This window comes from Phycodurus eques, chromosome 14 (genome assembly GCF_024500275.1).
Source record: "Phycodurus eques isolate BA_2022a chromosome 14, UOR_Pequ_1.1, whole genome shotgun sequence".
NCBI lineage: Eukaryota > Metazoa > Chordata > Actinopteri > Syngnathiformes > Syngnathidae > Phycodurus > Phycodurus eques.
The window spans coordinates 3660029-3939366 of NC_084538.1; the positions used below are offsets into that span (position 1 = coordinate 3660029).

Consider the following 279338-nt stretch of genomic DNA (forward strand, 5'->3'; position numbering starts at 1 on the left):
ACGGCTCCCGCAGAACGAGGCAATAGGATGAGTTTTACAACCGACAACAGACATTTTGAGCATGCATGAGCGTTAATAGATTTGATCTCAAGCTAGCGTCACCCCTTGAAATTGCTTAATATTGCGTCAAAATAACAGACAAAGTGAAGACAGATAAACAGTATCAATTTGTGCAGCCACCACGAACGAGTACTCGTAGAAGGAAATGTGCTCGTGGTTCTGTCGCTGACGTCAGCACGCTGATGTGTCAATCACGCATGTTTCGACTCAAATGTGGGCGGGGCCAAGATCTGGCTGAAAATCAAATATGTTATCAGAAAACAAGCCTAAAATGACGAGTGAGTCTATTTTTTTTTTCCACCACGGTGTGTGTGTGTGTGTGTGTGGGGGGGGGGGGGGGGGGGGGGGGTGATCGGCATACATCATTTTTTAAATTTACAGCACTATAGAATAAGTTCCGATATTGGCTGTATTAGAGCGGTCCTTTCAAGTTTAAGTTTATGAGAACAGAGTCCAAAATGGAATAATTACAGCCATTGATTTGCCCGATAGCACTCCTCTTCCTCTTTCTGACTGCAACCCTCCTCAGGATATGATACAGACCCCCACCTTCCCACCCCCACACACACGCTCACACAAACATGGCCGCAGAGTCGTCTGTGTGATTTTTTTATTATTATTTTTTTTTTTTTTACTCACGTGCCCTAAATAGCCGCGACCATTGCGCTCCTTCTCCGCCGTCGCCATGGCGACGCCGGATGGTTTCTTCTTCCCTTTTCTGGCTAAAGCGAATGCATGGAAGCCAAGAAGCTGTTATCGTTATCGTCAGCCACCGTTCGCGCTTAATGGCTGAAACAGAACGACAACGGCAGTCGACCTCTGCCGAGGTGGAATCGTCAACTGAAGTCGGGAAGATAAACCCTGCAGCTCCTTCTGCAATCGGGAGTGCGTGCGCTGACAAGAACGCGGCAGCAGGTGACCTAACTACCTTGTTCAGCGCGCGCACTCCTGATTGCCTGAAATACGGAATCGTTTCCAGTTTTTTAATTTGTAATATCCCGTCTTTTTTTTTCTGGCCGCATTTCCGCTTAAGTTTACGTGACGTTGCATTTTTTTTTTTATCTTGTAATATTATATTATCATCAAACAACAACTTTTGCTCATAACATTATTACTTTACTCAAGTAATAATGAAGTTCTTCAATTTGTAATGTTCCGATTTTTTTTTCCCCTGATAAGATTAAAATGTTTTATTTGTAGAACAGTATTTTTTAAAAATGTTCAGGTCACATTTCAAATTAATTTGCCTAATAATTACACCTAAAAATGATCCATTTTTAATTTGTGATATCCTGATTTTTTTCTCATCGGATTTGGAATTCAGTTGAGGAAATTTCCCAACTTTTTTCTTGTCACATTATGACTCCATAGTCATAAAATATTGACTTTTGCTGGTATTATTATGACTCTACACTCACAAAAAAATAGTGATTTTTTTTTTCCTCATCGCATTCATCTTCATTTTTGTAAAAATGTCCGTGTTATTGTATGTAATTTCAAGCTTTTTTTTTCTCACCATGTTTTGAATTCGTTTCATGTAGCATTCTGACTTTTTGCTTGTAATATTTGTGATTTTTTTATGGAACATTCATTCATTGTGGTTTGTCATCTGACGCGATATTGTCTAAATTGCGCACGCGTGTCATTAGGTCAACATGGTGTCATGTTTTGCACATGCGGCACACGCACATACATTTTCGCATACATATTGTGTATTTTGCCTTTATTGTCATTTACAAATGATTTCGTTACAATTCTTAATTTGAAATATTCAGACTTTTCTCATCACATTTTGACTTTATTTCACGTAAGTTGTTTTTTTTTTCTTGTAATATTGCAGCACCATTCCTAACTTAATGACACATTTTATTTGGAATCGCCACACTTTTTTTCTGATCATATTTCGACGGAAAAAAAAAACAGATATTGTTGAACTTTTTCCTGTCACCTTTCAACTTTATTCCACGTTAACGTTCCGCCCCCCCCCCCCCCCGCGCCCCTTGTCCTATTATGAGTCCATTCTCGCGAAATGACGACTTTTGCTGCAATTGTTTAATCTCGTCCAAAATTACAGTCATTGCACATGTTGACGCACGCTCAGAATCTACGATTAGCTTCCCCCCCCCCCTGCCCCCCTCCCCCTTCTCTCCCTCTCTCCCTCTCTCTCTCTCTCTCTCTCTCTCTCTCTCTCTCTCTCTCTCTCTCTCTCTCTCTCTGTGTGTGTGTAAGGCGGAGCATCCTCCACACCAGACAGTGATGGACGAGCAGCAGCAGGTCGCAATAAAACACACATCCTCCTCCTCCTCCTCCTGGTCCTGAGGTGGCTTCTCTGCAGTCGCATCCCGGTCCGGGTGGTCCTCCTTTTGAGGTGATTCCAGACTGCCGCATGCAGGGTAAGGGGGGGCGGAGGGCGTTGGGAGAGCAAATGGCCAGGAAAAGAGGCGACGGATGGGAGGATGCTCAATGACTGAACGAGCAGCCGCTTGTTTGCAGGTGAGTGTGTTTCATGCTAAATTTGAAGACGAACAAAAACCCAAAACAATTCGATACTCTAAATATGCATGATCATCACGGGGGGTCCTGTATAACCTTGAGAATCACATGACCACCCGACGGGCAAGACTCTCGGGCAGACGCGCATTTACATAATGGCACACACACACGCACACACACACGCACACACACATACGCACAATGATTTCATTCCTATCGGAACATGTTGTCCCAGTGACAAGCACCTTTGCCGCACATCTCCAATTGTCCACGAGAATGTGCGGTATGGGCGGTGATTTTAAGGGGCGCACACAGGGGGGCAAAATGGGCGAGAATATAATAGCAAAAGATGTGAGGAACATACTGATCCATGACTTGACTGCTGAGGAGCTTCTCAAATGTCGCCAGAGAAATAACGTGCCAACTCACTGCTGGCGAGCAGAAAAAAAGCGCAAAGATGAAATTAGCAATAAAAAATGAGCGCAATGCATGAAAAGATGTGTATCTACATCGGTATCCTTTTTCTCTTTTTTTTTTTTTACATTTAATTAAGTTATTAAGTTTTTTGGTTTTTTTTACATGTTACGTGGGAGACATTGATGAACTTTTAAGCCTCAGAAAAGTACATGAATAGTAATTTTAATTTAATTTCAAACAGTTATTTTACTATGTACAAATATTTTTCTATTTGGTAAAAACAGCTTGAATTTCTATTACTGTTTTTTTTTACATTTTATTGAAGTTATCAGTATTTTTTGCAAATGTCATTCTATAAAAAGTATTGTAGTAGACAATAATTGTAGTAAAATATAGATTTTTTTTAATTTTGGTCACATTTTTCTTTTTTACAATTTGTTGAAATGGCATCATGTGTATAATGTGTAATTACAAATTGTAGTACTTTTTTAAAATTATTTCAGTTAAAGAACAAAAAGAATGAACTTAATTTTAATATGCCTTTGTTTTATTTTATTCAATTACAATTATTTCCGTGCCTCACAGAACGATTTTTATTTTATAGAATTAAAATGATTTGAGTGCATTACATGAACTTTTTACTTTGGTATCTTATTTGAAACTTAAATAGTGGTAAATAATGAATTAAAATGTATTTATTTTGATTTTGATTTTCTTATTACAGTTTTTAGTGCTTTTTAAATCAAATGATTGTAGTAGATTGATTTGTTTGACGCTTTTGACTTTTTTTTCCATAGTTTTGATTTTGAAAATTTGAATTGTATTTCATTAAAATTGTCGTATACAGCTCACGCTTTATTCCATTTGTTTGGTCATTTCCCCCCGGAATATGTGTCCCAGTTGTTGTTGTTGCGACTATTAAAGTAAGTTTACGTTTCGATAGTCCCGTTTTTATTTGTCAGTGTTCGAATTTAATTGGAAGATTTTTATGATGACAATTCGATTTGTTCGCAAAGTGGGTGGGAGAACCCCCTGCGGTACTTCTTGACCTAAGTTACCAGATGCGGTTCCCAGACGTACCGCCCAAAACGTGTCTTTGCCACCTGGCGAGATAAGCGCTTACGTAAGACTCATTGGCAACACGTCGTCTCCCACATCAAGGAGAAGCATAAAAAGCTTCAAGCTTCAATTCCTGATGAGTTACGGCTCTTCTTATCAGAGCGGCTGGAGCTCGGACTCCCTTCCAGAACACTTCGGAGGCCGAGGCGCCAACTCTACCCGTCGATTATTATCATGTGTCATGAAATATAGAAATGTCAAACGCGCGTCACACAGGGGGAGGATTGAGACAGGTTGGATTAAATATGTATGGCTAACGGGTCTCGCGGGTCGTCCACGACGTTGTGTGAATCCACGGTTACGTTCCGAGGAGGCACTCGACGAATTTGTGCCCATCCAGCCTGCCTCGGATCTTACGTAATGCGGAGACAATTGTTCGCATTCCGGTACAATCTTGAAATGCGGTCGCGCCGCAATGTTGTGTGCATTCGTGTTTTGGTGCTAGAAGCCAAGGGGGGCACCAAGTTAGTGACCCCTGCGACTGACGGGTCTCCATGTTTACAGTATATGGCAGGGAATATAAATACGCGTTTGCTCGTTTGTTTGTCGTTCTTTTCCCTTGGAGCAATCCAACTTTCTCCCAAAGATATGAATTTGTTCTCATAACATTGATGAAGTTTTCGTCGAAAATCTGCAACCTTTGAATTCCCACGGCATTTATGTCCATCAGGTTTGTCCTCTGCCGACGTCCACGATGGAGTCCACCCACCTCCTGGGCGGGGCTAAGAAGCGGGTAAAGATCCACCCTCACACGGTCACGGCCAAGTATGTGACGCAGACCCCCTACTCCCCGCAACCCGGCGTACACACGCACTTCCCCCAGCCCGGCGACGAGGGCTACGATGACGCGCCGTCCTTCGAGGACTTCGGCTCTTTCCTGGAGGAGACGTCGGACAGGAAGCGGCTGACGGAGGCCAAGAGGTGGCCGCTCGCTCTGTTCGGCTCCAAAGACAAAGACGAGGCCGCCGCCGCCCCGAGACCTCCGGCCGGCGGGAGCGGCGACAGCGGCGAAGGGGGAGCTCGGGCGGCCAAGGGTCCCGGGAAAGGGGTCGGGGAGCAGCTGGCCAGCTTCGGGGAGGCCTCGGTGTCGGCGTCGCGGCTCACCTGGGTGGGGCTTCTGGGGGCGGCGCTGGCTAACGGCTGTGCGATCGTCCTGACTCGGACGGCCTCGGAACGCTTTGGCCTGGGCCCCCTCTTTCTCCTCCTGTTTCGGTCCGTGTTGCAGCTCCTGTCCGTGGCCGTGCCGCTGTACAAGGGGGAGAACCCTTTTGGACCGGAAGGCTACCGCCTCCGTCTGCTGTGTTACGGAGTGGCCTACTCGCTGTCCCTGTGCTGCGGTTACTCCTCGCTGTCCTTCGCCTCCCCCGAGGACGCCGCCCCCGCCTGGCGCCTGGCCACCACGGCGCTGTCGGCCACCCTGGCCTTCCTGTTGCTGGAGGAGCGTCTGGGCTCGGCAGACGGCATCACCCTTGCGGCAGGACTGTGCGGTTTGGGGGTTCTGCTGCTTCCTAGGGCAGATGAGAGCAATTCCGATTCACCTGCAGACCCCGTGGTATTCTGGAGGGGAGCATTTGGGTGGTCCCTGTCAGCGCTGGCGGGGCTGTGGATGGCCCTGGCCCTGGTGGGGTACCGGTCGCTGAAGGAGAGAATTGGCGTGGCTACGGCTCTGTTCACAGTGAGCTGGACAAGCTGCGTGCTTACCCCGGCCTCGTTGGCCCTGCTCCAGGAGGCCTGGTCCTGGCCGGCCGGTGCTTCCGACTGGGGACCGCTCGTGGGCTCGGTAGCCTGTTCGACCGCCGCCTTCTTGGGGATGACGCACGGCCTCACCCGCATCCACCCGGCACTGGTGTCGGCGAGCCAGGGCCTGGAGGCGCCCCTGGCCACGGCGGCCCACCTTGCCATGGTGCAGCTGGCCCCCAGCGCCCCCGAGGTGGTCGGGAACGCCATGGTGGTCCTGAGTGTCGGCTGGTTGGTGACCATGAAGCTGTTGCCCTCTCGCGGGGCCGGCCGGCGTCACCGGGAGGAATACGAGGAGATTCTAGACTCACCCATTAAATGAGAAACTTTCGCTCTAACATGTAAAGTTTTATTACCCCCGCCAAGCACAACGTTAGATTCAGGAGATTGGTTAGTTTGTTAGTCATTTGTCAGCTCTGGAAAAAAAGAACTTTGCAATTTTCCAGGTAATTTGTCGAGGGGTGGTGCACAGGCCACGGGAAAACACTCCTAAATCCTGCTCCTATCCCTAGCCCTAATCCTTACCCAAATCCAATTACCCTAAAACCTATCCACTGACCCTCACCCTCGAACCGTAACCCTAAATGTATCCCTAACCACCTAATCCGAACCCTTAGTCCTAACTCTGGTCCCATAACGCTAAACCCTAGCCCGAAACCCTTTCCCCGAACCCCGAATTGTAACCCTAAACGAATCCTGCCCAAAACCCTAACCCCAGAATCCCCTAACCTTAGCCCTGAACCCAACATTTAAAGCTAAACCCTAATTGTGATTCCTAACCCGAAAACCCTAAAACCTTTCTCCCTAACACCCTAATCCTCCTCACTTCTAAATTTTGCCGAGACCCAAACACTAACTCCTAACCCTAAAACCTGTCCTCTAACCCCCTATTCCTAACCCCAACCTCAACCCAAAAACCCCTACCCGAACCTTTTAGTGATACTTTCGCCCATCAGTGACTAAGGTCTCCCTTTGTAACACATAAATGTCATCCAGGAGGTAGCCTGCCAACTTCTAACAAACAAAAACATGGCAATCCAAATTTCCCCCCCACTTTTTTTTTTTTGCACCGTTTGGCCTTGGCAAAGGTCTTTGAGTGCCATTCTCGTCTCATTTGTGCAAGCCTTATTCTCAATCTTTTTCGGGGGGGAGAGAGTGATAAAACAAAAAGTACCAACGTGGTGTCGTCTATTCATGTTGTGACAATAAAATTTCGCTGACGAACAAACGGCTCGACTCTTTAAGTTGGTATCGATCACGATTCCTGAAGGGGAGGTATGTATCAATGAGGCTATTGGCTTCACTTCACTTCGCGCTCGCCTGCCAAGGATCGATGCCGTCCATTCCGTGGATGGTATTTGGCAACCGCATAGTGGCGAAACAACAGTGAAGGCTAAAGAAGCGAGGGGGGAAAAGGAAGACAAAAGTGGCCGTCACTGCCACAGACTGAAGTCAGCTGGCGGATCCAAACAGAAACCGTGCGGGATGCAGTGATTCATGACATGGCATGACTGCATACTGCGTCTTAAGGAATATGCTGGAAGAAGAACACAACTTTCAGAGTTGTGACAATATAAACAGAAACAGTGCGGGATGTAGTGATTCACCACATGGAATTAATGCATCCTGCACTCTTTCTGTTTAGTTTCAATGCCGGAAGAAGCGAATCACTTGCAGAGTCGTGAAACCAAACAGAAACGGTGCACAATGCAGCGATTCTGTGTCATTAATCACTCCAGTCGGCACCATTGCTGTTTCATCACACAAAATAAATGCATCTTGCACAGTGAGGAATGTGCACGCTATTTGCAGCGCAGCGAAAGCAAACAGAAAGGGTGCGGAATGCAGTGATTCTGTGTGATGAATGACTGCATCCTGCACCATTTCTATTTGGTTTGTGTACCTGTTCCGGCATTTCCCCGAACACTACCCACATGCTTTGGTATTCATTCTTGTCAAACCAAACGGAAATGGTGCAGGATGCAGTGATTCCTGACACAGAATCTCTGTGTCCTGCACCGTTTCGGTTTTGTTTCACTATTCTGCAAGCACTGTACGTCTTCCAGCAATTCCCAAATCGTTAGGCACCTGCTTTTGTATTTGCGCTCATTATCAGCACACCTCTCTCGCGCCGTATACAGTTAAAGTGCGCCACAAAGCCTACACATTCAGCGTCTCATTAGTTGTGACATTTGCGAGGATAAAAAGAACACAGGGGACAACCATCTAGTTATTGAAGAATGGGGTCACGTGACGTTATCATGCTACGTCGTGAGTCAAATTGACCCATTTTATAAGCTAAAAAAGGAAAATGTGAAAACAAACAAGCTTACAAATAATGTCAAACTGTTAAGATGTTACGTATTGTGTAATGTATTCATTTTGTGTTGCTTCTTCTAATTTTATTTTTTGATGACTAAACATGCAGCGGGTCATGTTGACCCGTGAACAATTTTGTTGTAGCAGAGAAACAAACGTAACAGGAGGGTTAAGGCCTAATCAAGATCACATTCCTTTTTCTTTTTTCTTTTTTTTTTTCTTTTTTATTTTTTTTTGCTTGCCCAAAAATAAATACAGCGAGGTAGACATAAAAGGAGTCCACTTGTCTGTGTGCTTTCACATTCAAATGAAAACAAATTCAATTCATTCATTTTGAAGTTGCGAAATACATTTTTACTGACATTTCACGACAACAATGAATCAATGTTATATTTATTCAGCTTCTTTTGTATTTAAAAAAAAAACCAATACATTTGATGACACACGTCAAAAAATAACAGCACTGAAAATCTAAAATAAGCCACTTACCACTTTTACATTTTTTTTCTATTAGTTAAACATGACAAAAGATTCAGTCAAGATCAACTTTATTTATTTATTTATTTTGTTTTTGATGTACAATTTAAAAGATGATATGCGTGTATGTGCGTGCGTGTGTGTGTGTGTGTGTGTGTGTGTATGTAGGTGTGTGTGTTATTAAGGTAGTGTTGTAGTTATTATTATTACGTTATTACTAGTTATTAAGGTTATTAAGGTAGTGATGAATATATTATTTTTTCTTTTTGAAAAAATAAGAAAAAAACTACAGAAAACTAATATAAATCACAACTAGAGCTGTCATCTCTTTATAGACTCGGTTAACCTATTGATAGGTTAACATCTATCCTTAAACTGCATATCTTGGTACTGAGTGTACGGTATAAATTTGAGACAAACCAAATAGCCTTTGCTAAGCGGTTAGCATTAGCGATTAGCATTAGCGCGCAAGCAAATGCCATTTTAGGTCAAGAAAAAGCAAACTACTATTCAGATATATGTATATTACACATCTAATAGTGTCTGAAAAATAATGGACAGGGCCAAAATTGCTCTGAGCGACGCAAATTGTTTTCGGGCGGCGCAAATACGCTTTTATTTGTTTGTCATTGCCTGGAGGCAGACATTTTTGCGTCGACCAATTTTTGTGGTCGACGTCGCCGGGTTAGCCGATTTTTTTTTTTTTTTTCAAAGCCCTAATCACAACCAATACATTAGGATAATAATTTGTACATTTTAAAGATGATATTAAATTCTAATAATTACAATTAAAACATCAGAATTAATAATAATAATAATGATATCATTATACTGAGTATGAAATCAAAACATGTGTATATATAAACATATATTTATATCTATATAATCACATTTAAATTATTACATTTATTAAAATATATATATATATATTTACACATTTGACACATTGAAATGCGTTTTTTTTTTTTTTTTTTTTTTTTTTTTATGTGGCCCATCTGTGTTTTTAAAAAAATCAAATGTGGCCCTGGAGCCGAAAGGTTTGCCCACCCATGGACTGGACCGAAGCGTGCACGGTCTGTGCACAATTCGTTGCGACTTAAAAAGGACTGTGTGGGCAGAGGGAGGACACATTTACACAAGGCTCATGGCTTTCTTTTAATGACTTCTTTATTGCTTCAACTGCATCCAGACTAAAAAAAAACAAACAAACAAACAAATAATAATAATAATAATAAAAAAAAAAAAAAGTTCAAAGAGGGAAAAAAATCCTCAATAATCCAAATGTGCAAATATATAATGATATGAAAAGTCTACACACCCTTGTTCAATTGCCATTTTTTTCTGTTATAAAAAATGAGACCATGGTTAATGACTTCAAAAGGTTTTCCACTATGAATGTGAACAACAACCTGTATACTTGTAATTGGAAAAAAAGTGGAAGGGAAGGGGACGTAAAACTAAACAGAGCGTGAGAAAATCTTATTCCACAAGTGTGCACACCCTCGTGTAACTATTCCAATAATCTTCAAACTCGTGTTAAAAGGGAGCCAGCACAAAGCTGCCACCATTTAAAGTGCATCTGATTAACGTCAAATCAAGTTCAGATGTTTTAGTAGGCTTTTCCTGATATATATATATATATATATATATATATATATTTATTTATTTATTTATTTATTTTTAACTTTTTAATAAAACCTGAAATGTTTTCTGCTGACACTGGCTGGTATTTGGAAATGATCACAATTTCATTGCGTATTTAATGCCTCGGAATAATGAAATCCCTGTGAAGCTGCGGAAGGTTTCTGCGGACCATGGCTTATGTTGTAAGATGTGATGACAAAAATGGCAGGAAAAGCCTACTAGAACAGTTGAATTTTATTGCTGTATTATGACTCAAATTTAATATGAGTTTCATTTGATTGGTTAATTCTGAACACATCTACATCCCAATGTATAAGAGGGTGTGCACACTTGTGCAACCACATCATCTGGGTTGTTTCTTTTTACTGCCCCTCTCGAAAAGATTAGTCCCCCCCCCAAGTGTGTTGTACAGTTGATAGATCATGGATTTTTCACGGTCTCATTTTTGAATATTACAAAAACCAAGCATTTGAAGAAGGGTGTGTAGACTTTTTATATCCACTCTTACGACAGCGTTCCATCTGGTGTGGGCCTCTCACGAGTCTCCTCTGTCTTTCCTCAGCGTGCCGGCCTGCTGGATGACTCGGCTGAGCTGCACGTGGAGCCGCTGTAGCTCGGTCGCTATGGCAACCAGCGCCTTCTCTACGCTGTCGGCAGGCGGCGACGTCACTTCCTGCGCTACTTCCTGTTCTTTAAGAGCGGACGGCGAGGGTTTGGAATGATTGTTGGACTGGAGGGTGGCGTTGAACCTCCTCTCCCTCGCCTCGCCCTCCTCCCGGAGCTCCAGCAGATCCTGGTGAAGCATCTTGAGGGCGGCCTGCCAGGGCGGGCACTGGCGGGACGACCCCCGGGCCAGGTGATCCAGCTGCGCCCTGAGGGACGCCGTGGCCCCGCAGCACGACTCCGAGGACTCCAGCAGCATGTTCTGCCTCATGTGAGAGTTCTCCAGGGCGATGAAGAGCTTGTCCCATCGGGAGAGCTCGGCGGACTGGCACGACGGTTGCGGCTGCGCGGAATCGCCTGAGGAGCGCAAACGTCAAGAGCTCGTTAAAGCAAAAACACTCAAAGATCAGTTCCAGGTCAACGTCAACAGCATAAAGTAGAGGTTCTCAAACCCGTGAGAAAATGTTCCGAGGACCCCATCATAATCCCAACGCCAGTATTGCTTGCGCATGTAAAAGGGAAAAAGAAAATGTGCCTGAAAAAAAGTTTACTGTTTGTCTTCGATGGAATGGGAATGTATTGAACTGAAGAGTTAAATATAACTGAACTGTACTCAGGTCGTGATTGTTTCATGTACCACTAGGAGGAGCGCACGTACTACCCTTTGACGATCACTGAGTCAGAAAAATTCCAAATTGAAAAAAATATACATTTAAAAGACTTAAATCAGGAATGCGTGAAAAATAAACTACATTTAGTTGTTATGAGGACTTAAAAATACAATTACATAGGAAAAGTTAAAAAAAATACGTATAAGAGTAAAAATAAATAAATATGAATACAATGATAACAAATAGTAAGCATCTATTGTTTTATGAATTTAAATTTTGTGCCCATGGTGACACGCTTCTCAACACATTGATTAGACTGTGCTAAGTGAAATAGTCTGCATTAAAGCAATTCATGACCCCAGATAGTCTTTTCTCTGTATATCCCCTTTACATAAACCCTGTATCCGATATCATTTCAAAATGACATTTTCCTTATTTTTATTGGCATTTTAAGCAAACAAATGCCACAATAATATTCATAATAACAATGGATTTTAAAAAGTCACTTTAATTCGGTATTTTTCCAGGGTATGAAAAATTTGGGGCTGAAGTTGAATTGTATTTTAATATAGGGGAACTAGAAAAAAAAATGAACAAAATAAATATAATATAAACAATTATCATATGTAAATAAAGAAATAAAATACACAAACATTAATAACAACATCAATTCATAAAAGGAAAATATAAATACTTAAAGATGGTAAATGAAAAAAATAACAGATATTTATCTATACAATGTAATATATTTTTCTGTCCAAAACATTTACATTATTATTCTAAAAATATATTTGCAGAGATAAAGGCCTTCTTCCAAATAAACAGACATCAGGCATCCTCTGCAGTGGAGTAAATAAAGCCTCCTGGCCGCTAAATGGAGAAAGACGGTTTTATGATGGCAGGTGAGTGTTAAAGATGATTCTGATGATTCTGATTCGGATTCGGATTCGGATTAAAAGAAGGCCACAACGAGTGCCTGAAGTGGCATTTGTGGCCACTGGTCAGTTTTGCTGCTTTTGAATGGCAAAACCCAACGGAAAAAAAAAACAAAAAACAAAACGTCAAGGTACCTTCACGTTGCTCTCGGGACAACTCGTTGTCGTAAACGTCCGCATAGTCCACCTGGTTGAGGTGCGGCGACGCGGCCACGCATCCCATCATGCACAGCACTCCCCACACCCTCAGCACCCCCCATACTCTCAGCGTGCCCATTTTTTGGGGGTCCAAAAGGTAGTCAAAGAAGCACCTGGCTTCTGCTAGACGCTGTAAAAAGTGCTCGCTGTGAGCCCACTGAGGCCGCCTTATAAACTCAGCCGGAGGGAGGAGGGAGGAGTAAGTCGGACGGGGCGGGGGGTGGGGGGGGGGGGTGGTTGACGGAATGTTAAGAGGGGTGGGGGCGGGGGGGGGGGGGGGCTGTGTGAGTAATGCAACAGTGGAGGTAATGTGTCAAGAGTCCAATTTGGAGAAGGAAATTGGGGTATTGTAAAGGGGAGGGGGTAGGGCACCATGAGCCGAGAACAGAATAGAATTCATCTTTGGAGGCTACATCATGAAAGGCATTTTTTTTAAAGGGGGCATATTATGGAGAATTGACTTTTCGCTGTCTTCTACAGCAAAGGGTCCTCGGTTTACGACAGTCCCGACATCCGGGGTTTGGAAAGAATACAAGAAGGGACGTTCACTCACTGTCGCATTTCCTGTTTTTAATTCAACTGCTTCATATTTACGGCCTCCAAGTGATTTTCATATAATGACCACTATTATGACGTGAGTAGTGTGTCAGGAGCTCACCAGGAGCAAGAAGTGGAAGGTTTCAGACTGGTCAAATCAGTCTCCAGACTTAAACTCAATAGAGCATGTGTTTTACCAGCTAGAGAATAGACTTGTGTGGAGTATTTCTTTTCGTACAAATATTCATCAGGTGAAAAAAGTGGAAGGTTTTAGAGTGGCCCAGTCAATCTCCAGATTTAAATCCTATAGAGCATGAATTTGACCTGATAAAGACTTGACAAAGGGAGTATCCATTTTCATACAAATATTTACTTGAATTATGACTTTACGACTGTTAAAAATTCAGCAGGGGGAACATTTTCATATAAATATTTACTGGAACTATGACTTTACTGCTGCATTAATAGCTCATCAACCTGACGTTTTCCCACTGGTCAAGTCAATCCCCAGACTTAAACCCTGCAACAAATATTCTTCCACAAAGCGGCTTCAACCTGTTCATTGCCACTACCAGTTAGAGTTGACACAGCCACACGGGCTAACAATTGAAATAACACAAAAATAAAATACATGAACGCCAGCCGGGTGTTTCAAACAATTTGAAGCTGTGAGACTGTTTTGAAGTGAACAATCGGACTTCCAAGAGGACAACCTTGACAATTCCCGGTTGCGGAATGCAGGATGAGAAGGCGTGGGCCTTTTGCGACTTTGACATTGGGACCAATAGGGATGTCGTTTTATTTGACCTCGCGTGACCGTGTTATTGTCGCAGATGTGGTTTGGGGCCCCCCAGGGAAAAAAAAGCTGTGACACTCAGCATCCTGTGCGGACGTCGCTGGAGTCCGTCGAGGTGTTCAGCACGGGAAGAGGAACGAGACAACAACATTAAAGCACATCAGCACAATTTTTTTGCATGATTCCACAGAGCAAGGCGCCTCCCCCCCCCAATGTATTCCAAAAAAAAAATGCAAAAATCTCTTTATTTTAACTTTTGGATTGAGAAAAATAGAATAATAAGTACACTCAATGTAAATGTATATAAAATACTTTCTTTTTTGTAACCTTTTGTAACCTTGTTTGTTGAATAATTCGAGGGAAAAGAAGTAAATAAAATGAGTTTGAAAAAATTGTAAAAGTGAAAACACACACCATAACACTATAAATCAGTATGAAGGGAAAGAAATCAATGAATTGGATGTGACTATCAACCTTTTTTTGGGGGGTAAATTAAATGTAAACATCAACACATTTTGTTATTTACAAAACAAAACAAAAACAAAAATCACCTCTTTGCTTTGGGGATAAGAAAGGAAAAAGAAACAAATTAGATGTAAAAATCTACACATTTTGTGAGTTTTGATAAAGAATAACTTGATTAATATTTTAATCAGGGAAAAAAAACAAATGCAAGGGAAAATTTAAAAAAGTTAAACATATAATTTTACAGTCATTGAATATACATATTTTTTTTATTTGAGTTTTTTTAATCTGAAAAACAACAAAAATAATTTTGTGTGTCAGAAAAAAACAAAAGTATGAAACAAATTGAATTTAAATATGTCAAAATATTTGTTATTTTTTAATATGAGGGTAAAACTTTGTTTTTTTTTTGGATGAACAAATAAAATAAAAATGTGTCGTTAACAATATATGGTTACTGCCCAATGAAAATTTGTGTGAATAAATAAATATAGAAAACGCAAATATATATATATATATATATATATATATATATATATATATATATATATATATATACAATTTGGTATTTCAAACATACTAAAGAGAAAAGAAACTTGGGAAGTTTTGCCAATTTTTATTTTTAAGAAGTAGCAAAAAAATACTTTGGAAATATACTTTTTAAAATGTAATTTCTCCACGTTACTTATACGCGCTGGACAAAAAAAATATTATACAACACTTTTGTTTTTGCGCCCATTTTCAGGAGCTGAACTCAAAGATCTGGGACCGTTTTGTCTGTACACAAAAGAACGACAGTATCCCTCTCAATTCTCAAACATCGTTCCAAATCGGTTTTTGGTGAGCACTTCTCCTTTGCCACGATAATAAAACACGAGTGAAAATGTGTATTGTGTTCCAATAAAAAGAGCTGACAACATTTTTTTTTTTTTACCCTGGACCCCCTGAAAAAGCGGCCCGGGAGCAGTTTGGGGACAGCACACACCCTTTATTAGCAGCCCCACCCGGAAACCACATCTGCACGACAACATAAAACGCGTAGAAAACAAAAAGAAGGTGCCGAGATCACGAGCAGGCCACCGCGTCAGGGGAACCCGAAGGTGGGGTGAAATGATGAAAGCGCTGTTCCTCAAATAAACTTCCCCAAGCATTCCCTTGCGGCGGGCTTGTGACGTAGCCTGACGCGCAGGCCAAAGCTTTGTGTCGTAACTTGGCTGAGTTGAAAACAAATAAATAAAGAAACAAAAGAGCATCAAATACAACGGAGAACGGAGCAAGCATGTTTAAAGCTAAATCTCAACAATTACGCTATATGAGCTACTGAGAACTAGAGTGGGCTAACTCCATTTTGAAAGTTTCATGGCCGCCGACTATTGGCTGCCAATCAAAGTCTAGATTTACGGTCTTCTATATTATGAAATATATATCTATTTTATAGCATAATCATTTTGACTGTTCAGCCCGTTACTACTGGCTTCATTGGTTTTAGGAAGAAAAAATATATATATGCTGTGTACTGTGTACTTGCCTAAAAAGAAGGCAAACTATCGGTGCTGCACTCACCAAAAGATACACGATTGATGCGCGATCCTCAAAAGACAAACAATTGATGTTGCGCTTTTCTAAAACGAATTCCTATTATTGATGTTGTACTTTCTTACAAAGAAGATGAACTATCAATGTTGCACTTTCCTAAAAACGAGAAGATTTAAGCTGCAAGGTATGATGGGGATTTACAAATATATAACAAAAAGTAAGAGTTTGTTTCCCCCTGCTTAATTCATTTATTTACATTTTCAGAATATTCTTTTGTCAACTTTCCAAGGGGTCGATTTTACCCGTGACATAACAGGAGGGTTGAATATCCTCCTTCAATTTCTTCCCAACAACAAATTTCCATGTGTGCTTGAAGCTGTTGTCTAAGCAGGAATATTTTGTATTATTTCATGTCATATTGTTCTTCTGTCTTTCATCGGGAGAATTTACTGCTAACAGTTTGCCTTTTTATTTGATTTTTGTCTTCGAATGTGTCCCCGTTTACACAACAGATAAGCGGTGGAATATTTTTGCATCCTGTTCCCTCGCTGTACCCGATTGTGAACCAAGGTACGTTCTGAACCGCTGATTTACGGCCTTACGAGCAAACTACTAATCTTACAAAAGTACACCATTAATACTTTGCTGACACCAGATCGACGACAGCAGTTAGGAGGAAGAGGACGTACCTTGTGACACCTGAGCTTTCGTTTTTTTTTTTTTGCATCTAGCCCCCCAAAACTGACGAGAACGCACCATTTTCCTCATTTTGCAGGATGTGCCCCGGTGGGAAGTCATTAATCATACGACAATATTTTTCTGTAATTCACTCATCACAAGACATTTTATTCTTATCTCCTGTAGCTGTTGGATAATGGAAAGACTTGGAAAACATGTTTTTATACATATATATATATATATATATATATATATATATAAAAAGGGAAAGTAGCCAGCCACGAGGGACAATTCAATTGGAGATTATTGTATTTTTTCAGTACAATAAAAAACAGTCATGCTGTTAATATAAAGCATATGATTCAATAGAGGCCAGTGGTTTACAAGAAGATGAAATATCCTCTTAGAAAAAAAGTCTTTTTTCTGATGAACACTTAGGCCTACTATGCTACCGCATTTTCTTATTGGCCATTAGAGTGATCCTTGGAGAGCCAAGTATCTTTTTAGCAGGTACTTGACGTAAAATGTTTGACAACCACTGCATTAGTGAACCAGTGCATTGGATTATATTTCTTTAACTATCAGGCAAATTCTCAAACTCAATTATTTTTAGTCTTTTTTGTCGCTCTCCCAATGTTCTGAACTCCTGTTTCCACGGCAGGTGTCAAACGGTAAAGAATTTAGGTCTTGCGCCACAGATTTTCATTTGACAGACTTCCCGTAGCTGACGTCACAATTTCCCCCGTTCTTCAAACAGGAAACTAGTCAAGTGTGACTCAATAGCGCCACTGCAGGTTTAAAACAAGTATGACACTTTTTTTTTTTTTTTTTTAATCCATAGCTTCAAGACAATTCATCAACAAGCAAATTCCACACAATTAATTCATTGCTAATGTTATCATTGTCAGTGTTGACGCTGACAGACAGTTAGTTAGCGAGTTAGCATGTCACGCTAATGACGTCACTGTTTGCTGCTATTTGTGTTCGCGGAGTCGAATAACTGATTAAATAAAAACCTAATTTGTGTTTGCTTATTAATGTTAACTCATAAACAGCCCTTCTAGAACTGCTGCATTTAAGCAATATTACACCTGTGGTCGTAATGTTGCACTGTAACATGACCGAACGTGTGATATTGCGAAATTCAACATCCTCTAGAAACTGTTGGGACAATTTGCAAAAAAAAAAATGTATTTAAAAAAAATAATAATAATAAAATAAAATACACTTTGGGGGCTCCACATCACTGTTTGCATATTTATTTCCACATTAAACACATGCCAGCTCAGCGGTGACATCAGCTACATTGTGCCACTTACTGGCAGCGCACAGGCACACGCAGGCCTTCAGTCCTTTACATGATGATGTCATCAACTACATCATGTATGCGTTTCCATATATGCCCCCTCTCCATTACATACTACACAACATGGCCTCTACGAGGGGAAAATGAACAACATCTGGATGTGGAAACTGGAACCCATTTGACCTACTGGGACCACTGAGGGCGTGGCAGCGTGTCGAAGTTTATGTAATGATCCGATTTCACCTTATTCAACTTCCAAACCACATGAGCAGACACACGCACACAAACGCACACGCAGCGGTGTCGAACGTACAGCCCAATTGGGCCCGTGGGGATAGAGAACACATTAACTGGAGTTTGTCGAGAAAACTAATTGTTGTTGCTAATTTTGTCCACTGGAGGTCGCACTGACAAACACTTATATGAGCACTTACCACTTAAATGATAGCTTACAATGCGAGGAATGTACTGGTCCGGCCCGTTTGAGATCAAATTGAGGTGAATGTAGCCCCTAAACTAAAATGAGTTTGACACGCCTGACCTACGCAATACAACGCAAGGATCTAAAGCATCCCGCTCGTTGCTAGCTACGAACGGTGCGCGCTGTACTGCATGTGACCCACGAGCCGTCGTTTGTCCATCCCTGATCAATTTAGTCTTCACAGACCCGTCCGGACAGGTTAAAAACCTGGACTGGAAGAGATTCGTGAGATGGCGGCGTCCTAATCAGTTGGGAGACGTCGGCTCACAAGATGGAGGATGTTCTTGTTCTGCTCTTGTACCGGCGTGATCAGGCTCCTGGTTGTTGTTGTTACCGCTCGCTCCCGTCGTCCAAGATTCTTGGTCAAATTCCGGAAGGTGGTGGACGACGACGGCGGAGGCGGCAGAGACTCGATTTTGCGCTGCACAAGGCTGCTTATTACGAGGCGCTCCGTTGCTGACCGACGTTTGCCACTTGTTAGAGCACAACACCGCCGGAATGCTGCGAGGACAATTAAAATAAACATTAAATGAAACAATGATCAAAAGAAAATGATGAAAGATGTTTTGTTTTTTATTCAAACAAAATTGCATCGCAGTGACGAGATGCAAACCTTGCCAGCTGTTTCTGGAGCTCCAGAGCGTGTTGCTTGCACTGAGCGTAGTAACATGTCTGCGCGTCCACAAAGTCGCTCAGGCTCTGCATGTGCTTGTCCTGACACAAAAAAACAACAACAACAACACAAACGACCCACACATCACTAACAGACCACAAAACGGCGTATCCGGGCAACACGTCTTCGTCGTTCAAAACACTCGCTCGGAAGATTCACTGTCCTGGTGAGGTGAAAATATCATTTCCAAAACAGTGTGCGTACATACGCGTGTGTTGCTAAGTTCTCCCAGAAGCTGTCTTGTGACTTCCGACTGGCGATGGAACAAAGACTCACAGATCCTCAGCTCCATCTCCGCCTAAAAACCGAGACGTTACAAGAACGGCGCATCAGGAAAGGATTTTGAGGGGGGGGAAATTTATTGATTCTATTATCGAACAAGGCTGTCAGATAAGAAAAAGTGTCGATCGCGTGTGTGGATCCTACTCGCTCACCTGAGAGATCTCCTGCGCCCACATCTGATTGGACGAGAGTAAAGATGACACGTTGACTTTGACATGGAGCGGATTTGTACCTACTCACCTTCATCCAGCGAACACGCATGAATCTGAATACGTAGGACACGTGAGAAGAGAAGTAGTCGTCCGCCATCGGGTTTGCGTTCAGCTTCTGAAGCGACGATTGGGGAGGGGTTCCGACATTAAGCGACCTTAAGATTTTGTACGCCTTCGTAAGGTGTTTTGTGTTACATGAGAGAAATGCAGCAATGCAACTCACAAGCAATGAAGCAAACAGCCAGAGGAAATGGTGAGAGAAATGGAGTTACACAGTGGCTGTACGCGTATAGAAGCTAACACGCACGCGCTGTACACTTTGAACTGGAGGTGTCAAGTTATTACATCTCCCTATCAGAACACAGGCTGGAATTTCACAAGAAAATAATCTAATCACACTAAAGCGCCAGCAGAGGGAGGCAAAGCAACACAATCGCAACCCAACTCACACGGGACGTGACCATAGTGAAAGACTCGTTTTGATTCCAATCCGAAAATTCAGATTTGGTGATTGATTTTTCAGGCCCAATCAAATCCCAATTCGAATCGACGACTCGTGCACAGCCGCTTTCATCCTCTATGTGCATTTTGCTGCTTCTCCCATGTGGCTGATCTGTATGAATGACGTGGTTGTGTGTGTGCGTGTGTGTGTATTAGTCTTTTATTTTTATTTTGTATTATTTTTACAGCTTTAATGTTTTAAGATAGGAAGGTTTTTTTTTTTTACTGCAAAGAAATAGCACACACTCAAAAATCACACAATATGGCAAATCGTGAGTGATATGAATATTAAAAAACCCAATGCAGTGAATCCGCAATAGGTGAACGGCGATAGAGCGAGGGAACCCCGTAGTACAAAACTAGATAGATAGATAAATAAAAAGAGGACCAGAGGAGAGCTGGGATCCTTTGCAGCGTTACTATGAATCCCACTGGAGTTCTGGGCAGGACGTGCCCCGCTGCAATATGATTGGCCGCATCACTGTAAAGGCATGATGCAGATGGCGTGTCCTGCCTACAAATCAAGTGGGATTCATAACGCGCAGCTGCAACCATGACCTTGGCTAACTTGTTACTTTGCTCTGGGGTCTGGAACGTGCACGCGCTGCTTCGCCTCATTTGGAAAAGAGGAAGAGAAAAAAATGTAAAATTAAATTAAATAAAAAAAATAAAATAAAAAAAAAAAAAGAGTTCCACGTGTTCTGAACAGAACAGAACTCGTGGACCGAACCGAAAGAGTCAACCCAAACCATTTGGACAGTTTTCGAAAACCGTTCCACCCTTACTTGGAACTCTGGAATTTTGAAAATGGTGCATTTTTGTGTTGCTGACGTGACCAATTAATGGATTGCGGTGTAGTGTGTTGTCTATTTAGTACCTTTTGCATCTTTTGACAACAGAATGGTGAACAATGGCGTCGTCGCAAAGTGTCCTGTTTGGTGTCAAAACTCACCCTGGACTCTCGTTCGGCCTCGTGAGCTCTCCTCAGTCTGCTCTTGGCTATGTCCAAGTCCAGACGCTTGTTCAGCAACATCCTGCGCTCCTCCTAAACTTTACAACTCATGGATTACACTTGTGATCCAAAGCGGGGTCCACACATACTGATTATCAGGACGAATTTCAGCATTTTCCCTCGCTTGCGATCAAAGTCTGCAAAGTCACTTTACTGTCCACATAAAGTGTTTTCATATCAAACAGCCAACCACTCCTTTTGAAGCCAATATCTCCTGCCACTCCCTTGAAGATACACGCCCATGGTGAATGTCTCCCTCTTGTGAGTCACCACTCGTGTGGGATCACTCTTATTTAAAAATGGGTTCAAGATGTTCAAAGTGGGTATGTGTGGAACCCGCTTTAAAATAAACCCAAATGATGCCGCCCGAGTCTTGGTACCTGCATAGTTCTATATTCACACTCGCCGAAGCGCCGCAAAGGGTTGAGGAAATGGATGTTGGCGCTTTGGGAAAACTTCCTCTGGGCCTCTCCGAGCTGCTTCTGAGCCTCGCCGCACCTCAGCAGTGACGTTCCTGAACACAACAATACATTCCTATCACGATGATGACAAAAGTGAATTATTCGGATGGTGACGGTGCGCTCACCATACGGGCTGCTGGCTCCCATCTCCAGCCCGGCCTGAATCATCTGGTCTCCCAGGAGCTCTTGAGCGCGAGGTCGAGCCAGAGGTGGCCAGTCCAAACGCTCGTACAGTCGCTCCTCCAGACGCGCCGCTGCTCGGCACGAAACAAAAAGTAGAGACGTCCCTCGCTATATCGCAGTTCACACCTGACAACATTTCGTGAGTCACTGAAGCATTTGAAATACATTTCTCGTGCCTTCTTCAAGCGTTGCGAGACCCCGAGGCCTTCTTCCATAGACTTCGGAAAGGGCTCCTTGTTCACCTGATCTCACACCATGTGATTTCCCCCCCCCCCTCACGGGGTGACATCATGTCGAAGGTCTATGGAACAAGGCCTTGAAGAATGCAAGTACAGAATGTGAGTACCCTGCGACCAGTCCAGCCTAAAATCAGATAGACTCCAGCTGACCTGAGACCTAGAAAGAACAAGCGGAAGAGAAAATGGATGGATGAATAGTCAGCGTTATAGACCTTCCATTCACCTGTGCTGGGCTGCAACATGGCCTCCGTCTGTGAGACGATAAGGTCCGTCCAGGTCTTGGTGGCGTCCACCTGGGTCAGGAGCTCCTCCAGGTCGGGGTCCAAGTTGGTCTTGTCCACCTGGCCAAGACTCTCCCCCGTGTACTGAAACGCAAAGGACGCCACACCAGCTACGTTAATATGCCATTACTAGCATACGCTTGCCATTTTGCATAATCCTTACATACTGTTGACATCCAATTTGACCCATTTTGACATTTGACAGCAAGAGAAATATCCTAAATGTCAATTCTTTCACCTTGAAATTTGATGACTTTTCATAAAGTCACCCAAAATACAGCAAAATAAACATATTTAAAAATGTCATTCGTTTGTGTTCACTGAGGCTGTTCCGGTTCGAATTTGTTCCTTTTACTAGTATCTCATAAAACGGAAAAAACGCTTCCCAAGTTCCCACAGAAACAGGAACCTGTAGGTCTTGGAAGGAACTCGAAATAGAGTAAAACAGCGTATGAATGTATGATAGATGTTTTTATACAAAAAAAAAAAGGTGTTTTCGACAATTATGACGATATATCATTATATTGGGTTAAAATGAACAAACTGACATTAGCAACATTTTTTTTCGGCATCTTTGTTTACCTGGACAGCCCGGTTGATAAACTGGCCAGCGTCCACGGCCAACCGCGTCAAATCCATGTCGACGTCGTCAAGGTCGAGAGCAGTGTGGTACTCGGTTTCCGAGCGGAGCCCAAGTGTCCTCTGTCCCCGGGAACCCAGCTAGGTGAGCCGGGCGAGCGACCGTCGCCCTCCCGCTGACCCCGCCATGTTTGTTTGGGTCAAGATTATCTAGTGTCCAAACGACCAAGATGACGTCGTCGTGTTGTTTTTGTCCATTAAACCTTCAGTTTCCTTTAGGTTAGGTCGCTATAGAAATGGTGACAAATAAACACATTGATGAAGGGAAATGTTTCATAATTAAATTTAAAGCGTTTTGTCCGTTCGATAGACGTTTCTAAGAGCAAATAGATGATTTATTAAAATCGATGCGTGCAGTTTCCGGTATGGACTGCCAAAATAAAATATAAAACGGAAGTATTCCTTAAAACACTTTAAGAGGATATGGAAAACTGACAGAAAAACAGACTTACCGCAAACTGTAAAGGCTGCCTTCATTGTTTAATAAGTCAAACAATTATTTATTTATTATTATTATTATTCACTCGATATATCACACACACTGAATCATATGGATAGGTTTTAAAAACTTTGTTGTGAAGTTAGGGGCAGCAAAGTGAACAAGAGGTATAGAACATCTGTCTCACAGGTCTGAGGCTTTGGGATTTTTTTATTGGAATGTATTATTATATTATACAATAAAAGATGTAAACTTGAACCTAAACTATCAAACACGTGATTTTCAAATCAGAAACATCATAAGCAACTTGGCTCCAACATATTTGTCTCATATACATATTACAACTGGATATATATCTTTGTAACTTAGGTGCCAAATATACATGTCAATGTCGTTACAGCAAGTTGTTGCCACTTTTGCAAATAGTTGAGGCTGATTTTTTATTTTTGTAAATTCTTCTCTCTGTAATTCTGTGTGTCCCGTTTTATGGGGAATAAAATAGTATACAATTGCTTTGAAGTGAGGTGTGTAAAGTTTTATTTATTTATTTTTTAAACTTTGACATGAAAGATTCCATTCTAGTCTATCAGAGAGTTTCAGAGAACTGTCCGCACACCATTGGCTTCAAGATGATCAACCAATCAAAAGAAGCACTCCGTCTTTTATTCATTGTCCTTAGTCGTGGTGAGATGGATTTAATTTTGTTCCTGTTTCATTAAATGTGACTTTCTCTTATAAAGTAAATGTAATTGTGTTAACTTACACCACTCCCTGGGTTAAGGTTAGTAGCTGTGGTCATGTTTGCGTAAGGACCTTTTGTTCCAGGTAATGGGGGGGGGGGGGGGGGGGATAAACAGCCTAACAACAGGAGCAACAGCAAGACGCGCGCGCACTGTACCGCGATGGTCAGCTCCAACGAGGGTCGCTGGTCGCAAACGTGGCAACCCTGAGCCCGCCGTGAGTTGCATTCTTTCAAGAAAACATGAGCGATGAGACAAAGTATTGATCTTTAATGGGATTCAAATGAAAAAATTGCGCATCATTATACAATATTATAACAACACACAAATTGTGTTCGCTTGTTGTTGTTTCATTCTGAATTGTGTGTGCCAGGGGAGCTGGTTGAACGTCTCAATGTGGGCCACAGCTTCGCGAGTCAATTGGCACCCAAAACGGTACTAGGCCACACACCCCACAAATCAGGCTGTTACCATGACAATGTTTGTGCTTTTTTTGTTGCAGTTTTGACATGGAGCTGTACATAAGCGACGTCGATCATGTCGCACTGCACCCGAACCCTTGTTTTAATTGGCGTGGATTTGCGAATGCGTTTGTGTTGAACTCCCGCCTGTCTCGTTTATGCGGCTACTGGCCGGAGCACAGGCAGGGCTCCTCCCCCTTTGACCCCGGACTATACTTTGAGGTTAGTACAATCACTACTTCACTCTTCACTTAAAATACACATTTCTTAAATCCTCCCTCCCCATTGAAATGATGGAAATGCCATTAATCAGCCTGCGTCCCAAAAAACGAATATTTTGTGGAATGTTTTTTTTTTTTCTAAAACAAATAACTGAATGAACCAAAATTTCCTTGAATTATTATCGTTTACCATTTATCATAACTACTCTTTGTAAATACCTGGAGTCACTCTCTTTAAAAACCAAAGACCAAGTCCAAAACCTTGGTGTGCTGATAAGATTGCGACCTAAATGTATCTATAGTAGATATCAAATTGAGCTCACGGGGGCTAGCAATAAGGTGGATACATTTATAATAAAAAAAAAAAAAAAAAAAAAAAAAAAAACGTTTTTACTCACAATACAAAAGGTTTATAATTACAAAATATATACAATAAACAGAAAATAAAGGCAGGGTAAGTTATCCTAAAAAAAAGTACTTCGGAAAATCTACACTTTTTTTTCCCCAAAAAAATAAGAAAAACTTCTAATGCTGGCATTGGTTTTGCTCTTTTAATTATTTGATTATTTTTTCTACACATGCAAGGAGGTCACATTGATCCGTGAATATTCATGGTGCACCAACAAACAGTAAACAAAGGTTTAAAACAACTTTATTTTCAAAGCTTATAAAACAGAACAAAGCTATATTTGAATGGCTAATGCACACTTTTAATATACTTCAACTGTCTCTAAAGCGGTCCTGGATTTGAGGAGACACTGGAGGCCTCGAAACACTCACCTGTGCCTCATCCACTGTATGGGTCACTAACACATAAAAATGCAGGGGGCGGGAAAGAATTTTCTACCATCTACATGTATATGCAAAAACAGTTCAAGATGATCCTTTAAAATGTCCTACTTCAGCGCTCATCTGTTGGCCTTCGAGTACATGTTCTTCAGGCACCGGGCTCAATTTGAGCTGCAATGTCCAGAAATGTAGAGCACGTAGTGTTTTCCGTTGGGCGGGCCCCGCACCCCCCCGTCAGAGCGTCTGCACGATGACGGGATACAGCAGGGACATGTGCTCGGCCCCGCGGATTGGCAGCTTGTGCGTGGTGTAGTAGTGGATGACCTCCGGAATGGTGGCGAAGGGCGGGCTGTTCTCGCCCAGCACGAAGCAGCTGTCGGCCGAGCGCGAGAACTTCATATGCATGAAGCCCTTGTAGCTCCTGGGAGACATAACCGACAAAACGGGTCAATTTGACAGGGTTGTTAACAACACTTTTGTGTGATGTGTCAATTTTACAAGACATTTATTTTTGCTTCACAGGGTCTTTAAGAGTTTAAGCTTACGTTGTGAAAATTCGCTGCCCCCAGTTGTCTTTCCTAAACGTGATTTTATTTTTTGTATGGTGTAAATTACAGGCTACAAAAATAACTATTCGGAAGTTGTCTAATAAGATCTTGGATAATGGTAACTTGCAATTCATTGCTTCTTCTCCATTGGTGTTGTCTTTTCTTTAGCTTCTGTACTCTCAAGCGTCTTCGCCTAAAGTTGCTAAAAGTCGTTAGCCCAGTTGCCTTAAAGGATTATGGAACACCCTTTCGTAAAGGTAGGTCAGGAAAATTATATACTAAAGGTGGATTAAATGTCGCGCCGAGTCACCTTTCCGAAACATTTTTAATATTCGAACATCCTTTCGTTCGAGGGCTTCCGGGTCATCTCGCTCAGATGGAAATTTCCGAAGCAAAAAAACTGAATCAGAATTTGTGTGTGTACCTTAGCGAGAGAGAAAAGTCGTTGCGGCAGCTCTGGCTGTTCCTCACCAGGTAGGAGCTCTCCTTGCACAGGGTCAGCAGAGTCTCGGCCTCAGATCGGCTCAGCGCCCCGTGGTACCACCTGCACGTAGACGTAGCGAGCGTTTCTTAAAAGCAAAACCAGTACCAAATTGATATTGAACCTCCTGTTGTGTTGCTGACCAAACTCACGCGTTTGAAAAAATATAAAACAGAACGTAAAAAAAAAAAAAAAAAAAAAATTATGATGGTCTTATTTTTTTGTCCAATTGTAAAAGTAATTGAAAAAAAAATATTTCCACCCAGGAGGTCACATTGGAACATTAACATTGCTGGCAATAAACGAGTACAACAGGAGGTTTAATCATCAAATAAGATTTTTTTTTTTTGTAATTAAATAATAAATAAAATGTATTAACAAAAATATACAAAAAATAAAACCAGCATTAGATTTATCCTAAAAAGAAAATGTACTTTAATTTTGAGCAGGAATACAACAAAGGAGTCAGTCATCAAAAAATAAAAACGCCAATTCAAAAATAAATCCAAAAATGCATGACAAAAACGATTAAAAAAAGCCAGCAGATTGATTAAAAAATACATCTACAAAAAAAATAAAAAATGTACAGCCAGCAGAATATTTATCCTATTCTTTTATTTAAATATGATTTTACAGGTCAATATGACCCGCAATATTAAAAAAAAAAAAAAGTACAAAATCTAAGAGTCAATTCGAGTTGTGGCCCAACAGGAGGGTTATATACGTGATAGAAAGGTGTTGATGTGACGCCTCACACTTGTCTTTCTAGCGGCACGTAGGGGTCGACTCTCTCTCCCAGGAGGGGAAGGGCGTCACAAACCAGGCGCAGGGTGTTGGAGTCCGGCACCGCCGGCGCGTTCGAGGCCTTGGCGAGCTTGCTCTGCTCCGGTTGGACGCGCGAGCGCTCCCTCCCGACGCCCTCGAACTGAACTACGGCCCAAAAGCAGTTAAGTGGCAAGAGGTTATCTATCACGTTTCAATCGGGGATACTAAAACCTTCTTAACCAGAGCCCAACTTGTCATGTACAAAGTTGCCCGGGGCCCATTCAAATACTTCATTGGTTCATTTCTTGAAACTGAGATTACATTCTCAAAACAACCTGAACAAATCTCCTAACCACCTCCCAATTGTTCACAACAGAAATTTTTTTTTTCTCCATTCTTTTCATCAGATTTCTAATGTTGTACATTGTCTCTGTACATCTCTGTCAATAAATTATTTTCTTCCACTGAGTTGCACTTCGTGATTGCACTTTGTAATAGCATATTAATTGAATTAGCCCTCAGGGTAATCATTTTTTTAAAAAATTCTTATCTATCATTTATTCTTATTTAAAGTTAAATTTTGTTTCAAAAACTGTTTACGTTTGTTAAAAAAAATAGTGTGCTGTAAATAGAGGTTTTCCCTAACATGAGGGAAAATATAATTGAGGAATATAATTGCGATTACAATATTAACCCCCCCAACAAATTTAGATTTTCATTTTGACCATAATCGCGTGGCCTATTCCTAGCCATATATTCTTTATCCTCTGCAAAGAATGACATATTACTGCCGCACTGAGGAGCTGGGACTATTTCCATGTATGTCCTGTAACTTTAAGGTTTGGAAACATACCAGCAAGCGCTTTGGAGATGTCGTCCTTCTTCCACTCCCACGGCTGGTCGTACTCGTCGGCCGGCCTCTCGTCGTTCTGGGGCAGCCGGCTCCCCCGGTCGTCCGCGGGGGAAGGCGCACCGTCCATCTTGCGGGTCTGTTGAAGCTGCTGCTGCGTCGGCGCCGTCGGCGCCACGCGGGCCTGCTCTCGGGTCCTCTCCTCGTACGGGTTGTCGTACAACTGGCTGCCACTGGCGCTCGTGCACTTGTTATGCTGCATTTCTGCAGCGACAAGGAGATCGTAATGTTTGTCACTGCTTCCGTATTCCGTCATCTTCATTTAAAACATGTCTCAACTAGTGTACAAAACGTTAGCGATCGTATTGCAACGTGTGTGTGTATCTGTGTGCTAGCATTAGAGAGGAAGCCTTTATTTATATAAATGCTAACTTTATATTTCAAGTATTTAGAAATCTGTTTGGAGGTCCGTTTTACTTGTGCAAATACATTTTTACAGTTCATATTTTTGCTAGAGGGGGGGCCTTTATTTGTACAAATGCATGCATAATAAAAACAATATTAGAGATGAGGCCTTAATGAGTACTAATACATTTTGATTTATTTTTTAAAGAACGACTATGGAGAATTTTTAAAATATTATTATTATGTGTATTATGAACACTTCACAGTTTTGGTACGGCCACGGAGGGCTCAGAACTTCTTATGGCGCATAAACATCACTGGCCACATCCCACAATGCAATGCAAAAACTGCACTGCATTGTGGGAGGAGGTGGCCATTTAGGGATAGCAGTAACCTCAGTGAATGTACAGTAAACTGTACCCGAAAAGGCGAAGGTGATTAAAGTGATTTATACAACGTATTTTTTTATACAGAAAGCTGGTATTTGTGAAAAAAAACATTTGAAAACATTTATAATAGCTCTTTATTTGTTCAAATAAATGTCTATATATTTTTTTTTTATATTTACCAGAATAGATAACTGTAGAATGCAATTTTTATATCTAGTATTTTTTTAGAGAGGTTTAATAATATAATTTTGAAATTAATGAAAATCTAACAACACAACATGTACAATAATACATATCCACATTAGTGCTTGCATTACTGTTTTTTTTATCGAGCACATTTTGTGATATTGTTCTAATGCCAAGAAATCTCATTTGTAGTAAAGGGTCCAAATGAATAAAAGTACAAACTACTCTTAAACTATATGAAACTAATGAGCTTACACTGTGCTGTTTTTTGACCTCCTTTGCCAAGACCATACTTGAACTGAGAGTGACAAATCGCGACTAATTAACCTGAAATGATCTGCTGAGCCTCGAACGGCTCCATGTAGCTGCAGCAGTCCGACTGGGCCGATTTGGGCTCCCAGTTGGCCCGCGTCCTCGGGGCCGCCGGGCGGGCGTCGAACGGGTCCGAGTAGTCTGTGTCGGCGTCCGGCGCTACAGGGGCGGAGGGCACCACCTGGGACAAATGAATGGACAGACGCTAGATGGATAACAGGTGCAATGTTGGAAAGGAGGTGGTCTTACAGGCTCCTCTTGATCTGTTACGGGACTCGGGGGAATGTTACAATGGCCGAACTCCTGAGAGTCCACTTTAATCAGTCTGTGTTTGGGGGACAGCACCTTCACCTGCAACCAACACATCATACACATTTTGATGCAATTTATCTATCTTGGCAATCATACTGTTATATTCGTACGATATTATTTAAAGACACACACACACACACCCAGGATCGATACCAGGCAAAATGGAAAATATTGAAAATCTGAGAATATCGATGCTTGTTATAATTGCCATGGAAAAAAATGAAATTATTTTCTCTCTCCCCAAAAAAAGAAAAACATAAGCATGGGATCGTGTCAAAAAACGTGAATAAATGTGAGAGTGGGGTGGGGGGGAAATACCATGACTGAGTAGGGATAGAGAAGACTGCACGCCGTACCTCTGCACCATTAGACAAGCTGAGACCAAAGGCAGGGAAGGGAAGCAGGCTTACATCCACGCTACCGTAGCCGGCGCCGGCGCCATTTTGGTGCTCCTTGTCCGCGCACTGGTACGGATCCTCGAAGTCCAACTCCTTCTGGGCTCTGTAAGCCCGCAGGATCTCACTCTCGCTGTAGTCTGGCCTCGGGGGATGCGGGGGGTCACGCCGGTTGCCAAAGTTTAGGTAGTCCTTTAGCCACTTTGCCATGGATCTGGGAATAACAATACATGATTTATTAATGTGGTTTGCATGCGTTTTGGTTCGAGAAGCGAATGATGAGAAAATTGTTTAAACATCTTTTGTAGGGCCGGGCGATATATATATATATATATATATATTTTTTTTTTTTTATTAATTCAGATTTAGTTGCCATGACAATTTATTTCTTAATAATTCTTTGGGGAATATTCTGTCGTTCTAAACATGCCCACAATATGGCTGTGAAAAGAAAAAGATATGTCTGGTAATGCTGGTCTGATGTAAATCAACCAATGTTTAAAAATATATACATATATATTGAGGTGAAAGTTGATCAATTTATGTTTTAAAGCTTGTTTAAATAAAGACGGGGGAAACAAAAGCAAATCCTTGATTTGAATAATTTTCTTCGCCCAGCACAAAGGTGTCTACGCTCACACAGGAGATTTTACAAAGATATCCTTTGATTTTCACTCATAATGAAGTCTAACAGTCTTAATATTTACTCCCTGAAAGAAAATGAGTTTGGTCCAAAAACACGTCCGAAAACTTGTGGTAACGACTCAGAAGAGAAAGCAAAATGAGCTAGCTTAAGTTAGCAAACATTTCTGCTTTTTAGCATTAAACCACGTTAAATGTATCGACAGACGGATCGGGTGGAGATCGGGTACAAAAAAAAAGACGTGATTAAGGACTGATAATATAGTTGCCAAACTCGAAGTCGAGCGAGGCATTTAACAAGTTGTCTACTCTTAGCTTAGCTTTAGCGGAGCTTAGTATGGAAAAGCTCACCCGCTTTCGTCACATTGACGGCTGCTCTCCGATTATCTTAAACGTCCCACCTCTTTTTCTTTTTTTTAAAATGACCATTCGGGCGCTTTTAAGTCAGAAATACTAAGGTTGGGTTCAGGGAGTCAGCTCTGCTGTTGGCTGGAGGCTTAGCCTGCTGGCTAACGTAGCCTTAGCCTGCTGGCTAACGTTAGCCTGGCAACAGACCGACAACCTACTACAGTAGCACTATAGATACACCAACGCGCTGTAGCAGCCCGGCTAATCGACGTGCCTGCGTGGCGGCCATGTTGGGGAGGTCGACGTTCCAATCAGAGGCAATGCAAGGACATGAAAATTAACTCGTAAACTTGCTGAATTCTCAACGGATTTCCATGAGGGCTACTGTTTTGTTTTACCATTTTCAGGAGTGATTATCTTCTTTAGGTTTCTCGGTGAGTTGGAGTCTAACCCATCTGACTTTGTGCTTGCGGTGAAAAAAATAAAGCTAAACATTGCTCTTCACTTGCATTTGTTCCATATTGTTGGCCCAAACAGTTCCACATTGTTATGAGTGAGTGCATTAGCTAGTCTGTACGGTGAATTTAATTCATGAAACTCTCACCGTGGCATGTGTGTTAACCAGGGGCACGTCGGTCACGTTCACACTGTATTACTAAGCAACTTGGTAACTTATCAAAGTAGATGGCACTTGCTACCACAGACTGGAAGAACATTTCCAAAATCTCGCTGCACACATTGAAGGATCTGAGTTTCCTCGGGAAATAATCTGCTAATTCCCTTCTTGTAAATCGCATGCATGTAGAGCAGGGCTCGCCATTGGCCCAGCACTATGTGGGGGCGGGATGAGGATTGGCTCACTGCATGATAGAGCCGCCCCTAAAACGAGCTAATTTCACCATAATTAGAATGTTTGTAATTTTTGACCCTTGAGGTATTTTGACAAAAACATGCCACAGACCCGTTATTAAGAAATCTGAAATTTGTTTTAATTTATGAAAAAAAAAAAAATGCTGTGTCCTTCAAAATGGCATTGTCACAATTTAAAGCACAGTGAGCTACACGTGTCTGCCACTTATTGTATTTATTAACTCCCATTTTAATTCCAAAAAAAGAAAATGCCCTGTATGTACTGAGAAACATTCAATAATAAATATTGAGAGTACGGTCATAGAATTCACAAAAATTCGGTTAGATTCAAACAGAATTTATTAAAACACAAATATATTTACTGAATGGCATGGTTTCATACATGTACATGTGAAAATTGATCCTCATTCGCTGTCATTGCTCTCACTGTCTGAATAAGCACCCAGCAGGCTGAGCGAGGAAGACCCGTTTGGGGTGGCTGCACAAGGAGTTGACATGCTAGCTGTGCTGCTGGCACATGGCGATGACTTTGTGTCTGTACGAGGGGGGGGGGAAAAAATATTTTGTTTCATGACAAAAGAATTTGTTCACATGAACACATTTTTATGGAAAAATGTAGCAGTATTGTGACAATGCAGAGGAGCCTTGAGTTTAATTTACACAAATTAAGAGTTTAATTTGTTCCGTGACCATGCTCGTAACATCACAACTCCTGAGCACTAATATTAGTCATTCTTCGCAGAGGATAAACAGGGTACAGGAATATACTGTTTTGTTATATTATCTGTCTAAATGTATTGGTCCACTGTTTGGGTTAAAATATTTATTGCTTAAAAGGGGTTTAACACCGCCATAGATCTGCTCAATGTGATGGGCGAAACTTCCTATTTGAAATGTACTTTTTTGAGAAGGGAAAAAAGAAAAAAAATTGCTTATTTGTCAACGTGAAATCTGCAGATGAGAATATCTTGCATATAGGAGGTTTGCCATTTCGGCCATCGATTATAGCGATTTATGGTTGAATAGAGCCAGTTTCTAAAAAAAAAAAAGTATATTTTTAATAGCAAAATAAAGCCGTTTTGCGACAAAACCTTTTTATGACATAATGGTTGTTTTATGACAAGATATAGCAATTATTGTGTAAAAATGCACCTGATTTGTGACAAAAAACAAAACAAAAAAAAAGATTGTTTTAGGGTGAAATAATATTTTTGTGGCAAAATAGTCCATTTTTAGCAAACTATATCATTTTGGGCGGCACGGTGGACGCGTCAGCCTCACAGTTCTGAGGAGCGGGGTTCAATCCCCGGTCCCGCCTGTGTGGAGTTTGCATGTTCTGCGTGGGTTTTCTCCGGGCACTCCGGTTTCCTCCCACATCCCAAAAACATGCATTAATTGGAGACTCTAAATTGCCCGTAGGCATGACTCTGAGTGCGAATGGTTGTTTGTTTCCTATGTGCCCTGCGATTGGCTGGCAACCAGTTCAGGGTGTACCCCGCCTCCTGCCCGATGACAGCTGGGATAGGCTCCAGCACGCCCGCGACCCTAGTGAGGAGAAGCGGCTCAGAAAATGGATGGATATATCATTTTGTTACTACAAGTAATGGTTTTATGACAAAATGACTTTGGTCAGCCTCTAGGTTTTATGGCAGTTTTGTGACAAATGTGGATTTTCATGGTCAATAAAGCAGTTTTGTGATATATTATCCATAAAGTCTGGACTGTTACCCATTAGCGAGCTAGCGTTGGCAGTCTTCATTTGACTCGTCACCGCCGATTTCTTGCGCACGACGAGTGATCCAAGAGCGCCAGCGGCACCCAGCGTCCCCACACTTTTCTCCCAGCTCTCCACCTTGGCCTTCTTTACTGTGATGGCCCCCTGCGATGCAACAAGCACAAGAATTTTTGTGACAGTGGCCAAAAATAGCAGCTTCTACAGGGATGTGTGAAGGAGCTATCCCCTTATCCAATATGGCTATATATGCCATCAAATAAAGAGCTTTTTCTTGAAATGACAAAATTCATGAGAAAATTTTCAATTCAATTTTAGCCATGGACGCACGTGAGTGGTCGAACGTACGTTTGTTTCTGTGGGTTTGTCAGCTGTGAGGATGTCTGTCGGCTTGTCCGTGTCGGAGGTTTCCTGTGACTGGACGTCTCTGCTGCTGCTGTTGCTCTCCTCTTCATTCTCAGAGTCCGAGTCTCGCAGTCTCTTCACCAGCGCTCGCTCCAGCATGTCTCTGCGCAATACATTTAGTTCACAATGGGCAACTAAAGAACTTCTGAAGTTTAGTATAACTTGAGGTATAGTTTTCCTTAATTTGACGCACTTTTACGGCCTAGGGCTGGGCGATAACAATTTTATTGAATAATTTGAGTTTATTTGTCAGATCGATTTCTTTAGCATCTTCCGTAGTTCAAAGAGTGTCCTCACTGATGTGCAGTGCTTACACTAACAACATGGCTGCGAACAGAAAGGAGCTTGTTTACTTAGTGCTTCGTGCAAACTTAGTGCTACTAAGCCAAGTGGAGCGGCAGTTAGCTCGGGAACTAGCTGGTGGCTAGAGTCTCTCGTTGTGGCGTGGAAAGCCCCGCAACGACCAGGTGGCACAAATTTGAGTCACAGGAGGCTTTAAGCGGATGTATTTTCGCGTGTGCGTAGCCTTTTTTTTTTTTTTGGGGGGGGGGGGGGGGGGGGGGATATCTACTTTATGTAATGTCCAATTACTTGGTCTCCCGCTCGTCCTCTTCTATCTCGCGCTCCCTCTCTCTCTCCTCCAGCTCTCTGTACTGGCCGAGCATCCCCTCAAAGTCCACCTGGGCCTGCCTCTGGTTCAGCTCCTTCAGTTCCTGGAGGTTCTCCAGCACCTCCATCTCCATTTTGGAATCCCGCGTGCGGTTCTCTAGCACCTGTTAGACGGGGCCAGCAAGCGATGCTACGTTAGCTGCTTGTGCAAGCTGCCGACTGGCTCGCTGCCGTGCGCTTGCCACTTGCGTCAAAAGGTAGTGTTGCGTGTGTCGGCAAAGTATTGCATTTTATAAGGCAGAATATAGTTGTTTTATGACAGAATATTGCATTTTTATGGAAAAAGAACTAGTGGTGCACAATAATTATCGGGACCGATAATTATACACCGGTATTGGGCAAAAAAAAAAAAAAAGCAAAAAAAAAAAAAAAAAAAAACATCACACTGATCAGTCCAATATTGAAAAAACTGTACCGATATCAAGAGCCGCCGCATTCAGTAGCATTCATGTCTGACACTTGCATGACCGTTGAGCTTTTAAAATCTGAACTTCAAACGGTGCCCATGCAGTTAGTTAATAAATAAATACATTTAGAATAATGATTGTGGTTTCACATCCGCTGACCTTCATAGGGTTGTTGAGCTCCTCATCCTCTCGCTCCTGCTGGATTCGCTTCTCCTCCTCTTCGATGAGCTTCTCCGCCTGGAAGTTTCGGGTGGCGCCGTGCTCCATGGCATAGTCCGTGTTCTCCGGGTCGGTCTGGAATCATGCGTAAACCATTCTCAATGTCACACAGCGCCGTTTTTTTTTTTTTTTTTTTTTTTAAATGGCTACGTTCTTGCTTAAACCCACCTTGAAGGTAATCTCCGCTAGGCAGCGAGTGCATTTGATGTAAAAGCGGAAGATGGGGAGTCCCATGTATAGTTGATTCTGGACAGTCTCTTTACGTGCATTGAACTTCTTTCCCTTGTAGATGTACTCGCCACATGTTTTACACCTGTACACAATCAAACAATGACTTATAACCATAAAGCAATAAACATTTCACTCAATTGTTTCACAAACTAGTGATGGCATTTATAGTACAGATGCATCGGTGCTTGTCGGGAACACCAAGAAGAACAGTAAGTCACCATTTGCAAACTAAATAAAGTGCTGTGGGATCATAGTTTGGGGTAAATGTAGGGTTTCAACTATCAGCCATTAGGCACTTATAAAATTCTTGGGGTGGGGGTGGGGGGGCATCCATATCATCCATTACTTGCGAATAGTTGTTGATTGTGGTACACTTACCTCATGTTGAATGGTGCCATCAATCTGACCACATACTGTCGATCTTTGGGCAGTTTAAGTTTAGGGATTTTGGCCGGATCAAAGTCCGGAGGGTAGTATTTCTGTAAAAAAAAAGACAAAAAAATAAAATGTCTCAATCAAATTTGCAACATCATTTTATTCAAATTAATAGATTATTTAATATCTTGGCTCTAGGGGCCTCCCTTTCAAATGTTTGTTTGTTGGTGTACATTAGATCGGTACAGAATGTGTTTATCCACCACTGACTGGTTGTGCAACGTGATCACCCAACGCCGCACATTCCCGATTTTAAGTGGCGTAGAACTGATGTTTTCCGTGTTTCACGGCGTTTGCGTATTTCACCTTCCCACTAACCCGAGACAACACTACTGATCCCCTAGTTTTAATCACGACTTGGAAAATTTCTCGAAAGAGCAAGTACACACGTTATAATACTCGGACAACGTGTCACAAATTTCCAGTTGACAAACTTCCCTCAAAAACGTCTCGGTGAGTAAGGCTATTTTTCCAAATCCATAAGCGCAACTTTAATAGACACTTTTCTATGCTTCTGCCAAATTTTGAATTATAATCATCATAATATGTAACATGATCAAAAGGCACACACATTTTTGGAAGGTTCCGTTGGCCAGGTCTCTTATGATGTTACTGACATTCTCCTGTCCTTCGCTTCCAAGGCTAATTTCATGAATTTAATCAACTACAAATTCCTCTAAACTGTGCTACATTTCTTCCTCACTATATATTTAACAATCTACAGAGTGTTTGTGCATTCTCAACTCTTACTTTGTTTTGTTTTTTTTGCATGCTTGACTGCCAAATTAAACCACACATCACGCGAATGCCATCGGCAAACTCTGTTTGACTTTTGAGCATTGTTTTGTAAACCTGGATTAGATTTAATCAGTTTGATGGCTTTCTTTCAACTGTTCAATAGCAAAATATAAGTACAAATATACAGCATGTACACTCCATATACAAACTTCATTATAAAACAACAGCAACATGTACAGCAACCATGATCATTAAATAGCCTTATTTGCTGTATTTTACTACATTTATATTACATTTGTATTACGTTATAAAAGGTCTTTCGATTATTCTGTGTTGAAATTTTCATCTTAATATTCATTGTAGTTTTCAAATTGTGAAGTCATCTTGAGATTTACCTATATTGGTTCACGTAGTGACTGAAATTAATTAACTAGAATCGTCTGTTTCTGTGTTTAGCGAGCTTTACAATGATGCCAGCCTTTTAAAGGTGGATACAAATTAAGAATGTTAGGTAGGTTAGGAACGCTTATTCTTCGACAACAAATCATTGCTTTGAAAGAATCATAACGTTTTCAATATTTGTCACAGGAGAATGATACTTGGAGTACTGGAAGAGCCTTTAAAGGAGCTTTCAGATCATGCTGATCTCGCGTGAATCAATTCATCTTTGGAATTTTACACAAATACAGCACCGACATCCAAATACATTAGCTGCGGCCGCATGAGCTAACGCGAGCCTAGCTAGTTACTGATCCCCTGTTCATCACAATCGCACACTATATAAACGAATTATTAGTTATAGGTTCGATCTTTATACTTACATTTAAAACTTTTCTTTCTGACATTCTTGCAGTTGCTAGACAGCTAAACGTGAGAGGTAGAAGAACTAGTTAGAGATGTACGCTGTACAGGAGTTAGCAGGCCGACAGTACACTTCCGGTTCTTCTTCTTCGTTTTGTTTTTGTGAGTGGAAGGCGGGACTGAAGCTTCTGTGCTGTTTGCTGCCCTCCACAGTCCATTCTTCTCATTGCAAGTTTTTAAATTCAGTTTGCGCTATGAATTTCTACTGTTCATTCCTTATAATACACAAATTGATGTAATTGATGTCAGCCAAATGCAGTATCTACTTATTTTACTCTGAACTATAAAAAAATTGCGTAACTCAGTAAAGCTGATAAGTGGGGGTGGGGGGGGGGGCATTCTGGGCAACGTTGTAAAAACAATTTCCATCAAATACAAAGTGTATGACGCTTTCTTTTTTCTAACATTTTCCCCTGTCATTCAAAGTTTTGTCCCTCCCACATCTTTCTATATGTATTACATAATACTTCATGTTGTTGTTGTTTTTATCCCGTATGGATAGTAGGGTTAGTCTTACAAAGATTGATGCTATGTTTTTGTTCACATTGCTACTGTTCTGTTAGACTGTATTCTTGATAACTATTTGTTTTACACATTTCTGTCCTATTTTGTTACTGAAATGAAAATAATAATTATTAAAAAAACTTTTTTGTTATTAAAACTGTGGGGGATGCATCAATTGTCTCCTATTAATATATAACATTTTGTTGTTGTTGTTGTTTTTCTGGGGGTGGTCAATACAAAGCACATTGCGTTACGATCACACGGATCATTTTGTTTTAATGTGGCATTTCTTGTGACTAATTGGCGTGCATGTGTGTGTGTGTGTTTGTGTGTCTGTGTGTGTGCGTGTGCGTGTGCTCTACTGCTTTTAGGTTATTCCAACAAGAGGAAATGGGATAGTGATTACAGATCGGTGTCATCCAGGGTTAACCCGCATGGCCCGCTTTCTGCTTTAAAGGTTCTATTGAACATTAGTGGCACGCAAAAGATTGAATGCAATTCTAACAGTAGCGTAGTCAAAATCTTTTTGGAGTTCTATTTCATTTACGTCCGGTGAATATTCTCATTCACCCAGGTCACTTCATTGTCAGCGCGTTGAATCGATCGCTGGGCTGCCCTGGTTGTTTTCGAAAGACAACCTGAGACCAACCCTAAGACAACCGGAGCAGTCTCGTTGTAAATTGTAAGATTATAGAGTGCTATGTAAAATGGTATGCAGTTCCATTCATTTGACTTGAGAAAACATTGAAATGCTGCTTTATCAAACATGTCTAACGGAGGCTATTTACCATCCATCGTCTCTTGGGCGAACGGCCGGTGATGGGGTTCAACAAAGGTCATCGCCTCCATCAATATTTCAGCGGGCTGCTGATGTCAGAGGCCCCGATAAAGCGAGGGGGACGGGGGCGTGCACCTCCAGAATTGAGCGTCACTTGACTGCCGCCGCCATGGTTTGCACCAAGGCCTTCCTCCACCTCCTCCTCGCCACCGCTGCCTTCCTGTACGCGTCCGCTACCGACGAGGCCTCCGTGGAGACGCGCTCGCTAGATTTCACGTTGAAAAGCCAACAGGAGAAAGCCCTGGTGAGAGCACGTGCGGATGAGTGTGTGCGTGTGTGTGTTTGAAATAACGCCTCGCTCCATAATGTGTTTTTTATGGCTTCGGTGCAGATTGATGCTTTACAAGAAGTCTTGGAGAAGCTGAGGAGCAAAGAAATACCCTCTGAGAAAAAACTGGGCTGGCTGCCCTCTGTAAGTCTCAAATTTATGGTGTTGTACTTGATTTTGCACCTTTATTATTTTATCTTATATATATATATATATATATATATATATATATATTATTTGTTACAAAGTTGTATTTAGTCCATTTATAAAATACTTTTTTGGGGGTCATTTTTCTTGAGTTTAATTCAAAAAAATGCCTGTGTGATGTTCAAGGCGAGTACAGTAATGAATTGATTTTATTGTACGCTGTTGTATTTTATGAATACAATAATGTTTTCAGTGTGACGCGGGGGAGCCATGCGCCGTGCGTAAAGGATCCCGTATCGGCACACTGTGCAGCTGTCCCCGGGGGACTTCCTGTAACTTTTACGTCCTCAAGTGCTTGTGAGAGGAAACAAATGCATTGGTGTGCACACTGTATACCGCAAGTGTTTGTTGTTTTTGTGACAAGGCGGAATGTTGATGGATTGAAATGATGTGTGTCATTAAACTGTAGGAGTGTCTTGTTTTTTTTGGTTTTTTTTTGGTACAACTCAATAGTGTATTGTTTTGAAAATGTGTCAATACTTTTGCTCAGGGGCAACTTGTGTTATTTTAGCCATGTGATCCAATCAAATCTAAGATAAATGCACGTTTTGTTTTAAGTTGTTGTCATAAAAGTGAAGACAAAAAAAAAAAAAAAAAAAAACTGCATTTACATCCTTGACATTGAAGTATGCAAGTGACCTCGCGGCATAATATTTGATAAAAAAAGAAAAACACAAAACTATTTGCAATATTCTATCAGCACCCAAATGATAATGGAAAGCACATTTTCATTTTATTGCTATATAGAAAACAAATAAATACATAGCAATAATGAGCAATATATTTGTAAAAATGTAGGCAAATACATTTAAAACATTGAAATTTAGAATAAATATTTATTTATTATTTTCAAAAAATAAATACAGCATGTGAATTGGTTTATGGTATGTTGCTTCATCTTAATATATACAAAAATAAGAATTTTTTTCAAATATTTAAAAAAATGGAATTAGAATTATATTTAAATTTCAGCAATATAAAATTATTTTTAAAATACTTAATATTTTTGATACTATGTTTCATATTCATCTTGTTTGTGCTTTTACATCCATAATTTATACGTCATTTCTTTGCATTTCTATATGCATAATAATCAAATGAGAATGTATAAAATATGGGGTGACGTCACGGGTGGCATCCAACATGGCGTCCAACAGCCGGCTGGAGGAGGAGGAGGGGGAACAGGAGGAAGGCTGAGGGAGAGGAGGATGAGGAAGAGTGAGCAAGAGGACGCACGCACGCACGCACGCTGCTCGTCCTCGTCGGACGCAAAACATAGGTACGTCTTTCATATTTCTGCATTATTCATTTTCCTAATCATAACAACAGAGGGAGGCTAAACAAAAAAAACCAATAAAATAACAGGCTTGCCTGCGACACGGGAGGATGTACGCCAGTCAGTCATATGGCCAGCATCCGACATTAGAATCATATTTTTATCATGAGAACGCTCAGCAGTTATATGTATAGAAATCATATATGAAGATTACAAAACGAAATGATTAATTTAACCGGTGTGCGTGTGTGCGCGCGCGCGCGCTGATAAGTACTCGCCGTGTACATCATGTTCAATACGTGCACGACGCAGGCGGCTGTATAAATAGGACCATAATATTAGCGACACACAATCTGTAAGAATGCAGCGGTGCCTTGAGATACGAGGAACATTTCTTCCGAGACCACGCTCGGAATTCAAAGCACCCCATCTCTTTTTTTTGTTGTTGTTTTTTAAACATGAAAAAATTAAGCACTCTGTAATATTATACTTTAAGAGAAAACAAAGCCTAGTGACATAATTAAATTGAATGAGAAAAATAATTTGAAAAAATTCGCCTTAAAGTTTGTCGCCAATTCTGGTGTGCACGCTTTGGCCACCTGGGGGCAGTATAAGACAGACATATTGATATACAGTACTGGATGGAGGCTCTGCTCTTCTTTTGACTTCTCAGTACGGCAGTAATATTAGTCATCATTCGCAGTGGGTAAAGAATATATGCCTTCAGAGGATTGTTTTATGGTATGTCTAGATGTCTTGCAGCACTCTGTGCGTTCGGATATCCGTTGCTGAAGGGTAACAACACCGCCACATATGTGCACATGCTAATTGTTAGCCTGCGTGTACTTGTGTTTTTATTTTATACATAAATCAACGCATCAATTGGCTCAATTTCACGTACTGTAATAATTTTGTACTATTTTTCGATTTCATGTCTACATTCTGATTTACTAAATTGTTATTCAGCTAGGTTTTTTTATTTTTTTTTAATTTATTTTTTTAATATGATTTCAATACGAGCCGTGCATATTGTGAACGTAAAACGAAACGTTGGCATTGCTTTGAAGCGACTGGTGAAAGGGAGCGTGGTTCTCTGCTGTCAAAAGCATTTTTTTTCCCCCGGCGACGCATCAACTTTTAATGAGTTCGAGGCCAACGTTTCAGCTTAAGTGCACACACAGTGAAGTGTCTTTGGCGATTGCAGGTATTCTCTCCCGGCATGCCAACTCGAAGCACGTCGACCTGCGGGGAATTTCTCTCCCATCACGCAACGCAGCGACCCGAGCCCTGCCGCGAATAACGCCAATCCGCAAATAATGGACTCAGCGCAAGCACCACTTTATACTTGTAAGATTACAAATATATTTTAGTAAAATTGTACTTTATTCATTTAACTCATTCACTGCCAGCCTTCCCAGTTAACATGGATATTTGACTTCTAAAGCCGTCAATGGCAGTGAATGTGTTAAAATCCTCGCTTTTAATCTCAGTTTACAGCTTGATTTCCATATGGTGACCTTTTTACCTGTAAAAATTCCAACTTTTTTTCTCGTAAGATTACAACATAATTCTTGTAAAATTGTGACGTCATTTTTTGAAAGTTCCAACTCCTTTTCCCTCCTTTTTTCAACTTTATATTCATAGCATTCAGACTTTTTTTCCTTTACTTGTAAAATTCCATCTTTTTTCTTGTAAAATTTCAGCTATTCTTCTCGAATTCTGACTTCATTCTTGTAATAGTATGATTTAAAAAAAATAAATCTATATGGCAACACTAAGAAGCTGACGTGATTGGAGAAAAACAACAACAACATCCATATATACATACTGGACGGCGTACTGGAACAGTGCAGCCAAGAGAAATGCTACGAAATGAAAAAAAAATCATTGCTGGGAATAAATTTAAATCATTTAATGGACCAAAAAATGTGATTTCGGCAAATGTACATCATTGCTTCTGATAGTGTCGAGGCCGGCGGAGAACGCCTCGAGGGCCGTGACGCCTCACGACTGGCTGTCGCTATGGTAACCCGCCAGCTTAGGAAGGAAGGAAGGAAGGAAAGTGAAGGACAGCAACATTGTGGCAGCAAAACAATAGCGAACCCCACACCCACCCACAAGCTTTGGCTGACTTTTACATCAGGACAAAAGTATTGGGTCACCTGACAGGAAGTACAAAAATGGAAGAATTAGGCAATTGGTTCCACCCTACGTGTACGTCTGTGGGAAACTTTTTGTCCATTCATCATGCGTCTGTGACCTAAAAAAAGAAAACAAACTCAAAAACACTCGTATCTCAAATCATCTTTCCCAACTGAAATGAATGGAACTACCATTAATCCGTTAAAGCCTTGCCCAAAATATATATATATATATATATTTTTTTTTTTTTATTTTTTATTTTTTTTTATTTTATGAAAACAACAGCACTGCATGGTATTCTATTTATATAACATACTGTATTGACATTATTAAATAGAATTAAAAAGCATCAAACCGTTTTTTTGTCACACTTTCTCCCTCCATGCACATCGTATTGCTCATTCTTGTGTGCGCACCTTGGCCACCTGGGGGCAGTGTTAGACAGACATTCAGATAGTATGCATGAAGCTGACTTTAAGGCTCCTTCTTATCTTTCAGTTTCCAGATGAAGACCGTTGCCCGTCTTCCTGACCTTCCTCCTCACATCCTCCGTCCAAGCTCAGTCTGACGGTGTGCAGCAACAACAGCGCCCCCTGGAGGAAGGCCCTCCAGTCCATCAGGGTCTTAGAGTCCCTTTGCGTGGACCCCCCCCCGTAGAAGAAGGAGGTGGCGAATGCGATGTCGGCCCCGGGGGATTTCACTTCCCTCAGCCCAGCGTCTCCGTTCGCGCTCCTGCCTCCGCCCGCCACGGTGGGCTTCCTCAAGTTGTCTCGTCCGTGCTGCTACGCCTTCCCCGCGGGCCGCGGCGACTGCGCCTTCTTCGCCGTCAACGGCTTCACGGTGCTGCTGGACGGCGGCTCGGACCCGCGGGCTTGCTTCTGGAAGTTGGTACGCCACCTGGACCGCGTGGACGCCCTGCTGCTGACCCACGCCGCCGCAGACAACCTGGGCGGCATCAACGGTTTCCTGGAGAGGAAGGTGGCCGAGACGGAGTTAGACACGCTGAGGGAGGACGGGTCCGAGAGGCTCATCTCCCCGGAGCTCGGGGTGGTCTTCTTTAACCCCCCTGGCAGGCTTCAGGTGGAACGGCAGCCTTGTGAGTCCAAATTTTCCAAATATGAGGGGAAACTCTGAATTACCGTAAATCCCCGCATATTTGCGGTTCGGCATTAGCAAATTTGCCTATCGGCAGAAGCAGCAAAAATATTACTTTGGCACCATCCTGTGGCAAGTTGGTGCCAAGGAACTATGTTGAAGTGAATTGAAGTGCTTCATTTATACTAAAGTAGTCCTTTGCCACCATCTTGTGGCGTCTATAGGCTATTACAATAGAGTGTAAACCTGCTTGGCTTGGTCCCGATCACTGTACCCGATTTAGTTCTCCTTTCTTGAAATAATAAATACTCTGACTTTATTCTCGTAATTTTAGTTTTCCCGCATAATTTACATTTAAATAACATTTTCCTCTGATAATTCTGTTTCCCCTCATAACATGACAACTTTATTCTCGTAGTGTTACGGTTTCATTGTCCTAAAAATTTAGGACTACAAAGCTCAACAAAACTTCATTCTCAGAAAAAATATATAACTTTATAGACATAAAATGACTTTTTTTCTCATAAAAGTCTGAGTTTTGTTTTATAAACAAAGATTTCTTTCTTGTAATATTCTGACTTTTCTCTTGAAATTGTAGGATTTTTTGTTTTCTCCACACTATTAAAATTGTTTTCTTACCTTATTTTTATTTTTTTCCCACATATTACGACTTCATCCTCAAAGATTTACAACTTTATTCTTGTATTATTATGACTTCATTTTCCTAATATTATTACAACTTCAACTTTGCTCATACTTTTGCATTTTTGCGTGTTTTTATTGTTGAATTAAAATCAAGTAATATTGGCCTTCCGTGTCCCGTCAGGTGTGGACAATGGAGTGAGGGATACAGACCAGGCTGCTCTAACTGTACGCTTGTTAAAGAAGTTAAACATCCAACCCCAGCCAATGTTTCGACCGTCGATGGTCCCCCCCGAGCCAATCACCTTGTTCCAAAAGATGGGCGTGGGACAGCTGGACTTTTACATCCTCAGCCCAGCCAAAAACAGCCAGGAGTACCAGACGTTCATGCGAGAATTGCCCGACGCCGCGTCCCCACAAGGGCCCTCCCTCGCCGCGCTGGCCTCGGCGTCCGCGCTCCTCGTGTGGCACCCGGCGTGCCCCCGGGAGAAGGTGGTCCGGGTTCTGTTCCCCGGCGTCACTCCGCAGGCCAAGCTGCTGCGGGGCCTGGAGAAGGTCAAGAGCCTGGCCTTCCTCCGGAAACCCACAGTGACCACCGGGGACCTGGAGAGGATGATGGGGGTAGGCGGGACCAAAAGAGCCGAGAGCCAGGACAGCGTTCGCGCTCAAGCGAAGGCGGTGGCCACCAAACCGGGGAAAGAGGCAAAGGACAAGGGTAAACTATTAGTCATAGACGAGAATGGCTCCAAGAAAGCTAGCGTGAAGGATGCTAAAAAGAACGGAAAGGCAAGTTGCAAGGAGGAAGATGTCCTATTGAGGAAGAAGGAGAGCCCCGTGTCCAGACCAAAGAACGACAACAGAATTAAGCTAAAAAAAGACACCAAAAAGGACTCCAAAACGTGGCCCAAAAAGACAAAGAAGACACCCGGTAAGGACGGCAAGAACGTAGACTTGCAACTTAGCAAGGCCACAAGGCCGGACGATGAGGTCACACTCAAGCCGGAGGAGAAAGAGCCCCCCTGTGCCTCCAAAACATCTACCCCCGAGGATATGACTGCTGAGTTCCTCCAACTTCAGGAGGAGATGGAAAAAGAAGAGGCAGATGCAGCAGATGATGGACAAAAGACAGGTGCCGACCCAGAGAAGGGGGCCACGGAAAGGCCGGGAGAAGGTGCAGACTCTGCGGACCAGCTCGGAGTTACTAGGAAACCAGCAAAAGCGGTAGGCTTCCCGTCCCCGTCGAAGCAGACGCCCAAGGACGAGGCGAGCGTTGAGTCGGACTTGACCCCGACTGAGTACACCCTCCTGGACGGGGCTTTGAGAAGCAGTCCACCCTCGCGATCCTCCCCGGATAACCAGGCCACGTCGGAGGAGAGGACCTCCCCGGATTCCAGGCCCAACAGCGCAGGCCACACTCCTTACTGTCTGTCTCCGGAGGACGTGCGGCGCAACGGAGACGCCCTCGGCAGGCTGCAGTCGCGGGAACCGGCAGAAGTCGCCCAACTCGATGTTTCATCCGGGCCGGCCCAAACCGACCCCAGAGAGAAACACCTGACTTTCCTCTCTCTGAGCACCTCGAAGGACAGGGCCTCTGACATGTCCCCCTCCGTGGCCAACACCACCACCTCAACGCACTCCCTGCCGGCAGAGGTGAGCTCGCCTCAATCCACCGAAGTGGATGAGTCGCTGTCCATGTCGTTGGAGCACGGGCCCGCCTCGGGGAGTCAGCGGGAGGCGGACGACGACGGCCGTCATCCCAACGGAGGCCATTCGGCCGGGTCGTCCAAGAAGCCCTTCAGGTCTGTGGCGTCGGAAACGGGGCGGCCTCCGGTGCCCGGCACCCTGCACTTTGAGACGCCGACTCACGACGTGGACCTATGTCTGGTTTCCCCTTGCGAGTTCAAGCATTTCAAGCCGCCAGACTTCGGCAACCACAAGGCCGCGACACCCAGCGACTCAAACGCCCCCGTCTTCACGGAGGAGTGCCCGTCCACCACGGCCGACGGAGTCCTGGACTCCGACGAGGACGGGTCCTGCGGCATTCCGACACACCTCCACGGCAGTCAGGCTCTGCCCCGGGACCCGCTTCCCACCCGACTCAGGGATAGCCCGCCGCTGCCTCCGCATCCCGACACGACCATGCCCGTACCGCAGTCGGACGCTGGCGCTCATGGAAAGAAAGTAAAAACGAGCGGTGTGCGAGGGAAAATATCTGGGGTGCGTTTGTTGTTTTACCAAAGATCCTAGAAGGTCCGTACAGTAAACGGCCCTCCACATACTGAATTCCTGAATTTGTTTTCAGGTGACGGCTGCCTCCCCGAAGCTGAGCCCGGGGGAAATCCGGACGGGAAGCGCCGTGGCGAAAGCTAAAAAGGGCGCGTCGTCGTCACGTCCGTCCAATACTCACCCGGCAAAATCGGCACCGAGCGAGTCCCGTCGTCCCTCCTCCTCCGAGGACGCCAGCGTCTTCGTGGACCTGGCCTACGTCCCCTCCGGAGCGTCGTCGTCCACCGTGGGCGTGGATTTCTTCAAGAGCGTCCGCTCGTCCTGCTACGTTGTCAGCGGCGACTGCCCCGAGAGGGAGAAGCTCATGCGGCAGACGCTGGACGCGCTGCTCCGCGCCAAGACGGGCTGGGAGCACGCCGCGCAGGTGACCACGCCCCCCCGTGTCGTCCCTCAAAACCGTCCTTCACACCACCGGTTCTGCAATTCATTCATTTATATTATGATTGTTGTTGTTGTTTTTAAAATAAACAATTGTACATAAAATACAAACATATTACTAAACCATTTACATTTTGATTAAATAATCGGTTGATTATTTATATTTCAGTGCACTATTCAATACAATAATTGGCCCTTTTTGTTTTTTTTATGAAATAATGGATGATTGATCATCAATAAAGAAATGATATGCGCGTGTATTATGACGGCGACTCTTTGTTAATCTTCGCACGTCAACGCGCAGGTGACGCTGATCCCCACCTTCGAGTCGCCGTCCATGCAGGACTGGTACCAGCAGACGGCGGAGCGCCAGAGGGAGCTGGGCGTCCTGGTCCTGGGCTCCAACAGCACCGTGGCCATGCAGGACGACACCTTCCCGGCCTGCAAGATCCAGTTCTGAATGGACGACGGCCGCCATGGTCATCTCTGGTGTTTTTTGTTTTGTTTTTTTTGTTTGTTTTTATTTCGAAGTCGCTTTTTCACAGCAAAGAAAATAATGGCGTCGAAGAAATGTGATTTGATGTTCAAGGGCATCATGTATGTGCATGTTTTTGCCAGTAACTTGACTCGTGACGTTGCTTATACACTGCGTACATTTGTGGCCTAAATCTGGAGATCAATTCATCGGTTCACGCTTCTTCGCAGGTTAGTGTACTTGAAAATGCCACTCTGTTGTAAAATTAAAACAAATATTAAAGAACAAAAGTATTGTAAAACAGTCAAATCTTCTGGTTGTAATTGATACCTTTGTTGTCAGCATTAATGGACCAAAAATCAAAGTTATTCGATTATATTTAATCTAAAATTAGTCGGCCGATTAATCGGTTATCAGTTTTTTTATTTATTTTTTTGCCGAGGATCAGAGTCGGCGTCTTCCTTAAAAAACAATCCATATCAGTCGGGCCCTAGTTATAACTAATATTAATGTAAAATTTGACTTGCAGGGCTTTCCAAAGAGGAGCGGGGTGGAGGGGGGCTTTCCTTGAGAGTTCAAGGGAGTTTACAGTGGGTAGAAAAAGTCTACACACCCCACGTCCTGACCACACTCACCATTGCTCTGGACGGGTCAAAACTTTAAAAAAAACTTTAAAAAGGTCTTACATATAATAAGTATAATAAGTAAATAAGTGGAAAATATTTACATAAAAATTTGAAATACAGTGCAACAACAATAATTTATATAATTTTATTGTATCTTAAGAAATGTAAGATCTTTAATTTCTTCTTCCTAAAAATAACTTGTTTTAGCGTTAAAAACATTTATTTAATTTTGCATTTTGTTTTGGCTTTCAATGAGACCTTTTCTTTTTTGCATTTAAGTTTCTTAATCATATAATTTAGAAAGCAGTACTGGTTCATGAGTATGAAGTAAGTTATACACTTTTTCTATAATGAATGTTTTTTTTTGTTTTGTTTCGTCTATTGAAATAATGTATCTTATTACTAAAAAAGTAGTTATTATTCAGTTAGGTATTGTAAATAGTATTTTTTTTTTCATCATTAACCCAAAAATACTGAGAGATTTATGTCCTTTTAAAATGATAACAAATAATGCAATTATTTCATGTTTTATTCTCGTCGACTCAATATAGTTTTGAGGGTTTTTTTGGTTGTTTTTTTTTTGACCCCTTGAGCAAAATTGTTGTTTTTGCACGTTAGTTTGTTCCACGAGAGGTCACAGTGGCGCGATTCTCAAAGACTGCTTTTATAATCCCTTACGAAAACCAAGTTGACGTGATAAAGCTGTTGCACAATCGTTGAAAGGCATAATGGTTTTGTTTGTTTTGTTTTTTTCTTACGTCGGGTGACATAAGGGTGGCAAAACAAGGAGGGGGGGGGGGGGGGGGGGAGAAGATGAAAAGAAGCAAATCAAGAGAGAGACGGATCAGCCAATCACAACACAGCTGTGGTTTCGGTCCCGCCCCCCTCTCCTCCCGTGCAAAAAAAAAACAAAAAAACAACAAAACAAGTAGCCACATTACAGCCAACAAACACGAAGTGCACTCGTTCTGCACGTTTCGTTCTCCATGCAAGCATGAGCCCAGAGTGGAGCTTGACTTCCAGCGTCACGGACAACAGGTGAGCTCCCGAGCCGACTTTCACTCGCTCTCCTCGGGTTCAAGTGTTGCGGAGGAGTCGGTGGTGGAGGTGCAAGTGGAGACTGTGACACGTGCTTTTATCTCTTTTATGTTATAATTTTTTTTCAATTTGAAAAGCCCAAAAATGATACTGTACTCAATTCTGAAATTTTATTGACTATTTATACCCTCTTGGTATGATTTAAAGTTTGTAATAGCGCGATATTGCTGGTAAATTATTGACTTAGTGATTTCTAAGCTGGCTGGCTGGGAGAAGTCACATGACTCCAAAGCAACGGTGGCCAACCGGCGGTTCGTGGGCCACAGGCGGCCATTTTGCTGCACAGCAGTAGTGCAAAGAGCTCACGTGTTTTTGGTCCCCTTCCTAAGACGCAATCGCGTGCTACAACAAGTGGCGAACACGTGTTTCTTTTGCGCACGATAGAAACAGATATTTTCGCCCCCCCCCCCTCCTCCTAAAGTGAAATTTTCTGCACAAAGCCAAAAAATGCTAACAGGTATTAATGTTTCCTTTTTCAGGATGCAGTCGGTAGGCGTGGCCCTGGAGGAGCTGCTGGTGACGGCACAGAAACAAGAGTGCCTGACGGTCGGCATCTACGAGTCAGCGCAACTTCTCAACAAGTGAGTCGAGCCGGCCTACCCGCGCGACGTTATGCACAACAAAGTGGAAAAATTCGATTTCCATGGGAAGTTAGGCTGGGGAATTTTGGACATTCTCCAAATTGGAAGCTTAACTGGGGAATTGAGGATAGTTTCATGGAGAGGCATCGTATTCTAATATTATAAACATTTTTATGCAAAATAGACAGCTCTCCTTGCCCTCCTGCGAGGGCATTACAGTAACAACAGCAGCATTGCTAATTGCGACAATATATACGAATAGTATAAAGTTTTTCAAATAATAATGAGGAGGAACCAATGGTTTTCAACAATGTATTTTAGCAAACTTTCCGTTGTGTTATATGACAGCGGTGTCCAAACTATGCCCCCCCGGGGCCATTTGCGGTCTGCCATCCATTTTTAGCGGCACACGGCATGTACTTAAAATAGCATTTGACACGTTCTGTGTCGTTTTATTTAAAAGAAAAGAAAAAAAAAATGGGGCAGTGTGAAAATCGTAGGTTGCAAAACAGTGTTGGGGTTACGACACCCATGTCGACATTATGCCTACAAGAATAATATTAAAATGTACTGTAGTGGATTAAAAAAAAAGTTTAAACGACTTTAACATACATTATGCACAGTTGAAACATTTAATTCAGTGATTTTTTTTTTTTTTTAGTCGTAGCTAAAGAGGGAACCCGCATACCACTAGTACAGGATAAAGGACATAGCGAAAATCCGCGGGTAGTTTAATGGACATTATGATTGCAGTGGGGGATTTTTAAAAATTTGTAAAAAAATAAAATACAAATGTTAAACACAAACAAAGCTTGAATAAGTGGGGTTAAACCACCAATGAGTGTTTTTTTTTTTTTCGAGTTGGTTCCTCCCCCCAAAAAAATAAGAAAAAGGAAAATGAAAAAAGTACAAATTGGGAAAAAGACCATTTTCGAAATTGCAAAAACATCGGCGGATAGGTGAATCTGCAGGTGCCGAAGCATGAGTATGTGACCTCACCGTCCTCTTCCTCAGGGACCCGGACAGCGTGGTCCTGTGCGTGCTGGCCGCCGACGGCGACGAGGCGGACGTGGCTCTTCAGATCCACTTCACGCTGCTGAAGTCGTTCTGCTGCGACAGCGGCATCACCATCCTGCGCGTATCCGGCGTGCCGCGACTCCGCCGGCTGCTCGGCGGCACCGACCGGGACGGAGACATTCACTGCATGCTAGTCACGGTGCGAACACACGTACTTTTTTTTTTTTTTTTGCTATAAAAATTATATCTTTGCTCATGACATGTAATATTTGGTACAAACTGCTGTTTTTCTTTTCTTTTTGTCCCCTCTCTTACAGAACCCCCAGGCTGACCACTGCCGACTGCAGGAAGTTGGCATCTACTGCCAGGAGAGCCTGCGCGTGGACCAGTGGGTACCTGAGCTGGCCCTGCAGGAGCGTTGAAACCAAACGCAAACAAAAGCGGATGTTTGCGGGTTTGCTCCCGGTTGAACTTGTCAACAGCTGTGAAAAGGGCAACTGCATCCTCCTCCCACGTAAACGAATAAAATGAGGCTGGAACTCAGGACGCACGACAAAGCTGGACTCCGGGAAATCGGTTTATGGAGGAGCCCGGCGTGTATTTCGAAGAATGAGTCAGCAACGTGGCAAAGGTGAAACTATGCACGGCATTCCCGTGGTCTGCATTGACGCACGCAAAAACTTGTATTGTTTTTCTATTTATGTCTGTGCCTTTAACATCCATGAGTGTTCAGTCGACATGTACTGTATGTGCTTGCTGCCTGTGGTTATTTAACTGCATTAAATTATTTTTTTTTCATGTCAGCTTGACGGTTTCAATTTCAGTAGGAAATGGTTTAAAAAAATAAATTAAATTTTTTTTAAAAAAAAAGTCCCTTTGCACCTGCATACATATAAACCACACTAAACACATTCCATGTAGGAACATTTTATTTTCCCATTGAAATGCTATATTGTCTCAAGAGGATTTATTCTATGAAAAAACAACAATATGTGTTCTATTCTGTCATAAAAATGGCTGTATTTACATTACAAATGCTATGTGCCACAGAAATGCAAAATGTGGCTACTAAACTGCTATATTTTGTCACAAATGGCTTTATTATACCCCCCAAATGCTGTACAGTATTTTGTCATAAAAATGCTAGGTTTTGCCACCTGCTATAATTTTCAAGTAAAACGCCATACTTTGACAAATGTTTTTATTTTACCATGAATAGACTATATTCTACCACAAATGACTTATTTTATAATGCAAAATTTTCCACAAAACAATTGTTTTTTTCCCCCACATATAATGCTATATTGTCCCAAATTGTATTTTCCAATTATAAAATGATATATTTTGCTGCTGTAGCTTGCTGGTAAGGGCAACATTTTTCACAAAACGGGGGGGAATTCCCTTCAAAATGCTATATGGCGACAAAGGCTATTATGCAGCTAGACTAAGAAATCGTCATTTATATTGCAAATTATACCACTTTACAGAAAAAAAACATTTTTGTGGCAAAATATATCAGTTATGTTGTAAAATAAGAGCACTTTTATAGATAAATGTAGCTGTTTTAATGACAAAACGACAGCATATTAGGGGGAAAATAGGGAAGTTTAGTGGCAAAATATAGCACTGGAAGTCATGGGGAGGAGAAAAGAAGGCTTTTTGGAATGGAAGGTTTACCACAGCCGGTTGTACAACCCCAATTCCAATGAAGTTGGGATGTTGTGTTAAACATAAAAACACAATACATGGATTTGCAAATCATGTTCAACCTATATTTAATTGAATCCACGACAAAGACAAGATATTTAACGTTCAAACTGATCAACTTGATTGTTTTTAGCAAATAATCATTATCTTGGAATTTTATGGCTGCCACACGTTCCAAAAAAGCTGGGACGGGGTCATGTTTACCGCTGTGACGTCACCTTTGAACAACATTCAATAAACGTTTGGGAACTGAGGACGCTAATTGTTGAAGCTTGGTAGGTGGAATTCTTTCCCCTTCTTGCTCGATGTCCAGCTTCAGCGGTTCCACAGTCCTGGGTCTCCGTTGTCGTAGTTTACGCTTCGTAATGCGCCACACATTTTCAATGGGACACTGGTCTGGACTGCGGGCAGGCCAGTCTAGTACCCGCACTCTTTTACTACGAAGCCACACGGTTGTAACACGTGCAGAATGTGGTTTGGCATTGTCTTGCTGAAATAAGCATGGGCGTCCATGAAAAAGACGTTGCTTGGATGGCAGCATATGTTTCTCCAAAACCTGTATGTACCTTTCAGGATTAATGGTGCCTTCACAGATGTGTCAGTTACCCATGCCATTGGCACTAACACATCCACTTTTGAACTTTACGTCCATAACAGTCCGGATGGTTCTTTTCCTCTTTGGCCAGGAAGATACGACGTCCACAATTTGCCAAAAAAATGTGAAATGTGGACTTGTCCGACAACTGAACACGTTTCCACTTTGCATCAGTCCATCTTAGACGAGCTCGGGCCCAGAGAAGCCGGTGGCGTTTCTGGGCCTGTTGTTGATAAATGGCTTTTGCTTTGCATAGTAGAGTTTCAAGTTGCACTTACGGATGTAGCGCCGAACTGCATTTACTGACCTTGGTTTTCTGAAGTGTTCCTGAGCCAATGCGATGATATCCTTTACACATTGATGTCGGCTTTTGATGCAGTGCCGCCTGAGGGATCAAAGGTCACGGGCATTCAATGTTGCTTTTCGGCCTTGCCGCTTACATGCAGTGATTTCTCCAGATGCTCCGAACCATTCGATTATATTATGTACTGTAGAAGATGAAATCCCTAAATTCCTTGCAATTGTACGTTGAGAAACATTGTCCTTAAACTGTTGGACTATTTTCTCACGCACTTGTTCACAAAGCGCTGAACCTCGCCCCACCTTTGCTTGTGAATGACTGAGCAATTCAGGGAAGCTCCTTTTCTACCCAATCGTGGCACCCACCTGTTCCCAATGAGCCCGTTCACCTGTGGGATGTTCCAAACACGTGTTGGATGAGAATTCCTCAACTTTCTCAGTCATTTTCTTCCACCCGTCCCAGCTTTTTTAGAACGTGTTGCAGCCATAAAATTCTAAGTTCATGATTATCTGCTCAAAACAATAAATCTGATCAGTTTGAACATGAAATATCTCGTCTTTGTAGTGTATTCAATTAAATATAGGTTGAACATGATTTGCAAATCATTGTATTCTGTTTTTATTTACCTTTAACACAACGTCCCAACTTCATTGGAATTGGGGTTGTAAACTACACATAGAATTGGGCAGAGACTGAAACTCCCAAACAGGCAAAGCGAGCCCATGCGGATCCGCCCCATCGACTGCGCCCATTCACAGATTAGCTTGTGTGTTTTTTCCATGACGCCTAAAACATGCTTTGTGCTTCATCACTCAGACCACCGCGAAAACAAAGCCTAATATTTTGTCGCCAAAGTGCCACATTTTACAATTACAATGCGACGTTTATCATTGACATCAAGCATTTTCCCCAATTTGAATATATTCTAACCTATACTAGTCAATAGACTGCTACATTTTGCAATGCCACATTTTCCAATAAAATGCTATATTTGCCCACTAAAATGCTTCATTCCCATTACCATACTACAGTTTTCATTAAAATTCAACATTTTTTCCAATAAACCGCTATATCTTACCACTAAAATGCTACATTCTCTATTACAATGCTATATGCATTGTAAAATTCCTGCTATATTTTGGCACAAAAAAAATATAAATAATCTGTGGCATGATATGAAATTTGATGAAAAAAATAGACTGATGACAAAATTTACTATAGCATTTGGGGGGGGGGGGGGGAATAGAAGAATATGGTAGAATAATGCGGTTTCATAGCAGAATATGTATAGCCATTTTGTGACACAATATGACATTTTTGTAGAAAAATATAACACTGTGGAACAATAGACCTTTCAAATATATCCATTCATTATCGAACTCTGTGATTGGAGGAAAAACAGCACTAAAACCAAAACCGAAAAGAGCCCTAAAAATAATTGACAAAAGAAAAGCACGTCTGTAATATCATCTTTTTATTAACGTTATCTACTTGTCAATATCTTGTTTTCTTTGACAACAAATATCCACAAAATATTAACAGTGTGCGAGAAAAAAAAGAAAAAAAAAGAAAAAAAGACTTATGTATGTATGGCACGTAAGAGAAACTTTTACCGAAAAAATAGAATTTCCTCGCAATCATCAATCAAGGCAATAGAAATAAACACAACGAATTTCAAGGCGGTGATCCTGGCGGATTTCATCATGTTTTGATATGAAAAGTAAGAAAAATGTTTTTTCCCCCCACACAGACGGCACGACGAGAAGGCGGACTGACAATGGACCAATCCGAACGCTCGGCAGGTAAGATGGCCGCCACTGCCGTCGCATCGAATGGTTTGAATAAAAAATACGGGGCGACATCATACCTTCATTGCGTCGCTACCTTTCACACATGACAACGACCAGGGAAAAAGCCGTTGCTGACCGGTAGTGTGAAATGGGGTTCACACTACGTACCTCCAAAGCCGGAAAAAAAAGCTGACTCAACTCTACGCCTCTTCTGTCGCTACCTTTCACACAGGACAGCGACTCGGGGAGGTGGGGGGGGGGGGGGGGGTGAAGGGACGGAAAAAGAGGTTTGATGGACAGTGTGAAAGGGACTTCTGATGCTACCCTATGAAGCTTGAAAATTGCCGGGTCGACTTTGTACTCCTGTTCCATCGCTACCTTTCTCACAGGACAGTGACCAGGAAAAACGCTGGCTTTGATGGATAGTGTTCGAGGGGCTCTTAAGACCTCTTAAGCAGGAAAATTATCAGGTCGCCTGAAAGGTTTTAAGGGTTGACTTTAAAGCCGACTTTGATGGGTACTGTGAATGGCGCTTCTGATAACACCTCTTAAGATGGAAAATTACCCGGTCGCCTTCATAACCTCATTCCGTCGCTACCTTTCACATATACCCTTACGGCTAGTTCACACCCCCAGCATCTGTTATGGCTGTAACCCTTTTTCACACGTTTTGACGCATCAGATCCATAACAGTCCATCCGACATTATGAACTGCTCAAGATGCCAAAGTCTACCTCTGATATGCCGTCAAATTTGCGGCTCAACTTCAACCGCTCCATCGCGTCGCTACCTTTGTCCCATAACCGAAGAAGCTGTGAAAAAGCCAGTGACGGGCAGTGTGGAAGGGGCTTCTTATACGACCTCACTAAGCTAGAAAATGATCAGGTCAACTTTGCACCCACATTCTGTTGCTACTTTTTTACACCGGACAGCGTTACAGAAACGAATAAGAAAATGCCAGCTTGTACCGTGGACTCTGAAAACAAATCATCGACATTGCACGTAAAGTCAAAACATTTTGAGACACCCCCACCCCCCAATTATTACTTCCCGTATGCTCCACCCGCCTCCCCCGACTTGACTGTCAAAATAAATGCTGCACATCGCTTCCCTTTCAAGTTAAGATAGTTGACCAGCATTTGTGTGACTATCGGACCGAAGCACCTCGGTCCAAGCATACTGATCTCAATCACTGTAATTTGAAAGACGGGCACCAGAACAGGAAACCCCCCCCCCCACCTCCACCCTTACTCCGACTGTAGATTATGGCGCTTTTCCATAGAGGCTATTTCAGGAGTGTGTGTGTGTGTGTGTGTGTGTGTGTGCGTGCGTGTGTGTGGAGTGCAGCTATAGGATGATGCAGGGCTTCTTGTCCTTAAAAGGGTTTTCAGAGGTGGGAACGCCGACCAGCAGCGGGTCGCTACGAGCGTGCTGCTCGCAGTAACCCATCAGCTCGGCGGCCGCTTTGGACACCTGCCGGGGGGGGGGGGGTGAAGGGATGGGTTGTGTGATGGGTGGGAGACGAGAACAGATGGCGCAAGAGAAATGTAGGAAAGAGGCAGCATTAGGGTATCTTGTCAATAATATCACAAAAACAGCGATAGCTGTGATAATCGATATATTGGGCAAAAAACAACAACAACCAAAAACAGCACTGTTGCTACTATCCCGATGAGTGGCCGTCCTGTAAACACGAGTGCCAGCGTGCTCAATAAGGTGAAGAAAAATTAAAAAATAATGCTGCGGCTCAGATGAAGATCAGATCACATTTTACGATGGATTGATGCAGAAATCCCTTTAATTCCAGAGGCTTCACATAGTTTTTCTTTCGACTGCATTTGAGATCGCGATCACACATTCCAGTATCAAATACGATGTCCCAATATTTTGCCCATGATATCGATAAAAACGCAACACAGTGATTCTCCAATAGAGTGAGCTACGTGACCACTGATTACATGTTTTCATTCTAACTCCCAATCAATTCGGGGTGGGAATCACCCAATATCTTGCGATATACAGCATAGGTTCACTGTATTTAGGGGGGGGGACTACAATATTTTCCCTGATCTTATCTATGCGCTACCTTAATCCGCTCAATCCCCGCCTCGATCCTCAGCTGCTCCACCAGTTTCCGGGCCTGGGCGATATTATTAGTGGTGGACATTCTTATCCATCAGAATGCACCAACACTGCAGAAAGTTTCATCAAAGAAAGAGAAAGAACAACACAAAACTGTCATATACACTCACTGGCCACACAATTAGGTACACCTGCACCGTCTAATGACACCCAATACAACAGGTGCTTCAAAAATTCCGCCTCATGAAAGCTCTTGTGTCATTGGATGGTGCAGGTGTACTTAAATGTTGTGGCCCTTCTTCGCGACTAGGCCACGGTTGTTGAGTTTTAGCGCCGCTGTGAGGTGAATAAAGTTAGCACCTCAAAAATCTAATATGTAAAAAAGTGAGAATGTACGTTTTGAAAGCATATTCTTGAATTGGACACTTGTCGCTGGGCAGAGTTCAAAGGGCTGGAGCTTAACTGCCCCAGAGAAGATGGTAACTGCGGACGTCACGTTCGCTACAGCCGAAGCTCATTAGCTATAATTATTTAAGTAATTTTATTTTGTTAAAAGGTATGTCTATCTTAGTGTAGTTAATTTTTATGTGTTAATTAATTGTAAAACTAATATAGTCTATTTTTATTAATTAACTATAAAGTGATCCCTTCATATTTTCACAATTTGGCATTCATGAATTTGCCCATTCTCAGATTTTTTTGCGTGTAATTTATCATCCGTTTACTACCAAAGCAACAACAGTATTACATTGATGCCATCTGGTGGCATCTCAGTGCCAAGGAAACAATTTGAAGTGAATTGAGGAGCTTCATGTAGACAAAAGTGCTGCATACCCTTGTTTCACTGCATTACTATTTTAGTGTATTTATTTGTATTCATTAACTATATTACTATTTGCATGAATTATATTTTATTAATTATTTTTTTTGTTAGATTTATTTTTTTCTGGTTACCCATTTGCATGGTCACCTGTTGCTTGGCAGAGTTCAGACAGCAGATGGTGGTGAACCAAGTACTAATTGCTACAATTTTCAAAGTATAGTTTTTGCTCTCTTTTTTATGTGTTTTTGTGTATAATTACTTTTTAATTGAAGCATACTGGATGCTTGACTTACTTAAGTTCAAATGGAGGCAAGATATGTATTTATCCGCTTCATTTGCGCAATTGAATCACTGCTCTATATTCAATATAAACCTGCCTCGATGCATGCCGCGAGTCAATGGTGGTTACCTGAATGATGTCAGGCAGGCGGCTTAGGCGGAGTTGAATGAAGACGGTGGTAGAAGATCAGCTAGGAGGAGACACGATACGGCTGGTCAGCAGGTGGGCTCACATTGACGTCTTCCTGCTGACAGCGAAGAGGCCTGACCCAATTTAGAGACCCAAACGTCGTTCACTTATATAATTTATTGTGGAGGCGTATTGCTGCCATGCACACCAGAAAAGGTTCAGGTCCATGTTATAACGTGTTAAGTTTCACGCTTTAACGTGATAAGTTGTCGCGTTAAAACGTGATACGTATGACTTCCGGTTCAGGTCACTGGTGGAGCCCTCTGAAGGTATGTGTGTCTTCTTTCTAAAAACTTGGCCTTATTTTTTTTTACGTGAAAAGGGCTGTATCGTGAAACTTGTCACGTTTTAAAGTTACATTTATCACATTAAAACTTGATCAAACTGACTTTTGCATTCGGTTAAAACAAAACGAAGCAATCACTTCCGGTTCAGGTCACTGTTGAAGCCCGATGAAGGTACGCGTCTTTTTTTTTTTGTCTTATTGATCAAATGTTACTGGCTACGTAACTACGCTGCTCTTCTATGAAATACTGTAAATAATAATTATCAGCCCAAGTGTTTGAAAATAGGACACACATAGCTTCGCGGGGCTCCACCCATAAATCAGAACTGATACACAGCGCGAACTGATACAGCAGCGCGCTGTGGCCGCCCGGCTACCGGACGTGCCTCCGTGGCGGCCATGATGGGAAGGTCGACGTTCCCACAGAAGGCAACGCATGGACACTGAAATTAGGATGTAACTTGCTCCTTTCTCGACCGAATTTCATGAGGGTTACTGTTTTGTTAACGCCAAAGCGTATGTTATCAATACAAAACAATTGAAAAAAAACAACACAAAAAAACAAATAAACTTGACTTGACTTGAATTAACCGTATCAGAATCCGAATCCTCTCTATTTGCAATCATGATCAAAATACACACCTCTCATCCAGCTGTCACCGCTGTGTCGTCTCTCTCTCGTCTGTCACCCTTTCGACTCACGGGAGTGAAGTCAGCTTTAATGACTTCACCCTCACAGTGTGGGCCAGCTTTTTTTCAGTGGGCCATCTTTTTTTCAGTACCTGTGTGCGTGTGCATGAGACAGAGAGAGAGAGAGAGAGAGAGAGAGAACAAAAATGTTTGTTTGTCGAAAATTGTATTATCACCATCCCAATCTTAATTTGTGACTATAGCGACCATCCATAACTTGGTATGAATGTACACACACCGGCCGCCACGTTTGCTACAGACTGAAACATCAGTGGGATATAAAGGCTAAATACGCATGTAACTTCAGCGTTATATATATATATATATATATATATATATATATATATATATATATATATATATATATATATATATATATATATATACACACAGTGTATTATAATAATAGTTTATTTTAAATGATATGACATTCTACATCCACCCATTTTCTGTACTGCTTTATCCTCACTAGGGTCAATGTTTATTATAATAATTTGTAATTTGTAAAAATAAATAAAATAACCACTGTTATTATGTACTATAATGTAATATACATTTGAAAAAAAGTACAATATATTATAAAAAATATTATTAAAGTTTAAACAATTCTGTAATAGTGTTTTTAGGAACGTGATCTGAAACATTTTACATTACAGTAAAAATATATTACAAAAACTGTTTTTAAAAATGTTATTATTATAATACAATATATTGTTTAAAAATATATATATATTTATATATATATATATATATATATATATATATATATATATATATATATATATATATATATATAATAAGCACTTAAGAAAAAAAATAAAATAAAAATTATTGTATAATAATAGACAATATTTTTGTTACTTCCTTAAATAAATTTGGAATCATAAATATTTACTATTTTTAATACAGATCTTATTTATTCATTTATTTATTTGCACGGCAGGAGGAGGAGGGCCTTGTTATAGTTTTGGCCCTGTGTCATAATTAGTTTCTTTCTTTTTTTTTCATCCACTTTCATCAACTTTCTCTTGCGCTAGCACGAATTGCGGTGGGGGGGGGGGGGGCGACACACGCCCCGCGTGCACGCACACACACACACACAGCTATATGCATCAATGGTGTATCGAACCTAACGGGCCTGAATTCGGAACCGACGTGCACGGTGCACACGCAACCAGGCTCGTAAGGACGAACAAAATGTTGGAGGGCTGGAACAGCGTGTCCCCATTCGGATGTGCGCACACACCCACCCACCCACACACACACACACACACACACAGACAGACACACACGAAGGCAACAGGCCGTAATGGGTTGCACAGGAGATGATGATGGGGGGGGTTGCAGATATATAAAAGCCACATGCCTCACGTTCCGCTATTATGCAAATGAGCCTACTTGAGAGTGCAGTCCTGTTCTGTAAGCGACAAAAAACAAAATAATCTTCCACGCAGCCAAAAGTCCACCACCGGTAGCAGCGGTCTCTCCTCGCCGGCGAAGGGCTTGGGAGATCCGGCTTCGTGACACAGATGGAGTCCGCCTCCGCTGCTAGGTACCGGGGGGGAAGGGGGAGGGGGGAGGGGGGCGACGGCACTACAGTCAGTGTGCGTGTGCATATTTGTGGCGGGAGATACAGCCATTACAAATCATCACCATCATCATACAAATAATCAAATGACGGATTCATGTTGCCCAACTCACCTCGAAATGCGCTATTGGGGATTTAAAGGGCCAGCTCGCTGTTTTGTCAGCAGCCTCTCCTGTCTTCACCACCGAGCCAAACGCCGCCTCCTCTTCCTCCTCCTCCTCCTTCTCCTCTTCCTCCTCCTTGTATTTGTCCACTGCACCCCATCCCACGAACCAAACCATAAAATCATTTCCCCAATGCACGTGGGAATATGTAAGAGACATTTTATGCATACAAGGACACGTGCAATTTTATTTTTGTTTTTTGTTTTCCTTTTTTTTTTGGCGGGGGGGGGGGGGGGGCATGGCAAGTTATGCCATGGTTCCATGCAGCAATTTTTAAAAATACAATCTTTGATGTTCTTTCATTGGGTTTGCAAGATAATTTGCATTGAAAATGCCCAGGATGTCCTTTTTCAAGCTATTCTACTTTATCTTTTTCGCCTTCCAATTGAAACGGACTGATTGCTCATTCATATTTAACAGGTAAATAAGCTTTCGATTGAAATACAGAAAACAGCTTCGCTCTGATTGGCCGTCGGCGATACGTCGGCGGCCGAGCGTTCACGATATACCCGGAAACCCGGGAAAGCACTTCCGGCAGCGTGTGAAAGCTTACATTTCCAAAGTGGGGCCGAACATAACGCAATTCTGATTCCGAAATGCTCCGGAATTTCTCCGAAGATAAATTATTCCTCAACTCCTCTAAATTTGGCAGGTGATGCAAAGTTTAAGCTTTGCATATTTTTGGTGCTTCATAGCGTCAGTGGCGTCGCTAGGCCTATTTAAGGGGCCTAAAGCCCCCCCCTAAAATGTTCCCAAGTAACCCCCCCCCCCCAAAAAAAAAAGAAATGAATGTTGTATGTGTTTAGGCCCAAGGTTTATTGTCCTAGCCGCCCTAAAACCAAAGTTCGATGTTTTGCTGCACAATTTTGTCGGTGATTGTCAGCATTCTATTATCCTACTGGGCTATTCTGTCACAAGGGGGCGCTATCATCCCACTTGTGCTTGACATCCTTTGCAGGCGGGAGTGGGGGAAGACGGGTGGGCCGCTCTCTCGGTTACCCGCACGAACAAGAGTGTTGCACGAGCGTCCTATTGGATGCCGAGAAGACATCAACGCGAGCTACCGCTACTTACATCTCCAAGCGGTGGTCGTCCGGCAGCCATGTTGACAGAGAGCGGAGGGTAGACGGGTGGAGAAGGGGGTTGGCCTTGACCTCAGCGGGGTCACACGCCGCGCAAAAACCGTGGTCGACGTCACACCGTCTCCATGGCAACCACGCGCCGGTGGGCGAGTGTGCGGGGTCTGTCAATTCTGACGCCGATGACGATTCCCTGGTGACGTCATCATTTTGAATTTCAAATATTCCAATTCCAATCGATTGTATTCAACGTGTTTGTATTGTATTCAAAAAAGAAACATCGAATCTATCATGTATAATTATTCATTAAATGTAATTCCATAAAACAAAACTCTTAAATTACATGTAAACATATCTAATTCCCTATGCGTAAATCAACCTTTTTTTCCCTTCGCTAAATATGATCTTACATAAAAGAAAATCTCCAATGACATGATAATTGTTCATTCAAAATGAACAGTTTAAAATCTCTTAATATGCCATAAACGTTTTTTTTTTTTAAATTAATAATTAATGAATGACAAAAAATCTGATCGACACCATGAACTAACATTTTAAAAATAGAATTTAAAATGTACATCGCAATTACAAATTGACATTGAAAAACATCTAATACACAATAAACAAATCTGCTTTTATTAAAACATTAAACATTAAAAATTATTATTAACTATTTAATTTACATGAACAAATCTCGAATACACTGTATATATTTTAAATTAAATATCTAGTTCCACAAAATAGATCAAATACAATTCACCAGAAAGGAACAACACAATATACGTACAATAAAATATGAAACAAATATTGAAATATTGAAATTACATTCAAAAAAATCTTTACAGTTATTTTTATTTTTTTATTTGACGCAAGGAAAACAATGTGCGCGTGTGTGTCATAGCATCTACGAACCGTGATAATTACAGTAACAGGGAATGACTGGGGCAGGGGCGTCTCTAGGTTTTGAGGTTTGGGGTGACCTAGCCCCCCCCCCCCCCCCCTAAAAAAAAAATAAAAAATAATAATAACTGTATTGTTGTAGTATTTTTGTATTTATGCTGTTTATTGAATGATGACATGATGCACAACAATAACAAAGCAAAAAAGACAAGCCTCAAGTTCATAATTTTATTAGGAAAATCATTTTGCAGTTCGGATTATTGTCATCATCATCTATATTTATACATATATATTTATATATATATGTGTTATTTTCAGTTATTCAGAGGATGCATCGGCACAGTATATCTTAATAGGAAGACTATTGCTAGAATAAATATCTATACAACAGAATTAAATGTTGTTTAATAAAAAAAAGGCTAGAATATACAAAAAAAAACAAAAAAAAAACAAAACATAAAGTGCTCAAAGAAATCATCCGCAAAACCAAAGCAGCTTATTTTATTAATTTCTTTCCTGTAGCGCTGCAAGTTTAGAAAAAGACAAAAAGATGATTCACAGTTTGTGTCCTTGTTCTCATGCTGGCAGGAACACCACAAATGGGGGAGCATGCGGGAACCAAGAGCCCGGAGGAGCGTCACGCAAGTCGGACGGCGAAACAAAAGCAAAACCCCTCAAAAGCGCCCGCGGCCCCCCGCCACGGATTCCCCCCCAAAAGCACAATCGACGAGTCGCGGTTTCCCCCCTGCTGCAGCTCGTCGCCGTGGCAACCTGTGACGCCAGGGGGACCCAAAAAAAAAACAAGGAAAATCGTACCGTTTCCCATCCCCCCCCTCCCCCCCTTCTCCGGGCTCCGTGCGAATTTCCCGGTTGCGCCTATTTTAAGTCTCTGCCTTCCTCGGAACGCTATTTATTTACAGCTATCTACAAGGACCTGTGAGCAGTGCAACCCACTTGTAAATTTATTTTTAAAAAATACAAATAAAACGAGGGATCTCTGTGAGGAACATTGGAATGAATGGGTTTATTGACGCGGCTGTGTTTATGTTTATAGAACGTTTGTGTCGGTGACTCACGCCGACGACGGCATCGAATATGGAACAAGAGCGCGCGCACACGCAGAAGAGAAATAAATATAGGAAGGCGTCATTTGCAGCTCGGGACTTCCTGTTCCTGCCGATTGGTCCGCCAACAAGCGCAGAAAAAAAGGACAGGAAGAGACGGCAGGGAGAGGAAGTCGGACGAGTTTATTGGGGTGGAATCGTGGATTACGGACAGCGGGATCACTGGAAAGAAAAACGTTTTTTTTTAATGTAGTTGATTTGAAGACGCAGGCCGGTTGCACGCGGTTAAAATCAGTTCAACACTTTTAAATGATGTGCGACTGAAAATGAAGTACAGTTTCCCCTCGCTGTATCGCGGTTCACCTATTGCGGATTTTTTTTCCCGTATCGCAGGATTTTGAGTGTATACTGTAATTTGTTTGTGGTGAAATAAACGCTTCCTCGGCAAAAACATGAAAGCATTTCAACAAAAAAAAAACCCCAAAAGCCGAGGCAACGTTTTGCAATTATTCATACGTCCTCTAGCTAGCTGGTACGGTGTGGCGCGGCGTCAGGTGTGTACGCGCGTATCACTCGCAGCGGCACAGTTGAAAGGTCAAACACGATAAGGATAATTGAAACATTCAAAGAACGTCACTATCTGAATATTGTTATATTATATCATGAGTGTCGCCTCCGTGCACCTGTGGCAGGTTTGCGCATGCGCATATTAAAGCTACACACACCCCAAAACGGGAAGCAAACTAGCGGTTAGTTTGCCAGTTTCGCTTCGACATTGTGATTCAGGGTCATATTGTGATATATTGTTTTGTAAACATTTATTGATACCATTTAAAAAAAAAAATCTTACTTGTTTTCCCTACTAATTACAGTGCCTTACTTTTCGTTGAATGTGCCACCGCTAAACCCGCTTGTCGTTGTATATGACCAATTTTTTTTTTTTCTTATTTTTAATTTTTTTTTTTAAATGAGTTAATATTTAAAAAAAAAAAAAAAAAAGGAGGGTGGGGGGGGGGGGGGGGAGGTAGTACATCTGAGAATGCCTGGTATCTAACAAGTAAAAGGTACATCGATGACAGCGTTTCCCAAACTGAGCGTTGCGGGCCCAAAATGGGTCACAGGTTCATTTTGATCAGTCAGGTGGTTTTTATTATGTGACGCCAATGGCGTGATAAGTTTGGGGACTCCTGCTCTGTTACGGTATCATAATGCAGACTTTAAAAGAGGACCTCACGTCGTGGTGCAAAAATATACAACACGTCAAAGGAAAGAAATGAACATTTCTTTCAGTGAAATGACAATTGGATGCAACAAATACAGTTATATATACGCATATATGCAAGCAGTGTATATATATTACAGTACATTGTGACATTTCCCTCCCCACCGGTGATGACGTTTTCACCAGTGGGTTACATTTTCTTCTCCTTTCCTGTTGATTCTGCTGCACACGTAAAGAGCTCTCAAAAGAGCTGTGCTTTTTTTTTTTTTTTTTTTTTTTTTTTTTTAAATATTTTGTGTGTGTGTGTGTGTGTGTGTGCATGTGTGTCAGTTTGGTGTCCTTATACAGACACATGGGCTATTTTCTTTTCTCACTGACATGAAATCAGACAAAAAAATTCCTGTTTTAGGTCAATTGTCTTTAAACAAAACAACAAAAAAACGATTATATTATTCTGGCATTTAAAAAAATCTAAACAATTTTGGTAATCTAATAGACCTACAACAGGAAAAGTTTAGTCAGACAGTAAGAAAGGGAAAAAAACCAGCGTATGTGTCATTTATATAGTGTATGTCAACGTCTGGTTTCAACTACGTGTATAAATATTGATATATTATACACACACACACCCACACGCACGTTGGCGATCAGCAGAACTGGAGAGCGAGCGGCGATGAAGGGGGACGTGATTGTTCCTCGGGACTGGTGACTGAAGAAGGGTGGGGGTAAAAGAAAAAAAAAGCTCAAAATAAAAAAGAAAGAAAGGTAGAAACAGGTAAAAAAGTATTGTGCTTTTTGTGTGCGATAAAGGTTGGCGTGTAGAATGTATGCGTATGATGTGTGTTCATGCCGTAAAGTGCAATGTGTGTGTGCGTGGGTGGAGTGGATTATGATTGCATCGGTGGGTCATTTGAGTGCATGTGAGGTAATATAATCATCACAACAGCCCCCTTTTACACTGCCTTGTTTTGGCCGGTATGGACACGGAAATGGGAGTCCGAAGTCGACCCACCAATTTTCTGTGTAAAATGCGGGCAAATGCCGGGTCGCCTGTTGTGGGAATTTTAGCAGGATCTCTGTAAGAAAGAGGCAAGAGCCGTAAAAGAGGTGGGACGGCGCCTGTGTGTAAGCGTCGTCCTCAATGCCCGGGGAAAAGGGGTGTGAAGTTGAACACCCGACACCTCACTTCTCTCGCCCCGTTATGTCGAAAGCAATTGCAGATTTTCGAGAAATAATTATCTGACGGCGGGATGGCGTATATATATCGATGTCATCTCACGACCTGAGGATGGGATGCCGTGTCGCTGTGTGAAAGTGGCCATTTTGCAGGGTCTCTGTGTAAACTAGACTAATGATATGTGGATGAGTGCGAGAGGAGGAAGTGACAAAAAAATTACAGATTCAGGTTGCACCAGCAAAATAAATATACATCCATCTTTTTTGTCATACTTATGTGTGCTTGTTTTTCTTTTGTGTGTGTGTGTGTGTGTGTGTGTGTTTTGACTTAAAGCATCAAAAATAATAAAAAAATAAAACCCTGGACATTCTTGACCTTCAAAACCCCCAAATTCCTTTTTGAGTCTCACCAGTTTGGCAATAATCATTCCCCTGAATCGTTCGTCTCGAGGAAAAAAAGCAAGCAAGGTGAGACGAGGCCGCTGGAGCGCTCCGGTTTCCCGATGTTCCGTAAATCCATCCCGCTTTCAGGAGAGTCTTAAAAGGATCGTTGCGTCGTGCGGCGTGTGCGTTTACCACTTTGGGTGATAAATGACTCGAGAGCATTGTCGTAGTTTTGGGTTGTCTGCGAGTTGTTGTACAGGGAATGGGAATCTGGTTGCAAATGGCATTTATTTACATCCTTCTTGTGTGGCGTTCATGCTCTCCCACCTCACAGGAAAACCGAGTTCTTTTACATCTAGCTTGTCTACGCGATGGGTTTATGTGTTGGGCGGATTGGACGATCCCTTCGGACGCTCTGACCGGCGGTACGAAACTACCGCCGAGTCGCGATTGGGAGGAGGATGCGAATGACGGGAGATTCCTGTTTGAGTCGTGGCCGCGGCTTACATGACGCTGCACTTGCCCTTCAGTCTCTCGGCGCGCGACTGCTTGCCCGAGCGCTTGCCGTCGATGTTGAGGCTCATGTTGCGCTTCTTGTCCAGGTTGAGGAGCTCCTGGAAGAGCTCGGTGACGTTGTGGTTGGTCTTGGCCGACGTCTCCATAAAGGCGCACTTCCACTGGCCGGCCTGCGCCTCGCCGTCCTTGGTGTCCACCTCTCGCTGGGTCTCGTCGCTTTTGTTGCCGACCAGCATGATGGGGATGGCCTCCACGTTGCCCTTGATGGCCAGCACCTGAGGACCAGCACAGTTGGATCAGCGGCGGATCTGCTCCAGAATCATCATCTCAACCCTCAGCGAGCGTCTACACTGCATTCAATTCGAGACCTTTTTTTTTTTTTTTTTCAGGTTTTAAAGAACTGCAAATTTGCCATGTGCTGAATTTGCTGCATTGACAGAAAAACACCGTAACAGGTCAAGTTGCATTTTGACACAGGATCCTTTTTTGGATAGCAGCTTCACAATTCTTACATCCATTGAAATTTTGGTTTGTTTTCATTGTTTCTGCTTGAGTTTCTTTTCGTGATATCAGACGAGCCTCCGGAAGCTTCTGTTTGGATGGGAACTGATAAATCGTTTGCTTGAGGATGCGCCAAAGGTTCTCAACAGGGTTGAAGTCACAGGCGGCTTGGAGTTGCTCTCCTTTAACGGCAGCCAATGAAGCGTAGCGATTCCTCGTAGCTTTTATTTCTACATTGATCATTTACAATCCAGCAGGATTTGTGTTTGTTCATAAAAATGTAACAAACATGGTGGTGTGTTTAGGATGTGTGGAGAAGATGAATCAAATATTGGTGAGTCAATTGAGTTAAGGGCTCGGTCACGGAATGAAGATTCGAATGAGTCGGCTCCACGAGATCGGAGAAGGCTTCGCTATACGCACCTGTTGGTAGATGGGCTTGAGCTCCTCCAGCGACTGCTTGCTGGTGATGGAGTAGACCAGGATGAAGGCGTGTCCCTTGGAGATGGACAGGCGCTGCATGGCGGGGAACTGGTGGCTCCCGGTGGTGTCGGTGATCTGCAGCGTGCACACGCTCTTGTCGCAGCTGATCACCTGGCGGTACGTGTCCTCCACGGTGGGGATGTAGGTGTCGCGGAAGGTGCCCTTGACGAAGCGCAGCACCAGGGAGCTCTTCCCGACGCCGCCCGCCCCGAACACCACCACGCGGTAGTCGTTGCTCTGCTCCGGCATTCTGGCTCCGCCGCCTTTCGGGCTTCAGACACACTCACACCTGAGGACAGTCGCGGTGTTTGGTGTTTTTTTTTTTTTTTTTAATCCGTGGTTCACATCTGTTCTTCCAACAAACTACCTAACTAACTAACACATCGAAAACAACCACTTCCCTAAACAAGCGACTAACAAACAAACCACCCAAACAAACTACCAAGTCATTCAACTGACCGACCGATCAAACAAATCAACCAATACACAAGCTGACCATCCAACTGAGCAACTAACTAACCTCCACGGATGCATCTTAACTCCCAAATGGTCTTTTCGGCTCAGTCGGCGGCGCCTTGGAAATGATGCGTCTGGAACATCCCCCTCCCCCTCCTCCTCCTTTTCCCTCCTGCAGTGTTGTTGCTGCTTGATCAATAAGCGAAGGCCTGTGTGCTTCCCAACGGTGGACGGGGGGGCTCGTCTGACTGTCTGTCTGGATACCATCCTGCCCACGTTTTTTTTTTTTCTCCCCCTGCTTTCTTTTCCTCCCAGGAGTCGGCTCCGTGACGACGCCACCTCCAATCATCACCACTCCCCCCCCACCCCCCGCCTCCCCCTCCACCGCTTTCATGCAGCTAAAATTAGACCTCCACACACACACAGGTGACACACACGGCAGGCCAACTGTTTTTTGTTCCCCCCTCCCTTAGCAAACCACCCACTCCCATCCCATCCCACTTGAAAAGCGGAGCTCCTTTTAGTGAATTAATGCGACAAATGCATCTTGTGCGGCCGGTCACCCATTTGGCACCCATAACAAAAAAAACAAAAAAACATCATTCTGCTCATCCATCCATCCTTCCTTCCGCCTCCTTATTTCCCAGCCGCCGAGGAAACGTCACCTTCTGCCGTGGCTACATATGCACATAATTTGCCCGGCGAGAGCCACTCGACACGGCGCGCATTAGCATCAGCCACGAAAGACAATGGCCGCCCAGCAGATCAAGAGCGTGATTAAAACCACGCGCCGTGCGGAGCTATCCCGCTTTTAATCGGGGATATTGGAATGCGGCGGATGGAGACAGTATGCGAGCACGCCTATTTGAGGCGCCGCTGGCCAAACCGGATCAACAGATTCGGTCACAGACACGCACACTCAAACAAGCCTGAATGTGTGTAGCTGCAGCCTCTTTCCCAGCATGCCGTGGGAGGAATGTGCAATTTTGTTGCCCCCCCTCATCGTGACTCACGACAGCCAGCGTTTTCGTCACCGTCACGCCGCCGCAATGCCGCGCTCACAAACACCAACCCGACGCGCGTGCATGGGCCGAGCAACACAGCAACTAACGAGCAGACAAATGACTCAATAACAGGCCAACTAACCAAAACACACTACCTTATGAACAAATTCACCTATCAACTCCAAAACTGACTAAACTATGTAACTAACAAGCTGTTGGAAAAATGTCTCTTTACTAAAATATATACAGTGTATAAATGAGATCTCTTATGAATGAACATCATCACGCCCGCTCGCTTTGGTGTTCTCGGACAGGCGACCTCTGCAAGAGGCATCGTGCAATATTTGCGACGTAAAACGGGACGCCATGTCTTGGGCAATGATCGGCTCCTGTGGGCGCCTTCCGCCGGGCTCCTTCCTCGTCATCCGCAAAAAAAAAGCAAAAATGCAAAGCATTCCGCTCATGTTATCTGTATCTGAGTGGGAGTCTTAAGTTGCTATAGCAGATAGCTAGGTTGGCAACGCTGACTTGACTGCTCCTCTTTTTTTGCAGACATGTTTGTTAGTGCAAGCAGCGCTTGAAACTACAGACGACACAAAACATAGCCCCAAATTCAAGCTAGCGTCAATTTCTACTTTTTAACACGAATTCAAATCCTTACTTCTTTAATGATAAATGCATTTTTCAAAATACATGTTAAATATGTAATATAGTTCATTTGAGTAAAAACTAGGAACAATTATATGAATTCTCATTATTTTTGTCATTATAATTCATCTTTTTTACAAATAAAAAACATTACATGTATTATTATTTAATGTTTTTATGCTACTATGCTATTTCCAGAAAATCAATCAATCAATTCTTTAATCAGGTAAATGGATTTTTTAAAAAACGAATAAATACATTTTAGCTCGTAACCAATCTTAAGGCACAAATGGGCAAAATGAATGCAAAAAAAATATCATCGGACACGTCTGTAAATGCTCGGTGGGCCAGGTTAAAAAAAATCAGCGGGCTGTAAGTGGCCCGCAGCCCGTACTTTGCGCAAACCATTGTGCGCGTGTGTGAACGCGCGCGTGTTGCACGAGATCCTAACACTGTGGTCTGGGCTTAGCCGCTAATCGCCGAGCTTAACCTCCACTGTCTGCATTGACCCAATTCCCAAGACTTCAAATTTCCGCGCGCCTTCCTGCAAGAAAGCGCTCGCAGAGCCCGACGCGCCCGGGTGGCGATCCGCGAAAACAAACGGGAACATGACGCATCGCTATGTGGCATTATGAACCTCACATTTCTGAGTAACTCCACCCATGACTTGGGAGCCGGGCTGGGCCAAGATCCAGAGCCATTTATTTATTTATTTATTATCATTATTTTTAACCTGATTGTTTTTGTTTTTCTACTCACAATTTTGCTTGTTTGTTTTCAAACTTCTTTTTTTCTTTTTTTTTTTTTTACCCAAATTTGTTGTTACCCAATTTTTCAACCCAAATGTTTTTTTTGTCCTACAATTTTTTTTACCCCAACTATATGTTCCACCACCCCAACCTTTTTCAAACCATTTTTTTACCCAAATATTTGTAATTGACAACCCACATTTTTTTACCCAATTTTTTTTTAACCATTTTCGTGCCCAAAATTAGTTCACTTTTCTTGCAACTTGTTTTTTGTTGTTGCCATTTTTTGTTTGTAGTACACAAATATTTTTAACCAAACTATGTTCTTTAACCCAACTTTTTTAACCCAAATTTATGATCTACTTTTACCTCAACTTTTGATTATTTTTATGCAACTTTTAGTAGCTTGTGCGGAGTAATTCACACCTCTATGTAGTTATGGAATTCGCTGCATGCGCCACATAGACAGGTCTGCACAGCAATTACTCGCGAATGTTTGCTTTTGGTGTCGGGGCTTGGTCCCTAACCTGTGCAAACAAGTTCCATGTTTCTGTAAAAACTAGCATTATGATCACAAAGCTCCTTATGTTTAGTATGTGTGTGAGACGGAGGCTGCCATCTTTGTCGAACGCTTGGTGTTTTCATCTTCCTCAGACGGTAAACATGAAGAGTCAGCATTTGACGCGACTGCATGTAAGTGTGCGGTGTAATTAGTGTGTAGCGTGTGTATTAGCGCCGCGTATAAGCCTGACCCGGGCAAGCCGGAGCATCTCTCGCTAAGAAGCTGCTAATACCGCAGCTCGCCACGATAAACAGCCGCATTGGATCCCCCCCGTCGCTAATACGGTGCAACTGTCCGTGTTTCACAGGTTTTTCTTTTTCCCTCACTGCCGTGCATCCACAAAGAATTCCGTTTCACTTTTTACACATTTTCTGTTACAGCGGGGGTGGGCAAAGTATGGCCTGTGGGCCACATGCATCCCACCAATCACCGACATCAGGGGTGTTAAAGTCCTTTTTGTCACGTACCACATCGTAGTTATGACTTCCCTCGGAGGGCCGTTATGACTGTGAACCCGTATGAAGGAATTATCACCTCATATAATTAGATATACACAACAAAGTGTGAAATCAGAAGCCTCTAAAAACATGTTTTTAACTTCTACATTTCTTTTCAAAGCGGGATTGGAAACAAAAAATGCTTGCAATAGCTCAACATTATTACATTGGAACACTATTAGCAATTTTCATTTGCTTTCGCGGGCCAAATAAAATGAGTTGGTGGGCCGGATCTGGCCCCGGGGCCACCAGTTTGACAAGAGTCCTAAAATATTTGTCATTTTTAGTTTAGTTTAGTGTAAAGTTGGTACATTTTAATGTATTTAATTAATTTATCTAATTAAATTGGTTAATTGACTTCATTCAATGAACCATAAATAACTTAAACTACATATAATAAATGTACTTTTGTTAGTTGCCTTATAATTAAAAAAAACACAGTAAAATCATTTTACATAGACATTTAACCTTAATTTATATTGCTGTGCAATAAAATTGTAAAAAAGTTAGTAAAATAAACAATTTGACATTATAAAATAAATATTGCTAAATTTACATGCAATTTTGTAGAATAATTTTATAAACTAATGACATAAACATTGTACGTACTGTTTATGTCATTGTATATTTTGTGTTAATTACAATCAATTAATTGTTAATAATGCAGTTTAAAAATGAGCATGACTCATTTGATTATTGAAATAAATGATTTTACCTACACATTTGAGCTTCTGTTTTTTTCGGTGGCTCTTGTGTTTAAAAGTAAACACATTTGCAAAAATCACGCCAAAATATCCATCCATCCATCCATCCATCCATCCATCCATCCATTTTCTGAGCCGCTTCTCCTCACGAGGGTCGCGGGCGTGCTGGAGCCCATCCCGGCTGTCTTCGGGCGAGAGGCGGGGTCCACCGTGGACCGGTCGCCAGCCAATCGCAGGGCACAGAGAAACAAGCAACCATTCGCACTCACATTCACACCTACGGGCAATTTTTAGTCTTCAATTAACCTCGCATGCATGTTTTGGGGACGTGGGAGGAAACCGGAATACCCGGAGAAAACCCACGCAGGCACGGGGAGAGCATGCAAACTCCACACAGGCGGGGCCGGGATTTGAACCTGATGTGCTAACCACTCCCCTCCCGTGCCGCCACCCCAAAATATATATTAATGAATTCGATAATTGTATTATTTTTTCAATATTTTCCAAATGAACTATTTATTTTTAGGATGTATCCACGTGACGCAGCCGCCCACAGTGGCAGATGGGATGCGAAGCCAACCGCTTGGATCCACTCAGCCGCGTTCTCTCTTCTCGCTAATTCCGTTCAAGCCGCGGCCCAATGCTACGCAGACGGCAAACAAAGACGGGGAATCCTGCTCTGGATGGCGCGTGATCCGACCGGGGTGTAGGCCATGTCGTGGGTGCAAAAAAAAAATATTATAATAATAATAACTCTCAAAGACATCAACAGGAACACGACACTCTCCCCGGTGTGTTCGAAAATAGTAACATCTGGACAGACAGGAAAAAAAAAAAATATATATATATATATATATTTTAACATACTGGAAAGAAAGTATAAACATTTTCCTTGCGAGCTTAACATTGAGCTAAAACTTCACCAAAGGTCAAACTAGCAACTTTACATCACAACGAATTGGGACGCCATTCACATAAATGTTGTCTCGCAGGATCACAAACAGTAACCTTCAGCGGCGGGTCGGTGCAGGAATCGTTTTAGAGCATTGGGTTCCATTCATTGCCCCTTGACTTGCCGTCAAATTTGACTTTCATTTTCAAAATTCACCGCTGTCATGTCAAGTTACTTTTCGTGCTAAAATGCAGAATTCTGGTGCGTACCCTTCAAAATAAAAGGCCACAAGCTGAAATCAGGAAGTCCAGGTAAAACTTGCACATATAAACCATTTGATGTGATAAGGCAGTATTAAATCCTTATTTTTAAAAATGCTATATTTCACTTTTAGCTGAAACATGAATTAATGAATATTAAATCAATTGGGTTAGTTCCACACACATTGCCTTTTAGTTCATAGGTTTGCTATTGATACTGGTTATCAAGAACCCCGAGTCAAATGTTCATTTTAGTCTATGCTGCGGGCTGCTAGGAAAATGGATGTTCATAATTCGGACACACTTGTTTTTAAACCGTGCAAACTTCTTCGACCCAGCCCTCTAAAAGAATCGAGGATTGTCGGGAGCAGGGATGGAAATAAGGAACTGGAATCGGGACCAGGATCGGTAAAAATTTCAAACGGCGCCCAACCCTAGTCCACCAAAGAGGAAGCTTCCTGTGGTCAGTCAGATGAGACCGAGAGAGACGTAACGTGTGTGGCGACAAACGGGTGAGGAGGACGAAGCACGCTGGTGGGCGTTTCTTGGTGTGGCGCTGCAGATGTAGTTCGTTCTGCTTGTGAAATGATTGCATCGGCTTACCCGTGTGTTTCACCATCAATTGTGTCTTAACAGTCTTGGGCCATCACATCTATCTGATATGCTTTTATCATATCAAACCCTCGCGGGTCCTGAAGTCCTATTCCAAAAATTTGAACAAAACCTTACGGTGAGCCTGCATTCGGGGGCATCAGGAATGCAGAATGTTCGATGCTTTTAAAACTCCCAGCCTCCCCAGTTAACATGGATATTTGACTTCGAAAGCCGTCAATGGCAGCGAATGGGTTAAAAAGAGGCTCAAGACTCAACTGTTTGGTTTTAGCTTTTAACTGATTTTGTATTATTTACTGTATTTATTTACAGTATGCATATTTCCTGCTACTTTAATTGGGGTTTTATCTCTGTGAAGCACTTTGGGTTGGATTTTCTTTATGCATGAAATGTGCTATAATGATCAAATGTTATGGATTGAGAGAACCATAAATGCAAACACAAAGCAGAGCAGGATCTCTTCTCTTGGAAAACTGGGCCGCACGGTTAAGGTGATGGATTGTGGGGCATCCTGACATGGAAGCTGGAGGAGCACAAGGTCTCGAACATGCCGTTTCTAAAGTTTTAGGACTCCAGCGAACTACAGCGAGAGCCATTACCCTCAAAAGGAGAAAACGTGGAACAGTTGTGAACCTTCCCAGGAGTGACCGGCCAACAAAAATTACCCCAAGAGCATAGCGAGGATTCATCCGGCTCAAAAAGGAACCTCCCACCACTATTAGCTTCAGGGAAAGTTACAGGGCAACAAGCATGCGCTGTCGGCGATTAGCTTCAGGAATGGCCGACAGATGGTTGCCAGTCCGCGAAATATATGTACTTCTATGAACCAGGCGTGGCAGGAAAAATGTCGGGAACCACTTATCTAAAGAACTGTAGGCCTCCCTTTCATCAGTTAAGATCAGAGACTCAAACATTGGAAAGAGACTGGGCAAAAATGGCGTCCATGGCAGAGTTGCAAAGCGAAAACGGCTGCTGACCAAAAAGAACATAAAAGCTTGTCTTACTTTTACATAAATAATATCTGAATGATGCCCAAGACTTTTGGGAGAGTATTCTATGGATTGACAATCTCTCTCTCTCTCTCTCTCTCTCTCTCTCTCTCTCTCTCTCTCTCTCTCTCTAAATATATATATATATATATATATATATATATATATATGTTTATATAAATATATAGTGAAAATCATTTTTATAACTCTGAAAAGGATGGCAAAAAATTTACAAAAATCAATATGGAAAGTATTCACGCCGGTTTAGTTTTTGTGAAAACCATTTTTTTTTTTAAACTCTTAAAGGACTGGCCAAAAATTAACCACGAATTTGATAATGATGTGAAACGCGGCGTTTCATTAAACGCAATACCTCTTGCTATTAAAAAAAAATAATAATTTAAAAAACCGCAGGTTTAGCCAGATTGGAGGATTAATAACCACCCCTGCCATCACCGCCATCAACATAGTCACCATCACCGTAGCGGTTTCATGCGTCACGATGACAAAGGAAGGAAGACCGCAAAAAGGAAGGATGGAAGGAAGGATACAAAGGGCGCCATTACAGCGCTCATTCATAAATACCGGGGAGCGCCATCTCACAGCGGCAACCTTATTTTTGCATAGTTAACCCCCCCCCCCTTCTCCAACGCCTTCCCTCAAAGAAATTCTAGATTATCCCCCCTGCATGCATACCGCTCCAACATGGCTCCACATGACACATGTAACACAACTGTGTGCGTGCGTGTGACAGAGATGGTCGTACCTGCGTGCACGTCTCCTCCTCGTCGTCGTCGTCGTCACAGGCAGCAAAAATAGCAACAACAACAAAAACAAAAACTAAACAAAACAACCTTGAGTCAGATGGTTAAAGAAAAAAAAGGATAAAAAGAAAATAGACAGAGAGAGATTGTCTTTTTTTTTTTTTTAAAGCATCGTGAACTCGCTTTCACGTCGAGCTCATCATCGTCCGGGTTTCCGCCACGGTAGACTCGCCCCCTCCCTCTCTCGCTCTCTCACTCCATCTCCTCCTCCTCCTCCTCCTCTCCGTCTCTCTCTTTTTGCCCCTCCTCCTTTCCCTTGCTTTCCGCTCCCTTCCTACGCTGTGCTTTTGGCCCTGATAAATAAATACCTCAATAAAGTACTTTACTGTATGTATGGCTACCAAAAATTGAATAATGGTTCTTATGTCATGTCATCTTTCCCAACTGAATTCATCGCAAACGTCATTCATTTTTTCCGGCCCCGCAAAAAAACAAAATGTTTGCGTGTTTTTTAATAATAAAAATAGCACTCTACACTATTGTCGGTAGCCCGTCTATGGTGCTTTGCGTTGTGTGTTGGCATTAATTCCCCAGTATCTCGTTGGCAACTTGATGGCCAATCGCCGGTTGCGGAGACGTTTCCCTGAAGTCTCCTGGAGACCGGGCGGGCCACCAGCGAGTCTAAATAATCACCATTTAGAAAAACCTTAACGTCACTTAATGCCACAAACCTCTAATCACTCGTCACCAAAATGTATCTGGACATCTCTACTTATGGTCACTTAAATATCTGACAATATCAAAACCATTGCCACAATATTTTGGATTTTAGGGCCATTTTAAAGCATGCACAAATGAGGTCAAACGAACTTTTTTTTTTTTTTACAAAAATCAGAAAACTGCTTCCAATAGTTAATGAAAACTGTCTGAAAAAGCTGGAAGAATTAATAATTGGGGGAAAAAACAAGTTTTAAAGAATAAGAAAGATATACACAAAAATCGGTGAAAAAAAGTTTTGATAGTCACAAACAGAAATAAGAAAAAGATAGAATGTTTTGGATTATTATTATTATTATTTTATTTGGCTAAGGGGGGCAAAGCCAAAAGACGAGCTGAAACTGGAAAGGGTAACTGTCCCTATTCATGCTGTCCAATGCATAGTAATCTCTGTGGACCATGACACGTGAGCTGGACAGCTTTTCCAATGGGGGCCAGTCCTATTACCACTTCCGGTTTGTTTAGCGCTGAATCAGCACCGCAGACAGCGACCTCAGAAAGGGTCTCAGCACCGTGGACAGCGGGAGGAAGGACCCCCATTATTGCATGTGGAACAGGAACACAAGCCAAAGTTGTGCGCCGGTGGTTTGCTCTGTAGCTTGTCAACACAAAATTACATTATTGTCATTGGATATTAGATTCAATAAAGCGCCACGATTGGTGCTATTTGAAAGACCACAACCGATTTTTAGGAATGACTCACCATAGCAGACAGCCAATGCTTTGCCACCCCCTATCGATAGTCAGCGGAACTACACGAAATAAACATTTGTACAAGGAAATGACCTAAATATGTAATTTTGAACGTCCCGTCTTCCCCCAATCGCCCTATTTTTTTAGTTAAAATAGATTTCCTTTATGTTCGATGTAACGTCTTCTTAAATTGTTTCCTCGATAAACTACATGAGAAGGAGACATTCAAATACACTTCAAATCATTTTTACAAGTCACCAGCAAACAAATATATAAAAATAACGTGAAAGAAATGCTTCCATAAGCTATCAAAAAAAAAATAGGGGGAAACATTTTTAAAAGTCTTCTTTGGTTGAAAAATAGTCTGGAAATAATAAAAAAATAATACCGAATTAAGAAACATGTACGCGTGCACACACACACACACACAGAGACATATATATGTATATCTATACATACATAAGGGGATATAGTACAGGAGCCTATGCCCATTTAGTGTTAAAGAGTAAACACAGGCACATGCTTGTGTCTGCGTGCGTGACCTGGGTCCACCATTTCCGGCACATTCTCTGCAGTGCGCCTGACACATAAAAAGTGCATCCCATTGAAGGCCTCTCGAGCGTGAACACAGCAAAACACAAATTTACGTCCGGGCAGTTGGACCCACTGAAGGGCCATAAACGTGCTCTCAAGGCATAGAGGGGGGGATGCTTCTAAGGGCTAGTTTAAAAAAAAAAAATAATAATAATGGTGGGGGGGAGACACAAAAAAAAAAAAAAAAAAAAATATGAAAAAAACATTTTTCAATTACATTTTAAGGGAAAAAAAGCTATTAAATACAACAAATATTTCAAAAATACTGATATGGTTGAAAAATAGAGATTTCATTTTAAAAGGTCTCGTGAAAATGATAGTAGAACTCTCCAAAGTGAAAGGCAACAGCAAAAGTCATTCATTTACAGTAAATTTTCATGAAATTTAATTTTGTGTGCGAAAGACAACCACGGTTTGTTGGTTTCGTTCTTTCAAAACAGCCATTTTGTGCACAGATGAAATGTATACCCGTTTTGAATTTGAAATAAACCACATTTTATTTTTTTCCAGTTGCAAACGGGTCTGTGATTGCACATATGAAACTTGAGGCAAAGCTAATGTTAGCCTCCGTGTATATTTTTGTCAACAGGGGCAAACAAAATGCAAAAAAGTGAGAAAGTTGTGAGATTTGATCACAGTTCCAGTTTATTGCGTCCTCACGATCAGATGACATTATGGTGAAAATTTTTTAAAAAGCTCCTTCATTAATGCGAGCCATGCTTTTAAGATGAACGCAAATTGTGCCATCATTCGTATCATAGCTTTTGGTTTCCAGACTGAAATGGAGTTTCAGAAACTTCCAGGAGTGTTCAAGCCCAGTTGATTGTTTACCACATTGTCACATTCTGTGCTGATTGTACCCACGGTAGTATTGTTTTAAGGCTTTTTTTTTTTTTATTCCTTTGACAAACAAAAACACACACTCTCTCTCTCTCTCACACACACACACACACTGTTCCCATGTTCCTCACTGGTCCTTGTGGTTGAGAGCCCGATTAACAGCTGAAGACAAAAGAGGGGGGAAAAAAGTATTTTACATATAGATATAATTTTTTAAAAGACTTAAAAAAGACATTCAGTCAGAGTTTGTTCAAATTTAACAGAAACCCCGCCCACCGAAATAAAAACAATGAAGATTAGCGTTTTCGTCAGCGCGTGTGAGCCAAGTGTAATGACCTAAAACAAAGGTAATGCTAATGACTCCACATGGCCTTGGAGCTGCCGCACTGCAACCTTCGAGGTGCCACTGCGAATGGACGACATGTACTTCTGCGTGGCAAAAACAAAACTGGTAAACAAACCAAGCTATGTCATTTGACCAAAACAGGGTAAATGGATTGAATGACGATTTTAGCTTTCTCTACCGCCGTGTTTGAATGGGTGTAGTGTCAGTTGAAAAGTCATCACAGAGGGACTGGCTAATTATTGACTTCTGTTGCTCGGATTAATGGCACAGACAGTTTAATAATAATAATTTAAAAAAAAAGATAACGCACTATCGAGCTGACATTAGCAACCAGACTAGCCATTATGTATCAAAGACTACACTCCCCACCCATGACAAGCCCAACTGGTAAGAGCGTATCTTGCGATCTTCTCTTTACAACTATGTACGACATCCACAGACCAACGCTGGATTTCTTATTTTTTGACATAAATTGAAAACAATCCTACACCTGTTGGGGTATGTGCAGGGGCGCAACCCCAAACCTTTTTTTCCCCCGTCCTTTTCCTGTTCAGGTTAGGGATAGTCAATCATTTTATAGGTGGAAGTACCCTGGTGCTTTTTTTTTTTTTTTTTTTTAAATATACAAACACTGTAGAGGTCCATTAAGAAGCATGAATGAGGCGTACAAGCTTGTGAGATGATGCTTGCCAAGGTACGCATGCAGGAGAGAAGGCGGCTGCTGCTGCTGCTGCTGCTGCTGCTGCATGCACCGGCATGCCGTATGTATACAGTAAAATGTGGTGGTACTTGCATGTAGACTGTTGGTATCTCACCCTCCTGCGTGACGCTCTCCGACACGCTCTTGGCCTTGGCGCTCAGGTCGCTCACCACGCCGTCCACGGTGGCCTGGTGTTTCAGGAAGAAGGGCCGGATGACGCGCTTGTACAGGATGTCGGAGCCGTTCCACGTCACAGGAGCCATGCACCAGATGAGGAAGACGCACTGCGGGGAGACGCCGTTCATCGGCAGGCGTCAGTTCAACAGTCAAGATGGCGTATTCGCACTCCTGTAAAGCCTCTGCAGCATGTGTTATGATAACCACAAAAGAACTATGAGAGGAAGGTTAAAAGTTACAAAGAAAAAAGTTATTTTATTTCAGTCGTACTCTACACCTGTATGACAGTTAAGAATGTTAACAAGTGCTACAAAACATTTGGTGGATGTATAGTTTTACTTGAATGTAGACTTATTTAGTACTATTATACAGCAGTTAACCTGTTTTGACCGTTGGGAAGGTTGAAATGATAATCCCATTGCACGCATTGCCCACAAGAGGATGCTGACCACACACCCAGACAGATGTACCTTCCCTGCGTAGTAAAAGGGGAACCAGAAGAGGAAGATGTCGGAGAAGGCCTCGAAGATGCTGAAGAGTCCGTACACCACCCAGTAGGTGAGCCACTGCGTGTCGTCCTCCTTCACTGTGCTCTCGATGGCTTTAATACTTCAAAAGAGAACAACTTCCAAGTCATCACCCGTACACAGATCACTGGCAGCACCAAGGCCAGTAGGTGGACAAATGCATTTTCATCAGGTTCTCCCAAAAGCGGTGATCATTCTAAATGTACTTGACAATATTTATTATAAACAGCGTATTTTCGCAAATAGCGGCTGAAGGTGTTTCTCGACTCAAGCATCTATTATTAGAGGTAATGCCTGTATATGGTAATTACGTATTTTTATCAGCGTCTCCACAAATTAACGATAAATCAAAAAATGATACAGGACAATATTTGTAATACCGTATTTTCGCAAATAGAGGCTGTAGAGGTACTTTTACTGATCTACTGCAGAGTATGAGACGTCCATTTTCAGGGCTAAGGTCTGTTATTGTACAGACGCATTTGTAGCGCACAATGTATAAAGTCAAAGCACATCATCAGTTTCTCCACAATTAATGTAAAGTGATGAGTCAAACGATTTGGACAATTAATGGGGCACGCAGTCTATTTCCCAAAAATGTGTATATTTGGCAAAAACAGGCTACACAGAAGAGAAATACACATTTGACCAAAAAAAAAAAAAAAAAAAACACTGCACAAAACAATTAGAAAAAAAATACAAACATCGTAGAGGGAAAAAGACCAAAGTTAGAAAAATAACAAATATTAGAAAAGAATACTGAAATATGTTAACAAATTACTAAAATATTAGATAAAAATACAAAATATCACAACAACAAAACAATTGAAAATTAACTTCGAAGAACTATCAGTATGCCAGGTGAAAACGGACAATTAATTGAGGTTGGGATTAATTGTCACCACGAAGCTGATACGTACGAGAAATAGGCCGGATAGACGAAGCCAATGAGGTTGCAGAGCAACGAGGCGCCATGCCCGAAGAGGAGATAAACTCCGATGAAACCCAACGCACCTGCAAAGGGGAAAGCACAGCACACAACTTTTGCACAGGAAGTGAGGGGGCGGGGAATGTTAGTCGGAAATTTGAATGACACGCCGACGTGTCGCCAGCAGGATGTCAGCAGCAGGATTAGGAGGAGCGCAAACAGTGTCCTCAAACTTTTTCAGCGGCGCTAACCTGCAACATGAATCATCGCATTGCCCGCAAAATGTAAATATTTGACTTGCAGATATTACACAAAACGGGGATGCTGAAGGGGACGGAACACAAAGTGGTGGCGCAGAACGGTACCATGTGATGTCGTTGCATCTCATTTGGGTTAGGAATAATAGCCAGCTGCCTCCACCTGAAGCCTGAACAGGAAGAACCGGTTCAAGACCCCAAGGAGACGGATCCTGACAGCGCACGTGATGTTCCGTAGCGAAAACATTTGCATGTGCAAAACCAAAGCAACAGGAAATGATGTGAAAATGTATTAGGGCGAAAACCACGTACAAATGTATTTGAAAAAAAATATTAAGATGAAAAAACAATTGAAAACAATAGATGAAAGAAATGGACAACTATTAGAAAAGCATAGAAAAGATCAGAACATAAATTACAATTAAAAAATATTTGGATACAAACATTTGAAATTATTAAAATGTATTCCCAAAATAAATAAATAAAAATGGTTGACAAATAAATGATCAAATCACTTTTTTTAAAAATACTAAAACAATTGGATAAATGTATATATTAGAAAAATACATTAAGTATTAGAATAAAAATAAACAGATGGAAAAATATTTTGAAAAAAAATTAAAAAATACTAGCACATGATACAAATTACCTAAAATAAAATATGACAGATGGTAGGGAAAATGATAAATTGGACAAAAAAAACATTACAAAAAATAAACATTGAAAAATAAAATTGACAACAAGAAAAAAAACATTACACGACAAATACAAATAAATGAGCAATTTTTGAGCATATCAAATTAGCGATGGAACATATTTTGGAGTGCTGTTGCGTTCATATGAGAGTTAAATGGTATATAATAGCAATATACAGACACTTTATAGTCTACAAAATTCCTTTGTCCACACCAGTTATGCAGCAAATTTGGTCTCCAACAGCGCCTCTGATGTCACACCAAGACATGGCGGTGTATTGATTTGGGTGATGAGAGAAAGAGAAGAAAAAAAAAAAAAAAAAAAAAAAAAGGGCGTTCCAAAGGTAATTAAAAATTGCTCCAAGACGGATTGATCTTTTTTTTTCAAAAAACAGATAGAGAACGTATTGGTCATCTAGTCACCACTGTACTGTATTTTGTGTGCAGGTCACAATGGCTATGAACGGATATTGTATATAACTGACTGTCAAAATGATTTTTTTTTCTTTTGTACTTACTGTACATTTCAGTCTGTATATTTGGTGTTCAATCAGTACTTCTACTTTTTGTAAGTCCCATTTTAATAGGTATCTGCACTTCTACTTATGTGCAGATTTGTGCGTACAATACTTTTCGCACCAGTGCATTTAAGTCGAGGAAGGAGAAGCGAAAAGTCGCAGAAAACTCCAGAATGTCCAAATGTGCGTTCAGTGACGTCATCGCGGCTAGCTCATCAACCGCAACTCGCTAGCTTGATGTCGATGAAGTCGCCTTTATATTAAACGTCACCGTCAGACGTGTTTTGTTTTCTTTTGTTTTTCATGACTATAAAGCAGGCAGGTCGGGTGCCAAGCGAGCGTTACGGACGTACCCAAGACGATATATTCTCTCTTGGTTCCCGTTATTTGCTCCAGCGTCGCCAGCCGCTCGGTGACGAAGTTCTTCTCATGGAGGAGAGTTACAAAACGCTCCTTGAACGGACTCATTCTCGGGGGCTGGAAAGCGACGAAAAACAAGCAACAAGCGGGGGAGGGTGACAAATGACACAAAAGACGGTTACTGCTGTGTGGGGGCTCGGCGTCAAGCAGCCGGTTGTTGTTTTACTTACCTTGAAAGGAAAATAAGCCCCTCCAAAAGAGACTTTTCAGCACTGTACTGTACCAGCGGTGCGGTCGGTTGGGGCGACCAATAAAGGGACTTGTGACTCAGGGGGCGGAGCTTGAGTGAGGCTCTCTGGCCAATTGGAGACGAGAGTAACGTTCTGTCACGTGGACAGGTGAAGACCAAATAAAAATAAAAAATAAATTGGGTTTTGTAGTCATCATAAAAAACGCACAGTAACACAATAAGGACATCAAATCCATCATCTTATGATAATAGTATGAACATTACACAACAGTTCTTTTAAGATGATGATGATAATTTGTATTATCTGCGGCAGGCAGACTGTGATCAGAGCGAGCAGGTGTGCCTAATCGTGTGGCCAAAGTGTAATGCACAGGGCGTCCACTGTGGGTCGCTGTTACTCACATGACACACCTGAAGAAATGGCGTCCACGTGACGTCCCACGACCTGACATTTAATTCAATCCGCTCCGGTGTCAAACCCTATCCTTCATCAGGCATTCGGGCAGTGCTTTAAATACCATTTTGACATGTTGGGATTAAAGAGATTTGGGATTTTAGAGAAGAAAACAACGGCAAAATCGATCAAATAAAAAAACGACATATTTTTCTCGTATTTTGTATGGATTTCAGTTATTTAATTTATTAATATTATTTTAATTACACATACAGACAAAAAATACAAATAAAGTCCAGGACTGCTTGGTGTGAAATGCTTGGTGAGCCAGGTTAAAGAACAGATCTACTTTGCTGTGTCACAAGAAGTTTCATTTCAGGTTACATGCTTATCATACTGCTTCAAATCACTTTTTTTTATGCTCATCTTTGCTGAAAATTTAGGTTAAACTCGTTCAATGGTGTCAGAAGTGGTCTCAATTAAAGTACACTCTCATTTTGGACACACCACACCGAGGTCCTACCGAAGCGTTTCCCAACCTTTAAGTTTTACATTAGAAAAAAATCTCACGGCACACTACCAATCAAAATTGTCACAAAAAGTATGATGAAATAAGGATGATCTAGTCCAGCCATGTGGTTGCCCGTGTCTGTTTGTCTATCTATATCCAGAGTATTCACAGTACTTCACTTTTCCCTCATTTTGTTACGATACAGGATTATTCCAAAACTGATTACAGCCTCAAGTCCTTTTATTATTACGATGCCACAAGCGTGGCAAACCTATGACACCTTCCTCTCTGCAGCACCTTTCAAGTGCCATCAGGTTGGCAATAAATAAAAAAATGGTTTTATATATTTTTTTTAAAAACAGCATTTTTCATTGTTGTGTGCAGAATTTTGAGGAAAAAAATTAATTTATTACATTTTGGAATAAGACAACATATGAAAATGTGGAAAAAAGTGAGGCCCAGTCAATACTTTTCTGGTGCACTGTAAATGCTGTGCTTGCACGTAAAGTCTTTTTTTTTTTTTTTTTTTTTTTTAGTGTCACAACAGTTGCAGCTGTGACATTGTTCCCAACGGGGATTACACGTTATTGGATTGGTGGCGAGTGACGTCAGTGCACATTGTTAAGAGTGGCAAAAAAAGAAAGGCTTAATAAGGCACACCGTGGGGATAATTGAGTTTGTGGGGGGTGGGGGCGTGGCAATTCAAGCTGTATATTGCTACTCCAAGTTGAAATTTACTGTAAAAGTCATTTAGGTCCCGTCCACATGGAAAACCGATCTTCTTTTTCATTTCCAAAAAGTTGTTCGTCCACACGAAAGGCACTGAGTCTCTTTGGTTCATAAAGTATCCATCCATTTTCCGTACCGCTTATCCTCACTCGAGTCGCAAGATTGCTGGGACCTATCTGAGGTGACTCTGGGCGAGAGGCGGGGGTCGCCAGCCAATCGCAGGGCACATATAAATCCCTTGTCATTCCAATGACAGATTGTTTACTGTTTATATAAATGCCATAGTAGCGAGGAGTAGCAATTTAGTTCCATTGCTTCTAACCTAGAATGGAAAAATCTTGCGTGGGTTTATGCACCAAAAACATCCCAACCTCCGAGCCGTAAACATAAAACAAACAGTTGTGTATTTAACTGAACCACACGACTCTGCTTTACATAAGTCAGTTAGCCTAATGCTAACACACAATGCAAAGCACAATGGAAGGTATAATAAAACTAGCATTAGTGGTACAGTAGTTATAAACCGTTCAAAGGATATTTGAACACAAATGGTACAGCAACATATGGAGACAGACAATATGAAAATACTCACCTGCATATATTCTTTCTGCGCTGCGAAAAACTAAAATGACTGCAGCTTCGTCGTCCTTGTGTTCCACCGTCAACTCGTGTAATGTATATTTATGTATCCTGCCGCCTGGTGGCCAAGGTGCACACACTCGAAGGAGCAGCACAATGTCCACTGAATTAAACCATGGAATGATGATGCAAATAGCTTTCTTTACATAATCAACGCTTCATTCGTTGCATAATATGTAATTATATTGCTACTGTATGTTTTTATATCGCACAATACTGTAGAGTGCTATTTTTCCGTCCCAAAATTGTGGGGGCTTTCTGGGAAGGCTGGAACTGATGAATAGTATTTCCATTCATTTCAATGGGGAAAGTGATTGGACTCACAAGCATGGCCACAGAACGAATTAAACTCACGTCAAAGTAGCACTGTATAAGTTTTTTTCAAAATAGGGAGTTACTCTTCAATCAACCTGTGGTTGGTTGCTGGTGTAAAAACTCCTAGAGATGATGAGCCAGCTTGCTCGTATCTTTGGGAATGAACAGCTTTGAGGCTTGGTAGCGATTTTCTCCTAATGAGCCATGAATTGAATCAGAGCTCCCGTCTTGTCTTGAGCCCTCTTAAATGGGAGCGAAACAAAGGCGGGAGGGAGGGAGTCGGCACTGAAGGGGGGATAATCCAATACAGGGAGACTCGACCGGGAATGAGTCAGGGAACACTTGCGCTCTCGGAGAACTGAATGAACAGCTCCCCAGCGAGAGCAGACCGACACAGGAATTATACAGGACGTCTGATCTCGTGGAGTCCACGGTCTACCTCACTCGCCATACGACTCGGGCGGCTGTTTTCGCTCAGGGGGTAGGGCGGGGAAGGTGCTGGGCCCGGGACGGTCGGGTGGGATGGAGCGGTGGAAGAAAACGCTTCCCGTCATGATGTCGCTGAAGATCAGCGCGTATGTGAAGGAGTACTGCAAGAGGAATGGGCTCCTGACGCTGTCCGTCTTTGCCGTGGTGGCGGGCTGCGTGCTGGGATTCCTCCTGAGGTCATTCAACCTGTCCACGCAGGTACAGTCGGATGGATGGATGGATGGATGGATGAATGGGCAGATAGCAAGAAGGATTGAAAGACTGGACGGACGTGAGGGTTGGACTGAAAGCCGGATGAATGAACTAACGCATAGTTACACGGACGGAAGGTTGGACAGGTGGAAGCATAGGATGAAAGGTGTATGATGAACGGATGGACGGACTGACAAACTGATTGATGGATAGCCGTCCTAATAGAATCATGGGGAATATCTAATTTCACCTCATTGGTCCAAAAAATATGATTAATTGAATCCAAATAATGTATCTTTGTTCATGCATCTATTCTAGTTCATGCAGCGACACGAAGTGACAGACATAACGATGAAATACTCCTCCACTAGTTAGTACAGGGTACATTTGAGCTGTGTACCGGATGCCATTCATACAACAAAATGATCGCTTCGTGATCAACTCCAAAAGCCCAGAGTACATTTTTGCGTAAATCGCTTCATTATTTCTGTTTATATGCTTCTATCAGTTGGATGGATGACAGGCAGATGGGCTGGAGTCGCTAGACTGATGGCTAGATGAAGGAAAAGATGAATAGCTGCATGAATGGATGGACAGATGGGTCACTGGACAGACTAATGTATGAATGGGTGATATTAGATCATCCGGATGGATGGATGGATGGATGAATGAATGAATGGATAGGGGATTGGATAGGCAGGCGGACAGAGGGATGTATTGATGGGGAATTGTCAAGTCAAGTTTATTCGTATCGCCCTTTATCACAAAATAGTCTCAAAGGGCTTCAAAGGTCCAGAGATGACAAAGGTGGGCGACATCCACAGGAAGAATAGTCTTCACTTTGGTGAAGACGAATGGGGATCCTAAAATAAACTTGATACTTGAATCCCCTGGTCTTAGTCCCCCATCCGGGCAAGGAAAAACTTAAAAAAAACAAAAAAAAACAAAAAAAGGATTTGGGGGAAAAAAAAGAAGGAAACCTTGAGAAGGGACCACAAATGGAGTAATCCCCCTTCCAGAATCACCGGGCTACAATGTTTGCTGAGTGAGCAACATTTATCACATAGTATATGGTACTGTAGAATGTTAGAGGGAGTCCATTTCATGAGATGAAGCACTACAGGTAGACGCCTCCAGGAAAGTGGTTCTTCTTCAGGACCTGACTCGGTTGGCGGAGGAAGAATCCTCCACAGCAACTCCTCCGGGGAAGTAGTCCACCTCAGAATAGGCTGCCCATGGACTGTTGGACTGAAAGACAAGACAGATGGATGTTGGCTGGATGGAGGGTTGGGCATCTGTCTCGGACGTTCTCAAAGATGAGTGGATGCAGAGGCACAAGGATGGGTGAACGGGCAGATGAACAAGTCGCATCGTAGGATGGATAAACAGTTGAAGAATGGGTGGGTGGATCATTTGGTTTAACGGGCGGACAGAACTTTGCTGGATGGAGGGACAGCTGGATGGATACGTGGATGGATGGAGTGCAGTATTGGTGGATGGATGGATGAATGGACGGACAAACCGGACGCATCGTAGGATGGACAAACTGGTGAGGGATCGCAGGGTCTTTCTATCAGAAAAAGGGACAGATGGATGGATAGTTGGTAACATGGGCACGAGGCTGGAGGAATAGATGGACAGAAACAATGGATGATAGGATGGACGAATGGTCGAGGGATGGGTGGGTGAATTGATGGTTTGCCGGGTGGAAGGACAGACAAATGCATAGTTGGCTATATGATTGGGAGGATCGGTGGTTGGACTGGCAGATGGACAATTGGTTTGACTGGTGGATGGATGGATGGATGGATGGATGGATGAACATGTAGTTGGACAGGCAGACCAGACAGATGGCTGTATGGACAGATGGATGGTTGATGGAGAGATGATGGATTGATGGTGGTATTGGCTGATGGATGGATGGGCAGAAGAATGGGAGACGGACGTGAGACGGACAGATGGCTAGAGACACAAATCGATTGGGGAATATCTGATGGGCGGGGGGGATTGATTGTTGAACTTTGATTAATAAGCAATGAATAGTTTGACCAACAGATGTATGGTTGAATGAATGGACAACCGAGAAAGCTGCTTAGACTGAAAGACCAACAGAACAACAGACATTAGACTGACAGATCGATCGGATGACGAAACTAGATGACAATCCATCATGTCACCTGTTGCGATGTGGAGATAAGACACTGAAGTTTAGTTTTGGTGTTATGTTGTTGTAACGTTTCTTTTCCATCACTCAGGCCAAGATCTACTTCTCTTTCCCCGGGGAGCTGCTGATGAGGATGTTAAAGATGCTGATTCTGCCTCTCATCACATCCAGGTACAAAACACTGGCCCACGGGTAGAGTTCATGATACAACAGGCCGGAGGAGGTTGACTCCAGTCATATGATTCGCGTCGCTGATCTTTGACTTGCAACTTGCTTGGCTAAAACTTATGAAAGACTTGACTTTAGACTGAGCATTCATGACATTCGACTTGAAGATTTGAACTCCGTGACTTGACAAGTCACCGTTTACATATGAAAATCGAAAGTTTCAATACCGTTTGTGTACCGTTTGTTTTGAAAGTTCATTGATTTATTTCTTTTTTGTCGCGCGCGCCGTGAGCCTGGCGACCCGGCCACTAGCCGGCTAAGCTAGGAGACGAAGGCCGAAGCGGCCTCATTGAGCAAGTGCCACGGATGATTACGTTCGGATTCAAGGATGATCATTTTGAATTTGAAATCCGGAAAAAAGCAACATGCGAGTTTGCGACTCAAAGATAAAAGACCTTCTACAAGGTCTACCTTCATCTTCATCTTAGCATAACGTTGACCGCGACAGTGTGGCGGATTAGTTTGAGGTGACGTGGCGTCTTCTTCCACGCCATTCTTCCGTAAGTGGTTTCCAGTGGAAGATGTTTGAACGTCCCTATCATAGTCAATACTAAAATATCTCACTACAAACTGGCCGATTCCCCATGCCCCCTTTTTTTGCACGACAGTCTTATGTCTGGTCTGTCAGCCATGGACACGAAGGCCAGTGGCCGTTTGGGTGTCCTGACCATCACTTACTACCTGTGGACCACCTTCATCGCCGTCATCGTGGGTATCGTACTCGTCCTCATTATCCACCCTGGGATCGGCACCGAGAAGGACAGCCACCACGCCAGCTCGGGACCCGTCATGACTTCAGCTGATGCTCTTTTGGACCTCATCAGGTAAACATCTCGCGTCCACCCGGAAATGTCAGGGACCGCCTGAAGGTACGGCTTGTTGGTCGTATGGTAGCGTGGGGGGAAAAAAATGGTCGGCATCAAGCACTTGGACTGGATTGCGGGGCCAATTGGCCAAGTGGCCAATTCCGATTGCGTGCTTATATCTGATGTTTTTTTACAACATATGTCCGATATGACTTTGTTTACATTGACGGAAAGCATGAAACAACCCGCATGTGCAGATGCGCAAAAAAACACTTGAGGGTATTTTTTTTCCACAAGCATCCACAAACAATGACACATAAATATATTGGATAAAAACATAATGAAAGGGAATACGCAGTTTTTATCAAGTCTAATTACTGTTGCATACGTCAGACACGCCCACACAACCGAATTGAATTCTTTTTTTTTCCAGCCACATCGCCCATCCCTAACCACGATTCGAACACGGAACCTTTGACTGTGAAATCAAAGTGCGTAAAATAGTTGCGCTGTTACCTGTCGCCCAAGAATAGGAAGCCACTTACTGGTAATCTGTTAATCCCGCACTCACTCGCTCTGACACTACGATCGTAATGAGTGTGTTTAAGCCCGGGGCCAGTCATGTAAGAGCTCCACGAATAAACTCCCCGCTAAATCTGATTACTTAAGAGGTGTGGTGTTCGTCTGCCTGCCTCCGGCCAAGTAAACACTTGACATCAGAGTCCTCTTGCGCGCTCGCTTTCGCTGACGTATGTGGTATAAACCCTTCGGACGGTTTGTGGCTATTGCAAAACACCCCGCACAGTCTCCTGTCGTGTCAAGGGCTGCATTTCCACTCTGCTGTCTTCTGGCGATACGAGCGTAGACCTGTCACGATAATTACGATATCGACTTATCGTTCGATAAATGAAATGGACACAATAGTTTTTTTCTGAACTCGATAAGTTCTCGTTGTTGTGGTGGAGCGTTACACCAGTAATTTAGATCTGTCATGCTGCTCAATCGGAATTGCTTTTTCAATAAACACGGGAAACACAACGTATCGTTCGCTACTCCCAATCCGTGAAAAATGCAAAGCAAAACGTAAATAGCGGTACTCGAACCCGTGACGGGACCAAGTAAAGCAAGGGATCGTGTGGCCACCTCAGATCCATGAGTTGCCGCACTCGCCACAGTGCACAATGTATACTAGTCACTCTAAACGGGTGTAGCGGCGGGGTGCTGTGAGTTGATCTGATGGTGTACATTGCACGGCCATTTTTACTGGCTCCCATGCAAGCAACTTAACATGTTTGCGGAAGCATCGCCTCATCAGTGGGGGGCAATGGTTCCATAGCCCATATATCTTTAGCATAACCCCATGCACTGAGGTCCAGGGACTTGACTTCTGGAGAACGAGTTTACCAGGGAATTGGGCCATCCCTTCCAATCCAAAACCCACCACCCTTAATTTTGCTCATGAAAAATTAATTACAGGCGTTAAGTTTTCCATTCTGCAATGAAAACTACTTTTTCTTTGATAGGAACATGATCCCTTCCAATCTAATCGAAGCAACCTTTCAGCAGGTAAGACGATCCAATTTAAAAATATCGAAACCGGCATGAAATATCTTGACTTTAACTTCTGCGTCGTGGTTCCCCAGTATCGGACAGACCTAGTGCCCATAGTGCAGAGTTCCAACGCGAAGGAGTCACAGGCCAACTATGTGTACGTCATGCCTGACTATCACAACCCCCGCCTGGGCCACCCGGTCTTCCTGGACATCACCCCGGCACCCGACATCAACTACAAGATGGTGCCCAGCACGAGCAAGGGCATGAATGTCCTGGGGATCGTCATCTTCTCGGCCACCATGGGTGAGACGGGCACTAGTGGCTCCTTTAATAATGAGTTTGTGGATAAGGGGGTGCCCTCAAGGTTTAGGATTTGCGGGCGTAAAGCCCAGTTTCCGGATTTGGGGGTTCAAGGTTAGGAATTTGTTGGGGGTGCGTTCTATGTTGGGGATAACGATTCAATCATTTCGTCAGTGTTCAGGTTTTGGAAGTCCGGTTTGCGGTACTGTATGTCAGAACGTTCCCTCGCATGTTCTTAGGGCTGCTGCTGGGGAAGATGGGGGAACGTGGAGCGCCGCTGGTCAACGTGTGTCAGTGCATCAATGAGTGCGTCATGAAGATCATTAACGCGGCCATGTGGTGAGGAACGCACACACGCTCGCTTGAAAAAGGAACACAAAGCGCATGCAGATTAGCTCTAAAAATAAATGGCACAGAGCAGTTCAGCAGTACCTCAAGTGCTCTCGCTAACGGATGAGAGGAGGGAAGCAACCTCCCGTTTGTTCCTTGGAAGCCACGGTAATGAATGGATGGATGTTTGCCCATATGTGCCCTGCGACTGTCTGGCAACCATTTCAGGGCGTAATCCGCCTCTTGCCCAAAGTCGGGGGAAGGAAGCAACCTTTGATTTGTTCCACAGAAGCCATTTTTCCCCTCAATAGAAATCCAATGATTCCGCCTCGCAGGTACTTCCCCTTTGGCATTGTGTTCCTGGTAGCGGGGAAGATCCTGGACATGCATGACCCAGCTCACCTGGGAGAAAAGCTGGGCATGTACTTCATCACGGTTCTGTCCGGCCTGTTCGTGCACGGCCTCATCTTGCTGCCTCTCTTCTTCTACTTCTTCACGCGCAAAAACCCCTTTCCCTTCATCAGAGGCCTTCTGCAGGCTCTCGTCATCGCCTTGGCCACGTCTTCGAGGTGAGCTCAGCCCGTGACTCGCACCGGATTCCACACACGCCGGTCCTTACGCTGACCCGAGGTCCTTTTTCGGTGTTCTTTCAGCTCGGCCACTTTGCCGATCACCATGAAGTGTCTGCTGGAGAACTGTGGCGTGGACCGGCAGATCGCTCGCTTCGTGTTGCCTGTGGGAGCCACCATCAACATGGACGGGACGGCGCTGTACGAGGCGGTGGCGGCCATCTTCATCGCTCAAGTCAACGAGTACGAACTTGACTTCGGTCAGCTCGTCACCATTAGGTACAGGCAGTCTCGTACTGTATATAGTTCAATACAGCAAAGCGATACTTGACTAAAAGTACAGCTATCTTAACACCAAATGACTTTGGGAGGAGCTAAAGTCACCTTGGAGAATATTACTTGAGTAAAAGTCTTAAAGTGCATTTGTCATACTCAAGTTGCAAAAGTAATTTTCTGAAAGTTTAAAAGGAAGGGAGTCTTTATTCGATGCATCACTAACAGATCTTCTTTGACCTTAGCATAACGGCGACAGCAGCGAGCATCGGCGCAGCTGGAATACCTCAAGCCGGTCTGATTACCATGGTGATCGTCTTGACCTCTGTGGGGTTGCCGCCTGCCGACATCTCTCTGATTGTGGCCATTGACTGGGTTCTGTGAGTCCCACTGCAAAGCACTAACGGAAAGGAATTTTAAAAGTCTACTGAGGTCAACGCCCCCGCCCCCCGTCTCGTTTCTCGCAGCGATCGCTTCAGGACGATGATAAACGTCCTCGGCGATGCCTTAGCAGCTGGTATCATGGCGCATTTATGCAGGAAGGACTTTGAGAAGGCCGCCGCTGCTGCAGTCGTCGTCGTAGACGGCGTCACCCCCGCCGTTGTCAATAACGGAGGATCATCCAAACGGGTAAGGAGAAATTGTATGGCACAAACACAGAAATTTAGTTCTGTCCAAAAATATTTGCCCCTTCCTGATTCCAATCAAACATTTGGAAGAACAGGAGATGAGTCCTTCACATCACTGCGAACAAATTTTGGTCCGCTATTCTATACTTTTTTTTTTTTTTTTTTAACTCATGTTGAGGGATGTTGAGCATGAACCGCCCTTTAGAGGTCATACCACAGCATCTCAATTGAATTTAAGTCCGGACTTTGCCTGAGCCACTACAAAGCCTTCATTTTGTTTTCTGAGCCATTCAGAGAGTACTTTTCAGGTTGTTGGCCAGTTGCATAACCCAAGAGTGTTTAAGCTCTAGGGCGCAAACTGATGGCCCGACCTTCACCTACAGGACTATTCTGGTAGACAGCAGAATTCATTATTCGATTCATCACAGCAAATTTTCCAGTAGCAAAGGACCCCATTGCACAGTTACCACCACGTTTTGACTGTTGGCATGATGTTCTTTTATCAAATGTTAAATTAAATAATGGGGGGAAAATACTTTTCCACAGTACTGTACTTAGTGTAGATGCGCATTGTGAGTATGGAGTTGGAGTTCTCATGTGAGGAGAAAGCGCTTGGGGGTTTTGATGTGAGCGTTCTGGGATAGATCAAGGTTGGAAAACTGAGGTCAATGGAAAGGTGTGGGCTCTCGTCAGGTGGTGGATCATTTGTACTTTTAATGCGACATATTTGTATTGATTGTTTTTCGTGAAGAAGAATGTCCATTTGACTTTCTTTCATGAGAGAGTAAAAAAAAAAAAATATCTGAAATTACTCACTCAGTACTTTAGTAGTTGTTTCACTGAATACTTTTACTTGAGCCATATTATTCCAAAGTACTCTTAGTGAAGTATAATTTTTGGCAACGAATTGAAGAATTCAATGATTAACTTAACATTTCGAGTGGTGACACACACTGGGTCACAGAGGGGTTTCAAACTCCTTGTTGTCACGGGCCACATCGTAGTTATGACTTTCCTCGGCGGGCCGCTACGACTGTGAACCAATATAAATGAAAGACTACATCATATAATTACGTACACTATACACAACACTTTGATGAATAACCAGTTTTGAAATCAGAAACCTATAAAAACATGTTTATCAACTATTACATTTCTTTTCAAAGGGGGATTGGTATAAAAAAATAAAAAAAAATGCTTGCAAATATCTCAATGTTATTACACCAGAACACAATGAGCAATTTTGATTTGCTTTCACGGGCCAGATCAAATTATGTGCCGGGCCGGATCTGGCCCCCGGGCCACCAGTTTGACACCCAGTGGGTTAGCACATACACCTCACAGTTCCGAGGACCCGGGTTCAAATCCCGGACTCGCCTGTGTGGAGTTTGCATGTTCTCCCCGTGCCTGCGTGGGTTTTCTCCGGGTACTCCGGTTTCCTCCCACAACCCAAATTGATTGAAAACTCTAAATTGCCCGTTTAGGTTTTAAGGTTCTGAGCTAAGGTCAGTGGGGTTTAACTTGGACTTTTTGGTAATCTCAATAATACCACAACAAATGTTTCTTTGCGTTCTCCCAACAGAGAGACACGGTGATCTCCATGGGCAATCAGAGCGTGACCCTGTCCGATGCACCCTTAATCGCGCACCGCTGCGATTTTGTGTTCGAGGTCGATGGCGACAACGTTTTGGAGAAACCCGTGGCCTGCTACAACCTATGCCAAGTCTGAGACGCTTTCCCAGGACGGACCAAACAGTCATCTCACCAGAGACCAAAGGGAACCATCGGAGACTTAAGATGTGGCTTTACAGTTTCTTTGCCAGTGCCAAGACAACAGAAACCTTCACGACTTGATGTACTGTCTATTGTGCTGTTTGTCTCAATGGATTTTGTATATGAGCATCTGCAGCCAATTCGATGAATCGGTGAGTGTCGCATCAGACTTCGACAGTAGACCTACCCCGATGATGGATTAGACCGATCCAGTTGCCTTAACGTGATCGCTCGTGCTAAAACAGCAGCAGCTGATTGACGACAAGTATCATTGTCAAATCAACTTCAACCCAAGGCACCATAAATAGCGACATTTTCCGAAGAGTCACATGAGATGGTCAACTGTCTTTTTATAACAATGGCGATGTTTTTTTGTGTTTATGTTTTCCAATTAAAAGTTGGTTCACTCCACCAGTCCAATTATCTTCTTACAGCTATGCCCAGACAGCAAAATCTAATTGGCCCGAATGTGCTTCAAAATCCGGGCTGAATCCACAATACCCATCCGGGCCCGTGTGCTTTTGAACAATTGGGCCGGATGCAGGATGGACTCATGTCTCGGATCTCGGCCAACTTTGGGCCAGAACTGGCCCAGAAATTAGATCCTGATCAGCTCTGAACCACATCCGGTCCAGATTTGTACCAAAAGTGCTTTAGACATGTGTCAATATATCTGGTAAATATATTTAAACAATGACAATACTTCATTGAATCTTGTGTTTAAACGTAATGAGAACTGTCTACAAGTAAGACATTTAGACTACATATATATATATTTTTTTAAAAAAAAAGCTCATTTCATTTAAATTATCACCTAAAAGCTAACTATGCATTTGACTTATTTCAAGCAAATTTTCACTTGCAACTAACAGTATTCTGAACATTAATAGTTCCAGGACAATATGCTGCATGTTGTAGTAAGTTTCAAATATTTGCTTAAATAAACTGCTTCAAAATAATAACGACGATCAAGACAATTTAAAACACTGCACACGTTTGGTATGATTCTGGGTTGTCATAGAGCAGCCTCCGGTTCGGATCTGCAGAGAGAAAATATTTGCAATTACAAATCAGTGAATAAGAACAAAACTCAAAAGACACTCTCCACTACATGGCAGAAGTTCTTCGTCCATTGGTCTCAGGCTCAACATACATTGAGGCATTTCATTAAAATGTTAGTTGCATCTAGTGTTACCTGCGTTCACGGTTCCGACGGCCACCTCCTCGGTCAGACGCAAGGTTGAACAAGTTTTATTCAATTGTTCAAATTTCTCGCGCGTTTGGTCTCTGGACCCGCCCCGAACCAATCGCGTCGACCGTTAAGCTTTACGGTCTGGCCCGCAACTGGCAAACATTCGTACAACGGACCTGCTTGGCTCGAAGGATCTGGCGAATTTCACTTTTTGAATTGGACTGTGTAACTCAATTAAGCTTGTGAACTATTCTAGCTAGCTGTGCCTGTATTTGTATACGAAGGCCATCAATTGTATTCACTCCAATGGAAAAACAGGGTGGCGGGAACGGAGCGTGCCTTTTGTAACCTCGAAAGTCAAATATTTCAATGAAAGCCACACCGAGGCCACAAAAATAAACTGTACGGAGGCAACTGAACGCGCCTTCTTATACCGCTGTGTTGCGTTTGTAACTGCAAAAACATGAAAAGTCATGTCGGGATCGCCGTAAGCAGAGGACCAGGAATATTACGCTACATCTTGTGGAAAGTCATAATTTGCATATGTAAAAATTGCGTCCCAGAAAGGAACATTATCCTTTATTTTCACTTACACTTTTTGCTTCGTTCATCCATCCAACCACCATCTCGGAAGACAATGAAGTGACTGAAACATTGTCCGATCTTCTAAAGTTGCTTCCTCCCCGAAAACACACAAGCTCATGCCTTCCTTAAAAGACTCCATTGTTTTTATTGACATGATCAAACGTTAAGACATTTAACGGACGCCAGTTTAGCTCTGCACAAGTCCTCCATTAAAAAACACTGCATACATGAATAAATACAGTGTGCCGATAAACAAAATGCCCCCCTGCTCTCATAAATTAAGGCCGAAAACAGCGCCTCCCCAGCCCACTCACTCACTCACTCACTCACTCACCTGTTTGAGGAACCAAAGTACAAAGTGCCAATGGCAGTAGAAAATAAATAAAGACTTTTAAAAAAAGAGATGGGCCTTACCTGCTTTGAGCAAGTCACCACATATTGCACACATTTCAAAGACAACAACTGCCCAACAAAAATCACGTTTTTAAAGCTTGGTAACGGTGAGAATGCTGGAATTGTGGGGAGACGATGTCGAGGTGGAGGGGGACCTACAGCCCATTTGATCTGACTTCCCATGCAATGGAGAAAAACCTCAAAACCTCAGACGAACTGTTAAAAGAAGCAAAAAATAAATTGTAAAACCTCAGATGAACGGTTACAAAAAAAGCAAACAAAAACATTTGCTTGAGTCGTGTCAACTTGATAAATTCAATAGGAACCTTAAACAACTTGGGTTTAAAATGGCCCCTTCAGAGAGAAAATTGGACCAAATGAGTACTGGCAGCTATAATAGGATGGGCAATTAAAAGCAATTTAAATTAAAACAAATCGTTTGAATCCAGCTCATAACATGCAGTAAGTGCACAACACTGCTTCATTTCACGATTTTTAACGATCAATTCAGCTTTTAAAAAAAGGTTAAAAACTGTTCATTGTTTTCAAATATTTGCAACTGTGATGTTTTAAATAATTTTAGTGGGGCCAAATTGAAGAAAAAAGAAAATACGGTTAAAGAAAATAGAAAAAAAAACCAAACAAAGCAAAGGTTTCGCAAAACAAATTTAAATTTAATGGTTTGAGTTGGAAAGGGAAACAACTGAAACAAAAAGTGTAATCATCAACAAAGGCCATTTGTTTCACTCCAAACTTGAGATGAGCACTTGTTAAAACTTGTTAAAACAATGACAACCAACCAAACAAACCTGCCCCTGCTAAAAGGAAACTCACAAAAACAACAAAAATGCTTGCTTTAGTTAAGATTAAACAACACAAATGAATGGGGGAAAAAAGCGATGCTGCATTCAGCCAGTCAGATAAAACTCTTTGAGTACCTCTTTCCAAAGTGGGAGAGGAGAAAAAAAAAAGGCTAAATAGAAAGCAAGAGTGAACAATTGAATCCTTCCTTTCCTGCATTTGGTCCACCACAGTCCCCTCCTCAACCTCGACTTTTTCCATACAAACAACAACAATAATAAAAAGACTCAGATTTCAATCTGCAGGGCGGCCGAGCAAACTTGTTGATTCACATCAAATTGGATATTTAGAGCAACTGAGAGGGGGAGAGGGAAAAGTGCTTTGCTCTCACATTTACATCCACTGGATTATTATAATTTAAGGCCTCTATGTCTACATGTGACAATAATCCAGGACCGTGGGCTACTTCTCCACAAGGAAACAAATTGCAGAGCAAATCATGGCTCCAAATGTGAATGAATGCAAAATTACTTCGCATGTTGGGATTCTACACCAAAAGCGTCAGTTTTCCACAAAACAGAAAGAATATATGCCTACGAGTATTGTTGTATGTATTGCTGCTCCGTGTGTATTAAAGTAGCAGGTGTTTGAAGGTTTTGAATGACTGTAACCTTGATTCTTAAGTCCCACGCTCCAGAAAATGTGGAAAACAACAACGAGCGACATGGATAAGTTCCAGGACACTTTTTAGACCAAAGGTGCGGTGTTGAGTGAACGCGTTAAACCGAGCGGATCGCACTTCTCTATGCTCCATTGTCCCCTCCCCCTGCCTCTACTTGTGGCCCTTGCTTGTCTTGAAGGACACCTGCAGGGTCTTGTCGCCCAGGCGGTAACCGTTCAGGCTGGCGATGGCCATGGCCGCCTCCTCGTAGTTGGTCATGGTGACGAAGCCGAAGCCCTTGCACTTGTTGGTGTTGAAGTCGCGGATGACCTTGACGTTAGTGACGGCGCCAAAGGGGCCGAACATCTGCCAGAGGACGCTCTCGTCGGCGTCCTGGCCGAGGTTGTAGATGAAGATGCACCAGCCCGAGGCAGAGTTGCCCGGGACGCCCACGCTGCCCATGTGGTCCACGCCCATAGGGGAGAATCTGCGGAATGCCGCCAAGCACAAAACATGACTGACGTGCTGCCGTTTCTCTTACACTGGTTACCAGCATACGGTATTTTGACTTTTTTGAGTTTTAATACAATTTGTGACCAAGCTTGGAATTTGCTCTAATAAATTTTAAAGACAAAGGTGCATGGTAGATTCATTGAAGAGTCTTGAATTGTCCTGAGGTGTGAATGGTTGTTTATCCACATGTGATGATAAGTGGTACAAAGAATAGATGGATCAAATGAATTTTACCCATTGAAATGAATTGAAAGGCCATTAATCCATTCCAGCCTCCCCCCACCTGCTCCATAAAAAAACAACATTTTGTGGTTATTTTGTTTTTAATCAAGAAAAACAGCGCTGTAAAGCCAACACTTTCGGGAATTCCCCTATTCACAGATCTTTTGGGGGAACATATCCTTCAGTATTGGCTGAAAACCTTACCTCTTCACCATTTTGGTGCCGAGGCCAAAACCATAACATAACTTAGTGTAAACATTACTTTTGCGCAACCCTGTGGCATATTGAGTGAGTCCAAGGACAGATGAAGTGCAGGGAGGAGCTTTGTTTGGTTTGGCTATACCTCGTTCTATAAAACGTTCTTTGCCGCCATCTTGTGGCAGACATAGATAATTACCTACCTTTTTGGAGCATCCATTACAGTTGCTGCCTTGAGATAAGAGTGACTCGACTGAGTGGGAGTTAAGACTTGCGAGATGAGGTGGCAGTGAACTCAACTCAAGCAGCAAATTGAACAATTAAAGGAAGAAGCTTTATGCTGTTTAATGTCACTACCAGTTGAAGTTTACTTTCAAACTAAACATACAAATGTATTTAAACCTCATGTATTTAAAATAACCACATAGCTTAACCTTTCAGTCCTCTCGCTTAATGCCAACACTGAACAGCATCTATGTTGTGGTGCTTTAACCTTTTAAGCAACACAAACGGTGCAGCATCAGACAAGTAGACACACAATATAACAGGACTCATATTCTTTATCCGCAGTGTACAACTAATAGTGCAGTACTGATGAGCTGTCAGGAGCTGGGACAGTTCAATCAACAGCATATACTTATAATGCACCTAGGTGGCCAAGGCAGGCACATGAGCAGCACAATGTCAATTCAATTGATGCAGTGTGACAAAAACGGTTATTTTTATTTCTGTCATTACTGTATGTTTTTATGAAGTACAATAATATGGTGTTCTATTTTTCCTCATTAAAATAGACATAACTTTTTATTTTTGAACAGGGGAAGGCTGGATCAGCTTAATGCCATTTACAGTCATTTTAATGGGAAAAGATGATTGTGATACGAGTGTTTTGACTTATGAGCATGGCCACGGAACAAATTAAACTTGTATCTCAAGGCATAGCTGAACTTGTGGATTTTCACAGCAGGGCTTGGTGTAAATAGCGGGGCATTAACTATATTGTTAAGAACAATGTAGAAAGAAAAACTGTGTTTGTACTGTGTAATTACTGTACGGCCGGTAGTATACATGAGTGGGATGTGCCTTGAATGGTTGTGGATTTGGAGTCACTCCTTTCGTATTAGTTTTGTCATGGTCCCTCCTCTTGTCTGGTGTGTGGTTTTTTTTTTTTAGAGTATATTTAACGGTCATTGCTTTGTCTATAATTTAAATAATAGATGTTTTCATGTTTGTGTTGTTTTGGCAGACACGAGTATGTATTCGTCACTGATCATTGTATTTCCATTACGTCGTGCTTGCATTGACGGGGTACTATCTGATCTGGCCATTCAGAACCAAAGTAGTGAAATCCAGACTTAAACGGCTCACCTGAATCGCTGCGCCTGGTGGTGCATTGGCCCGGCGAAGCGTCTCGACTGGTTGTGGTAGAGCTGGGAGATGATCTGCGTGTTCTTCACCTGATTGGGGTCGGCAGCGAAGCGCACTGAAATGGGCTCGGAGGCCCCGGGTGGCTTTTGGCCGTTGAGGTTTTTCACAGCCTCCTCGGCCTCTGAACGCTTGTCAAAGCGGATGAACGCCTTGCCGCGTGACATACCTGTATTCCGGGTGGACAAACGTGTGACTAAGCAAGTGAGTGCCGATCACATTTAAACAATATTGCCCTACCTGTGGACTGGTCGACGAGCACACGGGAGTTTATAATGCGGCCGTAGTGCGAGAACATTTCCTCCACGTCCTTCTGCAACATGGACCTGGGCAGGCTGCTGATGTACAGGTTGGCATCCTTGATGGTATCAGAGCTGGGCCGTGCGTATGACACCTGCGACATGGGGCAAGCCATCGCACAATGAAACGCGCCGTCTACCCACGTGTGAGCATTTCAGTCCATCTCAAACGTGTTGCTATTTGATCAAATACTATTTGTAAAAGTGCTTTAAAGGGGACATATTATAGAAAATACTTTTGAATTGCTTGTACACACATCATTGTGTTCAGTGCCTGCCCACCAATCAAGTGTAAAATTTATTAAGTAAATCTTTTGTGATCAGCCCATTTCTGAAAAACTGTGAACGAGATGCTCTGCACTTCCACCTAATTAACATGCACCCCCCACCCCCCTCCCCACATACACACCCCAAGTCTTTAAAAAGCTGTTGACAAGCAACAGCCAGGGTCCCGTCGCTGGACTACACTTTCTGAAACACTACATCATAGTCAAAAGGTAAGTAGAGCTGCACTGGGTTTTGCTGCATGCACAGAGATCTTTACACTAATTGACAAGCGCATGAAATGTTAACTCTGAATGCAAATGCTTTGTTATTACTGGCCCTTTTCCCCACATACTATGGGCTTCGCACTCGCAAATAGAAACCGCTTGCCTAGTCGCAACGCCCTAAGCGCCACCCCAAGTTATTGTAACAAAAGCCCTAATCTCCCTGTGAAAACGGGTTACTTTCATTTAGACAGAAAAGATGGTTCTGTAAATGGATGTAATTCTTGGTCATTTAAATAATTTTAGGGGAAGCAAGCAGGTCACAGTATTAAGACACCTGGAAACTCTTTGAAATGGTTCGGATTGTTGAAAACAAAAGTGCATAGTATGTCCCCTTTAAAAAAAATCCCCAAACCCTACATTTCTGTCCCCAAATGAAATGAATAAAAGTCTGTTTGCCATTTTTTTTTTTTTTTAAAAGAGTAGACAAATTCTTTGACGACGCATCAAAGTCATGGTAACGAATGAGCCATGGTAAACGGCGCCGCTTCCTGGATCTACTCACTAGTTAGCGGACAGCACGGGTGTGTTACATGACATGACATCGGTGGCATCGTTTGACAAATGGTAGAACACCTGATATGTGCACGTTACCTTGATAGTTTTGGAATGTAGCCTTAGTCCGTTCAGTGATTCGATAGCTCTTTCTGCATCACTAGGGTTAACATAGTTAACAAATCCATACCCTAAACTGTGGCCTAGAGAAAAAAAAAGGAAAACAATAAAATAAAACAAAACAAAAAAACGTGTAAAGTTAGTGGCTAGTCTAAACAAACAAACAAACAAACAAAATGTTCACAGATCATCAGGCCCATTAGAATGAATCAAACTATTGGGTGTTGGAAAACAAAAAACAACAAAAAAATTAGCAAGACCATAAAATGGACAAAAGTGAAGAACTATGCTTCCCCACTTAACTCCTTGCCATTCAAAACAACAAACCCGGGTTTTCTACTCTGGTAGCTCGCCAGTGTTTAGGCCCCCACCTTTAACCCCCGCGAGCGCCCCGGCGTACCTCCAACTTTATCTCGAATCAGCTTGGCCGACTCCACCTCGCCGACGCTGCTGAAGAGGTTGCGCAGGTCATCTTGCGACATACCCTGCGGCAGGTAGTTGACGATCAGGTTGGTCTTGGCGTCCTTGGCATCCTCGCCTGGCATGTCGTAACCGTTGGACATGTCATATGCCTCCTGCTGCTCGAAAGCGGACGCACAGGGAGGAGTTTGAGGGTTAGGTGACCAAGAGTACAACTACAGTTACCTTACTTTTGATGATTACCCATAAATCATCGTTTTATGATCGCTAATTTCTCTGTCAAACTACAAACTGCTAAAAAAAACACCAGTTATTCGAATCTATCCACGTATTTTTGTGCTCCTTCTGTAACCCCCTAAGATGCCGCCTAAACGCCCTGCTCCTTCTCTAGGCTGCCGCACATCGAGCAACGCGGACGAACTCAACTGTTGCGCACTGTGCAGGGTTTGGCAACTATTTTCATGAGTTGCCAGTCAGCCAGCCACTGGTTTTGCCACGATTCAGAATTTGAATTGTCGGTGCACAGCGTCGCAGATTACAGCCAATGAAAATGCACATAACTACGGCTGTGAGAAAGAAATACAAATCCGCAAACTCGGCTAAGTCGAGCACAAAAATTGGCAAAAAGCGTATTTGTGCCGCCCGGAACCCTTTAGCCAATGTTTACCGCACGGACATTTGTTGCAGACGGACGCAATGTTGGGCCAGTGAAAAACATTGCTAAAAATGACAGAGAAGCGTCTGTAATTCATCTTTAAGACACTGTTACATATGTAATGTACATAGAACATGATGCATGAGTGACCTGAATAGCAGTTAGCGTTTTTTAAGCCTAAAATGAGCATTGCTAGCACGCTAATGCTAATCGCGAATGCTAACCGTTTAGCAAAGGCTGATTTTGTTATCTGAAATTCTGTACAGTTTATACGAACATATGCAGTTTAACAATAGATGTGCAGTCCTCATAAATGAGAATAAAATGCATGTTAGCAGTAACCGGAAAAAAAAAAAGTTTTTTTTGGGCGGGTGCTATTCGAAATATCTATAGGCTAATCACAAACAGCAATACAAGTAGACATAATATTCACAATCACAAGCTACATGCTTTATACTTTGCGATGAATGAGGCATATTAAAGCTGTACTGAGAAGCTGAAAAAGGGTGTGGGTCTTCAGTACAGTATATCAGTCTGCCTGTCTTATACTGCCCCCATTAAAGGAGAAATGACAATTACTGTATGTTTGTCAAAAGTATATTAGAGAAACCAAGAAAGGAGGTGAGTCTACAGTGCAGTACTGTATATCCGTCTGCCTGTCTTATACTACCTCCAACAAAGGAGAAAGTATGGCAATTGCTGTATGTTTGTCTTAAGTATAATATTATGGAGTTCTATTTTTCTATTGCAAAATGTTTTTGTTTTTTTGGGGGGGAAAGGGTGGAACAGATAATTGACATTTTCATTCATTTCATTGAGGGAAGACGATTTGAGGTGGTTTGAGTTATGAGCATGGTCAAGGAACAAATTAAACTTGTATATCAAGGCACCGCTGTATTTAAAAAAATTGAATGATCCATGTAACGTTGAGTCAAAAGTAAAAAATGGCTAATAGGAAAGTAGTCACTGCTATTTGTACGGGTTGCGACACGGTGACATACCCAGCAGCATCCTCACACTCTAGACCATTTTTCCCCCGAAATCAAGTAATCTGAAAGTCATTCATATTTATGGTTAATGTTGTGAGAAGTAATCGAAATGATAACGCGTTTTGGGCTCGTAGGTTGGGGAGCAATCAATCATTTGCAGATTTTCGCTATTCGCATTGGGGCATGTCCCTAACCCCCACGAATGTAAGGAGTTCACTTTACACAACTCTACTTCTTGTAACCTTCCTGTGGTACTTATGTGTTGAAGGGGATGGTTATTTCAAATAATTTGAAATCACAGCTGTACTTTGTAGTGAACAAAACAACTTACATCCAAGTACTGAATGTGTCCTCTACGAACGGCCATGAAGACACTTCTCTGCTCCAGAAGCTGAATAGGGGGGGTGGGGTGGAACGTAATCACTGTTATTATAATTATTTTAAAGACAAATTTACTAATAAATTTATTTATTTATTTTGTAAACTGATTCAATGCCAAACTTTACGCAGTTAAGCTTCCTAAAGCAGTTAGCTCCTCAAATTCCAAGCATTCCAAACTGGCTAACGTAATTTAAACCACTTGTAACGGCAAACTGTGCATATGTCAACCTGAAGACGTATAGTACAGGGAATTTGACAAATTCGTTTAAAAAAAATACGGCCTCAACATGACACCAGGTCGTGGTTTTTCATAGATGGTGAACACGGCCCTAATTAGCTACTTACTAGCATTAGCAACGCCGCTAGTAGCCGCTTCGCTAACCTGGACGAATAACACCAAAACACACTCCCTAACGTTTTTAAGTGCGTTATAAAGTCGCTTAACGTATCAAACAACGTCTTCAATACGCGAGCGTCTCGCTGTCTTAAAGCATCGGACCTCCATTTTGTGTGCGACAGTTCCGTCCCCTCTCGCCCGTACTGAAAACCCCAGCGGCCTGCTACAAGGCCTCAAAGCCTGGCGTTAGCTTTAGCCTAGTTAGCTGGAGCACTCGAAGGCCACGCTACGCCCCCCCCCCACCCACCCAAACAAAAAAAAACAAAATATTTGAATATAAACACTCCACGGCGGATTGGTAAACATTTAAAAGCCTTACCAGACTTTTTAACAGGGGCGGCAGGTGGTTCAGCCTTTTTTTTTTTTTTTTTTTTTGCTACCTCAAGCACGGCTTTCCCTGTCCACAAGAGCAACGTCTCCTTCCCTCCTACCAGGTTGCTTCTCTCTCAAGGAGGCAGGAGTGTCGTGGGTGAGTGACGCGAGGCCACCACGCCCACTCGGTCCGCCTCTAAAGTGCAGGAAGTTGGACGTCCGCAGACGGACGTCGGTTCATAAAGTAGATGTAAAATGGCCGATTTCCGTAACTATTGTTTTTGACGGAGGAGGCAGAATGTGCCAAATGTCATTATTTCATACAGGTTTTACAAAATATATGTAAACTATGGCATTTCCGGGTCAAATTAAGTGTTTTCATTTTTGATTTACAAGTGTGTGAAATCAAGGAAAATGGTGGAAATATTGAAATTGTAAAACTGTACATATATGTGCATTGTTTTATGGGAGAGTGGTATAAGTGTTTAAGAGGGAGTCTCAAACAGGCAAAAAACTCATGTCTCCACCACATTTGTGTATTTTCTGTTGCAAATCACACAGAACCAGATCACACACACATTTGCACGCAAAGAGCGATTCATAGTGAAAGAGGTGCACAAACAGTCTTGCACCTTTTGAGCAGTGGTGTGGGGATGATGCCTTAAAGCACAACACTCCAATAGAAAAGTCGTAGTGTGAAGGGTTATGGAGAATGTCAATAAGAGTTCACACCACATTTACACATAATTTACCAACTGTTTTATTCCACTTGTTGCATGTCAAAATTTGTTTTAAATTATAAAAATTCCTCCATCAGTCCACTCTGGACCGTGCCCACATAAAAACAGCGTGTCACCTTTATGCATTATGCAAAGAGAACATTTTAAATACATGTTAAAAGCTTACCAGTGATTATCTAAACTGACAAGGAATTGAGGTATTTTGGGGGATCAATTTGAATCAAAACAATGGAAAATACTGTTGTCAGTATTTGGGGACAAGGAGATTTCTTGTTAGTTACAAAAATAAAAAAATAAATTAAAGGCTGTTATTGCATAACACAAACTTTAGTCTCTCACACACATACACAAGGGCTCAAGGACAAATTGTAATTAAAACCGAACATTGAGCAGGAAAATAATGAGGGCAAACATGTTTTTTGTTGTTGGTAGTATGCATGAATGTGTTTGCATAGATTTTATGATTTGGAAAAACAAAAACAGAAACAAAGCAGTAAAAAATAAAAAGCCCCCCCCCCCCCCCCCCAAAAAAAAGGCTTATTTGGATAGTTTAATTTAGCACCAGAGCAGGACTCTTGGGTTTAAAACTGGGGTCTAAGACATATTTACATTCATGAAAATGTATGATGCAAACAACCAAAAAAGTGTATCATCCGTATGATTTATTTGCGTATTCAATCTTTTGGGGCTTTTTTTCCCCCCATTTTAAAATTCCTCTTATTTTAAGCGGGCATATTAGTCAAATTGCCACCCCACGGATGCGATACTGTCTGCTGTTATGTCAAAGCCAAAAGTCGAGGAAGACTGTGTAAAGAAGGCACAAAAGTGGAAAAAAAAAAACAAACCAAAACTGTCTCTGGGTTTTTTAGGTGTGATTTTTCTGTACTCAGCGGTTGCTCCTCATGGCCTCCTTGGCAGCCAGAATGAGAGGAGTCAGGCTCGACAGAGGCTTGGCCAGCTTCAGGAAAGGATGCTGCGCACGAAAAAAGAGGCACATGGAAATGTTATGTTTAAAGGGACACTAAATAAATACATTAATTATTTGATGTGCATTAATGTAGAATAAAGGTAGTTCCGCATGTTGCTGCCTGTGGCCTAATGCAGTGATTCTCAGTGTGGTACAGTACACTTGAGTGCCCTTCTTAATTATTTAAAGTGAGAATAAGACTGCATATATCGTTTTTTTTTTTTTTACCTCTGTATAAAAAGTGTTGCATCTATGAATGCAATGAACTGCGACAGAACTTTTTTTTTTTTTTTCCCCCCAGCATGTAACAAAAACAATTTGTACTCTGAAAAAAGATACTTGTTTGAGCTTATTTTCAAACAAGCTGAAAATGAAGATGCTCAATGCCAATTTGAGCCATCCTCGTATTCATGAAATTAAAGCCGGACTTGAATTATCCACCTGCAGCGAACCAAAAATGCAAACCAGAAATGCAGTTTATATAAAGTTTTTCGTCCCACCTCTCTCCTGCTACTTTCTAAAATCTAACCTTACTATCGCAGTAGGTAACGTGTCAGGTGTTTTTTTCCCCAACTCTCCTTTGTTAATAGTTGTTTTAGCGAAGTATATATGTGTGTGATACACACTTTTATTTGACGTAGATTATGTTTTTTTTTTTTACATGAGTGTTCTAATGCATAACATAAGTGTTGAAAATGCATCAAAACTAGTACGAAGGAGCCCGCTCCCTAGAAATGTTTGGAGCATTTCATTATTGTGCCTGTTACTGTACATCGCTGGTATGGAAAGGTGAGCAAAATATACATTATTTGTAGTAAATAAACAATCGTTTTGGACCAATTAAGTGAAAATGAATAATTTCCCGAGGCACACTTGATGATCTTTTGCGGCACAGTGGTTGGGATTCAGTGATCTCATGTTCAAGGCCTTCTCGGACATACGGATGTATATTAATGATACCTGCAGCAGTTCTCGGCCCGACCCTCGCTTCTCCACGTCCATCTCCAAGCATCGCGACAGGAAGGATCTGAAGACGGGGGACAGCTTTTCTGGACTCTGCAGCTCGGGAGTGCCATTGGTGGCGATTAAATACAACGCCTAAAAGACAAACGCAGCGAGGAGTGAGGAAAAACCCGAATGATTTCATGAGTTCAATGACTATTATAGTAATAACCCGCATATTCTGTGTATGTTGGGGAGGAGCTAAGTTTAGCCTGGGTTGTCAGTGTAGGAATTTACCAGCCACATGTGCATGGGTCATCCCCGGGGACTCCTCCCAGTGTACCGGGGGTCGTCCGATAAAGCTGATTGTCCGTTACATTGAAGCACTTTTTTTTTTTTTTTTTCTTGTTCTCCAAAAACGTTCAAAATCTTCAAATAGGTGAGTTCGCGAATGCTGAACGGCGGAGTATGCGTGGATTCGCTGTACTCACCCTGAGAGGGTTTTCGTTGAGATAGGGGGGCTCTCCCTCCACCATCTCGATGGCCATGATGCCCAGAGACCAAATGTCCACTTTAGGCCCGTAGGCCTTCCTGGTGACCACTTCTGGAGCCATCCAGTACGGCGTGCCCACCATGGTGCTGCGCTTGCTCTGCTCCGGTGTGATCTGAGCACAGAAGCCAAAGTCGGCTGGAAAGACGGACACAAAGACACTGGCTGTAACACCATTACAATCAAAAGGTTGAGATGCAGGCTGGCACAATCTCTGGAGAGATTGCCCAAAAATACACCCGATTTTTTCACATAAATACATAACTTTTGTTCTTGGAAAAAATACTCTATTCTTGATTTTTTTTCCTTTCCCTTTATTCTTGTAACATTAGTACCCTTTAAAAAAAATACCACTGTTCTTGCAATATAGCAATTTCTTTTGTTTTTCTTGTGTATACAACTTTAGTTCTTGCAAAACAGTTTATTTGTTTCCCAGGAAAAAATAAAAATGTATTCTGATAATATTGTGACTTATTATTATATATGTAGTCTTGAAAAATATTATTCTTTATTTGGAATATTTGGAATTTTTTTCCATTGAAAAAAATCCAACTTGTAATATTATGTCTTATTTTCTCAAGAACATATGACTATTGTTCTGGAGAAATACACTTTATTCTTGAAATCTTAGAACTTTTATTCCCGCTTTGAAAATACTAATTCATTCTTGTAATATTGCAACTCTTTTTTGGGGGGTGGAATGTAGTAAATCCTCGCTATATCGTGGTTCTCTTTTTGCAGATTCAGTTAATCGTTTTAAAATTATTATTATTTTTTTTTTAAATAAATCAGTGTTGTGCAGTTACACACCTGGACATCTTTGGCACAGTTCTCATTTTTGTCAATTTGACAACAATGTGGCCGTAATCAACGTTATCTTTTTATTGTCAAAACAGTTTTTCTTTCTTCTTGTAATACTAAACATTTTTCTAAAAAAAAAAAAAAAAAAAACACAACTAAATTCAAGTAGTATTCTGACTTTCCCCCCCCCCCCTCTGAAATATACACGTTTATGCTTACTGAGTTTGACCGATCCGTCCATTCCCAGCAGTACGTTGTCGCTCTTGATGTCTCGATGGATGACCTGATTGGCGTGAAGGAACTCCAGAGCCTGCAGGACCTGGACACAAACAAGAGAAAACAACATTATTAACTCCACGAGTGTGTTTTGCTTTTTCTTTATTTGTTGTGCTTTGTGTGACTCTACCACTGCATTGGTACCCAGTGAAGACAAAGACGAAATGAGCCATAACATACACTTACATAGGAAAGGGTTAACACTTAAAACACTACTTTGAAACCCTAACCCAGGATTGAATACCTCATTTAAAAACCTAACCCTGCATTTAAACCCTAATTCTGAACCCTGAAACTTTTACTCAGAATGGAGACCTCAATTTGAAACCCTAACCCAGGTTTGAAAGCCTCATTTTAAACACAAACCCGGTCTTAAAACTAATTTGAAACCGTAACGCTGCATTAAAACCCTAATTTGAAACCATAAGCCTCGATTTAAACCCTAAATTGAAAACCTAACCCAGGCTTCAAACAGTAATTTGAAACCCTAGTCCTGGTTGGAGACCATAATATGAAAGCCTGACCCTGTCTTCAAACCCTAACACGGGGTTGAAAGCCTACTTTGAAAGCCTGAATCTGGCTTTAGACCCTAACTTGAAACCATAACCCTGGCTTTAATTTGAAACCCAAACCATGTCTTGAAACTCTTATTTGAAACATGAACCCAGGCATTATGCCTGGGTTCATGTTAACACCATAACCAAGTCTTGAAATCCTAATTTGAAACCTTAACTCTGGATTGAAAGACTAATTTGAAACTGTAACCCCTGGCTTTAAACCCAATTTGAAACCCTAACCCGGGTTTTAAACCATAATTTGAAACCCTGGTCCTGTTTTACAACCTTAACCCAGGCTTGGAAGCTTTTAGTTTCACTTCGGTTTTCATTTCGAGTTGTTAACTCGTCTTGTACATGCCAGTTAGAAATGTGACTCAAAACATGGCCTGTACACTTAATAACTTTCCCGAACAAATACCATGTGACCCCCGTCGCGTGTGCTTTAATAAAGCCAGCCGGAGTGTTTCCACGACAACAGGCCGCGCTTACAAAGACGAGAATCTCCGGCATATTTTCCAACTTGCGTCGTCGCTTAAGAGCGGAAGCGGGCAACGGCTTGAGTCGAGTGTCGTCCGGTGCGCACCTCTCTGCATACGGCTGCGATCTGGGCCTCGTCCATGCACGTCTCCGTCACCACATCGGTCAGCGAGCCGCCCGCCAGGTACTCCATCACCACAAACAGCTCCTCGCCCACCAGGAAACTACAAGACCAAAACGCATGTGGAGCACTCATTCAAACCGCTCCCATTTCAAACCCCGACCCAGGCTTGAAACCCTAATTCGAAACCTGAACACACAATTTAAACAGTATTTTTTAAAAGCCTGGCTTGAAACCCTCATCTATGCTAACCCGGTCTTGAAAGCCTAAATTGAAACCTTAACCTGGGCTTGAAACCCAAATTGTAAACCCTAACTTTTCTTGAAACTCTAAACCAGACTTGAAACCATCTTTAGAAACCTTAATTTGAGGCCTAAACCAACATCAAAACCATCACTTGAAACCCTAACCCTGGGCTGAAACCTGAACCTTCAATGCAAACCCTAACTAGTTTGATCTTGAAACACTAACCGAGGGTTGAAGCTCTACTTTTAAAACCCCAAACATGTCCTGAAACCCTATAACCTTAGTTTGAAACCCTAGTCGGGCTTGAAACCCTAACCGGATCTCGAAACCATAATTTGAAACCCTAACATTTGCTTGTAAACCCAATCCATGTTTGAAACCACACATTGAAACCCCAATTTTTGCTCAAAAACCTAATCCAGGTTTGAAAGCATAATCCCAAAACTTAATCCAGGATGCCAAAATCCAGATTGGTTAGTTGATGTTGTTTTTCTTGTACCTATCTACAAAGTTGACAATGTTGGGATTCTTCATTTCCTTCATGACCAGGATCTCGTTGATGATAAGTTCTTTCTTGGGCTGCTTCTGCAAGTTGATCTGCTTGATGGCCACCTGCAGAGCGAGTACAACAAATTCGAATACAGCAATCTCTAGTTCATCATGAGGGGTTATGGTCCAGACAACCCCCACAATAGACAAAATCCACCAACTAGCTACCAAATATTTATTAGTTGTTGTTTTTTTTTTTTTGGTTAAATAAAGGTTAAGATTGATTGATTGATCGAGTGATTGACGGACTGAGAAGGAAGCAGTCAGCCACAAAGGTAAATTGCATAAAAACTCATTTTCGCCTACTACACTACTTGATCAGCTCATCGTTTTATTCTTTGCATCACTCATGGCTCTAAAACCTTTGAGCAAGAGTTTGGGGAAGATGACGGCACCACAGCTGCTTCGCCGTGACCCGACCCCGGATAAGTGGTGGAAAATGGATGGATGGATGGATGGATGGATGGATAGATGGATAAAGGCTTTTAGTTTGGTCGGGCGCAGACTTTGATGTGGCTGACTGGCGCTGGCTGAAGCACAAGATGCTATTTTTTTATTTTCTGAACAGTCGTTTTGGAGACGTAAGGATTCCGAAGCCCGACAGCGACGATATAAATATACGCAATTATACTGTATCGTATTAATCCAAACAAGCATACCTCCTGCCCCGTGGCAACATCTATGGCCGTGTAGACGGTTCCGGATGCCCTGCAAGTGCAAAAAAAACAATAGTAACAAGTGACATGATTTTAATGGTCAACAGTGATTAAATCACACTGCTTTGAAACCCGACTGTCAAACAGTGAACTAGAATTTAATTCCTGATTTGAAACCCCAACTCAGGACTGAAACAGTAATTTCAATTTAAAATCTTAAATCCAAATCCCCGATTGAAGACTCTAAATTGCCCGCAGGTGTGAATGTGAGTGCGAATGGTTGTTTGTTTCTATATGCCCTGCGATTGGCTGGCGACCGGTTGAGGGTGGACCCCGCCTCCCGCCCGAAGATAGCTGGGATAGGCTCCAGCACACCCGCAACCCTTAAGAGGATAAGCGGTAAAGAAAATGGATGGAAGCATCGATGAATGGAACTCTAAATCCCATTTGTCTCGAAAATTTGAACCCCTAACCCTTGTTTATAAACCCTAATTTCAAACACTTACCTTTCCTTGAAACGGCAATCCAGAAAGAAATGAAACATTAGTTTGAAGCTATTGCCTTTCATGAAACCCCAAATTTGAATTCAAACCCGAGATTGAAATCTCAATTGATACCCTAATCATCACTTGAAAACCTAATTTTAAACCTCAACCCTTTCTTGAAACCCTAATTTGAAACCCTAACCTGTGCTTTAAACCCCAATCCAGGATTGAAACTCTAATTTAAGACCCTAACAATGTCTTAAAACTAAAATTTGAAACCCTAAACCTGGATTAAACACCCAATTTGAAATCCTAACAATGGGTTAAAACCCCAATCCAGACTTGAAACTTTAAATATAAAACCCTAACCATGGCTAATTCTGGATTGAAACCCCAATTTGAAAGCCTGTTGCTTGAAACCCTAATTTGAAGCCGTAACCTTTGCTTTAGCCTTAACCCTATTTTAAAACCCAAAACCAGGATAGATAAACTGACTTGAAACCCTAAATCGGGTTTGAAAGCTTAATTTAAAACCTTCACCTTTGCTTGAAACCCTAATTTGCAAGTCTAACTTGAAACCCCAACCCAAAATGCAGACATAATAATTTGGCACCTCAACCATCGATTTAAACGCTAACATAGACTTGAAACTCTACTTTCAAACCCTAACCTTTGCTTGTAACCCTAATCCAGGATGCCAAACTCAAGTTTAGCTCCACATCACCCCTAAAAAGTCATGTCTTCACCCTTGTCCGATCTTCTCATATCGAGTGTATTTCTTCTTGGGATCGCCGATGCTAACAATAGTTCCTAAAAAAGAACAAAACAAACCTAGTCAATGTCGTTGTTCTCTGCGCAGCGTCATTCCAAGACCAACCAGGTTGTCTTACTGAGTTTCTCCATGATCTCCTCATCTGTCATCTTGCCTCCTTTCTTCTTCTGCCTGTCGGCCGCCTTGGAGGCCACGTCGCCCTCCGGAGGCGGGAAAGGGTCAATCACCGACCGCGTGTAAACCTGAAAGATGCCGAAGGACAACAAATCGGCACTCAAATGAGCAAAGACCTCCACCAGAGCCTTAAACGGTAGCACGCCAATATATTTCCCATAATTAGGGCCCAACCGATTGATCGGCCAGCCAATTTTAATATTAGCCCTTTTCAAAATAATCATAATCGGCTAGCGTTTTGTCGATTAAACGCCAATATATTGTTACTTTCTTATCAAACAGTTAATGCTGTTCAGTGTTGGAGTAACTCAGAATGATAGCCTTGCGCCGTTTGTCCACTAGATAGAGCGGACGCCATTCAATCCAATAAGCGTCTTTCCTGAGACAATAATCACAGGTTTCTACTGCAGTTGTGTCCATTTTGATGACAGTATAATAACTGATTGAACCTGTTTGCAAGCACACTCTAATCCTGTTTCAGAACAACTCACCGACTTGGTGTGTTCCGGCCTGGGCGCCACGACGGGCGGCGGCGCGTCGTCATCGTCGTCGTCGTCGTCGCCGTCTTTGCCGTCCTGCGAGGAGACGGCCGTGCCCTGCTTACCCTGCGGAGGAGGATGACAAGGAAGAGGAGAAGCGCGTTAAACAAGAAGCGAGCGTATTTACACCTGACCGATGAACGAACACTCACCGACGGTGAATCTTTATCTGCGTGGATGGGGGAACGAGGCAAATGAGTGAAGATTCTTTGTTCCAAATGTGTGATGTCGTAAAGGGGAGAGGAGTGTGAGGAGACTGACCTGAGGCTGAGAAGCTGAGGTACTTCTGCTTCCCACTCGTGGAGTCGTAGAACTTGAGGATGTCCAGGACCGCCTGAGGATTCTGCTTCTGTTCGGATTTGCTGATGTTGGAGGTTTGGAGGAGACGGGCCCATTGCTCCGGCATGCCCTGAGGACCAGACATTGGCGACTTGAGTCACTGTTTGATGACTTGTGACTTGACAAAAACTAAAAGACTTGAGACTCGACTTGGGAGTGAAAGACTTTGCTCGACTTGAGACATGATGAGGTATTATATATGTACATACAAGTTAGATGAACTGACCAATAACACACTCCACAATAAGCAGGAGTTCGACTATAATCGTGAACAATTCATCAATAAGAGGCTTCAAGCTGTATAATACTCACAGTTGAAGTTTACTGTAAAACTAAACATCAGATTTAAATGTTGTGTATTTTAAACGACCACATACCTTTGCCTTAGGAAGGCCCACTGAGCTTCAAGCTACAATGCAAAACGCCACCGACATACTAAACGTTAGCGTCGATAGTCGCCGTTTTAAAAGCAACGGATGTTTGAACACAAATGGTGGCGCAGCACACCAAGACAATACTCACAGGCATTAACATATATTCTTTATCGGCGACAAAGAATGACTAATATCAATAGGGCCCAACCGATTAGTCGGTTGCCTGATTTTATCGGCCAATATTAGTTATTATTAATAATAATTCTTATCACACGAAATTCTGTCGATTAAACTTTGATATAATCTTATTTTCTCATGAAGCAAAAGCTGTTCAGTAGGGACGGGCAGTGGTTTTATTTGTGAATTATATCCCTCTCCATCCTCTCATATGCTCATTAAGTCTGTATGTACATGTTTTTATAAGGTTTATATTAATGCTTAAGAGTGCATTATTATTGTGTTGCTACCAAAATTGATGTTTATTTACCAACTATGCTTAAATGGTTTGCTGACTTTTTTTGTGACTGACAGAACGTTATGCTGTGTGAATTATATCCTTGTCCATCCGCTCATATGCCCACGAAGCACAATGTCTGTAAATACGTTTACAGTTCGTTTATACGAGGGGTAATAGAAAAGTTTGCGGCCTAGGGTACAATTTTTTGTTAATGTCAAATTGAAACATTTGTCAACGTAGTCCCCTTCTAAATTTGCAGACTTAGGCCTATTCCAGCGGTCGTGGAGTTTTACGACTACCCCCTTCATAGAGACTCGAGTCTTGACTTGAAACTCAAACCTTTCCATGAAACCCTAAACCTGTCTTAAACCCCTAACCTGGGAATAAAATCTGATTTTAAAACCCTAACTTGAAACCCTAAACCTGTCTTGGAACCCTAATTTAAAGATCTACACCTGTCTTGGAACCCTGACCTTTACATGAAACCCTAGCCTTTGCTTGAAAGCTGAACCCCTAAATGACTTCTGATCTGAAACGGTCACGCTGTCCCTTACTGTGAACTCTCCAGTGACGGCGTCAAAGCCCACATGGATGGTGTGTTCAAAGTCAGATGGGGAGGAGATCTCTGGCCTGTCCTTGTCTCGGTCCTTCTTCCTACCTCCTGCAAGGCAACGTTGACACGTTGACTGTGCGACTGTGTGTGTGACGACAGTATGTGTGTGTGTGTGTGTGTGTGTATGTGCGTCACCTTTCTCCGAGGCAAACATGGAGATGATCTTGTTTCTGGACTTGCGCTCCTCCGGCACAGACGGAAGCGGCCGAGAGCTGTGATTGGTCACCTGGGGGTCTTTGGCTCCTCCTCCTTGGCTACTCATCCTGACAGGGGGGGCGGGGGGCTTGTCCTCGCACAATCCGCTGTCGCACATCTACACACACTTGAACCTCAAGAGAAACACAGGAACTGATTTACTAAATGTTTTTTGGTTAAATCGAACACAACATGGTTTTTATACAGTTGCTGCTTTCCAAAAAATCATCAGAGATACGTACATGGATTTTCTGTAACTCAGCAAAGTTTCTTTGTCTACCGCTAATACTTCCAATTCCATCACTTCAAACTTCATTTTGCACCTGCGGTGCTCTCCCAAATGTTCCATGCATGGTGAAAATGATCAAGGCAACTAAAATCGCAGAAACCCTTTGAAATATAGTGGTCTCCACCACTTTTACACCTCTTGCCAACAGTGCGCAAAATCTGTGAGAGTGATCAAACATGCAATTTAGTGTCCCCTATTTGAGATCAGAGTAACTCAGGTCCATAGCCTGCTACAAAGCAAGGTCGAGAGTGACATCCACCAAGCAGAAGTCATTCACGTTCGCCTTCATTTGAATGAGGAAGGAAAGCTGACCGTCTAGCAGTGTCTGAGAGCAATGTTTTAAAGGAAGTTGCACTTGCAGTCAACCCTCCCCGAGTCAGGAATTGCCAATCGCAAACTCACCTCCTCGCAAATTTTTCTGTAGACAGTAGCAAAAACTAGTCCCTGAAAAATCCACCAATTTGTGCCTTTGTTATTCAGTATCTGCGCTCTTTACGTAATTCCATGAACAGGCCCGCCACCCACACCGAGTGACATGACCGAACGCGGGTGGGGTTCTGTAACTAGTTTTAATGAGTTGCCGAACATTCGCGACTAGTTTTCCTGTGATTCATTGTGAATGGCCGTTGCAACATCACATATTTATTACTCAAACAAAATGCTATGTTGTATCACATTGGCAAAAAAAAAAAATCACATTTCCTGGTATGAAGTGAGTCTAACTGTATTATTATTGGCAACTCACAGAAAGTTTGGAATATTGGGCATTTGGGTAAAATTTCAGGATGAACCTGTAATGAATGCACTGTAACATTCCATTTTACTTTACAGGCAAAACTTAATTTGATCATCTCTGAACTTTGACAAACTGTTCAATGTTTCAGTACATTTTTCACAACTTGCTGTTCTCTACCAAAGAGCCCCGGACACAAAACTTGGTGAAGATATCTATCATAACAGGGAACACACATACACACAACAGAACTTATCCTAGAAATTTAACAGTAAGTCATCTATTTTGGTTTGAACCAGTTGTTTCTGGTAAAAACAAAAAACAAACACAAAAAAAAAACTTCCTTTTAACAAATCCCTCCTCAGGACACGAGCGACAAAGAATTTCAAAGTTTTTTGTGTGCGAGTTTGATCATCATTGCAAGGAGTTACCATAAAGAATGGGGTACAGTTTTCATTTGAATTCTAATGGATGTCAGTGGGGAAAATGGTTCTGAAAAAAAGACGATTAACATCAGATGAGCTTTGGACCGTAATTGCGACATAAAATATTACAGCATGACTCATAGGGATTGTACAGCTTAATCAACTAGTTTACTACTTCCACAATGACGTTTAGAGAGTGACATTGACTCGTTGCTAATCTTCTGTTTTTTGACAATAGGAAGCAGAGCCGCTTGCAGCAACAGTTGGCACGCTTTTATTCTGAAGGGATGACTTTACTGGCGACAGGATGTTTATGGCGATGATGCCCAAATGTTGCTGAGCAGACCAGGAGGGTCTCAACTGCAGGGTGTTGCCTGCGTTTATAAATAAAAACTTGCGTTGTCCGCCTTGCAGTCTGTTTGAATGCCTTGCAAAGTGAAGGAAAGCAGGGCATTTTTCCAGCGCACTTGATGAGGTCCGTGCAATCACAGAAAATTATCACCATGCAGAACCCACTGCCTGTGGTGGGACCAGACTGAGGACAAGTTAACCATTTGACCAAGTTGTGCAAGCATTATCAGGCTTTTCAATTATAGCACTGTTCAAAAAAAAGAAAAAAGAAAAAAATAATGTCATCAACGACTACTCAACTTGATTCACATTAGTGTCGATTTAAAAAACCCTGAAGTCGTGCAACCCTGAATGACTAGCGCACAAGTTTGATAGAGATGCGAGGGGCTTGTCATGTAGCTGCATGTCTTCAACCACAAGGAAAACCATCAAACCCGCAACAAGAAAAGCAGAACGAGAAGCGCTTAAATCGACTCAAAATGCTTTTGCTACATTTTTTCTGTGACATCACAAGCAGGAAGTGCTTTGTGATTTGGGTTAAACAAAAAAACAAAAATGCAAAAAGAAAAAAAAAAAACACTGGCATGATTTTCCAACAAGGCCCTTACCTAACATCCTGACAATCCAAAAAGTCAAACCAGACATACCGTGACCACTCCTCAGATATTATTCACCGCATCCTTAACACGAGCGACCAATCATTCACCTTCTGATGCCTCTTCTGCGTCTTACAGAAGACCCAAAGAACAGAGTTCGTCCCACGACCCTGTCTCTTTGCTGCATTTACCTGCTACTAAGCGTGCAGTCTCGTGCTCCCAGCCCCCTACTGAAACACTTTATACAGGGCAGGTCTGAGCTGGCTGCCTCATTCCACAGCAAACAGCTCACTGGACAAGTGCATTCTTGCCTGGGCCTGGATGAAATTCCATAGCTCAAGGGCAAACACACACACACGACAAAAAGTCATTCCCCATTGCCGGATGAATGACATGAAAATCAATTTTCCGTACCACTTATCCTCACTTGGCTCGCAGGCGTGCTGGCGCCTAACCCAGCTGACTTGGATCGAGAGGCGGGGTACACCCTGAACTGGTCGCCAGCCAATCGCAGGGCACATAGAGACAACCAACCATTTGCACTCACATTTGACATGAATATAGATAAAAAGATAGCTCACACTTTATATAGTAAGTTGCAAATCGAATATGAATGAGAAATCCGGCCGTCTCGACTGCCAGGTGTAAAAGACCAACTACGATAGCTTGAAAAAGGCCATCCTGGGCATTTCCAACCCAAATTCTCAAGACTTCAAAGATCATGGGAAAAAAATGATGGCATGAGACCTTAAGGATTCATCATCAACTTGATTTCAGACAGGAAATTAATACATTTCAAAAAGAGCTGTAATTTGATAGACATAATCATATACACTGAATCCACACACACACACACACACACACTGACCCTTAGCAACTGTTGCTATGCTGTCATTTTTCCTTAGTCAACTTCCTCCTTTCCCAAATTCTTTTTCCAAAGCCCATACAATCACACTTTGTGTACTGTTTACTGTTTTGTAGCTGTTTACAGGAAATGACCAGCTGCGTCTCTTTTGTTGGGCTTCTACAAAAGGAAATGGTGTGGAGGACTTCCTGGAGGGAGTGATGACGCCCGTGCGCTAGAGTCCAACACAGACAAACTCAGCCACACACAACACGACGACTTCTTGCGACCGCTCTGGTCACGACTCACGGCTGCAGGGTAAACACACCGCCAGGCCGCACACCTCCACATCCTGTTATTGAACTGCACAACACTGCAAAAGCGGGCATTTTATCGCCTTTCTTCTTCCCTGTGTCGCCGTTCAGTATAAACAGCACTGACACGTAATGGACCAAACAGCAATTTTCTAGCTTGAAAGTTAGTTTCAGAGGCGCAACTGTAAGCTAGGCTAGGTAATATGGCCTAAAAATCCCCCCTTATGATTTGAACAAATTGTTTTCCTATTTGCAGCTTCGGGTTGCTTCGCCTCATGTTGTTCTATTTGATGTTGCATGGAGTGGCGCAGAGAGGTTATGTAATCAGGAGTTTTGTCAGTTACTTTGAAGGAAAAAGAACACATGAGCAGTGAGTTTAAAGACACAGGAGAGAGCTTCGGCAGTTAATTTGAGAGAAAAAAAAAAAAAAAAGAGAGTTGGGCGGGTGAGCTGGCTGCAGAAAGATCTTCATTTTCCGGTTCAGAAGGTGAAACGGTATGTGACTATGATAAATGTGTATCTTATGTTACTCAGCTGCACTATAGCTTATAATTGATAACATGTTGAGCTTGAGAGCTAACAATTGTGGTTCATGGCTAGCTAAAAATGTTAGAGAAAATGGTGTCCTTGTGGCGCATGTAATTATATTGGACAACGTGTAATTGTATATTTGTGTTAATGTTTTTCACCGACAGTGGATGTAGAGCTGTCAGTCACTATTGAAGATTTTTTTAAAATTGGTTATTGTCTCAATTAACAATATCACACAAGAGGGAGTTTTGTATTATATATGGTGCTCAGTGGAGACTGGATGCAGTGTGAAATGCCAAAGGTGGACAAATGCAGTCAGTCTTCTTTTGGTGTACCTTGGTGCGACTTGGTTCTGTGTAAGAGGGAACGGGTTAACCAAATGCAGGCAGTTATGACTCTGATGCAGTCATTTTGCAGGATCGCCATCTGAAAGAGGCTACTCGGCTCCCCGTCTGAAAGGTTAGTCAATCATGGTGATCAGTGGAGAATGGGTTCTGTGTGAAAGGCAAAGGATGGACAAATGCAGTCAGTCTTCTACTCTTAGCAATGGTTTGGGCCTGCTGGTCGAAATGGGCAAACTTGATGACATTAGGTTTTCTGTGCCCACAGGCTGTTCTTCGTAAGAAAGATAAGTTCGTGTATTTAACAGACGTGAGCGCTGTCAATCAGGAGGAATACTTCAAAAAGTACATTCACAAGCCACTGGGTAAGAATTAGGGCTAGATCTTTCAAATTGTCAAATTGTTTTTTAGAATTCTTTTTTTTTTGACAAAACATTTCCCCCCCCCGCTTAATTCCCGGCTTGAGAGTAGGTGACCACGTTTGAAAAACATACGCGACTAGTTAACGAGAGAATAATAGCCATACAGAACTCACCGGTGAGCTGTCAACCACAAAAAACGGGATGCACTTAAATCAAACTCCTCAGACTCCGCCCCCGTTTACTTTGCCCCAAAATACGGAAAAGAAAATCCAAAAAGGGAGCCGAACTTCCGCTTCTTTGGTGCCCTAGATTTGTTAAAAACGGTATCGTGTGTCGCCTTTTTTGTATTTTTCGTTCCGCTTTTCTTCCCCCCTGACCTCTCCCTACCTTGGCGTTTTGTTCGGCTCCGGAGGAGGCATCTGTTGCGTGGAAAGGAAGCGGAAAGTCGTACAAATATGGACGCCGCGGCTTCCGTAGGAGAAGCGGAACTGCGCGTAAACCGACTTGTTGCGTTCAAACGGGGTCGGGAAAAAAGCACACACCGTTCGTTACCAAGGGCTTCCAAGTTTTTCCAAATTAAATGTAGTGATACGTACATTGTGATCACGATATGTTTGGGAACCGTGCCTAGTATTGTTACTCATTTAAATTATTGATGTATAGCGTGTTGTGTTTAAAAAAAAAAAAAAAAAAGAAGAAGATCATCTACTCAACTTCTATGGCCTTCACGATAGTGTGGGGTTGCGGAAGTGGTCTGCTCTGACGTGACGTCGTGCACGCAAACGCAACAGTAAAAACAGCTTCCATCATCACCCACGTCGATGGCGCATTGAGGGAAAAATCGACTGTAAGCCAGGGGCGACACGAAAGTAGGGAAGGCGTTCATGACAAAATACTCTTGTCGCCAGTTTAGTCAGACTCGCTGTGAAACAAGGCCGCGTATCAAACCGGCGTGCTAAGCTAAAGCGGCTAATACGCTAACCACCAGCAGCCAAACAGGCGAAACACACGACAATAATAATAGCCGCTAGGTTAGTCCAAGCTTGAACAGTTTCTCCCCCCCTCACCTTGCTGGAAGTCCCTTTGCCATCCCACCTACGTACCACACTGTCTGAATTTATATGTGCAGGCGGAATGGCTTTTCGTAGGAGCTGGTTCAGTTGGGACAGGTACAGCGAGGCGGACCTCTTTACCGACGGCTTGGGCCAGAACAACACTCTCTCCCAGGCCATCCGGGCCGCCGCCTCCGAGGAGCCGGACGCCGACGGCAACGTGCTGTTTGGCCAGATACAGGGCACCGTAGTGGGCCTCAAATATTACAGCGGGGTGGTGAGCATCCACATGAAACCCACCCACTTATATATAGTATTCAATAAATGCTTTTATGCTCATTCCATTCCAAAAATAGCATTATCATAACAGACTGTATTGTAGCCATGGCAACCCATTCACGGCTATTGGTTAGACACAGTTCCAAGAAACGTATTCATATGCTTCAACATGTCCTGTGTGATGCTAATTCACCTCTACATAGCAAAAAAAATGTCTGTTATCATTTTGAAATGGTCTGAGTCTAAACAAACAAAAAAAGCAAATAAGCCAAAGAGCCCATTCCGACAATGAGATCACATTGAAATTATTGGAATTTCAACACTTTCCCAGTTGTAATCAATTATCAGGAAGTCAGCTGGCATGGCTCCAGCCCACACTTGCAACTGGATAAGCGGTATAGAAAATGGATACATGGATATTAAAGACTTCACAAAAGTCAAAAAGGAAAACACGCAGGTTGTCGAACGCAACCTATTCTGACACTCGCACCACTTTCAAATTGTTCTAATTTCAAAACAGATTCCTCCGTAGGTATCAATTATCAATGGACATGATCTGTTAGAGTCAACTCACAAAAGACCCCGCCCCCAAAAAGGAAAACAATGTGGGTTATCGAACAGCTCATTCCAACACTGATGCCGCTTCCAAAACAGTCACAACTGTCTTGATAGCATTTTAGGTCACATTTTAGCATGTCATTCAAATCTAAAAGGAACTTAACTAAAGTGAATGATACAACGTTGTCACATTCTCCAATGAAGATCAATCAATGAAAATTGTGTCCAGAATTATGAAAACTACTTTTTTTCATTCTCTAAAGCAGTGGTGCCCAAAGCAATTGCAAGGGGGGTGCGGGACAAATGAATGATTGAAAACATTGCTTTGAAAGCAGTGTTAAACATTTTAAAAAAGGAAACCACCGAACATAATTACACAGTTAAGTTGCTTGAAAACAGTTACACTCCTTACAACCTGCAGTTTATGGCGGTTCACCTTTATTTTTTTCCAAAAACATTGAGGTTTGTATTAATTGTACATTTGTTTGCCCTTCATAGCGCTCCTAAAACCCACACTCAGCTAAAAAAAAAAAAGCCAAAGAAAAAGGAACACATGCATCTATGATAATCTAAAATAACTGCTATGAAAATCCACAAAACATTTAACCCACAAGTGCTCATCCTATATAAATATAAATATTCAAATTTCAGTTCAGGCCTTCCGATGTGAAGTTCTGCCCATGCTTGTATAGCTTTTCTCTTGTTACTCTGCTTTCGACACTTTAAATTGCCCAGTTAGCTGGGATAGGTTCCAGGTTATACACCACCCTAACAAGGATAAGTGTTATAGGAAATAGATGGAGAGAGATTGTTTTTTGGCTTCTTCCCGTCATGTCACTTTAGCAAGTAAAATGCATGCTCTGTCGGGTTGAAGTCTGGAGCTTGACTCGGCAAGACTAAAACCTCACATTTCTGAGGTTCAGGGTTCGAATGTCAGCTGCAGCTTTCTCGCGCATTCCAAAAACATGCATGTTTGGTTCATTGATGACTCAAATTTGTCTATAGGCGTGAATGTGTGTGAATTTGTCTATATTTTCCATCTAATTTCTCACACTCAAGCAAAACTTGGCTTGAATTCCAAATTGTATCACCTTATGTTCCACTTTATATGGTTCCGCTGCATACTAAACAGATTGTTCGAAGGGTAACCGCCTTAATACCATCACTGTCTTGGTGCAGGTGAACCAAGGCGAAATGGTCGGTCTTGTGCGAGAGCCCCAGAACCTGTTTGACCGCAACGCCGTCATGGTCACCAACATCTATGGGAGCCAGGTTGGCCACATCAAGAGGGAGCTGGCTGCACCGATGGCGCACGTCATGGACAACAAACTGGCTAAAGTAGAAGGGTGAGGTGGGAATTAATTCAAATGTCAAATGTGAGAATTACATTTTAAAATACTGAATGCCATCGATGAGGATTTTCATTTTCCCCTGTATTTGTCGATTATTTCTTATGCTAACATTCTAACAGTCGGTATAACGTATAGCATAATGGTAACCCGAATGGTAAGCAAATGTGCTAAATTAGCGGAACAATTTGAAGTTAGAATGGTTTTGAATCGGTTGAGAAATGTGGAAAGATAAGGTAAAAATTGCAAAATGGCTGCATAAATTTGGAAATTTTGATTTGGAAAATGTGCAATACTTAAAAGTGGGACTTTTGCGAATGTGGAAAATTGTTCAGTAGCTGTCCTTAATGAGCTGATCAGTTTGAAATTGGAATGGTTTGGATCATTGGAAAAATTTGGAAGGATTAGGTAAATTTGTAAAATGACTAGTAATATTGGAATTTTTCCATGGAAAATGTAGAATACGGAAAAATGTGGGTAATTTTGAGAACGTGAAATATTTTCCAATATTTCAAGAATGAGCTGAACATTTTGAAGTTGGAATGGTTTGAATTGGTGAAGAAATTTGGAAGTATTAGGTATATGTGTAAAATGACTTAGTTTGGTAATTTTGTATGTCGAGAATGACTTGAACATTTGAAGTCGGAATGGTTTAAATTGGTTTAGAACTAAAAGGATTAGGTACAATTATCAATATGTTTCTGGAAAAAAAAAGTGGGAATTTGGTGAATGTGTAAAAGATTTTTTGCCAATATGTCACCAATGGGCTGAACATTTCGAAGTTGGAGTGGTTTGAATAATAATTGAATTAGCAGAAAAATATGGAAGAATGAGTTCAGTTTGAGAAATATCTCCATTCATTTCAATATGATTGTTATGGAAATCATGGGAAAAGTGGGAATTTTTAGAGAGTAAAGAAATTGTTTCCCAGATGTTCCGAATGAACTGAATATTTTGACGTTGGTTGAGAAATGTGGAAGTTTAAGAATGACCAATAAGTGGCAGTAAAATAATACAAATATATTTATTGGTGCACTTAAGATATGGGTGAATGTTCTTATGTGTGAATGCTCTTCAGCAATTGCCTCATTTCTCCATCAGGGTGGTGCACACCGGGACAAAGAACAGATTCTCCATGCCTGTGATTTTGTCCTTCTGGGGGAAGGATGAGAACAAGGACGCGGTCACTCAGTGTTTGGCACGCCACGGGTATAAACGCAACACAGGTGGAGTTAACTAACCTCATCTCTTGGGCCGATATATACTTTATGTACGTTAGATCTCATGTCAATTGTGTGTTTTAACTCAGGTGCAAGTCAGAAGCTGAACAGCACAGGTGGTGGGACGGCATTAAATAAAAGAGGAACGACCATTCCTCTCACAGCAGAGGAGGTAAAAAAAAACAACTGAAAAAAACATTCACTTCTTAATGTTACAATGACATTTTTCAACATTGTCTCGGACTGTCTCTTTTAGCTGAAGAATGCCTTTGACAACCTCTTCGAAGGCCTGCTGGAGAGTAAAGAGGGGGAAAAAGAAGCAGCTGAGGTATGTACACGTCTTTGTGTTATCACGCAATAGCCTGTTGTAGTGGTCACTGGTGTTTGTATAGAATAAAAATTTTTTTTTTATATAAATTTATATATATATTCTCGGCTGCAATGGCAGCCCCGTTTGCCTGAAAACATATTTATGATTTCTAAGCCTCTTTTCAACACTATTTTCTACTCCTTTATCCAGCGTTACTTTAGTGGCGTGTCTGCTTTGTCGAAGAATTGTGACGTTTGTCACCTTTTGATGATGTATACGTCAGATGTGTGAGACTTGCAGTGTCCATACTGCACTCGCATCCGATATATATCCGATTTATATCCATATACGAAAGAGGCCTGGGCTCGGATAAGGAAAAATTGGAATTTTGCTGTTCACATTGCCATGGGAAAAAAAAATCAGATACACGTCACATTGGGCAAGAAAATTGGAATTGACCTGCAGTGTGAACATAACCTAACATTGATCCTGTGAGTCTGCATTCGATATAAAATATAAGGCACTGGCCGACTTGTCTCCATAGTCAGTGGCCACCCCACTGCTGCCACACCAGCGGCAGGCGCTGTCGTGGATGTGCGCTCGTGAAAATAAGTGTTCGCTGCCGCCCTTCTGGGAGAAGCGCGGCGATCAGTACTACAACACCCTGACGTGTTTCTCGGCCAAGGAACTACCTGAGAGGGTCCTCGGCGGGATACTGGCGGATGACATGGGACTGGTGAGTGGGCACTGTATTGGCATGTGTGTTGCCCCTTTCACCACCCCGCTACTAGACGGATTTTTTTGTGGGACGGCTCTACTTGTCTCTTGCCGAAATCTGCGGTTTACCGCAATAGTTTTATTTATAGGTCCCTTAAAGCACTGGTGTCAAACTGGTGGCCCGAGGGCCACATCTGCGCCTCCACGTCATTTTCTGTGGCCCACAAAACCAAATCATGTGCATCGACTTTGTTTCTTGCTAAAATATCAAAATTGAAAAATTGTCTTCACTTTTAAATTGAGATATTGCAACCACTTTTTTTGTGACCAATACCCCTTTTAAAATAAATGGAATAATACTGTAGTTGAACAGTTTTTACTGGCTTCTGATTTCAAAAGTAGTTATCCATCAATTTGTGTATATGTAATAATATGGGTTCTGCTGTAACGGCCCTCCGAGAGAAACCAATAAGTTTGACACCTCTGCCTTAAAGGCACACATCAACACACGAATCCTCCAGTATTTACCAAGTACACTTGATAAAACCACTTTATTTCTTAGGATTCCTTTATGTTTTTATATACTCACTCACTTCTTTTTTTTTTTTTTTTTTGAAACATGAAATCATTTCGGTATTTTTTGGGGGGTGGTTGAGAACAGATCTCATTTCAGTTGATTCAAATTGGGGAAAATTGATTTGGTATACGAGCAAATTGAGACACGTCCTTGGTTGGTCACGACACAATTGAAACCTTTTTGTCTGTTTGGCACGTGGGAAAGGAGAGCCTCAGTCTCTAATGGACTTTTCAGCTGTTGACTGAACGCTGGCAGAACAGTGAAACGCATACACAATGAGCATGCACACTGACGTCACACACCAACTTATGAGGCCCTGCCTCTTAAAGGCACATCTTACTCGGACACTACAATACAAACAGTATTTTCTCTACATTTTATGATTTTTTTGGGGGGTATTTTTTATGGTCTATATTGTGGCTTTCCACCTATTGTGAGATGGTCTGGAACATACTCGGGGGGGCGGGTGTTCACTGTATTTCTTCCCTAGGGGAAAACGCTGACGACCATCGCGCTGATCCTCACCAACTTCCACGAGGGAAAGCCCCTACCCGTGTACAAACGCGTAAGTAACGCAATAAGCATTAAAGCTCCGGATTAGCAGAGTGGCATGTCATTTCTAATACTGTGTTTTTGTGCTACAGGAGCACTCCTCGCCTGGAAAAGGTACGACTTGCACCCTTCAAACCAGTCCCAAAGTTTGTGGGGAAGAGAACCTAACCAAATGTGTTGTCGCTTTGTAGCCAACAGAGCCGGACCGAGTGGCGCAGCAGCTCACGGTTTACGCTCAGGCCCGTATGTGTGACGCATGCTATTCCCACACAATTGTCAGATCTTATATTGGATTTGTTACTGCAGGTGTACCTAATGATGTGTCCTTGTGGTATCTGTAAAGCTGAAGTTGAAAGGGAAAGTGGAGAAACTGTATGCGGTGTGGAGCAAAAACTTCATTGTTTAAAAATAATGAAAAAAAACATTCTTTAACAAAAGCGCCATGTGTTCAGGCGCAAGACACAACGTGGTGTTTGTAAAATTGAATTTCCAAGCGAAAGTGCTGCTGTAAGCATTGTGGAGCAAGAATCAACATTAAAAAATATTCTTTAACGATACCACCACGTGTGGCGGTTTTGAAGTCGGATGTGGCATTTGTAAAGCAGACGGCAGAGTAAAAGTGTGGACCAGAATTTAGCCTTACTAAACATGACCACGTTCAAAATAGTTTGATTATTATTTTTTTTTATACTGTAAAAATTAAAGGCTAATAGACACCTTACACCTAATGTAGTGGTACGTAAACATTTTACACCAAGTACCACCTTAAAAATTCCTACGTCTCTTAAGTACCTCCATCATAGCCAATATTAAAATACAGTAGTAACGTAGTAGGCCTGACTGTTCATCAAAAACGAGACTAGGTTTTATTCCTAAAAAGTACGTTTCATTGAATTGAAGCCACTGTGACATGATTCAGTTTGAACAATAACGCTGCGCTTAAATTTAGGAAAATGAAACAAAAATTTTTAAATAATTATTCATCTAAAATGTTTAATAACTGTTTTTAACGATTAAAGACAAATGTATTGAACTTAAAAGTTAAATCCAACTGAACTGTACTTAGGCAGTGATTCTTATGCATATTATTTAGTGGCAGAGAGCACACCGATAGTAAATAGTACAATAGGAAATTTTAGTAAAAGATTTTACCTGTGCATTTAAGAAAATTGTGTAAATGTCAGGTATAATGACAGTACTTGTAAAAATATTACAAACTATTTTCAATATTTTTACATACAAATTTTACCTTTTTTTTTTTTTTTTTTAAACCTTTTTTTAACTTTTTTTTTTTTTTTTTTTTTAAACCTCATCGACGAATGACCTGGCCAGTCTGTCTTTTTGTAAAAATCAAACATGGCCTTTGAGGACAAAGTTTGCCCACCCTCGTGTTCTTGGCTTAGAACTAAGCTGTGTACCCTAAAGCCATTATTGTCTATATTCTAACTTCATTGTACATGTTCCAGGGCCCACTTGGAGGAATCCTGTGTTCCCGCAGCAACCATAAAGGACACAGCAAAGCTGTCAGAGAAAGGTAAGACCCTGAATTGTATCCCTCTTTATCTCAGCTACCGCATAGCTTTTATCACTTTGCTCCACCATTTCAGGCAAAAGAACAACAAAAACCACCAAACGAAAACACGGTACGTGCGTCTTAGTGCACAGAATCCCATCTGATGTTTTAATTTCCCGTATTAATGTGATGTTGCTAGAGGATGCTGACGTTGCCTCAGTGCTGTGCGGAGGCCCGGCGTCGCCGACAAATTTGTTCAAGAAAAAGAAAAAGAAGAGGACGGCCAGCTCCATCCTGAGTGAGTTGTGACTGCTGAACATACCGCTGTTGAGCGCCGAAAATGTTTAAAGACCCTGTAAAGTGAATTCAGAGATGTTATTAGAAACATTACACGTTTGATAAGATAATTGCTGAAAATGTGCAAAGATTGAGAACTATGTCGTACCCACTTGTGGAGATGTATCTTTTATATACTTCCGTTTTCCTAATTTTGTTGGGGGGGCGGGGGCGTGGCTAGTTACCTTGTCTGGCATGAGTCCCCCCCCTCCCCCACTATATAAGAACATGAGCGCCTTCGTTCACATCAGTGGTTAACCAACGCCATTGCGAGGTGCTTAGTTATGATTACAAGGCCCATTTCTACCACTAGCGTGCAGTTGGCTAGCAAGCAATGCCTACATTCTAAAAATGCATCTTTCCTGGATGCCACAATTTCCAGAATAGCTCGGTGTCACTTTTTTAATTCCCAAGCAAGGAGATGACATAGCATGCATTTATCAAAAGGGCATGGTTTCAAGCATTCCGCGGACACCCCCAGTGGTTGAGAGCGGAGACAAGGGCTTGATTTTTCATGATTTTGCACATGCGGTATTTAAATAGTTTTAATTTGAAGCTTGCATGTTTTGTCTTTTAACAGCTGCCGATTACTATGCCGCAAAGAGCCCTGGTGAGGCTTTATCGGCAGGGGCGACTCTCATTGTGTGTCCGCTGTCGGTCCTCAGCAATTGGCTGGTAGGCGTAGTCATCAACGTGGCGACCATCTACACTAGAAATCATGGGGTAAACGGGAAGGTATGTGTGTTCTCAGGAGCAGTTTGAGGAGCACGTGCGAGCTGACATCAAGCTGAATGTATACATGTACCACGGCCCCGACCGTAACAAAAGTACCAAGTTCCTGTCATCTCAGGATGTGGTGCTCACCACCTACAACGTGCTCGCCTCTGACTTCACGGTGAGTTCCAACTCTGCTGAGCTTTTTTTCCCCCACCACCACCTTTTTTTTCTGGCGCGCTGCTCTGTGCGTACGCCATTTACGCGGCGGCGAAGTCATCTTGGCAATATTCCAAGGAAAACAATCTATTCAAAACTACCTGGCCCTGTGTGACAAAGTAATTGTCCCCCCTTGGCTAATGACATTTTTTGGGAAACTTTCACTGACTACACCCAAGCCTGATTACATCCAGACCTGTTCAATCATAAAAAATATTTAATAGAACCTGTCTGACAAAACGAAGTCAGCCAAAAGACAACAAAATGCCACGATCCAAATAAATTCAAGGACATATGAGAAATAAAGTAATTGACATCTGTCAATTTGGAAAGGCCACTCCTGAAGCTTACGGACTCTAGTGTACCACAGTGAGAGCCATTATCCACAAATGGAGAAAAACATGGAACAGCCTTGAACCTTCCCAGGAGTGGCCGGCCAACAAAAATGACCCTATGAGCTCTGTGACGACTCATCCAGGAGGTCACAAAGGAACCCAGGACAACATCTAAAGAACTTTGTGCTTCCCTTGCCTCAGTGAAGGTCAGTGTTCATGACTCAACAATAAGGAAGAGACTGGACAAAAAGGACGTCCGTGGTAGAGTTCCAAGGCGAAAACCACTGCTGACCAAAAAGAACATAAAGGCGCGTCTTACTTTTGCAAAACAAAAACATCTGAATGACTCCCAAGGTTTTTAGGAGGATATTCTATTAACTGACGAGACGAAAGTTAAACCTTTTGGAAGGTGTGTGTCCCGTTACAACTGGCGTAAATGTAGCAGCATTTCAGAAAAACATTATACCAACAGTCAAACACTGTGGTGGTAGTGTGATGGCCTGGGACTGCATTGTTATTTCAGGACTTGCACGACTTGCTGTAATTGATGGAACCATGAATTCTGCTCTTGACCAGAAACTTCTGAAGGAGAAAAGGAGAATGTTCGGCCATCGGTTTGTGATCGCAAGCTAAAGCATACTTGGGTTCTGCAGCAGGACAATGGTCCAAAACACAGTAGCAAATCAACTTCAAAATGGCCTTTTTAAAAAAATGATTATTAACTCTTTTCTCCCTAACATATGGGTCAAAATTATAGTCTGTGACATGGTTGAAGTTTGACCTCCATACAATATGTGGATTGAGTGCAAAAGGCAATAAACGGCATAAGGCTTGCAAAACGACCAGATCAGACTGGTGTGTTTGTGATGGAGGCAGTTAGTAATTCTTCAAGGACCTGCCCACTTCGTGGTTGTTACCCACCCACTAAACTCAGCCGAACAGCAAAGTGGCATTTCCAGGTTTTAAGCGAGCGAGTCTCAGGCGTCACCAGGCCATACAAATACAGTGTCTAGTGTGTACATGATTTGGTTTACAGCAATACTTAACTATATTTCTAATTTAGAATTAACTGGATGAATTAGGAGCTTGTGGTCATTGCAGCCGAAATGTGCACGGTTATGTTCAGGTGAATGGGAGCGCAGGACCAGCCGCAAAATATCCTCCTGTTTTATTTTCACCCATGTCCCCTTTCAGCTCATGTTGCCAATTAGCGGGCCAACAATCCAACGCTGAATTCTGCTTCAACATTTTAATGAGAAATTCAGCCTTGTCAATTGACAGGCGTAAAAGACCAACTAAAATAGCTTCAAAAAGTGCATCCTGAACCTTTTCAACCCAAATGATCTTGCAAACCTGATCCAAAAAAAAAAGCACATCAAAGATTATGAAAAATCAAAACAAAATTCAAGTTTTGAAGTGGCCTTGACAAAGTCCGGGCTTGAATCTGATTGAAATGCTGTTACCGCAAAAAAGGATGTTCATGCTTGAAAACTCTCTGGTGTTGCTGAATTAAAATAATTCCACAGGAAAGAGTGAGTCAAAGAAAGATTCATTGCCAGTCATTGATAACGCTTGATTTCAGTTGTTGCTGCTGCTGAGGTGAACCGAGTTTTTGGATTTAGGGGCCTATAACGTTTTCACACAAAGCCAGGTAGCTTTGAATAGTTTTTTTCCCTTGATAAATAAAACCACCATTGAAAAACTGCATTTTATGTTTATTCATTCGTTCACATTCAAGTGGGGAATTTATGGGGGGGAAAAAGAAGTTAAAAGTGGGCAAATACTTTTTCACGGCTCTGTAAATTTGGCCTCGTTTGTCAATGGGAGTTACGGAGAAGCTTTGTACCTGATGCACGCACACTACTGGTGCATTTATTCAAAAATCATCTAACGTATTTTAAAGGGTAATGTTAGATGAGTTAGAAATAATACAAATTGTCCTGGGATCATAGTATGTGCTATGTTTACAGTTTAAACTAACCGATTAACCCTAACCCAACTGAAGCATATTACCGCAATGACATATGACACCTTAAGTTAGCCTACTAATATGTACCAGCAAAGATTTTGAATAACAATGTTTATCGTTAATTAAAACGTGTGAATTTGCGAAAAATGTCTTAAAAAAAAATGTCTTAAAAAAAAATCCTTAAAATCCTCCTCCAACAAATGAATCGTCCTGATAAGAACATGAATCAGCATTTTATATCGTTTACTATTTCAACTGCTTTTACTCAGATCTTGCCTCGCGTCACTCTCCACTTTATCATGTTTCCATTTTCTAAAATGACAACTATTGAAGCCAAGACTTATGAACGATTATAGAGTCGTGATTATGTTGCGCAGTTGAACAATATGTGGAATTCTTTTCATCCTATTATATGATCCACTGCCATCAATGTCGCGCGGTAAATATGGCAATTCAGACAAATTGTCCCAGAAGTGAATTTCCACAGGGCCTGCACTCTTCTGGCTCATTCCTAGTTCTAATGGGAGCACATTTGTTCAGAGTAATATCAGGAGTCCCCTGCATGACATCAACTGGTTGAGGGTGGTGCTGGACGAGGGCCACGTGGTGCGAAACCCCAACACGCAGATGAGCAAGGCCGTACTGGACCTCAGAGCAGAGCGACGCTGGATCCTGTCGGGTACACAGCATACGCTCGCTCACTCACAGCCATTGTAGGCCTCGTTACTTCCACCAAGCACAAGAGGTGTTAGCAGCGATTCTCAATGGAGCCCTTACCTCTGCCCCTGAATCCGAACGGTACAGTCGGTTGTACGTTTTGTGCTATTCTCTAGGGAAGACCCATTACCTAGGGGGACAGAAAATTGTTTCAGTTTGGGGGCTTTCCTATTGTATGATATTTTTTTTCACAGTAATTGCTATCGTAATTTGATGTCACTGGTAGTCACCTACCCTTCCGACGTTTTTAGTGGTAAGAGTCCGGTGTCGCTTTGTTTTGTTCAGGGTCAGAAGTAGGGCTGTAGCTATTGAATAGTTTAGTATTCGAGTATCCTACTGAAAATGCAATCAAATAATCGAGTATTCATTGCTTGGTTAAAGAGCAATTATGTATACAAAGGAGAAATAAGCCATTTCACTTAATAATGAGCAACCAACTTGTTGTCCTTTTGATAAAATCAACTATTTATTTGTGCATAGCAGCAAACAGTAGAAATATTTTCATATTTCCAAACGCAAATCTGAATAATACGATATATTGTACTTGTCACCTTCGTAATTAAACAAACGAGAGCCGGGTGGCTGGTGACCAGCCCGGGGTGTGACCCGCTTTTCGCCCCAAAGTCAGCTGAGATGGGCTCCAGCTCCCCCCGTGACACTGATGAAAATAAGTGGTATAGAAAATTGATGGATGTCTCTGAATATTCTCATCTCAAGGATGATTCCGATTAAAAATGGATCGGATCAAAAACATTGGAATTGACATGCTTTTATTCAGAAACAGGACATCATTTAAAATGAATAGTGCAGAAAATGCCCAAACGTAAATTGATTAGGATTTAGTTACTGGTTTGGTCCGGAAATTGTTTGAAAACAAGCAAAAATATCGACGATCATTCTTTTCTAACGTCAAAGCAGACGTTTGCTAAAGTCTTATTTTGATGAAACACAAAGGAAGCTAAATAGTCTGCTTTCATGTAGGACTACAGAAATATGAGAACACTTACTGTTGAGAGGCTCAATTTCCGAGAATGTGGACAATTTGAAGTTAAATAATGTTTCTAAACAATCAGTTATGAAAATAATTGTTGATTAATTTGTAATCGATTAGTTGTCCATTAATCGATTGTCTCGATAGAAGATATTTTCATTTTAATTGGCTTGTCGAATCTAAATGTTCTGAGCGCCTGTTCCAATGCCTGCAAATCTGTTTTTTTTGTTTTTTTTTTCCCAGCTGTTCTTTGCCAAGTATTCTTTGACTTGCTAGACAGACCACTGCAATCCGGATTAATCCACCGCGGCGGAGGTCTGCGCTCCACTGAGTGCCATTGTCGGCCGTCACGGCGGCACACGCGTGTTAATCTACGACACCTGTCCGTTGTCCCCATCCAGGCACGCCCATCCAGAACAGTGTGAAGGACTTGTGGATGCTGCTGGCCTTCTTGCGCCTCAAACCGTTCGACGTGAGGGAGTGGTGGAATCGAGTCATCCAGAGGCCCGTGACGCAAGGAGACAGAGCTGGCCTGCAGTAAGGCGACTTTTACCTTTCGGCTGTATGCGCCGCAGAAGCCTTGTTGTCATTATAAACCGGATTTATAGAGGACTTTTTACTCAACATTGTACCGAAACACGTCAAATGGTCCTTCTATGATGGCTAACATGACAAAGCGGTCACTACTGGAAGTTCAAAACTACCAGGAAGCACTCCCATCAAAAATAATTAGATTATTATTGAAATACATCATCAAAGAAGAAATAGTAGTCTTATCAAATATTTTTAATATTACATATTATGGGAGGAACGGTTCACAAAATCCACGGTTGAGTTCGTTTCTCAGTTTGGTGGTCACGGTTTTCGGTACACGTTGGATCTTAGGAAAATCAATGATGTCTTGTAAATAGGTTAAAACTGAAAGTGTATATATATTCACAGCATTATTATTTCTATTATTTCAATTATTGTGCTCTTCCATTGGATGGCAAAAGGTACGATAAACTAGTGTATCCATCCGTTGCCATTCGGCCAGCAGATTTAAGTCATGGCTTCCTCTAAATATAGTAGGATTCTTTAACAACCATTTACAACAACGCTTTGCAAGCTGGGAAATCCTCTGACGCTGCGCAGTGATCTCAGCTTCCTCTCAGAGCTGGTTTACGACGGCGATGTTTTCAACTATACTTGTTTTTTTAGCGATGTAAACGTCACGTAATTTATCAAGGAGGCCATTTGTCTCGTTCGCACAGCGGTTGCGATTGCTTTGATACTTTTATTAAAGCAACAACTCCATAAATCGATACATCAATAAGCATCACAAAGAAGAAAAACAAAAGCGATGATGGACAGTTAGGTTGATGTTAAATTCATTCTTGTATTCACTTTTGGATTTTTCTGTGGGACTAACTGATTGCCATGTAAGTCCAATTTCACATGTACGGAGTTTCGATGGCCACTGTGCTGGACTTGGAATATCTTAAATATATTCTATTTACCTCTCAAAGATTGGGAAGTTTAAAAAAAAAAAAAAGAATGGTGATTTGATCATATTTTTTTCACTGGTAGTCAGGAGGATGGATATAGAAGAGACAAAGACAACAGGATGAAAAGTCGAGTAGATAAGAAAAATCCATGTTGTTTGTCAGGAACCTGCAGACGTTGGTGAAGTGCATCACGCTACGGCGCTCCAAGAGCAGCGAGCTCGACGGTCGCCCGTTGGTCACGCTGCCTGAGAAGAGCGTCTGCGTGGAGCAGGTGGAGCTCAGCGCTGCGGAGCGCGAGGAGTACGAAGTGGCGCGCGAAGAGGGAAGACACATCATCGGCAGGTACGAATGAACAAAAGACGGGGAAAAAAATCAGTATTTTGGTTGTCGGGAGGGCTGGGCTGGACATTCAAAGGAAATTTGTTTTTGTTTGTTTGTTTGTTTGTTTTTTTGCAAAAATACAATTGTAATCGATTTTTTTTTTTCACTTTCGCTTATAGAAAAGCAAATGACAGCGACATTATTCCAATTTCCAAACAAGATTAGCTTGGGGGTTTTCCCCGCTGGATTGGACAAGTTGTTATATATAGCGAGCAAATCGTTATAAAAGTTAAAGTTAGCAACATGAGTGTGCTCTCTCTTCAAAGCCATGTTGTTAGTGCAAGCAGTGCAACTCAGCATGGATGTGGTTTGAACTATATAAGCCCCAAAAAACAAAAAAAAAACAAAGTAATCGTGACAAATAAACTCCATTGAATTGATTTGTTTGTTTGTTGTTTTTTTGAGTAGATATGTTGCTGAAGGCACAGTTTTGAGGAATTACGCAGACGTCCTGTCCATCCTGATGAGACTCCGGCAGCACTGCTGCCACCCTGACCTGCTGGCGAGCACCGCCTCAGATGCAGGTACGCACTTTCTACAACCGTTGCTTGTGATGGGAGGAATTGTTTGGGAGGAAGATTCTGTCATCATTCATCAAGTGAATAAAGTTGTGATTTCATGAAAGAAAAAGTCATTTTATGACAATACATTTTGGTGTTTAATTTACAAGGTTATGACAATTTTTTTAAAATGGCGAAGATATTGCAACCTTGTGAGAGGTTGTAATTTCATGAGGGGAAAAAAAGGTCATTTTGCAAGAATACATTTTGTCGCAATGCTATGAGAATCACATTTATTTTTCCAGGAAAAATGTGCAGTTTTGTGAGGCTAAAGTTGTCAGTGTCTGAGAACAGTTTGAAAAATGTGTAATTTTATGTATAATAATAAAGTTGTATTTTGTATTTAGAATTTTTTTGTTTTCAATTATACAAGAATAGTCTTTTTTTGGAAAAAGTCATACTGTTATTAGAATCAAGTTGTTTTTTTTTTTTGTTTGTTTTTTTTAATTTAGAAAAAGTTTGCAATTTTACGAGAATAGTTCGATTAAAAGACAACGGGGTAAAAACAACTGTGGCACCACTTATGACGGTTCCCTGTTCTGATCCACGCAGGCTTAGCCACTACGCCGGCCGAGCTTCGCGAGCGCCTCATCGAGAAGCTGCGCGTGGTGCTGGCCAGCGGCTCGGACGAGGAGTGCTCCGTGTGTCTGGACTCGGTGCGCCTCCCCGTCATCACGCACTGCGCCCACGTCTACTGCCGTCCCTGCATCGCGCAAGTCATCGGCACCGAGCAGGTGAGCCGGACTTCACGTTTTTAACAGTGGAGAGCTCGAGTGAGACTCGTCGAGTCGGCGCTTTTACGACTCGGACTTCTGAAAGACTCCACTTGGCTTTGACTTGGTATTCGTGACACTCGACTTGACTTGGACTTGAACTACATGACTTGACAACTCTCGCCTGTTTACATTTGAAAATCTGCATTTTCAACATAGTCATAATTTTATGACAATAAAGTACCTTGTCTTTGAAAAAAGTCAGTTTTATGAAAATAGTGGTTTTTATTGATTTCGAAGAAGTAATGATATTATGAGATAAAATATTTTTTGTAAGAAAACGTTGTGAGTTTAAGAGACTGAAGTTCATAATTCTGTGAGGGAAAAGTAACTCAAACTAATAGGGGCGGGGAATCGTCCGATATAGCCGATTGTCCGGTACATTGAAGCACTTTTTTTTCAAGGCCATATGCACCCATATTACTGGATTTTTGCAGATTTTTGTTATTTTTTGCAGGTAAATTACCAGAATTAAGTTTGAGGATAAAGTCATAATTTTATGAGAATAAAGTAGGGTTTTTTTTTCCCCCAGGAAAATTGTTTATTGAGGAAAAAGTCATACTTTTGTGAGAATAAAGTAATATTTTTAAAAAAGGTTTGTCACTTCACAAAAGTCCTTTTTTATTTTTAGTAAGTTTCATAATGTTAGGAGAAGTTGTTTTATGTAGGAGAAGTTGTAATTTAATGAGAATAAATGAATTAAAAAACATTTAAGATGTAATACTACAAGACTAAAGTTGGATTACTTTAGAAAAAGTCGTGAAGAATAACGGGGGGTTTGTCATTTGAAATCTTTCCAAGAATTAAGGTTGTTATTTTTTTCCTTCAGAATTTTACAAGAATAAAGTTGACTTTATGACTTGCTTATGCCACATGACTTGCTTGATTTTTGCCGCAGTAACTTGGGACCTGCTGGTTGGTAACTTGAAGGTCAAGATTTGAGATTTATTTATGACTTGCGCTCCAACAGGAGAGTGCTCGCTGCCCTCTCTGTCGGAGTGACATCAAGATCAGCGAGCTGGTGGAGTTCCCGCAAGAGGAGATGGGGGAAGAGAGTGGAGGAAGAAGTCCCAGCAAGTGGAGAACCAGCTCCAAGGTAGTGCACCGCACCGGACGCAACATTAGGAACGCCTTCACCACCCAAACACACACGAGAGAAATCTACCTGTACAAACACGAGCGCAACTCTTCTAACTGTCAAAAGCGTAAAAAGTTAGCCGCTAATGAAAGTCAATGCAACCACTTTGTTTTTTTAGGTCATCATTTTACGAGAATGAAGTATGTAAAGTATGTTTTTTTGTTGTTGTGCCGGACTACTTCCGGTTGACTTTTTTTTGTTTTGTTTTTTCTCTCCCCCCTGAATCATGTTCTTTTACACAACATCTTTTAACTTTGGAAATGTGTTCTGTGGTTTTGAATGGTGTTTCCTGCGCGTGCATGCACAGATCAAAGCCCTGATTGGCAACCTGCTACGTCTGCAGCGTGAAGACGGCGGCGCCAAGTGTCTGGTGGTATCGCAATTCACCCGCTTCCTCACCATCCTAGAGACGCCACTCAGGTAACACGCACAGAAACCCAGCGCCGCCTGTCAATCAAGTCCGAAAAGGCCATCCGTCTTATGAGGTGCGACGTTGTCCGGGTTAGGGAGCACGGCTTCAGGTTGGTGCGCTTGGACGGCACCATGACCCAAAAGAAGCGAACCCAGGTGATCCAAGAATTCCAGAGCGCGGCCCCCAGCAGCCCCACCATCATGCTGCTGTCGCTCAAGGCCGGGGGCGTCGGACTCAACCTCACCGCCGCCTCCCACGTCTTCCTCATGGACCCCGTGAGTACCTTGTGTGTGGGTGTCGGTGTGTTTAATTCAAATACTGTATTGCAACGAGCATAAGGTGGGATAACGAGCGCATTTCTATCGTTGTTCTACATGGATTTGACTTTAATCTGATTAATTAGTGTGAAGGTATTCTTGATGCAACCACTTTTGGAGAATTAAGTTGTATTTCCACAAGAATAAAGTCGTATTTTTATGATAACAACAGTCGTATTATTTCAGGACAGAATGAAGTCGTACTTTACATGAACAAATATTTCTACAAAAGAAATTGTCGTAGCTGCGAAAATAGTCCTGTTGTATTATTAGTTATAATAATGTATTAGTACAAGAATAAGAGTAGTATTGTCACAAAACTATCAGTATTTTTAAGGTTTAGGTTTTTGCAAATACAGTCAAATTATTTTCACCTCATCTGAAAAGAAAAACAATTTCCCTTATTTCTTTGGAAGTTGATACAAGTTAATGCTGGGAAGAAAAGCTTGTCAGGAGAAATAAAGCAAATCCCAGAAGTGGGGTGGGGAAGCAAAACTTGTTTTGAATGTGATTGTCATTTACTTTCTCTCGAAGCAAAGGTGAGTAAATGTTATTAAAATCAGATTTTATTTGAAGGCCGTATCGCCCGGCTCTAACTTTGTGTCTCTTTAGGCATGGAACCCAGCCACGGAGGAGCAGTGCATCGACCGCTGCCACCGTCTGGGTCAGAAGAGAAAAGTCTTTGTCACCAAGGTGGGAAATGGGAGAAAAGTTGCATTTTAAAAATCATAAAACATACGCTGAAATATTATTCATATATGCTGCAGTTCATCGTGAAGGACTCTGTGGAGGAGAACATGGTGAAGATCCAGAAGCAGAAGCAGGACCTCGCAGAGGCGGCGTTCGGCTCGGTGGGCGCCGACCGCAAGACGTCGCGCATCAATGACATCAAGGCGCTCATGGAGTTGTAGAACGTGAACAAGAGCACCCAGTCTCTTTTGCCTGTTCCCTATGTTACCTCTTTCAAACTTTATTCCATTAGTTGCTATCTTAAGATCAAGGTGCTCCACACTTTCAGTTCAGTCAGGGGTGGGGGAAAATCAGTTGTTAAAAAAGGAAGCCACAAATGCTCCAAATATTACCATCATAAACCTTTGTTTGATTGAAAATGTATTTTGTGCTTACTCCCTTAAAGTCTCTTCAGCAGGTAAAATGCATTCTCTGTAGGGTTCACGTCTGAGAGATTGACACGGCAAGTCTAAAATCTTCCATCTGTTTTCGTTTATGTTTTTCGCGTGACGTTGGACTAATGTTCAGCACATCTGCCTCACAGTTCTGAGGTTCTGGGTTTGAATCTCTGCTCGGGCTGTTGTTGGTTGAGTTTGCGTGTTGCTTGTGCGGGTTTTCTCCCAGAGTCGGCTGGGATAAGCTCCAGCTCAAAATGTTCCCCCACACCTCTTTTAAGGGGTCAAGACTTTCCGCCAAGGCTAAAAATCGATCTTTTACATTTGTGAGTTTAAAATGTACACTGCTGCTAAATCTTACAGAAATTTTATTCAAGTTTTGATTCTGCCCCAAAATGTGTGAGAAAAACCTTGGTAGAGGTAATGACACTCGCCCTGTGTTTGTCATGTTTGAACTGTAAAAGATTGTTTTCTATATTGTTGAGTAAGCACATTAAAAAAAACAAAAAAACAAGCTGTTATCAAGTTGCTCATCTTTTATTGGCCACAAGGGGATTGCGCAATGACAATGTTTTACCTTTTTCTTGATTTTATATATAAATATACATTTTAACAGTATTTTTAGGCTGTGATGCAACCTCCACCGGTGAAATGGACAATTTCCCACAATGGAGTGAGGTAGACGCGCGTACATGTTTGTCAAAAGCATGTCCCTTTATACACACAGCTTGAAATAATGCCAGCCCAGGGTTGCCAATATGTTTGGTCACGACTACACGTATTATATCTTCATATGTTTCAGCGTTTACATAGGATGGAGTATTCCTATATATTGTGTGCCCCTCCCTTCACCTCTACACGTCTGTTGGCTTGTCATATAGGCAAAAGTACTAGACGACAGTACTGTGTGGGTCTTTTTTTTCCCCCTACTCCCCAGTACATAGTAACCATAATAGAGTAATAGCTATATACAAGGAAATGCTCACCTCTTGTCTGCTGGCGGTGGAGGTCTCGATGGCCGTAGGAAAGATAGTTGGCACCGCAGCTGGTTTCAGCCTCTGCCTAACTACACTTCGTGTATCCAATGCTTTCTCAAAACACGTGGCATATGTGGTTTGTCAAGTTATCAAGAAAAAAATTACAATCTGTCCTCTGACCTTTAATAAGACAGCTGGTCATGAAGGCAAGGAATCGCAACATTGGGACCATAAACAGTGGCGAGGACTTGCATGCGAGAGGGAGTAGGGAAAGATCAATCAAAAGGAACATTTTTGCCTGTCTTGGCATATCCCGTCGCCGGCCAATCACAGCTCATACATACAGGTACACCTCAATTAGAATACGGTAAAAACTTTAGTTGTTGATACATTATAATGATTCATTAAAAACTTGGGCAAATACTTTTTTGAGGGCAAATTCCAGCCTAAGTTCTACATTGTGAATCATTTTCATTGTTTCTTGTCACATAATCTAGTATCTAGAGATGTTGATTTTTTTCCCCCCTGCAAGCTTTCAAAAGTACATTTAAAAAAACAAAAAAACAATGATTTCACACGCAAAATCCACAGAAACACGGAGGCAACATGTAAACTCCACATTGGAAATGCCAGACATTTCAACCCAGAACTGTGAAGCAGGCATGCTAACCATTCCTCCCACTATGCTACCCCCTCTTTAGTCCTGACCCCCCCGCCTCCCAAATGAATAGTTGCTGGGCAACCCAAACAAAAAAACGGAGCCCTGCTCCATCAGCCAGAAACAAGGCCGCTTACATGACCCCCACCCACCCTGCACCTCCAACCCCACTGTATAAAAGGCCAATTCATTCAAACTAGAGGTACAACAATTAATCAATTATCAACTGAATCAACTATTTTGATAATGTTTAGGGACCTTGTTTAACTTGAAATTGTCCAAATCCTCAGAATTTCAGCCTCTCAACACTAAATATTCTCAGATTCCTGTAGTCCTCTGATGAAAGTAGGCAGATTATCTGTTTAATCAAAATAAGACATTTGCAAACATGTACTTTTCATCACAGAAGAAAATAACACTGCCTGCAGTCCAGGCCCGTCTCCCATTGAAAATGTGTGACGCATTCTGAAGTGTAAAAGACGACAACGGAGACCCCGGACTGTCGGACAGCTCAAGCTGTACATCGAGCAGGAATGGGAAAGAATTCCGCCTGCAAAGCTTCAACAATTAGTGTCCTCAGTTCCCAAACGTTTATTGAATGCTGTTAAAAGAAAGGTGATGTCACACAGTGGTGAACATGACCCTGTCCCAGCTTTTTTGGAACGTGTTGCAGCCATCAAATTCTAAGTGAATGATTATTTCCGAAAAACAAAGTTGATCAGTTTGAATCTTGTCTTTGTAGTGTATTCATTTATATGTAGGTCGAACATGATTTGCAAATCATTGTATTCTGTTTTTTTTCTCTTCTGTTTAACACAATGTCCCAACTTCATTGGAATGGGGTTGTAGTTGTTCAAGTATATATGTATTTGTTTTACTTGCCCAACTGTTGGGAAACATCGGACAAAAGTGTTACCATAGCATTTTCTTCAATACAGAGGCATCACATATTGATATATTACTTTCATTCCTGTCGATCACTCTGTAAGTGCGGGAAAATGCATCATTTTCTCCTACCATCTGGTATCGAACGCTCCGGTGCTTAAGTGCTATCATATTTAAAGTTTGCCCAACTGTATCCTTTATAGGTTGGACAAAATATCCATTTTGACATGGCATAAGAATAAAAAAAATAGAAAAATGACAGCAGCAGTTCACAAGTGTCAAATATCGATAGCAATAGTTAGCGATATCCAACGTTGATGCTAAGTCACTAATGCTAATTTCATCAAGTGTTAGTGTTCTTCAGAGACGTGGTGACACATTGTAGATAGTTTTTGTACAAAATCATACTTGCCGTATTATTGGAACGACATTGTGACATTATCACGACTAAATTTCCCAGTGTGCAGTGAGGGTTAACACAAGAAAGATAGCTTTAATTACTCTGCCATTTCCATACCCTCTTTATCAGTGTTAATGCCAAGTCGCTAATGCTAATTTCATCAAGGGTCAACAGTGGTCAGCTACCTGGTTGTTGTTGTTTTTTTTTTTTTTAAAGTATCATGTGTCGTTGCCAAGTTGCTAACGCTAATTGAAAGTGAATCTTGTTTTTCAGTAACTGACGGATTGTTTTCAGCTAAAATATCACAAAATCACGATGGTCAGCACGATAGCGACATTCTCTTGAGTTACTCTGCCGTTTCCCATCTCTGGTATGCAGTGTTGATGCGAAGTCACTAATGCTACTAACCATGTTCTTGGGGTACAGAGTGAGATACTGTGGATTGTTCTGTCCAGAATAATCACAAATGTCATATTATTGGTAAAGTATGATGGCATTATCATGAGTTGCTCCCATCCCTGGGATGCACTGTTGATGCCAAGTAGCTAATTTAATGGAGATTTAAGTGTTAATCAACTAATCAAGCTCATCGAGGATAAACCACCCACAATGTTTATTTTTCCATTTTAAGAAATGCGCTCTCTCACATACTGTCACTCACACACACACACACACACACAGAGAGAGAAGGTGCAATTAGTGAGGCTGGAAGATGCCAATCTTCTAAATTACTCTTCTGTGATTGGCTGGTGGCGGGGGGGCCAGGGGTGAAGGGGTCCATTTCTTTACAGGTCCCCGTGCTCTCCTCTGTCAGTCACAGCCCTACTTCCTACTTGAGGAAGGAATCCAGCTTGCGCTCAATGTTGGCAAAGGAGTCGTCGCCCAAATAGTCGATCTGGCCCGCCTCCCAGCGCTGCTTTCGCTCCTCTGAGGAGATGGGCGGGGGGGTGGTGACACCGGCCGAGGCGGCAGTGGACGTGACGGCTGCGGTCTGATCGCCACACTCGTACTGGTGAAGCTTATCCTGCATTACCAGGGAGGATCGAAAAGAGGGGGGGGGGTGAAAAAAGGAACTTACCCGAACCCCCTTTGTCATAAGAAATATGTTGCAGATCCACCCCGCAATAGGTTAACATCTGCTGATTTTTGTTTTTGTTTTTGTAGTTAATAGTTTTAGCTCTCCCACGTGCTTTAAACAAAGTATTCCTTAGTGCCTGCTCACGGTCTCTTAAGAAATGTGTGGTTACCACTAGTCTTGTCCACTGCCTCATCACTTCCCATCAGTCTTCCTTAAAACTCACTTCATAAACTCCCAACTTACCAAAACCTCCCCAGTACCACCATATCACCCCATCTTACAGCAACTCCACTGGCTTTCAGAATTCAAAATTCTTCTCCAAACATTTATAGCAAGTCACAATCTCAGCCCCACCTTCCATCTCCATAGCACCGCTCCCGTTTGTTCCTTCAATACTCCTCCTCTGTTAACCTCACTACCATGGGAAGCAGAGGTTTCAGTCACTCTTCTCCCCAACTCTGGAACTCCCTGCCACCTACCATCCGTATCATTGATTAAAACCAGACTCAAAAAGTCACCTTTTCAAGATTGCTTACTCCCTTATCCTGAAGTTCCAATTTTAACGCCCTGCATTTCTTTATGTACACTGTATGGTTATTTGTTGTGCAAATTTATGGATGCATGTTCATGTGATTTCAACTACCGCTTTATTGTTCAGTGTTCTGGGGTTCTTTGAAAAGTGCAAAGACTCGCTCACACAGCTCTCCAAATAAGAGGCACAGTGTGCTTGCTTCAAGCAGTTTGTCACTCCCAGGTGAAGTTCACTGTTAAACTGACAAATTGAAAGAATTACACATTGTATATTTAAACCCCAAAATATTCAACCAAACCATATATTTTTATCTAATGATGTATTTTAAGGGTAATGTAAGCTAGGTTTTATTGATGGTGTTTGTGGACATATGATTTAAACTATTGACAGACAATTATAGCAGTTATCAGTTGCAGATTTGCAAACTCCTCTACTCAATTTTGTTTTCTGTAGAACAAGCTGTTTGCTGAAAAACCTATTCCTGGGATTTCCAGAAATATTACAAAATGTATTGTAATGTGATTACAGCTTCTGGGATGAGTCTTTAAGGCTTAAACTATAACTTTTTTTTTTTTTTTTTTAATTCATTATTTTGCATTCTATAGTTGCAATTTTTTTAAAAAGTGTTCATTCGTTTCGAGCATTTGGGAGGGCTATTTCTGGACCATACGTCAAGCAATAACTCACATCATTGCCCAATTGCATGACGCCACTGTCGAAGGGGGCGTCACCATAGGCCCGCTGCAGCAGAGGCATCACCGACGTGGCAAACAGTCGCCACCAAGACTGCAGATAGTCAGGGTGCAGCCGGCCGCTGTCGGGGCCCTCGGGGCGGCCAGCCACCTCACCACTCTGGGCGTCGTAGGCGTAGCACCACGGTTTGGTCTTGCCCAGGAAGTGGACCACCTTGGCGTCACGGCCGTAGCTGCGCGGACACGGAAGACGTTAAAAATTAAAAGAGGAAGGTGACGCCAAGGGCAGGTTGCGTTCCTCCTCTTGTAAATTGGACAAGCATACATAAAAAGACCACCTTTGAACTGACCTTAGATATGCTTCTTAACACACAAACATACTTAATGGTTTACTACGCAATCATGGTTGTGTGTGTGCATGCGTACTGTTTAAAAGCAGGCAGATAAGAGTAGATGGCGATGCTGCTGAGGTTGTAGACAAAGGGGAGGTGCTTGGATATGTCGGCTGTTGCCCACGTGTTGAAGAAACTGTTGAGGACGCCCTGATCGCCTCCTGTGAACAACCCAAACGCATGTTGACTCCATTTCTAAAAGGGAGGATCACCATAACTAGTCATTTTTTAAGATCACTCAAGAATTTGTCATTTTCTAAATGGAGTCTTGGAATGAGATCCCTTCTAAAAACAGCCATTTACAAAATGAGTATGGAACGAGAAGATTACTTAATCATCCATTGTCAGACACTTTCTAAAACAGTCTGGAATTTAGATTGTTGTGAAATTAGTAATTTTAAAAAAAAAAAAAAAAAAAAAAAAAAAATAGTCTTAGTCTCTAAAGGGAGTCTGGAACAAGACAATTACACTAAAATACACCATTTTCTACATGGGGTCTCGAATGTGAAGATTGCTCGAAAATCTGTCGTTCTCTAAATGGAGTCTGGAATTAAATCAGATGTCTGGACCGAAAATTACAATAAAATTATTTTTCCCTCAAAACGGGTTTAGAATGACCAGATTACGCAAATATTTTTTTCCATGACCTGATTACACTAATGAGAGGATTGCCCTAGACTGTCATTTTCTGAAGTAAGTCTGGACTGGGATACTAAATTGTCATCTTTGAGGAAAAAAATAAATCTATTGGTATTGCCATCAGTGATTAACTGTTGTTTCAATGGAGACACCACACAGGTTACAAGTGTGAACTTTCCATGGCTCAAGAGGCCTCTTTTGCACAGATTTGCTGGGGAGCCCCAGGAGCAGGGTCAGGGTCGTTTGCTCCATCAAAGTAGGACATTAGAGTCTAGTCTATGGGACTGGCACAATTCACAATGTAACTCAATATCAACATTAGCTTTCATGCCAAAAAAAAAAAAAGTGTCACCGTCGAAGCTTCCGTTGTCAGCGCAGAAAGTCAGCAGCTTCTCGTGCGTCTCGATAGACGGCCGGAAAACAAACACCCCTGAGTTGAAGCAGTCTGGCCAACCAGGATCTGGCGCAGCCGAAAGTTCCTCCCGCTCAAAGAGCTCGTCGATGTTGGAGAGTGCCTACATTTCATGGAGGGAATGACAATTTCAGAACGGGGGGTGGCTGACTTGATTATAGTCAGTCGATTAACACAACCTGTATCGCTTCTGAAAGGGAGTAAAGAAGATGTGGGAGGTTGCTACATTTAACACAAAACGCATTGGTATTACCATCAATCAGTTCAAACGGGGCCAGATAAAGGGTACATTTAGTCACCATGGTGTCGGCGTCCATGAACACACACTTGTCGTAGTGAGTCAGTGTCCAGCAGTGCAGCTTGGTGAAGGTCACACCCAAGTCGGGACGCTGCATCAGGGCCAAGTGGGCAGCGTCGCCGGAGTCCATGACGTCCACCAGCCGCACCTCGTCAAAGATGGAGCGCAGCGCCTGCCTGCAAAATGGAGAGCACGTTGACACAATGAATTATTGATGAATGTATAGTAAGCCCTTGCCGTCTGCCATTGGCAAACTCAAACAACTCAACATTTTCTGTAGAACTATTTGCTTAAAATAAATAAATAAGCCTACTCAGAGCAGAATCATTATTTTCCAAGTATGTCAAAAGAAATAAAAGAATTTGTACCTGGGGGGCCAGCAATATGGCCTAAAATTCATATCACTGTCTAAATTGAATCCCTTCAGGATAACAATATGCAGTTCAAGCAAGATGTTTACATGCGTTCTAAAAAAGGGGTCCCCCTCCCTTTCAGGCATATGGAAATTGCACCCAAGGATGAACCACACACTAGTGCAAGTCCACAATTCTCTTCCTGATATCTTGGGTGATTTCTTTTGACTTCCATGATGTTGCACCTTTGGATGTAAATAAACAACTTATTTAAGCAGTGTGTTTGAGGTCTGCCTTCAACTACATCCACAGGTGTGTCTCTAACTCAAAGGTCATCAATTAACCTATCAGAAGTTTCCAAAGACATGACATCTTCATCTGGATTTTCCCCCAAATAGTTTAAAACTTGCCGACTTTGAAGAAAGTCATGAAAAATTGTCAAGAAATATCCTCATTATTCAGGCATTTAGCAAAGAGAAATAATCTTGGTAACGCTAATTTACCTAAAACGGGAAAAAATGTGTCTATTTCATGTCAGACAGTGAGAGAAAAAAAAAACTGCAGATATATACATTTAATATCCATTACTCAAATTTTTGCTATTCGCATTGGGTCTTTGTCCCAAACCGCTATGACTAGCAAAGGTCTACAGTAGTTACCTGCAGGACTCCGTAACATGAGGTCCGATGAGGGCGACGAGATTCCTGGTGGCATGGTGGTCTCGTAACGAGCAGCCCAGGACCATGGCCCCCTTGGCGTAGCCGTCGTTGGTGGCCAGCGTCACGAAGGCTTCATCTGATTAAAACACCAAAATAATCATGGTTAATGCAACTTTTTTTTTTTTTTTTTTTTTTTACCGAGCACTCTTAATTTCCACATTTCATTTGAATAATACTTATCCAGTCGAATGGATGGCACAAAAAGTTGCCGTAAACTGTGTTTTTACGGTTTGTTTCCTCAAATAGTAATGCATTTATTTACTTTTGATTTGAAGGTGGCGTCTATTTGAGCGCAGACATACTTCCCCCAATATCCATCCATCCATTTTCCGTACTGCTTATCCTCACTTCGGTCGCGGGCGTGCTGGCACCTATCTCAGCTGACTCTGGGCGAGAGGCGGGGTACACCCTGAACTGGTCGCCAGCCACTTCAAAGAGTACCGGGCGTTTAACTGAAGTCGTCGTTTACTAGAAAGAAGGATTTTCTCAAAGCTGTCGGGAATGAGAACATCCATAAAATTGGCATTTATCTTCAGTCTTAAATGAGAATATTGGTCAAATATTACGGAGTAATTTTTTTTTTCATATGTAGTCCAGAATCAGACAGTCATTTTCTAAAGGGAGTCTGAAATGAGGTCTCTAAAATTAATCCTTTTCCAAAAGGGAGTCTGGAAGGAGATCTTCGAAATCGATCACTCTCTAAAAGGGAGTTCAGAATGAGAAGATCACTATAAAAATAGGCCATTCTCTAAAATGATTGTCGAGAGTGAGACAATCTAGAACGCAGTCATTTCCTAAAGGGATGGTTCTGAATGAGCTTGCTTTGAAATTAGCCTTTTTTTGCAAATACAGCCCAGGGGCTCTACAGTACGATGGTCTGACTGGAGCCTACTGCCACAATTTCGTATTTATGCATTTATTTTTTTGTCGTCTTTATTGCTAATGCAAATGTCAACATCAGTTGTGACATAATGGTTTACGAGTATTTGAGGAGAGGGAAATGAACTTCACAACCTCATAGTGAGACTGCACGTCCACCACTTAACGACCAGATCAAGTTAGTCACTGTCACAGGAAGTTATGGATAGCCACTGTAAAAAAATAAAAGCTTTGGGGGAAAAGGTGTTACATTTAAGCAGTGTTCATTTTAGGCCAGTGTTTTTCTTAATGAAGCAACGAGCCGATTTTTGGGCAAGTTTAAAGGACGCAACCGAGTGGAGAAACGTGAAGTCGCGGTGATGTAACCAGAGCCATTTCCACTTTCAACATTAACGGTTCCACTCAGGAAACAGAATCAATTTGGACCGACGATTAGCTCTAAACAGTGCCTTGGAATGAATATGCTACAACCCCTTGTTGCATTATATCTGTGCGAGCAATCCTTTGAGGATGGTCGACATATCTGAACAGACATTGTTGCCAATATGATAGAAGAGTGGCATTTTCCAATCTGAAGCTGTGCATTTTCTGAACAGGTCTCGGGAGAAACAGCAAAGGTCATATTGGTCCAGTACATATTGAGATAGGTTTTTGTGTGTGAAAACTGCAATGGATGCAGTGTTCATTTTTTGCACTAATGAACTATATACCCCATTGAATTTGAAAATACATTTTTATTTTCACAATCACGAAGGGTCGGTGAATGCACGTATGAAACTTGCAGGGTTCAGCACCTCCAACAAGGTTAAGAGCCATTGCGTGAGTAGAAGCAAGCAGCCGGCCAAAAGAGGAGACGGCCAAACTATCCAGCAGTATGTAGGGCAGGAGGAGGGCTCGCACACCCATAAAAGGAGCCAGTTTCACCAATGAATGCAATATGCCGTTTAGAAGGGAAAAAAGAAAACAGAAAAAAAGGGGTGGGGGTGTCTATAATTCTTAACCTTTGGGACATTTTGCCATACAGGCCACAGATAGTGTTAGGGAGCAACTCATAACATGTAATGAGATTATGTACCTGATAACAAAATGTATGCAATTGTAATCAATGACATTACCAGGAGAAAATGTGTAATTAAATGAATTGGCTTTCCATGATTACAATTTTACTTGTATTTGAAAAACAGCTAACAACAATAAAATAAAAATAAAAACTGACTTCCCAATACTGGTTATTTTTACGACACCAGCAATGCTCAAACTAAGTCTCGTTTATGCGTCGATTGGCATTCTAAAGCATTTATATATGTAATAAAACAAACAAAAACAAATCTTAGAATACATACATAGTTTAAACTGAAACTTTGAAAATCCACACCGGAGGTCTAATGGCGGTCGGAAGCTAGCTTGATTCTCTGGTCTCCAAACTGCTGCAGCAACTCATTAAATAATAATAATAATAATAATAATAATACATATAAAGCTGTCGTGAGAGTACCAGTTCACGTACTAGTTTTATATTCATATTAACCGACACTACTACTACGACTACTACTACTAGGCTATTGCTACTCGTGTCGCTGTTCAAAACAAATATTAACGCCATTTAAAATGGCAGAACAAGACAGAACGAGTACCGCAGAGGAGTCAGGCGGCCGAACGTGTCGTCGGAGTCTTACCGGACATGGTGAGGCTCCGCCGGGGTGTAAAGCACCGCAAAGAAGGAGGAGGAGGACTTGAGGATGATGACGGTGATGATGATAGTGGCAGCTTCGTCCCGAGCAGCTATGCTCAATGCCAGACCAAGAATTAAAGAGCACGTTTTCCGGATCACGTGGCCAGTGACGTATATGGTCGCGCCCCCTCCGGTGCCGGCTGTTGTCTTCGCGCCACTAATTAAACGAGGGCAACAAAATGGCGACGACAGGAGTTACGGAAGTCTTAAAACGTCACCAAATACTGGATAAATTCACTACACGGTGGGCCAAAAGTTGGTTGTACGCTTTAAAATGTTTGTATGTCACTGTATCACATTTTCCTTTTGACCGCCATCCTTCCCTCTTCCCTCAGACCAGCTTTGTTCTCTTCTTTTCCTTACCTTCCCACCCATCTTTCCTTCATAAACACCTGCCTTCCTTCCCCACAGGCCCGCTTTTTTCCTGACATCTTTCCTTCATAACGTCCCTTTAGTCCTTCTTACCTCCCTGCCTTCTTTCCCCTCAAACTTGCTTCGTTCCCAGCATCTTTTCATTCATGACCGTCTTCCTTCACTCCCTCCTTTCTTTCCTGTCGTACTTCCTTTCTTCCTTCCTTCCTGTGTCCTTCCCTCTTCTGTTCCTTCTTTCCTTTCTGCCTTTATTATCTTTCTTTAAAACTACTTTTATTCATTCTTTACTCCTGTACCTGGCAAAGACTGCTTTAGAATCCATTTTCTTTCATCTTGACAAAAATTATTTGAAAATGTGTAATTGTTAGGTCCATTTTTTTTAATTTAGCAATTTAGCCACTGTTTTAGCCAAAAATATGTAAAAGGGTATTTAGATTTTTTTTAAATTAGTTTTGTGGTGTAAAATTTGACAACATAATAAAGTTTGGTTTTCTGAAGAGGAGGATGAGGAAGTAGGAAGGTGTTAAGATATGCCATCACTGCCCCTTGGTGGTCAGGGTTGAACATTACAGCAATTATAGTTGTCTTCATAATTAAGGAAATTGTGAAATATATTCGGTTTTTTTGGGTCATAATTCAAATCAGCTCCTTGGTGTATTAAAACATGTCTGTAGCATACATTCGTCAAAATACAATTTTTTTAAAAGTATATTTACTGCTATGGTGAAATTGGCTCGCTTTAGGGGTGGATCTGTCTACGTGCAGTGCGCCAGCCTCAACCTTCCCCACATACTGCCGGGCCAATAAAATTAAAATCTGTGAACTGAATATTTCTGGCTCGTATATTAATAGAGATATTCCAATGCAGCCCAGTCATTAGTTCTGCTCAATTAATGGTGTATATCAAAAGATACGTTAAAATAAGGTATTAACATTCAAGAATACTGCCTGTATTTTTGTGAATATTAAAATAAAAAGAAAATTAATGCAACACAAATTCACTAACTAATATCCATCCATCCATTTTCCGTACCGCTTATCCTCACTAGATTTGCGGTTGTATAAATAATAATAACAATAAATGTCACTAAGTAACGTAATTAAAAATAATATAAATATAAATAAAATATATAATGACTTTGTTTTTATACTATGCAAATAACTCTCAAAATGTCGTACAAGTGCCACTCGAGGTACGTGGGCTCACTCTAGTGGTGTGTGAAATAATACAATACATTGGCTTCTAATCTTTAAGACATTTTTGGTTTACAACTTTTATTTAGCTCCAAATCTTAAACTTTTGAGAATTCGATTTTAATATAATTATTGAAGTACACATATTTATTTTCCTATATTGTTCCAACTGTATAATGTTACCATGGCTTACTATCATATTAAACATAGTTTTTCAAATATGGTAAATAACAGTTCCAAACTATTGGATGCACATTAGTTTTTGTCCAATTGTATCAAATTTTGCACCCAGTGAGTGCAAAAGTATGCAAATTAAAAACATTTACTCTTATACAATTCTCAATCATGCGCTTTGTGCACCAGGCTGCCAGTGAATAATGCAGCAGGCTTATTATACCAGGCCACAGTCTTCTTTGGCCTGCTGGTCTTCGTCCACTCCGCTGTTCTGGGATCAGCTGTTGTTGGTGGGCCACAGTAACCGGAGAGCACTTCCAACAAAAAGAGCTGATCATGTGTCCACGGGAGGCCGCATAAGAAACATGGAAGCGTTGGTGTGTTGGGAGGGAAAATGAAGGTATGAAAATTTATTTTTGTGTACATTTTAAAGCATGTGTGAGGTAGTTTGATTTTGAATAGTGGGAAAGAGGGTGATGTAACTGTGCGCTGGACTCTAAACCTTGGAGCCATTTTGAATGCAACCCCCCCCCCCCCCAATTAAGTTTTTATCCGTAATGGAATGTCACTGATCCAAGCAGGTGGGCCCAGATGTTATTAATAGAAAAGGAAGCTTTAGATTTGAATGTGTGTTAAAGTTTTCTTCAGCCTTCATTCCAAGGGTGTAGTTTTTTTTTTATTGGTTCTTAGTTTATTACAAGACATAGTATCTGTCATCACCTGCCAAGAGCCTTCTTCCTAAAGAATGGGGGAGGGGGGCTTTTTAGTTGTTATAAAGTCCTGCGAGGCCCATACTAAATTTCTGAAAAAATTGAGGTGAGAAGTTGTTATACTGTCGTGTTTTATGACAAGTCATCAAGCAATGACGAAAACTGAGTTTTCTAGCAATTTAGTGGCACCCATCTGTCTAGTGTACACTGTACACGCTTCAAGTTTGGTAGCAATCCAACAAACATTTTGCTAATTCAAACTGTCTTCAGGGGCTGGATTTAAAACAAATTATGGGGTGCACTACGGAACCATTGGCGAGTCGATCAGATAATCTGTCGTAGAAGTCTGCATTTGAAGGAGTTTTGGATATGGCAAAAATTAGCCTAAACTATTTGCTTCAAACCAAACTGGCTGACTTCCTGTGTCTTTTCTGGCATGGCTTATTGTCAAGTCAAGTTTATTTGGATAGCCCTTAATCACAAAAGAGTCTCAAAGGGCTTCACAGACTCACAGTTGGCAATGATTGACGACATCCCCTAATGTAAACCCACCCCAATCGGGAAGGAAAAACTCAAAACCGCAACTAGAACTTTGTTGTAATCGACTCATGAAAGACATGCCAAATTTTATGGCGCCGATAAAACTGACTTCAGTGGCTGACTTTTCCCATCCGTTTAGTATGCAGAACCCCTGGGAATTGCAAAAATTAGCCTACAATGGCAACGTTTAGCCAAAATGGCTGACTTCTTTGCAAGGATGGTTCCTTGAGACTTTTGGGCAATAAGCTGAGGTGTTAAATGTTAACCGTGTTGCCTACGCCCATCCCAGGGTCCAAACAGGCCAAAGGTCGTCTCCTCCAGAGTGATAAGCTGCTCTCCAGCTTCCTGCCTCGTCTGCGGAGCACAAAACGCCGACTATCGGGTCCGCTCTGGTGGTGGACAGGTGGGGGCCTTTTGATTTCCAGCTGAACTCTCAAGGTAACAACTTGTCTTTTTTATTTTTTTGGTGAGGGTATCATACAGTATAGAGGAGTACAGGGGTGGTGGGCAAGCATTTGTGTTATCAAGAGGCCTGTAATAATTGTTGCATTCATGTAGCCCTTTTGTCATGAAATTGGTAAGAAAGAGTTCCAAGTCCGACCTCCGGCAGAACAGCAAAAATCTATAGACCTGTTCTGCACGTCCGTTGTTGAGGCAGCGGACCGGGGCTGTGGCTGTATGGTGGTCGGTGCCTGTCGTTGGGGAAATCCCCGACCCTGTTGGTGGACATCAGCGATAAGATGCCGTCAAGCTGAAGAAGGAGTCCTACCTGGCTTTTTTGGCCTGTCGGACTCCAGAGGCAGCTGATGGGTACCGGCGGGCCAAGGTGGAACGCAGCTTTGGTGGTCGCTCGGTGGCAGGGCCCTGGGGGTGGATGAGATCCGCTCGGAGTTCCTGAAGGCTCTGGATGTTGTAGGGCTGTCCTGGTGGACACGCCTCTGCAACATCGCGTGGACATTGGGGACAGTGCCTCTGGATTGGCAGAGTGGGTTAGTGGACCTAGTGGTCCCCCTTTTTAAGAAGGGGGGCCGAAGGGTGTGCTCCAATTATAGGGGGATCACACTCTTCAGCCTCCCTGGTAAGGTCTAGTCAGAGGTTCTGGAGAGGAGGGTGCGTCGGGAAGTCGGATCTCAGATTCAGGAGGAGCAGTGTGGTTTTGATCCTGGCTATAGAACAGTGGACCAGCTCTACACCCTCAGCAGAGTCCTCAAGGTTTCATGGGAATGCATCCAACCAGTCTACATGTGCTTTGTGGACTTGGAGAAGGCGTTCGACCGTGTCCTTCGGGGAGTTCTATGGGGGGTGCATCGGGAGTATGGGGTACCGGACCCTTTGATTAGGGGTGGTCGGTCTCTGTACGACCGGTGTCAGAGCTTTGTCCGCATTGCCGGCATTAAGTCGGATTCATTTCCAGTGAATGTTGGACTCCGCCAATGCTGCCCTTTGTCACTGATTCTGTACATTACCTTTATGGACAGAATTTCTAGGCACACCCGAGGTGTTGGGGGGGTCCGGTTTGGTGGCCTCAGTATTGCATCTCTGCTTTTTGAAGATGATGTGGTTCTGTTGGCTTCATCAAGCCGTGATCTCCGACTCTCACTGGAGCAGTTCACAGCCGAGTGTGAAGCGGCTGGGATGAGAATCAGCACCTCCAAATCTGAGACCATGGTCCTCAGTCGGAAAAGGGTGGTGTGCACTCTCCGAGTCGTGGATGAGATCCTGCCCCAAGTGGAGGAGTTCAAGTATCTTCGGGTCTTGTTCACGAGTGAGGGAAGAATGGAACGTGAGATCGACAGCCGGCTCGCTGCAGCGTCTGCAGTAATACGGACTATGTATCGGTCTGTCGTGGTGAAGAAGGATCTGGGCCGAAAGGCGAAGCTCTCGATTTACCGGTCGATCTACGTTCCTACCCTCACCTATGTTCACGGGCTGTGGGTCGTGACCGAAAGAACAAGATCGCAGATACAGGCGGTCAAAATGAGTTTCCTCCGCAGGGTGTGCGGGCTCTCCCTTAGAGATAGGGTGAGAAGTTCGGTCATCTGGGCGGGGCTCAAAGTTGAGCCGCTGCTCCTCCACATTGAGAGGAGCCAGATGAGGTGGCTCGGGCATCTGGTTAGGATGCCCCCTGGACGCCTCCCTGGTGAGGTGTTCCGGGCACATCCCACCGGGAGGAGGCCCCAGGGTCGACTCAGGACACGCTGGAGAGACTATTTCTCTTGGCTGGCTTGGGAATGCCTCGATATCCCCCCAGAAGAGCTCGGCAAAGTGGCTGAGGAGAGGGAAGTCTGGGCTTCCCTGCTTGAGCTGCTGCCCCTGTGACCTGACCTCAGATAAGCGGAAGAAAATGGATGGATGATAATAATTATGAAATTTTTATTGATTATAAATATGGGTGACTCATTGAATTATTTAAACAAACAATTCAACAAATTTTTTAGACAAAGATATTTAGTCCAAGGTAAAGCATGAACCTCGTTGATTTTGAAGGATATTTGACTCCATGCAAAAAGGGGTAGCTGTTATGTTAGTGACTTCCAGTTATAGTGCTGACTTTATCCCCTTATACTTACAGCATTTTTTTATGGCCAGGTTTATGATACTGAGCTGCTGAGTTAAAGGTGAGCGTTTGCTGCAAGAATCCTATTTAGCCACTGTAAGGTGATGCAGTGTGTGTGTGTGTGTGTGTGTGTGTGTGCGCGCGTGCGTGCGTGTGTGCTTGTGCGTGCGTGTGTGTGTGTTTGTGTGTGTGTGTGTGCGCGTGCGTGCTTGTGCGTGTGTGTGTGTGTGTGTGTGTGTGTGTGTGTGCGCGCGCACGCGTGCGTGCTTTTAAGGCCGCCATGGACAAACACGTTACCCACATTTCTAGGGAGGACCTAGAAGAGCTCCGAGAGGCATTCAATAAAATTGGTCAGTTCACACATGCACATTTACACAACTTTTATAGCCAGCCATAAAGTCAAGACTCAGGGGTTTTTTTTTTTTTTTTTTTTTTTTTTTTATTGCTCGCTTGGCGTGTGGAGTGTGTGTACTTTCAATGCAAATCACTGCAGATAAGTTAATCATCAATATTACATTAGGCCACGTATGCCCTCAATCCATGAATGTGTGAATTATTTTTTGTATGGAGTAATCATTTTACTCATCAGGCAACAAATAATGTCAGTAATTTGACATAAAATAGATAAATTGCTGCTTAAAGTCACAAGTACACATTTTAAATAGTGTGTGTGTTTTTGTGTCTGTGATGGTTTATGTGCGGATTTGTGTGCGCGTGTATATGTGTGTGTCTCCTTATTTGTGTGTGTGTGTGTGTGTGTGTGTGCGCGCATTTGTGCATGTATCTGTATGTGCGGATGTACATGTGTCTGTTTGTGTATGTTTGTCTGTGTGTTTCTTTGTGCATCTGTGTGTGTGTTGGTGTGCATGTGTGCTTATATCTTTAGACATCGACAACAGCGGCTATGTGAGCAACTTTGAGCTCCAGGAGCTGTTCCGCGAGGCCAGCTTCTCCCTGCCCGGATACCAAGTTCGGCAGATTGTGGAGACCTTCGTGGCCGGTGACACCAACAAGGATGAGAAGATCAGCTTTGAGGAGTTTGTTTCCGTGAGCTCACAACCCCAAAGACGATACACGTTCGAACACTCTGGCTAAGTTTTACTACACACACGCGTGCTTTTTTTTTTCTTTTTTTAGATCTATCAGGAGCTGAAAAGCAAGAAGTTTAGCGAGACCTTCCGCAAATCCATCACCAGGAGGGATGGCATCCGGTCCTTCGGAGGGATGTCAGGAATCTCAAGCGTCGGGACACAACACTCCTACTCGGGTGCGATAATACTGCAAACTGCATGTGAATAAACAGAACAATGGCAGACTTTCCATATTATTCTGTAATTAATGTGATATATTAACAACTAACCAATAGGATGAGATGTGAGAGGACTGAAAAGGGCAGGGCAGGATGTGGGAAATAAGCAAGTGCTACTTATTGGTGAATGAACACCGTAAACGCATGCATGTTAGTCAACTGGTGTACGGAGTTGATGAGCCGGCACGTTGAAGGAGGGCGGGCCGCAAGCGCGGCCAAGCCAGTGAGCCCGTCCTGCGGGGGACCTCGTCAGGGGAACGCCACCCACTCCGCAGGAGCCAGGGCGAACCCCCAGCCCAACCAAAATGCCCGACCAGTCCCAAAGGGAGGGGCAAGGGTATCAGAATCTCATTACTCTAGCGGAAAAAATCAAAATAAGAACACGTATAATCATTATTTACTAGTTGTCCGCAAACCACCAGTTGAGAATCACTGATTTAATGTGTGTGTGTTGTGTTTTTGTGTGTAGATGAGGAGAAGGTGGCTTTTGTCAACTGGATCAACAAAGCATTGGCCAAGGATCCTGACTGCCGCCACCTGCTGCCCATGAACCCTGACGACGAAAGCCTCTTCACCTCTGTCCGCGATGGCATCCTCCTGTGGTAAGTTACATAATGTATATACTGTACTGTCTACACAGTGAACCCTTGCTATTTGTAGGGATTAAGGACCAAGACCCGACGTGAATATAAAAAATATGCGAATAATTGATGCCCCAAAAATATATGGTCGTTGTTGTCGAGGAAGTATTGTTGAAGTGATACATCTCAACTGAGAGACCTAAGATCTTTGTATATCGGGGAGGAGCTAAGTATAGCCTGGGTTGTTAGCGGAAGTTATGGAAAGTTTGTTTTTCAATCAATCAACTTTTCAACTTTTTTTGTAGGTGCTTTTACATATATATATATATATATATATATATATATATATATATATATATATATATATATATATATACTGTACTTTCTGTTCTCCCTCGCAGCAAAATGATCAATCTCTCCCAGCCCGACACCATCGATGAGAGAGTCATCAACACCCGGAAGCTCACTACGTTCACAATGACTGTGAGTGCCTGAAAACACACATTGTTATGACAATCTGTTGCCACCAAAGTGCAAAGTTATCTTTTTATGAACGTCAACCAAGACAATAACTGTGATTGAGGCTGTCCCGGAGATAAAGCTGCCGTTGATTATATTTGGACTTTGCAGAAGAGCCTGTACACTAGAATATTGACCCTTGTGCAGTGGAACTCATTTCATAACAAATTTTAAAAACAAAATAAAATTAAAAAACATATGCGTATGACAATGCATTTGTACATGTGTGTATTTCTCAACATTTTTACAAAAATAAAATATCACTACATTATGATCCTAAAATCTTTTCATTTAAAAAAAATACATGCATGTAAAATTAACACATTTAAATGTATAATAGTAATTTACAATCACCAGTAGTTTTAGATAAACTATTTGAAAGAATTATTCAACAACAACAAAAATGCTGAAAAAAGTGCAATCCAATGACGTGCTAAGCACTAAACCCTCAACATGAAATAAATATGCATTTAGACAAAGAAAATAAAAGGGATTTTTTTTCTTTTCCATTTGTTGGAATATTAAATACATTTTAAATTTGACCGGAAACGTAACATGAGGGTTAAAAGGTCTGTTTTGATTTTATTTTCTTGGGGGCACATTTTTAGGAAAATCTTGTCCTGGCGCTGAACTCAGCCTCGGCCATCGGCTGCACGGTGGTGAACATCGACGCTCTTAATCTGATGGTTGGGAAACCTCATCTGGTGCTGGGGTTATTCTGGCAGATTATCAAAGTGGGCCTCTTTGCTGATATAGAAATCAGACGGAATGAAGGTCAGCGCATGCACTCACAAAAAAGCATTTTTTTTTTATACATTGTCATTTGTAACACCTATTTATACTGTTACCGTTTTATATTGTTAATCCTTTAGTTCAAATGAAATAGTTTTTTAAATTACAAATGCCTTGTTTTGCTAAAAATATTTTTTTTGAACAGAAGTGAAATAAAACAAAATAAATTGTTACTAAAATAAATGAAATAAAAACAAATGTTTTTAGTAAAACAGCAAAATAATTTACTAAAATGTATATATTTTAATTAATCAATTAAATTATATGAATACAATTATCTGTTATAAAGAAACTAAAATATAATACTGGTTTTACTAAATTAAAAATAATTCTGAATGAAATAAAATGACAAAAAATGTGCTTTATCAAATAAAATGTACAATTACTGAAGTAGCATAAACTTAAAATGTCACGACAATCTGTTTTTTTCGACAAAAAAAGTAGAATATTTAAAATCCGTATTTTCCATATTAATTCATATTCATACAATGCAATCCAATAACTATTTTACTAAAATAAAATAAAAATAATGCAATGTAATATGTTTGAATTAAAATAAAATACATTAAAAAAAATAAAATTACACATTTTTAAATCAAATATTTTTCTACTAAAATAAAATAAGAAAATATTACTTTTTTTTTTTTCCCCTTTCCAGATCCATTGTTATATTTTAAATACATCTGTTGTGGAGTGATAATTGTATCCAATTTTGCAGTATTGCACCGCCCTCTGGCTAATGTGTGCCTGCCTATAAAACCTTTATTCAACCTTAAACGCAGTACAATGAGCCGTGCTTGTGTGTGTGTTTGCAGGCATGATTTGCCTCCTGACCGAGGGAGAGAGTCTGGACCACCTGATGTCTCTCTCTCCCGAGCAGTTGTTGCTACGCTGGGTCAACTACCATTTGCAAAACGCCGGCACCAAGAGCATCAGCAACTTCAGCGAGGACATCAAGGTCCTTCTGACAATACACAAACACTTGAACAGTTGGAAATGTGCATTTGAAGGTTTAGAGAAGGTCATGTTACGTTAACCTGTAAAAGTTATCGTACATTTTAGAGTCATCCTGAAATTTTACCCGAAATACCCAACATACTTTCTGTATACGGACGTTATCACTGAGCCTACTTGTTCTGCAGGACTCTCGCGCTTACTTCCACCTCCTGGACCAGATTGCTCCCCGTGGGGAGCACGACTACAGGAGCGTCAAAATCGACATGAGCGGCCTTAATGTGAGTCATTTTAGTGGAACTGTGATACAAATATGGCCTGTGACCAAAGGATCGGGGGTTCGATTTCCCAGGCTGGCACAGGCGAGGTCCTAGTTCCTCTCTGTGTGAAAAATAATTTTCTTCTTACTTTTTTTCCAAGTTATTAGCTGTCGCTTGTTAAATTTTTGCTTCGTTGCAAGACAAAATGTGAGTTAAGAGCTAGCTGTAGATACGCCGCACCAGTGAAGTGTCCCATCATTTGTCTTTGAAGGATCGGGACCTGAACCGGAGGGCGGAGCTGATGCTGCAGCAGGCGTCGCGTCTGGACTGCCGGCAGTTCGTGACAGCGCACGACGTCACCTCGGGCAACAGCAAGCTCAATTTAGCGTTTGTGGCCAACCTGTTCAACACGCACCCGGCCCTGGAGAGGGGGCATGTCAATGGCTTGGAGGCCGCCCAACTGGAGCGTAAGGCCACCGGACTCTTTGACATTCTACTCGATTAATAAGGGAACGTGCGGGTGACGGCGGGAATGTCCTGTCTTTACAGCCGAGAGCCGCGAAGAGAAAACCTTCCGCAACTGGATCAACTCCTTGGGTGTGAATCCGTACGTGAACCACATGTACCAGTAAGTCAGATCACAAAATGTGTACCCGCTTCCACCAGAGTGTCTCCAGCCTTCTATACAGCCATTTTAAAATTATATTTATACACTGTAGACTTGAAACCAGAGATTTACATACATGTGTATATATATATATATATATATATATATATATATATATATAAACACATGCTTTTTTTTTTCCTCACTGTCTGACATGAAATCAGACTGGATTTTTTTTCCTGTTTAGGTCAATTAGGATTACCAAAATTATTTCTAGTTTCTAAATGCCAGAATAATTAGAGAAGGTTGGTTATAGATAATTTTTAATTACTTTCTTCAAAGTCAGAAGTTTACATACGGTAAGAATACCATGCCTTTAAACAATTTGGGAATGATAACAGTCTTTGGAAGCTTATGATTTTCATCCATTCTTATATAGTTTATTGATACCATACCAGTTAATTAGAGACACGCCTGTAGATTTATTTGAAGGCACACCTGAAACATTGCTTCTTTGTGTAACATTATGGAAATAAAATCAAAAGAAATCCGCCAAGATAGGAGGAGAATGGTGGACTTGCACACGTTTGGTTCAATCTTGGCTGCAATTTCCAGATGCCTGAAAGTGTCACCTTTGTCTGATTAAACAATTATATGCAAGCATAAACACCATGGGAATGTCCAGCCATCATCCTGCTCATGAAAGAGATGGGTCCTGTGTCCCAGATATGAACGTCTTTTAGTCCGAAAAATGCATATCAACCCAATAACAAAAGCTAAAGACCTTGTGAAAATGCTGGCTGAAGCCAATAAGGTGATACGATTAAGGCCAGATGTGTGTGTGTGTGTGTGTGTGTGTGTGCTTGCGCGTGTGTGTATATATATATATATATATATATATATATATGTATATATTTCATTTTTATTTAATTGCATCTTCCAAAATAAATCTATGCATGTACAAAATGATTTTTTAAATGTATTGTACTAATACTTGATTTAATTACACTAATAAAAAATATATTTCCTTGTTTTTTTTATTTGCACCCGCCAAATGACACAGCAAAATGAATCTGTGCCATATTTGTCAATAATGTCTTCATTTATTTTTGTAACTTTTCATTTTATTGCACCCTCCAAAATAAATCCATACCATAACTGTAAAAAAATCAGCATCATAAAAATTCAAACAAAAGAATTATTTTATCATAAAAATAAAAACTATTAAAATACATGTTTACATAAATGTAATGATGCTAAATTTCTATTTTTATTTCAGCGATCTGTGCGACGGTTTGGTGATCCTGCAGCTCTACGAGAAGGTGAACGTTCCCGTCAACTGGAAGAAAGTCAACCAGCCGCCGTACCCCACCTTGGGGGCTAATATGAAGAAGGTTTGATTCGTGACAGCGCCATTGTGATGGGACCGAATCAAATTGAATTCAAAACACGGCGTTGACTTTTTTTTTTTTTTTTTTTTGTCACACAGCTGGAGAACTGCAACTACGCCGTGGGCCTGGGCAGAAACATGGCCCACTTCTCCCTCGTCGGCATTGGCGGCGAGAACCTGAACGAGGGAAGCCCCATGCACACCTTGGCGCTGGTGTGGCAACTAATGAGGAGGTGTGTTGTGACTTTTCACGAATTGTAACACTGACATCCTGTATTGTGGGAGGTTGAATTGCGTTGAAAGTCTTGAATGGTTTGCCTGGAGGGCCTTTTACATGCCACTGGTTTTAATGGGACATTTTTAAGAATACAGCTCATATATTTTTAGACTTTTTTTTAAATTGTCCTAATTGTTATGAAATAAAATAATTGTAACTACACATTTCAATGAGATGATATATTTGTATATAAATGTAAAAATATTTAAAATATTTTCAATATATTTATAAACGACTGCTATGTCTGTAACAGTAATTGATTTAAAATATATCTATTTTCATTGCACAATTTTTTAATGAAATACAATGATTTAAAACCATTCTATATATAATTTAACAATGTTACCTACTGTATATTATAATTTTAAAAATACATTTATAGATACAGTAACTGCATATTTTATTTAATTTAGTTGATTGTGCTAATTTTAATTTAAAAAATGTTTCAAATAATTTTAACTGTACTATGTCGAAGGAAAAATGTGAACCCTTAGAGTAGACAACAGATAGGACAAGCACTTTGCGAAAAATGAAAATTACAATTGAAGAAAAAATTGCATGGAAGGAGATGACGTGCGAATACAATCCGGTTGGTGGCTTTTAAGTGATGCCTTTCTATTTTTCTCAAGCTCGGTCATACATAGTCTAGAGTCATGAACAGAGAGTTGTCTTCTGTCTTATGCAGTTAGTGCCCCCTCAACCCAGACATTCAAATATATATATATATATATATATATATTCATAATTCTTAAATTGTTTCGAAATGACTGCCATGTTTTAACAACAACAAAAAGAAACGTGCAAGTGTACTCATTTTAATAACATGAAAAAAATAATTATTCCAGTACTGTATTTATATGTACAATGTAGTTTTTCCCAATATTCACAATTGAAATGAAAAACTGAAACGCATCCCCCAAACAGACTGATGAAATAAATCTGTATGATAGCTGTCAAAAATTGATTCCTTTTTAAAATGTATTGTACTGTTTATGATTGTAATAAAAATTACAAATAAATGTAGTTACAGTATAATATTTGATTAATATAAGTAAATAACAGCTACCGGTAGGTGTGCTTGAAGGCTGATGGTTTTTGACAACGCAGGTGGCCTCTTGTCGTGCTCGCAGGTACACAATGCTGGTGTTATCAGACCTTGGCGATGGCGAGAAGGTGGGAGAGCAGATCATTCTTAACTGGGTCAACACCACCCTGAGCCAAAACCGTAAAGATTCGCACATCAGCAGCTTCAAGGTGAATGTGTGTGTGTGAGTACACCTGTCTAATATACAAGTACCATATTTTGACGACCATAAGGCGCACTTAAAAGTCTTACAATTTTCTCCAAAATGGACGGGGCGCCTTATAATGCGGCACGCCTTATGTGTGCACCGAGTTCCAACATCTATAAATGTTGTTGTGTGATGAGTGCTACGCTCGACTTTTAATTTTTTTATTTTTTTAGCATTTCCTGCCGACACGCTGTTTACACAGAGGAAAAGCGGACGTGGCTGAGGACAGGGGAAGGACGCTAAAGCCACGCCCCCATTAGGGATATAGCGCCTAGGTGTTTATTTTTTTGTAATTCATTTTTAAATTATTATTTTGATTTTTTTTTTTTTTTTTACCGCTTTGCTGACTGGGAGCATTTCCGGGGTGCGCATTGTGCAAAACATCGGTTTGGCTAAGGACCCCCGAGCACACGCGAGAGAATTCAAGATTAACGAATACATGGTTTGCAAGTGGAGGAAGCAGGAAAACGAGCTTCGCCAAGTCAAGAAGACGAAGCTGAGATTTCGCGGAAAAAAAAGAAAAAGAAAACGCAGAAACAAGGTGAGGTGGCCAGAGTTGCAAGACCAACTCGAGCAATGGATTAATGAGCAAAGAATAACTCGGGGTTTGCCATCATTCCGGGAGGCTTGACGAACCGCTGGACATCCGTGTAAACAGGGCGTTCAAAGTGAAGTTGCGAGCGGCGTGGAAGCGATGGATGACAGATGGCGAACACAGCTTTACTAAGACTAAGAGTTACGCCACCATTTGTAAGTGGATTGTGGATGCTGGGCTAACGTGTCCGCTTGCACTGTTGTTCGAGCTTTCGCACGGCAACGAGACTGACTCGAACCTGGCGTGTTTGATTGAGAACTTGCCCAGCTGTTCATTTCGGATACAGAACATGAGGACTTTGATGGATTTGTGGATGAGGATTGATCAAAAAATAACTTGAGTACATTGTTAAATACTTCAATAAAGTACAACCGAACTCAGTTTTGCTCCCGCTGCCTTTTTAAAAACATTGTTTTAGTGTGCATGCATGCTACCATATGTTTTAAGATAGCGTATATTTTACCATACCTGCGCCCAATAATACGGTGCGCCTTATGTATGTGTTCGAAACAGAAATATCCCCCGTAACTGAGACTGCGCCTTTTAATACAGTGTGCCCTATGGTCGTGAAAATACGGTACATTTAACCCCTACATACAGAATTTGTGGTTCACTATTTGCACATTGGTATGTTCACAGATTTTTTTCAAATTGTATTTATTTATTTTTAAAACCTATCCTGTTATTCGATAAAAAGCTTATTCTGTTACTGTACTTAACAGTGGTGCTAATATGTGCTCATATGTTCCTTTTAAATCTGTTTGTGTTTCCGCAGGACCTCCACATCAGCACCAGCCTGCCAGTGATTGACCTGATCGACGCCATCGCTCCCGGCACCGTCAAGTGGGACATGGTGACAAGACCGGAGAGAAGCGTGATGAAGACTGCCGACAAACTCAACAACGCCAAGTAAACGCTCAGCACTGAGCACAGTGGATTTACCATGGGTGGACTCAAATCGCCAATTTGAGGACTTGGGACTTGCTTTACTAAAACCTATGAAAGACTTGACCTTACTTTGACTTGGTATTCATGAGACTCGAATTGACTTAGATTCGGACGACATGACACACCAGTTGAAAATCTGCATTTTCAATATATCGTGCCATTTTATTAATTTTTTTTTTTAAGGAAAAGTTATTTACTTTATTTATTTATGTATTTTTGGGCAAACCATTGAAAAGACTCATTGCAAATTCATTTGTCCAGCTAACTACCGGTAGTATGTTGTGACTGCAAAATGTAATGATTTGACTTAGAACTTGCTTAAGCCAAGTCATGACATGACTCCACTTGCTTGAAATTTAGTGGGGACTCGACTATGCCTATTGGTTAAGCCTTGAGACTTACCGTACTTTTTACCATTGTTGGGAATATTACTTTGGAAATGTGGTTGGTTGCAATTACAAGTTACCCTGTTGAAAATCTTAACAGTAGTGTAACTATTTAAAAACCATTTGAAACCCACCATACCCTGTTGACCTATTGACAGATATCCACAATTTAGACAATATTCCTTCATAGGACAAACCACATAAGTGAATGTATAAGTGAAGAATTTATAAAGATGAAACTGTTCAGAAGCTATATTCATTAGCACAGCAAGAGGCATTTGTAGTTGATAAAATGCATTAAATTTGAAAAAAAAATATAGCCATATGCCGACCTGAGTACGTTACATTCGACCAGTTTGCACATGCAGAATCACAGGAAACTATATGAATCTGATTATTGCAGGGAATTGGTGTGTGACTTATTTGCATCGCCGGTATTTCTCGCCAAGTCATCCTGTATCCTCTCCTATTTCTAGATATGCGATCTCATTGGCCCGGAAGATCGGCGCTCGTGTCTACGCTCTGCCTGATGACTTGGTGGAGGTGAATCCGAAGATGGTGTTGACGCTGTTCGCCTGCCTCATGGGCCATGGTTTGAAAAAGGCCCATCGCTAAACCGCCCCCCCAAATCACAAATGTTTTTGCATTATTTGCTTGATTCCTCATTCATAGTCTTTTGAAAAATGATCATGCCTCCTTCATATAAAAACTGCATTTTTATTTCCTGTGATTGTCCCCCGCCTCGCCCCGGTATTTTAATTGGTCATTGGAATGGATGAGATAAAACCAAAATGATTGAATTTTTCACTGTGAAGCTTTATGTCATTAAATGTGGTAGACTGAACATGGTTACTAGCAAATAAAAACATTAATATACTAAGGTGCTACGTGAGTTGTGACTGATTGCACTGGAGTCATTGTCAAGGAAATTCAAGGAATTGGGGCCGAAGTTCTGTCTGTGTAATGTGATTTTTGTCATGAGAGGCAGTCAAAAAGTCATGAGCCCAATTTAATTTATCCATCCATCCATTTATTTTCACTTATCCGGGCAGTATACAGTATAATAAGGTTTATTGTTGGGTTTTGTGCTAAAAGAACAGATGCATTTTTTTCCCCATTTCAAACAACCTAACTAACATTAAAACATGAAAAATTAAAAAAGTAATTATGGGAAAAAATTATTTAATCCTAGAAGAATAAATACATCAAAATCATTAATTGTAGAAAAAAATATTTAATAGATGGCAAAAAAAATTGAGTATAGAAAAACTTTAATCAAATGTATTCAATAAAATAAATATGATTTATATACAAATCTGATTACAGTACACATTTGAAATAGATATAATTTCAAATAATTTAGCATAAAATAGTTAAAATATAAAAATTAAAGTATGTATGTAAAGTATATATCCAAAAATAAAAAATGACTTCATTATATGAAAATGAAAAATGGTAAATAAAAACGAATAAATGATCAATTATTTATAATCAATTATAAAGAAAATCAGTAAAAAGGATTACATTATACTATAAGTAAAACTATCAGTGCAAAGAATGACTCGCTCTTAGACACATTTTCAGAAATGGGGATATAATTCAAGATTTACTTGGTTTAATTTAACACTTGACGGTTGGGCAGGCACGCCATAGACCCGTCTATTTGCATACAAATGTTTACAAAAAATGCTGGCTGCGAGCTTTTCGGCCCTCGGTACTTTCCGTACCACCAAAACAACTACGTCAGAAAGGAGCGAAACTTTTGACCGGCGTGCTCGTTCAAACTCGCCTTAATTCTCCAACAACATGATTTAGCCATTATTTAAAAGACACAACACGGTGACCGCGTCGACGATGGAGGGGCTGGAGATGTCTACCATGATTCCGGCTCTTCAGGAGCTTGCCAGGTAACTCCGGTCGGCTAATGGCGAACAGGCTAAGCTAACAAAGCACATTCGCCATATATGTCTATTCGCTATAGCTGCTAAATGTTATTTAAGGAGACTTTTTAAGTTCACACGATGTTTTTTGTTTTGTTTTGTTTTTTTTCAGCGCCAGCCCCGGAGATTACGACGAAGCTGTTAAGAAACCTCGACAAATTCTGTGTCAGTTCATTGACAGGATCCTGACTGACGTAGACGCGGGTAAACCCGAATACACGTTGTTTTGTTTATGAATAAATTCATCATTAAAAACAAATATATTCTTTTCGGACTTTAGAGATTGGACATGTCTCGAAAGTGCCACAACGAAAGCAGTGAACCGAGGGTCAAACTGGTGGCCCGGGGGCCAGATCCGGCCCGCCACATCATTTTATGTGGCCCGCAAAAGCAAATCAAAATTGCTCATTGTGCTCTGGTGTAATACCATTGAGATATTTGCAAGCGGTTTTTTTTTTTACCAATCCCACTTTGAAAAGAAATTTAATAGTCGAAAAACGTGTTTTTATAGGCTTCTGATTTCAAAACTGGTTATTCATCAATGTGTTGTGTATACTGTGTGTAATTACAGTATATGAGGTAATCTTTCATTTATATGGGTTCACAGTTGTAGCGGCCCTCCGAGGGAAGTCATAACTACGATGTGGCCCGTGACAAAAATGAGTTGGCCAACTGCACATCCAAAAAGTGTAATTTACTTAAAATTTGATAAAAACATAAAAAAGTATCCCACAAATTCTGTGATATGTATTTGAAAACTCAAATTACTTGCATTGCATAAGCTTTTGATAGGGGGGGGGGGGGGGGGGGCTTATCAACAGTAAATACATGAAATGTTGTGCGAGGCTTTCGATAAATTTCAAAGTCGTAATTAAAACAATGACACTTGTTTTACGTCGTCATTAATGGTATATATTGGTAAGGTACAAAACGTGAACACGTTGAAACGCCGAAAACTGCGCTTCCGCCACCACTCAAAATGCACACGATTGTCCACGTGTGTATGTGCTATATTGATTAGGGAATGGCACAGCAATCAATTATTCATTGAATTGATGATGCATTCTGTTGATTGCTTAGAATTGATTAACCGTGCATTGAAGCAACTTAGTCACAACGGCTCCTGTAGTTGATTCACTTTCAACTGGTCTTGCTGTCTAAAGAAGAGCATGTCATTCCTTTAGTGTCTCTCGGGCTGAACAAGAAGTCCACTTCGGAGCCCGCCTGCGTCATGCTGCTGGACTTTGTACAGCACATCATCAAGTCGTCCTCGCTCATGTTTGCCAACCCTGCCTGCCAGCCCGCAGACTACCCAGATGCCACGCAGGGCTGTACCGGTAAGACAGGCCTCATTTAAAATTGTTATTATTTTGGCAGATCAAAAGATCGATATAAATGACCCCCAAAAGTAGCTTGATAAAGTAATTTATTATTTTTAACAAACTTCAACAGATGGAGTCATATCCATTTGCATCCCTTTCTCTGTTTCTGATAATATGTATAAAATATCAATTACATCGCTGTAAGTTAGCACAACAAAAATAGTATTGTTCATTATCAAAAAGTACATTCGTCAGCCTGACTTACTGATACGTGAGGCGTTCTCAAGTTTAGTTTGGTGAAGAGTTGTGCGATGGCTCGCTACGTCTTTGCTGCGAACGTGAGCCGTGCGGACTATGATGTGGAGGGATAAACCTGCTTCTATGGCAGCAAATCTACCTGTCACTTCAGTTTAACAAGAATATAAGTACCCTAAAACGCCGGCAGAGGGAGCCAAAGCATCACAAATACAAGCCAGCTCGGCAGGACAACATGCTTGCAAGCAGGAAACAGGACATAGATTAAAAAGTAGATTAATGTGATTAAATATCATAACGCACTAAATATGATTGTACATAATTAATCACAAATAGTGTGGTAATTTGACACCCCCAATTATGACAGTGCAGTGAATCTTCACTATTTGTTAGGGCGAGGGACCAAGACCCGACACGAATAGCCAAAATTCACTGAGATTGGACACCCCCTGTCCCCAACCGCGACTTGGCGAGGGTTCACTCTACTTCGTCCGAAATGTGTCCGACTTTCCCAGGCATCTTATGGTCTCTTCTCGTTTCCCTTGGCTCCAGATTTCAGCAAGTGGGTGTCGCTGCGTCTTCTGCGCGTGGGCGCCGCCCCGGACTGCAGCACCATCCACGGACGGGCGCGTGCCGCCCTCTGCTCCCTGCTGCACTCCCTGCTCGTCCGGGCGCCCTTCATCTTCGCAAGCCTGGCACACGACCTCATCCTCCTGGCGCACGACTTGGGCGGCATCCTGCGCGCCCACGTGACCTCCCGCTCGTCCAGCCTTTGGCCCGCTGCCCTTCACTCCTTCGCCGTGTCCCCGCCTTGCGCCCACCTCACCCCTTTGCCTCTCGTTCTGGCCTCACCGTCAGCGTTGGAGACGCTTGCTGCGGCGACGCTGTACGTTGTCACTGACGTCATCAGGGGTGTAATCTCCCCGCGTGACCTGAGGCTGGCCTGGGAGACCGCCTGCGACATCCTGGCGCACGGTAACACCCGGCTGAGGACGGTTGCCATGACGATGCTAAGGCGGCTGGTGGAGCTTGGGGGCTTCCCGGAGGCGCAGGGATACCAGTTCATCGCCGCCTTCCTCCACGTGCTGGAGACGCAAGCAGGCGGGTACGAGGGGGAGCTGCTCGGTCTGACCCGGTGCGTGTTTCGCCAGGGCGGCACCCGCTTGGAGCCCACGTACCTGGCGCAGGTGTTGGAGTGCGTCTGCACCGTCGCGGAGGCCCAGTGTTCCTATGCAAGTATGGAATTTAATTTGAACCCCTTAGCAACAATACAAAAAAAAAAATAACATTTTATATTTCCTTTGAGCTGTTTGAATCAAAATCAATAGTTTTTGGAATATGAGCGTCTATCAATCATAATGGCCGAAGCAGGAAGACATTTTTTACACAGCTATTTTTGTATTGGGTCAATGCTCTTTTTCCCCCCATTGCAAGCTAGTAATATAACTAAAAATAGATTTTAAAAAAATGTTTTGTGCCTATCCTCCATTATATGCTGAAAAACACACCTATTTGCACTTTTCTGCAATTTTTTTTCCTGTAACGCCCTACTATGCTACAAGATGGGACCAGTGCCCAGCTAATTGGCATACACGCTAGCATCGTTGTACTTTCGGTGTTATTATGTAAGCCATTTATTTTTAAGTGTAATGTAGTAAATTCAGAATCATAATCCATTTTATTGCCAATTTCAGTCAGTGAAAGGCACATTCCCAACTAGGATTTTTTTCGGTCCGATTGTGCAGCAAGAAACGGATGATGATAAAAATATAACTATACTAAGAATAATATAATGTGCATCAAGTGTAGATGTGAAATTAGTTTGACAGTCAACTTCAACTGAGAGTGGAATTGAACAGCTTGAAGCCTCATTTTTGAAGAATTGTTCACTATTCGCTAAAGTGCTGCTTATTGTAAAGTGAGTTCACTGGCACCATACAGCCTTCATACTCGAATTTGCGCTCGCCAGTCAAAAAAAACCATCGTCCGAACATTTACTACGTTTCTATTTGCTGGGCTTTGACGCCATCTTGTGACATCTTAGAGCATTGCCGAAAGAGTAGCTATAGGTTCCCAAAAACAGAAAAAAACCCAGCACACTGGGAAGTGAGGGGAGCCTATCGTAGCTGACTTTGGGCGAGAGGCGGGGTACACCCTCAACTGGTTGCCAGCCCACCGTATACCTCTGGGAATTATTATTACAACATCGTTTAGGTCTGAAAAAAGTATATGGAATTTAGACATTTCTAATGCGTAGGGACCCCGGAGGCCGACGCCCCCTTGGGGACGGAGGTAACCCAGTCTCTGTGCCACGCCTTGGACTTGGCGCTGTCGGTCGCCGCCGGTCACGAGAGCGGTGCCTTGCTCCAGAGAAGACGAGTGGCGGAGGTCTGTGGGAAGCTGGTGCGCACCGTGGGAACGGAAACTCAAGCTGAAGTACAGTATTCTTCTTTTTTTTTTTTTTTGTAGTTGATAGTACCTCCTCCAAGGCTTTTTTGCTAGTACGCAACTTTTGTCTAAAGTTTATCAACCTGGATGAGTGGTCAGCAAGTTTGGGGAGAATCCAATCTTAGAGGTCATTAATTGAACATTTTAATAGATATTGTTTTCTTTTAAAATAATGATAAATTAGATTTTAAAAAATTACCCAAAGGGGTATACATGGCAATCTTTCTGTATTGTATATTTATTAATCTGTCATATTTTGTACAACATACTGTATCGTGTGAACTCTGAGCTCCCTGGCTGATAATTTTATCTTGATACATTTTAAACAGATGTATTATAATTATGACAGTGTATTTTATTAATATATTATGCATATTACAGTTTGTGTTTTACTGTAATGCTATACATATAAATGTGTATGTACTGTAGCTATTGCTATGACTAAAGTAATACAATACATATTTTTCAATGTAATATGTACAGTTTGTAATTTGCTAAATATTTTTATGAATCAGGACAGCAGGTATTTTTATATTGATTTTTTAAATGCATTTTATTAATAGGATACATATTTTTATTAAACTTTATAATTACGTATTATATATAATTACAGTATATTTTATTAATATGCTGCACGTTTTTCTAATATACATCCTGTATAATTGTATATTCATCAAGTTTTACAATTTGTATTTTAAAACAATACATATTTTAAAAATGTTTGATTACTACACCTATATAATCTAAACATACATTTAATGAATAATTGCTGTAGGTATTGTACTAGCATGGGTTTAAAAATATTTTTGTTAGTATATATAGATTAATTTAAAATGAATTATTTAGTATCACTATGCCTGAGTACAGTATGCATTTTGGTAACATGATGCATATTTGTTATTACTATACATGTATAATTACACTATCAATAATGAGGTTGTTTTATTGATGTGCATATTTAAAATATTATTACTCTAGGTATTTAATTAAAATCTATTATGAATGGTGCATTTTGGTAATATGGTGCATATTTAAAAAATATTATTATTATAAATGTGTAATCAGCGTTTTTTTTTTTTTCTCAACATTATTATATTTATGATACGTTTTGGTAGTCCTCCGTTTCCCTTGCGTATGCTTCAGTGTGCGGGGGGCTTCCTGAAAGCCGCGCTGAAAGCGGAGGTGGCCCTGCTTACACGGCAAGCCCAGGACGAGCCTACTCCAGCCAAGAAAGTTTGCAAAGCGGCCCGCGGGACACCGAATATGTCGCCGCCCACGTGAGTTGATGGAAAATTCCCATTAAAGAAGCCTTCAGAAATGTGACCTTTATGTTTGTGTGTTCCAGCGAAGTGGACATGTGTGCTGGCAGCAAGGTCTGGGCCGCGCTTAGCCGCCGCTTGGTGGAGCTCCTGACGCTGTTCAACTCTGATGCCGAAGAACTCGAGAGCGCCCAAAGCCTCGCCGCATTTCGGGGCGTCGCTCTCGTCCTCCGACTGGCCGCCGTTTGCTCCTCGCCCACTAGGTGGTGCATTAAACACGTGTGACTGTTCCGTCTTCTGTTCAGATTCTAAAACCATGCATGTTAAGTTCTTTGCAGACTCTTAAGGGGCAGAGGAGAAGGAGTTGCGCCAGGTCTGTTGGAATGGTGAAGGAGTGCGTAGCTTTCAAAGTTTAGGAAACAGTATAGCCCAACTCTTATTTTATTTTTTCAAATTATTTTGGGGGGAGGGAAATGAGGGGTGCAACAACTCTGTCAGATTGTTGTAGGGTTGTGGGTCCCTGTCCTATGTGGGGTCCCTCTAGTGGTAAGCAAAAGAATCACTGAATTAAATGTTCAATGCAAATTTAAAGTGGCATTAAGTACAGCTCAGTTGTATTTCATTTTTTTAAGTACAATACATTTGCATTTCATATTTTAGAACTGTTTTTTTTTTAAAACATGTATTTAGGTGCTTTTTTTTTTTTAAAAAAAACATTTATTTGCAATACACTTTAATTTAATGGTCATTATGGTTGTACTTGGAGAGCCAAGTATTTTTGTGAGGTGACATTTGGTGTAAGACGTTTGAGAACCACTGTTTGGGAAAGATTTGAAATGTCTAAAAATGGATAAAACTACATAATAACCCAATATATACAAAATGTTTAAAATGGATAAAACTACATAATAACCCAATTTATATTCAATATTAAACACCAAAGGGGAGAAGGGTTGCAGGAACTCTGTCGGGATGCATTGCCTTAGAAGTTTGGGAAAGGCTTTAATATGAAAAAATATAATTACATAATAAACCTTGGGTTGCGCGGTTTGTTATCAGGGGAGCGGAGATTGAAACTCTCGGGTAAGATTTACAATGTACTATAGATGAAATTATATTGGCCAATTTTTATTGTATTTTTCCCACCAAAATTTGAAGGTATGTGCAGGGGAGTGGGAGTGCGCCAACCCTGTTGGGATGTGGAAAGGAGTACGTGGCTTAAAAATGTTGGGGTCACTCTTATCATGTGATGTAGATAGACGTACTGATTGCAAATGGTTGGCCCTCGTCAAGCAAGCGCCCATAAAGATCCCGTTGTATTTTCACTGATTGAGGCAGAACTCAATTTTTCTTGATGTGTTCACTGTAACCATGACTTGTACTTTTCCGTTCTCTCAGGCTACCTCCTCTTATTTGGGTGTCCGCTGAGAATCTGGGAAGGACATTGCGGAGCTGTCAATCAGTGCTAGAGGGCGGTGCTAAACCTGTCTCTAACCAGAACTATTACGAGTCTGCCGTCCAGATCGCTGTGCGAGTCCTTGACTGCGTCCTCTACCTGACTGGTAAGTGACAGCATGAATATCTATTTGCGATGGTGCGCAAAATAATTTACGATAGTTTATGTGATATATCTTTTTTTTTAAAAAGCGAATAATTAAGGGGAACGGCTTGCCAAGAAAACAAAAATACCAATTACTCCTCCCAATGTTGCTATTCTTTTTGTATGTACCCCGTCAACATCCTGACAACCTTGTCGCACCCTCTCCCAAAATGTAGAAAAAAAGCTTTATTATAGGGCTACAACTAACGATTATTTTAATAATTGATTAATCTTTCAATTATTTTTTCCAATTTAATCGATAGCAGATGTATATATTTTGTTAATTCCATCCCCATATTAAAAAACAGGACATTATTTCAAATTGACAGTGCAGAAAATGCACAAACATAAATTGTAGGACTGCTGCTAACAATTATTTAAATAATCGTTTAATCTGTCGATTATTATTATTTAGATGAATCGGATAAATAAACCATTTAATTTCATCCCCTTATGAAAAAAACAGGACATTATTTCAAACTGACATTGCAGAAAATCCCAAAACATTATGATTAGGATTATTGGTTTGGTCTGTAACATTATGATCATTGTTTTCCAAAGTAAAAGCAGATGTTTGCAAATGTCTTGTTTTGATTAAACGCAAAGATAATTTGTCTGCTTTCCTGGAGCAGTACAAAAATCTGAGGATATTTACTGTTCAAAGGCTGAAATTTTGAGAATTTGGACCATTTTAAATTAAACAAGGTCCATTAACGATTAATTGATGATCAAAATAGTTGTCTATTAATTTGATCACCGATTAGTTGTCAATTAATTGATTAATTCTTGGACCCCTAATTCATTGATTATGATTCAATTACTAGTTCGGTCTGTAACGTTAGAAAATAGGCAAAGATGTTGATTTTCCAAAGTCAAAGCAGATATTTTCAAATGTCTTATTTTATTCGTTTTTCCATGCGAACATAGTTTAGCTCCGTCGCCTCAGCCGTAATAATCCCGTCGACTTTATCGTTCCTCGTCGCAGTTTCGAAGTTTCGCTGAATGTCTTCATCGTCAAATGAGCCTGAACCACTTCGTCTGTCCACCTGTCTATCCTTTTCCTTCCTTCCTTCCTTTTTTTTTTTTTTTTTTTTTTCCTCAAAATATCTTGTAAGGACCCCACAAGTTCACAACGTGTTAAGACCACACACTGGCAGAAATGGTGAGTGTGGAAATGAAAAATGCTCATGTTCAACTGTACTGAATCAATCAACGGTTTGTCAGCACAGCCTGCCCCCTAGAGAGTTCTGGGCACATCCAGAAAGCGCACGGGGGAACTAAATCGGACCCTCAGAGAACCTTTTTACCCGGGTAGTTATTTGTTGAGATCACGGAGTAAATCAAACTACCAGTGTAAGTAGGAAATTTCCTGAGAAGGTTCCTGCGGTGGAAAAGCCTCTATGGTAGTTATGTTTAATTGGCATTAGCATTATGAGGGTGTCCTTGGAAAAAGTTCCAAAGATCCCGAAAGTTTGAGAAGTCTGTTTTTTTGCTATGCAGTGTACCACCAAGGCGAGGACGCTCTCCAGCGGCGCGCATGCGCGCTTCTGTCGCTCCCCTGGGTGCCGGACCACAAGTCCGCCTCGGCCTACAAAACTTCGAGCTTCCCCTCCTGGGTCTCCACCTTGGCTCAGAGGATCCACAATTGCTTCTGTGAGTATGCTGATAAATAAATATGTAACAGTGAGGGTTTGATACATCTAATGTGGATAGAATTACAAAACAATCCCATTCTTATGTTATTTTTACGCTTTTGTTGTTGATGATTTTTTTGACTGGTGTGTGCAGGGTAGTGGGGCTGCACCAAATCTGTCTGGATGTTGTAGGCGGTGCATGGCTTAAGTTTGAGAAACACTAATGTCCCATTTGTCTTATTTATTTATTTAAGGGTGTGTGCAGGGAATGCTGACGGGGGTGCGTGTCATGAAAAGTTTGTGTAAAAGGAATATTTGAGTACAATTGCACATTGTTTTTAGCAAATAATCATGAACGTAGAATTTTATGGCTGCAACACATTCCAAAGAAGCTGGGACAGGGTCATGTTCACCACTGTGTTACATCACCTTTTCTTTTAACAACATTCAATAAACGTTTGGGAACTGAGGACACTAATTGTTGAAGCTTTGTAGGTGGAATTCTTTCCCCTTCTTGCTCGATGTCCAGCTTCAGCGGTTCAACAGTCCGGGGTCTCCGTTGTCGTATTTTACGCTTCATAATGCGCCACACATTTTCAATGGGAGACTGGTCTGGACTGCAGGCAGGCCAGTCTAGTACCCGCACTCTTTTACTACGAAGCCACCCTGTTGTAACATGTTCAGACTGTGGTTTGGCATTGTCTTGCTGAAATAAGCAGGGGCGTCCATGAAAAAGACGTTGCTTGGATGGCAGCATATGCTTCTCCAAAACCTGTATGTACCTTTCAGCATTAATGGTGCCCTCACAGATATGTAAGTTACCCATGCCATTGGCACTAACTCAGCCCCATACCATCACAGATGCTGGCTTTTGAACTTTGCGTCCATAACAGTCTGGATGGTTCTTCTCCTCTTTGGCCCGGAGGACACGACGTACATAATTTCCCAAAACAATTTGAAATGTGGACTCGTCGGACCACAGAACACTTTTCCACTTTGCATCAGTCCATCTTAGATGAGCTCGGGGCCAGAGAAGCCGGCGGCGTTTCTGAGTGTTGTTGATAAAAGGCTTTTGCTTTGCATAGTAGAGTTTCAAGTTGCACTTACGGATGTAGCGCCGAACTGTATTTACTGACATTGGTTTTCTGAAGTGTTCCTGAGTCCATGTGGTGATATCCTTCACACATTGATGTCAGTTTTTGATGCATTGCCGCCTGAGGGATCAGAATCAGAATCATCTTTATATGCCAGGTATGTCCAAAAAACACACAAGGAATTTGTCTCCAGTAGTTGGAGCCACTCTAGTACGACAGACAGTCAATTGACAGAGAACACTTTTGAGACATAATGACATGATTTCTCCAGATTCTCTGAACCTTTTGATGATATTATGGACCGTAGATGATGAAATCCCGAAATTCCTTGCAATTGTACGTTGACGAACATTGTCCTTAAACTGTTGGACTATTTTCTCACGCACTTGTTCACAAAGCGCTGAACCTCGCCCCACCTTTGCTTGTGAATGACTGAGCAATTCAGGGAAGCTCCTTTTCTACCCAATCATGGCACCCACCTGTTCCCAATGAGCCCGTTCACCTGTGGGATGTTCCAAACACGTGTTGGATGAGCATTCCTCAACTTTCTCAGTCTTTTTTGCCACCTGTCCCAGCTTTTCTGGAACGTGTTGCAGCCATAAAATTCTAAGTTCATGATTATTTGCTAAAAACAATAACGTTTATCAGTTTGAACATTTAATATCTTGTCTTTGTAGTGTATTCAATTAAATATAGGTTGAACATGATTTGCAAATCATTGTATTCTGTTTTTATTTATGTTTAACACAACGTCCCAACTTCATTGGAATTGGGGTTGTACAAGACATCCGGAAAGTATTCACAGTACTTCACTTTATCTATATTTGATTATTTTGCAGCCTTATTCCAAGATGGAACAAATTTGTTTTTGCTCTCATAATTCTGCACACATTACTCCGAAATAACAACATGAACACTTTTTAGGGCAATTTAAAAAATAAACCAACTGACAGTAAGTTGTGCATTGTTTTAATGAGAATGCATGATTTGTCCGTCTTATCATGGATCTCGTTTGTTTGTGTTTTGTCAGCGAGCGACGTTCGAGCGCAGTGTGTTTCTCTGGTGGCGCGTCTCCGCGGTGGGGTGTGCGAGGTGTGGCGTGCGTTTGTGTTCTCTGCGGCCTTGCGAGGTCCGGATGAGGCCGTGAGAGTGGCGGCCGTCCGGGCCTTCCCGCTTCTTCTTCACCACCTGGAAAGCTCCCGCCACAACCTCATCACCACCACGGCCTTAAAGTACGTGGTTATGAGGCGTGATTTGTAATTTGTATTGTAATGCGGGGATTGCAAAACTGGGGTGTGGTGCATGCACACCCTGGGGTAAGTAATGGCAGTGTGTGTGTGTGTCGGGAGGGGGGGAGGGGATACCTGTGGGGGCCATCTTGGTACATCGCACGGGGCACAATTTCAGCCAACAACCCCACTGGTTCCAATTTTTTGGGAGTGCAAATGTCGCCTATGTCGGGATGTTGTAGAGGATCCGTGGCTTAAAATGTATTGTACAAAGTACATAAAGTACATAATAACACTTTTTCTTACTTTTTTTTGGGGTGTTGTAATCTGTAGTCCCAGGCTGGAGGACGGTTCGGAGAAGGTCCAAAGGGAGCTGGCCGGGATCGTGGGCCAGCTGAGCTGCATCCAGTCGGGGCGTTCGCTGCTCTGTGACGACGCGCCTTGTCCGGAAGAGCTCGTCTGCCTCCGCCTCTGCCTGGCGGCGGAGCACCCCGGCAGCGCACCCCCATCTCTGACGGCGTCCTTTGTCAAACCTTTTCTGCCTCTGCTCAGACCGCAGGCCCCCAATAGCGTTAAACAAGGTATTATCCCAAATCTTTTATTCATATACAGTGGCATCCATATATAGTCTGAAAAGTACTCAAATTTTTTCCCCAAATTTTATGTTACAGACTTATTCCAAAATGCATTAAATTCCTCTTGTTCCTCAACGTTTTATACACAAAACCCCATAATGGTAAGGTGGGAAAAAAAGTTTTTTTTAATATATATTTTTACAAATGTATTAAAAAAATAAAATAAATAAATGTAGGGATTTTCCACCTTTTATTTTACTGCCTTATTCCAAAATAGAGCGAGAGAGAGAGCGATCCATTTGAATAGTAATTTAAATGTGCAAAGATCTTCCCCCAAAAGTTTCTGTTGTCATTGTGCAGTGCTGTGTCAAATTTTGAGAAAATAAATTAATTTAATTCATTTTGGAATAAGGCGCTAACGTAACAAAATGTGGACGGCTCACCACTATTTTTCTGCATTTTTAATTATTATTTTTTTAATGAATTACTAAAAAAAAACATTTTCATTGTGGGTGTTATGTGTTGAATTTTGAGAAAGAAAATTAATTTCATAATTTTTTAAATAAGGTTGTAACATAAAATGTGGAAGCCGTGTTAACATTTTTTTGTATTTTTAATAAATTGGCAGAAAATAACTGAACCAAATGCAGAAAGTGAAGCGCTGTGACTACTTTCCGGATGCGCTGTACTGTACCCGTCGGGTGTGTTTTGCTTCCCCGACAAAGCATTCCTGAAAGCGCTGCCTCACCTCTGCTGCCACGTCCGTCTGGCTGACGGCGGCGACGACTCCCAGGAGCTTCTCCACGCTCTGGTCGGGCTCATGGAGGATTCGGACCCGGGCGTCAGAATGGACCTCGGCCGATCGGTGCGCTTCCTGCTAACGGAGCCCAACACGCACACCTCTGACGACGGCCCGGTGAGCGAGGTGAGTGCTTCAGATGGCGGATGTTGCCTCTTTGAGGAAAATGCCAACGTGTTCGTGCATGTGCGTGTCTGTGTTCTCAGCTGCTGGTCGCCCGGCTCAAAGAGGCCTTCAACAACGCCAAAGTCAGCAGGGACGACGACCTGCGCCACACTCTCATTCTCACCGCTGGCGAGATCGGCAGGTGAGCACACGCGCCCGTCTGATCTGCAACTACAGAAAACGTTCGGTTGAAGTTATTGCCGCCCAAGGAGGGTCTACCAGTTATTAAATCCAAGGGTTAACTTTTTCCTCCCTGTACATTGAATGTTTACATTTGATGCTCTATAAAAATATTAAAACATATAATTGTTTGTGCGGTATTGGTTTAAGCAGACTGTTTGTTTATTCTTGTGATTGAAATAAGATCAGACTACATTTTATGGCCATTTTATTTAGTAATGTCAGAACTTCCCAAGGGTTCACATACATTCCCTCCCATTGTATGTTTTATATTGTAATAAGGACATTATATAATGCTTTTTTTCCTCCTCATAAAAAAAAAAAAAAAAAAAAAACAAGCAAAAAATGTCGTTTTTTTTCCCACATTTTCCTTGTTTTCATGTGTTTGCATGTGCACGTTACTGTTTTTATGCAGTAAAATATTGTGGAGTGCAATTTTTTTCCTCACGAAAAAATGGGGGTGTTTTTTTGGGGAGGAGAGCTGGAACGGATTAATGTTATTTCCCTTCTTTTCAGTGGGTAAAGATGATTTGAGATGAGTGTTCCGAGTTACGAGCGTGGTCACAGAACAAATAAAACTCGCATCTCAAGGCACCACCGCACATAGCACACTGTTCCCTTTTCCAGAGCCTCTCAGGGCAGCCTGGTGTCCTTCTCCCTCCTGCGTCTGCTCCACTGTTTGCTGTCCAAGTCGTCGCCCGTGTCCGTGGCCGCCTACACTCAGATCAGAGCCCTGGCGGCCACCAAAGGCATCAAACTGCAAACGCTCTTCAGTCAGTACAAGAACCCCATTTGTCAGGTAAACGAGCAGTGGAAGGAACGTCGTGTACGGGCTGGGCCAAAGGCAGATATACCCTCCCTCCCTTCCTCTCATCCTTTTAGTTCCTGGTGGAGTCTCTGCACTCGCGTCACTCCTCGGCCCTGCGCAGTACGCCGTACGAGGGCAGCGAGACGGCTAATCAGAAGGAGCTGGCGCTTGACATCTTGGCTCAGATTGCGCACGCGTTCGACTTCCCGGACCTCCACCGCTTCCTCTCTGTACGTACTACACGCAGGCCACCATATAGCACCACATGGTTGTTAAATATCAGCTTTACAGATGCCACGTCAGGGACCGACATTAAAGGAGCCATGGGGTCTTAGTGGTCCATATTTCACAAATCACTTATGTATTTTTTTGCTCAAGAAAATGAAACTGGCAGTCTGTTTCCAATAATATCAATCTGTCAAGCAATTGGTGAATAATGAATTGTCTTTGGAATGTCTCCTTTTTCATTGCCAGCAATAAACATGACACCTCAAATAGATCCAAAATAAGGGTCGTTACCAGGTGACTATTTAACTTTACTAGGACAGATAGCGGCGGCACGGTGGACGACGAGTTAGAGCGTCAGCCTCACAGTTCTGAGGACCCGGGTTCAATCCCCGGCCCCGCCTGTGTGGATTTTGCATGTTCTCCCCGTGCCTGCGTGGGTTTTCTCCGGGCACTCCGGTTTCCTCCCACATCCCAAAAACATGCATTAATTGGAGACTCTAAATTGCCCGTAGGTGTGAATTTGTGAGTGCGAATGGTTGTTTGTTTCTATGTGCCCTGCGATAGGCTGGCAACCAGTTCAGGGTGTACCCCGCCTCCTGCCCGATGACAGCTGGGATGGGCTCCAGCACGCCCGCGACCCTAGTGAGGAGAAGCGGCTCAGAAAATGGATGGATGGAAGGACTGATAGCATCACGTGTCTCTCTCAATGTCTTACCACAGCAGACTAAAACTGCAGAGCAAGTGTGGCATCAATAAAGCTGACATTTTCAATGCAGTTTAAAGAGAAAGCATTAATATATGTAGCATGGATAAATATTGAATGTGTATAAGATCCATTCTTCATATCCTGGGCTGTTCAGCGGACGCTGCAGGTGCTCTTGCCCTACTTGGCCGCCAAGGCCAGCGCCACAGGCTCCGCCCTCATCCGCACGCTGGCCAATGAGCTGAAGGCCAACCGGCGGGAGATCCTGATTAACAACTTCAAGTACATCTTCAGCCACCTGGTCTGCTCCTGCACCAAGGAGGAGCTGGAGAGGGCCTTTCACTACCTGCAGGTCGGAAACCACGTCATGCCGTACTAATCACAAATTAGTCGGTTAGTTAATAGTTAGCAACTTAACCCATTTATACTCATAATGTATTATACTGCATTTTTATTTGATCACACAAACAGACATGTAAGACGAGTGCTACACTAATATTAGAAAAAATATACAAATGTACACATGAAAAAACAAACAAATATGCAAATGTATTAGATTATAAAAAATATTAGAAGTAATGAAAAACAAATTGAATACAGTTACCTGTTAGGGATAGATGGAGAATAGAGAAAAATGAGGAAAAAATTAAATATGAAAATATTTTTGGGAATGTCAGAAAAAAACAAACCTTTATATTTTAAAATAGTTACAATAGTCTAATAATACCAAAATAGAAAAAGATGATAAAGTACAGAAAATACGAAACAAATATTAGGAAAAATACTAATATAGTAAGGAAAAGTACCTAAATATTAGGAAAAATAAATGGAAAAATAAAAAAAAATGTATAATGGAAAAATACAAAAACATGAGCTAGAAAGATAAGAAAAAATGTATTAGACAAAATATACACATTAGGGGAAAAATACAAGAGTACAGATATTAGACAGCAATATTAAGCATACTTGGAAAAATACAATTATAAAATAAAGAAAATATTAGGCAATTATTTGAGAAACAAACAAAAATACAGAAACAGAAAATAATTTAAATATAAAATAAAAACAAAAATCTGCTGATGCTTAGCAGATGGATTCATACATGATTGCGTTTGACCATATTGTTCAGAGCGAGACAGAGATCGAACTGGGCTCACTTCTGCGCCAAGACTTCCAGGGCCTTCACAACGAGCTGCTGCTGCGCTTGGGCGAGCACTACCAGCAGGTCTTCAACGGCCTGGCCATCCTGGCCTCCTTCGCCTCAAACGACGATCCCTACCAGGGTCCCCGTGACATCACCACCCCAGAACGCATGGTACCAAAATATTATTTTTTTCAAAAAGAAAGCTTTCATTATATTATTATTATTATTATTATTATTATATTCTCTCACTGTAGGTGGACTACCTTCAGCCAAAGCTGCTGGGAATTCTTGCCTTCTTCAACATGCAGTTTCTTAGCTCCAGTGCAGGAGAGAAGGACAGAAAGAAGCTGGTGAGCACAATAAATATCAAAAAATACGAGAGGAAAAATACACAAATATTAAGGGGACATATTATCATTAGTTTTAATGTTAGTAAATAATAAAATAGAAAAAAATGGTTTTACCCAAAAACAATTATTAGGGGGGGAAAAATGCAAAAAAAAAAAACCCAAATAATATTAGACAAATGTAAACAAATAAATACTTAATACACCAAAACAATCAAACAGTAGGAAATAACCCAATATACAATACTAGATATAAAAATGCTAACATATGAAGATGATAAATATAAAATAAAAAATACACAATTTCTATAAAAATCATTTACATTTTTTATTATAAAATTAATACAAATTATTACTGTAGTATAGTTGAAATACAAAACAACAAAAATACAAGAAGATTAGAAAAATATGCAAATAATTCAGTGTAAAAATATGAAAACATTTGAAAATGATACAAAAACTAAAATAAAAAATACACAAATATTAGAAAAAATACCAAATCAAAAGGGGACAAATACAAAATAGGAGAAAATAAAATATTATCTTACAAATACACAAATATGAGTAAAAATACGTAAATACTAGGACTAATACACAAATAGTATGAATATAAAATATTGGATGGAAAGTTATAAAAATATTTAAAAACTATACATGAAACAGAAAAATGCTTTTAGGATGAAATAAAAAAGTATCAGAGGAAAAATACAAAGGTATTTAAAAATGAAAAATCATAAGAAAAAATAAATTAAAAAAAATATATTAGGAACAAATAGGGAAAAGTAAATTTAAAAAAAGTATTAGATTAGATTATTTTAAAAAATGGACAAAAATACAAATGAATTAGAGGGGGGGAAATGAGCTTTCGGACAGTCTCAACTCCAGAAAACGTTAGAGTATACTTTTCACCAAAATTTCAAACTTCAAGGGTACCACTTTATGATTACATTTTGAATTGAGCCAGAAAGAGTAAGTGTGTGTTTCCTGTGTTTGAGGCGCTGACCAGCGTGATGGCTCTGATGCGACTGATGGGCTCCAAACACATCAGCTCGGTGCGGGTAAAGATGATGACCACCCTGCGCACCAGCCTCCGCTACCGAGAAGACTTTCCTCTCCTCTGCTGCAAGTCAGTACCTGTACTTACTCAAACTTAGGATCCAACGAGCAAAGGCAGTTTCCATCCTGACGATGACGGTAGAAACGACTCGTATAGATATAATATGAAAAAGAGAAAATATTTGACAGAAATAGGATTAAAACAAACTATTAGAAAAAAATATAAAATATTCAATGACAAAAAAAAAAGGAAATAGTAGCTGTTTATAATTCCTATAATGTACTAAAGTACAGGATGTTTGCAGTATCTGTATTTCCTACTAGATATTGCCATTAATTTAATCGGTAAAACGGCATGACTGCCCTTTGGATGGTTTTGGCCTTTGCCCGCAGAACGTGGGAGTGTTTTGTGAGAAGCGTGGAGCCGGCGCATCTGGGCCCCCTGCTGAGTCACGTGATCGTGGCGCTCCTGCCGCTCATCCCCTTGCAGCCCAAAGAGACCGCCGCCATCATCCGTTTCCTCATACTGGACAACAGGTTAGCCATCAAGTACCATTAACTCGCTTTTCAGTGGTTTTTGTTTGTTTGTTTGTTTGTTTGTTTGTTTGTTTGTTTGTTTTAATTGCCATATCTCGCACAGGGAAGAAGTCAACGACTACCTCCATGAGATTTACTTCCTGCCGGACTATCCTGAGCTCAAAGACATCCACACTGTGCTGCAGAACTACAAAAAGGTCTATTTAACATTGCTAGTCGGGATAATACAAGAGGCTCGAGGGGGAGTAGTGAACTAAGGACTGCCAACAAAACAGGACATCTTAAACGCAGACAAAAAAACCCACACCAAGATTTCACCAGATGCCGCCAAATTAGTAATTAATAATTATTTGGCCTGCGCACGAAGAGTAAATCGTTGATTTTCAATGAATAACTGACAATAAGAGCCAACAAAAAAATCTGCGATTATGCCAATTTCTTGATGTCGAACAGTGAATATGCAGGGGTTCACTGTACTGTACGCCAGCAGAGCAAAACTCATATATTCTTTTTTTATTTGCTTAGCTGACAGCCAGCAACAGTGACCTGGCGTCTGCGCTACAGCTGTCCATGAGAGCCGTTCAGCACGAGAACGTCGACGTTCGCATACATGCGCTGACCAGCCTCAGAGACATGATGCACAGCAACCAGGTGACCACAAAGACACGGGCGGTAAAAAGGGATTCTTCCTTGTTGACCTCTGATAGGGTGGCTGGGTAACTATATTTGATAACTTAGAGGGGGGCATATTATGTAAACGTGCTGGTCTCTAGAATGCCTGCCCAGTACCCGCCCATCAAGTGTAAAATTGCACAAGCAAATATATTTGTGTTTAGCTATGTGTCCGCTGCATGTGCCACACACACTGATCCGCTACGCTAATTGACAGCTGTGGCTCATTTGCATGACACAGAACCACCCGCTCAAAACAGGCTAATTTCATGCTTCAATAAAGATTAAGATGCATCTATCAAACAGAGCGACACTACAATATGCGCTGTATTTTTTGTACATATGTCCTTCTTTTGTTTTGTTTTTAAATACGTTCACAATGTACTTTCAATTGTTTAGTCATTTTGATTATTTGTTTGCTCGCCATGACTTTACTGTCTTATGTATACATTTGTCTCATTATTCTGGCAAATAGAAATAGTTTTGCTAATCCTGATTCACGTGAAACGGGAACGGTTTAATCTGATATCATGTCATACACAAGAAAAAAAGAAAAGTGTCTATTTCTAGAGTCATGGTTAAAAACATCGGCATCCCTAATGTTTATGAATATATAATTTAAAAACTTTAAATACAGCACTGCAACTTTGTTGGGGTTTTTGCGGGGCTCCAGGAGTGGCTGCTGAGGCAGGTGTGCGCCAGCGAGTCTGTGGAGCCGGTCATCTCCAGCCTAGTGTCGGTGCTGCTGAAGGGCTGCCAGGATTCGTCACCCGAGGCCCGGCTCCTGTGTGGCGAGTGTCTCGGCGAGCTGGGCGCCGTGGACCCGGGACGCCTGGACCTGTCGCCGTCACACACCCACGGTGACCGAAACACCTTTGTGGTATGTAAACAAAAGAAAAAAAAAAAACACCACCAGTTTCTCGGATCGACGTGAAATTGGGTTGGCGTGTCTGCCATGACAGGAGGCACGAAAGTCTTCAGGACCCATGCCTGAAATGATATAGGAAGTCAGCCATTTTGGTTTGAATCCACAATTTTGGGTGTTGTCGAGGGGCTTGCACTCTGACAAACTACGACTAGAGAATCACCCAAATGAGCTTCAGTGGGAAGCATGTAGAGGTGCAACAATCAATCGATAGATCAACAACTAATCGATTATCAAAGTAGTCAGCAACTATTTTGATAATTGATTCATCGTTTCGAGACCTTAACTTAAAATTGCCCAAATCCTCGGAATTGCAGCCCACCACTTGTAGAAAGGTCTGCGACACTAAATTGTGAAGCTTTATTTGCCTTTGGTGTCTAATATGGGTTGAGCATGTCATAGAAAAAAAACCTCTTACAAATATAAAACCTTAAAGTTTAATGATCTTTTTGAGGATTCTCGAGAAGTTGAAAAAATACAAATAAATCATCCCACGACGCCAGTTTGACTGATGGACACGGTATTGGGTGGACACGTCTGTCATGATGGTACGCACGAAAAGTCTCATGGACCCTATGCCCAAAATTGAACAGGAAGCTGGTCATTTTGGTTTGAGGCAGCCATTTTGTTGAAATTCCAGGGCTCACACTTAAACAAGGGACATGTGTGAGGGCTGGTTAATCCCTACTTTCATTTTAAAGTTGCTTTTGTATTTTAACCAGAGCGGCGTGGATGACCCCAACTTTGCTTATGACCTGCTGACCGAACTGACCCGAACCTTTCTGGCTTACGCCGACAACGTCCGAGCGCAGGACTCTGCTGCTTACGCCATCCAGGTATGCGCACAGCACACACTACCACAAAAGTGTGTGTGTTCGTGTGTGTGCATGTGTGTTGTCAGTGTTCTATAAGTGTGCACGTGTATGATTTGGGGTGTATGTATTTGTGTTTTTTGTATACGTGTGTGTGTGTGTTATTAGTATGTATGTGTTAGTGTGTGGGTATCGTGCATGTGGGTGTGTTAATATGTACGCGCGTGTGTGATGTTCATGTGAATCTACTGTACTTCTGTAGGAACTGCTCTCCATCTTCGAGTGCCGCGAGGGTCGGCTGGATTCGCCCGGCCGCCGACTGTGGAGGAGATTCCCGGAGCACGTCCAGGAGATACTGGAGCCGCACTTCAACAGCAGGTACTACAAGGGAGTCCTGGGTTTGGCACAGAGTTTCATTCCTGCGGTGGCGACGTAAACCAAAGGTGTATGGAAGTCGGAATGCGCCGTAGTCTTACCGCGAACGTTTGTGCGTTTCCCACGCACTCTTTCCTCATCCTCGTGTGTCCACATTGCAGGTACAAGAGCAGCCAGAAGGAGGTGAACTGGTCCGACCTGAAGAAGCCCGTCTACCTCAGCAACCGGGGCAGCAAGTTCTCCGACTGGGCCGCCACGTGGGCCGCATACCTCATCAGCAAAGTGAGACCTCTCGTTAAAAATGTTGCTTTGCTAATCACCAGAGGTTGATGTACTTTCTTTTGTGGCTGTTAGTTAGTCAGTATAACACAAAAAAACAACTTGTACAAGCTGATTTATTTCTTTTCTTTTCTTTTTCTTTTCTTAGAATTGTTGATTTTTGAAGGAGTGGTAGATTTGCACACACTGCGATTTCATCATTTGAGTTTATCATAACATTTAATAATTCATCGTATCTAGATAATAATAATAATAAAGTAGAATAAAGTTAAAGGTGCAGGTTCTAAAATGCGAGAAACGGTACAAGATGTCAGAATTTGTTTTTTTACAATTAGAATTTATTTTTTAAATCTCAGAATTGTTGGCTTTCCAATTAATCATAGAGAAATGTAATGCTAATGAGGTATATTTGCATACACGGCTGATTCATCATTCAAGTTCATCATGTGATTTAATTATACAATAAATCAAGTGTAATGTAACACTTTTTTATTTAAAAAAAAAAAAAAAAAAATGTCATTTTCGCCCAAGCCACTACTCGCGGAGATGTCACACCCTTGAAGTCTCTCTCTATGCAATTTAACAAAATGTATTACAAACGCAAATAAATTGACAGCTTTGTGGGAATTATTACAAAATAAGCCGCAATCATTGATATAGTGTAGTATACTCGTAACAATATTAGAATGATGCCATAGAATTACGTATTAAAAAATGTTGCACTAGACTGGTGCTAATAAAAAAATACAGGGCCTTATTTTTCTGTTACAAATATAATAAATGATACAATGAAAATAATGATAAATAAACTATATGATGTCATATAAAAATATGAGAATATATGTATTAAAAAAAATGTAATTGTCCCTAATGGAGAATTTACGACATTAATACTTTACTCCAGAATTTACAATAATGGATTATTATAAAATAATTACAATTATTAGTGCCATATTTGTTCGCTTTTTTTTTTTTTTTTTAATTCTAATGCAGGTGCGTCACGAGCTGGCGAGCCGTGTGTTCACCTGCTGCAGTTTCATCGTGAAGCATGACTACAAGGTGACCATCTACCTGCTGCCTCACGCCCTGCTCTACATGTTGCTGGGCTGCACGCCGGCCGAGCAGAAGGAGGTGAGCGTGAGCGCGAGCGTGAGCGTGAGAGTGGTCACGCCACAAAGCAAATAAAACATTTGTAATTAATCCCCAAAAAATAGTGTGTGTGTGTGTGTAATTTTTATTTAAATTTTGTTGGAGGCAGCCCAGCCCTAAAATTTCATCGGAGACCTTTTTGAAACTCCTAATACGCGCACTCTAGAAAAAAAGCTTAACGTCACTTAAAGTCAGAAACTGATCACTGGTCACCAATATTTATGTGGACAATTCTACTTCCGCCCACTTCGACCTCTGAAAATATCAGAACGCTCGCCCCAATGTTTTGGATTTTATGGACATTAAGCGTTTTCCTCTCCATATGCTCACTATATATAGAAAAAAGAAGAAAGCGGAAGAAAGCGTCCATTAACCTCGCCCCGAGGAGCTACGCGCATATTCATGGCAGAGCCACAACCAAAGCCGAAAAGAACCCATCGCCGAGGTGGATGGCAATCGCGGCAGAATGAATGGGGAAAGATGATGACAGGCGGCTAGGTAGCCAGCTGGCTAACTAGAAAGGCGGCAGCTGGTCCAAGGCAGCGGCGATTTACGGCACCAACAGGCGCAAAACCAACCTACCTTTGACCACTGTATGGCGAGGGATCCTGGTTTAAGTAAACTATTTTAAACTAAAAAGAAAACCTTTTCCGGTGGGAGAAGCGGCAGACAAAATGTGCTAGTATGCTCGCTTTCTGGTTCAAAAGATAGTTATCAAATTAGATTCATCATTTGTTGAACTATTATTTCAGAATAGTACAAGGAGTAACGATTTGATTCTGATTAGGAAGTCATTCGTTAGTCAATATGAATAGCGAATGTTGATTTAGAGAGCGAGTCGGAGCCCTACTGGAACGGATTAATGGCTTTTCCATTCATTTCAATGAGGGAAGGTTGATTTGCGATATGAGCGATTTATGAGCGTGGTGACGGAACAAATTCAACTTTTATCAGTATGTGTATTTTCCTCCAGGTGACAGAGGAGATGCTGGCAGTGCTGACGGAGAGCGAGGGGCGCGTCCAGGAGACGGTCTCCAGCCGATCGCAGCTCAGCACTCAGACGGTGTTCAGCATGCTGTCTCACCTCACCCAATGGAGCCGCCACATCCTCTACGCAAAGCCCAAACACAACGGTGCCAATTCCAAATGGAAAAAAAATAAATGAATCGACATTACAAGTAGACAATCTCAGCTTTCATTTCATATGTTTAATGTGCCTTTTTCCATACTGATAAGTCAAGTCCTAGATTTGCTCTCTGGCCAGATTTGTTTTTAAATGAATCAATTTAAATATGTTCACATTTTTAGAATGTATTTTCAAACATTCATTAAAAAAAAGTATATTTACTGGGAACTTTATTTAAAAAAAAAAAAAAAAAAAAAAAACACAAGTAGTAATAGTAAATATCATACTAACTGCTACTTCCAACAGTCTTGCATGTGGTTTTATTATTTTATAAATATTAGCATAGTATTCAATGAGAAAGAGTTTGATTTATTTTTGGCTGTATTTTAGTCAACATCAGTACACATTGTGCCATCCTCTATACACATATTTTATGATGTTGTCATTGCACATTCTTGTTCTATTGCCTGTGCTATCTTATTGTTAGATTCATTTAAATATATATATATATATTTTGGGTTGTTGCAGAAAGTGGCGAGTACCAGCGCGTGGTGGCCTTCCTCAAGGGCATCCCGCAGGATGTCATGGCCAAGGCGTCGCTACGCTCCAAGGCCTACACGCGAGCTCTCATGCACTTTGAAGCCTACATCCTGGAGAACAAAGTGAACATCCAGGACCACCTCACCTTCCTGCAGGTGAGAACGCTGTGGCAGCCTTAAAGCAGTGATTCTCAAACATATTACCAAGTACCACCAAAAAAAAAAAAAAAAGAATTTACGGTAACTTTCCAAGTATCACGAGAATGACCAACATTAAAATACATTTGTGTCGTCCTTCTCAAAAATGATCAGAAGTTTGTTTCTATAAAGTACATTTAATATTATTGTAAGGCACCGTAACATCATGCAGTGTTAATATTAACACTCCGCTTAAATATATATATTAAATAGTTACGGCCCTGTGCTAAAGTTAGCATTTTAGCTGAAAGAATAGCCTGCGCTCCTGCCGCAGACGTTGTACGCCGCCATGCATGAGCCCGACGGCGTGAGGGGGGTGAACGCCCTGAGGCGGGAGGAGCCGTCGCTACGGGAACAAATCCTGGAGCACGAGAGCATCGGCCTCCTGCAGGATGCCACCGCATGCTACGACCGCGCCATACAGCTCGAGTCGGACCAGGTAGCTAACAACTTCCCGATCTTATTTGATTCAACATGGCTCATTTTTTTTTTATTATTTGTGTGAATGCTAAAGAGCACACATACTGTATGTTATTCTGCACCAAAATTATTTATTCTTCTTACCACGTCAATTTTCACAGTTGTACTCAAATGTCAATGGAGACATTTTACATATTATTTACGCCCACCTTCCACAATTCCCACCTTTTTTCCAATACCCAAATTAGGACCCGTTTTACATATTTACCTCCCCCTTCCACCTTTCTCCGCTGATTTTAAACAATTCCAACTTCAAGTCTCACATTCTACATTTCAACGATAAAATTAATTCCACAGCATTTCAGTTCAGTGTCAGCTCTTTGGCATTCACACGCTGTGTCTACCAAATTTGCATTAACTAGTTTATTGTAACCCCCTGTGCAACCGCTTTCTAGATTGGCCACTATCACGGCGTCATGACGTCTCGGTTGGGCCTGGGCCAGCTGTCCACAGTCATCGCGCAAATTAATGGAGTGCTGGCCGACAAGTACGTACTTTACTTTAGAACAGAACATTTCCAAAATTGCTGCTGGCAATGATGGCTTCCATTCAAATGGTGCCCGGACACTTCATTGGGGCTGCACAATCTTGTGTGAGACCACAATCATAAATGTCGTTAAATTCATTATCACATCTCAACATTATTATCATCTTGAGAAGGGAAGGGCAACGTAAATGATGGCGGGGGCCACAATTGTTTGTCAGCGCTACCAGGGGGCCCCATGGGACCACAATTTTTGGGGGGTTTTCTCTTCCTGCAGTTTGTCGCCATTGCGTCACTACTCTGTCATCCTGCGGATTTTCATCATGGCATCACCACTCTTCTTCTCTGATGGAGATCTGGTGCTATAATAAGCAATATCTGCTATCTAGTGGTAAATGGTGTTATAACTTTAAACTGCTCTATCACGGTGGAGGAATTATTATTATTATTTTTTTTAATTAATCTAGGGGCCAACCCAAGTGTGGACACAGGCCACGTTTCCTCTACGAAATGTTTCGAATTAATCGAGGGGCCACTCCGAGTGGCCACCAGTTGCCCATCCCTTTATATATTTGTTATATTTAAATAAGTTTATATTTAAAATATATACTTGCTGTTTTGCATTACTACCACTTTAGTCTAGTTTTTCTTCCTCCCGTGCTGCACAGTGCCGTTTTCAATGAGTTTGACATTCTGCCAAAAGCCTAGTGCTAGCCTTGAAGTCCACCAGCCAGAGGCTGAGCACCACTGCATTTGTTTACCGAGTTTAGGCAGCAATGGACCTCGGAGCTGAATGCCTACAGAGTGGAGGCCGCCTGGAAGCTAGGCAAATGGGACCTGCTGGAGGACTATTTGAGTTCAGGTAATGGAAACAAAGAAAAAAAAAAGATAATTCATGACTTTATGTGGATTTTGTTATTATCCACCATCCACTCATAGCGGCACAGTTATCACCTTAGTAGTGAGGCGGACTTGTTGAAAACAGGTATATGGTGTAAGCTTTTGCAGCACGCTTTGACTGGGGGTTAGTAGTGCCATCTGATAAAAATGTTAGTCTAAATTTTAAATCTTGTGGACATTTTTTTGTCGCTTGGACCTCGAGTGTAGCTGTGATTGTCGACTCATCTCGGGGCCTAATATGAAAAATGATCAAACGCTCCTTGAAGTTGATATTTTACTCTTTTTCTCTTCAACTAAAAAACTGGAGTTAATTTGAAAAATATCTAATGAATAAAATAATTTATTTTGGGTACCTTAACACTTACATCAATAAAGATGTGAATTGCAGGCAGATCATTTAAGTTTTACAATATTTAGTCCTTTAATAGTTGTTTAACATTACAACAGAGAGAAAAATCTGCAAAAAAATTGCCTTTTTTTCTTGTCATTTTTGCAGATTCGCTTTTTTTAAATGTAAGTTTGATTGTAATTATCTTTGTCTTTTGTCATAAAGCCTCAAAAAAGAGAGGGGCTAATTTTGTCCTATTAAATAGGACAGCTGATTAATTGGTCGGGCCGTAAGAAATATTTTATTTTATAAACGTTCTATACAGTGTGTATTACTTAAACCTTTAAAAAAAAATACAATACAATTTTGACAAAATTTACACATTTCTAAGAAGAATGGAAAATGTAAGTTTTTTTTAAAAAAACAAATTACATTTTATATTTTTTACATATAATTATACTTTATGTATTAAAAGAATACAAATAAAAAGTGTTTTATTATTATTAATTTATATTTATACATATTTGTATTTCAACTCAACTCTTTAGCCGTTAAAATGCTAATGCTAAAATGCTCAGTTTTTTTCGGTGTTGCTCTGAAATATTGGTGGCATGTCGTTTCAAAGCATATCGCAAGCATATGCCGTCCGCCAGTCAGAGGCTGAGCAGCACTGTAATTGTTCACGGAGTACACAAAGGGCGGTTACACTTGCTATCCCTTACCTACTATGATCCGTATGGGATGTAAATACGCCTCTACAGCACTGAAAAATGAATGTAGTTGCCAAATGTGCCTCCAGACCTCCAGTCCAGCACGTGGGGAATGCGACTGGGTCAGTTGCTGCTGGCAGCCAAGAAGCAGGATAGCGCCGCCTTCTCCGAGAAGCTGAAGCTGGTCCGAAAAGAGCAGGTGGTCCCGTTGTCTGCTGCCAGTTACGAGTGCGGTACCTACCAGAGAGGATACGAGTACATCGTCAGGTCTTTTTTTTTTGTCTTTTATGCAGCGCATTTGCTATTCACATTTTGTTATGTTACAGCTTTATTCCAAAATAGATTCAATTCAGTTTTGCTCAGAATTCTATAAACAACACACCATCATGATAACGTGAATGCATTTTGTTCATCATTTTTGTGAATTTATTAGAAATAAAAAATAAGTAATCTCATCAGGAAATCAGGAAAGTATTCACAGCACTTCACTTTTTCCACCTTTGATCTTACAGCCTTATTCTAACAAGGGTTAAGTTCATTTTTTCCTCACAAAACACCCCATACTGACGACGAAGATTTTTTTTAAATGTTTAAAAGTTATTGAAAATGAAAACAAACAACAACTAAGTGCATCAAGTATTCACAGCACTTCACTTTTTCCATATTGTATTCTCCAGGTTTATTCCAAAATGGGTTAAATAATGTATTCCTCATACAGAACACCTCATAATGACCACATGAAAAAGCTCCCTCCCCCCCCAGTTATTTAAAAAAATAAAATAAAAATGCATGTGCATAAAGTTTATCCAGAAAGTTTCTGCAGCACTTAACTTTTTATGTTACAGCCTTATTCCAAAATATATTTGTCTCCCCTCTGTGCTCAACAACCCATAATGACTACATGATAAAAATATATTTTTTTAAACTTTAAAAAAAAAAAAAAAAACCCGACACACACAGGAATCCCATCTTCATAAGTATTCACAGCTTTTGTTCAATACTTTGATGCACTATTGGAATATTATGTTTGCAGAATTTTGAAGGAAAATAAATGAATTCCCTTTTGTAATGCTAATAAGGCTCTAACATAACAAATAAGAAAATTGACACACCGTACATATTTTCCCAATAGAGTGTATTTTTCCTGTTTCTGTGATATCAGGCTACATATGCTGAGCGAGTTGGAGCACACGTTCACTGAGCTTCAGAGGCGGGAGGGAGGCTCCGCCCCTGGCCTCAGACAGCTCCCTTCCCATTGGTCAGATCGGCTGGAGATGACCCAGAACTCCTTCCGGGCCAAAGAGCCCATCCTGGCCCTCCGTCGTGCCCTCCTCAGCCTGCAGTCAAAGTAAGAAGGCGCAAACTGTTTTTCCTTGGTCTATAAAAGCTGTGTGCTCGCTTAATCAGATCCCTCCCAAGAACAAAAATAAAATAAAAAAATACACGTGGCAAATGTGGTTGTTTCCATTCATAGACGCTGTCATTTAGTAACAATTATAATAAAAAAAAAGATATGAACCCTTTGGAATGACCTGGATTTCTGCATGAATTGGTCGTGAAATATGATGTGTTCTTCAAAAAGGTCACAACACTCGACAAACAGTTTAAATAACACAATGATATGTTTCCATGTTTTTATTGGACCCACCATGTAAACATTCACAGCGCAAGAGCTAATCAGAGTTGTTGTTTAAAGCTGTCCGTATAAAAAGCACACACTGCTTTAGAGTTTGCTATTCTCAAGAGGCATTGGCCGGTGTGAACCATGCCTCACACAAAAGAAGACCTAGAATTGAGAAATATTATCTAGCATTTAGCTGGAAAGAGTTTGCTAAAATCTTTTGATCAGTCCTCAGCCCACATTCAGAAAGAATGTCTGAATGGAAAAAGTTCAGCGCTGTTGCGCCTGTAAAGGTGACTGCAGGAGCACGCCGCAGAATGCTCAATGAGGTGATGAAAAATCCCAGTGTGAACTCTGTTGCTAACCAAAAAAGCAGCACCGAGGAGACATGTAAGCAGTCCCTGGCATGAATTCAAGTGAGGTATCTAAGCACGTCCCTGTGCATCGTTAAAGATGATTTTGCGTTATGTGGAGAAATATGGCCGCTCCACAATGTTGTGTGAGGCCATGTCTTATTTTTTTTTTGCACAGTCTGCCTCGCTTGACCCAACTACTTACATACAAGCAATTGCAAAGTTAACGTAATGCTTTTGAATACCCCTGAACCAAATTTAGGAAATGGTTCCAATGTTTCCAAACACACAATGGACCTCCAAAAATTCCTAGTTCCTGCGTTGGAAATGCACAATATGTGTCATGTAACGTGTTCACGGTCTTTGACTTTCCCAGGCCTACAAGCCAGAAGCTGGTGGGCGAGTGCTGGCTGCAGAGCGCCCGGGTGGCCAGGAAGGCCGGACATCACCAGACGGCCTTCAATGCGCTCCTGAACGCAGAAAACACGCACCTGGCTGAGCTGCTCACCGAGAAGGCCAAGTGGCTTTGGTTCAAGGTAGGATGTTCCCGTCAGTAGCGTGAACCCCTGTTCATCGCAGGGGACACGTTCCGGACCCACCTGCAGTAGGTGTATAGTCTAAATTATATTGAACATATTCAGCAAGATTTCGAAACGTTTAATTTTTTCGTGCTAATCTTCAGGGCGACGTCCACCAAGCGCTGATCGTGCTGCAGAAGGGCGTGGCCCAGTGCTTCCCCGACGAGCGACCCCCGTCGGACCCTCACGACCTGCGGACCAAAGGCCAAGCCATGCTGCTGGTGGGCCGCTTCATGGAGGAGACGGCCAACTTTGAGTCCAACGCTATCATGAAGACGTACAAGGTTGCCATAAGCCGTGCATATACAAAGTCTACACACCCCTGTTCAAGTGCTTTTTGTGATATTGAAAAAAAAATAAAATAAGACCAAGATTAATCATTTCAAAAGTTTTTCCACCATTAATGTGAGTTATAACCGGTACAACTGAATAGGGAAGAAAAATATTTTAGAAGGGAAGTAAAACCAAACAACTGAGATAATGTGGTTTCTCCAGTGCGCGCACACACTCTTATAATTGGGAATGTGGCTACTGTTAGAACGAACCAATCAGATCCAAGCTTGTGTTAAATGGCAGTCAATAACACCCGCCACTATTTAAAGTGCTTCTCACTAACCCCAAATAAAGTTCAACTGTTCTATTAGGCTTTTCCCTCTTTTTCTATGCTTTTTATTTATTATTTAGAATTTTTATTAAGGATGTGACCAATCTTCTGCCTGAGTGGGAGGACGGCAACTTCTACCTGGCCAAGTACTACGACAAAGTCATGCCCATGGTGACCGACAACAAGCTGGAGAAGCAGGGGAACCTCATCAGATACATTGTCACCTATTTCGGAAAGTAAGACCGATTGTGCACAAAAAAACAAAAACAAAATACACCAGTAAAAGGTCGTCAATGAAAAATGCCATTGAAAGATATGAAACTGAATTAAGGTTCAGTATTACATACTGGCCGAGGTTGCGTATTTTTAGAAATGTCAAAACCACTGATTGACTGACTCAATGGTGTGTCTCTTAAAATTAAAAGGGCTTTCTTATTCATTAAAATTCTGTGAAAATGAACACATTTTGGGTAAAAATAAATCTATAAAATATTGGAAAAAGTTTAACCAACTACCGAGTACTATTATTCTGTCTATAAGGCGTAAGGTGTTTGTTAAGGGGAGGGCTACTTTGTACAAATAAATTTTTAGAACAATATTAAATAATAATATATATTGTTTACTGTATCTAACATATGATATATATATATATATATATATATTATTGATTGGAATATTTGATTACAATTATTTTTAAATGAATTGTTTCGATACAACAATATTAAATACTGTTATATACACTTTATTTCTCTTACCAAACTTGTTGAGTTGCTCAACTGCAGAGAGTACCAGGTGTCCATTAGGGGATTTTGCAAATGTAGAGATTGTTTGTGATTCATATGTTGCCGATATGACATTATTATTATATTTTTTGTTATCCTTGACGGACATCTTGTTTACTTTCATCCAGAGCGCTGCAGTTTGGGAACCAGTTCATCTACCAGGCCATGCCCCGTATGCTCTCACTCTGGCTGGACTTTGGAGCCAAAGTTTGTGAGTGCGAGAAAGGTGCGTGGGCAATAGCGTCAGATACACGCGTCTGCTATTATCGTTTGGGATGGGTGATTTAATCAATGAATTTGAGTTTATTTTTCAGGACCATTTTATGAAAAGCCGGTTTTCAAACGCACAGTCAGAGTTGCAAACTTAGCAACTTTTCTAACCCCCCCCCCCCCCGTGACAATTTCATGAAAAAACAGATAGTGATTTTAATTCTTGCTAAGAAAGAGATCACAGCTATCCACGTTGGTAGCTTTTGACGCGCCGTCGTATGTGCGTCCGAGCCGTCATTGTCATTTGTTTTTCTATAAGCGAAGGAGAAAAACACTCATTTGAAATGTGACATTTTTTATTTCTTTTTTGTTTTTGCCTAGCCCTAGTGGCTTTTTATGTTTAAAAAAAAGAAAATCCTAATAATAAAAGCTATCGTTTTTCTGCAGCCGGGCGGGCCGACAGGCAGTTGCGTCAGGAGCTGTCCAAGATCAACACGGCGGTGGGCGAGCACTGCGCCAACCTGGCTCCCTACCAGTTCCTCACCGCCTTCTCGCAGCTCATCTCCCGCGTGTGCCACTCCAGCGACGACGTCTTCACCGTCCTCATGACCATCGTGGCTAAAGTCTTCTTGGCGTACCCACAGCAGGCCATGTGGCTCATGACGGCTGTGTCCAAGGTGCACGCCTTCTTCATGATCACGCAAATATGCTACAGTGAGCTCACTAATATTAGAATATAATGCTATTATAATAGCAAAGGTTAGCATATAATACTGGAGATAGCCCCCAAAAAGTTTTCACAATTGCCTAAATTAATAGTTTGAATCCTAAATATACCACAAACTATGATCCCAAAACAACTATTTTGCTTAGTATTTAATTCCAAAACCATCTTATAACATTAAGAAGGGAAAAAAAAAAGAAATGGCTGACAGATACAGGTGCTTCATTTTGACAAAATTAGTCATTTGCTACCATCTTGTGGCATCGATGGGCAGTTACAGTACATTATGAAACTTTTATATGGTGCTTCAAATACTTTTACGATTCGCGGCAAGGCTCAGTCCCTGTCCCCCACGAATAACCTAAAACGCTTTATAATTGCTTATAAATTTGATTAGACTGGCCAAAGCCAAGGTCCTCCTAGACTTCAACGGCGTTCCTTGGCACTACTTGGTACTTGGTACTACTACCACCAAAGTACTACTTTTCTATTAGACAGGGATTTTGGTTCCATCTTGCGGCATGTTAGGTTGTTTCAGAAGGAGCAAACTTACTGACTTTTTTCAAATCAATACATAAAAGTACAATGCTATCTACTCGTCCGCTAACATGTCGCTCCTAACGTACTCGACATTTGCTTACCTTCATTATTGTTAAGCATCCTTGCCTTGAATGTGAGCCGCCGTTAGCTTCGTAAGTCAGCTTCCGGTGTTTACCACCCTGCTCCCACTGTTTGAACCTCGATTGGAATATTCCATCACGCTGCTATTCGCCATCAATATTGTGCCTCAGAAGTGCCTCAGAAGGAGCAGGGAGTTTGAGCGCCCTCATAGGGCGTTACCGGAAACGTACAAAAATATGTGGATAGGCACGAACAGGTGCGTTTTTCGTTGTTGTACAGAACACTTAGTGGCTAAGTATGTGAGCCGTAACTGTATTGTACTGCGTACTGATGGTAATGACGATGTTCCTTGCCTCAACCCCCCCCCCAGTCTTCCTATCCCACCCGCATGAACCGTTGCAATCAGATCCTGAAGAAGGCCATCAGCCTCAAGCAATCTCTGGACAAGTTTGTTTGCGACGCCAACAGGCTGACGGACAAGCTGGTGGAGCTCTGCAACAAGCCGGTGAGTAATCCATTACACAGGAAATAGCATTGGTACTTAGATTTGCGAGTGACCCAAATTAGGAGGTTGGTAGAATTTATTTTTTTAATTTATTAGCCTCAGTTGACGATGCTGACATCAACGGAGACGCGTTTTGAACTACGGAAGAAGAAAAAGAAAAAAATCGTCCTAACGAACAAACTGGAATGAATGAATTGCCCAGCCTAGGGCTGCAACAACTGATTATTATCGATTAATCTGTCGATTTTTGGTTAATCGCTGAGTTTAAAAAAACACACACAAAAAAAACTTCCATACCTTTATTAAAATACAGAACATTATTTCAAATTGACGTGCACAAAATTAACTGATTAAGATTCAGTTACTGCTTTCGTCTGTAACATGTCAGAAAATAGGCAAAAATGTGGATAATTGTTTTCCAAAGTATAAGCAGATGTTTGCAAATGTCTTATTTTTTTAATGAAACACAAAGATAACCATTCTGCTTGATTATTATAATACATATATGTATTAATATGTACTTTTTTTAATTAATAAATGTAATTATTATTTACTGTTGAGAGGCTGAAAATCTGAGGATTTGGCCAATTTTAAGTTAAACAAGCTCTCTAAAGAAATAATCGATTATCAAAAATCGTTACCTATGAATTTGATAATCGATTAGTTAATCTTTCGGTTCGTCGTTGCACCACTTCCCCAGTCCTCGTTTGATGTTTTGTGTGCGTCTTTCTCTCTTAGGTGGACGGCAACAGCAGCACGCTGAGCATGAGCGTCCACTTCAAGCAGCTGAAGCGTCTGGTGGAGGAGCCCACCTTCAGCGAGATCCTCATCCCGCTGCAGTCCGTGCTCATCCCCACGCTCCCCTACACCGGCGGGGCCAACAGCACCCACGACGCCTTCCCGGGACACTGGGCCTACCTGGATAGCTTCGAAGACCAGGTAAGGTGTTGAAGATAGGGGCTGCTGGATGATTCATCCATCTTTGACTTTGACAGAACTTGTCAGAAATTTTGAAACTATTTCCTAAGGCAGTCGCACTGAACATTGTGAAAATTGTCAAAGTAATGGTACCCCATTTATACATTGCAAAAGCAGCAGTTTATCCAAATGTTGGACTCTTTAGACGCGAGGTATGTTCCTCACCAGTATAGCTCTACAAGTCAAAAGAGTGTCAGAGACCTGCCTGCGGACCAGCCGAGCCATGCTGTTTGACAGCTCATTTTATGCTAAATTGTTGAATGTTTAAAATCCTCATTTATTTTAGTGTGTTGTTTACATACATTTTTTTACCACAAGGGACATTTTCCAAGGAGAAGTGCTTATTTTCACATTATCTGTCAAGAAAAAAATCTTTTATTTCTGCTAAAGCTGATGCAAGTTATTGCTGAGGCAAAACAAAACTTGTTTCAAAGCTTGTTTGGAATTGTGTGAATAATTGTTCGAAGGCCTTGTTGCCCAGCCCGACGGGAAGCCGATTTGAATGGATTAGCACGTTTTTGCCTAGGTGGAGATCTTGGCCTCCTTGCAGAAGCCCAAGAAGATCAGTCTGAAGGGGTCTGACGGGCGCAGCTACACCATGATGTGCAAGCCCAAAGATGATCTGAGGAAGGACTGCAGGCTCATGGAGTTCAACTGCCTCATTAATAAGGTGTCACTACACGCCACACCCTTTAGAAAAATGTTTGCAAGGGCAGTTTAATACCAGGGGTCTACAGTTGTTTTTTTTTAATTATTATTATTATTCTGGGTACATATATATATGTATTTATGTCTATATATATGTGTGTATCATAAGTATTTATTTGCTCAACTGCGGTGAGTGCCAGGTGTCTATTGGGGGTCAGTTGTCAGTTTGGGGATGCCTTTATTTGTAGAAATTCCTTTATATATGTATAATATTGAATAATACTACTGTAGTTCCTCATATAGTAGCCAGGGTGTTTATTAACTCAACTACAAACTAGCTCCAAGTGTCTACTAGAGGGTCTTTATCAGAGGGGAGGCCTGAAGTAAGTTTCTATATCATACATATGTTAAAGAGGTTGTGTGTGTGTGTGTGTGTGTGTGTGTGTGTGTGTGCGCGCGCGCGTAGTGCTTGCGCAAAGACGCCGAGTCGCGCCGTCGGGAGCTGCACATCCGCACCTACGCCGTCATCCCCCTCAACGAGGAGTGCGGCATCATCGAGTGGGTCAACAACACGGGGGGGCTCCGACACATTCTCACCAAGCTGTACAAGGAGAGAGGTATGCCAGGCCAAGATGTCAGCTTGACGGATCCCAGCGGTGACCCGCGGCGTCCACGTTTCAGGTGTGTACTTGTCGGGCAAGGAGCTGAGGAAGCTGATCCTCCCCAAGACCGCCCCCTTCGAGGAGAAGCTTCGCATACACAAGGAGGTTCTGTGCGCTCGACACCCTCCCGTCTTCTACGAGTGGTTCCTGCGCACCTTCCCTGACCCCACGTCGTGGTACGACGCAGACGCTCATATTCTTATGACATGAGCGGAATCATTTTCACATCGTTTTGCTTATGACGAGAGGAGCACATCGGAAGGCAATTGCGCAGAACGTTGCTAAAGACTTGGGGCCCATTTATACGCATTTGTGATGTTGTTTTATTTTTTTCCCCTTCTTTGCTTATCGAAAAACAAATGACATTAGGCAAATCTTTTATTTTTTTTCTGGTATTTGCTTTATGTTTTATGTTACTAAACGAGCTGGTTTTTTTCTAGCAAGTTTTTCTTTTTTTTTTTTTTTTACTGAGCGGTACTGAGTCGCGTCATCTTTTACAGAAATATAAATGTTTTCCAAAAATAATTACAGATCATGTGAAAATAAGTGCCTTCCCTTGGAAAAATGACCCTTTGTCAAAACATGTATGAAACAATCTAATTAATCTAATTAATCCTTAATTAGATATAATTTATGTTCAATTTAGGGGCATTTATTTTTCTCTCTGCTCCTGTTCATTTGACTTTCATGTAAACATGTTTGCGTTTTTCCTTATATGTAATTCCATAATATTAAATGAATAAACATGTTTTTTTTTGCGCGTGCAGGTATAGCAGCCGCTCCGCATACTGCCGCTCCACCGCCGTCATGTCCATGGTGGGCTACATCCTGGGCCTGGGGGACCGCCACGGCGAGAATATCCTCTTTGACTCCTTCACGGGGGAGTGTGTGCACGTGGACTTCAACTGCCTCTTTAATAAGGTTTGCTTGTTTATTTTATTATAGCGGTACCTCGACTTGTGGGTTAATTCCGGGACCAAGCTTGTAAATATATTGTGTGTCAAATCTATTTTCCCCGTTGAAACCAATCAAAATGCAATTTATCCATTCCAGCCCCCAGAAAAACACACTTTAGTTTGTATTTTTTAATAAAGAAAAGTTTTACTTTATTGTAAAAAAAAAAAAAAAAAAACAGAATGAAAGAGAAAAGAGAATAGTTTACGAACTGTGGTTTTCTTGTGCTGAATGTCTGCCTTTAAGGGGTGTGGCCTAATGAGTAACATTAGGAGTTGTGTTGGCCAGTTACTGTAGTATGCGTGTGAGCATCTTTGACGTGACTTGTGGTCTACAGCAGCTCATTGCAAGTGTTCTCATTTTGTATTTGTGTAAGTGACTGCTGGGCCTGTTCAATAAATGAGCAGGGTAATGTCCATTGAACTGAAGCAAAAAGCGTTTCTTTCTTTTTTTCTATTTAATGATGTCCTCACGGCGTGATTTTTAAAGTACAGTATTACAGAGTGCTATTTTTCCGAATTAAAACACACGTGACAAAATGTTTTTGTTGTTTTTATTGGGAAGGCTGAAAGAGATGAATTGCATTTCAGTGAGGAAAGATGATTTAAGATCCGATTGTATCACTTTTTTGTATTATTATTATTTTTATCACCACACTGTACATTATGAATTATCCATGCGGTGACCGTAACACCAGGGGGAGACGTTCGACGTGCCCGAGGTGGTCCCGTTCCGCCTGACCCAGAACATGGTGCACGCCATGGGGCCCATGGGCACCGAGGGTCTCTTCAGGCAGGCCTGCGAGGTCACACTGAGGCTGATGAGGGACCAGAGGGAACCGCTCATGAGGTACCCACAACGTCAAATTGAAGCCTCGGAGCAGGCGCAGGCAGCTTGCGGCCCGCGGGCCATATCAGCATTGGATGCGGCCCGCCGTGCGATTCTAGAAACAAATTGACTCCTGGAAACTGTTGGGGGGAAAATGAAACATACTTAACCCACAAATGCTGATCACATCAAACGATACATACAGTATATGTAAATAAATAACACCGTAGGCGACTACGTTGTCAGAATGTATGTTCTGTAGTTCCAAACTCGGAAATTGTGTTTTTCAGTGAATAATTGAGTGTTTTTGATCTTTGACAATAATTTGGGTTGGACTTTTAAGATTTTTGTATATAAACTTGTTTAAAATATGTACAAATATTTTTGCAAAATAATAAAATAAAAGGTTTTCCAAATCTTTTTTTTTTTTTTTAAAACAAACCTATTTTTCAAAAATGAAAAATAGGTTTGCTGTAAAAACAGAAAAATAGGTTCTGCTGTAAAAACAGTCTTAAAAGTATAGTTTTAAAAGATATACCTGTAAATGTTTTAAAAATGCATATAAAAATGTTTGCATATAAAAATTGCACTTTTTATACTTTATGGGTAAAAAAAAGAATTAACTAACAAATATGAGTATATATGTAAAAGATATTTTTCATAAATTTAGGATGGCCTTTTGAGTACTTTGTAAAAACTCAAATGTCCCTGATAGAAAAAAAGCTTCAATACCCCATTTTTATAGTATTCCTTCAAACGTGACGATCCAATACTATAGTATTGTAATATACATTATTTATTTTAAAATGGATTCATAAAAATAGCATTTTCGTCTCAACATTAAAAAATGTTGTCTCAACATTAAAAAATGTTTTTTTTTCCTCTCCCTTTTCCTTCCTAGCGTCCTGAAGACCTTCCTCCACGACCCCCTGGTGGAATGGAGTAAGCAAGGCAAAGGACTTTGCAAAACTCAGGCCAACGAAACCGGCGAGATCGTCAACGAAAAGGTGCGCAGAGGCTTTCCAAACCTTTCCATGTACTCTTAATGGCGTTAACACTCACCGTGTCCTTCCTGCGTCAGGCCAAAACGCATGTGTGCGACATCGAGCAGCGTCTCCAGGGCGTGATCAAGAGCCGCAACAAAGTTCTGGGACTGCCTCTGTCCATCGAGGGCCACGTGCACTACCTGATTCAGGAGGCCACGGACGACAAGCTGCTCTGTCTGATGTACCTGGGCTGGGGGCCCTACCTGTAACGTGCACTCCTACTATACTTGCTTTCACGTTCACAAGTCTCCGTTATCGATCGCGGGTTCCTGTTTTCTGGAAACTGCCGTTTATGTACATGTTCTTGTCAATAAATGAGGATTATGTTTTGTACCTTTTTAACGTGTGTTTCACAACAAGCAGAAGTTTGGCAGATGGTGGACAGTAGTTCAAAAAGAGGCTTCAAGCTGTTTGTTGACGCTCCCAGTTGAAGTTTGCTGTCAAACTAAACATACGAGAGAGAATTCTGAAATGTACGTTATTTATCAGTTTGGGTGACCTTGCCTAGTTTGTTTCAACCTCTGGAAGTTCACCACTTAATTTAGTTTGTACCATTTCAAGCTATTCATTGATGACCGTCAATGCATGATGATGATGTCATATACCGGTAGCACTACTGGTCAATCGTTTTTGAATATGTTAGTAGTCTGCATAAGGCTTTTTTTTTTTTTGATGAGTGACATTCAATCAGACTGAACTTCTCCTCTTTTAGGTCAATGAGCATTACCACAATTATTTATATTTGCTAAATGAATATTTTTGGGGTGACAAATGTGTAATAGACAATAGTCATGGCTAAAAACATTGGCACATTTCATGATTAGTTTGTGTAGCTGTTCTGCATAAAGAACCCGTTTACTTAGACCACTTTCCATTTTTGAGAATACATTTGTAATCCTGTTTATTACCCTAAAATGTAGAAATAAGCATACAAAGACAACAGAAATACTTTTATGTTTATTAAACTAAAATGGAGTAATGCTGTCTATTAAACTACAATGGAGAAATAATTGTAAAGGAAAAAAGTGAAGAAGAAGAAGAAAAAGTTGAAAAGATTAACATCAACCCTCAAATGTCTGGAGCTTCATTCTTCATGCTGTTTGAATATAATCTGCCTATCAACCCAAAGCCAAGGGCAGAATAATGTTACATCCATCCATCCATTTTCTGAGCCGCTTCTCCTCACCTGGGTCGCGGGCGTGCTGGAGCCTATCCCAGCTGTCATCGGGCAGGAGGCGGGGTACACCCTGAACTGGTTGCCAGCCTATCGCAGGGCACATAGAAACAAACAACCATTCGCACTCACAGTCACACCTACGGGCAATTTAGAGTCTCCAATTCATGCATGTTTTTGGGATGTGGGAGGAAACCGGAATGCCCGGACAAAACCCACGCAGGCACGGGGAGAACATGCAAACTCCGCACAGGCGGGGCCGGGGATTGAACCCCGCTCCTCAGAACTGTGAGGCTGACGCTCTAACCAGTCGTCCACCGTGCCGCCTAATGTTACATTATTATCTCTTTTTAACAGTTTACATAGTTAGTCAATTAATTATTTGTTATTCATATTATGTTTTACATAATTAGTCAATACAGTAGGTGGGAACAGTGATCAGTTATGTAAAAAAAAAAAAAATTATTGTTAGAATATGCATAGTACGAGGATACATGCATGATCTGCATAGGCTGATAATCTGTATTTTCCATGAAAAAAAAGTATGTTAATTCTGTGATGTTTTCATCATTGAGCCCTTTGAAATCTACTTAGCAACAAATAACCAGTAGGAAGAATCTGAGCAATTCTGTTGGTCTACATTGTTAGATTTGAGCGCTTCTTTAATTTGTCTTACAATTGCGACTGAAGGAGAGGACTTCCATCAGTCCAGCTCCACCCTCGCTTTGTATTCTCATCTGTCAGGCCCAGCCAGGGATCAACCATCCCTACAAGGAAACACACAATACAGAATTAGTAGGTGGATGGATGGAGGGAGCAAGATAAAGAGAGATGTGGGCTCTCACCCTCTCGTTGTCACCCAGAATGCTTTGTCAGGTCATTAGCCTCCTTCCATGTCTTGGTGTCTTCGGAGAAGTAGTAACATTTGTCCTCGTTGTCCAGCCAGCCGGTTGGACACTCGCACAACCCTGGAAAGGAAACACGAAAAAAAAAAAACATTGATCATATGAAGATTATGTTTCATAATCAAGACCGCAGGACAAACAATGCTGCTTTGTAATTTGCCACAGGTCAAAATAGAAACGAAAAAGTTAAAAAAAAAAAATAAAAAAAAAAAAGTAGGAAAGCTTATCTAAAAAAATTAAAATAAAAAAATATCAAGAAAGAAATGTGTAAACAAAAATTACAATTTCTATTTTTTTGGGGGTAGATAAAATCATACTCTAAAGTGATTTAATTATAATTACATGACATTTTTCATACAATTAAATTATCATCCCCATGGTATGAGTGACGTACAGAGGTGCCTTGAGATACAAGTGCATTGACGACGAGCAGAATTTTGAGACGTGAGTGCACTTCAGACACTTACCGCCAGATAGCGCCATCATCAATTCGCATTGTTTTCCTTGCAGTGGAAGGACAACACCAGTTGGTGGCAGTACTACACCATAAAACCGTTTTGCCACGTGCCAAAAGAGCCCACAGGAGAACACCAGCAAAAGACAATACATTAGGTACAGTCGTTTTTTATGCTCACATTTTCCGTGTTTGTAGGTTATATGGGGAGCAAATGGCTTTCACAGTGGCTAATGGTCCTATTCTATATTGTTAGTCTTCATTTTAGTATTTGGATATTTTTTTTAATCGTAGAAACACTTTAATATGGGTAGAATCAGTGAATTATTTTAAAATATACTTATTTCATTTTATGATCAAGCAAATATTTTGCAGCTCAGGTCACTTTTCTGACTTTTTATTTTATTTTATTTTTTTAGGAAAAGTCGAATTCATTTGAAACAAGTGCTGTCCTTTCTCATGTTCCGAAGGAAGCACCCTTTTCATCGCCCGATGACGTAGCCAGCGCCTCGACAAACAGGTGAGGGGTCACGACGTCACACAACTGCGTCGACGGCAACGGCGTCACACCTGTGGTCGAAGAAGACAATAAAAAACTAAATGGCCGCCTCTCTCAAAATAATTTTGTCCGGATTTCTTGTAAAATAGTTTTTTTTTTAACTTGTTTTTGTGTTCGTACCTTAACTTTGATGTAGCGCACATTTATCCAGGTCGAGGTGAGAACACAACAATAGAATACGTAATTAACAACAAGCTAGCCATTTTTTACGAACGGTAGCGCGAAGACAAGAAAGGTGTAATATTCGTTTTTCTGTCTACTTCACCTGGAGGACCTTTTACCATCAAATAAATGACGAGGGTGTCGTGAGAGGCGGTATCTACCCGCTCCCTCCGCCAGGTGGTAGTGGAAGGGAGGCTGGCCAAAGCCTCCTCCCCGAGTCCTAGCTCCTCCTGACTGACGCCCGGCGCGTCACGCTGCCCACCAGCCCACCTTTTGGAAGTTCCACAGCAGCACGGCAGGTACGCCGAGGGGTCGGCCGGAAGACGCGGCACCGCTCAGCGTCAAGTTTGCGGTTATTTTTACGACGACAAATCGGGGCCAAACATGACGGAGCAAGGGAAGAAGGTCATTCTGCTGGTGGTGGATGTTCTCTGCGTCTTCATCGGTGAGTTGTATTTAGTTATTTATCTTTTATTGTTCAAGTGATGTGATTGTAAACAAAGGTTTTTTTTTTAATTATTAAAACAAGAGGCAAAGTGGCGCCGGCGATTGCTCAACACAAGCATATGATTTATCCATTTATCATCTTTTCGTAGACCCCACAACAAGTTGCACCATGCAGACTAGACTGGAAAATACGTATTAGTAGATACATGCCTACCTTCATTGAGCCAATTAAAATACATATTTTACATTAGAAAATCTCACAATGTCTCCCAAAAATATTTTACTCCAATAATGATTATGCGTGGTGACAGTGTAATAACAGTAATTGTTCTGCCTGTCACTATACGACGCTGGCAAAGAGACATGATTTGCAGTAAATAAATTGCAATTTTGGATTATTTCCTGTTGGAAACCTGATGATCTCTCACGACACATGAAAAAGATTTGTAGTCACCAGCACCGAAAATTGTTCTCTGACTATCTTGTTCAAACAGGCCACAGTCGGTGTGTGTTTCCCAACACACAAAGAATGCTGCAGGGTCTGTGTTATATACACACACACACACACACACACACACACACACAGTGCCATAAATTTTTTTAGGACTGTTAACGTCTCATCTTGTTAGACTTGTAATAATGCACCAACTCAGTTTTTGTAAGTATCCAGTGAGAGCAGGTTTTACAAACTTGATCACGTACGCTGCAGTGTTGCTATAAACCCCCCCCCCCCCAAAAAAAAACATAAATTTATGATGGAGAGATGAAGATCAAGTCCTTTGTTGTCATTGGAAGCATCATTAATCACCATTTGTCAGTAAAATGCAGTCGAGGAGCTCTTTCGAGTCCTATAATATGCGTCTTTTTTTCTTTGTTTTTGTGGGGTTTTTTTGTCATTTATCTCATGCCATAATTGTTTAATTGATTTATTCTTAATGGTATATATAAATATTAATAAAATAAACCATTTCGTACACAGATTTTTTTAAAATAAAAAAATCAGTTCATTAAATCTAATTAAATTATTTATAAATAGTTTCCAAAGTGAGTGAATTATTGTTATTAACATGAACTGTTTTACAGTAGATATTTTATATCCACACTTTTTATTTACCCTCCAAGATTTTTTACTGTTGAGAGGCTGAAATTCCGAGGATTTGGACAATTTTAAGTTAACAAGGTCTCTAAACGTTTAATCGATGAATTGATTAATACTAGCACCTCGACTCTTACTACTATATCTCATCAACTTAGTTGTAGTCAGTACTAGCTAACTACATAAAGTTCTGTTGCCTGCTCACGAGCTGTATGAAAAGTATGTGAACATTACCTCAAACTCTCTTTGAAAAATTGATGCTGCAATCCATTGTCGTTGATGTCGCCATGGTAACGGTTGTATCCGTTTTTCGGTCCCGCTGCCCCTGACAACTTGATTTGACAAGATGTAGCCCAATGATGCGATTCAGTGGTATTGCAGTGGTATTATTTATTATTATTATTAAGTTTGTATGGCTTTAGTCTGACATATTGCCATCGTGAGTGACCAAACTTGATTTATAGTCTAATCCACAAAAACTCACGTGTGTGTGTGTGTGTGTACAGTACGGTAAACAAAACGGCATGTGGCAGCTTGCCAGGGTCTCCAGCGACGATACCACAACTCCTCCAAGGTGTTGTTGGTGTCACATAGTCGTCAAAGCACGGTGTAGGTGGTGAGAAGATACCAGGAGCTACTGTGCGCCTTCAAGTTGGAATGTTTGCTGTAATTCGAGCTGCTGTGTGCTAGGCATTGAACGACGAAAGATTTTTTTATTTTTTATCATCGACTGTTATGTGATGAAAACCGAGTCGACGTCATTGATGTTGACTGACGTAATAATCGCGTGACACAACGAACGGACACAACCACACACTTTTTTTATCGATTCGTTGTTGCAGCCCTAGTTTGATCAACTTTGCATGATTAAACACAATGACTTTATTGGCATTATTGTTCATTTGTATAGGGGATGTATAGGGGAGAGGTGTGCCACAACAATATAATGCGTTCCTAGCTTTTATAACTAGTCATATATATATATTTTTAAATTTTGCCTGTGATGCCATGACGAAGCATAATGTACTTTACTGGCAATTAAAACAAATTGCAAGTGTATGTACAGGGGAGAAGGGTGTGCCAATACACTATAGCTTGTGTGTGCTAATTTCATAAAACTATGTAGAACTGTGAAAGATTTGAGTTTTTAAAAATAGTTTGCACGATTCCGCAATTCCTTTCCGGCTATAAAATAAATCTGAGGACGAAGGGTGCGCTCAGTACACTGTATACTGTACATGCTTATCGTCTGGGAATTAATTTCATGAACAACTAGGTAATTCTTCTGAGTATTTTTTAAACATAATTTTTGCCCCAAATGTTCATGTTTGTTTCTCCAGTCCACCACTTTATGACCACCTCCACTGAGAATCTTCATGACCTTTAGGCCTCCACACCCTTCCACTCAGGATTACTGATTGGAAAAAAAGAGTAAAAATAGACGGTTGTTGCAAGTCCATCAGCACGTTAGGCTCGCTGCTGGTGCAAAGCTCAGGTTTCAAGAGATTGAAAACGGAACAGCTGGTTTCACTCTCTGAATAGTCACAGATAGAAGAAAGGACGATGAGAAAGTGAAAAGGACCGTCCGGATTGTGCGGCTCCAAGCTGAAACGCAGCGATGAGCAGCGGGTTACGGATGGGGATACGAATTCATTAAATGATGATAAAGAATTGTGTCAATTATTGATGAATGCCAAATGGTAGGGGTGTAATGGTGAGGTTTTTGTAGTGAGGTTTTTGAGTATATTGTACATAGATAAGGGACGGGAAGTTGAACTGCTTCACAATCTAGCCGCACGTCTACTCTGTAAACAAACAGCGTAGCTCAAACTCTGGCTAGCAGACTGACTGGACTTGAATTTTTGGACTCAAGCAAAGAAATCACTGTTAGTAGGCAGTATCCAAATTCTAATGTTATAAATAAAAAACATATGCCAATACAGTAAATACTGTTAAATTATTGAAGAGACAATTTCTCAATGGACAGTTTTGTTATTGAGCATATATTATTGCGGCAGTAATAATACTGTTTTGGAGGTAGAGTATATGAATGTAAACATTGCTTGGATGGGGGATACAATTGCAAAGTAAAATATGATTTGAAGATGTATTTTTCACAATAACCTGTAGGAAAACAGACAGAAATGACTAAAACCTATCGAGAACGACGGGGCAAGAGTCAAGAAGAAGAAGCGCGAGAAAAAGAGAGGTTTTTCACTTCTCCTGCTTTTCGCCTATTTGCCACACGTGTACCGTGAGCCTTCCGGCAATACCGTGAGTCTTCTTGCAATACCGTGAACTTTCCCATGATATCACAGTAATAATCGTACCGTGAGATGAAGACCGTGATAAAACCGAACCCTGAGATATAGATATCATTGTAGCCCTAATAATTAAATAGATTAAAAAAAGAATTAAACCATTTTTGTCACACTTTCTCCTTCAATACACACATTGTCCTGCTCATTCTGGTTTGTGCGCCTTGGCCACCTGGGGGCAGTATAAGACCGACATACAGATAAACTGTAATGGAGAGTCGGCTCCTATCGCATTTCTGTACGGCAGCAATATTAGTTGTTCTTTGCAGAGGATAAACAATATATGCCTGCAAGTACTGTTACAATATATTTCTAAATGCGTTGCTCCACCATTTGTGATCAGATATCCATTGCTTAAAGGGTCCACCCCATAGATGCTAATTGTTAGCCTGTGTGCCTATGGTGTTTCCCATTGTTTGCTAGCATTAAGATAGTGGCGGTATGTAGTTGTTTTAAAAACACAATGTGTCATCATCTTTGTTTTATGTTTAGTTTGACATTCACCTTCAGCTGACTTAGTTTTTTTGAAAGATGGTTTACCATCTGCTAACTGTTGCTCTTTGTGATGTGCGTCGAGTCACCTGCTACCATACAACCTTCATATCTCGGAGTGTCTCATGAAGTCGACAATGGAGAGAATACAAGGCCTTCAATTGGATGTGTTTCTTTTTCTTCGTACGTATGAACAATCGGTGCCACGTCGGCCTTGTACTTGCTGGGACCTCTTTAGAAGGACACCTTGGGTTGTTCTTCACCCTACGGGCTGATGACTGACAGGTCGGAATGATGATAACCATTCTCTGGCTTTTTTTTCTGCACCCCCCCCCCCCCCCCCCTTTTAACCACAAGATGTATTTTGCACACTGTCAACCCTCCGATCGTCCATTTTGTGGACAGACTGTCCTATCTTGGGTGCTGTCAGGTTAAAATGTGGGGATCGGCCTGTAGTTTTGGTGTACAACACCAATTCCTATGACGTTGGGTTAAACATAAATAAAAACAGAATACATTGATTTGCAAATCATGTTCGACCTATATTTAATTGAATACACGACAAAGACAAAATATTTAATGTTCAAACTGATAAACCTTATTGTTTTTAGCAAGTAATCATGAACTTAGAATTTTATGGCTGCAACACGTTCCAAAAAAGCTGGGACAGGTGGCAAAAAAGACTGAGAAAGTTGCGCAATGCTCATCAAACACGTGTTTGGAACATGGCACAGGTGAACAGGCTTATTGGGAACAGGTGGGTGCCATGATTGGGTAGAAAAGGAGCTTCCCTGAATTGCTCAGTCATTCACAAGAAAAGGTGGGGCGAGGTTCACCGCTTTGTGAACAAGTGCGTGAGAAAATAGTCCAACAGTTTAAGGACAATGTACAATTGCAAGGAATTTAGGGATTTCATCATCTACGGTCCATAATATCATCAAAAGGTTCAGAGAATCTGGAGAAATCACTGCATGTAAGCGGCTAGGCCGAAAACCAACATTGAATACCCGTGAGCGGCACTGCATCAAAAACCAACATCAATGTGTAAAGGATATCAGCACGTGGGCTCAGGAACACTTCAGAAAACCAATGTCAGTAAATACAGTTCGGCGCTACATCCGTAAGTGCAACTTGAAACTCTACTATGCAAAGCAAAAGCCATTTATCAACAACACCCAGAAACGCCACCGGCTTCTCTGGGCCCGAGCTCATCTAAGATGGACTGATGCAAAGTGGAAAAGTGTTCTGTGGTCCGACGAGTCCGCATTTCAAATTGTTTTTGGAACAATTCTGCACGTGTTACAACAAGCGTGGCTTCGTAGTAAAAGAGTGCGGGTACTAGACTGGCCTGCACGCAGTCCAGACCTGTCTCCCATTGAAAATGTGTGACGCATTATGAAGTGTAAAATACGACAACGGAGACCCCGAACAGTTGAACCGCTGAAGCTGGACATCGAGCAAGAATGGGAAAGAATTCCACCTACAAAGCTTCAACAATTAGTGTCCTCAGTTCCCAAACGTTTATTGAATGTTGATAAAAGAAAAGGTGATGTCACACAGTGGTAAACATGACCCTGTCCCAGCTTTTTTGGAATGTGATGCAGCCATATAATACTAAGTGAATGATTATTTGGTAAAAACAATCAAGTTTATCAGTTTGAACATTAAATATCTTGTCTTTGTCGTGTATTCAATTAAATATAGGTCGAACATGATTTGCAAATCATTGTATTCTGTTTTTATTTCCGTTTAACCCAACATCCCAACTTCATAGGAATTGGGGTTGTACTTTGTATGAAGTCACAGATGTGATCATGTCATGACTTCATCTGTGTGTGTGTGTGTGTGTGTGTGTGTGTGTGCGTGTAGTGGAAACGATCATAAGAAAACTCCCACCCACTAAAATTGTGTGCATGTTTTCATGTCCCTGTGTGCGGGGGACAGATGGGGTTGGAATGTGCTGAATGTCCACAATGAAGCTAAACTCTCAATCCGTGTGTTTTATTTTGCCCCCTTCCCCTCAGAGGTCAAACGTCCATCCTGTCATTATGTGTTACCCCTCCATCTTTGACCGTTGCCCTCCTGTAGAGACAGCAACAAACCCCTTTCACACAGCCTGTACAAGCTGCCAGTTTTCTGCTTTTTATCCGCAAGCGTTTGTTCTGTGTAAGTGGCACCGATGCGGAATGGGGGTGAGGAGAAGTTGCAGTAGTTGGGTGTACACCGGGTTTTGAGCGCCGTCGCCCACTCAGCTCTGTGCCGCCCGACCGTGCCAGCTACCCTTCCGTCTTGAAGCCGCGGCGCATCACGTCAAGGGAAAAGAAGTTCAGTTGTGCTGTCCAAGTTTTCATTTTATAAGTTATGGCGTTCTCAAGAAGCAGTGTTCTCCTGTTATATTTGAGGGAAATCTATGCCACGGTCCTTATAAGTTTGTGTTTTGGAGCAACATTAGGTTAAAATAAAACAAGGCTTTAAGTAAAACTTTGGCACACTACTGTTTATCCATACTTGAGGCTACTTTTTCAAGTTCGTGTTTGACAGATGCTAACTGTCACTGCAGATTGTTATTTATGTGCTATTTTGGGGAAAAGTTTAAATGTCACTCATACACACGCATACATACACACATTCTCAGTATCTGCCAAATGCGTGTCAGAGTAAAAGTGGGAACTATTGACTCTTGCTGCCTCACAATCCCATGCAAAAATGAAAGTGAGAAACTGAAGAGAAAGTGTGTGTGCTGTAGAGCTCCCATCGTTTTAAATTTCTGTCGTGTCCTGTTTATGAAAAACAAAAATCCCATGGCAAGTGCAATACAACTTTGCAGGGTACGTGTCTCTCTCATTTCAGTATTCTTAGAGGTCTTTTTTTTTTTCTCGAGCTTTCCCTCACGTTGACATTTTTTGCAGCAGGTCCAGACAGGCTGTCCTGCGTTCGTTTGAGAATGTCTTCCAGAATGACCTTTAAAACTGACAGAAACATAATGCATCACATACAAAAAAAAAAAAAAATCACCTCGGTTTTCTAATTGACTGAATATTCCCCCCAAAAAAACTTCAGACCAGTAACATTTTGTTTTGCAGCACGCTATAATAAATAAGACAAGCTAGCAACGTAAGCAGCTGTGGCTAAAATCGGCTTGTTTACATCAAATGAAAAAGAAAAGGGCGGGGGGGGGGGGGTCCTTTTCTTTCCATAAAGATTCTGTGAGTGAGGTGAAATGTTGCTCCTGCTGTAACACTCCAGTGTGGCGTGGACTCAGCAGCTGTCGCGAATGGCCGCGAGGCAACAAACTCTAGCAAAGTGTGTGCGGAGTCTGCCCACCCAGACCTCAAACAAAACGTTCACCTCTAAACGCTTACCTGCCTCTATCTCTGCCACCCTCGCTGATCCTCGGGACGCTGATCATCGAGGCCCTGAATAACAGGAACACTTTCCACTTCCTGCTGGTGGAGAGGGTCAATAGGAAGTTGTACTTGCGTCTGATCCCAAATTCCATCTTGTTTATTTTTCCAGAGTGGAATCGGTGGGGGATTGGGAAAGTTTGAAACAATCCTTTCCCTTGCTTCTTTTGAAATCTCGGCTTAGAGAAACTGTCTTCACGAGAGCCTCTTCATTTTCTCTGTAAAAGGTGACACGAATAAAAAAACTTAATGTAAAAACGTCCAGGTACAGAAGCTATAGGGGGTCCTCGGTTTACAACGAACCCGACATACGAGGTTTGGAGGTTCAAACGACGCGCAATTAAGTTTGTGCATCAGCGTAAGAATACGTGGTCACGCGGTACAAGAAGGTATGCTCAGTTAGCGCTGCACTTGTATTTGTGGCCAAAAGTGTTTTTCATACAAATATTTGGTGTAATTATGACTTTACTACTGTCCCCAGACTTAAACCCTACAGAGTATGCATTTTAGCTTTGTAAAGAGGGGACTTGGAGTAATTTACCCAAATAATACAAACACATCAGGATTTGTTTGCTCAGTGTACTGTATTTCCATAGCTTTGCTAAAATTGCAAAACTAACAAACGATCTTAAATTAGCTCATGATAACAACTGAATATGTACACTTGTCTATATATATATATATATATATATATATATATATATATATATATATATATATTTTCTTCCAGATTAGACAGAACATCAGAAGCTGGTGGTTTTTGGCTGGCACAAAGCATTCTTAGAGCCGACAACATCACTCAATTCTTTTAAAATGATCAAAAGGGTGGGAATATCTTGCTCCTCTAAATCTGTCACGTCATCGTCGTTAATGCACGCTGCATCTTAATCAATCAAGATATTAACCGCAATTGATTATCTGTTTTGAATGAGGGGATTCAAAGTTCAAAAAGCAGAGATACCTGATAAAAACTATATACTGTAAGTACAGTAAGTAAATGTTTGAATTACTTCCCACCACTGCTGCCATCCCAGAGGTTTTTGGGATGTCTAGTACGAAGAGGAGTCCACTTCTTCACTGATTGTGCCATGGAACGAGCTGGATGGTGGTTTACCGCGCTAGCGGCGCGTTTGTTTTGACGGCCGGCCGTTGCACAACTGCGGCCAAGTGCGTGGCCGCACTGGCAGCAGACTTGTGTCACACAAGCACTCTCTTATCAAAATGTTATGCTTGCACCCTGCAGAGCAAACAGTAGCTGGGAGCGCAGCACACACTGGACCTGTCGGAATAATGGACGTGACATTTCTGAGCCAGGGGTGGGGGTTTCCTTTCATCTAAACTTAACTTGAATAAGGGAAATTACGAATTGACATGTTTTTCACCACAGCAACTACGACTCCTCTTTGAAACCGGGTCACCAGGTGTATTTGGTTCTCTTTCAGAGAGCCGGTCCCACACTCTGGAGGAAGGAAGCAATGTGTTAACTGAGAACTCTGCCTCTCTCATTCTTCATAAACCGAAGCTTAAGAAAACCATCCATTCTTCCCTGGTATTAGCTTTGGCAGTGGAGGGACGAGTTCAGGAAAACAGGAAAAGTCATTTGAATTGTGGACTATTGTTCAGCTCAGATTTAAGAGACAGCATTATATCCTCTGCTCTTAAATTCTACTTGTACTTGGAGTCTTTTGGTCACAAAGCATGTAGTCATTTGACCTTTTTCTACCTGTTGACGGCCTCCACCAGACACAAAGGCTAGCCCGGGCCACTTCTCCATGGCGACGCCGATGACACATTTCATTGGAGCGCCGGACTTGACTGTTTTCACTGTGTGGTTTTAGCTGTTTCCTGATCAGCGGCTCATTGCGTCATGCAGCCTCCCCTTGGGATGGACCCGAGGTGTCATCGCAGAACTCGCACTGAAAAACACTTGAGGTGTATCGTGTTGGCTGACGAGCCACAGTTAAACCATTTTGCATTATATTTGGCTAGTCCGATCTGGTCTTGTTTGGTACTTGTCTTAGTCTTAATTTGTTTGATGTGGCGGGCCGGATCTGGCCCCCGGGCCACCAGTTTGACACCTGTGCCTTAATGCAACTAAATCTGCAAATCTGTCGTGATCTTCTCCCCCCCAGCGGCGCTGCCCTCAGCCATCCTGACGCTGATGTTCAGCCCCTACCAGAGAGGCATCTACTGCGACGACAAGAGCATCAACTACCCCTACAGGAGAGACACCATCTCTCATGGAGCCATGGCCGCCGTCACCATCACCAGTTCCATAGTCATTGTGAGTAGATGGCCGTATTCCGAGGTCCGGCCCTCCACACCCTTTTGTATGGCCTGTGAACGCTTTCTATTGTCGGTCCTCAATATATGTGGAGCGTAAAGAGGGCCCAAATTACTTTTGCATAAGGCCACTCTCACAAAAACAGTACAGAAAACAAAGAAACCACAGAACAAAGACTGCTCTTTTTTGTATGAAGCAGTTATAGGGGATAATAATGAGAATAACCAAAATGCAGGAGCCATTTTGTGATGATTTTGTGATTATTAGGATTCCCGCACAGAACATATAACATCCATCCATCCATTTTCTGAGCCGCTTCTCCTCACGCGGGTCGCGGACGTGCTGGGGCCTATCCCAGCTGTCATCGGACAGGAGGCGGGGTACACCCTGAACTGGTTGCCAGCCAATCGCAGGGCACATACAAACAAACAAACAACCATTCGCACTCACAGTCACACCTACGGGCAATTTAGAGTCTCCAATTAATGCATGTTTTTGGGATGTGGGAGGAAACCGGAGGGCCCGGAGAAAACCCACGCAGGCACGGGGAGAACATGCAAACTCCACACAGGCGGGACCGGGGATTGAACCCGGTTCCTCAGAACTGTGAGGCTGACGCTCTAACCCGTCGTCCACCGTGTCGCCCATGTATAACATATTTAGTCAAAATATACAAGACGTATACCTGCTTCGCACTCTAGCCACATGTCTAGTCCATAAACAAACTCAGTGCAGCTCAGCTTCTGGTTAGCAGAAGTCAGGAGTAGCTTTATGTTTAAAATTACAACAAACTACCAGCCTCTCCTGAGCTATTCCGATGGAGCCAAAGCAATAACAAATGGTATGTTTTGTGTTTTATAGTGTAATGATTCACACATCTTCAAACTTCTCCGAAAAGAAAAGATTTAAGCTGTTGATATTTTAATTTTAAATGCCATTAAATCTGCCCGAAGGAAAGTACCAACCCGTATTTTTTGGCATAGTCTTACACCACTAGCAATTATACATTGGTGCGGTCCACCGTTATAACCTGATGTGCTTGAAAAACTAAAACTAAAAAAAATAAATAAACTGCTCCATGGTGCAAAAAAGGTTGCGGATCGCTCATCTGGATGAATGCGAATCTACACAGACATTAAGAACAAAACATAGTCATTAACAAGCACATTGGTCATTTTTATCAGCATTATGACGAAAAATTCCAAATTAAATTATGGTATTAGGCTAACAATGTACACAATTGTGAACCCATGTTACATAAACTGCTGTATTCAGTTGTTCAATTATTCAACACAAACAAACAAAAATAAATCTCATGTGAAGGTTCACATGCGATTTATCAAGTCTCGGCTAGCATAATAGCCTAACTAACATGCTAGCACAAACTGACGTGACGTCACACATCTTAAGCACACAAATACGTGCGCTAGCACTTTACGCTAACGGTGTGAAGTCATTTACAGTAACTCACCTTTTGGCACTTCCACACAATGATGGCCACCAAAGTCCGTTTGGATGATTGGATGCACCCACCCGCCCGCCACCCCTTTGCGTGCCACTGGGGCTATAAGATAGGTGACTTACTCGTTGTGTGATCATTTGTCTTGCGTGTGTTTTTGTTATTCTGCTGGTAAAAAAAATTAATTTAAAAAAAAAAAAAAAAGATATGGCCTGTGATGAAAACAAGTTTGAGACTCCTGCTTATCGGTGTGGTTCCGCTGCTCAGATCACAACCGGCGAGGCCTACCTGGTGCATACCAAGCGTCTGCACTCCAACTCCCAGTTCAACCAGTACCTGTCGGCGCTCTACAAGGTGGTGGGCACCTTCCTGTTCGGGGCTGCCGTCAGCCAGTCGCTCACCGACCTGGCGAAGTTCACCATCGGACGGCCCAGACCCAACTTCTTGGCTGTGTGCGCCCCCGCCAGCTGCAGCGGGTATGTGCTGCACATCAACTGCACCGGCAGCTTGCGCAACGTCACCGAGTCCAGGTGGGTCCCAAAGGAAAAAAAAAAAAAGGACGTTTTATGAGAATTATAATGATAACCCATTTGATTTGACGGTGCTTTTCAAAGTGCACAAAGGCGCAGTACTATCAAGCAGTAAAAGCAAATAAAAAACACAAGAAACATTGCTGTAAATTAAAAAAAAAGAAAAAGACTGGGCAAGACTGAGACTAAAGTTATTTACCAAAAAAAATCATAATGTGAAGTGAAAAGAATTTATGATGAGAAAGTTCCAGAAAAAAAACAAAATTATTATCCAAAAAAAAAGAGAATTAGGGCTGTATCTAAGAGGGAAAACAATGATGGTGCTGATTTTATGCAAAATTATCTCAGCAATGTTTGATTATGCAGAGAAAGGTGTCATTTAATTTTTATGTAATTTAACAACAACAGAAATTGTACGAGTGCTAGGTTGTTGCTATAGTTAAATATAAGAATTCAATCCAGAAAATTATATCAAAAAATAAAAATGAAATTAAAAATGTTTTTATGTTACTATTTCATGAAAAATAAAGAAAAAAAGACATTTTTCATTTAAATGCAGAACAGTCAAACGTGAAAGCAAATTAAAAAAAACTACAATTTATAAAAAACAAAACTAGACTGAGAATTATTTATGATAATCTTGTATTAAATTTGAGCTTTAAAAAAATCTGAATTTCAAGTGAACATTTTTAAATTCACCCGAATAAAATTCCAGAAAATAACTGATGTTTTCATTTTTTGAGAATTAATTCAACAGATAGCGTAGATCAGTGGTTAAGTGTGGTACAAGTACCACTAGTGGTACACGAGCTCCCTCTAGTGGTACTTGACAGCATGACTGAATTAAAAGTGGCTTAAACTTTTTTCTTTTTTTTTTTTTTGTATCCTGTACAGTTACTTCAGTTTATGATTTTGCCATACTGATGGAAAAAAAAGTAAATGTAAATTGAAAGACCTGAAATATGTTGTGCCTGCCACGCTCCCAACCTCAATGTTGACAGCTGACTAATGCATACAATAATAAAACACCCCGGTACGCTTTCAACCCCATTTCTCAGGTTGTCCTTCTACTCGGGCCACTCGTCGTTCGGCATGTACTGCATGCTCTTCCTGTCGGTGAGTTTGCACCACACGCGCGCAATACACGCGCGCAATACACACACACGCTGACTGGACGATGCTGCTCAGCTGTACGTTCAGGCCCGCATGCAAGGCAAGTGGACGCGTCTGGTGCGTCCCACCGTCCAGTTTTTCCTGGTGGCCTTCTCCTTGTACGTGGGTTACACGCGCGTCTCCGACTACAAGCACCACTGGAGCGACGTGCTGGTGGGACTCCTGCAGGGGGCGCTCATTGCGGTTCTCACTGTGAGTACAGCAGTACACTACACCAGTGATTCTCAATTGGTGGGCCAAGACCCAAAAGTGGCTCGCGGACACCTAGTAGAAAAAAATACAGTGGTCCCTTGTTTAAGAGTTTCTTTGGTCCCATGACCACGCTGGTAACCCAAAGCGATGTGCATGCGTCGAACCCTGAAATGTCGGATGAATGGAGCCGTGCGCGCGTCTGCAGTCAGCGTGTAAGTCAAAGTGGTCTGCAGACGCGCGATGCGGAAACTACGGAAGAGCCTTAACACACACATACAGACGCTCCACGTTGATTTGATGGTGAAACACAGAAGACACTTGCAACCAAGCTGCAGTAATATTGTCACTTTTCGCAGAGGATAATGAACACGTCTGTGTCATATGTTCAGTCTCCGCATGTTGCTATCGCTTGGATTCAAATATGTTGTTTAAAGCTTTTTAAGTACCACTGCCACGCTAATTTTGCTAGCCCGTCTGTGGCATTTTCATTGTGTGTTACCATTAAGTTAGCGGACTTTTGTAAGTCAAAGTTTGATTAAATACACTGTGTGTAATTCTCTGTTTTTTATGTTTAGTTTTCCAGTAAACTTCAACTGGTAGTGGCAATAAACGGCTTGAGGCAAACATTCTGCCTCTTTTTTTTTGTTTTAAGAATTGTTCACCATCTCGTACTGTAATTTAAAAACAACGAAAAAAAGGATTGTTCATTGTCTGCAAAAACTGCTGCTTCTTGTGAAGTTCGCTGCCACCGTAGCGCCTAACAAAGAATTTTGCTCCCAACTCAAGACAGAAAAGTAAGTGGTGGTGTCACTGAAAAAAAATAACTGACTATTTTAAAAATGTATTATTATTTCTTGTTAAGGTTAAATATGTCTCGGACTTCTTCAAGCAGCGTGGCGAGCCGGCGTGCACGCGGACGGACGCGGTCGACGGCGAGCGTCTGGAGCGCAAACCCAGCACGCAGCGCACCAACCACTACAACTATTCGCCACCCGTATGACACGCCGGCACGCAGCCACCGACGCCATTTCATGTCCGGAACCACTAACTGGGACTTCAAATCCCCTCCACCAACACACTTGTATATCTACAAATACACTATAAAGTCAAATGTACAAGTATCGTCTCAATATGTGCAATGATGCAATATTTTTGTTATGGTTTGTTTGGAGCGTTGATGCTGTGACTTGATAGGGGGAAAAATGTGTGAAAAAAACCAAACAAACCTTTTTTTATTTTTGGGATAAGACTGTTGCTGCTTTACCACTAAATTTTTTACATTTTACAAGCAGACCACTCACTGCTTGAGCTAACACATTTTTATTGCAGTATTGTTTTTTTTTTTTTTTTTATATCCATGACTACTGTACCTTATCTAATAAACTGTGCTGTTATTTTTAACAATGTTTTAGTGCTCACATTCTGTGAAGAATGAATGCATGAGGTGTAGTATTAGGAGTTTTCAGAATATATATATATATCCATCCATCCATCCATTTTCTACCGCTTATCAGGGTCGGGTCACGGGGGCAGTAGCTTTAGCAGGGGCGCCCAGACTTCCCTCTCCCCAGCCACTTCCTCCACCTCTTCCGAAGTGATCCCGAGGCGTTCCCAGGCCAGCCGAGAGACATAATCTCTCCGGCGCGTCGTTCCCGGGGTCTCCTCCCGGTGGGTCGTGCCCGGAACACCTCACCGGGAGGTGTCCGGGAGGCATCCAAATCAGATGCCCCAGCCACCTCATCTGGCTCCTCTCGATGTGGAGGAGCAGCGGCTCTACTCTGAGATCTTCCCGGATGACCGAGCTTCTCACCCTATCTTTAAGGGGGAGCCTGGACACCCTGCAGAGGAAACTCATTTCTCTAAACTAACTCTCATTTCGGTCATGACCAAAAGAACAAGATCCCGGAGGATCACTGCAGACGCCGCATCGATCCGCCTGTCGATCTCCCGTTCCATTCTTCCCTCACTCGTAAACAAGACCCCAAGATACTTGAACTCCTCCACTTGGGGCAGGATCTCATCCCCGACCCGGAGAGGGCACGCCACCCTTTTCCGACCGAGGACCACGGTCTCAGATTTGGAGGTGCTGATTCTCATCCCAGCCGCTTCACACTCTGCTGCGAACCGCTCCAGTGAGAGTTGGAGCTCACGGCTTGATGAAGCCAACAGAACCACATCATCAGCAAAAAGCAGAGATGCAATACTGAGGCCACCAAGCCGGACCCCCTCTACGCCTCGGCTGCGCCTAGAAATTCTGTCCATAAAAGTTATGAACAGAATCGGCGACAAAGGGCGGCCTTGGCGGAGTCCAACCCTCACCGGGAACGTGTCCGACTTACTGCCGGATATGCGGAACAAACTCTGACTCCGGTCGTACAGGGACCGAACAGCCCGTATCCGGGGGTTCGGTACCCCATACTAAAGAAGCACCCCCCACAGGACCCCCCGAGGGACACGGTCGAATGCCTTCTCCAAGTCCACAAAACACATGTAGACTGGTTGGGCGAACTCCCATGCACCCTCGAGGACCCTGCCGAGGGTGTAGAGCTGGTCCGCTGTTCCACGGCCAGGAGGAAAAACCACTGCTCCTCCTGAATCTGAGATTCGACTTCCCAACGGACCCTCCTCTCCTGAATAGACCTTACCAGGGAGGCTGAGGAGTGTGATCCCCCTGTCGTTGGAACACACCCTCCACCACCCCAGTCTCCCAATCCAGAGGCACTGTCCCCGATGTCCACGCGATGTTTCAGAGGCGTGTCAACTAGGACACCCCCACAATATATATATATATATATATATGTATATATATATATATATATATATATATATATATATATTGTGTGAGTGTGTTTGTATATTTTCTTACCACAATAGAGTTGGAATATAAAGAGAAAAAGTTGTCATTTTATCAGAATCAACTCATTAATTCCAAGAAAAAAAAATGTTTACGAGACTTTTTTTGCGATCTCCCCGCTTCCTCTGATGGCTGCTGCATGTTTTCCATCTGAGCTGTAGTGTTGACACAGGATGCAATGGTTAAATCCATCGCTCTCTGCCATAGCATAATTTGCATAGCATAGCATAATTTGGATTTAAAATTGTGGTCGTTTTTTGTTTGTGTCCTTTGTTTCCTATAAGGACGACAAACTTTTGATGTTGCACTTTCCTAAGAAGAAGAGATCTGTGCAATATATTTATTTTTGCACTTTCAGCTGTTACAGTCATCTTCAGTTTCTTCATACTGTAATCTTTACTGAAAGTTACTTATGTAGTTAAAATATGACATGTTTTGAAAGGCTATTTTTGAACAATACTTTCGATAATGGGAAAATGGGAAAAGAACAGTTGAGTCCAATGCTCAGTCAGCTGACAATTCAATGGCCCGCTGTATTAGCACAGCAGGAAACTCTACTGTAGCTTCGATGTCACTTCCGCTCTGCAGCTCGTAGTGATTTTGACCAACATGGCGGCCCCTTACGCCGATTAATTAATCTATTTAATTCTTATTCCACAAATGCAATATTAATCGGAGGAGTGTGCTTTGACTAGCGCTGTCACACACAATGTGTTATTGCTTTCAAATTGTAGGGATTTAGTTCCCCTTTAAAGAATTGTGATGTTCAAGAGAAAGCATGGGACATTGTTCTGGCTGCTTTCGTCGCTTTTCCAGGGCTGAACGTTGCGTCAGCAGAGTAACAAACAAAGCAAAAAAAGGACTTGAATTGACGCTTCTGAGGCGTTTTCATGGCGTTGAAAAGTTTTCCCTCGCGGCCTCGCAAACTGGAACGCTTTTGTGCGCACAAATCCAGTTCCTTCCTGCCTTTTGAAGACATGGAAACTTCTTTCCTTTTTGCGCACAAATGTTTTTGGGTTGTTTTTCCATAACAGCGATTCATGTGCTTTCGCTGCGGTCTGAACTCTGAAGTGATGCCGTCCTCGTGTGGGGACCTGTTGCTGCCTGTGCTTGTTACTTCTGAATGTCTCAACTGTGACTCAGCGTTTTCAAATGCCTTTTTTTTTTAAATAAAGGATACACAAGTATGTCCTCCTCCCCCCAGGATTTAAAAAAATTGCACATTTGTCAGTGATATGCTTTTGTCAAAATACTCCAAAGATCAAGAATTTGAGACATTATTTTACAGCATACTTCTTGCTGTGGTGATCTTGGCTTGTTTTAGGGGTGGAGCTACCACATCCCGCGCCATATACAGTGGATATAAAAAGTCTACACAACCCTGTTAAAATGCCAGGCTTTTGTAATAGGGGAAAAAAAATTGACCAAGATGAAGAATTTCTAAACTTTTTGCGCCATTAATGTGAACTATAACCTGCATAACTCAATTGAAAATTATGGGTGGGACTCTATTTCTAAAAATCATCTAATTAGTTCGAGGCCTTGTATTTAATTAATCGCAATTAATCCCATTTTAATCATAATACAGTATTTGTCCTAAAAGGCAACATAGTTCAAAAGCATTTCAGTGGAGACTGAATGAAATAATTGACAGAGACAGGAATATTGTTAACCCTGGAAAAACGCATTTAATTGCATTTCAATACAAAACAGTAGAAAAACTAATAAAAAAAATATCCCTGGCCAAAATTAAACAGAGCTAAATTTGAAGTGCCTTTTTTTAAATATACATAATTGCCTTTAAATGTGTGGGAGTTGCAAAGTTGGATGGAATTATACACATTGTATACATGCGAATGCAGGTGCTCTGTTTGGTCTACAAGCCGAGCCCCCAGGGAGGGTTTGACTGCCTTGAAACCCTAAAGGTCTTTTGAAACCCCACTTTGAAACCGTAACCGTCTTGCAACCCAAATTTAAAACCCTAACCTTGCCTTGAAACCTTAATTTGAAACCCTAACCCTGATTTGAAACCCTACTTTGGAACCTTAACTGTGTATAGAAAACACAATTAAAATCCTAACCCCTACCTTGAAACCCTAATTTGAAACCATAACGCTGTTTTGATACCCAAACTTTGAAACCCTAACCCTGATGTGAAACACTAACACTGTCTTGAAACCTTAATTTGAAATCCTAACCCACATTTGAAACCATAACCCTGTCTTGAAACCCTGCTTTGTAACCCTAACTCTGACTTAAAACCCTACCGTGAAACCGTAACTCTCTTGAAACCCTAACCCTGATGATAAACCCTGCTGTGAAACCGTAACCCTATCTGGAAACCCTCATATGAAACCCTAACCCTGTCTTGAAACTGTTCTTTGAAACACTAACCCTGCCTTGAAACCTTAATTTGAAACCCTAACTTGAAGGGACCCTACTTTGAAACCTTAACCCTAATTGAAAGAGTTATCCTGTCTTGAAACCTTAATTTGAAACTTAAGGCCTGATTTGAAACCCTGTCTTGAAACCTTAATTTGAAACCATATCTGATTTGAAGCCCTACTTTGAAACATTAACCCTGTATAGAAACTCAAATTGAAACCCTAACCCAGTCTTGAAACCATAACCGATTTGAAGCCCTACTTTGAAACCTTAAACCTGATTTGAAACCGTAACCTTATCTTGACCCTACTTTGAAATCTTAACCATGTAGAAAGCGAAATTGAAACCCTACTTTGAAATCCTAACCCTGATTTAAACCCCTACTTGAAACCCTAACCCTGTTTTTTTCAGTTATTTTCTAACATATGACTTCCTTTTTCAATAAAATTTCATCTTTTCATTTGAGAGGTAAAATAAAGACAGTGCGAGTGTTCCAATCACATTTATTTGTAAGGCACCAGAAAAGCTCCCTTACTGCTAAAAGCGCCATGCATTCCTTCTTGTCTTTGTTAGCGTAGTACACTCTTGCTTTCTTTCAAATATTCAATGAGACATGGTTTGTTGTTTTCCACTAATTTTGCACAAAAAGAGGATTAAACAATCACAAAGTGAGAAAACGACTTGCAGAACTTGGACAAAAGAAAAAAGAAAAGAATGATGCACGCGCGTACACACACACACACACACACTTGCTCTTCATGATACACATGTTAAAAAGCAGCTTTGGAACGTACAAAAAATGCTTTAAAAATATGTATATTGATATATTCATATGTATACAAATTGGCCCTTCACAGTAAACAAACGCACACAAAAGATGATTATTACTATCATTAACGTTATCAGAACACACAGACGACACTTAAGTGCTTTTACGGAAAAAAAATATACAAAATATGGCAAAATAAAATACTAAAAATAGAATTAAAAATACAGTCAAATGAAAAATACACAATAAAAACTAAATTTAAAAAAATGTATAAGTGTTTTTTTTTTTTAAAGCTTCCCAAGTGTTTTTAAGTCAAAGCTCGCTAAACTCAGTGTGACGTCATTCCAAAAGCCAATATCAGTTCATCGCCGCCCCCTGTTGGCCCAAAGTGGAGACGTCAGTTCTACCTCCACAATGGCGACAGACAAGCCTTGCATATTTGACTTATTTGATGTCAAAATGTTCAATTTGACAAGACTCAAAATGTAATACGACAATTTTTTGAAAACTCCATTTCAAGTTTGCCTGATGATGAGTGGGCCAGCAGGCGGGTGGGGGTGGGGGGGAGGGGCTGCAGCGAGCATACGGACATAGACAAAAAGGTGCAAAAAGAGAAGAAACCAAAAATGTTTTCATTTTTACAAACACGTGTGCTCGCATACTCAGACTTTCACTCGCTTGCGCGCACACACACACACACACACACACACACCTCTCCCACGCACGTGCGGACACAAACACACACGCACACACACACACGCACTTTTCTCAAACACCGTCAAACTAACTTTGCAACGCACATGCACGCTCATCCACCAACTCAGTCACACAGTCGCGCAGTCTACTGTAATGTGCCCGCACAAGAGTTAATTTCTTGGACTCAAATGTCTTTGGATGGGCTTGAGGTACGCGGACAGGCCAGTGGTTGGTCAGCCACTTGCAAAAGGAACAGGAAAAAAAAAATGGTGTTTCGTCAAAAGTGACAAATGGTTAGTTGGTTTGTCTCCGTTAAGCGTGTCATTAGAGGCGAGCGGACTCCACTTTGATTTATGCCGTTACAGGTGAAGGAGGAATGAAAGTAAAATTTACCCTTCTACGCTTTATTTTTTCTTTTTGACACTTGTACATTACAAGCGTGAATATGTACACATTATGTCGAATGAGAACAAAGAGTCTGCGTTCTTCCGCCGCCTTCGTTTTCCAGCCTTTACCTGCCGTCGTCTAGTCGGACTTGTCGCCGTCATCGGGCCTGGGCGGCGGCCTGTCGGCTTGGGCCTGGGCGGCGTCCCCGCGGACCTTCTCGTCCTTGGCGGCTTGGGCGGCCTGGCCGTGGGAGTAGTTGGCCAGGATGGAGGACAGAGACAGCAGGCCCGAGCCGGACGAGGCGGCCGGCAGGCTGGGCGGAGTCAGGCCCAGAGGGAGAGGAGCCACCGGGAGAGCCAGGCCTTGGAGCTGGGACAGGTGCTGCACCTGGAGCTGTTGCTGCACACATAGGAGGGAGGACAATGGAGATCACGCATCAGTAGTACCGTCACGTACCACTTGGATTTGTTCCGTGACCCAGCTCGGAACTCACCTACTCATGTAGCAAATCACTTTTTCCCATTGAATTTTTTTTTCAAACATGTTTTTAATGAAGAAAAATAAAACTGTAATTATAAAAAAAAAACGAGAATGTGAATAAATTCAGTAGATTCGTAGAGCGTAACCACTGAACTAATTTGGGGAACAGGTGCTAAGGAGTGCGTTTGTTCTTTCGGTCACGACCCACAGCTCGTGACCACGGGCGAGTAGGAACGTAGATCGACCGGTAAATTGAGAGCTTTGCCTTTTGGCTCAGCTCCTCCTCCTCCTCCACCACGACAGACCGATACGAAGGCGGTCGATCTCCCGCTCACCCGTGAACAAGACCCCAAGAAACTCGAATTCCTCCACTCGGGGCAGGATCTCCTCCCTGACCCGGAAAGGGCACTCCACGCTTTTCCGACTGAGGTCCATGGCCTCAGATTTGGAGGTGCTGATTCTCATCCCGTCACTGATGGTGCATTTGCCTGACTGTGATGCAGACAGCGCGGCTTCAGTTCCCACTCGGTGTCGGCGTGAATGTGAGTGCGAATGATTGTCTGCGTCTTTATGTGGCCTGTGACTGAAAGGCGACCAGTTCAGGACGTAGTCCGCCTTTCGCCCGAAGTCAGCTGCAATAGTCAGCTGCAATAGGCTCCAGCACCCCGCGACCTTGAACAGGATGAGTGGTATGGAGAATGGACGATTCTCATCCCAGCAGCTTCACACCGGGCTTTTTTTTTTTTTTTTTTTTTTGTTTGTTTGACAAAAATGGTCATTTCACTCATTATTTATTCAACTTTATAAGAGTTACAAAGTGACTAACCCGTATGATGGAGTTCATCTCAGGGGGCGTGACCTGCTTGGCTCTCTCGATGGCACCCATGACTTGTTGCTGGTGCTGAAACAACCACACAATTTTACAAGAAAAAAAAATATATATATATATATATATAATGTGAAAGGATGGACTTTTTTCAGACACCAAATAATTAAATTTTAGTAAAAAAGTTAAGTCGCTTGATGGAAAGATATATGCATGTAAAAACGATTTTAAATCCCGGAATTTTTTTTCTTTCAAGATTCACAGGAAAACTTTTTTTTTTTTTTTATATATAAATATGACTGATGACTTAATAACAACCATCATTAATTTCTTTATGGTTATGTATTGTTTAATGATAATGCTTTTCTGGAATGCTGGACCATTTAATATTAATAATTTGAATCTCATTAAAATAAAATTTAATGTGTGAGTGAGTGAGGGAAGAATGGAACGGGAAATCGACAGGTGGATCGGTGCGGCATCTGCAGTGATGCGGACTTTGTATCGGTCCGTTGTGGTATAGAAGGAGCTAAGCCGAAAGGCGAAGCTCTCGATTTAGCGGTCGATCTACGTTCCTACCCTCACCTATGGTCACAAGCTGTGAGTTGTGACTGAAAGAACGAGATCCCGGATACAAGCGACCGAAATGAGTTTCCTCCGCAGGGTGTCCGGGCTCTCCCTTAGAGATAGGGCGAGAAGCTCTCGGTCATCCGGGAGGATCTCAGAGTAGAGCCGCTGCTCCTCCGCATTGAGAGGAGCCAGATGAGGTGGCTGGGGCATCTGATTCAGATGCCTCCCGGACGCCTCCCTGGTGAGGGTACGTCCCACCGGGGAGGATACCCCGGGGACGACCCAGGACACGCTGGAGAGGCTACGTCCTTCGGCTGGCCTGGAAATGCGCCGGAAGAGCTGGACGAAGTGGCTGGGGAGAGGGAAGTCTGGGCGCCCCTGCTAAAGCTACTGCCCCCGCGACCCGACCTCGGATAAGAAGTAGAAAATGGATGGATGGATGTTATTCTTATGTTACTTACATCGAAAGATATCATAAAACCCTGTCATTACAATTGGAGTTATTTTTAAAGCCATGCACATTCAAAGTCACAGATACTACAATGTAGGGACAAAAATAACTACCCTTCACTGCAAAAGGTGTTGACTTCGATAATGAAAAATTTATTTTTATCCGACTACTTGATTGATTGATAGAATAATCAGTAAAATATTCGATAGTTGCAGCCCTACAGCCATCATAATAGTACGACTTTTTAAAAGGTTTGACTAAAGCATGCACGCTGCCCACACGCACACACACACACACACACACACACAGAACCAGTGTACATGCGGCGCATTTACCTCCTGCGACAGGTATGGCAGCACCTGAGCGCAAATGCCGTTAAGTCTCTTGACTATTTCTGCCTGAGTAGGAAACAAGAAAGTGACAAATGAGAACACAACAACTACATTAAAGAATATTCAGAACGTTTACCTGTTTGTGCATTTCAATGTTCAATCCGTATGACATTTCGTAATACTGAAACACACAAGACAAACATCTGTTAATACGTCAGGTGTGATCCAAATTGACTTCTTATTCATAGTCTCACCATGATGTAGTGACGCTGCATCTCAGACTTTTCCGACGCCAGCTTGTCACATTCCAACTTGAGACTGGACAACACACACCAGTAAAAAAATAAATATTAGGAACGACGACGACAACTTACTGGAAAAACTTAATAATAGTAATAAACAGACTCTTTCGGATGAAGATAGCATAAAATGGCTGCGTGGTTAACACGTCTTTTCCTTTTACACGGAACCAAGGAAGATTTTTTTTTTTCTTGCAAGAATTTTATGAAGAGTAAAACAAGTCAGGTCAAGTAAAAAAAAAAAAGCTGTGAATGTGTTTATTTAGAAGAATATATATCACAGTGGTACCTTGATTTATGAGTTCCCCAACTCAAGTTTTTGGAGTTATGAGCTGTTGCTTGGTCTTTTTTTTTTTTTTTTTGCTTTGTGCCAAAATTTGAATTACGTGGGAGCTTTAAATAGATTGTCGCTTGAGTGAAGTGTGTGTGTGGGGGGGAGGGAATGCACTTTGAGACATTTATTTAATGGCTCAAATAGTCACAAGAAAAATGCATACTTTTAGGAGAATAGCAAGGTTATGAGGGGAAGGAGTCCTAGTTATAAGTAACTTGTAAAGGTTTTTTGTGTGTTACCTGTGGTATTGTGCTTGAAGGAACTGGAACTCATCTTTGATGCGATCACACGAGTCGGAGGTGGTGAACTTGAGAGCTTGTCCGGACTGAGCCGACGCCTGCTGACAAAATCATGACAAAAGACTTTCGCAAGGCCAAAAAAAAACTATACAACATTTACCATTCAGTTAAAAGGCCGCTTTGCCAGCAAACATACAAATACAAAAAAAAATTATAACATAATTACTTAGGGTAACAAAACACCCCCCCCAAGAATTAGAGAAAACAAATGTAATCTCAAGACTTCAAACGAAGTCTGAAAAAAAATCTTTAAAAGAACATAAAAATGTCATTTTATGTAGAGATAATTTTTTTTCTGATCAGAAGAAAAATTTACTTTTTTGTCTTTAACAAACATGAAAAGTCCAGTTAGCTCGATTCAACCGATTACCGTGACCTGGATGACAGACTATCTAAACAGACTTACTTTTGTGGGGAAAAAAAACTATTTTGGTACAAATATTTTCCAGAATTATAAGGAAACATTTTTATATTTAATGTAAAATGTAAAAACTATTATTTCATATTCGCAAGTAAAATGATACTTTTAAGAAAAGAAAAGAAAATAATTCAGAAAAAGATTTTTAAAATGGATGTAAAAAAAATCTTGAAAAATTGATCTAAAAATAAAATAAGTAAAAATCGTACATGAGAATAAATACAGCGGAACCTCCAAAGACGAACTCCCTTGAGTTCGAACAAAACATGCCTGAAAGTGGCAAAGACCTTTCCACTTGAACCACCGTCGTACATAAGCGTCATCAGCATCTTTTGCTTTTTTTTTTGCAGTAAAATGTCTCATTCATTTCAATTGGATTTTTCTTTTTACGGCAAATGTGAAATTCTGGGGAAAGTGGGAATTCGGGTCATGTACAAATAGTTGCCCGAATGTCAGGAATGAGGTGATCATTTCTCATTCTGATTTTGACGTTGCAATGAATTGAATCTGTTGGGAAATATGCACGTTTAACGAGGACCAAAGGAGCAGAATAATAACTTAGAGAAGACATCTTTTAGTGTGTTATTGCGCTTAGACGCTCACAAATGAACGATAAGTACCAACTGTATGGGAATGGTGGCTGTTTGTTCACATCGGCTAGCAGATCCAGTACAGTGACCGAGATTAGGCTAGGCCAGGCTGACGCGTACACACACTCACGAGTTGGCGAGCTAACACACGTTTCAACGGGGGATGTTACCGTTACGTGGACGTAAGTGGCACAAAGAGGCGAGGACGCCACGCCAGGCATTGGTGGGGAAAGACGCCGTTTTTGTCCTGCGGCGTCAGCTAGCGAGCATGCTAGCGCAAATTAGCACATCTTAGCCTAGCCGCGCTAGCCGAGCGACTTTGACGAACAACGACTCACCGAGTGCCTGGATTGAGGAAACATCATGTCAGCAGCAAGCTAGCAGTAGCGTCGCTCGCTCGCCGAGGAGTCCCTCTCCGTCGTGTCGAGCCCCGAGCGAGCTAGCTATCCGGTTGAAGCGAACGCGTTCCCGGATATGTGACTTTTAAATTATTGCTGTTCGCACTTTGTACCCTGTCATCGTTGGAGAGGAACGCTCATTTAGCGTTAAATCGACTCACGCTCACCGACACCTTCTTTGCGACAAGAGACGCTTAAACAGTAGATTTAAAATAAATGTATTTAATAAAAAAAAAAAAAAAGGCTTTACAAAAGAATGAGGGGTTTTTTTGTATTAACGTTACGCCTCCCCACGGGAAAGCCTGACTTGATGTCGACACATTAGCTGCCCTGCCTAGAACACGAGTGGGATTCTAAATAAAGCACGCGCCCGGCCAGGACTCTCCTGTTTCCAGTCTTCTTCTGTGGTGTTTTCTTCCCGACAGCGCCCCGTGGTGAAAATGTGTACTGAAGCCAATTTAGGCCGCAGTTGCAAGATGCTGTAGGCAGGGGCGTAGCACCAAATTCTTGGCCCCCATACGTCGCCCTCCAGAAGGGCCCTCCACACCACCCCTGTCTCCCCGCACACATTAACTCTATGCCTACACATGGGTAGTTGGACGTATGATCGGCTGGCTGTTGTTAGATGGATAGATGAGGAGGGATGGATAGATAGGTGGACAGATGACAGAGTAATAGATACGTATATGGATAGGTGATAGATGGATGATGACTGCACAAATGGATGGATACAGATAAGCAGAGAGGGATAATTAGATGTACAGACTCCATGACATGAATTCATCAAAGAAAAAAAGTGATATTTAACCTAAAAACTATTTTTGGGGAGGGGATTTTGATGTACAAAACCAATGGGACAAAATTGTAGCAAATGCTACTAAATCCTTGCAATAGATGACACGTCAACCACACAGCCACCATGCAATTTTACTTGTAATCACTAATTTAATTATATTAGTATGATTTATAATTTATGTATAGACAGTAGTTATACTGTATCCTTATATCATATATAGATATAATTGTATACTGTATACATTGTACACAATCAACACAGTATCTATGATATGTTGACTTGATTATTATTATTATTTTTTTTAAAGCAACCACACATGATCAACAAGTATAGGAACAAATTTATTTCAATGCTTAAAACAGATAACCTTGTCATTATGTTTCTCTCTTTAGAAGGCGGCGGCGATAATGATCATACGTCATGTTCGAATGAGGATCAGGCAACAGTGGTCAAGAAAAGCAACATAAACACACAAAAACATAAAAAATATGGCAAAGAGTTATGTGTATATCGATATCCGGCCAACTGGAGCCAAAGGGCTTCAGTCAATACATCCAAAGCCACTCGCTTGTAAAAGAAACAGTACATGCAATAATTATAGTTTAAAAAACAAAACAAAGAAACAGCAAATTATCCTTTGAAATGTTCTTAGACATACCCACTTAATCATCTATCTTTTTAGTCTCATTTCAAAAGAGCGGGGTGGAGCGCATGCGGGTATGGGGCATCTCAGGTTGGCGGTGGTGTGTTGGCACTTGAAGACGCAGCCTGGCAGGCTCGCATCATACAACCGATTTTTTTTGTTTACATTGGATTTACAATTAAAAAACACAAAAAAACACCACTCGACATTTGATCTTTTTAAGAGGGAGCAAGGAGGGAAAGTGTTCCTAAACCCATATGAACAATAGCGTTCTGGTAATTTTTTGAACGTACAGAGAAATAAGAGCATCAAGGCAACAAATAAGAAAATAGTTGTAGTGAGGAAAATAAAATGAAAGACTGAAGCGTCATGCAAAAACCATCCCAATTTCCTGCTCATACACTGTGTGTCTGTGTGTGTATATATACACACTGTATTAATTTAAAATGTAATGTACTATACTGTATAAATTTAAAATGTGCCAAATTTCCACTGTGCAACACAAACTAGCAAAACAAAAAGTTGTCAAATGTTTTTTTGCACTCGACACGCAACTAACAGTTAAACATCGTTTGCTCACTTAACATATGTCGGGGAGGAGCTAATTTTAGCGCGAGTCGTTAGGGGAAGTTCCAGAGTCTTTGCCGCATGTGCATGTTTTTGCTCTGCGGAACAAAAAAAAAATATATATATATATATACACACACACACACATACACAAACACACAGCCTTTGGTTCCACGTCGTTTACATTAAACATGAAAGAGCAAAAACTTAGTAGTAGGAACTCAATGGACTTCCTATTATGGAAGACTCCCCCCCCCAATATAACAGTTATAAATTGCACCAAATTATGACAGTTGTAAGGACCATAATAATTCGAGGGCCATCATTGAAAAATAAATTGTATATTATGAACATTTGCGTGTGTGTGGATTTTTTTTTTTTTAGAAATTCACAGCGAACCACATATACATACCGATAGGCTGTATATGGCCCACAGGCCGCAAGTTGCCCACAACTAGTAGATCTTAAGGTAAAGTGAGGACAAGAGACCAGTAAATTCTACGGTTACGATGGTGCATTTAAGTTATTCAGAGGGGAAAATAAAACAAAATATACACACACACACACACACACACACACACACACACACACACAAACCCCAGATCTCAATTAGTTTCCTGCCATTGAATTGAAATGAGTGGCTAAAATAAAATAGAGAAAAGCTAAGGAGAGCTTAAAAATAAAATCATCATGAGAACTGTTAACACACACACACACAATTAATGAGAAGCAGTAAGTCGAATACTTCGATAAATTTCCCAACAGTTATAACCACACAAAAAATACCTTTCAGTTGTGTTTTTAAAAAAGATTCTGATATAACCTGCACAGCTTTTTGGCAATTAGCTAACATGCAAATACTTAATGCGGCTGTAGTGTGTGTTTTGTAATACATAAATGTACTGCATGGGGTTACTAGTTGTGGCTAACACTGCAAAAGACCAAAAATATCCTTACTTCGGGGCGGAGGGGAATAATAAACACCTTTTGGGTTTGCCTCAACTCATACTAAACATCTCAATTTCTGCATGTATTACTGTTCTCCCCCCACTGTGATAGCCCTTAATGAGGATGAGAGAATGATAAGTCACATGAAAAAGACTGAAAAGGTTCATAGGTACATCACTGGCACTACTAAAGCAAGCCTGGAAACATGCAAAAAAAAGTAATAATAAAAAAATATAATAAAATACAGAGCCAAGAAACCCAAAACACTTTTGTAATGTACATTTTCTAGGTAGGTAAGCATTACAGCGCTGTCTCTATATGCATTTATAACCTAAAGGTAATACACTTTTAGCTGCTTTCTTTTTGAAAATAAAACTAATGTAAGGGCTCCTTAGAGAAAATGGTTGGTGGCGACTAACGGAAATCGTCGCCAAATAGAAAGCAGAGACACTTAATCCTTACGATACCAGACATTCCTTGTTTTTCTTTTCTACAGCAGTTCAGACTCAAGTAGGACTCTGTCATGAGTAGAAACAGAGTGCCTTATTAAACACTGAAAAAGAGCAGGCAGAATTATCAACACCTTCAAACCTGGTCCATAAATTAGATAAATAAAAAAAAAATTCATTAAAATCATCACCATATTATATATAGACTGCTAATTGACCACTCGGCTCTGTGACGTCTGCTTTTATAATCAACAAAATACAATATCACAGTATCAATACTATTCATGGGGGGGGGGGGGGGGGGGCTGTGCTCACCAAAGACACTAACCTTTTTTTGTTTTTTGTCATCGTTGTTGATTTTATGCCAAAGACGGTGTACCACAGAGCATTTTTGTACACTGCTGTCGTGTATATGTATTTACAAACAAATATACACAAACAACACACTTATTTTCAGATGTCAAAGATGGTTTGTCACCCGCTCCTTGTCCCTCTTACCACTCAAAAGCAGCAATCGTTCTATTTGTCTAGTTTTAAAACAAATTGGCTATACAGTAAAAAACAAAAAGTAAACAGAAGCCCATCCTAATATAAAATAACGAGTGCGCGACAGCGTCAGGAAGTGTCTGATTGGACCGTGTGGAGTGAAAAGGCATGTGGGGGGGAACTAAATTAAATCAAAATAAAAATGCACAAAATGTCCAAAAAGATACCTCTCTCAAATTGATTTTCTTGTCATTAATGACATTCTTAAATTACATGTTCGTATTCCTTTTAGGCTGTGATTCGCTAAATTGTAGTCACGACAAATTACGTTAAAAAAAACATTTAAAACATCAACAATCAACAAAATTTGGACATATTTCTTGCCCTCTCATGCTGTTTGTCTTAGATGTCTTTAAATATACCAGGGGTGTCAAACATCGGCCCAAAAACCTGTCTAATAGGAAATGTAATCTGGCCCACAGGGTGAAATTAAAAATCAAAGAGAGAGAAAAAAAAATGCTCATGTAGAAAATGAGGTTAAAATAATTCCTAGATCTTTGTTAATTTAATTTTAAATTGCAATACGATATTTTTTCAGTTCCAAACAGCTATGACTTAAAGTTTTGTGCCTTTATATAAAATCATTGCAATTAGTTATGATGCAAAAAAAAAAAAAAAAAACTGAAATCTGAGGTTGTTCTTAATATTAATTATGCTATGACTTTGTTAGTTTAATGCCCCTGACATCAAATTTGGCTGTATGTGCCCCCCTGAACGACAATGAGTTCGACACCCCTAATACAATATAGCTACACTTAAGAGGTTTTCTTTCCTTTTTTTGTTGTCATTTTTCTGCACAATTGCACATCTCACACACTGGTGGGTACATTCATCGATGTGGAGGTGGAGACCAAATCCCGTGGTGGCATTCGTCTCCCGGCGTCCCTTCCGGTCACTGTCTCAGAGTCAGGTGTGCCAGGCCCATCGAGGCAGCTGTTTTCTCTGACACAAGCTGGCCAGTAAACCAGGAAGAAGCGCAAGGTGTTTTTTTGTTTTGTTTTGTTTTTGCAGGGGATCTTTGAACGTGCTGGACAAAAACAGGTGTGTGTGTGTGTGTGTGTGCGTGCATGTGCGTGTGTATGTATGTGCGTGCGTGTGTGTTGCGTTAAAAGTAGAGTGCACTCGCAAAAGGAGGTTGTGCAAAAGGAGAGAGAGAGAGAAGGGCTCGAGAGGGCTCAAACCAGGTTGTACTCTTTGAGGTTGAGCTGTAGGATGGTGTCCTTGACGGCGGCGAACACAAAACGGATGTTCTCAGTGTCCGTGGCGCACGTGAAGTGGGAGTAGATGATCTTGTCGCTGTCTGGGTTTAAGTCCACAAACATCTTGAGGATGAACTCCCGCGCTGCCTGCGCATCCCTCTGTGGACCTGGAGGAGGGCACACGTGGATGTCATGAGGTTCACAGCAGGGATTGGCAGTTAAATGGGCCATTAATTGATAGAAGTTACTTTTTAAATTGCCTGTACAGTGAACGCTCAGCAGGGACCATCTATGAGTATTTTTTTTTTTAAAATGGCCTATATTATTATTATTATTATTGTTTGAACCATAAATATAACCCAAACTGTGATCCCAAAACACTTGAATACTATTTCTAACTCATCTTACATTACTCTTAAAATGTATGGCGTAGAGATGATTTGATTTCGAAAAAAGGTGCACATTTATATTTTTATTTAACTACCGTTAATGTAGCTACTAACTCACTGCCTTACATTTGAGCAACCCTAGCCGAGCAGAAACGGTTAACAAAGAGTAAGCAGATGTCTTTGGTTGGCCAAGAAATTGACACAGGATGTATGTTGGATGCCCAAATGCAGCCTGTTTAAAAGGGAACGGACAGTGTTCACTGGATGAGATTCATTTTGGATAACATTTACAAAGAAACCTTAAAGTCATTCAGAATGCTGGTGAGACTATATGGAGGAGCTAGCAGCGGGCTAGCCCTACTTACGCCTGCACCTATAGTAAGTGAATATTTCACCATCCCGTCACAAATCAACCACTGCTTTACTATTTAAACACCGTATAACCAATACTGACTTTAATCAAGTAAAATTTTTTTTGAGAAGTGTTGAATGAGCCATTCTTGATGGATTCACAATCTTACCATCAAACTCTGGGAAATAGTCCACCAAGTGTGAGTAGGAGATCTTCTCCTCTAACAGATCCTTCTTGTTGAGGAAGAGGATGACTGAGGAGTTTTGAAACCAGGGGTAGGTAATGATAGTCCTAAACAGAGCTTTACTCTCCTCCATGCGGTTCTGATGAGCAAAAAAAAATGTTGGGGTTTTTGTTTATGATTAACCGCCCGTGATGGGTAAGTCTGAATAAACGAGTTTGTGAGGTTTGACCTCGTTGTCGGACTCCACAAGGACTTGGTCGTATTCGCTCAGTGCCACCAGGAACATGATGGAAGTGACGTTCTCGAAGCAGTGGATCCACTTCCTCCTCTCTGACCGCTGACCGCCCACATCCACCATCCTATAGTGCGGAGCGTGAGGGTGCGCAAATGAGTATTCACGTGCGAACATAATGTGTGTTCACTCGGGGTGTGACGGTACGTGTAGTCATGTTCGGGTATTTCGGGTACAGAATTCTCACATTTAATGAACACGCAAAAGTAAAAGTTACAAGTTATAATACCTCAAGAATTTTAAGGAAGGAAAATGCTTAAAGCATGTGAAATGCTCCTCCACAAAAAATGCCTGGTGAGAAGAAATACCTTGGCAGACAAAGAACAAGCATATTTTGCTTTGCTTTGACATATTTAATCTTGGATAGATTTTAGTTTAGTACAGTGCAACACATTAGGTAAGGGACAAAATGTGTAACTCCCTTGTGGTCTAGCCATACATTGACCTTAGAACCAAGGTACGAACCGAACTGTGATCTTAGAAGTACCATTACACCCCCAGTGTTCACCGATCATTGACCGATGTATCCCAAAACAGCTACAAGAAGGATTTTGTTTGCATCGACAGGTTTTGAATCCATCAAAACAGACTGACGTGTGTGGGTGCTGTATATACAGAACACCGACACTGGAAAAGCCGGGTTTAAATTTTTTTCCTTTGTTTACATCTGAGAAAACCTAAAGAACACATGATGGATTCAACCCCTTTAGAAGCAGATGAAGCAGAAATCTTAAGGGAGTTATGTGCCATGTGTGTAATCCCATGTGAGCGAGTCATGCATGCCACCACCAAAGCATCTCACTTTGAAGAAGGTACTATATAGGTTTAAAATGGATGCCACCCAGTTTGGGAAAGTCAAGGTTTTCCTGAAAGGCATTCATCAGTTACCCACTTCTTGCAAAGTGAAAAGTCAACACGAGTGTCTCTAGAAGTTGCGAAGAATGTCGACGGGGCAGAAGGTGAGCGTGAATGCATTTTATTTTGGATCTAGATGACTAAAAACGGCACGCGGAGAACCCTCTTGAAGACACAGAAGGAAAAGACAGTCAAGGACAGAAACTATGATAAATGTGGCACCTCTGATGATGTGACAAGTCACTTTCGTAGCAGGACCTCTCCTATGTCACCTAATAATTATGTAGACAACAATCAGCCACTGCTTACACACTAGCGCACCACGCTCCGTTTTAATCAAACTAGTCCATTTCGGTTTGGGGAGAGCACAGTAATCAATTGGTACGAGACTATCTGGCAAAAGAAAAAAAAAAGAAAAATCAGTTTACGTGCCAAACAGCATTATGGTAACCATGGTAAACAGATTAGACTGACTCGCAAAGCATACATGGCATGTCTTCATTTTGTCACGTTACAGAGTATAATTGCCCAAGATGTCCCCTTAAAGTGCAACTGACTATTTGCCGGTGTAGTAATCCTGATCGCTTGATTGTCCACACGATTATTAAAACAATCAACAAAGGTAAATTTTGCTTGATGCTGCCCTGAGTGGTGCGGTTTCCGCTCTTTGGCCAATACACCAGGAGTGTCATACTAATTTTAATCGCAGGTCATGTTTTTTCCTCAAAGGGCTATTTTGACCATGAAACTATATAAATGAATAATCGCGGTCTCATATTATTACATACACAATAGTGATGCATCGAAATGAAAATACTTGAGCAGAAACAGAAACTGGGGAGCCCAGGGCAGAAAACCAAAACACCAGAAGGGATTATAAATCTTTTTTTCACTTTTCATACAAAAAAAAGCAACACAAAGCGCTTTACATTAATACTCTAAATATTTATCATTTTAATTTACTTTAAAATGTATTTTCTCATTTTCTCCAGTAACATGTTAATTCATTCATCATTAACTATGTAATGTACAAAGCTCGCACGCCGGGACCAGCAACGCTCTTAGTTAGCAGCAATAAACTACGTGTAATTTTGGCCGTTTTATTTTAATAAACTACGTTATTTCGGCTGTTTTATTTTGGTGACAAAAGTCTTTCAGTCCGAAACCTTGGGCCGTTGCACTTTTCGGCTTTTTTGACCAAACTTTTGGTGCATCACTAGTGCAAACCAAATGTATTGATAACGAAGTCATAACTCATAAAAGACATGGACACAAGTCAAATTTTTCAAATTTAATACTGGGATAAATCAAGATTATTTCCACTTTTTACATATAGGGGCACTCCATTATTTCACTCGAGAAAATTAAAAACAGTTTTTTCCCCCTACATCCAACCAAAATTTGCCAAGTAAAAAATAAATCTTACCTTTATAAAGTGTACATTATTTGTGATTTCCCTATGTTATTTGCTGGTCATTTTAACACGGGCCTGAGTCTTTGGTCTATGCAGTTCACACTGAACTGCTCTCATAATTATCATCGGTGTCAGTCACTCGGGGTCCTACAGGTATGACTGTGGGCCCGCACATACTTGCGGTTTGGCAACCACAGATTCACCTATCTGCAGATTTATTTTTGTTTTATGGGGGGGGGGGGGGTTTATCCCCACTTCAATCATTTTTTTTTTTTTTTTTTTTTTTTTTTTTAAAGTTAATTATCCCCCAATCATTTTAAACTGTGAACTTCATTTGAGGAAGTATTTTTTATTTGAAGTCATTTGGACAGTCAGGTTTACTTTACATCTGGTCTCCGGCATAGCCATTCACGAACAACTCAGTGATTTGAAACACTGATTAAGAGATGTGCAAATCCTCCAGAGCTGTTTTCCTTGATGAGGTCGCCCGTCAATCTTAGGGGAATTTCAGGTCCCAGTTTCATTAAGTCTTCATTTGAGAAGTCATTCACTTGAATCCTTCACAACTATTACAAATCCTTGTCAAGAGGTGATACAAATGACACCAATCGAGTGACTAATCATGCAAACAGATGCACAGGTGCAAGCCAGGAGACCAGGTGAAGCATGGTCTATGCTAGGTTTGACGGCACAAGGCTGCCCTCTGGTGCTGGCCCAGTCCACTGCGGCCCACCGAGATCTGGGGCCATTATAGGCCCTGCAGGACCCACTCCCCAAAAATAGCGTATTCCTCCAACGCAGCGAGGACGACCTGGTTTCTTATGCCAGCCATAAAGGAAAAGAGGCGATGAGGAGGTGACCCATTTACGACAATTGGGCACCAGCATGTAGGACTTTGTGTTCGCTTTCGATTGTACAGTAGTACACGGTAGAGGGTATAAGGACGCGAGGGAGGGACATTAAGATATGGTTTATTGGACAATGAGTTAATGGGGTCAGTGAAATAAATAAAAAATGAACATGTGAGCCTGCCATCTTTCTACCTGAAAATGATGCTCTGCAAGTCGAACGGGTACTCTATGATGCCCGTGGTGGGAATGCGCACCCTGAGCACATCCTGCTGAGTGGGAAGATAGCTGGGATCTGCAATGCGATCCAGATCGGAAAGATAGCTACAGGGTGAGCCGGGCAAAGAACAAAAACAGACACACACACACACACACACACACAAAAGAAAGACAGGAAAACAGTTACATAAAGCATGATAGGCAATAAAAGCAACCCCCTGCCAAGTGTGGAAGTGTGGCTAGATCCTATCAAGGAAGCTTCGCAGAAAAAAGGCCAGTACTCAGATTGAAAACAAAAAGGGGGTTAGTGTCACTGCTCCACCAACACTGTTTCGGAGACATGAACTTTGATAGCCTCAAACTTGAGTATTTGAGTAAAGCAGGGTACACACAAACTGACAATCAGGACAAATTTGAGCATTTACCACCCACTCCAATCAAAGTCAGCAAAGAATAATAAATTGTTCTCATTCTTTGCAGGTTTTCAGCATTTATTTTCAAACATGTATTTAGAAACAAATAGCTGAAATCACTCTGCAGGGACTTTGAGGGTAATTAAAAAAAAAAAAAAAAGTAATCTGAGCAATAATCCTGTGGTGTGGGGGGGTTTAAACGTATTTTTTATTTTTTTTTAAAGATGATCCTGAGTGTGTGATCATCCTATGGTGTGGGGTGTGCTTACAGTGACTTTTTTAAAACCTGTTCAATAAAGTGGAACCTTGATAAAACGGACCCTGATAAAATGGATATCGGATAAAACGGTCTATCACGATTGAAGAAAGTGTCCAAAAATTTCCCAAGTTTCCATTCGTCACTTAAACTGACAAAGTCTGTTCGTTCCAGAATTGGCCGCTGTTGTTTACTGGCGCTGCGGCGCAATGCAAAAAAAAAAGAAAAAAAAGAAGATCCAATTCCAAAAGACGCGTCCCCGTGCTTACGTGGCTGCAGTGATGAATGTGGGGCATTGATGTGGCTGCCATGTATGTCATGATGGATATTTCTATTGATTGATCTATTGAACACTGAGAGATCAGCATAGCGGCAATGTTAACTCTGAGGAATACAAACAAGTCTCTGGAGTCTGGAACATGCTATTTTTGGTACAGGAACACTTGTTTCTTTTGTCAAGCCGTTCGCCTTCGGCAACGGCTTTGGAGCTTGGAAGCACACAAATTCCTTGCGGCTCATGAAAGCGACTCGCCTATGATGAGTACTGTACCTCCACAATATCACCGTGACCAAGTACACCAGTGTGGTAAATTTGGATAAAATGTGATACTTTTAAACATTTACAAGCTTTTTTGTTTATTTACAATAACTTTGTACTGTACTGGGCGTTTTAGGCCATGAATAAAACAATAATTTTGTACTGTACAATAATATGGGTGCATATGGCCTAAAAATGTATTTCAATGTAACGTACAATCGGCGAGATCAGATGACGTCCCCGCCCCTATTGGGTTGTTCTATCGAGGTTCTACTGTACTTCTGAAGACAAATCCTTGTGTGTGTGGTCAACACAGAGTAGCCAATCAAGAAACTTGCAGCTGATTCTGTTTGTATAACGTGTCACACACGTCATTCACCACAAACAAATGACAAGGAGATGAGTTCACAATTTAAATTCTTTCACCAGAAGAGCGAACTTCTATTTCTTCTTCTTCTACTACTTCTTTTATTTTCCAGCATTTTGGATGCCCTGTGGTTTTGCGGAGTCTCTCACAGATTAGTCTTGGTACCATGGCAGACATGGTTAGGTGTGTCGTGTGCTCTGGTGGTCACATCAATTACACCACACCCTATAAGAGCAGTAACAACACATTTTTATTTTTGCCTCATCGTTTTAAAAATCAGTTAAGATGTAAAAAGAAAATCAGTATTTGTGTACCCCACTGTAGTTGACCATCCTCAGATCTTTTGACTTTGTGAATTCTGTTGCAGACAGCGATGGTGGTATCAATGACAAAAGCAGGAAGAAAGTCAGTACTTTGAAGCTGATAAAGAAGGTTTTGGACAATTGTCAAGGTCAAGGATGACAGGAACCCCATTTCTACAGCTTCCTGAAGGATCATTAACTTTGACATTGTTGCAAGCCTTCTTCATCAGGTATGAGGTGGCCCATCTCAAGCCTGAGTGCAGCATTTGGTTTCGAACCTTGGGGCCAGAACTTCAATACAACTTAACACAAACCACTGACATCTGGTAAGGCTAAACAACTTTTGGCGCACACGCTGTTTGCAGGGCAGGTTTGTGCCACATGTTGTCATGTTATTCCAATTGTGGCCATGACAGAATGTTTAGCTTCCGTCCATCAGTGGATTTGCACCAAAGTAGTGGTGACGCTGCAGTCCTGGTATCACATCAGGGGTACCTGAAGATGACATTCTCCAGATCAAAGGGGTACTCTATAATGCCCGTGGTGGGAACACGGACCCTGAGCACGTCCTGCTGGGTGGGGACGTAGCCGTCGGCGGTCACACGGTCTAAATCGCTAAGGTAACTGGAGATATACATGTGGATAATAGCAAACACGTAAAGTGTTGTGAAAAACTATTGGCCCCCTTCTCAGATACGTATATTTTTGCATAGTATCCCTACTTTGTTTAAGCTCAAACAAACATAAATAGAGAAATATAACCCAAGTGAACTTAAAATGCTGTTTTTAAATGGTGATTGTCAAAGTTACCTTGCCCTGTGTTAAAAAGTAATGGCCCGCTAAACCTAATTGGTTGGGCCATCCTTAGCAACAACAACTGAAATCAAGTGTTTTCTATAAGTGGCAATGAGTCTTTCACATCTCTGTGGAGATATTTTGGCCCAGTCTTCTTTGCAGAATTGTTTGAATTCAGCAAAAATTGAGGGTTTTCGAGCATGAACGGCCTTAAGGTTATGTCACTGCATTTCAATCGGAATCAAGTCTGGACATAGGCCACTCCAAAACCTTCATTGATCTTTTTAAACCATATCAGAAGTTGACTTGCTGGTGTGTTTTGATAGTTTTCCTGCTGCCGAACCCAAGTGCGATACAGCTTGAGGTCAGAAACTGATGGCTGAACATTCTCCTTCATGATTTTCCTTTAAAGAGCAGAATTCATGGTTCCAATCACAGAAAGTTGTCCAGATCCTGAAGGAGCGAAACAGCCCAAGACCATCACACGACCACGGCCATTTTTGACTGTTGGTATGATCTTTTTCTGAAATGCTACATTTACACCAGATGTAACGACACTCACCTTTCAAAAAGCTCAACTTTCATCTCGTCAGTCCATATGATGTTCTCCCAAAAGTCTTGGGAATCATTCAGATTTTTTATTTGCAAACGTAAGACAAATCTTTATGTTGATTTTGGTCAACAGTGGGTTTCACCTTGGAACTCTGCCATCGATTAAAATTTTGCCCAGTCTCTCCTTATTGTTGTGTCATGAACACTAACCTTAAGTGAGGCAAGGGAGGTCTGCAGTTCTTTAGAAGTTGTCCTGAATTCCTTTGTGGTCTCTTGGATGACTCATTGCTGTTCTCTTGGGGTAATCTTTGTAGGCTGGCCACTCCTGGGAAGGTACACTACTGTTCCATGTTTTCTCCATGTGAGGATAATGGCTCTGTCTATGGTTCGCTAGAATTCTAAAGCTTTATGTCTGGATCAGACTACAAGAAAAATTTGGTCTTTCACGATTGTACTATGTCAGACTACTGCCATCAAATCTTGCTGTATCTCAGGCAGACAGTGGCAACACTACACGCCATGTATTCCGATACCACCGCATCCCGTCTTTTACGATCATTGGGCTTCAACTTGTCAAATCAAGCACTGTCGGAGAGGTAGAACCAGAAAACGTGTCACCGGTCAATGTGACCGGATATACTTGTTACCATGGCGATGACAACAATGCACTGCACCAATGTATTTTATGTGTGTGTGTGTGTGTGTGTGTAGGGAGAGACAAAATTAGGAAAAGCGTGTGGTGGTCGTCACTGGTGCTCGGGAGAGGATGTTCATTCAAGGATTGTTTGAGGTACGTTCACATACTTGTAATACAATACGGCTCACAAGCAGGCAATCAAATGTGATGTAGCCTCGCAAGCTACTGCTCGCACTAACAGTTGTAAGCAAACAAGCGGGCGTTCTGTCGAATCATGCTCTAAAGCTTCGATAAACATTGGTTTGTGCGCGTGAATAAATATTGACAACGGCAAGAACGGGAGGTGATGTGCCGGTCACAATACTCAATCTTATTGGTCGCTGTCAAGGTGAGCTGTCGGACAGTTGTCGATATGTCAAACTACACGGATACCCCCCCCCAAAAAATCAAACATGTTAGACTTTTCATTTTGGCGTCGTCTGGCTATTGTAGGGCCAAATCGTTGGTTGTAGATTATTAATAACACTACAAGAAGTTTTGTCGTTCCCGACAAAGTATGTCAGGCCCGGTCTGGGAAATTGGCCGTGATCGCTAATCGAGCCAATATCGGGGCTAAAATCCTGTCGTCTTATCCAGGCATTACAAATGGATTTGGTAACGCTTTCCAGACTAATAGATGTCAATGACTTTATTATTCAACTGTTCTAGAATTTCTCTGGATCGTGTAATTGTGTTGTAGCTTTTTCAGATATTCTGGCCCACTTGATTTTGTTGGGAGAGATTGATTCTGTTTAGGTGATTTCTTGATTGAACAGATCTAGAGGTAATAAGGCTTGGGTGTGATCAGTGTAAAATTAACCAAAAATAGTGATTAGCCACAATTAATTAATGATTTAACAAGGGGGTAATTGTTCACACAGAGCAAGGTAACTGAATATTTTTTTCCCCCCCTTTACTAAATGAAATCATTTAAAAACAGCATTTAAGTTCACTTGGGTTATATTTGTTTGATATTTACATTTGTTTGATGATGTTAAACATTAGCGTGGGGAAACTATGAAAAAATATAAGAATTTGAGAAGAGTACCAATACTTTTTCACAGCACTGTATGCCATGACACAATCTTCTCGTTCTTGGTACCAGTGATTCCCAACCACTTTGCCGTGGCACATTAATGTACCGTCAGTGATCATCAGGTACAGTATGCCATGGGAAATGATCCTATTTCACTTGGTCAGAGAATTATTTACTACAAATAATATATCTTTTCATCATTCTATGACAGCGATGCATAGTGCAGAACAATGGCAGAACGATTAACCTGCGTTATCACATGTCATTCATGCAAAGATTTCACACTGCGGCCGTATGAGTAAATTGGGATCAGATTATTTCTGTATAAACACCTTTTGTGAATTTTTTGACTGTAAAATATGTTCCTTGGCTCATTAAAGGTTGGGAAACACCGCTTTGTACAATCTGCATGCAAACAGACTTAAAACATGTAATACATCATGTATACAGCCAGGGGGCCCTCCAAATAGCAATGTGACAAGATTTTCCCAAAATGACAAGTCTGTCAAAATGCGAAGTCTGGTTGGAATGGCAGCTTCAACCTGAGTACAAGACACCAATAATTTTGAAAATTGGCTGATATGCTCTGGATAAATTGAGGTTTTTTTGTGTTGGAAAAAAAGGCTTTTGGGGAGGGGGGGTTTGTGTGATAACGCCTATCGAAAACCTGTCTAAAAATGCCTTCAAATTAGAGTAAAACACTATTCATAATTTTTCCCTTCTCCGATTGGCTGACAAGTTTCAATTAAAAATAGGGCTACACGATATGAGAAAAAAAATGACTTTTTTTTTTTTTTTTTTTTTTTTTTTAAACTTGCCATATATTTTGCAATGTGAAATAATACAGGATCAGTGTTGCGAAAGTTAATTTTCTGTGAAATAGTTTTAAGTTCAGTTCATAGTTCCATAAATGAACTACTTCAGCTCATAGTTCATAACTTTGAACAAAGTCCACCAGGCCAAAAACGGATTATAGTAAACCCCCGCTATATCGCGGTTCACGCTTTGCTGTCCTGCTAGTTTGCGGGTTTTCATTATTGTGCAATACCTACTATTTTTGTCCTCTTCTTTTTAAACCAGTTAAGGCAACTGATAGTACAGGTACTATTTTCGGGATGCAAAGACCTTATTTTTTGGACTGTATGTGTTATTAATGACATTTTTGGCATTTATTTTAATCCATTGCTCTTGCACTCTCGCTCTCTCTCAATATATTATTTTTTTAATGTGTGTGTATTGTTTTAAAATTGTGTTTGAAGACCCCAAGAAATTCCCTCCAAAATTTTTGGGGAAAAACCTGAATGGTGTTTTTAAAAAAAGAGCAATTAAAACAAAACAGGACCTTTGTCCCTAATGTGCAAACAAAAATGTACCACAGTATGACAAGAACGATGGAGAAAGGACATTGATAACTTTGCATCCCTCGCAGCGCTGGCTGACTATATTAACAAAATGTATCTATTCTTATATTACGAAAACAAAATAAATTCCATATTATCAGAGTGTGATCGTACAGTGTTTTTTAAAATTATGTTCCATTCTATTCTTCCATTCTGTTCAGTGTTGTACAGTGTTATTTTATTACAAAAGAACATTAGCGCCTGGATAGTTTCATTCTGAAGAGCGCAATAGGAAATGCAGCAGGTGTACATTCTTTTAATCTTTTGAGCATGTCCAAACAGGTCCCTCTGCTGACCACTTTTCATTTTACAGTTGATTCACTGTATATTACAGTACACCAACATCGCAGAAGGTACATCACGATGACGATGCTCACACAAAATATCGTGCAGCCTTAGTTAAAAATATCCAACAATAAGCACGTACGGGCAGAAATTTCGAGGGGTCCACCAAGTCAACGCTTCAAAATTACAGTGACATTTCAGACAGCGTCACTAGTCCTAAAGATTCGTCTTAAATAGCACAAATGGAAGAAGAACAGTGTGACCAGTGGATTAGCTCATGTACTTTGGTATTCAATTGTTTTTTTTCCTGAATGAATTTGCTATGGAGGATAGTGGCCGTTTGTCTATATGTGCACTGCGATTGGCCGGCAACCAGCTCAGGGTATACCCTGCCTCTCGACGAAGTCAGCTGGGACACGTGTGACCCTAGTGAAGAGAAGTGATTCAGAAAATGGAGGGATGGATTTTAGAGGCATTTGAAGTGCTCATTCCATGTTTTCTTTTTGAGAAAATTCCACAAGAATGGTGGCTGCTTGTCACGTTGCTATTAGAAAGTGCACCACTTAGCCTGAGGTTGTATCAGTCTCAAGTAAGAGCAGAAAACTAACTAAACCATCAGTAAGATTTAACCCCCCCCCCCCCTTGAAAAAAAACAAAACAAAAAAAAACAACAGCAACCGTATTTCCTCAAATACAGTAATACCCTGCATATTCATGGTTTTTTCTCCCCAGCTATGCATTTGCTGAACTCACGTATTTGTTGAAAAACCCACCTGTTCACATTTTTTCTCTCTTTCTAAAACTTCTTAAGATGCCACAACATCTTGCCAAGCCGCCATCTAAATAGAAATTGGTGCTTTGAAGTATGTTAAAGTGATACATTAGGGAGGAGCTAAGTTTAGCCCGAGTTGTCAGTGAAAGCTACAGAGAGTCACCACTGTCTATCCACGGACAGGCGCACTTCAGGTGCCCCCCCCCCACCAAATTAAAATCATCTATCCATTTATTTTTAGCTACATTTTAAATTATTAATATAGGTAGTTTTAAACTTTTTTGACGGGGTATCAATCACTTGCAGCAAGACTCGGTTTGCCAAGTACAAAATCCTTTTAACACAAAATTAAGGCCTCCTCCCCCAATTGGGAGAAAAAGGGATAGTAACTATATTCCCCTCAGTTCATCGATGCCATCTTTCACTTGGGCCTGGTACACACAAAGATAAACGAGACATTTTTGTCCCCGGTTTTTGACCCTTCTCAACCAAGCGTGTCAAATGACAGATTATTTGATGTTCTATAAAAGGAGGGATGAGCGAGTACCAATACCAAGTATAGGTCTGATACCGCCATTATTTCAAGGTATTGGGTACTCATGAAGGATGCCAATACAGCCACCGATACGTAAGGCAAAAAAAATTGTAATCTGACATCGAGCAAGCAGTGTGGGCTTCCTCGTCCGGCCCGCCTTATGTCCGAAAAAATAAATTGGAACAAGTATTTATTCTCTGCACACGACACAACTGTGTTGCTTCTATTTTGAAAAGCCGGAGGTGTCCGCATGCGCTAACTGCGGGAGGCAACAAGTGATGCCGGTTATCCCATAAAAATGTCAGCCCACGTTAAAAAAAATAAATAAATAAATAAATAAAATAAAATAAAAAGTTGTTACCGAATGCCACGTTTTCAACATGGGCTGCTGAATATTTATTTATTGAAGTCCAAGCTTAGTTTGTGGCACACATACAGTAGCCATGTTCAAGGACTATATTGTAATCTGAATCACCACTACGTCACCAACCACGAGGAAAATTACAAGAATTAGACTCATGAAGAGTGGGCAAAAGTGTCAAAGGCTTTGTTAGCCAAGGTGCAAACAAGGCACATCTTGAGAAGCAGCTATCAAGACAAGTTAAGATCACTGCTACGTCATATCTCACAAAATCGCCCCGAAAAGTAAATCTTTTTTCCAAGAGCATTAATAGCACACTAAAGACGAGACATTGCAGGAAATATTGATCTTAGACATTCAGCCAGATTTTAAGGGACTTGTTCAAGTCTGGAATTTTCTCACTGGATGTTGTAAAAATGCCTTTTTGCACACCTGATTTGTCGTACTGAGTATTGGGAACATGTTTTCGAAACTTTTTCTGAAAACTTTAAAACCACCTATTGTTTTGTATAATGTTGATCACTTATCTTTAATATACTGCAAAACACCTCAGTATTTGTGAAGATTAACAGATAAAGTGAAACAGTGACGCAATGATTGGTGTTGCATATTACTTTTATTGTATTTTTCTTTTTGAACTGAACTGCAATTCCTAAATTTAAATAGTTGGAGACCATCCTTATTCTTCTGATTAGAAGTAACAGCTAATCAAAATACAAATGTTCATTTTCTTACAATGAAAAAATATTAATATTAAGAAGGAAAAAAGTTCAAGTTATGGTTGATCTGACCCTCCATCACAGTTCAGATTTTTTATGTTGCCCCCAGTTGAAAATAATTGCCCAGGTCTGCATTTTTGCCTTAACGGGCAATACACTGCCAATCAAGTTTCCAGTTGGTTAAGAAAAAGTGCAAGGTAACATTAATAACAGCACAATGACCATTTCAAAGCAACCTGTTTTGCATCAAGATTCGTACTGTCTGCAGCATTTCTTTAAACGTTGCTTTCTCAACATGTTGAACGGCTCCGTCTCTTTCGCCATAAAGTAACGCCATACTGTATACGTGTGCGCGCCGTATACAATGCCACGTTAGAAATGTGCCACCGTGTGTTTTGTTCTCACCTGAAGAAATTGGGTGGGATGGTTGTGTTTTAAAATTATTTTGTCACTTTCAGGTTCATGTGTTGTTTTTGTCACGACTTCATTAAAGTCGACATACCGGTTTGTTCTCATTGAAGTTAGTTCTTCGTGTGGGGTCTGTAAGAGATATACTCAAGATTTAAATTTTTTTTTTAAATCCTTGCGTGTACCAGGCCTTAAGGATATTGAAGCGAGCTGCCTGAGCCCATTTGAACTTTGTTACTAACCAAAACAGCAGCACCATAAACTGTTTTGCAGATTAAAGTGGGAGTGTTTCACTGTAGTATTAAAGATGACATTTTGCTGTTAAAATAAATAGGCATTTGTACAAGTTATGGATTCCACTCCCCAATATTTGTGGAAATACGGTAAACAACATCACAAATGCAGCAAACTCCTGAGCTAATGAGGTAACAAAATACCTCATCCCCTTCTACATTCCCACAAATCCCATCCGAAACAAAATGTCTTTCCCCAGTCTACACCAACACAGCCAGACAGTTGGGGCGACGTACTATTTAGTGGAATCAGAGAGCTGGTACTCTCGGCGGCGGTCGTAAGCCTCCTGGATCCCCGGGTCAGACCACAAGCATTTGATGGCTGCGATGTAGGGCTGGTCAAAGCCGTTAATCTTCTCAATGTCCACTTCTTTTACCAGCATGGCGTTAGACTACACAGAAAAGGCAGATAACACGGAGAGAGATTGGTTGTGCCGTTTTAGGTTTCTTTTTGACAATGTAAATGGACAGTTGGTAAACTTCTTGACAATGTAAACAGACCCTTGTACAGGACGTCCTCGAGTTACGACGCACTCGACCTACGAAGTTTCGATTTTACGACGCCCGTGCCTCGTCCGCCATTTTGTCCCAGCACCATAGTGTTTCTGCTTAGCTCGTGCATAGTACACTTGTCTGTGTTTGTGCGGCGGGAGTATCTTTGCCTTTTTCGCCCTCCTTTTTTCACACGCTCACCAGTAATGGTAAGTACAGCATCTTATTTTTTTTTATTTTAATGTATTTTAGTTTCTTTATACGAAGTGTTAACCTTTCCTGCAACGGTCACCTGACCGTGGTCGGGAGACGCAGGGCTTAACTCCCTTCTCTCGTTGCACAGCTGAGCTGGGTGGCGGCAACAATAAAGGCACGAAGCACCGATTTGCTGCTTTAATGGCTTTATTAGCTCCTCTGCACATTCGACGTCAACGGGTCCTCCGCTAATCGCTACTCTTCCCCGGTCGCCGTCACTACACTTGCTACTGTACACACTCGCACCGGCGCGCACTCCTTCCTCCTTCGCAGTCCCGTCTCACTCACACATCGACGCCCACACACACTGAGCTCGCTGTCACAATCACGTGGGACAATACCCGTAACATAAGTATTTCGCCGTAAATTTCGACTTTAACGATGAAATCCGACTTACGCGGAAATTCGTGTTACGTCGCCAGCATAGGAACGGAACTCGTTCGTAAATGGAGGACTTCCGGTATTAACAATTTAAAAGAGACCCTTGAGGTTTTCTTTTTGTCAAAAAAAAAAAAAAAAAAAAAAAAAAAAAGGGGGGTTTAGTTTTTGACAATGTAAACAGACAGAAGGCTTTCTTATTGACAATGTACAGGAAAATGGACCCTTGTTTTCTTTTGAAGAATGTAAATAGATGTTTTTGACAACAAACGGACTCTTAATATTTTCTTTTTGACATTGTAATCTTAAGGCCGTTTCCATTCAATATTGGCGCAAGTCTAGTCAAAATGATTACAAGTTTTTAAAACGGGAATTAAAAAAAAATCTAATTTAAATTGGGACTTCATTTGCACTACACATTGACGGCAAATCATATTTTAGATATAAAACGGCATTTATTGTGTCAATTAATTTAGGTATTGGTGGAATTAATTAAGCCTTGTGATATTTAATCAGGCGTGCCAGTGCCGCCTGTATGTCTGGGTAGCACATCCCCCTCACAGTTCAGAGGTCGTGGGTTCAAATTCCTGTGTGCAGTTTGCATGGTCTCCCCGTGCCTGCGTGGGTTTTCTCCGGGCACTTCGGTTTCCTCTCACATTCCAAAAACATGACATGGTAGGTTAATTGAAGACCATCATTCGTGGCTGTGAATGCGAGTGTGAATGCTTGTTTGTCTATATGTGACCTGTTGGTGACCAGTTCAGGGTGTACCCTGCTTCTCGCCCAAAGTCAGACGGGATAGGTTCCAGCACACCCATGACCCTAGTGAGGATAAGCAGTTTAGAGAATGGATGGGTGGATGGATGGATATTTAATGAATTGTAGTACCCTTCACTATGTCATTGCAGGTTCCATTTCCTGCTCTGTAGGTAACTTTATGATATCATTGAAGAAGATGAAACTTTGTCATAAAGATGATTAGCAAACTTTTCTGTCCTGTGGACTACATCCACCGTGCATCCCAGGAGGTAAGAATCAGTCCTCAATTAGAAGTTCTCTGGGGGCCAGAATTGAGAACTGCCATTGCTCAATAATAGACTATCATTAAAAAAACTGCGTTGGGAGGGGGGGCGGTCCACACTTCTTACCCGATTCTGTTCGTATTTGTAGGGGATCTTTAGGTTCTCTGTGGCTCGGATCATGGCCTGCATGGAGGTGAAGATGTTTTGGTAAACCAGCCGGACGAAGCCTCTCTTGTCCTCGTCGGAATAACCGGCGCCGTGGATAATCCTCATCTGCTTGATGAAGGTGCTCTTGCCGCTTTCTCCTGTGCCTGGGATGGATGGACACAAAGCAGTTCGTGTTCACTGTGTGACCACAATGTAATCAAAGACAAGACAAGAAGAAAAAAAAGCCATGTAAGACTCTACATGTTCGGATGTACCACACTTGCGCCATATGCTCAGACTTCAATATTTGATTTGAAATATTTGAACGACTGAAACCAGTCTGTCAAAAACAAGTTCCTACTAGTCTAAGCACGGTATTCTGATTAATATTGTGCTCGTGAATAAGAATTAAAATGATAAATTAATCAATTTTCATTGTTAGGCAATACCGCCTTCTGCTGTCGAATGAAATTAACGTCACAAGTCCCCTCGCTCATGCATTGCGAATGTCACGACTAAACCCGGAAACCTTCTAGAATATTGTTCAAACCCTGGGATAGGTGAAAATTGATGAACTTATCGGCTTAATTCTTATTCCACGAACGCAATATTAATGAGTATATCGTGTTTAGACTAGTGAGGGCACATACAGCATATTCTTGCCAACCAAAATTTTGTGTTTCCTTCCCCTTTAATGTCTGCTTATATGATTGATAAATGTTAATATGTTACTTGAAAGATCACGTGTACAAGTCACGATGGTGAGAATGGATGAATTCTTCCAACTCTCAATAAAAACATTTTAAAATTCTGTCATTTGTTACAGCAACTGAATCCGTTACTATGAAATCGCTCTCCTGATATTCCAATTTGATTGATTTAATTGTTTGAAACTGCTCAGAATTTACATACCAGCTTTTTTTTTGGCTGCTAGAAACGTGAGCACACTAGAAATGATTCCTAAGGGGGAGGAGGAAGCGCTAATTTAATGACGATAATTAATCTGGCCTACATTCCACCTTCAACGCCGAGCTGCCTGCACCGACATGTGACAGCGGGGGGTATTTGAATTCCTTTAGCGCTGCTCATAGTGACCCCGAGGAAGGATTTGAAGATGTCACCACAAGAAAAAAGATCATAGTCCACAGAATACAGCGAACCAGAATCTCTGCATTAAAGTCAAAGCCTTGGAAGTGATTTCCAGATACATCCATCCTCTTTGGGGTCTTTTTTTTTTTTTTGGAGACACCATATTAGGGCCATGATAGCATCTCAGTATTACTGAGGGACTCAAAGAAGGATCCAGCACATGCATATTATCTCAAAACACACTTCTCAGCACCACCTACATTCAAGGTTTTCGAAGTGCAGCCATATTTCTGTCACCATGACAACTCTTACTGCCTTCCTTGGGGTTTTATTTGCCATTCCTGTACTCCACCCCCCCCTACTATCCGCCCCTTTCCGCTCCTCTTTTGTAGCAGTAAATATAATGGCAAGAGTGGAACCTTAATCTCCCTCTGTGCTCTTCAGTTTACACTTCCAAGGGACCATCTTTGGGTTACGAGGGGGGGACCAAGTTGGCCTGAGGTCAGGTCCAGGTGCTTACCAACTAAAAATTATGCTTGATTATACACCTTAATTGGCGATACAATAACTTCCCCTTGTCTTCTCTTCCTAGGAGTTCTCCATTTTTGGAGAAGAAATGGGGGAGGGATTAAAGTCAGATACAATCTTGTAAAAAGACACCAACATTCCCCCAGAACTGCGCAATATGGCCTTAAAATAAAATCTCAGACATTATTCAAAAGTTTTGCTTCCTGCCCCTTCTGGCATTTACTTTTTTCCTGCATATACCAAGCAAGCTGAGAATTTTTTCAAGGCAGTACCCCCCCCCATTAACTGCCGCAGAAATAACTACAAAAACATGTCTTCACAGATAGGAAAATAAGTTCTTCCTCTTGGAGGTTTTGTTAAAATGTATGTAGTGCAATCCTTAATATGTTAAACAATAACATCATGGCCTCTTAGGGTGTTAAAGAGAAAGAGAACAAAAAGATAAGTGCATTTTTAAGCGAATACACTTGAACCGTTTTCATATGATTCGGTTTTCTTTGCGAGTAGGTCAGATCGTTGAAGGCAATTCACGAATCGGCCGAGGTTGATTGTAATGTTTCAATGTATGTTGAAAAGATGCAATTCATTTTTTAAAAAATCCATCCATCCATTTTCTTTACCGCTTATCCTCACTAGGGTCGCGGGCATCTGGAGCCTATCCCAGCTATCTTCGGGCGGGAGGTGGGGTACACCCTGAACCGGTCGCCAGCCAATCGCAGGGCACATAGAAACAAACAACCATTCGCACTCACATTCCCACCTACGGGCAATTTAGAGTCTTCAATCAACTTACCACGCATGTCTTTGGGATGTGGGAGGAAACCGGAGTGCCCGGAGAAAACCCACCCAGGCACGGGGAGAACACGCAAACTCCACACAGGCGGGCCCGGGATTTGAACTGCGGTCCCCAGAACTGTGAGGCAGATGTGCTAACCAGTCGTACACCGTGCCGGCTTTTTTAAAATCAGCTCTCAAAAACGTGCACTTTCACACCCACTTTTAAAAAGACACCAACGCTGCACAGTAAACAGCCGTCCTAATTTAGTCGAACTACAACAACTTCACCTGAGCTGCTAAAACCTGTAAAACAGTGGTGTCCTGATGGTGAATGAAGGTTGCTTCATGTCACCAGCTACTAGTCTGATTTACTTCTCGTGACCCCCCCACCCCCACCCCCACATCACAAGATCTCCCTGCAATGCTTTCTCCGTAACTGTCCCGCTTTCACCATCCGACACACTATTGGCCTCTGTCTTTCTTGCCTTACTCCTCCCCGGCCCGGCACACAGGCTTTTGTATGCCCTCACCACACACACTCTAACCTAAACCCAGACCCACCCCAATATATGCCTCTCCACGATCATCACCTCTGTCTGTCAACAACTGTGAATATTTACGGATCCCATCCTGGGACCTTGCCCTGATGCTTGGTATGCTGGCCGCCCATACATAAAACACATGAAACGATGCCCTTTTCATGCTATGGTACACACAAATATATTTGAACCATTTTTGTCCCGCTTTTGCCCCTTCCCGACCAAGGACGACAAATGCCCGATTATTTTGTTTTGCAAGATTATCCTATAATAACACCCTGTGGTCTGAGGTGTGTTCGAGTGAATTTGCTCTGACGATAGGGTCTGTAACAGGCCAGGCCCAAGAATCTTGCATATTAAACGTGTTCACTATTTACGACCCCAAATCTTTGTAAGTGGGGAAAGCAGACGACTTGCGACTCACAACTCCGAAAATTGTGATGTGAAACAGAATGTAGCCAATCAAAAAGCAACCTGATGGGGAACAAGGAAGCGGGCATAAATAAAAACAAACGTGCTACACGTGCAAGTAGGACAATAACACCAGCCATTCGCTTAATTTGAGAACTCACTTTTAGCTCGCTCAGTAGGCTATATCACATTCTGGACTTCATCGTCACTGGGAAAGAAAGGTGGGCACACATACATTTGCTGCACATATCATTCGGTACACCGACCGCCGTTTAATAATGCCCAACAAATACAACAGCTCCGTTGGAAATTATGGCCCTTTGATCCAGCTAAACATTTGCTACTTGGAATGCTAAAACCAACAATACAAAGTCACTGAAAGAATTATACACTCACAACAACACACTTTGTACATTGAGTTTACCCATTCAACCATTTTTATGCAGGTGCAGCGAGGGTGAACAAGCTTGGAAATGCCAAATTTTTGGTACTAGCCGTTGGGAGCATCCAATCGTTCATCGTTTGACCCTGTAAATCGTATGTCTGATCACGTTAAAATTGGCCCCGATTCAAAGTGACTCGGGGCTGAAACGGGCTTCATTTTCACAGGGTACAGTAAACCTCCGCAATAGGCAGGGATTAGAGACAAAGGCCTGTTGCAAATAACGGAAAAAACGCAAGTAATGGATGGTCCCAAACTGTGTCTATGTTAAAATGTTGAATTGCCTATGTTAATAGTTTAAACCATAAATACACCACAAATAACTATCCAAAAACCCTTTATCATTTCAAACTTTAGAAATCTGTAAAGCCAATTATTTTTAAGGAAATGCACCAGAGGTCAGAGGACGATTCCATCGGTCACCTTCCCAACACATAAAAATAGGAATTTTCAAGCAATAATGAGACCGATGTTATTTGTTAGCTTAGTGGTTCCCGAATTTTCTCGGCTGGGGCCCCGTTTGGTTCATAAGACCCCCCCCCAATTTAAAAAAAAATAATAAATAAATAAATAAAAAATTTTAAAAAAAGTGAACTGCCATAGGCTGCATGTGTAATTACTGTAACAAGCACTTTAACTGTGTAAGAATGTTCAGTGATCAAGATACGTCTCTGCTGCACCAATTTTATCATAGCCGCATTTGGTTTAAGTGCTCGGGCGCTCGTGGCAGGTTGATTGATATTGTTGACTAACCAAACGCTGGGTTACGATCCTAACACTGCGGTCCCGTCATTCCAAATGGAAGCAATAACAATAAGATAAAGTGACACCAGTGGAAACAGCAATGGGGGTTTAGGATCTGAATGTGGACAAGCGTAGCAGCAGGTGGTAGTTAGCTAAGCATGAATACGCCGCCCTCAAGAAACTGGCAAGGCTATGCCCCCCCCCGTCTTGCCGCGGGACAGCAACAGTATGTGGGACGCTCGCCATATAGCCTCAATCAACTTGAACCTCCAGAGAAGCAGACATGCCCACGTTTAAAAATTTGTGCGCACCAGTGATAAATATGTACAACCTTTTTTTTTTTTTTTTTTTAACCCTGACATACTGTTCACTTCCATGCACACATGAGCCAAGATCATGCTCATAATTATTTTCTCAACTTATGAATGACAGATCTTTTTAAAATGGACATATCTTCTTTAGCTAAGGTAACTAACTGGTTAGCACATCCGCCTCACAGTTTTGAGGTCCTGGGTTCAAATCCAGCATCCCTGTGTGGAGTTGGCATGTTCTCCCCGTGCCTGCATAGGTTTTCTCCGGGTACTCCGGTTTCCTCCCACATTCCAAAAAAAACATGCATGGTAAGTTAATTGAAGACTAAATTGCCCGCAGGTGTGAATCTGAGTGCGAATGGTTGGTTGTTTCTAAATGCCCTGCGATTGGCTGGCGAACAGTTCAGGGTATACCCCGCCTCTCGCCCAGTTAGCTGAGATAGGCGCCAGCACACCCGCGTGAGGATAAGTGGTACAGAAAATGGATGGATAATTTAATATAAGTTCAAAAAATTGTAAATATTATATACCGTCATATTTATGACATTGTATTAATTTATTCCTATTTATTATATATATTGATTATATTTTTAATATTAGAGCGTTAAAACGTAAAAGGCGTCAAGTGCCATTTAGAGAAAAAAAAATCTGTGCCGTCTTGCATGGGCTGTTAAAAGTAGCCACACAACCAATGTCACGTGTGTGTGTCACACATGCGCACACACACACATATACATATATATATGAGAGAGCATTTGAGAGCGGAGACGAGTCATGATTTTGAAGGCTCAATTTATATACTTGGAAACTGTTTTAACCATTCACATTTTGCAGGCTAGCAACACTCTGCTCCGTGGTGTGCCAGCGCGTTCTAATGCTCTCTATCAAAAATTGGTACTTACACCTCAGCACTGCACACGCGCACACAGGGAGATAGAGAGCAAGAGACCGAGAGAGAGGAGCCGACCTGGAAGATCCTTATTGCCATATATGCTCAAGAAAAAGATGGCTTGGCACCAGATGGGAAGGTCAGCGCTAAACATCTAGAGGCTAACCCATGATCGACTCTCTGCCGCCTCTTCCTCAAAAAACGACTTAAGATGACTAAATCAGCAACCACCAATACGATCAAGACGGTACTGATCGGACCTTGTCGACTAACGTCCCACAGAAAGACTCCAGGCTCTCCAGGCTTGAACATCCTGGGTCAGTCTGTGGAGCCAGGCCAAAGCTTTGACCCTCAAACTTTTTTGTGTTTTGACCAAATACAGGCAAACCAGTGGTGTGTGCAAGCAGGAAGCTCCCTGTATGACCTGATATGGTGAACGCCAGCAATCAGATTGTGGGCACACTGCAGCAGCAACCCTTGCAGAGTGCTTTTCATTTATTAAAAAATTAAAGTGGCTAAGCTCACTAACCCTGTGCATTCGCCCCTCTTTGCATGGTGTAAATTGAGCTTTTGAGTGCACCTTAGACAAACAATACACCTCCAAGACCTCAAAGAAGAGGGTATATGCGTATCCAACTTCTGCATTTGGCAAAACTGGTCGAAACACTTCCTTCCGGTTCAGGTAAATGGCGAAGCCCTATAGCAGGAGACCAGGACAAAGGAGGTTTAAACATACAAAATGTAATTTGATCACATAAGATGCCTTCAAGAGCCACCAAAGATGACAATATCTAATTGTTGGGCTTTTTCTGTACTTACATATATCATCCATCTATCCATTTTCTTTACCGCTTAGCCTCACTAGGGTCGCGGGCTACTGGAGCCTATCACGGTCGCCAGCCAATCGCAGGGCACATAGAAACAAACAACCATTCGCACTCACATTCAGACCTACGGGCAATTTAGAGTCTTCAATCAACCTACCACGCATGTTTTTGGGATGTGGGAGGAAACCGGAGTGCCCGGAGAAAACCACATATATCATATTTGTATAAATATATGTACTGTGCATCATGTATTCAACTTTTGTCCAAAGACACCAGCTATAAAGAAAACTAGTGAGTATGCTGTACCAGACTCCCTGATACAGGCCTTTCAGTTCCTGTACGACTGGTGTCAGAGTTTGGTCCGTATTGACGGGAGTACGTTGGATTCGTTTCCAGTGAAAGTTGGACTCTGCCTAGGCTGCCCCTTTTCCACAGATTCTCTTCATTACCTTTATAGACAGAAGTTCTAGACACAGCCAGGGTGTTGACGGGGTCCAGTTTGGGGACATCAGTATCATGCTGCTGCTTTTTGCAGATGATGTGGTTCTGATGGCTTCATCAAGCTGTGATCTCCAACTGACGCTGGAACGGTTCTCAGCAGAGTATGAAGCGACTGGGATGAAAATCTGCACCTCCAAATCTGAGGCCAGGGTCCTCAGTCGGAAAAGTGTGGAGTGCCCTCTCCGGGTCTGGGAGGAGCTCCTGCTCCAAGTGGAGCAGTCCAAGTATCTCAGGGTCTTGTTCAAGAGTGAGGGAAGTATGGAGCGGGAGATCTACATGCGGATCGGTGCAGCGTCAGATGCGGACTGTGTATCAGTTTGTCGTGGTGAAGAAGGAGCTGACACGAAAAGACAAAGCTCACGATTTACCGGTCAATTTACGTTCCTACCCTCACCTATGGTCACGAGCAGTGGGTCGTGACCGAAACAACAAGATCGCAGATACAAGCGGCCGAAATGGGTTTCCTTTGCTTTCGTTAGGGATAGGCCGAGAAGCTTGGTCATCCAGGAGGGACGAGCCACTGCTCCTCTGCATCGAGATGAGCCAGATGAGGTGGCTAAGACATCTGGTTAGGATGCCTCCCAGACGCCTCCCTGGTGAGGTGTTCTGGGCACGTCCCACCGGGAGGAGGCCCTGGGGACAACTTAGGACACGCTGGAGAGATTACATCTCTTAGCTGGCCTGGAAATGCCACAGAATCCTACCGGAAGAGCTGGACAAAGTGGCTGAGCAGAGGGAAGTCTGGGCTTCCCTGCTTAAGCTGCTGCCTCCACGACCCGACCTCGGATAAGCGGAGGAAAATGGATGAATGGATGGATCTTCTTTAATTGAATGTGATTTGTGCATGTATTACAGACTTGGATGGAAGGATAGATTTTTACATTGGTAAGAAAAATTAATAAATGTTGCATTATGCTACGTTACAGATAGTCTAATATGTATATTTTAAAACATGTATCTGTCCTGGACTGGACAGCTGAGAGATAGAAAAGTTGGTGCGCTTCCAATCCATGTATGCAGTAAGAAACTGTGTACTCTGCAGAAGCAACTCCTGTATGTTTCATATATTGTTTGTTAATTCCATGTACAAATGTGCAGTTAAAAAACGAGTTTGTGAAGTAACTAGGGACGTGATTATTAAAGCCAGGTTGAAAATGGGAGGGGTTGCATCAGGAACGGCATCCGGCGTAAAATCTGTGCCAGACAAATCACGCGTGTGGCTCGCTGTGGCGACCCCTGACAGGGAAAAGCTGAATGTCACTTCTTTAGTTAGATGTAGGCTACAAGCTAATTTGATGCGTGCCAATAGTTGGAGATGGCTTGCTAATTGTTTGAACAGACAAATGCTTACCTCATATCGATTGTTTTTGTTTTCAGATTCTTATGGCTAGCTGCTGGATGGCTATTACATTATCAGCTAATTTAAGTTTCTATTTTGCACTTACTGTGACTATGTAGGTCCTTAATAGACATAGCTAATACATTTATTTTGCCTTCATTTTTTTAGTTTCATTCTGTCAAGCTGCTTGATGTCATGACTGTACATTTAAGCTGCAAACTACTATAAGGACATCTTGCATTGTGTAGTCACAGAAGGCTAACAGATTCCATATTTCAGGAGCAAAGTAAGCCTACTTATAAAATGCTGTGCCACTTTTTGCACTCTAACAAATACAGCTCTCTGAAAATGAATATCTACTGTAGAAATATTTAAGAGACTCAGTATTACAAATTATCAATGAACAGCTTCAGTTCAAAAGAGGTTGATTTGGAGGAACTTTTCTGGTTTTTTTTGTCATGCACTTCCACAACTTGTACGTATTATGTATATAATCAAGTCAGGGTGATAACTGCACTTTCATTCTGAAAAGTTCCTCTTTAGTTTCTATAGTATGATGAGTCAGTTGAGGGTGTAAAGATTACTAGGTGGATGTGCAAATTTATGTAAATTGTAAAAAAAAAAAACTTTAAATCATAAGTTATTTTATAGAAGGTAAGTACAGTGTATGGATCCACTGTGATCTGTAAATTGCAGGTATGTAAATGAAAACAGTGATTCACAATATTGTTGAAATTGCAATTGTCATTAAGAAATTTCAGATTGCAAGATTTGCAACAAGCTAAATCAATAAATGTGAATATTTTCCAAATGCAATTATTTTCACTCAAAAAAATAGAATTGTTATTTATAGCTCATTGGGGAATGAATACATTGCAGGACACAGCGGACATTGTATGGAGCCGCAACATACCTGTTAGACTATATGATTTAAAAAAACATCTTAATTACATTAGCGCATGCACACAAAGCAGAATATTTCTAATACTTCATGTTTTGATAGCAGCAAATCGATGGTGCGCATTATACATGAGTAGAAGGGATCGATTGGGATAATTTTTGGGGGTGCCTATTATACTTGAGAGTGTATTATAAACGAGAAATGCAGCAGTTGCAGATCCTGTCATAGTAAAATAGGTAGTATGTTATCCTTTGATTCGTTGTTATTCGAATCCAAAAATTCTGATTTGGCGTTCATTTTTTTTGGCGGACTGGTATGCTAATTCGAGTCACCACAAATTGTGAACTGCCCTAGTTAGTACCGTTCAAATAATTATTTTCAGATTTTTCATTCCCCAAAAATGTGAGGTGACATACCAGTTTCAGATGGGCATGAAAATATATCTCTTACTGAATTGATAAAGCATTTTAATCATTATCGAATCAAATGACAGCCTAAAAAAGAAAATCAAATCTAATTCTTAATACCCAGCCCTACCTCCAAACAGTTGCGGCATACTTATTTATTTATTTCTAAAGTGCAGTGAAATGTTTCATTTCTACTTTATTTATTGAGGACTTTATCTTAATGTTGATGGCTGACAGTGAGTTCTAATCAGTAAAAATGCACTGTCACATCCTTTTCAATTATGTTTTTATTTTTCTGAAAAATGCTTCGTTTTCAATTAACCATAGTTGTTTATGAACCGTTTCCCCATATCGTTCAGTCCTAGCGCTTATCCTCATTTGGGTCGCAGGTGAGCTGGTGCCTTTTGGAATGTAGGAGGAAGCCGGAGTACCTGGAGAAACCCCAGGCAAGCACTAGGAGAACATGCAAACTCTACACAAGAAGACCAGTGCCTAGATGGAAACCCCAGACCTCATAACTGTGAGGCAGACATGAAGGTTTTAAGCTTGTCACGTCAGTCTCCAGACTTAAACCCTACAGAGCCTATATTTTACCTGCTGAATGGGAGAGTTGAAGGGCGTAACCCCAAAACAATTCATCCATTTTCTACAGTGCTTCTCATCAATAAGGTGGCGGGTGAGCTGGAGCCTGTCCCACGGGACTCTTGATGAGAGGACTGGTCACCAGTGAATCACATGACACAAAAATTCACACTACCGTCACACCTATCAACAATTTAGAGGCGCCAATGGACCAGCCATAAATGTTTTTGGAATGCAGGATTAAGCCGGAGTACTTGGACAGAACAAGCAAACAAACCGGAGCTGAGATTCAAACCCAAAATCTCATAACTGTGAGGCAGATTTTCAAACCATCTGACCGCAGTGCTGCTGTACATTTAAAAATAAATGAGATCATAAAAGGAGGAGGAATCTGAGGAGCAGTAGGTTAATTGTCCCATCTGGTGACAAAGCACAGAGGTAAATAGTTAGCTGCGGGGGCTAGTAATCCATAACATCAACTAGCGTGTGATGGCCTGTTGGTGCCAGATGCTCTTTTTGAGTAACTTTGACATGGAAATGGTGGTGACTAGCCACAACATGCACTCACATTAATAATACAGACATACATCTACATTGTCCTCCTGCAAACGTCTATTTTTGGCCGTTTCTTAGCGGCTAATATTCACTTCCAACCTTAAACAGGCATTTGTTGGGGATAGAAATAACAGTACTCTCCCCTGGCTCTCCAAGCTAGCACGTTTGCTAGCAAGCATTGGAAAGAAGAAGGCCCCAAGGAGGTTAGTTTTCCATTTAAAAAAAAAAATCTAAATTAAATGAAATTAAATGTAAAAAAAAAAAAAAAAAAAAGACTTCACATAACAGTGATGAAACTCACGACACTCACCGAGAAGAAGTAATTTCAGCTCCCGCCTGGAATCTCGCTTGTCTCGGCGAAGTTGCTTGTCAATTTCGGCATTGATTCGCTTCGACTCCTTCGCCTCCTCGCTCAGGCAACAAGCCATCATGGACTCCAGAGTCATCCCCTTCGCTGTGTTTGTCCAGCCTCGCTAGGACCCCAAAAACACGCGGCGTTCTTCCCAGCGAATACTAATAATTAAAAATATATATGTATCAGCTGCGGCCCTCGCGTGGACGTGGAGGGCGGGTCGCTTGGTGGTGGTCTTGTCGGGACCCGACCGGGCCAGAGAAGGAGGAGGAGAGGGGAGGGAAAGAGTAGCTCGGGGCCTCGCTGCCAAGTTGTCCCCGGTCTTCTCCGGTAGGGACACGGGAGAGGACGAGTAAGGGGGCGGGAGGCTCCTCCGCGAGATGCGCAACTGGCCTGTTTCTTGTGGGAAAAAAATAAAAATAAATGTCAATTGTGTCTCTGAGAGGACAGCCGCGGTATCACGTATATCGAGCAGCCAGCAAACCGACGCGGTAGAGCGTATGCTATCAGGCTAACGCCCGGGGAGAAAAAAAAAAAAAAAAAAAGCTATACGAACAGACGGCACCGCGGCTACTCGAATGTTGACCCCCGGCGACGCCTTCCCTTTCTCGGCTAAAAAATGACGGGCAGGCAGCCTGCAGTGATTGGGAACCGCAGGGCTTGAAGAGGTTCCGCCTTTATGATCTAGCGATAGCGGCGCCCATCACACCAATGCGGGCCATTTTGACGCTAGAATAAGGCATGCCGGTCGTCTCCCCCCCCCCACCACCACCGCTGTTTTTCATTTTAAATGAAGCCCGAAATGAGGTGGGGGGGCCTCCGCTGCTGGAAGAAGGTGGGCAGTGAGTGCGTCCTCCAACCTGATGCATAACAGGGAGGAGGAGAAGCGAGACTGCGAGAGTGACAGGAGGAGGGTTGCGTGGAGACCAATTGGACGCAAGAGGTGGCTGGAACCAAAGCACGCACACGCACACACGCACACACAGTGAAAATATGAAACATGCACTTGAGGGAAATATAGTTGTCCTGAGACAAAATCTAACTATAACCATAATAAAAGTGATTCCTAATTATTATTTAAAATACAAAGTAGCTATTGAGCGCCTCTTACTTTTTTTCCCCTTGGTGACAAGTTACGTGCAGTACGTATCAAACATCTATCCATCAATCCATGTTCTTATCATCACGAGGGTCATGGGTGTGCTATCCCTGAACTGGTCGCCAGCCAATCCCAGGGAGCATATAGAGAAACAACCATTCAACTCACATCCACACCTACGGACAATTTAGAGTCTTCAATCTTGCATGTTTTCGGAATGTGGGAGGAAATCGGATTACCCGGAGAAAACCCACAAGGGCACGGGAAGGCCGGATTTGAACCCGGGTCCTCAGAACTGTGAGGCAGATGTGCTAACCAGTCGGTCACCGTGCCGCCCGTATGAAATATAATGCAGTATATAAAATGAGTTTCAAATCTGCTTTTTGGTATGATTTTGTTGCTATGTTGCACAGACATATTTTATCCCTGACATTTGAAATAGTAGTAATTATACTCGGAAGGTGTGTAGCTCAACCAGTGCCATGCCAATTTCCGCCACGGCTCTCGACATACACACAACCCGTTACTAAAATCTATCTCGAGGAAGAGAAAAAAAAGTGAGATAAATGACTCAGCAGAAATTGAGCATCCCGCGTCTAAGAGGCCCAAAATGTAGCAGAAGCAGATGTATTTAATCTAAAATGAGCAAGGCAGCGCTACTGATGAGTGGTGCGCGGGGATGCTTTTTATAGTGTTCTAAACACCTGTTACAACCTGTGAGTTGATATCTTAATATAACCTGTGCGTGTCCATAGCGTGTCTATGGAAGTCATTAATGACGCTTGCATGTTAGTCAACTGGTGTACGGATTTGCTGCAGCGGCACATCAAGGAAGGGTGCCCCCCCCCCCTTTTCTTCATTCAAATTAGGCAGGTTTTAAGAAATTTTTTGGGCCTCTTTAGAAGGTTAATGACGCAATGCCTATGTGCCAAACATTTAAGTGCAATTTTTGTGAACAGAGCCTGACTCAGATTTATTTACATTTGTAATTTACATGATATTTTATGTATTGTTCTACATTACAATGCCATGCTCCGTGATGATAAGTTGCAGGGACTCATTGTTCAAGGGCTGGGACTCATTGTTTCCGGGCTTGTATCGTAGGACTCACATCGTCTCAAGTGTAACATTATCAATGCCGCTAAATGTGCAACATCACGTGACCAAACCTGGAAAATGGGACAGCTGACTTCCTGTGTATGCTACGTAACGAGCATAACTGAGATTGATGACATGATTGTTTGAAGTCGAACATGCTGAAATGTGGTTTTCTTTATGGCTGGTGTCAAAAGTTAACCACGTGTATCCTTTATTTATACAAATATATGTTAACACAAACAAAGCCTAAACATCAGCTATTGTTATTGTTGGTGGCAATGTGGTGACATCTTGAATTCTTGACAAATTAGCTAAGCAGCTAAGCCTGCTAGCATTAACCCCTGTGCAAAAACTTCACCATTAACTTTAATTTGAAACCCTGTCAGGGTTAATGATTATGTAATTTTCGGTGTCACTCACAAGATTCTTGTGAGCAATGCAGTCAGTTTGCTTGGAGACAGATGGAGCGAAAGTAATGTGGAGCAACATTGTGGTCAAAACGTGAGGTTAGGAACTTAGGATGTTTCCAAGTACAGTGCCATGAAAAAGTATTGGCCCCCTTCACAATTTCTTATACTTTTGTATAGTTTCCCCACTTTAATATTTAAGATCATCAAACAAAAAAACCTTAATTTAGTTTTTTCAAGCCATTCGGAAGTTGACTTGCTGGTGTGTTTTGGATTGTTATCCTGCTGCAGAACCCAAGTGCACTTGAGCTTAAAGTCGCAAACAACACACAAACACACAAAGCAAGTTGTCCAGGTCCTGAAAGAAAAAAAAAGCAGCCCAAGACTACCACCACCACGTTTGACTGATGATTTGCTGATCTTTTTCTGAAATGCTGTGCTACATTTACGCCAGATGCAACGAGGCACACACCTGCCAAACTTTCATCTCGTCAGTGCATATAATATTCTCTCAAAAGTCTTGGGAATCATTGAGATGTTTTTTTTTTTTTTTTGCAAAAGTAAGACAAGCCTTTATGTTCTTTTTGGTCAGAAGTGATTTTTGACTTGGAACTCTGCCACGGACGCCCTTTTCGCCCAGTCTCTTCCTGATTGTTGTGTCTTGAACACTGACCTTAACGGAGGCCTGTAGTTCTTTAGAAGTTGTCCTGAGTTCTTTTGTGGCCTCCTGGATGAGTCATGGTTGTTCTCTTGGGGTAATCTTTGTGGGCCGGCCACTCCTGCGAAGGTTCACCACTGTTCCATGTTTTCTCCATGTGAGGCTAATGGCTCTCCCTATGGTTCGCTGAAATCCTAAAGCTTTAGAAATGGCTTTTGTAACTCTTTCTAGACTGACAGACGTCAATTAATTTATTTCTCAACTGTTCTGGAATTTCTTTGGATCAGTCATTTTGTTGCAGCTTTTTTTTAGATCTTTTGTCTGAATTGATTTCTTCGGGACATATTCTGTTTAAGTCATTTCTTGATTGAACAAGTCTGGAAGTAATGAGGCTTGTGTGTGATCAGTGAAAATTCACCAAAAATTGTGACTAGCCACAATTCATGATTTAAGGACAAGGAAGCCAATACTTTTTGACACCACTGTAGGACTTCCACATGTAGGAGTTCATTTGAGTCAGTCATTCTGTTGAAAATAGTCACAGAAGAGCTCTCGCACCTCCTCCCCCCAACTCTGCTCTGTGTCAGCGTCGGCCTCGGCGTAGGCGGGCTGCGGGCTCTCTGCCTCGGCCACCTCGGCCAGCCACTCGCCATTGAAGGCATCGCCGTGCGACTCGCACACATTGTGCAGAATACAGCATGCCCGGATCATGGTGGGCACCACGTCCAGGCCGCAGTCATTGCGCTTGCTGAGGCACTGCCAGCGTGCCTTGAGCCGCAACAATGCCTCCTGGGCCACACGACGGGCACGCCGCAGCCGCCGGTTGAACAGGTTTTGGCGCTCGCTGGGCATTGCCGGGTTGGCCCGTGAGCCCCGCTTCTCCGGGTAGGCCTTCAGGAGCCAGCTCTGGAGCGGGTAGCACGGCTCGCCCAGCAGCACGTAGCTGCAACACAGGGCAGACCAAAACATGATTAAAAAGAGACGTACACAACATTGTGGAGCATCCGCATACACCGTGTCTCCACTGTATAAAAATACATATACAGTGATGAGAGAATAGAAGATGAGTGAATATTTCTCACCACTTTCGCTGTTCGGAATCATTCACTCAATTCCTAATCACTATACAATGGAACCTTGGTTTTCGTGATTAATCCGTTCCAAAAATTCGCGCTTAAACCAAATCAAACGAAAGCCAAAATAATATTTACCACACGAAATAATGTAAATCCAATGAATCAGTTCCAGACACCCAACATATTTGATATTTGTTAATATTTATCATCTATTTTGTATACCGCATTATATATACATTATCATATATTTTAACGTGTAAAAAAAAATAATTACTAGACTACAATTAGTACTTAGAAAAAAAGCGAGGCATCTATTTAAAGAGAGGCCACACTTGTCAGTACTGCTGTTTTGGTTAGCAACACAGTCCAAATGAGCTCAGCAGTTATATCTCTGAATTATACTTACTGGACTACAGTTAATACTTGTTTTTTTTTTTTAAATAGAAAAAGCAGAGGGTCTATTTGAGGTCACACTTCGATTCATCCAAGAGAGTTTGTGCCCCACTGGGTGCTGCTGTTTTTGGTTAGCAACATGGTTTAAATGGGCTCATCAGAGGTCTTTACTGTCCATGGGTGAACAATAGTGTCCGTAATCTGCGATTACAGAAGTTACTAAAAAGAGTTATTTACTTTAGGAGAGGTATTTACTTATCCATAACCAGATTTTTTCCTGTGGTCGCTTTCACAATGCCCATCAGGGATAAAATTTTCAATTTTTAATGTTTTTGTGTGAAAGCTAAAGTTGACCTGCCAATTTTCAGAAGGATTATCAAAGGCATCATCGATGCCTGTTTGTAAGGGAGAAGGATGTCAAGTTTAACACCTGACACTCGTGTCTCTCCCAGTGTTGTGTTGAAAACGACTGTTGCTGTCCGACGAGTGTTTTATGTTACATCAGGCGCAGTCCTCATCTAATGATCGCATTTTGCGATGTCATGTTGCTGTGTGAAAGCGCAAGGTAAGATTTCGCTTCGGTGGGTTCTGTTTAAAAGGCACACGTGGATTAATGCCGGGTCTTCAGCAGGCTGTCTGTGTTAAAGGTCGACATGACAATAGGGATGTATTAACCCGAGTTGTCTTCCCATGAAGAAAGACGGAGGCACCGGCGACAGTCCTCCCTCCGTTGCCGTGGTCCAGAGCAACGACTTCTGCAAGATCTCCGCCGGCTCGATCCCCCCGGGGAAACAGGCGCACATGTCCCAGATCTGACCACGACCGTTCACAGTCACCTGTCACATCAAAAACAAGTGGCATGATTTTTTTTTTCTTCGTGCTTGCATGTTTGTTTGTTTTTTCCAGGTACTAAAATGTACTCACATATTCCAAAAACATGTATTTTAGGTTCATAAGACTCTAAATTGTCAAAGGTGTGAATGTGAGTGTGAATGGTTGCTTGTCTATATGTGCCATGTGATTGGCCGGCGACCAGTCCAGGGTGTACCCCACTGCTCGCCCAAAGTCAGATTGACTAAACTCCAGCTCATCCGTGACCCAAATGAGGATAAGAGCTATAGTAAATGGATGAATGGACAGCACCCACCTGAGACAGCACTGAGAGCCAGCCGGCGGGGTTGATGTAGTCAGACGCATTGCTGGACGGCGTGATGATGGCTGTGTGCAACGTGGCCACAGCGGCAACACAGTGCGGGAAGCCCCACTGGGACAAGAACAGCCGAGCCGATTCTTCCAGCTCGGGCTCGGCGGGGGTTCGTAGGTAGTCAGGACGGAGCAGCGCCACGATGCTGTGACACATGTCCCGCACGCACTTGCACACGGTGGACTTGCCCACACCGAACAGGGCGCTGATAGTACGGTACTCCACATTGGATGCCAGGCGCCACAGTGCCACTGCTACACGCTTCTCCACGGGCAGCGCCAGGCGGAAGCTGGTGTCCTGACGCGTTAGGCGGGAGCGCAGCTTCTCGCAAAGGTAGAAGAAGGTCTCCCGGCTCATTCGGAACTTGTCCAGCCAGTCGGAGGGCTGGAATTCTGTCATCACGACTCGCTCCCACCAGTCTGTGCTGGGGACGGTGGTCCAAGGGCGCGTGCGTATATGAGCATTGGAGCGAATGCTCCCCGCCATCATCATCTGGGGGGACAAAGGGACTACAAATATACAGTAGTACTTTGACTTATGAGTTGTTCAACTTACAAGCCATCACGTCCTCATTTTTTGCGAGCCAAAATTTTACTTGCGAGTGAGCTTCACATACGCCGAAGTGAGAAAAAAAAAAAAAAGAGAACAACCTTGCCCATGTACTTTTTAGCCGTTTATTAAGCAGGCCAGTCAAGCACACAAGTACAAAATGAAAACACTTGCAGGGAGCCTAAAGGAGGTGCTAACACTTGCCAATATTCTAAGAGACAGGCTCCAGATGTCACTCACTCGGCCATGCTCTCATGAAAAACCTGCCATTCTGAGGTAAAGTCCTAGAAAATGTTGTATACCAACAGCTTACTGATTTTCTTCTGTGTCCGATACTTTCCAATCAGGCTTTAGGCCCCACCGCAGCACTGAGACAGCTTTGATCAAGGTGACAAATGATATCCCCCTGAACACAGATGCAGTCAAAGACTCAGTCTTAGTTCTGCTGGACCTGAGGGCTGCCTTTGACACAGTTGACCATGTGATCTCATTAGAGAGGTCAGAATGCTGGGTGGGAATCTCTAATACAGCTCTAAACTGGTTCAAATGGAGGATAGGACATACTTGGTTGATATTGGTAACTGTGTCTCAGACCATATAGCTATGACCTGTGGGGTTCCCCACGGGCCAATCCTGGAACCCCTATTTTTCAATCTGTACATGCTTCTATTAGGCCAGTTAATACGCAACTTTAAAGTGTCCTACCACGACTATGCAGATGACACTCAAATCTGTCACGGATGGCAGGTGCACACGGACCTGTGGATTCAATCTATCACTCCATCAAGCTGATCAGTGTGTGGATGCAAAACAATTTTCTCCATCTAAACTCAGTCAAAACTGGAATCAGTTAATCATTTTCTGTGGCCAACAGAAACAAAAAAAGTGTTATGAATCACCTTGAGACTCCCTAAAACTTAATACTAAAGTTAGAAACCTGGGGGGGGGGGCATTACTATATATATATTTCCATTTCTTTGAGGATTTTAAAGCGGACAATTTAGAGTCTTTAATCATGCATGTTTTTGGAATGTGGGCGGAAACCCAAGCAGGCACAGGGAGAACATGCAAACTGCACACAGGGAGGCCAGATTTGAACCCGGGTCCACAGAACTGCGTGGCAAATATGCTAACCAGTCTGTCACCGTTCGTCCTATACACTAGGCAAATAAAGATAATTCTGATTCTGGTGTAACGCTACCTATCTCACCCTGTATGTCAATGTTTGGATCCCCACTGGGATCCATTGTTGTCATCACCGAACATTCATGTATAAATGTAAAGGCAGTTTTTATTTTTTTTAATACAACGCATAGTTGCTTATTATTAAGGCTAACCATCATCATTCTCCTCTGCCTCTGGAAGAAGTACTGTCGCTGTCTCAGGCGTCTTTGGATCTCATTGCGCCGCTGTACATCCGTGTTGTTTAGGTCTCTGCGGCGTTTTAGCAGCATGTAGGTCATAAGAAACACCAAGGGCCGCAGCCTCTCGTCGTCTTCTTCCATTTCGAAGCGTAGCGGCGAAACGCACACGATTTAAACGAGATATGATCAAATGCCGCTGGGAATGTTGACAATTTCATTAGGTACGGCTAGAGGATGCATACTTCCGGGCTTTCTTCTTCGACTTATTATGCGCTGCGGGAGAACTTCCGGGGTTTCTTCTTCGTTTTCGCAAACCATCGTGTCGAGTGACGATGGCGTATGTTCTACTAGCTCTAATTGATAGTTGGTGTGTTGATGGGCATATGGTGACCTCTCCTGGCAAAAAGCAGGGCTCCAATGGACTGAAAAAAAATCCTAGATGTACTTCCACAGAATCTATCCATCCATCATGTTCTATTTACAAGGTAGGGCCACAGGCGATCTTTGGTTCTCACATTTGTAGCAAAACTGTGTGTGAGGCTTCAGGCTATGTCCCTTTTGCATTTCCCAGCTAATAAATCACGTCTATAGTCAATCTGCAGGCTTCTGTTGCACAATTTATTTCGGTATGTTATCTCAGTAAATTAGAATAATTCTATTCTAATTTATTGAGATGTACTTGTATGACACAGTACAACGGGTTTTGTCACTCCCAACAAAATATGCCAGGCCTGATCTGGAAAATTGGCCACAATAACCAATCAGGCCAATAACGGTAGAGATTGACCAATATGGTTTTTACAGGTCCGATACAGATTACTAGTAGTAGTCAAGGAGGCTGATACAGATATTTGGAGCCGATATTCATTTGCAGTAAAAGGGAAAATATTGGCATCAAAATTTTGAATACTAGCTCCAACACTTCATTTAAATGGCTTTAAGCATTTAAACAACTTTTATTTTATATATATATATATATATATATATATATATTATTTTGTGTGTAACTGTGACAATGTACATCTTTGTTTTGAAATTCAAACACAAAGTGCAGGGAGCTTCCAGGCTCAACAGCATGTTTTATAAAGTTAAAACAAATGTTTTTCCAAAATTTCCAAGTAACTGAAATGTTAATCTTGTGTTTGTTTTACATTCAAACAAAAACAACAAGTGGAGGGACTTCTCAGGGTCAGCAGCAACTCTCATAAAGTTAACAGAAACTTTACATCTAAATTTCCATGAAGTTTACCCAGTTTTAAATTGACCTTTTATCATCTGTCGGATTATAATCTAATATAATCTCGGATCTATCCCTAAATAACAGGGGTAAAACCTTGTATGTGTATGGGGGTGAAGAATGGACAGAGATGCCTGATGTTTTGTCAGTGAAAGTAAGCGGAAAGTGTGATGTTTACGCTAGTTTGAAAAGACTCTGTTGTCAAGGATGACACCCAGACTCTTACTTGAGGCGAGGCAGATTTTATTGTCGCCAGAAAATTCCTCTCCAGCAAAATGACAAAAATGGAGCTACCCACCTTTAGTTCTAAGTGGCTCACACCTTTTCGACTGACACTTCACACATTCAAACAACTGGTAGTAGAGAGGAAGGCTACAATAATCATTTATCGCTAGCTCAATGGCCCTGCTTTGGTCAAAGGACACAGAAGAGTTTGTTTACTAATGGTGCCATCGGTGATGTCCCAAGCCACCCGGAAATATGTGTGACGTCACGGAGAAAAGCAAGCTACGAGACCACTTTCACACA

The 279338-nt window shown here is 41.8% G+C and overlaps 23 protein-coding genes across 58 annotated transcripts in view; 9 read left to right on the forward strand and 14 right to left on the reverse strand.

Moving 5' to 3' along the window:
- Positions 1-2304: 2304 nt before the first annotated feature.
- Positions 2305-7054, forward strand: slc35g2a (solute carrier family 35 member G2a). Its single transcript, XM_061696454.1, has 2 exons — positions 2305-2553; positions 4760-7054. Exons 1-2 carry the CDS (start codon positions 2509-2511, stop codon positions 6146-6148), a joined length of 1434 nt encoding a protein of 477 aa, XP_061552438.1. The 5' UTR covers positions 2305-2508; the 3' UTR covers positions 6149-7054.
- A 2841-nt stretch (positions 7055-9895) lies between these two features.
- Positions 9896-12794, reverse strand: LOC133412947 (pentraxin-related protein PTX3-like). The gene is made up of 2 exons (XM_061696744.1): positions 12611-12794; positions 9896-11286 (listed from the first exon to the last, which is right to left on the reverse strand). Exons 1-2 carry the CDS (start codon positions 12750-12752, stop codon positions 10802-10804), a joined length of 627 nt encoding a protein of 208 aa, XP_061552728.1. The 5' UTR covers positions 12753-12794; the 3' UTR covers positions 9896-10801.
- Positions 12795-16858: 4064 nt separating this feature from the next.
- LOC133413077 (endophilin-B1-like) lies at positions 16859-23313 on the reverse strand. The gene is made up of 10 exons (XM_061696983.1): positions 22899-23313; positions 22259-22400; positions 21739-21867; positions 21533-21666; positions 21093-21185; positions 19668-19754; positions 19580-19603; positions 19354-19443; positions 19086-19186; positions 16859-18973 (listed from the first exon to the last, which is right to left on the reverse strand). The coding sequence occupies exons 1-10, from the start codon at positions 22953-22955 to the stop codon at positions 18718-18720; spliced, it is 1113 nt and encodes a 370-aa protein (XP_061552967.1). The 5' UTR covers positions 22956-23313; the 3' UTR covers positions 16859-18717.
- A 2138-nt stretch (positions 23314-25451) lies between these two features.
- LOC133412654 (SH2 domain-containing adapter protein F-like) lies at positions 25452-31440 on the reverse strand. 2 transcript variants are annotated; one of them, XM_061696162.1, is made up of 8 exons: positions 31242-31440; positions 30264-30462; positions 29791-29892; positions 29557-29722; positions 28253-28513; positions 27390-27564; positions 26578-26697; positions 25452-26026 (listed from the first exon to the last, which is right to left on the reverse strand). In XM_061696162.1, exons 2-8 carry the CDS (start codon positions 30456-30458, stop codon positions 25840-25842), a joined length of 1206 nt encoding a protein of 401 aa, XP_061552146.1. In that variant the 5' UTR covers positions 30459-30462; positions 31242-31440; the 3' UTR covers positions 25452-25839. The 2 variants fall into 2 exon arrangements, with proteins under 2 accessions (XP_061552146.1, XP_061552145.1); XM_061696161.1 differs by having other exon boundaries at positions 30210-30462.
- A 989-nt stretch (positions 31441-32429) lies between these two features.
- yju2 (YJU2 splicing factor homolog) lies at positions 32430-37893 on the reverse strand. The gene is made up of 8 exons (XM_061696404.1): positions 37766-37893; positions 36150-36250; positions 35709-35853; positions 35481-35615; positions 34837-35018; positions 34189-34348; positions 33837-33987; positions 32430-32643 (listed from the first exon to the last, which is right to left on the reverse strand). The coding sequence occupies exons 1-8, from the start codon at positions 37787-37789 to the stop codon at positions 32513-32515; spliced, it is 1029 nt and encodes a 342-aa protein (XP_061552388.1). The 5' UTR covers positions 37790-37893; the 3' UTR covers positions 32430-32512.
- A 1089-nt stretch (positions 37894-38982) lies between these two features.
- On the forward strand, positions 38983-39948 carry LOC133412943 (cocaine- and amphetamine-regulated transcript protein-like). Its single transcript, XM_061696740.1, has 4 exons — positions 38983-39019; positions 39145-39391; positions 39479-39559; positions 39816-39948. The coding sequence occupies exons 2-4, from the start codon at positions 39257-39259 to the stop codon at positions 39921-39923; spliced, it is 324 nt and encodes a 107-aa protein (XP_061552724.1). The 5' UTR covers positions 38983-39019; positions 39145-39256; the 3' UTR covers positions 39924-39948.
- An 865-nt stretch (positions 39949-40813) lies between these two features.
- LOC133412757 (microtubule-associated protein 1B-like) lies at positions 40814-48306 on the forward strand. 2 transcript variants are annotated; one of them, XM_061696363.1, is made up of 6 exons: positions 40814-40901; positions 42103-42245; positions 43539-44136; positions 44962-46994; positions 47080-47427; positions 47746-48306. In XM_061696363.1, the coding sequence occupies exons 3-6, from the start codon at positions 43719-43721 to the stop codon at positions 47899-47901; spliced, it is 2955 nt and encodes a 984-aa protein (XP_061552347.1). In that variant the 5' UTR covers positions 40814-40901; positions 42103-42245; positions 43539-43718; the 3' UTR covers positions 47902-48306. The 2 variants fall into 2 exon arrangements, with proteins under 2 accessions (XP_061552347.1, XP_061552346.1); XM_061696362.1 differs by lacking the exon at positions 42103-42245.
- Positions 48307-49478: 1172 nt separating this feature from the next.
- gadd45bb (growth arrest and DNA-damage-inducible, beta b) lies at positions 49479-64824 on the forward strand. Of its 3 annotated transcripts, XR_009769854.1 has the most exons (5): positions 49479-49580; positions 50120-50221; positions 51236-51437; positions 51556-51869; positions 55592-55773. XR_009769854.1 is itself a non-coding variant. In XM_061697396.1 (4 exons), the coding sequence occupies exons 1-4, from the start codon at positions 49537-49539 to the stop codon at positions 51658-51660; spliced, it is 453 nt and encodes a 150-aa protein (XP_061553380.1). In that variant the 5' UTR covers positions 49479-49536; the 3' UTR covers positions 51661-52041. The 3 variants fall into 3 exon arrangements, 2 of the variants coding, with proteins under 2 accessions (XP_061553380.1, XP_061553381.1); XM_061697396.1 differs by lacking the exon at positions 55592-55773 and having other exon boundaries at positions 51556-52041; XM_061697397.1 differs by lacking the exons at positions 49479-49580; positions 50120-50221; positions 51236-51437 and adding an exon at positions 64301-64824 and having other exon boundaries at positions 51659-51869; positions 55592-55643.
- gng7 (guanine nucleotide binding protein (G protein), gamma 7) lies at positions 55103-62890 on the reverse strand. 6 transcript variants are annotated; one of them, XM_061697399.1, is made up of 7 exons: positions 62808-62890; positions 61683-61822; positions 61380-61526; positions 59934-60073; positions 58946-59079; positions 57718-57823; positions 55103-57104 (listed from the first exon to the last, which is right to left on the reverse strand). In XM_061697399.1, the coding sequence occupies exons 6-7, from the start codon at positions 57796-57798 to the stop codon at positions 56979-56981; spliced, it is 207 nt and encodes a 68-aa protein (XP_061553383.1). In that variant the 5' UTR covers positions 57799-57823; positions 58946-59079; positions 59934-60073; positions 61380-61526; positions 61683-61822; positions 62808-62890; the 3' UTR covers positions 55103-56978. The 6 variants fall into 6 exon arrangements, with proteins under 6 accessions (XP_061553383.1, XP_061553387.1, XP_061553388.1 ...); XM_061697403.1 differs by lacking the exon at positions 62808-62890 and having other exon boundaries at positions 58946-59006; positions 61380-61529; positions 61683-61751; XM_061697404.1 differs by lacking the exon at positions 62808-62890 and having other exon boundaries at positions 58946-59060; positions 61380-61529; positions 61683-61751.
- A 939-nt stretch (positions 64825-65763) lies between the features above and the next one.
- diras1b (DIRAS family, GTP-binding RAS-like 1b) lies at positions 65764-77443 on the reverse strand. Its single transcript, XM_061697395.1, has 3 exons — positions 77198-77443; positions 68999-69347; positions 65764-68349 (listed from the first exon to the last, which is right to left on the reverse strand). The coding sequence occupies exons 2-3, from the start codon at positions 69305-69307 to the stop codon at positions 68062-68064; spliced, it is 597 nt and encodes a 198-aa protein (XP_061553379.1). The 5' UTR covers positions 69308-69347; positions 77198-77443; the 3' UTR covers positions 65764-68061.
- Positions 77444-80128: 2685 nt separating this feature from the next.
- Positions 80129-84930, reverse strand: zgc:101744 (Receptor expression-enhancing protein 6-like). Of its 2 annotated transcripts, none has more exons than XM_061697124.1 (6): positions 84838-84930; positions 84601-84724; positions 82770-82863; positions 81793-81931; positions 81261-81429; positions 80129-80261 (listed from the first exon to the last, which is right to left on the reverse strand). In XM_061697124.1, the coding sequence occupies exons 2-6, from the start codon at positions 84713-84715 to the stop codon at positions 80227-80229; spliced, it is 552 nt and encodes a 183-aa protein (XP_061553108.1). In that variant the 5' UTR covers positions 84716-84724; positions 84838-84930; the 3' UTR covers positions 80129-80226. The 2 variants fall into 2 exon arrangements, with proteins under 2 accessions (XP_061553108.1, XP_061553109.1); XM_061697125.1 differs by having other exon boundaries at positions 81239-81429.
- Positions 84931-87750: 2820 nt separating this feature from the next.
- slc1a8b (solute carrier family 1 member 8b) lies at positions 87751-97163 on the forward strand. Its single transcript, XM_061696662.1, has 11 exons — positions 87751-88132; positions 90382-90461; positions 91127-91342; positions 92848-92890; positions 92968-93181; positions 93418-93517; positions 93844-94077; positions 94162-94356; positions 94596-94730; positions 94818-94980; positions 96562-97163. Exons 1-11 carry the CDS (start codon positions 87968-87970, stop codon positions 96706-96708), a joined length of 1692 nt encoding a protein of 563 aa, XP_061552646.1. The 5' UTR covers positions 87751-87967; the 3' UTR covers positions 96709-97163.
- A 1491-nt stretch (positions 97164-98654) lies between these two features.
- Positions 98655-107513, reverse strand: elavl1a (ELAV like RNA binding protein 1a). 2 transcript variants are annotated; one of them, XM_061696224.1, is made up of 7 exons: positions 107366-107513; positions 106600-106659; positions 104605-104782; positions 104184-104287; positions 102983-103136; positions 102686-102911; positions 98655-100871 (listed from the first exon to the last, which is right to left on the reverse strand). In XM_061696224.1, exons 2-7 carry the CDS (start codon positions 106633-106635, stop codon positions 100556-100558), a joined length of 1014 nt encoding a protein of 337 aa, XP_061552208.1. In that variant the 5' UTR covers positions 106636-106659; positions 107366-107513; the 3' UTR covers positions 98655-100555. The 2 variants fall into 2 exon arrangements, with proteins under 2 accessions (XP_061552208.1, XP_061552209.1); XM_061696225.1 differs by lacking the exons at positions 104184-104287; positions 106600-106659; positions 107366-107513 and having other exon boundaries at positions 104605-104692.
- A 581-nt stretch (positions 107514-108094) lies between these two features.
- LOC133413099 (serine/threonine-protein kinase PAK 2-like) lies at positions 108095-124179 on the reverse strand. Of its 11 annotated transcripts, none has more exons than XM_061697031.1 (16): positions 123362-123437; positions 122607-122765; positions 118129-118322; positions 117935-118041; positions 116472-116619; positions 116363-116379; positions 116163-116276; positions 115616-115739; positions 115472-115535; positions 114244-114292; positions 113535-113647; positions 112775-112892; positions 111578-111677; positions 110499-110695; positions 110026-110163; positions 108095-109071 (listed from the first exon to the last, which is right to left on the reverse strand). In XM_061697031.1, exons 3-16 carry the CDS (start codon positions 118304-118306, stop codon positions 108985-108987), a joined length of 1554 nt encoding a protein of 517 aa, XP_061553015.1. In that variant the 5' UTR covers positions 118307-118322; positions 122607-122765; positions 123362-123437; the 3' UTR covers positions 108095-108984. The 11 variants fall into 11 exon arrangements, with proteins under 11 accessions (XP_061553015.1, XP_061553020.1, XP_061553014.1 ...); XM_061697036.1 differs by lacking the exon at positions 123362-123437 and adding an exon at positions 123148-123355 and having other exon boundaries at positions 118129-118315; XM_061697030.1 differs by lacking the exon at positions 123362-123437 and adding an exon at positions 123148-123355.
- Positions 121699-145077, forward strand: hltf (helicase-like transcription factor). Of its 8 annotated transcripts, none has more exons than XM_061697022.1 (28): positions 121729-121744; positions 122689-122730; positions 122881-122977; positions 124104-124303; positions 126043-126209; positions 127314-127438; positions 127522-127604; positions 127689-127760; positions 128287-128478; positions 129527-129601; positions 129681-129702; positions 129780-129831; positions 131055-131122; positions 131196-131231; positions 131301-131399; positions 132018-132112; positions 132189-132332; positions 135215-135353; positions 136626-136697; positions 136784-136919; positions 138032-138211; positions 138659-138774; positions 139363-139544; positions 140554-140679; positions 141029-141141; positions 141228-141408; positions 142063-142143; positions 142218-145076. In XM_061697022.1, exons 4-28 carry the CDS (start codon positions 124109-124111, stop codon positions 142359-142361), a joined length of 2895 nt encoding a protein of 964 aa, XP_061553006.1. In that variant the 5' UTR covers positions 121729-121744; positions 122689-122730; positions 122881-122977; positions 124104-124108; the 3' UTR covers positions 142362-145076. The 8 variants fall into 8 exon arrangements, with proteins under 8 accessions (XP_061553008.1, XP_061553006.1, XP_061553005.1 ...); XM_061697021.1 differs by lacking the exon at positions 121729-121744 and adding an exon at positions 121770-122235; XM_061697027.1 differs by lacking the exons at positions 121729-121744; positions 122689-122730 and adding an exon at positions 122171-122235 and having other exon boundaries at positions 142218-145077.
- LOC133413101 (glycogenin-1-like) lies at positions 144371-153319 on the reverse strand. 2 transcript variants are annotated; one of them, XM_061697040.1, is made up of 7 exons: positions 153165-153319; positions 150550-150685; positions 149539-149713; positions 149180-149342; positions 148223-148349; positions 147792-148029; positions 144371-146518 (listed from the first exon to the last, which is right to left on the reverse strand). In XM_061697040.1, exons 1-7 carry the CDS (start codon positions 153169-153171, stop codon positions 146324-146326), a joined length of 1041 nt encoding a protein of 346 aa, XP_061553024.1. In that variant the 5' UTR covers positions 153172-153319; the 3' UTR covers positions 144371-146323. The 2 variants fall into 2 exon arrangements, with proteins under 2 accessions (XP_061553024.1, XP_061553025.1); XM_061697041.1 differs by lacking the exon at positions 153165-153319 and adding an exon at positions 152832-152902.
- Positions 153320-159047: 5728 nt separating this feature from the next.
- On the forward strand, positions 159048-169292 carry LOC133412741 (plastin-1-like). Its single transcript, XM_061696338.1, has 15 exons — positions 159048-159117; positions 159654-159814; positions 159905-160034; positions 160546-160678; positions 161059-161140; positions 161785-161950; positions 162784-162926; positions 163111-163203; positions 163454-163649; positions 163732-163810; positions 165069-165183; positions 165279-165412; positions 166587-166710; positions 168119-168252; positions 169154-169292. Exons 1-15 carry the CDS (start codon positions 159048-159050, stop codon positions 169290-169292), a joined length of 1899 nt encoding a protein of 632 aa, XP_061552322.1.
- Positions 169293-170410: 1118 nt separating this feature from the next.
- atr (ATR serine/threonine kinase) lies at positions 170411-210765 on the forward strand. 2 transcript variants are annotated; one of them, XR_009769763.1, is made up of 49 exons: positions 170411-170584; positions 170730-170821; positions 171802-171954; positions 172747-173430; positions 174452-174630; positions 175786-175919; positions 175988-176164; positions 177300-177463; positions 179002-179154; positions 181260-181461; positions 181792-182039; positions 182759-182958; positions 183039-183139; positions 183805-183976; positions 184060-184215; positions 185074-185268; positions 186046-186231; positions 186315-186410; positions 187403-187533; positions 187857-188000; positions 188104-188197; positions 188526-188651; positions 189346-189552; positions 190320-190433; positions 190672-190787; positions 190946-191066; positions 192057-192194; positions 193186-193345; positions 193867-194033; positions 194350-194514; positions 194951-195042; positions 195810-195901; positions 197067-197244; positions 198140-198325; positions 199328-199487; positions 199634-199813; positions 200227-200369; positions 201044-201141; positions 201573-201802; positions 202841-202975; positions 203714-203914; positions 204480-204623; positions 205068-205218; positions 205283-205439; positions 206031-206184; positions 206915-207066; positions 207947-208052; positions 208127-208564; positions 210681-210765. XR_009769763.1 is itself a non-coding variant. In XM_061695581.1 (48 exons), the coding sequence occupies exons 1-48, from the start codon at positions 170532-170534 to the stop codon at positions 208298-208300; spliced, it is 7761 nt and encodes a 2586-aa protein (XP_061551565.1). In that variant the 5' UTR covers positions 170411-170531; the 3' UTR covers positions 208301-209124. The 2 variants fall into 2 exon arrangements, 1 of the variants encoding a protein (XP_061551565.1); XM_061695581.1 differs by lacking the exon at positions 210681-210765 and having other exon boundaries at positions 208127-209124.
- A 415-nt stretch (positions 210766-211180) lies between these two features.
- On the forward strand, positions 211181-226848 carry LOC133412414 (phospholipid phosphatase 2-like). 2 transcript variants are annotated; one of them, XM_061695583.1, is made up of 6 exons: positions 211181-211790; positions 221235-221386; positions 223113-223375; positions 224434-224491; positions 224564-224740; positions 225633-226848. In XM_061695583.1, exons 1-6 carry the CDS (start codon positions 211730-211732, stop codon positions 225738-225740), a joined length of 819 nt encoding a protein of 272 aa, XP_061551567.1. In that variant the 5' UTR covers positions 211181-211729; the 3' UTR covers positions 225741-226848. The 2 variants fall into 2 exon arrangements, with proteins under 2 accessions (XP_061551567.1, XP_061551566.1); XM_061695582.1 differs by having other exon boundaries at positions 225603-226846.
- A 3617-nt stretch (positions 226849-230465) lies between these two features.
- On the reverse strand, positions 230466-237203 carry LOC133413087 (TLE family member 5-like). 3 transcript variants are annotated; one of them, XM_061697003.1, is made up of 7 exons: positions 236769-237203; positions 235363-235463; positions 234745-234808; positions 234627-234671; positions 234494-234556; positions 233138-233212; positions 230466-232230 (listed from the first exon to the last, which is right to left on the reverse strand). In XM_061697003.1, exons 1-7 carry the CDS (start codon positions 236793-236795, stop codon positions 231970-231972), a joined length of 636 nt encoding a protein of 211 aa, XP_061552987.1. In that variant the 5' UTR covers positions 236796-237203; the 3' UTR covers positions 230466-231969. The 3 variants fall into 3 exon arrangements, with proteins under 3 accessions (XP_061552987.1, XP_061552989.1, XP_061552986.1); XM_061697005.1 differs by having other exon boundaries at positions 235363-235460; positions 236769-237199; XM_061697002.1 differs by lacking the exon at positions 236769-237203 and adding an exon at positions 236601-236762 and having other exon boundaries at positions 235363-235460.
- Positions 237204-237963: 760 nt separating this feature from the next.
- On the reverse strand, positions 237964-270586 carry LOC133413257 (guanine nucleotide-binding protein G(q) subunit alpha-like). 2 transcript variants are annotated; one of them, XM_061697384.1, is made up of 7 exons: positions 269684-270586; positions 258511-258695; positions 256475-256629; positions 246506-246634; positions 243131-243260; positions 242887-243040; positions 237964-242143 (listed from the first exon to the last, which is right to left on the reverse strand). In XM_061697384.1, the coding sequence occupies exons 1-7, from the start codon at positions 269817-269819 to the stop codon at positions 241953-241955; spliced, it is 1080 nt and encodes a 359-aa protein (XP_061553368.1). In that variant the 5' UTR covers positions 269820-270586; the 3' UTR covers positions 237964-241952. The 2 variants fall into 2 exon arrangements, with proteins under 2 accessions (XP_061553368.1, XP_061553369.1); XM_061697385.1 differs by lacking the exon at positions 246506-246634 and adding an exon at positions 248901-249029.
- A 1279-nt stretch (positions 270587-271865) lies between these two features.
- Positions 271866-277830, reverse strand: LOC133412782 (putative nuclease HARBI1). 2 transcript variants are annotated; one of them, XM_061696418.1, is made up of 4 exons: positions 277547-277830; positions 275604-276152; positions 275132-275292; positions 271866-273930 (listed from the first exon to the last, which is right to left on the reverse strand). In XM_061696418.1, exons 1-4 carry the CDS (start codon positions 277712-277714, stop codon positions 273504-273506), a joined length of 1305 nt encoding a protein of 434 aa, XP_061552402.1. In that variant the 5' UTR covers positions 277715-277830; the 3' UTR covers positions 271866-273503. The 2 variants fall into 2 exon arrangements, with proteins under 2 accessions (XP_061552402.1, XP_061552403.1); XM_061696419.1 differs by having other exon boundaries at positions 275604-276169; positions 277547-277617.
- Positions 277831-279036: 1206 nt separating this feature from the next.
- Positions 279037-279338, reverse strand: part of tpgs1 (tubulin polyglutamylase complex subunit 1) — a 1773-nt gene continuing 1471 nt past the window's right edge. Inside the window, exon 2 of the mRNA XM_061696497.1 lies at positions 279037-279338. This exon is cut by the window's right edge and continues 559 nt beyond it. Coding sequence (XP_061552481.1) covers positions 279318-279338 — 21 coding nt within the window. The 3' untranslated portion in view covers positions 279037-279317.

Bases quoted from the DNA above. Each gene is read 5' to 3' on its own strand.
- slc35g2a (XM_061696454.1), top strand. From the start codon at position 2,509: ATGGGAGGATGCTCAATGACTGAACGAGCAGCCGCTTGTTTGCAG. The intron at 2,554-4,759 runs GTGAGTGTGTTT...TATGTCCATCAG, and splicing joins GAGCAGCCGCTTGTTTGCAG to GTTTGTCCTCTGCCGACGTC.
- LOC133412947 (XM_061696744.1), bottom strand. From the start codon at position 12,752: ATGGGCACGCTGAGAGTATGGGGGGTGCTGAGGGTGTGGGGAGTGCTG. The intron at 11,287-12,610 runs GTACCTTGACGT...TGCGCTCCTCAG, and splicing joins GTCCCGAGAGCAACGTGAAG to GCGATTCCGCGCAGCCGCAA.
- LOC133413077 (XM_061696983.1), bottom strand. From the start codon at position 22,955: ATGGATTTGACGCGGTTGGCCGTGGACGCTGGCCAGTTTATCAACCGG. The intron at 22,401-22,898 runs GTAAACAAAGAT...TTTGCGTTTCAG, and splicing joins TTATCAACCGGGCTGTCCAG to TACACGGGGGAGAGTCTTGG. The intron at 21,186-21,532 runs GTACCAAGACTC...TGTAAAGTTTAG, and splicing joins GTGAATATAGAACTATGCAG to GAGGAGCGCAGGATGTTGCT.
- LOC133412654 (XM_061696161.1), bottom strand. From the start codon at position 30,458: ATGGCAAAGTGGCTAAAGGACTACCTAAACTTTGGCAACCGGCGTGAC. The intron at 26,698-27,389 runs GTGAGGCGTCAC...GTCTACGTGCAG, and splicing joins GTGCCGCTAGAAAGACAAGT to GTGGTACCACGGGGCGCTGA. The intron at 26,027-26,577 runs GTACACACACAA...TATGTCTCCCAG, and splicing joins GACTTTTCTCTCTCGCTAAG to GAGCTACAAGGGCTTCATGC.
- yju2 (XM_061696404.1), bottom strand. From the start codon at position 37,789: ATGTCAGAAAGAAAAGTTTTAAAT. The intron at 33,988-34,188 runs GTACGTTCGACC...GTTGCATCGCAG, and splicing joins ACAAACCCACAGAAACAAAC to GGGGCCATCACAGTAAAGAA. The intron at 32,644-33,836 runs GTAACAGTCCAG...CCCCTCGTACAG, and splicing joins CAACGCTAGCTCGCTAATGG to ACACAAAGTCATCGCCATGT.
- LOC133412943 (XM_061696740.1), top strand. From the start codon at position 39,257: ATGGTTTGCACCAAGGCCTTCCTCCACCTCCTCCTCGCCACCGCTGCC. The intron at 39,392-39,478 runs GTGAGAGCACGT...GCTTCGGTGCAG, and splicing joins GCCAACAGGAGAAAGCCCTG to ATTGATGCTTTACAAGAAGT. The intron at 39,560-39,815 runs GTAAGTCTCAAA...TAATGTTTTCAG, and splicing joins AACTGGGCTGGCTGCCCTCT to TGTGACGCGGGGGAGCCATG.
- LOC133412757 (XM_061696363.1), top strand. From the start codon at position 43,719: ATGTCGGCCCCGGGGGATTTCACTTCCCTCAGCCCAGCGTCTCCGTTC. The intron at 44,137-44,961 runs GTGAGTCCAAAT...GTGTCCCGTCAG, and splicing joins TCAGGTGGAACGGCAGCCTT to GTGTGGACAATGGAGTGAGG. The intron at 46,995-47,079 runs GTGCGTTTGTTG...ATTTGTTTTCAG, and splicing joins TGCGAGGGAAAATATCTGGG to GTGACGGCTGCCTCCCCGAA.
- gadd45bb (XM_061697396.1), top strand. From the start codon at position 49,537: ATGAGCCCAGAGTGGAGCTTGACTTCCAGCGTCACGGACAACAG. The intron at 50,222-51,235 runs GTGAGTCGAGCC...CCTCTTCCTCAG, and splicing joins TCAGCGCAACTTCTCAACAA to GGACCCGGACAGCGTGGTCC. The intron at 51,438-51,555 runs GTGCGAACACAC...CCTCTCTTACAG, and splicing joins TTCACTGCATGCTAGTCACG to AACCCCCAGGCTGACCACTG.
- gng7 (XM_061697399.1), bottom strand. From the start codon at position 57,798: ATGTCCACCACTAATAATATCGCCCAGGCCCGGAAACTGGTGGAGCAG. The intron at 57,105-57,717 runs GTAGCGCATAGA...CCCCCCCGGCAG, and splicing joins CGGGGATTGAGCGGATTAAG to GTGTCCAAAGCGGCCGCCGA.
- diras1b (XM_061697395.1), bottom strand. From the start codon at position 69,307: ATGCCGGAGCAGAGCAACGACTACCGCGTGGTGGTGTTCGGGGCGGGC. The intron at 68,350-68,998 runs GTGCGTATAGCG...GCTGGTCCTCAG, and splicing joins TCAAGCCCATCTACCAACAG to GTGCTGGCCATCAAGGGCAA.
- zgc:101744 (XM_061697124.1), bottom strand. From the start codon at position 84,715: ATGAGTCCGTTCAAGGAGCGTTTTGTAACTCTCCTCCATGAGAAGAAC. The intron at 81,932-82,769 runs GTACGTATCAGC...TCTCTTTTGAAG, and splicing joins GTCTATCCGGCCTATTTCTC to TATTAAAGCCATCGAGAGCA. The intron at 81,430-81,792 runs GTACATCTGTCT...GTCTCCCCGCAG, and splicing joins CCTTTTACTACGCAGGGAAG to TGCGTCTTCCTCATCTGGTG.
- slc1a8b (XM_061696662.1), top strand. From the start codon at position 87,968: ATGGAGCGGTGGAAGAAAACGCTTCCCGTCATGATGTCGCTGAAGATC. The intron at 93,518-93,843 runs GTGAGGAACGCA...TCCGCCTCGCAG, and splicing joins ATCATTAACGCGGCCATGTG to GTACTTCCCCTTTGGCATTG. The intron at 94,731-94,817 runs GTGAGTCCCACT...CGTTTCTCGCAG, and splicing joins GTGGCCATTGACTGGGTTCT to CGATCGCTTCAGGACGATGA.
- elavl1a (XM_061696224.1), bottom strand. From the start codon at position 106,635: ATGGCCGTTCGTAGAGGACACATTCAGTACTTGGAT. The intron at 103,137-104,183 runs GTAACGTGCACA...CCCATGTCGCAG, and splicing joins TACATTCCAAAACTATCAAG to GTGTCATACGCACGGCCCAG. The intron at 100,872-102,685 runs GTGAGCCGTTTA...GGCATTCCGCAG, and splicing joins CACCAGGCGCAGCGATTCAG to ATTCTCCCCTATGGGCGTGG.
- LOC133413099 (XM_061697038.1), bottom strand. From the start codon at position 118,306: ATGTGCGACAGCGGATTGTGCGAGGACAAGCCCCCCGCCCCCCCTGTC. The intron at 112,893-113,534 runs GTACAAGAAAAA...TTGGTCTTGTAG, and splicing joins ATTGTCAACTTTGTAGATAG to TTTCCTGGTGGGCGAGGAGC. The intron at 111,678-112,774 runs GTGCGCACCGGA...GTTTGTGTCCAG, and splicing joins TCGCAGCCGTATGCAGAGAG to GTCCTGCAGGCTCTGGAGTT.
- hltf (XM_061697024.1), top strand. From the start codon at position 124,109: ATGGCTTTTCGTAGGAGCTGGTTCAGTTGGGACAGGTACAGCGAGGCG. The intron at 135,354-136,625 runs GTACACAGCATA...TTTTTTTCCCAG, and splicing joins GCGACGCTGGATCCTGTCGG to CTGTTCTTTGCCAAGTATTC. The intron at 136,698-136,783 runs GTCTGCGCTCCA...GTCCCCATCCAG, and splicing joins ATTAATCCACCGCGGCGGAG to GCACGCCCATCCAGAACAGT.
- LOC133413101 (XM_061697040.1), bottom strand. The intron at 149,343-149,538 runs GTGACTAAATGT...CATGAAATGTAG, and splicing joins TCATGGACGCCGACACCATG to GCACTCTCCAACATCGACGA. The intron at 148,030-148,222 runs GTACGCATGCAC...GTGTCCGCGCAG, and splicing joins TATCTGCCTGCTTTTAAACA to CTACGGCCGTGACGCCAAGG.
- LOC133412741 (XM_061696338.1), top strand. From the start codon at position 159,048: ATGGACAAACACGTTACCCACATTTCTAGGGAGGACCTAGAAGAGCTC. The intron at 160,035-160,545 runs GTGCGATAATAC...TTTTGTGTGTAG, and splicing joins GACACAACACTCCTACTCGG to ATGAGGAGAAGGTGGCTTTT. The intron at 161,141-161,784 runs GTGAGTGCCTGA...GCACATTTTTAG, and splicing joins TCACTACGTTCACAATGACT to GAAAATCTTGTCCTGGCGCT.
- atr (XM_061695581.1), top strand. From the start codon at position 170,532: ATGGAGGGGCTGGAGATGTCTACCATGATTCCGGCTCTTCAGGAGCTT. The intron at 183,977-184,059 runs GTAAACGAGCAG...TCATCCTTTTAG, and splicing joins ACAAGAACCCCATTTGTCAG to TTCCTGGTGGAGTCTCTGCA. The intron at 188,001-188,103 runs GTTAGCCATCAA...TATCTCGCACAG, and splicing joins TTCCTCATACTGGACAACAG to GGAAGAAGTCAACGACTACC.
- LOC133412414 (XM_061695582.1), top strand. From the start codon at position 211,730: ATGACGGAGCAAGGGAAGAAGGTCATTCTGCTGGTGGTGGATGTTCTC. The intron at 224,492-224,563 runs GTGAGTTTGCAC...GATGCTGCTCAG, and splicing joins ACTGCATGCTCTTCCTGTCG to CTGTACGTTCAGGCCCGCAT. The intron at 224,741-225,602 runs GTGAGTACAGCA...TTTCTTGTTAAG, and splicing joins CGCTCATTGCGGTTCTCACT to GTTAAATATGTCTCGGACTT.
- LOC133413087 (XM_061697002.1), bottom strand. From the start codon at position 236,651: ATGCCTGGCGTGGCGTCCTCGCCTCTTTGTGCCACTTACGTCCACGTA. The intron at 234,809-235,362 runs GTAACACACAAA...TGTGTTGTCCAG, and splicing joins CTTCAAGCACAATACCACAG to TCTCAAGTTGGAATGTGACA. The intron at 234,557-234,626 runs GTAAACGTTCTG...TTTCCTACTCAG, and splicing joins ACATTGAAATGCACAAACAG to GCAGAAATAGTCAAGAGACT.
- LOC133413257 (XM_061697384.1), bottom strand. From the start codon at position 269,819: ATGACTCTGGAGTCCATGATGGCTTGTTGCCTGAGCGAGGAGGCGAAG. The intron at 256,630-258,510 runs GTAAGAAGTGTG...TTTTCTGTGTAG, and splicing joins ACAAATACGAACAGAATCGG to TCTAACGCCATGCTGGTAAA. The intron at 243,041-243,130 runs GTCAAACCTCAC...TTTGCTCATCAG, and splicing joins TTGTGGAGTCCGACAACGAG to AACCGCATGGAGGAGAGTAA.
- LOC133412782 (XM_061696418.1), bottom strand. From the start codon at position 277,714: ATGGAAGAAGACGACGAGAGGCTGCGGCCCTTGGTGTTTCTTATGACC. The intron at 276,153-277,546 runs GTTAGCCTTAAT...TTGTCCCCCCAG, and splicing joins GGCAGAGGAGAATGATGATG to ATGATGATGGCGGGGAGCAT. The intron at 273,931-275,131 runs GTTAATACATCC...CCTGTGTTGCAG, and splicing joins TTCATGGGAAGACAACTCGG to CTACGTGCTGCTGGGCGAGC.